Source organism: Microchirus variegatus (assembly GCF_963457635.1).
Source record: "Microchirus variegatus genome assembly, chromosome: 22".
Lineage (NCBI taxonomy): Eukaryota > Metazoa > Chordata > Actinopteri > Pleuronectiformes > Soleidae > Microchirus > Microchirus variegatus.
In genome coordinates this window covers 13,746,147-14,028,001 of record NC_139823.1, presented here as the reverse complement: position 1 = coordinate 14,028,001, position 281,855 = coordinate 13,746,147, and the positions used below count along the sequence as shown (strand labels likewise).

Below are 281,855 nucleotides of genomic sequence, written 5' to 3'. Positions count from 1 at the left end.
CATCGTGACTTCACAATGAGAAGAGCGGAAGTCCGTGAAGTATTCTTGGCTGCACGGTGCAGCACAGAGTTCTACACAAACGTTGAGCCTCAGAGGATTTACGTGTCCAGTGGATATACTTTATATATGAAGGCAATGTGCCGGCTAGAGCCGGCAAATGATGGCTTTTCCAAATGCTTTGCTAACTGCTGTTGGCTGCTGCGGGTTACAGCTTTTGTTTGCGTATACCGCCACCTACTGTACAGGAGTGTGTAAAGGGACTGGATGGATAGACTCACATTCTCATTTTTGCAAGGAAAATAGATAATAAATAAAAAAATAAGTACAATAATAATAATAATACATACATAAACATATTAATAATAAAAAAAAATACATTAATTAATGTATTTATCTATTTAAATAAAAATAAAAAAAGTGAATCAGTCAAAAGTGAGCGTTCTGAACAGGGATGTTTTGGCAGGGTAATTGAACCGCTATGGTGCTTCATTCTTAAGGTATTTTGACCAAAGTATGTCACAGACATGTTCATTAGGACACCAGGGAACGAGGTTAACGAGTCATTTAGTAATCAATTAATAATGGATTATTCAAGTAATTGTTTCAGCCCTACACATAGAGTATATAGCAATTTGCTAGTTTGCAACTTCTGTCCCGTCTGGGCTTTTCAGAAATAAAGTGTATCACATGTACAGTAAAAATGACAATAAATCATATCTTACTTATTTATATGAGATATGCCCAAAATTATGGACAGATCTTGAGTTTTTTGTTCAACCTTAAACATGCAGTGTCTATGTTAATCCAGAAGATGGTGTCCCATACACATTTTTCTTCATCCACAATAGTTTAACTTCATTTCACTACATTTTCACCTTTTATTTGACCGTTTAAATGGCTGTTATATATTCTTGTATGTGAATGTATGTTTCTATATGTACAACTTGCTGGTGCTTGTATTAACTTTATTTGCACTTGGATTGGAACAGTAAAAGACAACCACCAAACAAATTAGTTGACATTTTACATGATAATACATACACACACACACACGATGACAAAAATGTTAAACAAACTCACCAACTTTCATTTTATAACGTCTTTCGGCTTCATACAGAGACAGTTACACGAGTGCATGGCTTGTGATTATTACTGATAGCCTGTAAACCAGGAAAGAACAAAATTTAACTGTAGCCACTTTATGTAGATTTAATAAAAATGAAAAAAAAATAAAAGTTAAAAAAAAAGAAAGTACTACGTTATGATAAGGGTATGCTTTCCAGGAGCAGCATAACATTTTAAGGCACGTGTAATTGTTATGATGTCATTTGAATGTAATCAAATACTCAGGACAAGCCTGGGTGTCGTGGAATATTACAAACATGCAGGGATTGCCCGCTCTGTCCACGACGCTGTCGTACATCTGAACAGAGCCGGCGCCCTTGGCTGGTGGCGTGATCATGTGTTGTTGTCCAACAGTGAAATCCCCTGTGAGCACCCGGCAGAGGTACATGAACTTCTCTCCAGCCGCATTCGGCTTAGAGTACGTGTCAGAGGCCGAGTAGTTCGCATTGACGGCAAAGTATGTGCCGTTGCCGAAATTGGCAGCTGAAAATGTAATGTAGAATGAAAGTTAGATAACCTGGTTTAAAATAGTATTGGACAGGAGAAGAATTAGCGTCTGAGAGCAATGGCAAATATTTTGGGCCATCCAGTGTAGAAAGTAGAAATTTGGGACCAAGGGTTCCAACTTCTATTGGTCATATCCAGAGAATAGAGTTAAAAGATGATGACTGGCGATAGTGCACATTTTCATATCTGGTCTAATTTTTAACAAAATAAAGCTATAAAACTGGTTCACTTGCTTAATCCAAGTCCAGTAAAGTCATGTGCTTCACTTAATACTAGGCCACTTTTGTGATTTTACTGCCCTCTATGGTTAAAAGTACTAACTCAAATTTCTGCTTAGGGCCACAATAAAGTCTTGGGCCTGCTGATAACTTCCACTGATGCAATTTTTTTTCTCCCAGTCCTTACAATTAATTGTCTTACTCTTAATGAAGTCTGAGGTCTGATTAAACTTCTCACCGTTCTTTCCTGCATAGCTCCTGTTGAAGCCGTGTTCGTTGACCATTTTTATGGTGGTGTGGCAGGTGCCGTGAAAGAGACGCCTCTCGTTGTTCTGATGACCGTTCCTCTGCTCCATGTCACGCTTCTTGATCTGAAGGCTTTTCCACAACACGGGGTTCTGGATTCTCTCAATCTAGAGAAGGCAGTTTAGAAATTAGGGGGGGGGGGGGGCAAAGTGGTTGAATGTTCAGTTTTCACAGATACCTGTCGGTACAATATTGTCACTATTGAGGATAAAGATTATACTCTTTATACTCTCTCGCCTGTCACATTTATATCAGCAGCTGTGTCAGCTATGTTTTATCAATAGCACCACAATGGGCAAACCGTGTTAGATATGGGATACCTTAGTGACGGTGCGATTGCAAGAGGCCTGGAACAGAGTCAACACTTCCGCATACTCGGGTGTTCCAGCCGCGATGGTGACGGGGTGACTCGACGTGTTGGCTGGCATAGGATCCCAGTGGGCCGGTACTTCTTCTCCTGGTTAATGAAATTCATTTATGGTAAAAGCAGACACTTGACGGATTATCATCTCTTGAGTTATTATCTTTGATTGACAAACAGAATGTCAAGATGTCTCTATAAATACCTTTCAGTTTGTCAATTCTCTTTATCTGCAGAGTATTGGCCTGGCTGTCCCTGGCTGGTCCTTTCGGCAAAGCGACGGTGTAGCTGCGACCCTGTACCGTGACTTTGACATTTGGTTGCTTCTTCAGCGATGCTTGCTCGAGCAGGAAGTTTGTCATGGAATCAAAACTCTGAAACAGACTCCCCTGCTGTTGGTACTGCCAGTCTGCCAATGTGCACACCAGCTCCACGTCCTTCTGCAGATCCTCCTCATCCTTCACCTTCTTCAGCATTTTCATAATCACACTGGTGGCCTCCAGGACATTCTTGCTGAATCCCTCGATTGTCAGCGTGGCTTGGACCTTGTCGATCGTTATGGTCACTCTCTTCTGGATGTGAGCGATGTGCTGAAGGTCTGCGTCAGAGAAGCTTAGGACGGCGGGGTCTGCAATAACGTTTGAGTTTTGATCACTGGTTATCAGGTCAGTGATCCACTTCTTGGCCGAGTCAACTCTAGCCTTTTTGTCGCCGCAGATGTGGAAGAAAGTTGGTTCGACTTCCACAGGTGCGAGGTCTCCTCCGCTATTCTGTGGTTTGTCAGCACCATCGCCTTTTATATATGCTGAAAGAACATATTCCACAGTCTTCATTAGAAATGTCATAACATGAACTTGTTTCCACAAGGCTCTGTATCTGTATGAGAAAAACATAACTCCTCCACATTTGTATTTTTCTGTCCAAAATCAAAGCTACAAAAATGTGGAAGAGCTCATTTTTATATTAATTTATATCATTCCCTAACCCTAATTGAACCCTAACCATAAACCTATGTATCAGTAAATATATTGATAATATTATACATGATCTGAACAAACCAAACTCTTAATTTAAAACAATGCTACCAGCAATACAGAGGCTGCACTTCAAATTATCTACTTATATATATGTTCTATTCCACTTAAAATCATGCTTTATTCTTACTTTAATTTAGTTTTCAAAAATGTTTTTCACTGTAAATCTTAAAAAACAAGTAGTATTTAATGGCGCCATATGTAAGAATGTGGCCAAAATCGGTTACTACACACTAATTCAAAATACCAAGGTCTTTTAGGTTTCGTTTTCTCAGCCACTGTAGCGCAGACGTAACTGGCAACCCGTGGTTGCTCGGCAGCTGAGACTCTACTGACTGCAATGATTGGTAGACAGCAGTAGTGGAGTCTCTATGATATATTAGGGGGGTTGTTTGGCCAGTTGCTTTAGATTTATTACATAATGCACCTTTAACTTAAGTAAAAATAATGTTGATCACATATTCCACAAAAATGGCTGCTGTGGATTCTCTTTCTATCCATAAAAAGTAAAATGCATGACGATGGGGAACTGTAGGGAAACTAATTGTGATTCTCTTCTCTGTACTTACATTTGAGGGTGCGTAGGCCTCTCTCGAACCAGCCGCTGTCCTTATCTTTAAGTTTGGGGGCTTCTCTTTGCTCTCTTTGGACCATACTACTGTGGAAGTCGTTCAGCATCTGTGGCTGGAAAATAACGATCCGAATTGTCTTCAGGGAGACCGAAGTGTTTTGGCTCAGAACATCAGTCACTGCGTCAAACATGGCGTTGGCCACCTGCCTTGCCTGAACATTGCCTTGACCTAAAATGGCACAGCACATATTATTATAATATGATTTCTGCAGCAAACAAAATAATCTATAATAAACAATTATACTAACTGCCAAAATTACTTTTATTAAGAGCCAAATAAATAACTATCAGTTTTAGATTATATTTATCACATTAATAAATGTATTAAATTCAACATAAATGATGTATAAGCTTGTCTAGTGTTCTATGTTATAATCGATGTAATGTTTTGATTCTATTGTATTTCTGTCTGTTTTTTATTATGAATAGATCCTTTTCTTGGGAACTATATATAAAAACAAACACTTACTTTGAAATATCAATTTAAATATTTTTAATTTGCAAAATCATGATGGATGATGTTTAAGATTTAATTTTAATTTTGTCCCGAACTGTTGGACTTCAACCTCCACTGTCAAAACTAAAAACTAAAGGCCTAACCCAAACACCCTTAACCTAACCCCGAACTAAGACCACTCTTACCCAAACCTCAACCTAACCATACATAAACTTGATAATGAAGTCCAGTCCCCATAATGTGAGTGTATAAACACATTTTAAGTATATACAAAATGAGTAATAACTGGAACACACACACACACACACACACACACACACACACACACACACAACTTATCCTAATCCTATCCTAATATTTGAGGATTCTATAGACCTATAAGTTGACAAATCTCACCTGTGCCAATGGCAGGAAATGAGACCGAGGTGAAGGAGTTTTTCACACACATTAGGAGTGCTTCTTTCACAACAGTATTGATTTTTACTGGGTCAGTCTGTCCGGCCAGGTGGAGGATCTTCTTACACTTCAGGTTACCAGGCTGGGTCAATATCATGCCTTCGTTGGCCTGGGCACCTACACGTACAGGTGACGACAAATCATGAACCCATCATGTGCATACATCACGGAAAATTTCCCTCGCTAAGCATATATATATATATATATATATATATATATATATATATATATATATATATATTTCATTAATACTGGGGCTGGTGTCGTTAAGAAGCTAGTGTGTAAATGTTTGCTTACCGATGGTTTGGCATTCTGCTTCAACAGCCGGACCAGCTGCATCCAGAATAGCCTTGGATACTCCTGGAGAAGAGAAAGACACAGTATATGTCATATACCTCATGAAGTCATCACAAAGTAACTCGAGGGCTCAGTCGGTATTGATGTTAAGCCAGTATGACGATAGTCAGTTCTCACTGTCATTTTACCTGACTTAAGAGAGAAGGCTTCATTTGAGGAGTTGACGACGACTTCACTGGTCTCCTTGGTTATGTCTCCTGTGACCGCCTGGATCAGCACACTTCTCATTTTGGTCTCGTGTGCTCCCGAGGTCGAGACCACTTTGGAGAAGTGACCTTAGGACAAATAATGGATTAACCCGCGGCGTTAATTAAGTTAATTAACAAACAAAACAATATGAACAACTTGTCTGCCATTTCCAAACATAAGAATGCCTAAGCACAGTTTAAATTGTGGAACTGTTCTGCTCAATCAATTGAAAGAAACATATTATGTTCCAGTGAGAATGTGAGGGGTCGACAGTTATGATTCTAGACCCACTTATTTTATAATTATTTGAAATAATTTAATTAGCGGGGTGTTGTCATCCTCCCCTGTCGGTCTGTCGGGGGGAGCCCCGGGGGACCTGGCCGTGGCTTGACATGACTCCTGGGAAGGGTGATGGTGGGGGGGCGAGCTGGTCGCTCGGCGGGGGCTGACATTGGGCTCCTTGCCCTGGGTGGACGGTGGGTCCCTGTGCCGGGTGGGCGCGGGGTCCGCCGTGACGGATCATTCGGCCTCTGATCCATGCCTGTGTGGGGGGGCTTGCCCGGGGCGGATCCGGGATCCTGCTGTCTCCTGTTCCTTGGGGACCCCCGGCTGGGATCCCTAAGTGAGCCTCTGCCTGCTCCCCTCTGGGACAGAAGTCGTGTGGTTGGCTCCGGGGTAGGTGTCGGGGATAGCTGTGGCGGGCTCCGGCCTGCCTCCTGGGGGGCGGTCTGGGGGAGGCTCTGCTGTCCCTGGTGGTGGGCTGGGCTGACCTGGGGGCCTGGGGTCTCAGGGCCTGCCTGCCCGTGGTGCTGTTGCCCCCTGCCCCCCTGGGGCGGGCTCTGGGGGGGGGGGGGGTGCTCCGGCTCTGCGGCTCCCTGCCCTGGTCTTGTACGGGGTGGACTTGCAGCTGGCCCTGGGTCGGGCGGCTGCGGGTCTCTCCTGGCCCGGGGGGCCGGTGGACGCTCCATGTGCCTGGGTTACTGCCGGTCTTCTCCCGGGGGGCTGGGGGGGCGGCGACGCGGTTTTCACCACGGTTTACCGACCACACCAAGTGACAACCTCCGCACATACATAAACATGGATGCACGAATACACAGACATACAGATAGACACTCTGGTTCATGATAGAACCAATATAAACTGATACAGCCGTTATAAACAAGATCACCTTTTCTATGTGGTTGTTAACTAACTCTAATGGTACTGTACTTATATACAAATGCATATCAGTGTTGATTTTGTAATGTTATCATTATTTCCTTAGTGTGTTATGCTACTAATTTCTATCTAGTGTCTCTCTCTCTCCCTCTCTAATTAAAAAAAATGTATTTATACATTATTGTTAATGACCTCTCACAGCCCACCTGAAGTGAATTTCAGACCCACACTGTGAATCACTGATTTAAGCAAATGAATCATCATTAATGAAGCCGTCACCTACCTAGAGTTTGCGGTGAACTCTGCGACACTGAACCACCTGAGGCACTCGGGAACTCATTCATAAACTCGTCACTAAAAGCCTGTGGATAGAATCAAAGGATTATGAATGCACTTTAAAAAGAAAAGGCTAAAATGTCACTTATTTCACATTGAGGTTTCCTTGGAAATGAAACACAAAAGCAGTGAAGGGCTCGTTTTCTTTCCTTACCTGAATAGTCTGTGCGTCTTTTGGATAAAGGGTAATAACAACCGTGTTCAGGTGCTTCGGTTGCTTTTTACTGCTAAAGGCTGAGATTTCTTTCAACAGCAAAGAAGCCACAAGGTTTTTTGGGAAACCCAGGTTTCCTGTGCCAATGGCTGGGAAGGAGATGGAGGTCAGGCCAGTATCCTCAGCCTTGTCCAAGCAACTCTTAAAAATGGAACTCAACGTCTGCAAGGCAAAGGTCAAGTACTATTAATATTGGTTCCTTGAACAGACTTTTTACACGTCTGCTGCAGACCAATCACTGAACACACTTAAACAAAGGGTTTACCTTTTCAGCGGCGCCTTGTCCTTTGTCCCAGTTAGATGCAACTGCATGAAAGACTTGCTTGCTCTTCAGCTTGCAGCCATTCGTCACTATTATCTCACCGATATTTCCACGAGCACTCTGGGCATTAACCAGCAGCTGAAGTTGGGGTCCAGCCACACCGAGGATGGCTTGTGAAACTGCTCCTTTGTTGAGAGCAAGATCTTCAAACACAGTGTTTACAGTCACCTCCGTCTGAGAATGTGTTATAACACAATGTTAGCACTTGCATGTTCTTCATTCTATGTTTCAACCATTCATGTGACAATCTGACTTACCGTGGCTTCCTGGATTTTTCCTTTTGTAAGAATAATGTCCAAGCCCTCTTTGGTCTTCACCTGACCCAAGCGGTTTGGGTCAGATGAGGAAGATGCAACAAGTTTCTTAAATGGAGAACTGGCAGCTTTAGCCGGAAGACTTGGGGACTGACTGGCACTGTTGTTTTTAAACTCGAGTCTAAGAGCTTTCTCCATTGCCTGTACAGCAGTGTCATCATTGTCCACCAAATAAATCTTCCTCAGGTTATCATCATCACACTCCTCACAGTGTTCCTTCACTGCTTTGACGATGGTTGTCGCACACAGATCGAGAGGAAAGCCCTGGATTCTGCTGATGGTGGGCAGAGCAACAGAGCTCAAGTGATGCTTTTCAGCAAGGTCTAAGCTTCCTTTAACGGCTCTTCTCAATTGTGCCACAGACTTCTGGGATGCATCAAATGTTGGTCCCACCGCGTGGATAACTTTTTTGCAACAAAGCTGCCCTCCTGCATCAGTTATGACACAGTCTCCGAGCTTGAGCTGCCCCGACAAGGCAATTATTTGGTCACATTCAACTTGCAGCTGGGGACCAGCGGCTTTCAACAGGGCTGCTGAGAGACCTCCGTCATGTTTCAAGGTTTGGTTAGAAGAATTGACAACTGCATCCACTGGGTAACTGCACATATCTGCCTTACAGACGGCTATTTCCACTCCATCAGATGTCTGAACTTTGTAAAGAGGTTTTGGTCCGTGATCGTGTTTACCATTGGTGTCATCAACCAGTTGGACCAGGCAGCCAGTTTCATTCAACAGAGAGGAAACGTACATCATTTCTTTTTCCTGGAAGAACGTTCGGACTGCAGGCTTGGAGAATTTCAAGCTTTCAAAGAACACAGAGCTGACCAGGCCTTCAACCGACCTCTTGCAATGTGTGACCTCAGCTCTAGAACCACTCAGACAGATGGCTTCATTTCTGAAGGAAACCACCACGTTGCCTTTCACTTCCTCCACACAGGATGACTTGCGTTTTTTAAGATATTCAACTATGGTGTGGGGCTTGACGACAATCATTTCTTCAACATGAGCATTCTGCTTTAAGAACTTATGAAGCTCACTGCTAACTTTCACAACGCTGTCCGTGTGACCGCACACCACAACTTGTTGGCCAGTGTTGTGGATCTGGAGTTTTTTGCAAGGCTTACTGTTGGCATTCTCTACTTTACTGACTAACTGCCTCCACTCTGGCTTCTCCAGAATAGTACAATCTTCTACATCAATGTGCTGAGACGTCAGAAGCTCTTGCAGGTGTTCTGTAGCTTCATTTAGATCTGTATCTGAAACAGCGAGAAGCTGCACCTTCTGTGCGTTGATCTCGAATGCTGCATTTATTCCATTAGATGTTAAGAGAGCATCTGTAAGCTCACCGTCCTCTTCATCCTTCAACAAATCAAGCACAAATTTATCCATTTCCAAATTTGATCGTTTCAGTGAACATGTTGCATCGCATATGAATCTGTGTGCTTCCAAGATCTCATCGCTGAAGCCGGTGAGCGTCAAAGCTGAACTCTCTGTCCTGAATGACATTTCCAGTTCTGGGTACATGCTGAGCAACCTTTCCTTTAGACACAAGAGGTGGAATACTGAAGGGTGCACTTTGATCACTTGGGTTATGCTCGATTTCTCCCTATGCACCCGTTTGACGATTTCTTTTATGACTTCACAAAGGGTGTCCTCGAGACTGTTGACATCGTCTTCAAGGCCAGCCACCGCTAAGACACCACTGGTTCTGTCAGGCACAACAACGACACCCTTATTCTGTAGCGTTTGTCTGAAATTCTCCTCACACTCTTCCCACACATCTGACTCGGGCCTAAACTTCATGGATTTAAATTTCGACACAGCTTGCGCAAAGGCTGACTTCACAGTGTCCCTCCACTCCCTGACGATGGCTTTGGCTTCCATCTGCTTCCGTAGCGAGGGCATGGGGCTCAAGCACACAGGAGATTGGTCGAGGTTTACGTCACAGAAGTGTTTAGCTAAGTCACTGCGAATGGACTTTGCTGCTGATTGACTTTCCTTGAGGTATCTCCAGACAGCACTGTCAATGGGTTCAGAGACAGGAGCTGGGAGTTTTAGGGAAGGCCTGTCTTTGCCATAGAGGGCTGTTGCCAATGATTTATAGAAAGGGAAAACTTTTATATTTTTCTCTCCGATGCAATGCTTCTTCTTCATGATTTTCTGGAAAGCTATAGAAGAAAAAATTGCAATCATTTTCAAACAGTCTGTGATTGTCATGTACACCGACACACTAATATCCAACATAACTACCTTTATCGTCTTTAAACGTGATGAGGGCAGATTGTTCCTCTTCATTGATCGCAACGTTTTCCACATGCCCTCCTTCATTCTCAAAATACAGCAGGAGGTAATCTTCATTTAAATTTTGGATATCTTCCACCGCAACCTGCTTTGTGACTTCAAGAACTCGGACCGACAGGCTCTTACTTATAAATGTCCTGTTCTCAGAGCAGCGTGTCACAAAGTCCATGTTTTCTGTGAAATAGAGATGAAAAGACAAAGACATCAGTTTTGTCAAGACCTTTGGTAAGAGGAGCTGAGGGTTGAGGGTGAATTTTACCTTTTGCCCCCTGGAAAGTAACCACAGTAGACGAGATTTCGGGAATGACTTCCAATGTGTAACATGGGGGGTCACACTGAGACTCGGGATTCCTTAATATGTGTTCCACCAGCAACTCCAACATCTCCCTTTCAAAGGTCTCTGGAATGTTCCCTAAAACAGCTGAGGTGGAGCAGGGCTCTTCCTCTTCTCGTGCATCATCATCATGATCATCATCCGCTGTTGAAAGGACATGAAAAGTACAATAAGTGAATGAACACACATCATTCATCCCTGTGAAAGGCGGAGTACCAAACAAAAAAAAATAATGTTGCAGAAAAAGAAACACGCTGGTTTTATTTTCACCAGTAACTACTTACATTTATTGTCAAGTTTATCAGGGGAACATGGATCCTGTTTAGAAAACACACACACAAACTTATGTCAGGATTTAAGATCATTTGACACATAACTTGAAAATGTTTGATTTTAAAGAAAAAGAAGAAAAGAGGAAGACAAATAGACGGTAACAGTGCAGGGAGAGGCCATAGGTCTTTGTACACTACACAAATTGATTGATCTATATATATATATATATATATATATATATATATATATATATATATATATGTTTTACTTGCATGTTGTACTTCATTCTTACTAATGTACAATTCTGGGTGTATACCTCAAATTTGAGTTGTGTGTCTACTTGTATTTATATATTTGTGAGGTCCAAAAAAACCTTTGTGAGTACATTTTATCTGGGCCCCATAACTTCAAAGTGCTAAAAAACCTGGGGTTAGGGTTAGAATTGGGTTTTAGGTTAGGTTTAGTTGCGATGGTGATGGTTAAGGTTAATGTAAGAGGCTAGAGGGTGCATTATGTCTATGAGGTGTCTTCACTACACTCTTAGAAATAAGGATTCCAAAAGGTTCCTTCTACAAGGGCTGAGGTTCTACCTGGAACCATTTGCTTTTGAAAAGCCCTTTCCAGAAGAAATGGTTTTTCAATGGTTCTTGGTAACACAAATGGTTCCAGTAAGAACCATTTTGATCCAGAGAACCCTTTAAAATCCCTTTCCTGAATAAAGGGTTTTAAAAGGGTTCTTGGTGGAACCCTCCCAAAAAGGGTTCTCCTATGAGGACAAGCCAAAGAACCATATATGGTTCTACCTGGCACTTTTATTTCTAAGAGTGTAAGATATAAAAACAGGTTTGTTAGTGTGTACCAGGAAGTGAGAAAAACTTAAAAACACAGATACAGCACAGTATAATTGCGATGACTCACAAGATTATCAGCGACACATCAGCTGTAAAGAGCCATTTTATATTCTCACACAAACACTTATTGGGAGGATGGTATTGAAGGGGTCAGTCGGAGGTACAGAAGAAAATGTTAAGCATCAAAGCAAAACATTAAAGATAAACAACAGAGGTTCACAAAGGAGTGAACATTGTTTGCTTCCACTGACCTGTGCTGCTATCTCATCTGGAGGCAAGCGAACCATCATTTTTAGAGTGACTCCTTTAGTCAGAGTGATCTCGTGTGTTGCTTTCTCCAAAACATTCATCTGGTCTGTGAATGAAAAGAAGTGAGGTGAGATGATTATGGGGAGATGATAATTCACACCTCTTATTCACAAGTCTTTAAATGCCAGTTTGCTACAAAATACCACAAACAATTAGTGTAGACATAACATAATGTTGGAGGGCTTTCTGTTTTTAATAGTCCTGTATATGTCAAAGACTAAAATGACTTTGACGCATTATAGTTTAACTTTGATGCAACACTCATAGTCATCAAGGACAAGGACTTATCAAAGACTTACACTTTGGAGGGGGATTAAAATCCCCCAGCCTCCAAAAATGTATTATGTGGAAAATAATACTAACCTTTTTTTGTGTTTTCTCTTAAAAAACAAAAACAAAAGTGACATCAAGTAATAAAACTTGATTTATGCAGCAATAATCTGTTTTTAAAACATGTTGGTGACACCACGCAGTGCTGGCTCAAGTCTTTATGGGCCAGTGAAGCACTGAGTGAACTTGAAATAAAAAAACAAATAAATTAAACTCAACAAAACTATGTAGATATCTAAATATATCTAAAGGCATGTATATTTTTGTGGGTTCTTTGTGTTTTCTCTCTCTCCACACCAGGGGTCTCAAACATGCGGCCCCCCAATCGATTACATGCGCCCCCCCCCCCACTTAATATCATGTTATAATGAAAACATGGCCCACGACCTCACTGTCTTTTAAACACAGTGTGTAGCTAAGGCACAGCTGCCAGCGAGATGTTAGAATATATGTTTGCTATGTTAGCAATGTTTATTATAACAGTAATAATTAGACATCCTAGTACGAATTTTTAATTACAGTTGTCCACACTATTATTGATGTAATTTAAAATAAATGTCTGTTTTTGACATTAACACATTCATTTTGCATCATTAATAGTATTATAAAGTATGTGTGATATTGTAAACAGTTGTTTTTTTTCCCCCACACTTCATTGAACATGCTCAGGCAGGAAGGGTGAGGTGTGAGATATTCAGCTGCAATATGCAACTTCACCAGTAGATGTCGCTAAAGGCCAAACAATACCTTTAACATGAGTTTTGTTGTTTTCTGACACCATATATGGAATTGACATTTGCGGATGTAATCAGTTTCGTATTGAGTGAAACTAAACTTTTCTCTTTTTCTTTCTTTTTTTAACTATTTTCTTACATTATATGGACCAACAACGAATTGAGAAAATAACAGATACATCGATTAAAAAAAAATATGTATGAAAAATATGAATGCGTTCTGATTTTTTTGATCCTATACGACATCCCCTACATTACATTTTGATGATAAAGTCATCAGTCTACGTTTTGAGTTAACCTGGCCAACATTTTATGCCATTTTATGAGCCAACAAGCTTTTCCTGGAGTGAATTACACCGGTGCGGACTCACCTCCCTGTGTGCGGAATCGCAGCACTGCTGTTCTGCTGCCGCTTTCATGTTCCACTTCACAGTCTCCGCCGTTGGCTTTCCTGCTTTGAAAGTATTTGGTCAACTTATTTTTTAACTTCACTGCGTTGTTTTTCTCGAACTCGACGTGCAGACGGTGAGAATAACCGTCGGCCATGTCTGCTGTCGTCCTGTAAATGTGTCTCTGAGTACTTACTTTCACTTTTGTTTCTCAGCAAATGACAGCGTGATGTGATGTAGAGCGGAGTTCGCGTGTTGTTCGCAATAAGTTGGGGTTGTACTTTCTCTTTCACGGTACTTTCCAGCTTACAGCAGGTGAGTACACGCTGCGGCATTGTTGTTCTTATTGTGTAAAGTTGAACGTTAACTTAGCTGAACTGAATATCTTCACCTGAACGGCTGCAGTTTAACACTACGCACAGGTGCTGTTTTGTTGTGTCGTGTTGTGTCGTGTTGTGTACAACCGAAAGAATAATGTCAAACATAAGATGGCGGCGGTTATAAAACGTCCACAAAGAAAGCTAACACATTAACGGTAAAGATACTACGGGTAAAACAAAAAGACAAACGAAGGTATATATAGAAACTGACGCACACGACGTTAACTGTAGCCGTGGGGGCACGTAAGCTAACTTTGTTTTTAAACGTGCAGTGCGAGGCACACACGGAACATTCTGGACTCTAGTGAGACGGAAATGAATGTTTGTGAGGAGAACTAGCTTTGAGCTACGAGCACGTCTGTCTGTCTGTCTGTCTGTCGTCTCTACGGTTTCCAATATATACGTTATTAAAAGTCAAATAAAATGAAACGCTGTGTTGTCGTAGTATACAGCGCACAGTAGTTGGTCCTGTCTCCCTCTGCTGGAGGGGAAATTATAACAGCACTTGGAAAAAATACCAGGAAAAAGTGCTATTGGGAATTTTTTATTGTATTCTGTTGAATATTTGTGTTTATATATATATATATATATATATATATATATGTGTGTGTGTGTGTGGGTTTGTGTATATGTATGTGTGTGTGTGCATATATATATATATATATATATATATATATATATATATATATAAACATACATATATGTATATATATACATATACGTATAATATAATACTATAAAACTAAAGCATACTAAATCTTCTAGGATGATGACAAATCAAAATAGACTTATGCATGTACTTTTCTCAACTTCCCTCGCTATTCAAGACAATATATATATATATTATATACATATATTGATTTTAGAGCTGAACTTAACGATTATTTTCGTAATCGATTAATCTGTCGATTATTTTCTCGATTAATCGATGAATCGGTTGGTCCATAAAATGTCAGAAAATGTTAAAAGAAAACATTAATCAGTGTTTGTCAAACCAGGAAATTACGATATTCTTGAATGTCTTGTTTTATCCACAAACCAAAATGATTCAGTTTGAATGATTTCTTTGTTATGTGGAGCAAAGACTATGAAAATATTCACTTTTAAGAAGCTAAAACAGAATCTAAATCAGAAATCTTGTTTTAATCATGAAAAAGGCTTCAAACCGATTAATCGATTTTCAAAATAGTTGGCGATTAATTTAGTAATTGATTCATAATCGATTAATCAATTAATCGTTTCAGCTCTAATTGATTTGTCACCCAGCCCTAATATGTGAGAATGCGTAGTATTAAATATCTCAAACACAGAAGTCACTCTATGTGTTCCTCTTTTGTCATAGCTCTGATTCGGGGGCCATGTCTACGATTACTCCAGTCATTCCTCTCCACGGGCCGACGGTCAACATTGTGAGACAGTGTGGACCCGATCTGACTGATGTCCTTCACAGCAAATTTGGGTGTGTGGCCATCATTGAGGGTGTGGATTTTGAACAAGATCCAACCGATTCATGGCAAAGGAAGCCAAAGGTTGTCCCAGAGAAAAGGTTTACTGGTGCACTGCGTGGAGCTGTAACGGTGACTGTGTGGAAGAATGATCTCGTCAATGTGCAGGCGGATGCTGTCGTTAATGCTGCGAATTCCAAGCTTAAGCATTATGGTGGCCTTGCTTCTGCTCTGTCCACTGCTGGTGGTCCAGAAGTCCAAAAGGACAGTGATGAATATATTAAACAGAATGGAGAATTGCAAACAGGAGATGCAGTTATTGGTAATTCTGGGTCCCTGCCTTGCAAGAAACTAATCCATGCTGTGGGTCCTTGCCTGTCTTCACGTCCCAGCAAGACAGAGGTTACATTGGCTCAAGGGCAACTGGAAATGGCCATCAGAAGCATTCTGGACAAAGTTCGGGAACACCGTATAAAGACTGTCGCCATACCTGCTATAAGCTCAGGACTGTTCAACTTCCCACTGCCGCTATGTGCAGAAACCATTGTGTCCACTGTGAAGGACTACTATGACAAATTGAGCAATGGATATCGTCCTGAGGAGATCCTCCTCGTGAATAATGACGAGCCCTCAGTAAGGGCAATGGAGAAGGCCTGTCGTGAGATTCTAGCCTCCCACACACCCACGGCCCACAGCTATGCAGGAGCGGCCAAAACCTTGCCACTTTCCGTTCCCATCGGAAATGTTCGTCTGACACTGACGTATGGTAAAATTGAGGAACAGCAGGTATGAGTCTCTGATTTCTGATTTCTTCATTACCTGCCTCAATTGGCAAAATAGGTGTAGTGTGAAATATTTTCAGAATTAAAATCTGCTTTTCCCAGCACTCTGAATACATTGGTATTAACAGATCCTTGTTTTGACACATTTTTGTATTTTCAGACTGATGTCATCGTCAATACTGCATCATCAGACTGTGATTTGAGCAGTGGCCAAATTGCTAAGGCATTGTTGCAGAAAGCAGGTCCTGGAATACAAGAGGAGATTAAAAAAGCCCCAAAAAACGGACATATCATCGCCACGAAGGGCCACCACCTGCAATGTAAAGAAGTGTATCATACTTTTTGCACCGAGATTGGAAAGCATTCAGCCGAAACGGTAATTTACATGTTTGAATTCATGTGGCATGGAGGGAAGAGTAATAGATAGTCACATATAATACATACATAATAAACATCTACCAGATTTTTAGTATTAGTAGACGCACTATTTTCTTCTTCCTTGTTACATTTATATTTTGTTGTAATATCATATCTTCTATTTCTTTATAGTAAGAGTTGCTAATTCTACACATACATACTTACATATACTATATGCATTTATACATGTTACGTGTAACAAGGAAAGATGAGAGACAACAAATCAACATATCAATGCACACAAAACAAGCCTATTTGGTAATGATGAATGGCTTGAACTGAAAGACTAGGCTCTCACCACACTGTTAGACAAGGACATAATATTTATAATAATATTACAACTTAAGGTTGTGCTAATATATGTTTGTGTCTCTATTTTTCCATTCTTTACAGATCCTTTTCGCATCAGTGTCGGATTGTTTATGGGTGGCCGTTTCAAATAAACACAGGTCAATTGCCTTTCCCGCCATCGGCACTGGAATGCTCGGGTTCAACAAGAAAGTTGCAGCTCGAATCATGTCAGAGGCAGTGGTTAATTTTGCCCCGAAGTCCTTCAGCCAGTTGGATGTTTTTTTTGTCATATTTCCATCTGACAAAGACACATTTAAGGTTTCTTTAACATCTTTCCCCCCCCCCCCCCACAATGATAAACATGAACACGCATTGTGTGTGTTAGTATGTAGTTAGTGGTCAAAAAGGCACATAACTTATTCACTTGTCTATGAATAAACACACAACTAAAGTGCTAAACTGGTCAGGTTCAGGAAATCCTCATGAATACCTTTTTTTTAATGCTAACTCTTGCTGCTCTGCCCCATTGGAATAACTGTGTGTTAAATGTCTGTCTCTTTCCAGGCTTTTGAGCAGGAGATGGGATCTCTCCGACAAAGAGCACAGAATCTCGACTTTCCACAGGGTGACGACATAATGTTTCTAATATTCTACGCACTTTTAAAGATGTCCCATCATTTACTTTTGAGATTTAAGTATTAAGTCAACCTCAGCAAATACTTGCTTACGGAACAAAACCAAACACCAGAAAATATTCACATTTTAAGAAGCGGAAAGATCTGAAAACTTGTTTCAATTATTTAAAAAAAACAAAAAAAAACATTGTTTATATATGTGTGTCAAATGACCATTTAATGTGTTATTTATAAGAAAATGTGAATAATAATGTAAACATTACCATTACATCTCATATTGCGAATCACAGAGTCAAAAATAATCACAGTTTTACAGCCCTGCATGTACTGAAGTTGTTGATATCACTGAGACAGAAGAGATTTTACATGTACCTTTTTAATGTGAGGACAAATGGAGCACAAACGAAAGGTATAAGATATAAAATATGGAGAATACATACAATAAAATACAAGAGTATGCAGCATGAGAGGATTATCTGGTGTAATAAAGCCTGTGATCCTAAATTGTGGCAGTAACTTGTCGAGTTATGTTTTCTCCTTCACTAGTTGAAATGCCCACGGATCATTTCCATGATGTCAAACGTCCTGCCCCGAACATCAGCCTGAACGGCACGTCCGACGAGCTGACACGCGAGGCCAGGCGATGGCTCTCTGACCTTCTCGAATCCTCTGGCAACGTCACCGTCCGCAACAACTTCATCCAGCACTTTGGCAAGAAGGAATACGTGGAGCTGTGCCTGCTGATCAAAAAGGGAATTATCATTGAGGAGTCCTTTGAGAAAGGTCACTCAAACATGAAGTTGAACGGGAAACGATGGGATGTCGCCGTCGCTGCTGTGAAGGTGGAGGCCATGCTCTGCCACGTCCAGAGGGAGTTTGTCAGAGAAGAAGAGCGTGCCATTCTTAAGATGAACGATGACAATGAGCCTGTTTTTAAAAAGAAGACAGTCGATCGCCAAAACTTTGAATTCACATGCAGATCAAGTGAACTCAAAAAGGACGGGCTGCGACTGGTGAAGGTACAGACTTCTCTTATTTATCTTACGTCTCTTTAGAGTTTTCACCTCTGCTGCACTAATGTTGGTTTTTATTGTGTTTCAGTTGGAAAAGGTGGAGAACCCTGCGCTGGAGATGATATTTGACGTCAAGCAAAAGCAGCTACGGTGCTTTACTTTTGATAAAATGTTTCAGCGCATACCTGCACAGTTCTGTGACATGGTCAGTCGTATTGGATTCCACACAGCGTGTGCACCACCTGCAGGTATGTACAGCTGAAATAGACACTTTTAAGTTTTACCCTCACTTTGTCATTCTCTGTGCTGCTGGGTTGGGGTTTCCATGGGAAAAGCAACAGCATTATTTTTATCCAAAACAATGACAACAATAGCCACCTTGACCTTAGTTTAATCTTAAGTGTTGGTAGGGATGGGTGATACACTACAGTTCAAAAGTTTGGGGTCACTTAGAAATGTCCTTATTTTTGAAGGAAAAGCACTTTTTTTGAACATGAAGTGAATCAGAAATACACTCAATACATTGTTAATGTGGTAAACGACTATTCTAGCTGCAAACGTCTGTTTTTTAATGGAATATGGACATTTCCAGTGTTCTAATGGTACATCGTGTTTGCTAGTCGCGTTAGAAGGCTATTGGATGATTAGAAACCCCTTGAAAACCCTTAAAACATCTTATCTTCAGATAACTATTGATGTATTTATTTACTTTCCTCTACATACTCTACAGAGCCAGCATTTGGAGAGGGCATCTACTTTTCTGGCACGGTGAAAAAGGCCATGGAAGTGTGGAAGCTGCAAAAGGAGGAGGAGGAGGAATACGTGTACTTGGTGGAGGCTAACGTGCTGAAGGGAAAGTCCACCCCGGGTAAACCAGGTCTCATCCTGCCACCTGCCACAGATTCAGATCCCCAAACGCTGTATGACAGTGTGAGCGGAGGACCTGACGTCACTGTGATATTCAGTGGTTATCAAGCTCTGCCCAGGTACATTATCACCTGTGAGGCCATGTGAAGGACCAAATCCTCCACTCTTTGCTTGATTGTGTTCTTAAAAGTGGATTATTCGTTCGTACTGGTAATGTAAATGGATTTACTTTAATGAAACTATCATTGCTGTATAATCACAATGTATATCCAGATATAACTAGAAATCACCAAGAGGCTGCTCTATATGAGGCGTATTACTATTAATTTCAAAAGCAGTATTGATGTTATTTAGAAAATGTTGAAAACTCCCTTTTCTCTTGGGATTAATCAAAAACCTGTCCTTTAAAAAAAACAAAAATGCACCATCTTGTTGCAGAAATACCTTTCACTTTAGAACAAGATAGCTTCTTTGTGGCAATCACATAGCATAAATAGAAAAGTCATTAAATCTGATCTAATGGTAATATCAACTGATTGTAAAGTAAAAAGTGAGTAAAAGTTTGGCTTTACCACAATAATGATTGTCTAACTTTGTTTTTCTTCCAAATAATTCATTTTTTTTAATTAAAGGAATATTACAACAAGTTCAACAGCGACATCCTGATCGGCTCGATGCAAATTTTACGATCACACTGAACAGGAATCACACGAATAAATGTATAAACATAAAATACACAACATACAGTATATAAGACACATATTCTTAATGGTACAAATCTATTAAAGAGCATTAAAGTCACTGTGACGACACAAAAAAACAAACTCATGTTCCACATAGTTTTTACTGTGAGCTGCATCTCGCAGTTATCAGTGGCCATAATCTTTATGATTGTCTGTGAAACATATACAGCAGTACGCTAAAAGCTGCAAAATCACATGACTGAACTAAAAGTAAAATCACAGAGCACCTCAACAGAACAGGACTGAACAAATATGACTCCTCTCCTGAGCAGTGCACACCGGGATGATGCTACATTCAAGGAATAGTCTTGTACCCTGATATTTAATACTACCGTGCAGTATTTAAAAAAAAAAATAATAATAAAAAAACAAAAGTGGGCGTGGAGCGCAGTGAGACTAGATTGATTCTGTGAAAATAGGGTACAGTACATCTGTTAATGAGCAGAGGGCAGCGTGAACCAGGTTGAGGGGGATTATTATAACACACCTGGCCTCCGCTAATGATGACATCACTGTACTGAACTTGTATGAATATTAAGTATCAGTTTACTACTCAAAAAAACTAATGGTAAATCACCATTTGTGATCAAAATATGACTGCAACGTCTCTTCTACAGCTGCCCAAACAGCAAGTCCTTAATATAATTCACTGCTAACTATACAACTTCTATCATACAGCCTTTACCAATATGGCTAATATATCCTCCAAAGCATGGCCATTGTAAAATATGAGGACATATTTTTCAGTCAGCTGGTCCCTGACACCAACATATTTAAAAAGGACTATCCCCAAAGCCATGGCTACGAAGAGTCACACGTGTAAACCGGCCCAGACGTGGACGCGAGACGCGAGTCACTCGGTGCACTCGGCTATTTCTGTGCCGTCCACGAGCAGCGTGTGGATGATGCCGTCTCGTCTCTTGCCGCTGCTCACGGCCTTCACGCAGCAGTTGTGGTCTCCGAGCGTGAAGTGCGTCTCCGTGCCGTCGTCCACGAACTCGCCCTGCAGATGTCCAGTAAGACATGTTCAGTTACATGTTGCTATAATTACATTCAAGGGTTTTCTTTCTACCTATTTGGATAAAAGTATATAGGAAAATTAGCCTACTTCTTATTTGATTTATAACTTTACTGGTCTCATTCACTAATTTCAGCCAATTTCATGTCAATTTTATAAATTATGTTCCCATTTAGAGAAAAACAGATAAAGTGCCTTACTTTATCTGTTTTTCTCACCCATGGTGCCAAAACTATTTCAGTTTAACCAATTGCTTTTGAAAAGTGGCATGCATATCCTTTTTAATAAATAATAACATTGACGTATGGAAGAAGTTTTTATACTTACTGCAGTTTCTATGTTTTGTCCATTACACCAAACGTCCATAGTGTCTTTCTCTAAAGGAAAGGAAACACAGAACCACTATAAATCAGTTTTAACAGCCTCAAAGCTACAACTACAGACCACTCATGCCTCTATTTCTACCAGCTCAATGAAATGATTCCACGTTTTAATGTTCAGCTCTATAGATTCATTGTTGAGTATGTCTTTCTTGTACATACCGTACACGCTTCAGGTGGTTTACTGCCTGATCGACTGTAATTGGCATAATTATAAGAAGGATATTCTGACCTCGTTGACAGAGGTGGGGAAGATGGTGTAGGGCTGAAAGCAGTTTAAGAGCTTAGTCTCGGGTGCTTAAATATTAGTGAGTCATCCTGAGAGCAGAATTCACACTGTGCTTACTAACAATTTCATGTCTATTCTAATTGACGACATGAATGAACCAAATAACATCAGACACGAGTGACTTCTTAAGGTGGATTTACTTTTTAAGGGAACTTAGCTGATGTGTTTTGCAGGAAAGCTTAGAAAATTTGCATATACAGTATAGAGAGACAGAGGAGCTCACCCAGCACCACTCTACAGTCAGTGCCGTCCAAGTTGAGCACCCAGGTGCTGGTCACCTTTGACCTGTTCTCCATGTATTTCTTCAGGCTCTTCCCATTGATTTCCAGAGTGTACTCGTATGCGAATCCGCTGACTGCATCGATGTTGATGGTCGCTTTGGTTTCTGACTGGCCCACGCTGAACGCCTCCTTCCCGACGAGCTTGAACATCCAGTCCCGTCTCAGTATCTCCTGTGGAACAGTGTGAGAGAGCAGAAAGTTGCATGTAAAAACTGAACTTAGGAATCTCTCCATTGTTGTTTGGCTCGGGGCCCCCCAAACAGCATCTTTCATAGGGCTCCCACAATGTTAGAAACGGCCCTGGTACTTGGTATAAAATGTTTGACAACCACTGGTGTAGTATTTTAAAGGTGCCATATGTAAGAATGTGGCCAAAAACAGTAACTACATTCAAATTCAAAATACCAAGCTCTTTTAGGTTTCGTTTTCTGACGTAACTGACAACCCGTGGTTGCCCTGCAGCTGAGACTCTACTGGCTGCAATGATTGGTAGACAGTGGATTTCAAAACATAAACATGATTTGCAGTCTGCAAAATATTTTTTTTAATGAAAATATTTTGGCTGTATTGTTGTTGGTGAGTTCAGTTTGTTATATGAACATTATTGCTGAGTCTCTGTGACATATTAGGAGGATTTTATGGCCCGTTGCTTTAGATTTATTACATAATGCACCTTTAAAATACATGATTCGTACCTTTCCATCGACGAAGATGACCCTCTTCCCGGTGGTCGTGCCGTGTTCAAACTCTATCCTGTGGACTCCATCACTCAGCGCCACCTCCCACACACCAGCCAGATCGGCGGACATCCTGACCTCATAAGAGCCTGCTGGACACGGCGGAGACAGCGGGACAACAGCCACAACACTCAATGTCGAGGCAAAGGCACCTTTCACAGCCACGGTTAGCCGTGTTAGCTAACACTAACACAACGTTAGTCGGCTCGTAATGATGAAATACGACTTCATGTGACTTTAACTGCGTCCCCAAAGACGCTTCTGCTGCTATATAATGGCTGTTAAAAAGCATAATATTAAAAAATCTACAGGTAGGTAACTTGTGATGAAATTAAAAAACGTGGCTTGACGATTAAAAAAACAACAATCGTCAAGTCGTTACGGATTTTTTCGCAATTACTTCCTGTGTCAGGGATTTGCTTTCAAAGTAAAACAAATATGTTTTAATTAAGTTACCTGAATAGCCTCAGAATTGCAGAATGTACTGGTAGAGGTTGTACTAATGTATATTTATGTACAGCTGGTTACAAGATACATCCGCGTATCAATCGATAGCCCCGTTTACACTGTAGTAACAAAAACGGGGGTTTTATTTTGAAAAGCCAACGACGGCAAAATAGAACGCGCGGAGCTCTATGCTGTGCATTTTTCTGTAGCTCTTACCGCTAATGTTTCCCTTTCTATTCAACAAGAACATGGCTTAAACCGGTCCTCGGGACAAAAAAAACGTTTATCGTTGTTCACCGGGAGTATTACCTGAACGCTCCTGTGAAGAAAACAAGGCGAATTTCTCCGCAGTTTGTTCACAGGCACACAACAGTTAGCTGCTACCGCACAGCCGAGCTGTGGCTATTCCGTTACCATGGTAATGTGATATCCGCCTACGTCCACACAGGGCCACGCCCACCCTGGACCACTGGTAAATATAAAAATTTGATTTAGGAGTTTCACAAAGTGCTGCCGAGAGAAACATTCACGGCACCTAAAAAGAGAAAAGTTCTATACAAATACAATCATTACCAACTCTTCTTCTGATTTTATTTGGTAGTGACAATTAAGAAGGATAGTTAGAGGAAGTGTAGTGGAATAAATGTAAAACTTCCCGGGAAATATAAATAACAAAGTAAAGTACACATATGTAAATTTTGTACTTGGCTTAGGATGACATGGTAACTGTTCTTATTTGTTTTGTTCACAATTTGTCCACTAGGGGGCAGCAGCAGTCTTGATCTCATCCAGCCCCATAGCTGGTGTGGGACATCCTGGAGTTGGAGGAAGGAAACAAATACATGAAAATGTTATGATATTGGAGTGTGGTGGACATTTCAGTGAAACTTTTAAAGGTACAGTCCATCGTATTTATTCATTCACCTCCATGTGTATTGTTCTATACTACTAGTATCATAGCCAAGAGGAAAAGGAATTGGGCTTGTAACCGATCAACAGATCAAATCCTGGGAGACTGGTCAAGGGGCTGAGCAACGCACCCAATCCCCATTGGTCCCCAGGCACAGAAATGCACAATGCTCCTGTGTTCACTAAAAAGGACGGGTTAAATGCGGAGGTCAAATTCACCACGACTAATTGGGGTGTGTTTATTTTTAAACGACTAATTCTAATTCTAGGGTCCAGTGTTATAAATAAATTGAGTTAGAATATTCCTTAATCTGCAGACTTAATGGTGCTGCAAAGCTAAATTACTACATTAACCCCCCCCCCCCACCCCCTTGAGAAAATCTGCATTTATTGCTCCTATTTAAATTTAAAAAAATTAACAAATATAAAATGATTTAATAAAAATAAGAATATCAACAAAAACAAAACATAGAAACTAAAATGATTGATTGTTTTGTGTCTCGTTTCACCCCCCCCCCCCCCCCAAATTCTGTTAGAACTGAACTGAGAAAATGAAGAAAACAGGAATGTCAGCACCTCCCACCACAGATGTTAAACTGTTTGGCTGACAAACCACCACAGGGTTTACTGTGAATCTCAGCGACCCTTTACCTCCTCCTCCCCTCTGTACCTGCCCTCAGTGCATATTAAAAAGGAAAACGTTTCCAAATATAACTCCAGTGCCACGTCCATTTAAAGACTGTTGTCTTTTCTCTCTCTCTCCATGTGTTCAGCCTGACGCTGCTGCTGCTGCTGCTGCTGCTGCTCCTCTCATCAGCACAGTGACATTCCTCCTTGTTCCCCCTCGTGCTCTAGTTAACCAACACAAAAGAGCGTTTGAAGAAAAACACACTTCACAACAAATTAATCTTGATTGTTCTCGGAGACGAGCGAGTCGTACTCTCTGAGATGTCGGTGAGGAAATGGTTAAAAAAAATACCTTTAAAAGCCAGTTTAATCTAATTCTTTTTGGGCAAAGTAATCAAAAAGTCATGTGGAAGTGTAAATGTAGGTAGAAGTAACCTGTACCAACTGAAAAATAAACATAGAATAGGTTTAAAAAGTTACAATACTCACTTTTTTTTGCTGAATCAGTTTCAGAGTTGCTGAGTCAGCATTTTGTTTCCCCTGCCCTCAAGTGACCAAAGGGGGGGTGAAATGTTACTGATAATATTTGTAATAATAAGGAAAAATGAATTTAACTATTATCTTAGTCATTTACCTCAATCACCTGTTTCTAAGAGTCTTTTATTTAAATACCAACAGGACAGATGTAGGTTTCTTTACTGTTGAGGGTGAGATCTTTATGTGCTTCATGTTTTGTTTACGTGTTTTCTTTCTGTCTTTTAGACGTCACTGAAAATGGAACGCTTCGTCTCCATCGGTGCCCTTTCAATAAATCCGGTTTACCTTGTAATCCATCAAAATCTGGGACAAATGGACAAACTACAGCATGTCATGGTCAAGAGCAGAGAGGAAAACGCACGGTATGATCGTCTTCTATTCAAAAAAAGGTATTTTTACACACATACTCCTAAATGTTTTAGGAATGAATACCTTTTATTTACCATCCAAAGAAAAGCTTTAGAAAACAATTAGACCAGGCTGTTTTCCTTGAGAATAGTCATTGTGGCACAGGACCACTCTCACACACAAACACACACCCTTTAATCTGCCCATCGCTCCCTGTTTGTTCCAGTATTTGTGGACACTTCACTGACAGGTCCTGCCTATTTAACCAGGGTTTAAGTTGGACAAGAAAACAGTAGCCACTATAGTTTCGTACACGCCTGCGTTTCAGTGGAGACGCTGCTGTGACAGCGACAGCAGCTTCCTGCAGCCCGGTGCTGTTTGTCATCGGTCGTAGTAAAGTGGTCGTCGTCACGTGAACCCAGAGACAAACTTCCTCCAGAGTCGTCATGTGTTCACTCACAGATCACTGAAGCAGTGCTGACACTGCAGATATATACGCTAACAGAGCTTTGTGTAGAGAATAAAGTGGAATCCTTATAACACGTATAACAACACCCTCAGAACTTTTATTTATGATCCTTTTCAGAGTCACCCCCTGGTGGCTAACTGCAACTTCTGTCCTGTACTTCTATACTATTCATTATTGATGTACTCTATTTTAATAAATGTTTTCATACACATGCAAAAGACAAAATGATGTCTATTATATGCAAAACACCCACAATAAGACTATAAGACAATAAGTATAAGGTATTTTAGGCAGAGAGGTAGTTTTTCCTTTAATATGTCCAAATAAGATTAATGAATTAAAAGAAAATGAGCAGTATTATCTATTATTCACTTAAGACTTATCACTTTGACACAGTGGCCACGTAGTCTCATTTTATCCTGCACTTTAATCTTACTGTTATTGTTATGTTATGTTATGTTATGTTATGTTATGTTATGTTATGTTATGTTATGTTATGTTATGTTATGTTATGTTATGTTATGTTATGTTATGTCATGTCATGTTATGCCGTGCCGCACCATGCCGTGTCAGTCGAGGGACTGAAGTTGGAAATTAGCTTTGATTATAATCTTGCACATTTACATTTAAATGTTCACTTATATGCACTGTCCATCATAAATAAATAAGTATATATATATATATATATATATATATATATAAAACTTAGCTTACCATAGATACTCCTCTTCAAGCCCCTTAGACGTCCTCCCAACTTTGTTGTTTTTTAAAATATTCAAATCCAAAGAAGGACCCTTAATTGTAGATATTATAAACCAGTCACTTTTAAGTACACAACTAGTTTTATCTAGTAAACTTTCTTTTCCTTCTAATCTTGTTTTTTGTGTGTACATTTTTTTTTATTAAAAGTGCTATAGAACTAAACTCTATGATTCTCCATTGTCCTGGGCCATATCAGTATCTTTTTCAGTGATAACTTCCTTTTTGTTATGTTGTCAAACTGTTACCAGTCTACACAGGTGCATACACTATATAGACACAGTACATATCTTTACTTGAGTTTGTAGACAGTATGAAACCATATCTATACAAGTTAAGATAACCTTGTTAAAGCTAACTGATGTAAGACAGAAGTATGCCTTGTTTTCTTAACTCTGCCTTATCTGCACTGACGTCTCACTCCTTCCTCTAATGGGCTCTAAAGTCATACTATACTTATGTTTGTTTTGGGAGGACGAAAGGACAAATTGTAAGGAGTGATGTCCTGATTTTTTTTCTTTTTTTTTTGTCAGGAAAAAAAAAAACCCAGCTCTTATTTATTCAGTGAAAGGCGTGTCCTCAGACAGGGAGCCCAGAGGCTTTGAGCTGGATTTACAAAGGTTTATGTGACACATAAGCATTATTCACAAAAACCTGAACCACAGCATGTTCCAGAAACCAATCCTGAACCACGGTGCCATTTAAGACATTTCCAAGCATCCAAAGTCGACTTTAAAATAACATGTCTGCTCTCACCGAGCAGAAAGAAGCCATAGAAACCAATGTTCCCAACTCATACACTGTGTGTTTTTTGTGTGTGTGTGTGTGTGTGTGTGTGTGTGCCTTAAACAGAAGGACGTCTGTGTTTTTAAAGTGGCTGAAAAAGACTGGACGTGTCCGGGCTCCTCGGACTGCTGAGCCCTGAAGGTTTGTACTGACATTCTCACCAAAAACAAACTGCCAACAGGGCAACGTCCAGCGATGAGTCCAAACTCGACAGTGGAGACAGAGATTGGACAGTGAGGAAAGTGCAGATTTACTCATTTTTTAACACACTACAGAAAAATACCACCTTAATAAGTTACCGGGCGATTTTGCACATTTTGAGCTTTGCATACATAACTCAGGTACCAAAGCTCACTATAAATGATCCATAGATTGAAAATAAAGTCATATCAGAGTGCAATCAGACTGCGACCGACCAGTACCTATACATATTTTTTGGCTGTGGAGGCAATCTCCTTCATTTTTTCTCTCAAATTAATATAAATATCTGTTTATCTGACACATCTATAAGCTTTGTTTTGGTCTCCACCACCTTCTGAGGAAAATCAATGGCTTTTTAGCTTCAAAACGTTCAGTAACAGGTGTCTTAAGTTTGTCTGCTATTGGTGCTAAGTATAGTTCACAGGGAATTTGTGGGTCACAAACCTACATTCTTAGAAATAAGGGTTCCAAAAGGGTTCTTCTACTAGGGCTGAGGTTCTACCTGGAACCAATGCTTCTGAAAAACCCTTTCCCGAAGAAAGGGTTTTTCAAGGGTTCTTGGTAACACTAATGGTTCCAGTAAGAACCATTTTGATCCAGAGAACCCTTTAAAACCCCTTTCCTGAATAAATGGTTTAAAAGGATTCTTGGTGGAACCCTCCAAAGGGGTTCCAGGGGGAACCTTAAAAAAAGCTTCTACCTGGAGCCAAAAAGGGTTCTCCTATGAGGACAAGACCGAGACTACACTCTAGTGCTAAAGAAAACAAAGAATAAAACAGCAGTGCAAACAATGTAAAGGGCTCAGATAAGACTCATTTGACTGTCTGTTGCTCAGGATGGCACTTTAGGTCAACACACCGCAAGAATAAAAAGATAACACTCGTTTAAGCATCAGCATCCTACAGCATAACGTCCACTGTCTTTTGACTTAAACCTTTCTCACTGCAGCACTTATATATTAAAGTTACTCCCCAAATGTCAGCGTTCTGAAAAACTGCTTCTCGCCAAATAAGTCTATAAAACAAGTGGGTTGGAAGTTTGTGTGAAGGCAGGCGTGACCGGTGCTAGAGAAATGTTTTAGCCACGGGAAGAGAGGGCTGACACAGCTGCTGTCGTACCGGTTGCAGAGGACGTCCTTGGTTTGTAAAATGTCCACATGGTGTTGGCAAAAATCAGCCAAAATCAGCCAAATGTGTGTGAGGTCGTCATGAGCAATCGCAAGAAATTCTCTATAAGCTGAAAATAAGGTCAAATAAAAATAATGTTCAAAGTCATCTGTTGTTTATCAGTCAACAAAGCTTTCACAGAATAGACCTGAGTCAATCCTGCAAAGGCAAAGCTCCAATGTAGCCAGAGGACATGCTGTAGATTCTTTCAGTGACCTGGATACTAATCTCTTCTGTCTCCAGTGAAACCATTTTCTTCGTCATGAAACCAAATATTGAACTTTATACACCGGCCAGTACAAATATGCTGGATTTACCGTATCATTTTGCCCATTTACACACACACACACACACAGAGCGCCTTAATAAACACAGTGTGTATTCAGGATTCAGGTACTGTGAGCAGTGAATAGAGAGGTCTTTCTTTCTATTGTTCAGCGACGTGTGACTCAGCAGCCACAGCATTTGTCCGTAAACTTCTCGTGGTCGTAGACCTTTGCGTGGAATGTTTTCTTTCCACCTCGTCATTGTTGCCGTATATTAGTTTTACTTGAGCGCAACGTGAACCTCACACACTCCTCTGTGTGTAGTTCTTTGTCGAGTCACCGTGGAGACAAAAACTGTGAAAAAATGTGAAGAAAAATGGAAATTAATGGATAATTATCATCAAACATGATGGAACCCACTCCTCTTTGGAGAGATGAAGACATTGTAGAACATAGTCTCTTAAAATTGTAAGAAATCTTGAATATTTTGGGATTCATTTATCTTTTCTTTTTATTCCTTTTTAGATGTTATAATAAATAAAAGTGCTAAGCAGAACCATATAAGGTTCTTCAGCTTGTCCTCATAAGGTTCTACCTGGAACTCTTTTGGAGGGTTCCACCAAGAACCCTTTTAAAACCCTTTATTCAGGAAAGGGGTTTAAAAATGTTCTCTGTATCAAAATGATTCTTACTGGAACCATTAGTGTTACCAAGAACCTTTGAAAAACTCTTTCTTCGGGTAAGGGTTTTTCAGAAGCAAATGGTTCCAGGTAGAACCTCAGCCCTTGTAGAAGAACCCTTTTGGAACCCTTATTTCTAAGAGCGTATTGAAAAATAGATGCCAATAATTCACTGTCTTTGTTCAACATCTTTAACATTCAGGCGTTTTAAAGGTTTTAAATGTGACCTGCTTGACACTGGAATGTTTAAGTCGTGACAACTCTGTTGCTATGGGTAACCGCGGTAACCACGGTGTCAGCTGTGAAAACAGAATATTTTGAAGCTTCTCTTTAGGTAAATTTAAGGATAAAATTAAAATATTTCACTATTTTACCACAAGAAAAAGTATCCATGGGTGCCACCATCATAACTTTCAGAAAGTTCTCACTTACAATGTTGATAGTATAAAATATATTGGTTGTGAACATGGACTCATCTTGAGGAAACTTAATACAATAGCTTTGAATTGGAAGTTGCTGGTGCCGTTGAATTTTGGGGAATCCTGGTCTTGTTTCGTCTCTTCTTCGAAGTAAAAACTTACCATACACATGCTTGTCCTTCCATTTTACCAGAATCCATGGAGGGGAAAAGGATTAATGCAACTCTATCGATGCCAATTTCCAAACCAACCAACCTTACATCCATTCGACCGTCCATCAGTCTGGACACTCGTGGAAAATGAAGGTAAGAAAAGACCTTAAAGTGTGCCACAGCTGTTTTTCAAACATGTTTTAGTGACTTTAAAAAATGCCTCTTTGTTTGCCGTCTCCGTTGAATGCAACTTTGCTCTGAAGGAAGCTGCTGTTGCTGTTAAAAACAGACTCAGACATCATCATCATCATCATCATCACTTCCTGTCACAAAAGTGACCCAAGTGTAAAAGCAACATCACACAGCCGGTCTCTGTGTTGCCATCCAACAGGGACCTCCATTGTCACCAGAGGGCCCAAAGCCTGTAGTTTTATGGGGCGTGGCCAATGCGTACAAATTTAAAAGTAAATATGCATATCCTGAAAAAGAAAAGGGAGAAAAATAAGACACTTAATAGCATCCTGGGACTTTGTGTGACGCTGCATTCAACGGACTTGTAGACTTCAGTGTTTAGTCACATCCTCTGAGGCTGGTGGGCCACTCCTCTTTCCACATCTTTTCATTTTCAAATGTGGTAAATGCACAGTTTATAATTGCAGCTCTTGGTTTTTCCAGACAGTGATCATTTTTGAGCCTGTGTGTAATACGTCCACGTCAATAGCCCACTCACACACCAGCTCACCAGTCTCCCAGAAGTCTTAACTCTGACCCAGTGTCTAAAAAAACAAGCCGTGAGACCCAAAAAACCCTCTCCTTTCATGACATCACCACTTAGACATGAGAGGGCAGGGCCAGATGGAATAAACACATGTGCAAGAACCATGACCAACCTGCCCACACTGATGCAAGGACAACTCATCATTTCATTGATTCAACCACCACATTTCGAAAAACTTTACTTTACTTTCCCAATCAACTAAACTGCATGCGTTCTACTTTATATTCCAGAAGAAATGCATTTTCGTAAACAAAATTACATCATTATTTACATGTCTACAGACGTACATAGATCATTATAGTGTTTTAACCACGAGGTAATGAAGGGGAATGCTTCCTGGATCTGAATGTAGGTTTAAGTACAGTCAATAATCTGTGGTTAGACCTTGGGAATTCATTATTTTTTCATAAAGCGTCAAAATCCTTTTGAAACTGAATCGACTGTCCATATGTATGCTTAAAAATATGGCTTTTAAGGGCCTTGCTTAAGGTTTTCCTTGCTAAATGTTGGACATTAGCACGTCTTAAGGCTTTTTAAGGCTTTTTAATAGTGCTGGGCACGTTAACATCATGTTTACGTTACTCCCGTACACAGGTACGCTGGTTATTTGTAACGCTGCTCTTTTCGTTAAATAAATAGACCGCTCCAGTTGGCATGCTAACTGCGCTAAAGGAGCTAACGCAGCTAAACGGAGCTAGCTGGTAAGCGGTGCCTGGACTCCGGTGCCGTGGCGTGTAAACATGACGTCATGCGCGTCTTTTTCAGTTCGGTGGTGTTCGTCGCGCTCATGTCTCTGTCAGTGATGACACTCTCTGAACAATCGGTGACCGGCAGTCTGTCGACGTCACATTTCCGTATCAGCTCAGCTAGCTTGGAACGTCGCCAGAGCAGGTACTAAAAAAAATCACCAGGTACCTTGTAACTTTAGAGTCGAGTCAAGCCGAGTCGTGCTAGAACTGTGTCGGGGAAAAGCCAGACTAACGGCCCTGGACTAATTCTGTCCCCTCTTTTAAATCCTCTACATGATATATTTTTTTTAGACGACTAAGGATTTCCAAATGAGCCGAAGTTGGGTTCAAACACGAATGATTTCCACTCCGAGGCCGTTACTGAAGTTCAGACATGACTTTGTATTCTGAAGTCTCCCCCGTCCGTAAATCATCTTTTCCGAAGCGGCCTCTCGCTGCCTCTTTGATGGACGATCTTATTTTCCCATCATCCTGCAGGAGAGGTGCTGTCCATGCTGAATCAATGGTGATCCTAGCACTTTAACTCACCCCATAATTCCTCTCTCCGTCCTCCTTTGGCTCTTGCCAACATGGCTGCCAAGTCTTTTACGCAGTTATGACTCTTCGGAGCAGTCATGCTGACATCACCCGGAGCAGTGTGTTTATGTCAAACAGGCGGAGGAGTTTAACGGTCTGAATTAAGGCAAATGTTTGATTCTCAGTCATTCAAGAAATGCTAACAAGTCTGGTAGCGTCTGCTCTTCTCTTACACATAGGGTTTGCAAAACACAATATTGTGTGTGTGTGTGTTTTTTTTCAAACTGGGCGGTGACTGCAAATCTTACAAAACCTCCAGAACAGATGTGAGCAGCTGGAGAGTTAAGTTACACATGACCACAGAGACAACTATGTGTGTGGGAGCTTAAAAAACGTCAGCGCAGTTTGTTATCGCTGGTGCATTAAAAATAATAACATTTTAAAAATGACAATAACTTTGTGTTGCAGTTTGACTGTAATACGCTTTTAGGAACGCTGCCCACTGCTCTCGCTCGGTGCCAACGGGATTACGGCAGAGAAAGTGTAGCTGCGGGCTATATTATTATTAATAAATGTGTTTTCCGTTCATTTAGTGTGACATACTCATGCGTGCACCTATATACAATTTTACTGCTGCTTACTCGGCAAGGATAAGGAAGAGTTGGCTGCTCGGAGCAGCAGGGACAGGAAGAGCGCAGAGGTCATCCTCTATAAACACATTTCCTGTGCCTTCAAGTGGATCGTTTCCTCTCCGAATGCCCACCGACCCCCCTTTTCCAACATGAAAAGTGATAATGTGAAAGACTCATACTGTACCTCTAGAGCACGGGTCTGCACCCTTTAGAATGAAAAGGGACATTTCCGCCCAAATGAAGCAGCAAAAATCCCATTTGACCCCTTAAAATGAAGATAATATCATGTATAAAGGTTTAAAGCGGACCTAGACCGGAAGTTCCAATAAACACAGTTTTTTAGTGTGTATCTGCGTCATTACCTCGTTTACGAAGCCCTGACGTTCGAAACAAACAGTTCAGCCATTGCTGAAAACGCTGTAATCTCGGGCTCAGCGAGATCTCTGAACAAACCTGGTCCGGTTACGTAAACAGCGGTTCTCCTGAACAGCAAATCCTCATGCTCCGGGCACTAGTCCGGGTACATCCTGTTGCGTACATTGAACTGCAGAAGAAGAATAACGTCCGTTGTGGAGGTGTTTCACGAGCCACAGTGTCTTCTGACTCTGGGTCTGACTCCGGGTCAAAGTCATAAAAGGGACTGCGGCGGGGAGTCGTGACAAAACTATTTTTAGACATTGTTAAAACAATGTTTTGATAATGAGTAGCAGTGCATCCACCGTTCCAGAGGGGGGAGCTGCGCTTCTGAGAGCTGGTGTGCTAATTATGTCACTTCCGGGTATTGGCCAATCACAACACAGTCTGTCTTCTGGGGGTGAGATTTATGTCTGAAAGACCACGGCTGGGGAGAGTGTCAGTAAGGAGAGATTTACAGCAACAAGGAGGTTTTTGACCATAAAAAGTTAATGTTTGCAAGTAGACCTCCATAACTCACATATATGTGCAACAGGACCACTCGATGGAAGCTTTAAAAAGAACTACAGTTTGCCGCATTTATGAAATTGAAGAAATGCAGAAAGAAGACTCTTGACATTTCATTGCTGTTTATATCCAACCTCTTATAAATTGTAGAAAAAACAACTTTGGACTAAAATAAAACAATATTTGGATTTTATGTAGTCCAAAGATGGAGAGGACTCAAAAGATGTACTCCTTCATGTTACTTAATTACTTCATTTAAGTGTTTCGGGTAGGTTTGTCAATATCGCGTTTGGCGTAGATGGTGAAAAACACGGAATTAAAACTTCAAGGAGCCACTGCAGAGGGGCTGTAGAGCCACATGAGGTTGCAAATCTGGTGTTCATGTACAACTACCGTTTTTTTTTTTATAGATAAAACATTGTTAATACACTATTTTAACATGCAGCAAATTGTAAATAACTGCCAGATATTGCAAGTTATTCTGGAAAAAGGGTGGTTGTCATGAGAGGAGAACAGAAGCAGGAAACTACAGTCTACACTACACTACAGTCCTTATCAGTCAGTCCTTTCGATCCTTCCTCAAACGAATGGTGGGTGTTCTAATATTGTGCCAGAAAAGTTGCTGCCTCTGTGTTTTTTTCCCCACTGCCAAACTGAAGTCGTGTAGAGGAGGAAGAATTAGGTGAATTCACTCAGGTGTCACATGTCACTGAATCACAGCTGGAGCTGATAAAAAACAACAACCCGTGTTTGTTGCAGAGTTATTTGACCTCGGAGTGAATGCTGATATATTTTCCTACTGTAGACAAAATCCAGATGTATGGCATGTTTTTTTTTTTTACTAGTGGAATAAATGTAGACTTGGAGTAGACCAGAGAGCTGAGAACTCTCACTTACATAGTATTCACAGTCTTTACTAAGACTGAGACAGATACTGGACAATAGAGTAGAGAGTGACTCTGGGCTGACAAATCCAAAAGAATGCATTGATAAGTGTTGACTCGTTTGGTCGCGTGAATCTTGAAGGAAACTGCAATGGAACAAAAACAAAGCTGTGAGGCAAAAGTCGATTGTGAGTCAAATACAGCGTTAACACAACAAAGTCACCGACCACCATGAATCACTGTGTAAGTGGTGTTAAGTGGCGTACATTTGTACCAACAAATGAGCCATTTTCTTCTTCTTTTTTATCACTGTGTGTAAATCCAGGCAGAGAAAAACAAAAGTGTAATTGAGAAGGACTTAAATTAGAGAAATGCCTGCTTTGCATTTATCTTCCACAGACGTCCAAACCATCAAAGCTTTGGCTTCAGTGTAGCCTGAAACAAAAAGCCATATTTCTACTTCTTCTTAATTTCTTAATGGTCAGGGAGTGGGAAGAGAAACGATTGTAAGCAACCATTATCTAATGTTTCAACTTAGATTGCACTTCTTTTTTCTTTTTTTAATTTTCCATTAATGCTACTAGTTTCATTTTAAGGCCAACCATTTCACTGCATACTGTAATAAAAGCTAAATTAAGTGTCACAGCGTTATAAATTGCATCAGACAAAGTTCCCCTTCTTAACACAGATCCAAGCCACCTGTTTTGTTAAGAAGACGCACAGAAGCCGTTGTTAAACCTGGGACAGATAATCATCTCTGACTCCCCCGACACCGCTGCACCCAGCCCCCGATACCCTCAGCACCACCACCACCGCCACCATCTGCTATAACGGGGGTAGGGCCGCCTGTTTCCATGGCGACTCCGTGCCCCTCCTTCCTGTAAGCAAGCTTCCTTTTGTGTGTCCCACGTGCAATCTGTTCCATCTGTAACCCAAACCATGCTACTGTGGGGTGTGCTGTGTTAACTGCAGGACAGAAAGCAGAGTTTCTTTGTAATCGGAGCTCCACCAAAAGACAATAAAAGTAGCCCTTTTTGTCCACAAAGGTGGTGTTACGGATTTGATGCACTGGGGAAGACTCACAGAGAGTAGTGTGGGAGAAAACGTGAGAGTTTTGTAATGTTTCGGCTTTTGTTGGGAGCCCTAACCTCCAGAAAAATCTCAAAAGACCATCCTTGCATTTTCCTATATACAACCAATTTGCAACTTTGGGAAAGCGATGATGTCACAGCCCCACCTTTCTTTGGTCCTTGGTGAATTCGCTCAATGATGATTTTCTTAGTCGAGTCGCCCCCCTGACTTGGTTCATTCTGTCACCGTTTCTGTGATTGTAGGCCAGGGGTGTCAAACTCATTTTCACTGAGGGCCGCATCAGCATAATGGTTACCCTCAAAGGGCCAGAGGCAACTGTCATACAGAATAAAGGCCACATTATACTTCTCCGACTGCGTAATACGTTATCTGTCTGCGTCACCACGTAGACCACTCGAGCCTTTATACTTCTGCGTCGTGGTGACGGATAGGCGCTGCAATTTCCTGCCCGATCAGTAGGGGTCGCTGCGCAAGGTTGTTGTGCTTTTGGCTACAGTGAGCAATGGCGTCCGAGGGAGAAAGATTGTTGTTGTTGAAACAGTGGCCGTTTGTCACTTTTCTGTGTCCTGGAACGCAGTTTTAAGATAATTTGAGGCGAGAAATTGGCCATTTAGAGTCTAAACATGTGCTGTGTGTGTTAAGATATGACGTATTTATAGTTCGGCAGCGACGAAGTCGGCGGGGATCAGCTCCGCCCTCTGTGGACACTCGGTGCTCACTGTGAGCCGGCACAGAGCAGCTCAGCTCGGCCTGTCCTGAGGACCAATCGCAGCTCTTGCCGTCTCCGTTGTCCCTTGACGGAGTGAAGGACACTTAAAAAATATTCCGTGCAGCCAGAGACGAGGAAGAGACTCTACAACAGGTTCTGCGTCGACGCAGAGGACTACAGGAGTATAAATTGGGCTTAAATGTAACCAAATATAATGTAAAATAAACAAATATGATATATATATACAAATATGATCCATTATAGATGTAACCTGGTCCGCGATGGTGTTTCTTGACAAGCTAACAGTTTTAAAAGCCTGTTTCTGGCACCTTCAGCATGCACTGCTTCAAAAACACACCCTCAGAAAAAGACAATTGAAGCACAGGCCATTTCTTCAGCCACAATAAAGCAAGCTTTCACTGCCTCATCGTTTTTAGGTTGTGGCTTTTGTGAACACATATACAATGATACACTCTCATCTAGTTGCGGGAAATGTAGTTTATGGTCAACGCACGCCTTAAAGCAGCATAGACCTATTTTAACACAGATTTTTAAGACCGATGAATCACTCGCGGGCCACATAAAATGACGTGGCGAGCCACATCTGGCCCCCGGGCCTTGAGTTTGACACATGTTGTCGGCGATACATTTTAACGTATACTCTCCATCTTTGACTGGGCCTGGCATATGTGCTGCAGTGTTTCGGGGGGTTTGCGGACAACTTTTTAAAAGATGAACAAAGCAGGAGATCGTAAATAACAAGGTGACCTTGCAAATGAAGTCCACCCCTCTTGTCACCCTGTTGTTCCCCCCGCTGCAGACTCTCAGAGAGGTGTTGTGTTGGGAAGGAGAAAGCTGTTAACTGTTAACTGGCAAGGAAGTCGCAGGAAAGCCGGAATGTAACACGTCAGAGACTCGGCAGAGAAAAGGCTTTAGTGCGTTTCGTCAAACTGAAAACTTATCAGCGGCGAACGTCAGCCGAGAAATAAAACAACGAGCCGCAATGTTTACTTTCTTTAAGTTAACACTGAGAGATTGCGTCTTGAACATGCCGGACGTCCTGAAGTCATTCACTCTCTGTGTTCGATCCTGCTGTGACACAGGGCTTTTTTTGAATTCCCCTCTCACAGTCAGTATACGACTCCACGCACAGTTAAGATGAGCTATGGCATTGGCTTGACTGCTCTGTTTAACTGGACTACTGTCCTTGTGTCCAATATACAAGCACTGACAGGGAATCAATTTATTGAACCAAGTGTTTCCACTATACTTGGTGCCAGCCTGTCAGTATTAGGAATTTTTCCCGTTGACATATTACGGTGCAGACCGAAACCAACGTTAGCCTGTGGGCACGTCTTTCTATCATGCAATAAATGAAAAAATATATGACATTTTGTCAAACTGACAGAGCATAAATTCCCAGCCCGTTGTCGGTCCAAACATGGTTATATAATATAGTACCTCCTCAACATGGGCGGAGTCATCACCGCACAGCTTTGTGAAACTGACGTTTTATACGCGACACACAAAAACGTGACAAGTGACTTGTCAAGCAAGTTATTTTCCATGTACTAAATCATTAGAATCGGTTCTTTAAAAAGGTTAGTTCAGTACTAAACTCTTAGAAATAAGGGTTCAAAAATGGTCCTTCTGCAAGGGCTGAGGTTCTACCTGGAAGGGTCTTGGTAACACTCAAGTGTTCTTGGTAACACTAATGGTTCCAGTAAGAACCATTTTGATCCAGAGAACCTTTTAAAACCGCTTTCCTGAATAAAGGGTTTTAAAAGGGTTCTTGGTGGAACACTCCGAAAGGGTTTCAGGTAGAACCTTTATAAAAAGCTTCTACCTGGAGCCAAAAAGGGTTCTCCTATGAGGACAAGCCGAAGAACCTTATATGTTTCTAATTAGCACTTTTATTTCTAAGAGTGTACCTGCATGACCGGAGCACAGACTCGTTTGTCGCTAAATACACCAGAGTCTTTTGCTAAATATTGAGATTTTAGTCATTTATGCGCTAAAAGTTGGAGATTAACGCACGTTTTCATGATTTTTAAGTCTTTTAAATTGATTCTTGTGTCGGATGTCGTGCTGGTGCCTCTTCCAGTGACAACACTCTCTGACCGTTCAGTGGCCTCTGGCATTGTTCAAGCGATGGAAAAGCAGGAAAATTGTGTCGTGCCAAGGCAAGTCGAGTCGTGCTGGGACCATGTAGTGGAAAAGTGGCTTTTGTGTATTTTAGGGTTAAGTTAAATCATGCAACCCTGATCTGAGGCAGAACCTTATTAGGCTCTATTTGGGATTCACAGGCTGCTTACCAACACACAGATGGAACGCATTAGTCTTGCTGGCAGGAAACGAAAGTTTTGTTGTACTGTGAATTAGAATGAAACAGTGCGGGCTCGGTTTACTGCTTTATCTTAATCACTTTCTGAGTCTCTGCCAAGAACCTGCAGGTGGAGGTAGATCTGCTACCTTTACGTCACGTTTGCCTCATAAAGAAAGGGTAGTTATTGATGACTGCACAGAGGAAACGGAAAACAGGCTGTGGCTGCAAGAGCAACAAATTCCTTTACGGCCCCGCAGTTAGGACACAGCTGGTCATTTTTCCAAAGTCATGCGGGACGGGTTGCCAGGTTAACCCCGTGCTAATGCCGTTTAATAAAAATGACTCGCACCCTTGTGTGTTTTCCGCAGCGTGTTGGCAGGGAGAATGCCCCAAGAATGCAAGTTGAAAGATTAAACCCAGCGAGAGCGAGAGCGTGCAACAAGAATTTTCACCAACTTAATGTGATTGTAGCTTATCATTTATCTGCACGCGTGGTTCATGTGGTTCATGACAAAGAGGGAGAGAGGGAGCAGGAATCTCGTCATTTCGGTGCGGTGAAGAATACACCCATCGCTTCACTTTTGGAGACTCAGTCACTTTCAAAGTTCTGGAGTGCGCGGGCCATATTTTTTCCATCTTCATAACCCTATCAAGCATTTTTCAGCTGGCTCTGCTGACAAAAGAGCTGCCAGGAGAGGAACTTTATGGCTTAGCACCCCCACCCCCCTCCACCATCCCCACCCCCACCCCGTGTACAACTTGCACAAGTCCACAGCCACAAAACCAGTTCTTCCATCAAAAGTGTGTGAGTGTGAATGAGTTAGCAAATATCACACAGGGTATGATTCACAATGGGTCAGACTCTGAAGCAAACAAGGGGGGCAACTCATGGCCAACACCCGTTTAACCTCTCTGGAATAGTTGCAACATCATAACTGTGTCAGACTCTGGGGAAAATCTGTTAGTAAGAAAGTAAAAAAAACAACTTCTTTCTCTTTTTGAGGTAAAACAGAGAGAGAACACAGCAACTTTTTGAGAAGCATAAAAACAGTAACAAACCAACCGCAAGGCTCCATTTAGACCACGTCGGCGCTGAATGCGGATGAATAATATGTGCTTTGACGCACGCAGGGAAACAACACGACAAAAGCAGAGCGTTTTAAATCTCACTCTGTTGGGTAATCACGGGCAACTTGAGAAGGCAGCTTTTGAGCAGGATTGTGTGTCGTGCGTCAACATTTACACAAAGACGAGAAAAATCACACACAAAAATATATATCTGAAAATGCAAAATAAGTCTTTTCTGATTCGTCCGTCTTGTTTTGTTTTTGTTAGTTTGTCTTTGGAATGGTCTGGGTTTTTTTGCACTTGTTTTTGGTTTCTCCCCCCCGTTGCAAACTTGTTTTCTGACTGAGTTTGTGTCAATACACATGAACTGTATTCAAACCTTTGAAATGTGGCACCTTTGTGTATCCTGTCCTGAAAATGACACCACGCTACTGACTAATAATACACTGTGGTTTTCCTCAAGATAAAAGCACGGGGGAGAAACAGCCTTGACTTGTTATCCAGACACGATCACAGTACAGTCTTTTGCAAAGCAAACATGTGATTTTTGACCTCAGTGCAACCCCATAAGTGAATGTTTTCAAAATAAAACCTAAGTGTATTAAGGCACACTTGAAATCCTGACCAATGTATTTGCAGACATTCTCAGGAGATTGACTGTAGAGGTCCTTTTCCGTTCAGTATGTTACGCAATCGGCTGCAAGGGTACAAAGAGTCATGTCACAATTGCAGTGTTTCCATCACGGTACAGATTGGTTTGGTACGGTATGGTAAAGCCCTCAGTCAGGCGTGTTATTTTGGTACAAATGGAAACTGTACTGTACAGTTCTACTCTGGTGTTAGGGTTCCCTAAAGGGTGGACTTAAATACACTACAGGCTACAATTGTCACTTCTAGGCAACAACAGAACTTAAACATTAAACACATGCACACAATACAACTCTGTTTTCATTTAAAAATGCATAAATTCAGCTCCGGAAAATTGAATGCTAACTACGACCTTCAAAGACACAGTTTCACGCATCTGCATGCTCAGAATCAGATTCCTGTCTACACTGATGTGCACATGTCTAGTTTACCTGAGCAGCTATTTTGGGCGTGCTTCTAACTACAGAGCTAAAGCCTCTTTTATGATTTATTTGAAAATTCCTTGGACGCAGCTTTAGTCGGAGTCGGCAACAGGACGCCGAGAACTTCATTGTCCAGTAGCCATGTGGCCAAGCTGTTTAATCTCAAGATTATTTTTGCCCTGTCATTTGCGCTGCAGTTTACCAAGGCTCCCCGCATTACACCCTGAATAAAAGCACGCTTGTGGTTCACAATAGAGCTTTGCTGCTCCCCGAGTAGGGGGAAGGGCATTGCATTCCTTCACTGACCCCCTGTTAGCAGCAGTAATCAAAGAATAACCGCAGCTTTTTAATGTGCCACTGCCAACCATAAGAAAGAGGAGATAAAGACTCTAATAATGCACGGAGGTGGAGGTGATTTGTCTAGTTTTTTTTTTTGTTGGTTTGTTTATAGAAAGCGGGCGAGCATGTGGAGACTGGTCCTTTCACGAGATCTGGGGAAAACAATGCAATCATTCAATCTGAGTGGTTACCTCAGGAGACTGATTCTGACTGGATGTCTGCGATATTTAATCCAGATAACTCGCTTCTCTTGTGACAGCGCAGCAACGGAAGACTGAGCGCTTAACGCCACCTTTGGCTGAGTGGTAAATACCAACCATGCCACATTATTTCTCCACAATAATCAATTCATTTATTGCTGACTTTGCACACATTTTCCCCGTGCGATTCATGACACAAGCTGCTCCAGAGCCCCTTTAATCTTAATGTGCGTGACATAAATAGAGCGTACATCCCCTTTGTCTTGCAGTAATAAACGTAAGTGTTGGATGTGGCTTCAAAGAGAGGTTGAGTGGGGGTGGAGGGGGGTGAGGAAATGCACGTGCAGCTCTTGGCAAAGAAAGTGTAACACGGAGAAAGGGGGGGGAGGACTTTCTGATAACAACAACTTCCGAACATCTGCAGCAGCAGGAAGAGGGGGCACGCCGCTATCAGTCATGTTGTTCCACATAATCCCAACAGACTACAAGGGTCAAACGGTGACAGTCCACACACTCTGCGATGTGAGCGCATAACACTTACAGGTTTAAACGCCCTGTGAAAAGAAGCACAAAAGATTTATATATCGTGATGTGAATGGTGTTTTTATGTGGGGAGCTGGACTTATTTGAAATTCTTCCAAAAATAAACATATATTGCATGCATTTTATGCCACGTTTTAGTTTGTTATATGACAAAACACACATTTTAGATTTGATATAAATACATTACATTACATTACAACATTGAAGCTGCTCTAGGCTGGTTGATTTTTGAGTTTCAAACACAGGATTTAAATACCAGGCTCATTCTAGACACACTTGCATTGTGGAAATGATAAGGTTTGGTATAATATGGAAGTCAGAAGTGGAAGTGACTAAAGTGCCATTGCTGAGCTGTGCCAAATGATCCTATTTTTGCAGTGCTGGAAAAATGCTTTTAACCCCATTGCTTTTGCAGCCTGTGGTGTGTCTGCTTTTGCTTAGAGTAACGGACCAGGCCACAATCGGTTTTGGGGGCAGTTTCCATTTAATCTGATGTGCAGAAACAAAAAAAACCCAAAACACAATTCAAGTCAGTATTTTTAGCTTACGTAACTTTCACTGTGGACTTCTGTGCAGAAAGACAGCAGGTTACAAACTTAAGTTTTCCACACAGAAAAGTTTGTCTGACAGCAACAAAAAAAATGACTGTGAGACCCTTTTTGTTGACACGGCGTAAACCTGTTTTCTCCTCTGTCTGCCTACTGGCAGCCATGTTATCAGTCAGCTCACTGAAGGCCCATTTATAATCCATGCAAAAGACGGAGACGGATGGAGCCTTTCGTCCGTAGTGTGCATTCATTTTGTCTGCCACTATGTGCCAAGCAGGGCAGCTTATGATGATGGAAATGGAGCAATATAATCGGACAAGTCCAATAGTCCAATTAGTCGAGGAAACGACAAAGAAGCAACCTACAGTTGCAGTGAGACAACTGGGAAAACTGCCAGAACTCGCTGGTTTATCCCTGAGACTGCTACATACTCAGCTTCACTCATTGGCTCGCTGTGATTTTATCCGGTGAAGCAAGTTATCAAAAGTCATGGTGGATATATATCTCTCGTCAGTCACACCAACAATTAAAAGATACGGACGAATATACAAATTCAGTATAAATAGTTCTTGAATGCTAAAATTTGAAGTTACATCTTTGAATCTAAAAGCTTTCGAGTTCTTCACAACTCAGAAACTGAGCAACTTCGCGTTAGCATTCCAAGATGGCTGCCTTCACGCAAACACTGCTTTTTTCCCCTTTTTTTCCCGTTAATAGCTCTTCTGTCACATTTGGTTCACAGTAAATCAGTTGTACATATCATGGTATTTTTTTTTTTATCTGTGGACAAGTTTCTACGCTGTTTGTGTGCTCCAAATACAACATTTGGCGCTGTTATTGACTGGTATTGCTAATAACGGCTAGCCTGGCTAGCCTAGCAAACCTGAACTATTCATTTAAAAATAAATGACACACTCCATATCAACTCAAAAGACACGGACGAACATACACATTCAGTATAAATAGGCCTGGAATGCTAAAATTTGAAGTCACATCTTTGAATTTAAAAGATTTCGAGTTCTTCACAACTCAGAAACTGAGCAACTTCGCGTACCCCGAGTTAGCATTCCAAGATGGCTGCCTTCACGCAACCACTGCTACTTTTTTTCTGTCACATTTGCTTCACAGTAAATCAGTTGTACATATCATAATGTTTATTTTTTTTAAATCTGTTGACAAGTTTCTACGCTGTTTGGCGCTGTTATTGACTGGTATTGGTAATAACGGCTAGCCTGGCTAACCTAGCAAGCCTGAACTATTAATTTAAACATAAATGACGCACAGAAACATATTTCAATGCAGTATATTTGGCATGATTACACTTAAAAGATGCGTATCTCGTGAACTCATCACATAAAGAGTTTTCAGATTAACATTTCCCACCACACACACACAGACATGTGGGTTATTTGCTTTGCGTTTAACTGCCTCAGATTTCACTGAACTCGTTCTCAAGTCTTCAAGACAAAATTGTGAGGGAAAAGGCGAAGCAGGGATTGCGTCAGGAATGCAGCTGGCAGTTGATCGTTTTCCTCCAGTGCTCGCAGACAGGGGGTGGGGAGTCCGGCTGCTGAAAACTGGGAGGAGAAAAGGGGGGGAATTGGGAATATTCTTTGTCCTCACCCCGCAGTGTAGCACGCAACTGGAGACGTGAACGGGCGCCTCGCTGAAAGAGGACAACCCTGGATGGCTTGATAACAGAGCGGGAGAGCTTTTTTATTTTAATGAAGAAGTAACGGCAGGAGGAAACGAGCCCCTGAAATCAAACCAGCAACTTGAAGACGACAGAGGAGAAGAGAACGCAACGGCTGAAGGTAAAATAACATCACTGACACGCAGACGTCGTAGCGCTTTAGCTTTCGCTAACAATGGTACCGAGGCTCAACTTGTAGCCCCTGTTTTAACTTTTACGTCCCCGTGGGTAGTGTGACGTGTTCGGGAGGTGTCGCGTTCTTAAACCCGGACTCTTTAGCGTATTTTAGCCCCTTGGTCACATTAGCAGTGTTTGATGAACGTTGGCTCAGGACGCTCGGGTTGAGATTACGCGCACAGGCTGGCACGAGACGGCGCTGATTGCTGCACGCAAAACTGGCCGCATTGTGCGTGGACTCGTCGGGACAAATTTCGGCTTTTGTCGCCCACCACCACGCCGTGAACACCCCACTGGTGAGAGAAGTGTTTTGTTATAAATTGGGTGTGAAATGATTGACACGGTGATGGATGAACGCGCAGCGGGCTTGTCCCGTGTTTAACCGCCACTCGTCTGCTGAACCCCCACATCATCATCATCACCATCCGCCTCATCCTCCTCCCGCTGCTGCTCTGTGTCTGTGCTGGTAACTGAAAGTCTCATCACAATGTGTTTTTCTGTCCATGATTTAGGACTTTAACTGTTTTTTCCTCCCTTTTTGACTTCATCACGGAGACACAGGAGAACGCGTTTGAGGTGGCAGCATGTGGAGCACCGCGGTGACGTCGACTCGTTAGCCACGAGGACGGTGTTCATTGTTTTTTTTTACCCCCCTTTCAGTTTATACAAGAGGCGGGTTTTTAATGCGCATTGAACACGTTTTATTCTAGCGAGTTACTCCAGTAGATGCAAGATCACTTGCATCACAGTGATTGGATTGACTAGCAATATACTAGCATAGCATGTAACCATCAAAGTCACTAATCTTATCAAATAATAAAATCAAATTCCAAGATAACACATCTCTCCCCCCTTAAGTAAACTTCCTAACCACATAAAAGAAAGGCAAAAAATATCATGCCTCAGGGAGATTTTTTTAAATGTTGGTGTATGTTTCTATATAAGTTGATATGAAATAATTCTATGGATATAGATTCAATAATCAACAGTATTTTGGGGTGGGAATTGCCTTACCATTATCACAATATTGCAATATATTGGGTTTTTTTCCCAACTTGAAATCATGGCCACAAACTGTGTCAACATCTGTTTCATCCATTAAAATGAATTTGGTCTGTGGGCCACATGGTTGTGTATGCTAGCAAGAAGAAGCAAGATTTGTGACCCTATCAGAATAAGAGCCTTTCTGCATGGAGTTGGCATGTTATTTAATTTAGTTAGATGGGGACAATGCAGGTTAACATAGTAACACTTTAACTCGTTACAAACGAGTCAATGTGACTGATGTTCTGCAAATAGAGATTATAGCTTATGCTAGTTTCCAACTCCCGTCCCCAGTTAGCCTTTTTTAAAAAGAAGGTATGAAGAAAGACATCAACTTTACATTACAACACAACGAAATGTACAATACATCTAAAATCATACAGAGTCATGACCCGTTAACAGCCAGACTTTAACATTTGTATTAAAAATCTTAATGCTTCTGCCGATTAGTTATCCTGTGTGTGCGTGTGTGGTGGGTTTTCCAAAAACATGCAAAGTCTGGGATTAGGCAAATTGGGCTCTAAATTGACTGTAGGTGTTGGAGTCTATGTGGCCCTGTGATGGACTGGCAACCTGATCCAGGGTGTACCGTGCATTTCGTCCCTGTGTCAGCTGGGATTGGCACCAGCAACCCTCATGTGGAGGATAAAGCGGTAGAAGATTAAAGAAAACCATTTATCTCATGACATTTATTGTTTAATACATAGACCACAGGTGCATGACAAGTCCTTCTACCTAACTGTTTCGGCTTGGCCTCGTGACAGAAAGTCTCGTCCTTTCGTTGTTTTTGTATGCCATACTTTGACAAACTAAGCAAACAAACCGCCGGGAGTGTGCTTCATGTTTACAACGGCACACTCGTTCCTAGTATATAGAAAAGGTCATGGGATATTTGTTTTAGTGATAGCATAGTCCTGATCATATCTGAACAGGGCCACACCACTGTCTTATTTTGTTTCTCCTGCAGAAGTTGGTTTCCATGGTAATGTGGGTGGTGATGTTAAGGACAGATGCCTTTATTTTTCTTAGTTACACCACTTTTTAGTGAGAGTCACTCCCCTGTTTGACTCATTTTCCCTCTGCAGACAGTGGCACACAGGGGCCTCTGAGTGCCTTCAGGATATATAAGAGGGATAACCTCCCAGATGTGCGCAGGGACCACAAAAGTCTCTCTGTTCTGCTGGCCTCGCTCGCTCGATCACTGCAACTGAAACTCAGCTGCTTTACTTGGAAGCAGGCTTCTTTGAAGTGCAGCAGAGAGAGATATGGGATATCCCAGTGGATAGGGAGACATGGAAGGAACCAGTAGTCTTAAGAGGGTGGATCAGATGGAGACACCCAGAGTTAATCAGAATCCTAATCTTTTTTGTGTGTGTGTTTGATCAGACACAGAGCAACATCTGGTTTGGTGACGCACACTCGTCATGATGATAACGCAAAACAAAATTAAGTTGATTTTGTTTGTAACTATTGGTACTTGTGGTTTTCACAGGTGCATTATTGAGCTTTCCATTGTCAAATGTTGAGATGGGTACCACATTAATCCATCTATAGCCCCAATCCCTTCGTGTAACGCCTCCTAAAGGCAAAGAGCTGAACTGCGCTGTAGCGCTTGGTGGAACTGAGGCCTTGGAGTAACGAGACACATTAAGGTGGATTAACTCGGCATTAAGGCTGTCAGCAAGCTATTCATTCTTGAAGAGTGCGCCGTGTGATGCTATGAATGTACATGTGATTGTTGTAGGATGTTTTTCACTATTGATTTGTCTATACTTTTTTCGATTGATCATCCTGAGAGTGGTGGGAGATTGTTTTCTCAAGTCCTTGTTTTGACCACAAAGCAGAGACAACATAGCGTATTCGCATCTAGGAAATTGAAAATCAAGATGAATTTATTATTTAAAGAGGGGGGGGGGGAACTATTTTGGCTTCTTCCTTAAGGAGTTGCCACACATTTATCTGCTCTATCCTTTGTGGCTTCACAACATCAATAATCCTTGTGTGTTGTATGTTTTCAGCTCCCTTCTACATCACCCTTTTGTCCAGTATAATCACTATCCCTTCATCTCAACCTAGCTTCTTTTACTTTATTTCAAAACCTAAACTGTCCCTCAAATATGCTCACTTATAATCCCGTCCATCCTGATCAATCCCAATGAAAATTTCATCTTAAGCTCTCCACCTCATTCCTAAAAATTTTTTTATTTTTTTTAAATGATTAATTAAGTAGCCGAGGATATGAAATGTGAGTATGGACACCTGTATGCTTTCCTCTTTTATTAATTTCATTGTAAAGTAGATTTTAAAACCTAAAAGAGGCCTCTCTTCTGTTATAAAAGGTGGACTGCAGGAGGGATTAATTGATTTAGAGTATGGTAATACCTGATGTGAGGTTCCTAAAGGAACCAACATCTTTCAGGGCCACATTGACGATTAGACTCCACACAAAAATGCCTGATGACAAGAAGTTTTTTGGCTTCAAAATGCAGTGAGAAAGAGCAGCATGAAACCAGCAGAACTGTCGGTGTGACAGTCAACAATATTTCAACAACCACCAAAAGAACAGTAAATTATAACCAGAGTTTAGAAATTGGCTTTCTCACAGGGTCTAGTTTGCCGTCTCTGTGCAGTGATTGCTGCTTCTCTCTGACACTCACTTGCTGAGCAGTTCTCCTGTGGACATGGGTGTCCCTTGGACAGAAGTTAGGGCGTCTCCAGACCATAAACCCAGAATGAAGGCAGCAGCTCACAGATCTCGATTTCCAGTCCTATAATTGAGTGGTTAAAAAAAAATTATGCCCACATGAATTTTCAGCCCAATATGAAAAGCTTCTACTGAGGCTGGCTCTAAAGATGCGTGTGTGAACTATGGTAAGATGCAACCGTGTGAATGTAGACTCTGCAGAAACCACACGAAGGAAGACGACATAATAATTACTCGTGAATAAAAATAGACGACTTTGATGGAGACATTTGTGGAAAATGATGTGTTGAAATTAGCTTCACTGCAAACTGCTTTAATGGGGCAGTGTGTGCTGTTTTCTTTGAGCGTGAACTAATTGAATTTAGGAGAATAAGAACTTTTTTTTTTAAAGCTGAGGAAGTCTTGTCTGACTGAGTCAAGGGAGCTGTTTTTCCCAAGTCTCTTTGAAAGCAGATCATTCATCAGATTGTTAATATTACCTGAAGTGCTGAAGCACAACAGCGACTTTTGTGCGCCATTCTAAACCTTTATGTATCAAAGGATAGTTTCGACGTCAGCTGTGCGTTTACAGTGCTCCCATTCACTTGTGGAGTTGCCCAATGCAAACAGTCTTTATGAAGCGTCGCTTAGCTGGATCTGACAGTGATGCTTTGTCACAGGATCAGTCTTCATTAGGATTTTTGCCGTCTTTAATCCACTTGAATGTGGAATCAAGTATCGTTTTTAAGTAAGTCATCGTGCACTTGGACTCGGGATAGGTCAAGATGAGGCAGATGATCCAAACCCTGGAGAGCAAAGCCAAAAAAATTAAAGTGCACTCAGTTTTGTGAGCAGTGTAATACTTTTGAATGTCAACACTGAAAATTGTTGGGTTAGGGTTGGTTTTATAATTGGGGGATTTTCACTTCACTGCTCTGTGTTTGCACAGGAATAGAGGGAGCGTGTTCTCTTCTTCTAGCAAGTCACTATGTTCTTCATTTTTCAGTTTACTTTTTGAAATATGTTGTTTTCTGCACATTTTGAATTGAATAAGATTGCAGAGCAGAGGTAGCGGCACGATTACTCGGCAGTTTCTTGGTAAATATGCAAATCTTCTCGTTCCCAATGTTCACAATTATGTACACTTCAGCTTAAATAGGTGTCGATGAACTACCTGTCATGTCACTGACACGATGGACAATACACATATAGTCTTGGTTGATGCTTGGTTGCATGGAGACGATCACAGAGTGTTAGTATTCCTATATTTGGTGTCTTTTTGACAGAATCTCGTGCCTCATGTTGTTCTGCTTTGCTGTCTTGGTAGAAACTGTGACTGTGTTATAGTTGACTGACTCTGTTGAAACCTTTTCTGGCATCTGCCTCTCATCAAAGTGCCCTGTCATAGGCCCCCAACTTCTGAATGGTCTCTTGGTATAAGTGGTGCAGTTGCTCCACCTTGTGGCGCTCTGGTGCAATAACATGGACTTCTTGTTTCCAGCTTAGGACTTACTGATCAACATTTTATTGATGTATCGCTTGACTTTACTGCCAAAGACTATCTGTATAAATGTACCTGTATGTAAGTTTGTTATAAATAGCAGATAAACCAGAAAATGTAAAATCAGAAAACTAAAGTTATTTAAAGAAAAATCACTCAATTTGAAAACATTTGACAGTTACTTTGATTATTTATTATGTGACACATAAACATCTGACACATTTTTTCTCTCCCGTAGGTTTGAGAGGTTCCCTCCTATCCCCCAAGCAAGATGAGCTGGAGCTTCCTCACGCGTCTGCTGGATGAGATCTCCAATCACTCCACCTTTGTGGGAAAAATCTGGCTCACGCTCCTCATCGTCTTTCGCATCGTGCTGACGGCGGTCGGGGGCGAGTCCATCTACTACGATGAACAGAGTAAATTTGTGTGTAACACGCAGCAGCCCGGTTGCGAGAACGTGTGCTACGATGCCTTCGCGCCGCTGTCGCACATTCGTTTCTGGGTCTTCCAGGTGATTATGATCACCACCCCCACCATCATGTACCTTGGTTTTGCTATGCACAAGATCGCCCGCATGGAGGACGACGACTACCGGCCCCGGAACAGGAGGAGGATGCCGATCGTGAGCCGCGGTGCCAACCGGGACTACGAGGAAGCGGAGGACAACGGGGAGGAGGACCCCATGATCCTGGAGGAGATCGAGCCAGAGAAGGATAAGGAAGTTGTCGAGAAGCCCAGCAAAAAGCACGACGGACGCCGCCGCATCAAGAGAGACGGCCTCATGAAGGTCTACGTGTTTCAGCTGTTTTCGCGCGCTGCCTTTGAGGCCTCATTTCTATTTGGACAATATATCCTTTATGGATTGGAAGTGGCGCCGTCCTACGTGTGCACACGCTCGCCCTGCCCGCACACCGTCGATTGCTTCGTGTCACGTCCCACAGAGAAAACGATCTTCCTGCTCATCATGTACGGCGTCAGCGCCTTGTGTCTGCTCTTCACCATGCTGGAGATCCTCCACCTCGGCATTAGCGGCATTCGCGACTGCTTCTGCGGGCCGCGGTCTCGGCCTCCCACCCCTCGTCACCCAGCTCTGGCCAGCCAGAGGTCGTCCATCTCCCGCCAGCCCTCTGCACCTCCAGGCTATCACACGGCTTTAAAGAAGGACCCGACAGGAAAAATGGGCTTCAGGGACAACCTGGGAGACTCGGGCCGCGAGTCTTTCGGGGATGAAGCCTCATCGCGCGAGCTGGAGAGGCTGCGGAGACACTTAAAACTGGCCCAGCAACATCTGGACCTGGCCTACCAGAACGAGGAGAACAGCCCATCACGCAGCAGCAGTCCTGAGTCCAACGGCACCGCAGTCGAGCAGAACAGACTCAATTTCGCCCAGGAGAAGCAGAGCAGCACATGTGATAAAGGTGAGGTTTGAACCCTGTTCTTATTTCATTGGCTTTTATCTTTTTAATATCTAATCCAAAATGTACAACATTATTTCAAACCCTCTCTCTGTTCACAGGTCTCCGTGCGTAGGATGTCTTCAGCTGAACTCTTTACAACAGCAAGTGCTCATACAGGAATCAAAACAGGCGTGTGCGTGTGTGAGAGCGTGTGTGAGAGTGTGTTTAGTCATGATTGTGCTTGAGGTGGATGAAGTCAGCTCAAGCCTTCCAGTGTTGGGACCGGCCGTGGTCAAGCGTGGAGGGGAACTGTCGTCTCGACCAAGCAAAAACTCGAGACACCAGCCTGTCTGTAGATCCAAAGTGCTTATAAATCTACGGTTGAGCAACGAGAACGGTTAAGGTTAACTTCTCCCTCAGGGCAGCTTCTCCTTTTATTCTATTTTTGTTTTGTTGTTATGAGACTATGAGCTATTAGTTTTTTTTTTGTTGTTGTTAAAAGAGTAAAGAGAGTTCTCTGTTGGAAGTTCACAGTGAGTGCATCTCAAGTTTGCCTTAGAGTTAAACTGGAACTCTGCATTTCAGAAGGCCAAGCCAGTTAGTAGTGTAAAACATGTTTAAAATGTAAGAGATGAGTCTTATTTTGCGAGGAAGTGATGAGCGAGGAGTGCCTGTCAATGCAAAAAAAAGAAATGGAAAAAAAGGTCAAAGTTTAAGGCGCCACTCATGAAACAAAGGTACTGGATGTTTGTCATGCTGATGAAGACTTTGAGGTGTTTTCATACAAAGGTTTCTTTAAAGTGTGTCTCTTTTTTTTTTTCCCCCCGTCCTCAACGTTGGTACAGCACCAGTCGACGTTTGAAACTTAGACTGGTTCCTGGTACGGTAACTGGAACACACTGGGGGTGCCTTTGTCCAAAGGAATAAACAAACCTGGGTAATGCTTGAAAAAAAAACATGTAACTCTTGATATTGTCTTGTATTGTTTGAAGCTTGTATTTGATATTCTTTATTTTTGTATTAGTTTAGAACATTGTGGTATTGAAAAAGAGGCTCCTGTTACTGTGGCCACCATTATTTTATTTTTCCTTCAAACTCTTACATTCACGGCTGTCTTAGCTCTCAAAGTATAATTCATTTGAAGGACCAGTGCACTCTCAAAATGGTTCATGTTCCACTGCAGCAGTTTTTCATTGTTCAAACACACACCGTTTAATTTCAATAGCTTCACGTCGTTTTTGACCAGCAGATATTTTTTTTTTTTGTTGTTGTTGTATGGATCCAGATTTCACTGAATCTGGTAAGTAAGGGATAACACTGTGATATGTGACTATGCCTGAGAAGTGCTGATTTATTTTTGGACCAGCGTTACAACTGCTCCAGAGTCTCGCGAAGGGTCGTAAACGATCGCCTCAATGTGAATTCAACTGCTTGAATGCGCTCTCCTAAGATGCCATCTTTTGTATCCTGAGTCATACTCACAGTGCCAACTCAAATGTTGTCATCTCAAGTTATTTTTGAGCAATGCTTTTTGTACTTTTTATACTTTTTGTATTGATAGTACTTTGTGGTAGTTTTTTTAAAATAAATTTTTTTCAACAAAAAATGTCTTGATGTCTTTTCTCTTACAATGTGTGCAACTATTTTAATTTTTACTGACATCTAGTGGATAGTTGTGATTGTTGCAGCAAAACAGTTGACTACATCCATAGTCTATGCGGCCCCCTTCAACCACAGATGGGCTAATAACAGAGAAACAATCTTTCTACCCTAACAAAATTAACATGCGGTTACCAAACTGGTAAAAAATAACGGAATCAACTGCCATCATTGCATAAATTAAGATGTCTCACTCTTCCGCAAGTCGCTTTCCTGCTTTATGGCGCAATTATCTTTGGTTTCTCAGTGAAAGTTCAAATAACGGTCGGTCATGATTTACTTAAAGATCTCTTAAGTTTAAGGCAAATCACAAAAATCCCTAAATTATAAGGCCTAGAGGAAAATGATAGATAATAACTTATGTTGTTGACTGTCTTTTGGTTTCCATGTTATTGTGCTGAGAAAGAAACCCTTCCATACTGCAAAAGCATTTTTTAAACCACCATTTACTGGTGGGGAAAATTAAAAGATGTGTTTAGCTGATGCTGAAACCAGGTTCTCTTAAAATGATTTATTATTTTACAGATATTATGTGCAATACGTGAATAAAGGAAGAAAAGTTTCTATCAACAACTTCTTGGGGTCAGCTTAGTGAAATATTACATCATGAAGATCGTGTGAAAACAGTAAATGTATAATCATGAACAGTAACATAATGGACATGTTGGATAAAAGACATTTGTTTTATGGTTTTCAAAGCACAACTTTGATACATTTGATAACTCGGTAAAAAGCCGCTTCCAAATCTTCTGCACGATTACCCTTAAAACTTATATACCCGTCTTTCATCCGATCAGGTGTTTCTTTGATTGCTTTTTCACCATAAACATACCAATCAAGGAACTGATAGCCACAAACACTGAAACGACCAGTAGAGCAAAGGTCGTGTTAAGTCCAATCTCGGCGTCGCTGGTCGTAAGAGTCATTCCCAGGAATTTCACCGTGTTGTCAGTGATCGGTGCAATCGTCTCCGTAGACACTGATGCACTCGTCTCCGTAGACTCTGATGCACTCGTCTCCGTAGACACTGATGCACTCGTCTCCGTAGACTCTGATGCACTCGTCTCCGTAGACTCTGATGCACTCGTCTCCGTAGACTCAGATGCAATCGTCTCCGTAGACTCTGATGCACTCGTTCCTGTGGGTACCGGTGCACTTGTTCCTGCAGACACCAAGAATATCACAATTACTTAAAAATAAATCTAAACCCCATTTCTTCTCCACATTTTTAATGATAACAGGGACGAGTTCTACGTTTCGGTTTACTACATCTTTGCTGCTCACATTTTTCCAGCACCTCTGATAAATAAATAATTATTTCCTGATGAAGTTATCAATACGACTTCGCGGATAACGGAGAAGAAAGCAGTATATGGTGAACAGTCACATACTGTAGGTAATTTATATCACCTTTACCTTCAGGCACAGGGTTCATACACTCGTGGGGTCCTGAGGTGGGGTCAGGGTATCCGTTGCATTTGATGATGGTGGAGTAGAGTTTCACTGAGGACTTGGCCACTCGGGGAAGTTTAGGGTCCGACCGGTTGACGTAGAAAAGGCCAAATCTGTCTTCGTAGCCAGTCGCCCATTCCAGGTTGTCCATCAGCGACCACGCTGTGTAACCGCGGATATCCACACCATCGAGCAAGTAGGCTGTAAGCAAAGGTGAAAATGAACACCTGTTTATTTGAAAAAATTTAATCAAATTGTTGGTAAATGTTTCCCTCTGCATGGAAGTTGTAGTATGATACCTTTTAGCACCTGGTTGATATATTTTTCATGGTAATGGCTCCTGTGGACGTCGTTCAGGTCAACAGGGCCTCGCTCCGAGACGCCATTCTCGGTGATGATAATAGGTGGATCTCCATACTCCTGCTTTATAAAGTTTAAAATCTTGCGGAATCCAAACGGTGAGACCTTCAGCCAACCTGAGCCCGTGTCCAGCCATGTACGATCAGCAATTGTCCCTGCACCGCTGTGAAGATCAAAATCAGTTCATGCTGTAGTATATATGGCACACAATAAGCAGAACAATCATTTCAACTTGCTTACCGATCTCCGTCATAGTGCTGGAGATTTTTGTAATCCACGGGGAAGGCTAGAACCGTGGTGTAATGGTTGAACGCAAAATAATCATGGGTGCCCTTAATTCTCTTTATCTCTTCAGGAGAAAACTCAGGCAGCCTAGAGAAAACAGAGTGAAATAGTTACGTAACATGCAAAGGATCACTGTCCATATGCAGTATATCACATCACGGTTTCACAATTGTATTTGTTAATACCGAGATTTTGCCAGACCAGCAGCTAAACTTCGCTCCCGGATGATTGTCTTCATCGTGTGGCTGTAGTCTCCATTGAATATGGGATGGGCAAACCAGCCGATATAGAACTGCACAAAGAGAGACGGATAAAATATAAATAAATATATAAATATAAAGTCAAATGTAGTCAAGTAAAACGTCACCTGCACGACACGTCTCGCAGCATCCACGTCCTCCTGCTTGTAGGGGTTTCTGGGCTCTGACCAGTCAGAGTTGATCGTGATCGAGATAATTCCCTTCTGCGTGGCTCGGTACTTGTCGTTGTAGAGGTGCCAGGCCTCGGCGTGGGCTTTGATCAGGTTGTGGCCCACGTTATAGGGAGCGGTTCCTGGTCGGAAACTGATCCCTGTACACACACAGAGTAAAAGCCGCATTTGCAGTTCTCTTTCAGACCTCCCTCGGTATCTCACTATGGGAAACGCCCTCTGGCGTGACCGATCATGGAAGCTCCAATGACACCACGTCTGTCATATGACAGACCAATCATCTCGAGATGCACGGGCCAGCTCGCCCCCCTTATAAGCGCACCTGTGTGCTGTACCCGCCATTCTCGCTTTCTTCCACGTGAAGATCACCGAGCTCCTCAGCTTTCCTGTTTTCGGAATATTCATTTAACTGCTCTTCAGACGCGCCGTAAAGGTAGTCACCGAGCGTGAATATTTTATATTCAGGATTGCTCATCGTTTTTTATTATCGCTGTTTTCGTTGCGAAAGCCGTGTGTATTACTGCAACGTTAGCCGTCAGGGTTTAACTTGTGGTGTTTCTGCAACTGACCGTCGAGGTTAGTCATCATGACTACCGCTTCCTCTAAGGGGACAACAGCTAGCGGCAAGGTGAAGGACGTCGAGTCCCGCCAGTGCCCGGCCTCTTGCGGTTTTACAATTTCAGGGAGAGATCCACATCCTCTCTGTATTGCTTGCATGGGAGTCCAGCATGCGCAAGCATCACTCGCGGACTCCGAATGCTGCCAGCACTGCAGCGACATGCCAGCAAGGATCCTACAGCGGCGCCTCAGAGTTTCAGCCGCTTCTAAAGCCGACCCCTGTCTCTCCGATACTGCGGTTAAGCTGAAGCCGGCTAAAGCTAGCGCAAGCTGGGATAACCTCCCGGTGGAGGACTTCCCACCGCTGTTCGACCAGCTCCTCGACTCGGAAGACGAGTACGGAGGAGAGTGTGTGGAGGAGGATGATAATCTGGACCTTCTTAACGAAGAGAACGAGGATGATGACGAGGACGCCATCCTCCCTCCAGCCCAGACATCCCGCCCCGCCAGCTCCGTCAGCGGGGAAATCCAACACACCCCTGCGCCTTCGGAGATCGACCTGCATGAGGTGTGTAAGCGGGCAGCATCCCGGCTGGGTATCGACTGGCCCGCGTCACCGGATGACAAGGGTGAGGAAAGGGACCTTTATGACGGGAAAATTCTGCCTTCTCGCCGTACACCGACGAATCAGGTCATGCCTGCCGTTCCAGCATGCATGAGGGAGATGAAGCGGTTTTGGGATAAACCTTTCCGCCACAGAGTTCCCGTTAAGGGTTACTCTGGCCTGGAGGTCGTTAACAACGAGGAGTGGGGTCTTGGGGACCCCCCAGCAGTGGAGCAGGCGGTGGCATCCCACCTCCACCCTAACCATCGCTCCGCGCTCTCCGCGGCGGGCCCCGCCCTCCCGGGCAAGACGGAGCGCTACGCCGCCTCCATGTACCAGAAAGTGTACAAGTCAGCAGCCCAGTCAGTGAAAAACTTAAACGTTGTCACTCTGCTGATGGCCTATCAGGCTGAGCTTTTTCAGGAGATGGGTCTCCTCCTGGACAAGGGCTCACCAAGCCCGAAGATTTGGGAGGAGATATGTGTCGTGACAGATCTCACTCTCCGGGTTTCCAGAGGTGCTGTCCAAGGCAGCGGCCGCGTCATGGGGCTTGCGGTGGCAGGAGAGAGAGCACTTTGGCTAAACCTCTCCAGCCTGCCGGATCAGGACAAACAGGTTATTATTGACGCTCCTTTCGACCCGTCCAGGGCTAAGGGCTTGTTTGGTGAGGCTGTTACGGCCATGCAACAAACCAGTGACCTAAGGAAGAAGCAGGGAGAAGCCTTCGATCTCTGCCTTCCACGCAAGGTCACTCCTCGCCCCGCACCGCCACCACGTCAGGGGTTTGCGGCTGCGGCGAGAGGACGCAGCAGCGGTTATAAGGAGCCCCAGCCGCGGTCATCTGAGCAGCCGGCGTCTCACCAACGCGGAGCTCAGCCCCAGAAACGCTGGCCCAGAAAGTCCTTTGCCGCTGTAGCTGCTGCTCCAGGCGCAGGGCCGAACCGCCCGTCCCACCCCCCGGACGTAAAGAAAAAGCGGTCGGCATAGGTGCTGTGGTGCGCGGGGACAGAAGCTCAGCAGTCAGCACTCATGGAGATCTCTGCTCTGAGCCCCCACGGAACAGATCGGTTGTTACCCTCTCCTCCCAAGAAACGGAGGACTGTTATGCTGGACCAATGTTCCGGTCAGCGCTGTGTAACGGCACCGTTTTGCCGTCCCGTTCACAGTCGAGACAGAAAAATCGCACTCGTTCCCCCAGTGCAGAGTTTGTATACCCCCCCTCAACACCCCTCGGGGAGAGTTCAGAGGGAAGTGGGAAAACGTGTAATGTTCACACAAAGCACTTCACATGGTTTTTTAATAAACACGCTGTTGCAACCAGGCTCATTCATAAAGCCGAGGGCAAAGCGAACACAAAACAAAAAAGAAAACCAAGAGGTGCAGGACAGTCTGTCGCCGACAGAGGGCGCAGCTGGTCCACTGTTAAGCTTCAGGCCCCCTGGTCCTCTCGCTGTCAACGCGGAAGTATGGCGCGCATGCGCAGTCAACCCCTGGGTGTTTACAACCGTTGTCAAGGGTTACAGGCTGCAATTTGCAATGAAGCCGCCTCGCTTCAACGGGGTGCTACCGACAGAAGCTACGGGGGAAGCCGCGGAGGCTTTAGAGAGAGAAATATCTTCTCTATTAAGCCGAGGGGCGATTCGAACAGTACCGGAGGGGGAGAGAAATCAGGGTTTTTATTCCCGTTATTTCCTCATCCCAAAGAAAGGAGGTTCATTACGTCCGATCCTAGATCTGCGTTGCCTCAATTTACACCTCCGGAAATACAAATTCAAAATGCTCACACACAATGTTCTGTTCCGATCCATCCGACCAGGCGACTGGTTCACTTCTGTGGATCTGCAGGACGCTTATTTTCATATAAGCATATATCCAGCACACAGGAAATATCTCAGGTTTGCTTTCAAAGGCGCAGCCTACGAGTATCAGACCCTGCCTTTCGGGCTCTCATTAGCCCCGAGGGTCTTCAGCAAATGTGTGGAAGCAGCCCTGAACCCGATGCGAGCGTCGGGCCTCAGAGTGTTTGCATATCTGGACGATTTTCTCCTTTGTGCTCCCAGCAGGGAGGAGGCGAAGAGAGATACGCAGAGACTGATAGCCAGGCTGCACAGCTTAGGCTTCAGTATAAACCACGCAAAGAGTGTTTTGTCTCCCACTCAGAATATCGAGTATTTGGGTCTCGAAATAAACTCTGTTTCGTTTCGGGTCTTTCTGTCTCGGGTTCGGGCGGAGAATTTTCGCCGTCACCTGGCTCTATTTCAACGGGGAAATTCAGTGTCTTTACGGGACTGTCTCCGGCTGTCAGGGCTGATGGCGTCGTCAATTTCTGTGGTTCCGCACGGGCTGCTGAAAATGAGGGATTTCCAGCGCTGGTTATCCTCCCTACATCTGGACGCACGACGTCACCTCAGACGTATGGTGAGGGTTTCCCCGGAATGCCTCCTGGCTCTCCGTTACTGGAGAGACCCAGGGATATTCACTACCGGCGTCCCACTGGGAGCCGTGGTGATGAGGAAGACAGTTACAACGGATGCCTCGTTAACGGGGTGGGGAGCGGTTTTCGAGGGCAGGTCAGTGAACGGGACCTGGCCCCCGACGCTTCACCAGGCGCATATAAACTACCTGGAGCTGTTGGCTGTTTTCCTGGCGCTCAAACATTTTCTGCCTCTCCTAGGAAGGTGTCATGTGTTGATCAGAGCAGACAACACGACAGCCGTGGCTTACATAAACAGGCAGGGAGGCACGCGCTCTGTGAGGTTACACAGGCTGGCTCAGAGTCTGATATTATGGAGCAGCGAGCACCTGCTATCGTTACGCGCGGCGCATGTGCCGGGTGTACTGAACAGCGGGGCGGATTTACTCTCCAGGGGGAATCCCCTGTACGGAGAGTAGAGACTGAACCCCGAGGTGCTTCACCGGGTGTGGGAGAGGTTCGGCCGAGCGTCCGTAGATCTCTTCGCATCGCACGAAAACGCACAGTGCCCTCTGTTCTTCTCGTTAAGAGACCGGAACGCACCGCTGGGTGCGGACGCACTGGCGCATCCGTGGCCAAACGGGCTGCTTTACGCGTTTCCCCCGCTCGGCCTCATCACTCCGATTCTGATCAGAGTGAGGGAACAGCAGCTATCACTAATCCTGATAGCTCCTTACTGGCCCAGCAGAGCGTGGATGGCGGACCTGATGCAGCTTGTCCACGGTCAGCCATGGCCGCTGCCGTTACGCGCGGACCTGGTGTCACAAGCGCGCGGGCAGATTTTTCATCCACATCCCGAAAGGCTGGCTCTCTGGGCTTGGCACGTGAGAGGGTGAATTTACACGAGTCTGGTCTCCCTTGTAGGGTGATTGAGACTATTCAATGCGCGAGGGCGCCATCCACGCGATCATTATATGATAATAAATGGAGCGTGTTTGAGCGGTGGTGTGAGGCTAAGGATATTATTCCGTTTCAGTGCTCTGTCCCGGATGTGTTATGCTTCTTGCAGGACTTAATCGACGGTGATAAAGCTTTTTCCACCATTAAGGTCTATTTGGCCGCTGTTTCAGCTTGTCATGTGGGTTTTGGAGGTGCGCCTATCGGGCAGCATCCTCTAATTAGGAGGTTTATGAAAGGTGCGCGTCGACTGCGGCCCGTGAATAAACCTCTGGTCCCGTCATGGGATTTACCCACGGTTCTGGAGGCGCTCTCAGGGTTCCCATTCGAGCCGTTACAATTTGCTGATTTAAAGGTACTTTCCCTTAAGACTATCCTGCTGCTGGCTTTGACCTCAGCTAGACGGATAAGTGAATTACATGCTTTGTCTGTGCACACCTCATGTCTGCAGTTCTCCGCGGATTATAGGAGGGTGATGCTGCATCCTAACCCGGCGTTTGTGCCTAAGGTTAGGGATTCTGCCTACAGCTGTTCCACACTTGAGCTGCTCGCTTTTCACCCACCGCCGTTTACAGGAGGAGATGAAGAGCGGCTCAATGCACTTTGTCCTGTGAGAGCTTTACGCATCTATGTGGACAGGACCAAGGAATTTAGGAAGAGCGACCAGCTTTTCGTGTCCTGGGCTCCTTCTCACAGGGGTAGGGCCCTGACGCGCCAGCGCCTGTCACACTGGGTTGTGGAGGCTATAATCTTGGCGTACGAGAGTCGTGGGTTGCAGCCCCCTGAGAGGCTTCGAGCCCACTCCACCAGAGGTATGGCCACCTCCTGGGCCCTGTTCAGGGGCGTATCAGTGAGGGATATTTGTGCCGCTGCCAGCTGGGCATCCCCACACACGTTCATTCGGTTTTACAGGCTGGATGTGACCAAGACTTCTCTGGCTCATTCAGTCCTGAGTGTGGGTTCGGGTTAATTGCGTGCTAGCCCCTGGGAGGGTTTAGGGTGTCGACCCACTGTGGGTCGCGGCTTTGTGGGCTTCGGAGCATGCAAATCCGGGAGTGGGCTATATCTCCCATAGTGAGATACCGAGGGAGGTTTGAAAGAGAACGTTGGGTTACTCACGTAACCCCGGTTCTCTGATAACCGAGTGAGGTATCTCACAACACTGCCCTACTTGCATAGGTGGGGTGGAAGAAATACGCTTGAGAATGGCGGGTACAGCACACAGGTGCGCTTATAAGGGGGGCGAGCTGGCCCGTGCATCTCGAGATGATTGGTCTGTCATATGACAGACGTGGTGTCATTGGAGCTTCCATGATCGGTCACGCCAGAGGGCGTTTCCCATAGTGAGATACCTCACTCGGTTATCAGAGAACCGGGGTTACGTGAGTAACCCAACGGTTTGTTTAGCTTAATTGTCTAACACACAATTTTAGTGTAAGAAAAAAAAAAAAAAACGGAGATCATAACATAATATCATACCTGGGGCAGCTGCTCCATAGCCGTGGCCTACATTGGCTATATTGTATGGCTCGTTAATAGTTATCCAAAATTTTACTTTATGACCGAGTCTGCCAAAGATGACGTCAGCATAGTCTCTGAATTTGGCAATAATGGTGTCATTCTCCCAGCCACCAATATCCTGCAGAACTTGTGGAAGGTCCCAGTGGTAGAGAGTGACCTGATAACACAAGAAAAGCAGACGGTTTTGGATTTCTGCTTTCTGATTCTGGCGCAAATGTGTTTTTGACAGAAATCTGCATACGTGAGGTTGGATGTTTTCAGCGAGTAGTGCATCCACCAATCTGTGGTAATAGTTGAGGCCAGGCTCATTGATGTGCTTGGTGGTGCCATCGGGAAGCACCCTGGACCAGGATATGGAGAAACGATAGTGGGTCACTTTAAGTTGCTTCAACATGGCAACGTCCTCGTCTACTTTGTGATAGCTGTCACATGCTATGTCCCCGTCATCGTCGTTGAACACTCTGAGAGGAGTGTGAGCGAACTTGTCCCAGATGCTGAGACCTTTCCCGTCTTCTCTCCATCCCCCTTCAATCTGTAAAGAGAACATTTGTGCAGACACACACAGAGTGAGGCATGCGAGTGCACCTCCATGATCGAGTTTTAACAACGGGACGGTGTCTAATTACCTGGTATGAGGCTGTTGCAGTACTCCAAATGAAATCCTTACGGAAATTACCATAAAGCATTTTTTCATCATCTGGTGTGGGGAAACCATTGTCCCTCATGACTTGGTAGTAGTAATGGGCTGAGAACTTGGGAGTCCTTGGTCGGTTTGGGTTGGTGAAGTCCACGTGGTGCAACCCAAATCCAACTGTGTACCCATGAAGCCACTCAAAGGAATCCATGAGGGATGTAGCCACGTAGCCTTTCACCTTCACACCATCAAGGTCATGGGCTGTTTACAAAATATGCACAAATGAATGACCCTAAATACCACCAACAGTCATCATAACAATCATCAGTTATAAATTTAAGAAGCAATTTCATGTCCATTCACCTTTGAGAGCCTCATCAATGTAGGTCTTGAAATAAAACACTCTAACAGAATCATCCCAAGTGGTTTTTGAATCTGTAGCTACTCCATTCTCAGTAATATAAATGTCTGGCCCTCCATACTCCTCTTTGATCCAGTTGAGGAGTCTTCTCAAGCCCCATGCGACAGCTCTCTGGTTACTGATGGCTGTGGTTGGTGAATCACTTTCCTCTGCTTCTGACACATCCTTGTCATATTCATAAGACTGTGGTGCAAGTCTGAGGGTAGCATGGCTCGAAATCTTTGTCGTGTAGTGGTTTATGCAGAACATGTCAGCAGTTCCTCTGATGAAACTCTTTTCTTCTTCAGTGAAGGAAGGAAGTTTTGTCCCGGGAAGGCCCTGGAGTTCACTTTTGTTCCCAACTTGCCACTTCATTGCATCAGGATAGTCACCGTTCTTGAAAATAGGGTGAGCAAACCAGCCAAGTTGGAACTGCAGAGCACGATCAGCAGCCTCCACCTCTCTGGGAACATTGACATCTTTAGGTTCAATCCAGTCAGCACTGAGAGCAATGGATACTAGACCACCTTGGGATTTGCGATACTTATCATCATATGTATGGTAGGCCTTAGCATGAGCTTTTATCAGGTTGTGTGCAACTCTGTATGGTGCAGTTGCTGGACTTTTAACATTTGGTGGGATCTGTCCAAGTCCATATCCTGACCATGCAATTGTGTAAGGCTGGTTGAAGGTCATCCAGAATTTCACTCTGTTCCCAAAAGTGGCAAAGCAGAAGTCACAGAAGTCATTAAAAATGTCAATCATGTCCGTGTTTTCCCAACCTTTGATGGTCTGCAGAGCTTGAGGGAGGTCCCAGTGATAGAGAGTCACCATGGGGGTGATGTTATATGCTAAGAGACCATCAATGAGTCTGTTGTAGTAGTCGACACCTTTCTGGTTCATGGATGTCCGCCGGCCATCAGGAAAGATCCTGGACCAGGACAAAGAGAATCTGTATGACTTCACCCTCAGAGCTCGCAGCATGTAGAGGTCTTCATCAAGTCTGTGGTAGCTGTCACAGGCTACATCACCAGTGGGTTTACCAGGAATACTGCCAGGTTTTTGAGTGAATGTATCCCAAACACTGGGCCCCTTCCCATCTGCATTCCAGCCACCTTCAATCTGGTAAGCTGATGATGATACTCCCCAACTGAAGCCATGAGGGAAGGTACCATAGTGGTAAAGTTTTCTCTGAAAATGACTTTGGCTGGAGAATTTCCTCCAGACATCTTTGGCTTGTGATGGTACTGTGGAAGGTGGCATAGGGGGAACTTTATGTGGTTGCATGTTGTTCACTTCTCTTACATGAACCAACTGTTTTTTGGAAGCGAAACCGTTCTTCTCAATAACCTCAGAGTAAAAATAGGCAGACTGCTTTGGAGTCCTGGGTCGGTCAGACAGGTCAAAGTTGACATGGTGAAGTCCAAACCGTTCACTGTAGCCTTGTGGGCCTTCAAAACCATCCATGAGTGACTGAACAGTAAAACGCTGCACATTTACTCCATCCAGATGTATAGCTGTTGAGATAATAAAGACAGAAAACTTAATTTTAAAAGAGAAGTCTTGATACAGTAGGTTTCTAAGTATGAATGAAATCATCAACAGACAAATAAATCATAATCACAGAGGACAAAATAAACACAATAACTGCAAATCCAGTCGTAAAACTATCATCAGCATACCTTTCAGGGCCTCATTGATGTAACTCCTCATGTAGTCTATTCTGCTCGTGTCATTGAGTGTGTCCCCTCTGTAATCTGTTGGCATCCCATTCCCAGTTATATGAACAGGCACTTTGGTAACATTCAGATATTCTTTGGAAATGTAGTTCAGGAGCCTTCGGAGTCCCCAGGGTGCAGAATATATCCAGTCAGAAGCTGTAGAGGACCATGATGGATCCACATGTGCCTGGAAGTCACCAACCCCCTGAGGACCAGGGGTGCAGCCACCATCACTGCTGTTGACCAGCCTGGAGGTGTAGTGGTTTAAACCTAAAAAGTCTGCTGTTCCGTGAATCCTCTTTTTCTCTTCAGGGGTGAAAACTGGAAGCCTTGCCGGCTCAGAGAGGGGACACGCTTTTCTTTTCTCTTCAATTTGGGCCTTCAGTGTTGCAGGATAATCTCCATCTACAAATATGGGATGTGCAAACCAGCCCAACATGAACTGCAGGTAACGATCTGCAGCTGCTATGTCTTCAGGTCTGGAGGGGTTTTTGGGCTCTGCCCAGTCAGAATTCAAAGCGATGCCCACTTTTCCTCCTTGTTTCTTCCTGTATTTGTCATTGTAGACATGCCAAGTCTCAGCATGGGACTTCAATATATTATGAGTGGCCTGCAAAGATGAACAAACTGTAAGTTAAATGTATAATAAAGATATATATATCAGCATAGATGCAGCTTCTGATCATGATTTAATGCTCACCTGATAGGATGCAACCACATAGTCCTTTATTCCAGGAGGATGCTCACCAGTGCCGTACCCAGCATGGCTCACCACCCAGGGGCTACTGAATGTGTTCCAGGTCTGGACCCTGTCTCCAAACCTGGAGAAGCAGAAGTCTGCATAGTCCTTGAAAGCTTCAACAACGGAGGTGTTGGTCCATCCACCCTGATCCTGCAGTGACTGAGGCAGATCCCAGTGGAAGAGAGTGACAACAGGCTGTATGCCAGAGTCAATGAGTGCATTGATCAACTTGTCATAGTAGAGAGCCCCTTTCTCTGATTGGCTGCTTCGGTGGCCTGAAGGGAAAATACGGGCCCAGGAGATGGAAAACTGGTAGGTGGTGACATGAAGACCTCGCAGGAGGTAGACATCATAATCCACCTTGTGGAAACTTTCACAGGCTAGATCAGCAGTCTGATTTGCAAAGGCCATGTCTTGGTGACCAAAGAGGTCCCAGATGGTTTCCCCCTTTCCACCTTCTGACCAGCCACCTTCAACCTTGAAGGATTCACTGGAGGTGGCCCACTGGAAGTCGGCAGGGAAGGATTCGTTCAGGAAACTATCTCTCTGTGTCGTAAGCTGGCCCTTGACCGTATCCCACACAGTCTGATAACTGTTCCTGGACTCTGTCATCCCTGTATAATCTGGAATGCTGTCAGTTTTGGAGACAAGATCACAAGGCAGCATAAATAAAAATGAAAACAGTAAATAGTTACATGTTTAACCCTTTAAGCCTGAAGCCTATTTTGTGGGTCTCTGCTCGAAAAGTGCACACTCATAATTAAATTAGTATATCTCTGCAACCACAAGGTCTATTTGAATACTTTGGTAAATGGAACACTTGTGGGATTTGCTAAGATTTGTAAATACCAGTGCATGTGTTACTGGTGAAGAGTAAATGAAGATGGCACAGAAACAAATGAAAAGAATTCAGATCTGAAAAAACAAACAATCATTTCAAAGTACAACATGTGAACATAATTTCTGCAAAGTTTGACATTGATCAAGTGAAGCAGAATAAAATTAGAGAGGTTTAAGTACAGAAAGTACAGGCAATGTCTCACTTGTCACATTTTAGAAACATCTGTGCCATTTGTATCATGTATTAAACTACTTTCCCCCCACTTTTTATCACTATTAGTGTTCAATAAAACACGTTTATTGCTTTGTATCAAAGTTCCTGCAGAAATGTTTAATATTTTCCATTCTAAAAAATAACCACCAGATGGCGCGATTGAGCTGTGCCTCTCTTTGTTGGCCTGTATCTCAGCGAGGGATGGGTCTGTATGAACGATATACATCTCATTTGCTTCCTTACAGTGAATAGAAGGTATAGAGTAGAATAATAGGTTATGGTATTTGATTGACAGCTCTATTAGCCAATGAGAAGCAGCAAGAACGCCTGGATGTGACGCGACTGGCTGGGTCATCGTTAGTAAGAGACGCCCGGCCGAAAAAAAAAAAAGAAAAAAGAGCACCCGGCCGGAATGTTTTCCGTGTAACACAGGTAGTCCGTCAAAACCAGGAAGCGTTTTGTTCACACTGAAAAATCTACTTTTCACAGATAAACGTCAAAGGTAAGAGCAATTTTACAGTTGTAGATCGGCGAACCCATTTCTGTTGTGTTTATTCTTTGGTTTTTATCTCCGTAATGCTCTCTGTTGTTTACAAACAGTGCGGATGCGCGCGCGCAGCTCGGTTGCAGCAGGCCGTTACTCAGCGTTTAACTAGCAGTGTTGTCGTGAAGTTAGCCGGCTCTCATGTACGAATTCAGACGGCTAAAAAAGGAGATGTTTACCTCGTACTACGCCAGCTTGTCGCCTAGGGATAAAGCAAGGTATGCTAGGAAATTAACCTACAGCTTGACGACCCAAGTGGCCCCGTCTGCAGTGGCCCGATATCTGACTCTGGATTCTTACGGATACGTTACTGAAAATCATGTCCAGGACATACTATTACATGAATACAATGTAATCAGGACCGGAGTACATTAGCTGCTAAGCTACGGTAGTTTGATTTAAACTTGAGTTTAATTACGCTGTTGCTCTCAAACATTGTATTTTTTTTGTTTTTTTTAACATTGTTATGCATAGTAATAATTACTTCATTCATGTTAGCTTATATGCTAGCTGATATGAAGTGAGCACTGCACATTATTGCTTCTTTTATCATTTGCTCGTTCCAGTCGCTCCTCCTAATGGCTTGCAACCAAAGGTTAGCCTTGAAAGGGGTGCAACTTGACAGTATCCGGTAAAACTTCAGACTTTTGACTTTTGTTTGTTGAAACGATTTGTGCAACCGACAGCACAACAAGACAGCGGAGTCTCTGCTTTCATGGAGTGTGTTTTGGAAAAAGCGGTTCTGTATGAAGTTTGATATGTAATGTGTCATTTAGTTGTTATTTGAGCTGTGTTTGTTACATTTAAAATGTAACTTGTTTATTAATTCTTTATGAAGAAACTCTCAGCATCCCCCAATTGGGTCTATTCTTACCTGAGTCCAGCATCCTGCATGTCCAGCGTACCCAGCACGTCCCTCATGTCACATCCCAAAACGTTCAGATTATTGTTCTTCAGGACTGAAAGATGTAAACAACAGTTACTTATAGTTACATTCCATACATTTACTTTACGTTAAATATGTTATTACTTGTATTTGTGTAGCATGAACTTCTATATGAATATAAAAGCAAGTCCTAAGGCTGTGCTCCACCGTGCACATGTTTCTCTTTGAACAAAAAACAACAACTTTACTGACTTGTAGCAAGAACAATTTAAACTAATCACTGCCATATGACAACACTCCCAAGAAAATAAACTTTTATGACTATTGCACTGTAAAAGTTTATGATACGGCGGTTTACAGCATGCCAGCCTTGGCAAGTTGAAGTTGTTATCTTGTTTTGTTATTGAAACACACTGGCTAAACAGTTTTGACCATTGTCTTGATGCGACTGTCTTTTATACGCTGTCTTTATGATTACAGATTTTCTACCTTAAGGCCAGCGCATGTGTCCATATTATTGTAAGGCGTGCACACAGCTGTAGAGTGGTATAATATATATATAAAAAAGTATTGTCACTAAGTTTGCTTGGCGAAATTGGCTAATCGGTAGTTAAATACTGTATTATATTCATTTTAAAGATAATAAGATAGTATGTGTATGTTATACACCTAAGATAAAGTAAAGTGAACTGTAATGACCTCACCTTGCAGGATATTGCCGAGGAGCTTGAAGTCATTGTAGGAGCAATCAGGAGCAGTCATCTTGTAGATGAGGATCGGCAGGTTCCCGCTGTACATCTACAACGCGACATCACATGCATGTGGTTGTCGTGCAAACGTGAAACGCAAAATGTGAATTTCAACACAACCGAGTAAATTTTTTGTGTACCTGTATTTTCCTCAGATCTTTTGTCAAGTCCGCAGAGGAGGCGCAGTGATATTCGGTGTGGACTGATAGGAAATTCATCTGTCGCAAAAGGGAGATAGTGAACAATATGTCGTCACACTCTGGATCCCGAATGAGAGGAACTGCTGGTGACACACGGTCTGTGACTTGTATTACCAAACGCATCTAATAACACATTTAATAGTAACTTGGGATACTTTTCTTTGATAAACTCCTCGGCCTAGAAATTAAAACTTTCAATTACATTGCTGAACTCATGTCGGAGAAAAACTTACTGTCGTTGCTGTATCTTTAATCTTAGGAATAATGTCCACATCTTGAGCTTTCAGACCAAGTGACAAACTTTCCCCTGTGAACAATGAGGGGAAAAAAGTGCTTTACGGCAATGTCATTTAAGAACAACATATGTGAACAAATACTGGATATCGCTAATATCAGTATTAGCCGATAAAGTCATTTCCAAGAAACTCTGAAAGGGAAATGGACCATTTTTAAAAAACAGCATACTACAATTGTCTCTATTCAGTGGGTCTGAATAGTGACAATTATTGTCTTATTGTATTTACTTTTACGAAACAGTGACACATTAGTTATACAACTAAAATATTAAGGCCATAATCGCTAATAATACATCGAAAAATTAATGAATAAAAAATGACTGAAAATGAATGGATAAATAAAAAAATAATAATCACAATAAAAAAATCAGCAGAAAATGATGGTCAGATGATAATTAAGTCAAATTAAAAATGAGGTCAATCGACATTAAAGTGTCTATCTATGTTGCACAATATTATTACACACTATCTTTAAATAATTATTACCAATAACATTAACTAAATAAGTAGTAAATCACTATTGTTTTTACTCACCTGCTTTATAAAACTGTTGATAGGCCCGGTAGATTTCCCTGTTGAGCTGGAGGATGTTTTGCAGAAGTTCGGGTGAATCTTTGGACTCTAACTCGTGCCAAACATCACCCAGGTCGCTCAGTGTGACCCACGAGTGTGCCAGAGTGCCGAACTCCCGGAAGGCAAACTCTGCGTACTGTTGAAACTTGTTTACCAGCTCCTGGCTCTCCCAGCCTCCGTACCTCGACCTCAGAGCCTCAGGCACAGTGGAGCCATGAAGAACAAGCAGAGGCCGAAGGCCCATGTGAAACAGCTGTTTCAGCAGGATCCGGTAACAGGTCACTACACTCTGCTGGGGCTGGTCAGGAAGACCTGTAGGTAACAGTTTAGCCCATGACAACAGCACTTTGAAGTGGGTCACCCCTCTGCTCTGGAGGTACCCAAAGTACTGTAGGGAGCCAGGAGGTATGGGATTACTGCAGTCAAAAAGGGCATCATTCGCTCCACCATCTGTGCTGAGCTGCTCAGTCAGAGGCCCAGCAAGAAGCATGAAGTCCTGTCCATTCTCCTTACTGCTCCAACACTCACACAGAAACAAGAGAAACAGACACAGCAGCCACAGCGGGCTCTTCATTGTGGCTCGGAAAAGGATGGACTGATATTATCCACTGATAGCCAAGCTATTTAACGCAATAGTGTTTTCCCCTCTTATTGCATTGCTCGACGATTAAGATCGATATCACGTGCAAGAGGTGCAAGTTGCCATGTTTTATTGCAGCTGCGTGATAATCGGAAAAGACTCTGGACTCACGCGTGTTCTCAATTCACATGCAGCTGCGATAGGATGGGGTGAGAGAAAACTCTTGCCAATGTCAAGTTCTATTCAACGAGAATATTTCTTTTTAAGACCACATCAAGTGCAATATATGACTGTTACTCTATTACTCTATTCATCATGCGTTCTTTATGTTAATTAAATCAGTGATAGTGAAAATTATTAACATATTTTTGAGGTGCTCTTTAAAACCACAATCATGGTGTTGACAATTCCTGGTGAGCCTGAAATGCAAATCTTCTTAACCACAGTTAAAAGTCACAGTGAAGCAGGAATAAATATGTATTTTTATCTTGGAAAACCGTGCACGTTTACACAGTCGTAAAGCCTTGTAGCTCCTGCTGATAACTGAAGGTCAGTAGAGTTTACATACGATGCATGACCTGCAGATGACACTTTCAACATACGATGAATTATAGGATTTATTTTTGCATTTAATTTGAACTTTTACGGTAGTTAATGAGATCAAAGAGTTGTGATAATTTGGCAGGTATGTATATTCAACTCCATGACTGAAATCTTGCGGGTCTTGTGTACAAATGCTTCTATAAATCAATGGTGAATGCACCTGACTCTTGTATAGTTGTGATGAATGCAGTGTTTGAGGTGAATTTCCAATCCCATCCTCTTGGATGAATGTTTTATAACATTTATGTTTTTGCCACATTAGGACACTTTGGCCAGTTTCTCTATTTATCTTTATACATTGTGAACCAGAACCTATCCTTTTTCTCAAATGTTCCCCTTGACCCTTCCCTCCATCATATAGTACCTCCCCTGCTCCCTGTTTGATCCATTGCATTTTATCAGCAGCTTTCAAGGCTGCTTATGAACATTATGTGCCAAACATCATAAAGCATCACGGCAGTCATGACCCCAGCTTACAAAACAAGCAAATGTGATGAAACTTGTCAGACTGAAATTCCAAGCTTGTAAACAGGAACACTATAAATGGATAGCTACACAAAGTCTGGATCACTTCCCCCACTAGATTGACAATATGTCCTTACTGGGGACAGTTGTGTTTCTGTGTTTGATGACGCTGTTTGGGTGTCAGAGACATGGCGATCAGACCATGTTCCTCGCCGGTCCCATGACCAATGAGCAGGTGAAGAGCCTGCATGCAGAGGCTTCTGAGGGGGCATTGCTGAACACATTTGACTGCAGTCGTCCCCTACCTCCAAGCTCTCGACAGTACTTTGAGTACCTGAAGAGCAGAGGGGTGACCCGATTCAAAGTGCTGCTGTCGTGGGCTCAACTCTTACCTTCAGGCCTTCCTAAACAGGCTCAAACGACTGTGGTTACCTGTTACCAGAGCCTGCTGAAACAGCTGCTGGAGGTTGGCCTTCAGCCCCTGGTTGTTCTTCACGGCTCCACCGTGCCAGATGCTCTGAGATCAAGGTATGGAGGCTGGGAGAGCCAGGAGCTGGTAAACATGTTTGAACAGTATGCAGAGTTTGTGTTTGGGGAGTTTGGAGAACTCGTGGACTCGTGGGTGACGCTGAGCAGCTTGGACGAGCTAAAGGGTGCCGAGCTACAAAATGCCCTTGATGCACACGCCACAGTCTACCGTCGATACCACCAGCTGTTTCCTGAGAGAGGTAGGAGATCAGTGTGTCTTATTGTGTCATGTGCTACGCCTAGATAATTACAAAGCTCGACATTTCCTGTTTAAAGGCTGCAGCTGAAATTAGAAGTCAGTAGTAAGAACCAAATGTGGCTGGAGAAATGGAGATGCCTTACAACATGTATTATTTTAAACATTGATTTTTCAAGAGAGGTAAACGATCTGATGATGACAAAGGTTTTTGGATAGTTTTATGTGTATATAGACACCAATAAAGCCCAATTGATCTGTTTTTCATTCTTTATCACAGCATCGATCAATAATCACTGCCTACGCTAAGAGCAAAGTGGAATTAACTTTGACATATGATAATATTTTGTGACAGTTTATCTGTCGTGCATGTTTATCACAAGCACACTGATTATGGCAACACTGGCTGAGATAATGCTTTAATCTGTTTACCTTTAGTGCCATTTGGAGGTGACGATAAGGAGAATGCGAAGAGATTCATAGCAGTGGGAAACAGTAAATTATTAACTCAAATGACATGTCATTTGTTGCAGATGGACAAGTATCAGTTGCAGTGAATGGCAGTAAAATCCCAGTCATCTGTGACACTCAACACCTGGTAAGATCTCACAGTTACATTTAAAAAAAGTGTGTTTTCAGAGCTCAAGCTGTTTGATAAACATGTTGAGCTGATGATTTTTTTTTATTTATGTGAGAGAAAAGTAATGAAGTAACACAAACATCTCCCTTCCAGAAATATGTAGATTTCCTCTCTATCAAAGTTCACTATGACTGCAACTCTGGCAGGAAACTGTGGGAAAAACTGCAAAATCTCATGGTATGTAGCTGTTGACAATATTCTGTTCTATAAATAATAACTACGGCTATCTTTGTAGTTGTGTTAAAAGTATTATGATTGTTTTTTAAAGGGAAAGTGTGGACATAAACCGGTTCTCTTTTATGAGGTGATCATCGATGGTTGTTCTCCTTATGACTTCCTGTCTGATACCAAAACATTAACAGGTACAGTTTTCGATTATGCATGTGATTATGTAACTGTAGTTTATATATATATACATGCTGTAACACACTCTTTATTGTACTTTCACAGACCAAAATGTTATTGGGTTAGACATGATGGATCTGTTATGGCCAGTCGACGCTACACCAAAAAGGTATAATATTAACCAATCAATGTGAAGTTGTTTTGTGACTCTACATGGTCAGTTTATTCCAATTATGTGATGCATTTCACCTTGATTTTCATCTAATTTCATGGTTTCCCTAATCTTCACACCATCCAATCAAAGGGATGATGCCTACAACAGAAACAGTCTTGTCACACCAACATGTTCCGTGAACTACTGCAAAACTTGGAGCAACTTTGCCACCATGACCTCGTCTCAGCGTGACACCTTCCTGAACGAATCCTTCCCTGCCGACTTCCAGTGGGCCACCTCCAGTGAATCCTTCAAGGTTGAAGGTGGTTGGTCAGAAGGTGGAAAGGGGGAAACCATCTGGGACCGCTTTGGTCACCAAGACATGGCCTTTTCAAATCAGACAGCTGATCTAGCCTGTGACAGTTTCCACAAGGTGGATTATGATGTCTACCTCCTGAGAGGTCTTCATGTCACCACCTACCAGTTTTCCATCTCCTGGGCCCGTATTTTCCCTTCAGGCCACCGAAGCAGCCAATCAGAGAAAGGGGCTCTCTTCTATGACAAGTTGATCAATGCACTCATTGACTCTGGCATACAGCCTGTTGTCACTCTCTTCCACTGGGATCTGCCTCAGTCACTGCAGGATCACGGTGGATGGACCAACACCTCCATTGTTGAAGCTTTCAAGGACTATGCAGACTTCTGCTTCTCCAGGTTTGGAGACAGGGTCCAGACCTGGAACACATTCAGTAGCCCCTGGGTGGTGAGCCATGCTGGGTACGGCACTGGTGAGCATCCTCCTGGAATAAAGGACTATGTGGTTGCATCCTATCAGGTGAGCATTAAATCATGATCATAACGTGCATCTATGCTGCTATATATGTCTTTATTATACATTTACCTTACACTATTTTCATCTTTGCAGGCCACTCATAATATACTGAAGTCCCATGCTGAGACTTGGCATGTCTACAATGACAAATACAGGAAGAAACAAGGAGGAAAAGCGGGCATCGCTTTGAATTCTGACTGGGCAGAGCCCAAAAACCCCTCCAGACCTGAAGACATAGCAGCTGCAGATCGTTACCTGCAGTTCATGTTGGGCTGGCTTGCACATCCCATATTTGTAGATGGAGATTATCCTGCAACACTGAAGGCCCAAATTGAAGAGAAAAGAAAAGCGTGTCCCCTCTCTGAGCCGGCGAGGCTTCCAGTTTTCACTCCTGAAGAGAAAAAGAGGATTCATGGAACAGCAGACTTTTTAGGTTTAAACCACTACACCTCCAGGCTGGTCAACAGCAGTGATGGTGGCTGCACCCCTGGTCCTCAGGGGGTTGGTGACTTCCAGGCACATGTGGATCCATCATGGTCCTCTACAGCTTCTGACTGGATATACTCTGCACCCTGGGGTCTCCGAAGGCTCCTGAACTACATTTCCAAAGAATATCTGAATGTTACCAAAGTGCCTGTTCATATAACTGGGAATGGTATGCCAACAGATTACAGAGGGGACACACTCAATGACACGAGCAGAATAGACTACATGAGGAGTTACATCAATGAGGCCCTGAAAGGTATGCTGATGATATTTTTTACGACTGAATTTGGTTTTACGATGAGGAAATTAAATTTCAATTTACTGTGTTTATTTTGTCCTCTGTGATTATGATTTATTTGTCTGTTGATGATTTCATTCATACTTCATACTTTCATTCATACTAAATCTACTGTATCAAGACTTCTCTTTTAAAATTAAGTTTTCTGTCTTTTTTATCTCAACAGCTATACATCTGGATGGAGTAAATGTGCAGCGTTTTACTGTTCAGTCACTCATGGATGGTTTTGAGGGCCCACAAGGCTACAGTGAACGGTTTGGACTTCACCATGTCAACTTTGACCTGTCTGACAGACCCAGGACTCCAAAGCAGTCTGCCTATTTTTACTCTGAGGTTATTGAGAAGAACGGTTTCGCTTCCAGAAAACAGTTGGTTCATGTAAGAGAAGTGAACAACATGCAACCACATAAAGTTCCCCCAATGCCACCTTCCACAGTCCCATCACAAGCCAAGGATGTCTGGAGGAAATTCTCCAGCCAAAGTAATTTCCAGAGAAAACTTTACCACTATGGTACCTTCCCTCATGGCTTCAGTTGGGGAGTATCATCATCATCTTACCAGATTGAAGGTGGCTGGAATGCAGATGGGAAGGGGCCCAGTGTTTGGGATACATTCACTCAAAAACCTGACAGTATTCCTGGTAAACCCACTGGTGATGTAGCCTGTGACAGCTACCACAGACTTGATGAAGACCTCTACATGCTGCGAGCTCTGAGGGTGAAGTCATACAGATTCTCTTTGTCCTGGTCCAGGATCTTTCCTGATGGCCGGCGGACCTCCATGAACCAGAAAGGTGTCGACTACTACAACAGACTCATTGATGGTCTCTTAGCGTATAACATCACCCCCATGGTGACTCTCTATCACTGGGACCTCCCTCAAGCTCTGCAGACCATCAAAGGTTGGGACAACACAGACATGATTGACATTTTTAATGACTTCTGTGACTTCTGCTTTGCCACTTTTGGGAACAGAGTGAAATTCTGGATGACCTTCAACCAGCCTCACACAATTGCATGGTCAGGATATGGACTTGGACAGATCCCACCAAATGTTAAAAGTCCAGCAACTGCACCATACAGAGTTGCACACAACCTGATAAAAGCTCATGCTAAGGCCTACCATACATATGATGACAAGTATCGCAAATCCCAAGGTGGTCTAGTATCCATTGCTCTCAGTGCTGACTGGATTGAACCTAAAGATGTTAATGTTCACAGAGAGGTGGAGGCTGCTGATCGTGCTCTGCAGTTCCAACTTGGCTGGTTTGCTCACCCTATTTTAAAAAATGGTGACTATCCTGATGCAATGAAGTGGCAAGTTGCGAGCAAAAGTGAACTCCAGGGCCTTTCGGGGTCAAGACTTCCTTCCTTCACTGAAGAAGAAAAGAGTTTCGTCAGAGGAACTGCTGACATGTTCTGCATAAACCACTACACGACAAAGATAGTGAGCCATGTTACAGCTCGGCTAAGCCCAGCATCTTATGAATATGACAAGGATGTGTCAGAAGCAGAGGAAAGTGATTCACCAACCACAGCCATCAGTAACCAGAGAGCTGTCGCATGGGGCTTGAGAAGACTCCTCAACTGGATCAAAGAGGAGTATGGAGGGCCAGACATTTATATTACTGAGAATGGAGTAGCTACAGACAGCATGAGTACGTTTGATGACTTAGACAGAATATTCTACTACAAAACATATGTCGATGAGGCTTTAAAGGGTAAGTCTAAATAGATTTGCAAGGTTTTGCTCTTTATGCTGTCTCTTTATTACTAATTATTGTATATCTCTCTGCTTTTCTACTATATGCAGCCCACGATCTTGATGGTGTTAAGGTGAAAGGATACATAGCAACGTCACTCATGGATTCTTTTGAGTGGCTTAATGGGTACAACGTTGGATTTGGGTTGTACCACGTGGACTTCACCAATCCAAGCAGACCACGGACTCCCAAACGCTCGGCTCACTATTACTACCAGGTCATGAAGGACAATGGTTTCCCATTACCAGATGAGGAGAAGGTGCTTTACGGACGCTTTCCTGAAACCTTTAACTGGAGCACTGCCAGCGCTGCTTACCAGGTAGGGCGTTGTGGGAGATGACTTCATCGTGGCACAATGCAGTCTCACAACTCACACATTTTAGATCATTTTAGGGCCACAGTGGTGGTGCAGGCTGGTGTGTCTGGTAATGAAATACTATTTTTCTTGCCTTTTGAGGTTGAAGGGAGCTGGAGAGCCGACGGCAAAGGACCGAGCATCTGGGACCAATTTGCCCATATTCCTTTGAAAGTGGCCAACAGTGATGATGGCGATGTTGCTTGTGACAGCTACAACAAGATCGATGAAGACGTGGAGGTGCTGAAGAAGCTGAAGGTGTCCTACTATCGCATGTCTGTGTCGTGGCCCAGGGTGCTTCCTGATGGCACCAACAACCGCATCAATGAAGCTGGACTCAGCTACTACATCAGGTTAATCGATGCATTGGCAGCTGCAAATATTCAGCCACAGGTAGGTAATTGTTTTTAATAATATTGGTACCAGCCTTGTAAATCAATATTAATCATGTTAGTTGTTATTTTAACTAATTAGCTCTAATAATTGTTTCCTCTTTTAGGTCACGCTGTACCACTGGGATCTTCCCCTGGCACTGCAGACGGTGGGGGGGTGGGAGAATGAAACCATTGTGCACAGATTTAAAGATTATGCCGATGTTTTATTCAGCCGACTTGGGCACAAAGTGAAGTTCTGGATTACCCTAAATGAGCCCTACATTATTGCAAACCTTGGCTACGGATACGGTTTCTTTGCTCCAGGTAATCCAGGTTGAGAAGATAATGCAAAACTACATAATTGTAGCTTAAATACAAGATGCAGAAGGAGTTCTCCTGGAAGAAAAGAAGAAGCTTAATCTTGGAAATTACTATATATAGAACGAACAAAGTTAGTCAGAGCTCGAAATCAGTATTTTCTTATGATGGCTATTTAGTAGATAGTGTACAAGATAACATATGTTATTTTATTACCATACCCAAGTATATCATATGATGATTAATACTACATCTAATCTTTCAGGCGTCGTAGGTAAACAATACATTACAGCTCACAACCTGATCAAGGCCCACGCTGAGGCTTGGCACCTCTATAATGACAAGTATCGCGCCACACAGGGCGGCATCATCTCCATTACCGTTAATTCTGACTGGGTGGAGCCGCGTAACCCGTACAAGCAGGAGGACGTGGATTCAGCCGACCGCTACCTGCAGGTACAGCCGAATAGATGTAGGCTAAATACTTTCTAGTAGTCATGGCTGATATTTAGAGAGCATGATGATGATTCACTCTGCAGTTCTCCATCGGCTGGTTTGCCCATCCCATCTTCAACGGTGATTATCCCGACTTGATGAAAACAATTGTTCGCAAAAGAAGCCTCGCTGCAGGTCTCCCAACGTCACGGTAAATGCATAGGTCGTGTTATATACTGTTATTATTGAGACATTTAATGTACATTTGGTATTGGAGACTTAATTAGTACCTGCATGTTGTGACGCTCAGCTCACACTCACACATAATCTGAAGAAATCTCAGAATGTTTTCCTTCAAAAGATGTCTTTCTTCTCTAGACTTCCTGAGTTCACTCCTGAGGAAATCAAGAGGATCAACGGAACGCATGATTACTTTGGCTTAAACCATTACTGTTCAGTCCTTTCATTCCCTATTGATATGGGAAATCGGCAGGATTATGAAGGCGACAGGTGGGTCTTTATTTTTTATTTCCGTTTCTCACACGACTCTGCCCTGTCGGCTGATGCCAACATGTGTTTGTATGACATTTTGAGTCAAATCTGTTGTTCAGGGGCGTTGGAGTCACACACGACCGCACATGGCTCGAATCTGGCTCCTCCTGGTTGAAGATCACTCCATTTGGATTCAGGAAAATCCTCAAGTTCATCAAGGACGAGTATGGAAACCCGCCTGTCTATGTCACAGAGAATGGGGTTTCAGAAAGAGGACCGGTGGACTTGAACGACATCCACAGGACACACTTTTATGAGAACTACATTAACCAGGCCCTTAAAGGTATTTTGGACTCAGCCTATGAATGAATCATGTTATTATGTATCATGAGCACAAGTGTAGTGGTTATTGTTGTCTTTCAGCTCAAGTTCTGGACGGAGTCGACCTCAGAGGCTACACAGCCTGGTCTTTAATGGACAACTTTGAGTGGGCTGCGGGCTACTCTGAGCGCTTTGGACTCTTCTTTGTGAACCGCTCTGACCGGAGTTTTCCTCGCATCGCTAAAAACTCTGCATCTCGATACGCCTCCATCATCACCTGCAACGGCTTCCCAGACCCAGCCCTTGGGCCTCATGAATGCTTGAACCCTGGACCTGAAGGTAACTAAATATATTGTCCATATATCCAAAAAAAAAATAATTAAGTAGCATCAAGCTATCTATAGTATGAAAACAAAATACTCTACTGTTTGCTTTCTTTTTGCACCAGCTACAAGTGCGCCCCCTGTGACAGAAAACTCACTTCATACAACTGTCTCTGTTGTGCCTCTGAACACGGCGGTAGACTTCCTGGGGCTGGAGCTGTCATCTCAAGACGCTGAAGTCGCACTTTACGTCCTCTTTGCATTTCTTCTTGTAAGTACACTGGGGATCATCTCTGTTGTGTATTGGCTCCAGAAAACAAAGACGAAGGTGAGGAGGGCAACCATTCACTCTGTGAATATGGAGAGAATGTGAGGAAGGTGTTGGATCAAGTTACTTTTATTAAATGTGTTTTGTTAAGAATGAGTTATCTATGTGTTAATATAATCACTGTAGCTTCAGCGTTTCTTATTTTATCAAGTAAAGACTGGACGACTAAATTATTCCCAGACACTTGTGTCAGTGTGAATAAGTGACCTCAGGGTGGCGCCATTTGGCAATAATTTCATGTACTCTGGGATGCTGTTGCTCCAGTATGGAGCAGTTTCACATTCTGTCAAATGTTATTTGGATGAAAGCTGAGGCTAAATGCTTCAACAGTTACAGTTACATACAAATCCACTGTTTTTATTACAGGTTACACTTTAGATTAGGGAACACATATTCACCATTAACTAGGTGCTCACTAACATAAGTAGCATACTAGCCCTTTAATAGTAAATATTAAGCACGTATTAACCCCCTTATATAGGAAAAATCTTAATTCACGTCGTAATAGAGGTAGAATAAGGTGTTAATATGTGCTTAATGATTACTAATAAATTTGCTAAAATGCTACTTATATGTGTTAGTAATGTTTTCTCTAATCTAAAGTGTTACAACTATCAATTTTCAAATGGTAATGTAACCAAATCTAAGCCACACAGGAGCACGCAAATGCCATCTGGAGTCAGATAACATGTAAACATAGTAATATTAGGTCATATTTACAGGTATATAATATATTCTATTCAGGGACATTACACCAACAGTTAAAGGCAAAGCTTTAGTCACACCCGGGCCAGAATGCCGGGCCTGATGTTCTGTCTGTCCCTGGCCATGAATAATACATTATAAAACCAGAGATTTCCCCTAACCTTAACCATGACTAATCATCAACCCAAACCTCAACACGACCACAATTCAAATCTAAAGCCCTAAATTTAACCAGTTTCTCGGAAATGAGGTTCTGCCTCATTTACAAATACAAGGTGGAAATATAAGTACACACAGAGAGAGAAACTACCAAATTCATAACCAGAAAGACATTTATTATCAATATAAAATCTGTAATCGTCACATTTGTGAGCTGTGTTTTTAAAATAAACCCATTTTACCAACTGAGCTCTCTCTCACAGAGACTCAGACGCTGGCAGGAGACTCCAGTCATAACCAGTATTATATTTATTTCTTTTTACTTCCGTCATCATCGTCCTTCTCCTGTACGTACGTGCTGTGAGAATGTGAACAATCTCCCTTCAGCTCACACAGTTCAACACCTCCAGGAGTTCTCTCCTCAGCTTTTTTGGTTGCCGCTGTTTTACACAGTGACCTGTGGCTGAAACCCTCGCAGTCTGTGGGAAGAAGCTGTCAGACACAGGGCCCCGCACGTCTTTTCCGACTCAATAACATCATCCACAAAAAACAGCTCTTCCTTGACGAAAGGTGTGGGGGGGTTATTAGGGCAACGATACACCTCTTTTTTCTGCACTCCTGCTAGGAAACCTGCGTCTGGTCTCCACGGCAACCGGTCTTTTCCACAGGATTTACGCATTAAACTCGCCGTGGGTGTCATGGTCTCCGCGCTGTCCTCGACGGCTCCGATCAACAAGGGGTCTGTTCAATATTTGAAAACCGCAGAGTCTGTCTGGATGGTGTGGGAAAACATATTCGCTCATAGATGTCGTTGGATGTCTTTTTTTTTTTTTATGATCGAGTTAAATAAGTTGTATCACAGTTTCGTGACTTCGTGCACACTCACACAATACACTGTAATAGACATAATAATGTGGAATAACTGGGTTAAAGGTGCCATATGTAAGAATGTGGCCAAAAACGGTTACTACATTCAAATTCAAAATACCGAGGTCTTTTAGGTTTCGTTTTCTGACGTAACTGGCAACTCGTGGTTGCTCGGCAGCTGAGACTTTACTGACTGCAATGATTGGTAGACGCCGATAGGTGGCGCCACATGCCAAAACATGATTTGCAGTCTGCAATATATTTTTTTTAATGGAAATATTTTGGCTGTATTGTTGTTGTTGGTGAGTTCAGTTTGTTATATGAACATTATTCGTGAGTCTCTGTGACATATTTGGAGGATTTTATGGCCAGTTGCTTTAGATTTATTACATAATGCACCTTTAAATTTAAGTAAAAGGAAGAGAAATACTTCTAGAGACGACAGAATGTAAGTGACTATTGTTAGAGGTCAGTTGACACCACGTCTCCTTTGACACTGAAGATAAAAGTGAAATAAGACGTGAAAGGAGCTTTTGTGTGATGACTTTTTAGCCTGATAGTGGACGAAACTTTGCCATTTTACTTTAACCCTTTAAGGTACTACTCAACCATTTGGTCGACCACACTTTAAGTCACTATATATCTCGTTGAAAAATGCATCAAGTTGAACTCGCTAACACTTAATGGGACTTGTGAATGTTGTGAATGTTGTACTTTATGAATTATGCAAACCAGGTTTATTATGAACAGACGTCTCAACCATTTGGTAGAGGTCTGTATCTGAAATACTGTAGGGTCTAATTTGAGAAAAAAAAAACATATATATATACATATATATATATGTATATATATATATAAATTGTCATTATGGTTATCATAAGTAAATAAAATAATAAAAAATGCAAAGAAATCATTTTCCTTTGCTTTTTTTCTTGGTGTGTACCTGTGTATGTTCAGATCAGGAACTTCGAGATTTTCGCTTTTTAACGAAAAGACTCCCCTTATAATATAATATATATTATAGTAGAATAGAATATTTTCACTGCTTTATCTCACAGTTACAGTTATACAGCCTTTTCATACTGGAAATCAAAGTTGTTGATATACGACATATTTGCTCATTAGATAGTTCAAATATTTTATTTTGTGACTCACTGGTGAATATTTGTGTCCTACCTTTTGAAAGAAAAATCTTCATTTATGTGTTTTGAAACTTCTATTGTGATAATTGTTGATGGATCAGCCCAGTTTATTGGTTTAAGAAAGAGATGTGTCTCATTGCTGCTGTATTAATGTTTAAATCTCACGTATATATATATAAAACCTTTAAAGTTTATCGCCGGCTATTAAGTGGAAAAGAATTGCTGTACAGTACAGTTAAACATTTCCAAAGTCAAAACAGTCATTGGCTCAATTAAATCCAATAAAAGGCTTGAAGTTAATGATTACAACAGTAAATTATGTCACTTTAAGTACATGTCACGTGTCAGGTGAGAGCACATTTTTATTGTCGATCCTCTGTGGCAACCCCTAAAGGGAGAAGCCGAGAGAAGAAGAAGAAGAAGAAGAAAGAGAGATTTTTATCACCTGAAGCTATGTGGATAATTTCTAGGTAAGGTAAAGTAAAACTTTCATGTCCCCGAAGGACAGTTTCACCTACAGACCGCTTCACAGATGATCACTGTTGTAATACATCACAAATTCAAAACAGTCGCACTCAGAGGGCGATCTCCCTTTGGGTGAAAGGAAAAACCTCCTTCCTGAAGGAAGCATCTGAAACTCAGCAAGCCGTTTAAAGTATAGTTATGGATACGTTTAGGATCACATCAAATAAAGTGTGCTACACACACACACGCACACACACACACACACTCTTTCCTGAAAAACAATACAATACGTGACGTACAATTCTCAAAGTCATAACAGATGGCACGTTGTGCCGTCGGCCCCTCAGAGTGCTGTCCTTCATCTGGGTCCGTGACACCGTCTTTTTTTTTTTTCTTGCAAAGACGCTGCACATCTGCTCCCCTGCACATGCAGGCCCCTCCAGTGTTGCATTGGCACAGAAATGAGACTTGACTCTCTGCTGTTGCTTTAATCAAATGCTCGCTGGGTGGAAGTCTCCCCAAAGTGTCATGGAGGCAGAGTGATGGTGATTACAAACTGCTGCGTGCCATCTCTGCTCCCCAGTAGGCCCTCTGCTTTTATGGGCACAAGACGGAGCCGCGCGCCGGCTCTGACGAGACTCTTTCAAAGTCGGGAAGAAAAACAGTTTGCACTTTTTTCCCCGCTCGTGTTTTAATTTGTTGTCGCTCCACTCTGGCCGCGTGACAGTTGTGTTTACCGTTTACATTGTTGAGCTTTTTTCCTGTACACTGGGGGTGTTGTTTTGAGAGGATTGGAAGTGTTTTTCCTCCCTTTCCAGGAAAAAAGGGGTCCAGATCTTCCTATAGTTGTAACACTAGATCAGGAAAACACTGTTAAAAATCGCGTGGGGTGGGTCCCTGGAATTGGAGCCTGCCCAAAAATGGTGGGGGGAATATTTTTGTTCCAAAAAAATTGCAATGCGATACCTCAAGAATGTTTCCAGCTGAGCAAAGGCTGTCGGAGCCAGCACTTTCTGCCACATCTATGTAAAGGTTATACCAGGTGTCCGTTCAATTCCACAACAATTCCAGCTACAAAAAAAATCATCAAATAACATCATTATGGACGATTTACACCATAAAACACCTCTGTCATCCATTTTTGTCTCCACATTGTTCAATTTGGCTTTCAAGAATACATGCATGCTTTCATGGCACCACACTCTTAGAAATAAAAGTGCTAAGTAGAACCATATAAGGTCCTTCGGCTTGTCCTCATAGGAGAACCCTTTTTGGTTCCAGGTGGAACCTTATTCATGAAAGGGGTTTTAAAGGGTTCTCTGGATCAAAATGATCATTATCATCATTGGTGTTACCAAGAACCCTTGAAAAACAAATGGTTCCAGGTAGAACCTCAACCCATGTAGAAGAATACTTTTGGAACCGCTTATTTCTAAGAGTGCACAGTTATTGTACTGCGTTGGGAAGTTAAGTAAAACAAACAAACAACAACAACAACAAAAAAAACTCTTCACAAATATAACATCTGTGAGGCATTAGAGTAATAACTGGTTGGGTGTTGTTGTGTCTGCTTCCCTTGGCAACCTCAGATGTGGTCATTCAGGTTAGTAAACATGTTGTTGTGTGTTACTTTTATGAGTTGAGTTAATGGAGCATGTGCTCTCTCTCTCACACACACACACACACTGATATGAACACACTAAGATTATAAAGAAAAGGTCGCTGTGTGTCGCTGATTTGCTTGTTATTTAAAGGTATAATTGAGGCATATTTACCAAACACCTATATATACATATATACATATATATATATATATATATGTATATATGTAAATATAACAATAAATTGCTCGATGTACTGTATATGCCACAGAACATTGTCCATTCTTGCACTGGTTGTATGTCTTGAAGTGAAATACATAAATTTGAACGGAAAAACTGTTGTTATTACGCTTGAGCTGAAGTGGAAAATATTACGAATCAATTAAAGCAAAAGTGGAAAAAAAAAATAAATGGAAACAAACTCCCCGACATACGTACGTGGAACGTGTATAAGTGTCAGACGGAGACTCCACTGGAAAATAAACACAACTGGCCGGTTTATCTTGATTACACCACCGTGTTATATTTGCATAGGCTAATGGAGGTAAACACAACAAATATTGATTTATTATTTATGTATTGCTTGCAGAATATTCTGAAAATGTACACTTTGTGTCACATTTGGAAGGAAATGTGGCTTATACCGACCCGAAGTAACTTTATTATTTAGTTATTTGTTTCATTTTCTATGCATCACATACCCCGGTAGAACAGTATTTGTGATTTACCTCCACGTACCATCAGAGGAAGCTCGCGTACCACTGGTGTTACACTTACGGCTGTTGGAGAACCATGATACGTCGATAGAATAAACGGGCACAAGAAACACTCATGGGGAAAGTCTTCTAAGAAATGTGGAAGCTGTTATAGCTGCGAAAGGAGGACCAACTCTATATTAAGGTCCTGTATTTATGTATTTTAGTACTTCATCTCAGTCACTGTTTGTGTAAGTGCAGGAGTTAGCTTGTTTGATGTGAAGGCTGCAGTGTGTGACTGTTGGTGATTGTTGTTGTTATCGATTGTTCTGCCTGTGTTTGGTCTTCATGAACAGAAACAAATGTCACATTTGAAAACAGGCTCTGTCAAGCAAAACTATCAGTCAACTGTGAGTCAAATGACGCGTTTCGCATCATTTGACTCACAGTAGGGCAAATTTGGAAAAGGCAAAACAGATTTTTTTTACAACTCAGTGAAAAACTGAGGGAGGGAAGCACGTTTTGTTTTTAAAATATACTACTGCTATTCTAGCAATACAAAGCCACATGCATATCGGTGAAGTATCCCTTTAAAAATTTGGTTTGTGGACAAAACAAGACATTCCAGAACATCAACATTTTTTTTTACAATTTCTGACATTTTATGGACCAAGCGATTAATCAATTAATCGAGGAAATAATCGACAGATGAATCGATTACCAAAATAATCGTTAGTTGCAGCTCGAGTAACTATAGGGTTTGGAACCTTCAAGTCTCCAACGGCAGTTGTCTTGCAGTTGCAATAAAATCTAACTGTAATTAGCTTATTTTCAAAGGTTACACACATTAAAGTCTAACGTAGGATATAAAGAAAAATAGTCGTGACCCCTATATTAATACATATCACTTTGACGTTGCTTTCAAAAACAGTATGTATATCTAATTTCGCGGTGTATGTTCACTTAGATAAAGGCCTCTGGTGGATTAATCTCATTAGACACAGCCTATGAAAACACTGGCCCTGGATGTAAAGACATCTGTGACCCAGATGTGACTCTTTGGTCGACTAAATCAAACACGTATACATCAACATCGCTTAACGCCGGGGCTGATGTCAGACTTCTGAAGCCGAGCCCCGGTTTGAATACGGAGAAAAGGATGCACATCAGGTAACAGGCTGGCCTGAAGTATGAAGTGAACAGCACTTATTGTAAAGCTGGTTGGAGACCACTGCTGTGTTAGGAGTAAAATCTCCAGAGGGAATCCCCCGCTGAAGCTGTTTGAAATCACCCTATGCTTTTTATTGAGATCATTATCACAAATATTGCCTTTGACAGAATCAATTTCCTTGTTTTGTGCTCTGTGGTACCATATCTGCTAAATGTTGCATTCTTCCTTAGCGAATCCCACTTTACAGGTCCCCGCACGAAATAAAGTAGGAATGGAAACTGGAGCAGGAAATTGAAAAGAGAGGTCCTGTTGTGTTGTGGAGACTGCTGTGCCCACCGCTATTTCCTCTCAACATACCCGTCTCTTACGCTCACCAGATGTACGTGTGCCTGGGCTAATAATCCTCACGGTCCTTGAGGGGAAAATTCTGGTCAGACATGTGATGCAGCATTACCCATAACACTGTTGCTGTTCCAAACATCCATTACATTTTATTGTTAGGGTACTAATATGGCAGTATATGCCATTTGGCATCCTCCAGTCCCGTCTTGGCTCATTCCTCGTGCTGCCTGGTTGGCTGTAGCACTTCAAAAGACATGTGGCAGGATGGCACACAACAGCTGGCATACAGCTTGGCTTACAGACTGTTCACCAATGTTTACTGAATGCCAAAGGCTGTTAAAAGTCTCTGAAGACTCCCAACACTTGGTTTTCAGGTGAAAAAAAAAAAATGCGAGACTCGACTTACAAAGATCTGTTTTTTCTTGCTACATCACCACGCATTTTACTCTTTCTTGGTGGCAGCTAAAAAAACAGGGAGAGTCACACGCTTAAATTACTGAAGGAGGGGCAAAACTGAGGCGAAAAACATGATGTAAACAGTTCCCCCGTTCAGAAAAATGAAATATTGTAGCTATTAGGTTCGAATGATTTAAAAGGCCTGCCGCGCCTTAAAGCTCTTGCGCAGAGCTTTTTTAAATATAAACAAATGTCCCTCGCGCACAGGAAGTGATTTGTCTTATGTCAGGACAGACATAATAGCAGCAACGTTTGCACGAGTAAAGACTATGACTGAGAAACAGAAACCCACAAAAAGTGAATTCTACTGCTCCAAAAAAAACACATTGATGTTCAGCAGTTTGATTGCACAGGGCCCCGTCCTCTCCCGTGCTGCTGGTGTATACGCACAAACGCTCCCTTGAGGTATGAAAGTATTGGTTGACACAGCACTCATTTTTCAAATTAAAGGTAGTCCTGGGAAAACTTTACACACTATTGTTGTGGATTTTTCCTCTGCTGCTGGTGAAGAACGAAATAGAGAACTTCTGCCGGGCCGACAAGGTTTTATTTTTTCGTTTCAAGGAAAAGGTCAAACCCAGAGCAAAGTGAGCCCTCCACATTTATACCTGAGCAACTACCCTTTTGCATTCCTCCAATAGACAAAGTCTCTACCTTTCCAGACAGTGCTTTCACACCTCCTTGTCCACGGTAGGCATCGGGGAGCCGACTCCTTGCCGGTGCTGCAGGAAGGTGCAAGTTCAGGCTAGACACAATATACAATACACTATACACAAGGTATGGGGTGATGGGCAAATGTAGCTCTGAGACAGAGAAATTGAATTAACCATTACACGATCTTTTTTGGATACTTGACAACGTGACAACAAATACTCTCAAAAGATCACAAAAACATAAAAGTGTCACTTTGCAGCCCTTTCTGGGCTTTCAGTCGTCGCCACCTTTCAAACTCGGCACCGATGTTCACTCTGGTCTTGGATCGATCTGCGTCCGCCTTTTACGTTGCCGCAACTGTTGTTGTCGAATTTCTTAGAGGTACGAGCATCGGTGGAGGGAGGTCAGATGGCCGTTTGATATCTATGCATCGCGATCCAATTATTTCGTTCAGGCCGTTCGGGAGAAAACGATCTACCAGCCTACCTTTAAGGATGCAGATAAAACATTTTGCATATCGTTTGCAAAGTATTTGTTGCAGACGTCCACCCTTACATTCAAATTTCATGTTACCGTAAATGTGTCATCAATGGTATGGAGAACAGTCAGGGTGTTTTCTGACAGCATCGTAGCAAGCTAACATCCTCTGGCAGGTTGAATTGTCTGAAGATCCTAATTAGGTCTAGCTGTCTGATGTCTGATGATGTGCCACTGGTCTCCAGGAAACAATTAGTCAAAGCTCCGCAGTGGCAGGATGCAGTCCAGCGTTGTGCTGCAGGGCTCTGTGCTGCTCGCCCTGCTGAGGAGAACCTGTGCTTTGGTCACTCACAAACAAACAAACAAACACAGAGGATAGAGTTTTCTGCGCCAACTTGTATATGAATGTACACAAACGATCAGTGAGAATTAAGTGCGTGACCTTCGTCGACTCTGTCGTCCCCCCATGTCGCTCTTAACACGCTGAGAGAAAGAAGTGAATATGAACTGGGTTTTTTGTGCAGGGTTTTTTTATTTAAGGGCTGCCAGTCGAATCCAAATGAGTCACTGAATGACTCATATGCCATTCACTGACCCTGCTGCTGCACATGGAAGACGGACAGCGTCAAGAGCACTGATTTAATGCCGGACTCATTCACAACATGACAGGATGTGCTTTCGTTTTCAGCATTTAACCGAAGCCGACACAAAAACCAGATGTATTTCAGTCGCTGAAAAACGATCGCATGTGGAACATTGGTCTCAGATGTCAAGAGCGTGTGCTTTTATGTGGATGGTAGAATTCTTCTTGGATTGAACAAAACAAGAGAGAAAAAAGGCCAGTGATTGTAACCTAGGCAACACTTTGTGTTCCTCCAAACAAAATCTAAATCTGCCAGTCAATGTGCTTTGAAAACATTCATGGTATATGAATGGTATGTGTGCTTTAAGGTCAGCTAAAATACACAAACTCAGTCACCAGAGTGATTTTCTCGAGACGATATTTAAATATGAAAAATAAGTGTACCTGTGCTTATCGGCAAACTTTGATTACAAACGTCTGTCTGTAATGCTTCATTTCATGCTAATGCTATGATTCCATGTCCATATGTTGGTCTAACTCTTCAGTCCATGACTACATGAGTACATTTTATGGACGCTTTGCCGATATTTGCAAATAAATTATCTGAAATTCTATTTACTTGAGACTTCATTAAAGGTGCCTTATGTAAGAATGTGGCCAAAAACGGCTACTACATTCAAATTCAAAATACCGAGGTCTTTTAGGTTTCGTTTTCTGACGTAACTGGCAACCCGTGGTTGCTCGGCAGCTGAGACTCTACTGACTGCAATGATTGGTAGACGGCAGTAGGTGGCGCCACATGCCAAAACATGATTTGAAAACATAAACATGATTTGCAGTCTGCAAAATATTTTGTCTGTACTGTTGTTGTTGGTGAGTTCAGTTTGTTATATGAACATTATTCCTGAGTCTCTGTGACATATTAGGAGGATTTTATGGCCAGTTGCTTTAGATTTATTACATAATGCAACTTTAAATGACCTGTATGTAAATGGAAAATGTATAAATATAATAAAATTGAATTAGTTATTTTTGCACACACACAACATTTAATGATAGTGAATTTGACCTCTGCATTTGACCCTGTTCTTTTTCACACACCAGTAGCGGGCATGAGAGCAGCGGAATTGCCCTTTCCCGGGATTTGAACCGACAACCCTACAGTTACAAGCCCAATTAGACTTCGACTTGACTTTATTGATCCCTTGGAATCACTATCTCAGGGAAATTAGATTTCCAGCAGCATACAAGCGGTAGGGGAAAATAACCAGTAAACAAACAGATGAGGATGCAAAATATAGATAGAATAAAATGGTGTACACCCAATCTTCAGAAGAGTTTTGGCCGGGTTTTGCCACGATTGGGTTGTTAGGGTTGTTGTTAAATATAGTCAGAAATGTTATGAAAAGCCAGTGCATGGTTTGACAAACAAGCCTCAAACAGATTCTTGACTTTTTAATACATTTTCATTTTAATGTGGATGTTCTGCTCTTTTATGGAAAAGCAATATCTGACAAACAGAGCGTTTTAATAATAGTAAATATGCTCATCCGACTGTTGATGCACATCTGACTTTCACTTACCTCCCCCAAAGAAAATCTCACCGGTCGCCACTGATTGGTCCAGACATTCATGTTTCCCTTTCAGGACAAACTGTATTATTTGCCGTACTCTCATTACCTTTTATCAAAAATAACTAGATCCACTGGCCGTGTTTAACAACGGTTACATTTGGTAGATGAAACTGCCTGCTGCGACATGGGGTTCACGCGCCATGTGAACACTGCTTCTCTGCCTAATTGCTTTCCTTAATTTGAAAGCACAATGAAAATGTTTCATGCGGATCTGCATTAAAAGTGTTTTCACTGAAGAAAAAAGGGAATAAATGAGTTAAGCTTGCACTGGGGAACTTTGTAATTAGACATGAGAGGTATACTTGCCCTGGTGGATTTCACTGTTGACTGGAGTGCACAGTCAAAGTCCCAGTGGGTGTTCCCTGTTTGGTTCCCTGTGTAATATGGAGGTGAACACGAGGCGATGGATTTAAAAAAATCCTCCTGCTTTCTTTGTGCTTGGTCAAGATCAGACGTTAAAATCACTTCAAATGTGTTACTGTATTTGCCCTGAATTCTGTTTACCACTATCTGGATCCATCGTGATGGAAGAGTTTGACTTATCACAGTGCAGATCACTGAGCGAGGGCCCTAATTTTGGCTGTTGTACTAATCTGCTCTATGTACAGGTCCCTTCAGTGAAAGGATCAGCGTCTGCGGTGACTTTTTACATGCAAAGGAAAGGAAAATACATAGAGTCTTAAAGAAAGTCCAACAATAAACGCAATAACTGACTAACTGCAGTAAACGTGAGAATTTAAAGGTCCATTATGTGAGAATCTCCCTTTCCTAAGTTCATGTGGCATACAACTACAATTTTTATTTTCACTCCACTACATTTCCTAAATAAATTGTAGACTTTTACTCAATTTCCTCTAAATATCTTTGATACTCATTACAACCAAATAAAACCAGAAGAAGTAGACTTGCTAATGGTCTGTATTTATTTAGCACTTTGCTAGTCTTGATGAGCTGCTCTATACTACAGTTTGCTCAAGATGCTACGCCGTAGTGCTACCATGGAATGAGCAATTAACGTGTTTCGCTGGTTTATTTTCAGTAAAATGTTCCCAAACTTTGGAAGCTTTTAGTTGGAGTTTTCGAGACTCTTCTTCTTTTTGTGTTCTTCTTCTCTGCTTCCTTGCGGGATGTAAACAACGAGCAATACTGCCCCCAGCACTTCCTGTAGCTAGTTCTGGGTAGCGCGAGTGTGTGTGTGTTTGTTCACACTGCAGTTACAGATGAGCGTGAACAGCCGGTGTGTGATTTACAACAACAATAACATGACAGTACACAGGTACGCTGGTTATTTGTAGCGCTGCTCTTTTCGTTTAATATTAAGTTCGACTGTATGCACGCTAACGGCGCTAAAGGAGCTAACGCAGCTAACAGAGCTAACTGGTAAACGGTGCCTGGACTCTGGTGCCGCGGCACGTAAACATGACGCCTCATGACGCCGCTAACGTGCCCAGCACTATTGATATTTAAGTACGGTAAATGTCATATGCTTTACAACTTTTACTGAAGTAATATTATTAAAAAAAAGTGACTTCAATCTCTAGCAAAGTAAATTTTCTGGTCAGATACTTTTACTCAAGTATCCCTTTCTGGTACTTTATTAGGTGTTAGGTATTGAGAAGCTGCAGAAGTATGCAGTCATGTTGACGTGACTCCCGATTGTTAAAATGAGTCTCTACAGTAACGCTAAACTTTAAGAACAGAGGCAAACATACGCAGTACACAGGTACGCTGGTTATTTGTAGCGCTGCTCTTTTTGTTTAATATACAGTTCGACTGTATGTGCGCTAATGGCGCTAAAGGAGCTAACGGAGCTAACTGGTAAACGGTGCGTGGACTCGGGTGCCGCGGTACGTAAACATGACGCCACGTGCGTCTTTTTCCTCGCCGTTAACGTGCCAAGCTCTATTGATACTTTAGTACAGAAAGTGTCATATACTTTAAGACTTTTACTTAAGTAATATTATATAAAAAAAGTGATTTCAACCTCTAGCAAAGTCAATTTTTTGGTCAGATACTTTTACTCAAGTATCCCTTTCTGGTACTTTATTAGGTATTAGGTATTGAGAAGCGCCTTATAAAATTAGCAGTGAAGGTGAAGTATGCAGGGCTAGCGTTGATTGACTTACTGAAGGTCACCTGCTTCGACAATCAGCTGCAGATTTCCGTCCCTGTGTGAGGCACTGAAGGGGTTTTGAGATGATTTTTTGCCTCGTGTGAAGCAAAGTTTACGTGTGGCCACGATGACAGAGCACTCTGACTGTACTGTATAGGCTCCCTGTTTGTCATAATATGACTCTGAATCTGAAACGGCGCACAAAGCCTCAGCTAGTAGCTCGGGCAGTTGTCCAGTGGAGTAATTAGAAAGAGATGGATTCTCAAATGGCTCGGGCAGCTGATTGCCAGGAATCCCACACAAATGCATTATATGAGCCGAAGAATGACTTAAAACAGGATGTCGGAGTGCTGCACCGACACAAGCGTCTCCTTCATCTCCTATCAGTCTGCTCCGCGAATCGATAAAACGGTGTGATCGCAGCTGCACGCTTCCAAGTTTTCGCTGCATTTCATTAAATGCCGCTTTCACAGATGTGTTTGTATACTTATCAATGTAATCGTCGCAATTTGACAAACCAGTTAAGGCACAATGGCCGTGTTTGTTTTTCAAATTACACATCAGTGAACCCCGTGTACTGCAATCTGTCCTGCGTTTACTGTACACGCCAGCAACAAAAGCCTGCACAATGTGACTCCTTATCCAGAAGATTTGAGAGTACAGCCCCTCGTTGTGTAATACAGTAGATGATAATCCACCGTTGCCATAGCGACGCTGCTCACATCTGGCGGGGGGGGGGAGAGATTGCGCCGTGGTAAAAGTAGGTAAAAGTAAGAATTCAAACTCATCACCATCTCACAGTTGTCTTTGTGTGCAGTAATGCGTTGGTGTAATCCAGCCACATTCTGTTCACAAGTCTGTTCCTGAGAGTGTTCTCCACACCTTTTACATTCGGATCAGTGTAGTGTGGGTTTATGGAAGCATATGTGCTGTTAATAATGGATAAAGTATTGTGTATCGATTGTTCCTCAAAAACCTTGTGGGGGGGGAACAACACGTTCTGCTGTCAGTGGATTCAGAAACAAATATGAAAACCTAATCCACTGATTTGACACGTTCAATCTTCCGCTGTTGAACGTCTTAAGCCCAGTGTGATGAAAAAACTGAGCTACGTCTCAGCTTAGTTTCCCCCCTTTTTCTGCAAACCGTCGCAAATGTTGGATTTTCATGTTCTTCTCAGGGAGAGATATGTGATATTTTTTGTCAATTTGGATGCACGGAGGCTAAATTCTCACCTCGAGGGTTTGATCGTGGTGGTGGACAAGCAGCAGTTTGACACTAAGATCTTTTTCCTGAGCTCGTACCAGGTTCTTGTTTGTTTGTGTCTAAACCAAAACCCACCAGTAGTTATCATCATCCACACATGGTTTCAGCAGGTTGATGTAACGTGATTAACTCAAATTGTCACAATTCGCATTGTAGCCTTTGTATGGTGCATGTTTTTAGTCTTGGCAAATTGCACGCGGTGATTAATCGCGTTCACAGACCTGGTTTCGTCCTCCTCCAGTTTTTCACGTGTTTCGAGTGACGCAAAGCTGAAGCGTTCTCTTACAGATGATGCCAAATCATACGTCCCATAATGTGTCGCCTCTGATTGACAGAGCGTTTTGACTGAAGGCAGTTTTGTCTCGATGGCACCCTGCCGTCTCCATTAACAGTAGCTGCTGTTGTTTGAGATGTTCATTCATTCATTCATGTGATGTAAAATTGCTTAGTACAAATATAAGAAACGTTTAAGGAACATCATTGTGGTTCAGAGACGTGAAAGTGTAACATGATCCTGGCGACTGTGTTGCTAAATCCAGAAAAAAAAAAAACGGTCTGTGCATCTGTGCAGCTGGCAAAGCAGCGAGCGCTTGGATTAGTCCAGTCTGTGAGGTCTCGTATCTCTGCGATATCACGGGATTGTCGGGATGGATGTCTTTGCAATATACCCACGAGAAACATTTCATTCTCGTCCATGCTTGTGCCAGAATGCGCTTAATAGCTGACATGGAATAAAAGACAGAGAACGAACCGCGCAGGGGAGCGAACAACAAGGAAATCCACGTGATGTGAGGGGTCCGTGATGTCAGCGGATCCACGAAAGATCACTGAAGCTGCACGTCTTGGATTAACAGGACTGTCTTGGTGTATGTGGCGTGGATAACATTAATCCTTCTTATCCACTTATTGCACCTTAAACTGCGGGGGAAGGATCTGTGGTAGAGCTCACAGTTCATTATTGGCCGTCGCCTGCTTCAAGGTGAACATTAAGAAGTGGCAACCGGACATGACTTTAATCATAAGAATGTGAAATCGGATTATTTTTAATACGTGGTCTGTGGTGTTGAGACAGGTCTGTCAGGTGTTAGCTGATAGTCTATTCCGTTATATCGCAGAAAACTCTTTTAAAGGTAGGGTTGGAGATCCTGGAAAAACTGTTTTGAACACACTACTTTTTGAATTCAAAAAAGTCCAATCCCTTTTCTTCAGACCTCCCGAGGCTAGGAGGTAACTTTCGGTACTTTTCGGCGACGCGTTTTTTGGCTACTTGATGATGAAAAACAACAAATACTGAGTAATAAGTTCACAAAGACGGAAAGTTAATCCACCTGTTGAGTAGAAACAGGGCCACCATGGCATCTATTTGCCGCCCTTTCTGGGCTTTCTGTTCCAATGCAGCACCTAAGTTCACTCAGTCTTTTTCTTAGCAGTAGCTTTTCCCAAGAGATTTTCCCCATAGATTCTTCAAGGTGAATATTAAAGGTGCATTATGTAATAAATCTAAAGCAACCGGCCATAAAATCCTCTTAATATGTCACAGAGACTCAGGAATAATGTTCATATAACAAACTGAACTCACCAACAACAACAGTACAGACAAAATATTTGCATTAAAATAAATATTTTGCAGACTGCAAATCATGTTTTGGCATGTGGCGCCACCTACCGCCTTCTACCAATCACTGCAGTCAGTAGACTCTCAGCTGCCGAGCAACCACGGGTTGCCAGTTACCTCAGAAAACGAAACCTAAAAGAACTCAGTATTTTGAATTTGAATGTTGTAACCGTTTTTGACCACATTCTTACATATGGCACCTTTAAGCAGTGGCAACTGGACATGACTTTAATCGTAAGAATGTGAAATCGGATTATTTTTAATACGCGGTCTGTGGTGTTGAGACAGGTCTGTCAGGTGTTGGCTGATAGTCAATTCCGTTATATCGCAGAAAACCCTAAATCTCTTTAAAGGTAGGTTTGGAGATCCTGTAAAAACTGTTTCGAACGCCCCTTTCTTCAGAGCTCCCTCCGAGGCTACGAGGTAACTTTCGGTACTTTTGGGTGGCGCGTTTTTGGATACTTGATGATGAAAAACAACAAATACTAATAAGTTCACAAAGATTTAAAGTTTACCCTCCTGTTCAGTAGAAACAACTCTTTCATGGGCTTGTCAGTTGTCGCCGCCGTTCAAACACAGCTCTGTTCGCTCTGGTCTTAGATCGCTCTGCTTCAGCCTTTTTTTTCTTAGCAGGAGCTTTTCCCAAGAGATTTCCCCCACAGATTCTTCTTCAAATACTGTGGAAAACTGCACCATCACGGGTGCAGACACAACTTTTTTTTTTTTTTTTTTTTTACGTCCGCCTCGGGGGATTGTGTTCTTGAATCACACGTTTGATCACGCTGCATTAACTCCTCAGTGCTCCTTTACTACGCTCTGTAATGCTGTTATCTGACATCTTAGATGACAGACGAACACAAACTGCCTGCAGGCCTCACTATCAGCTGACCTGTCAGTCAGCTGTCATGCAGCTGATCCGACATTATCATTATCATCATAGTGAGAAACGTAACTTTTTTTTTTTTAATATTTGCATGTGAAAGAAAGTTATCTCTTCATCGCTTGGACCAAATCAATGCTCTGAGCATTCAGGACAGCGAGGACTAAAAACCCCGGGCCTTGATTGAGTTAGCTGGATGCATAAACACACGCCATGTTAGCCTTTTCCCCTTTTATGTGGGCGGCTGAAATCTGGAAATTAAATAAGATAATGGAAAAGAGGAAAATTATTAGATTACTTCAGAAGGGTTACAAGTAAAACCCAGTCCGCTCACAGCAGTTTATAGCAGAACCAGCATCTTTTTTTTTCTCCTCCTTCCTTTTTATCACTTGTACCACATTTGCATGCACTGGCATCTCCTCCGTATTCCTCTTTCCCACTCAGAATTGCATTAACCTACAGCGTTGTGCAAATGTGCCAATGGCAGCTTATCTCCGAAAAAGATAATGCTGCGCTCTCTGGAGAGCGCTCGGCTATCGTGGGTTTGGAAAAATTGATCTTCCCATACAGGAAATCCAACCGCTGCTGTCAAAGCAATATTACAATGAACATGCACAGCGTGTGTTTCCTGCAGATCTTGGGTGACTTGGAACCTCAGATGGATTTAAAACAGCTCGGTTTGACAGAGCAGGTGTTTTTGAAAGGAGTGCACCGGCCGTCCCGTTGACAGGGTTTGGGTGGACAAGCTGCTTCTGGGTGCAGGGAGGAATGACTTGTGTTTAAGCTGTGTTTGGTTGTGACAAATACAAAATGCATTTTATTTGTTTGTGTGGATCAGTGCATCTCTGAAATACTCAAAAGGCGTTTAAACCTTAGAACACAGAGCCTTAACGGTGCTTTTTTTCCCCCCTCTTACAGAATAATTTTCCTGAATTTTTGAAATTCAGGAAATGATCCATTAGCCTTCATGCACTTTGACAGTGAGCTGACTTTCTTCTCGAAAACAAAAAGTATCTCGGAATGACTTGAAATTTACGATCATAATAGTCGGCATTGCCCTGAACAAGGATGCATTGAAAATATTTGCAAACCTCTTACGGAATAATTTTCCTGAATTCTTGAAATTCAGGAAATGATCCATTTCCCCTGATGCACTTTGACAGGGAGCTGACTTTAGTCTCAAAAACAAAAAGTATCTCGGAATGACTTGAAATTTACCATTATAATAGTCGGTATTGCCCTGAACAAGGATCCGTTGAAAATATTTGCAAACCTCTTAAGGAATAATTTTCCTGAATTTTTGAAATTCAGGAAATGATCCATTAGCCCTGATGCACTTTGACAGTGAGCTGACTTTCTTCTTGAAAACAAAAAGTATCTCGGAATGACTTGAAATTTACCATCATAATAGTCGGCATCGCCCTGAACAAGGATGCATTGAAAATATTTGCAAACCTCTTACGGAATAATTTTCATGAATTCTTGAAATTCAGGAAATGATCCATTTCCCCTGATGCCCTTTGACAGTGAGCTGACTTTAGTCTCAAAAACAAAAAGTATCTTGGAATGACTTGAAATTTACCATCATATTAGTCTGAACAAGGATCCGTTGAAAAATAAGCACATTTCAAAGTGAACACAAACTTTTGAACGGTAGTGTACAGTATGTAAGAAGTAGTGCCATCTAATGGTGAGACTGCAGAGTGCAACAAAAACTGAGGACTCGTCCGCTGATCAAATTTAAATTTTAATTGCATCACAATATACATATCTCAAGGTGCTTTACATAGTCAGGCAGAGACTTTACATTATTGTACGTAAGGGAACGTCAGTGGCCTTCACACAGGACGTAAACACTCTTGTGCAAGTGTCTTCCACTCTTTCTGCCGCTTCTTCCTTCTCCTTCATTGATTTATGCATCGGATTTTTGTGTGTGTGTGAGAGCCTTATCTGCCTCCATTAAAGAAGATAAACTCTGGGTTAGCTTTTTACATAACCATGGGCAAGATTCAGAGAATACTTATTATTATGCTGTCAGTGCATGTGCAGAGTGAGTGTGGCCCTTGGTTTGAGTTGTTGCTTCCACGTTCAAACCAGCTTTCCTTACTCTGCCTATGTGTGTACAGGACTCTGTTGACTGGATACTCATTACGCTGTCAGTGTTTTCTTTAGAGAGCAGCTTCGCTGGGTTGAGCCTCTCCTTTTCTTTTCACACGAATCTCCTCTGCTCTTGACGCTAGAACGTTCGTATTTTTTACACAACCGAGTACAAAATTCACGTACCTGTACATTGTTGACCTCCGCCAGGGAGGGTATATGTTTTTTTCGCAGGAGTTTGTTTGTCTGTCTGTCTGTTAGCAACATGACTCGAAAAGTCACGGACGGATTTTGGGTGTGATCTGTAGACGCTAGCACTATTTTTATTGCTATTTTGTAGGCATTGAGCTGCCTTGGCGGAGGTCTGCGCTCTCCGAGTGCTTTTCTAGTTATTTATATTTCTCGCAACTTTTACTTTTACTGCACTACATTTCCTCTAACTATCTTTGATACTCGTTACTACCAAATAATAGCAGAAGAAAAGGAGTTGGTAATGGTCTCTGTATATATACATACATTATATAAAGTCTATATATACATATATAAAGTGTCTTGCTCAAGGACACACAGACTAGCAGAGCCAGGATTTGACTCCACAACCTTCAAATTGAACAACAACTCGCCCTACCACTTATCTACCATGGTTCGATCCTTACTCCTCACTTTCTTTTTTTTAAGTAAAATACTATTACTTTTAAAATTTAAAGGTGCCTTATGTAATAAATCTAAAGCAATTGGCCATAAAATCCTCCTAATATGTCAAATATGTCACAGAGACTCAGGAATAATGTTCATATAACAAACTGAACTCACCAACAACAACAGTACAGACAAAATATTATTATATTGCATCAAAAACATGTTTTTGCAGACTGCAAATCATGTTTATGTTTTGAAATAATGTTTTGGCTTCATGTGGCGCCACCTACCGTCATCTCCCAATCATTGCAGTCAGTAGAGTCTCCGAGCCGAGCAACCACGGGTTTGCCAGTTACGTCTGAGCTACAATGGCGGAGAAAACGAAACCTAAGAGACCTCGATATTTTGAATGTATGAGTGTAGTTACCGTTTTTTGGCCACATGTAATATTATATATAGAAAAAAGTTCTTCCAAAGTCTTTTTTCTGGTAAGATACTTTCTCCGCCTCTCCATCTCTGTGTGTGTCTTAGCAAACATTGTTGTTTTCTATTCTATTTGATATTCAATATATTACTTTTTCTATCGTGTACACATCTATATTAATTATTAAGACAAAGCTTGTATTAAATGCACAGTTTATAATATATTTATTTATATTTATAGTCAGAATAGTGTTATGTTTGGCTTAATTGTCACGGCGGCACAGTGGTTAGCACTGTTGCCTCACAATAAGAAGGTGTTGGGTTTGATTCCTGTTGGTCAACTATAAAACATGTATGAATATTGGCTAATTTCAGTTGTTTAATGACAATAAAGATATTTTCCTTTTAATAGCTGCTCAGAAAGATTAAAATAATGAATAAAGGAGATTCAAAATGAGCTGTTGAGTTTTAATTCTTTATCCTGTGTGTGTGTGCTGACAAACTGACACCAAAGACCTGAGGAAGTTTCTTCTCACCAGAGAAAATGTGTGGCAGACGCAGCAAAAAAAAAAAAAAAGTAAGGATAATGGAAAGCACCAGGTTTAAGTGTCTTGTTTGTGCAAAAACACCCGTTGCAAGTATTAACTGCTATGGTTTTCTCGCTGTGTGAAGTATTCATTGAAAGCAATCTGCCTTTACTGAACACTTAGAGCCCCTTTAAGCTGTTGAGTATCTGCTGTTTTCTTGTTTTTTTAAATCAACAAAAAGTGATTTTTATCATCCTTCAGCTATTTCAGCGTCTGATGTTATCAGCTTAGAGAGGAGCGCTCTCTCTTCCACTTCTTCGCTCGCGGTGACGCAAAAAGCGTTATGCGGATAATGTTTGTGCTGCGAATAAAGAAGAAGAGTGTCACATTTCTAAATCTATTGTTGGTATACTGTACATCTCCGCCTAGGTATTAAAGCAACTGCTGAATGAGGCAAGCCGACACACGTCGCTCTGCAGTTGTGGAAAGTTTTCCCGGAAAAAGGCTGCGTGGAAATGGGCAGTGTAAACAGAACAAGGTGAGGCAGACTGAGCTTTACACAACAACAACGCAAATCACAACATCCACTCAGACGCTGAACGTTAGATCGGTGATGGGAAACTTCACTGACACAAACTCATTCGTTGCACTGTGTGTGAGGAGTGTTAGCGTCTTCTTTTGTTGGATGAATATTAGTTATTATAAAACATATGATGTCACCGCTCCGTTATGGGGCTGCAAAGCAACCTTTTTCAACCCCCTGCTGTGAGTAACAGGGCCTTGCGTACACTCATTGGATGAGTTATGTCGTCTTTGTTTTCGCTGTGCTCTTTTTATTGGTTTGAAGTAGGGGGGGGAAAAAATAGAAAAATAGTGACGTCACCTACTTTTTCCACACCAATCACTAAAGTAGTAGCATTTAGTTCCCAGCTAGTTAATCATGTGCCAGTTAGGGATGCTTGCGTTGCCAGGGAGACACCATAATATCAGTCATAAACAAAACACAGCCTCGCAGCATTAAATGGGCTATTTAGTTTGCAGACAATAGCTTGAAGATACTTAAAGTTCTTAAGATGAATTATCCCATTGATTCATTTAATTTAAAGCTTTAATGTGATTGATTCTTAGTGGGGGGTTTTTTTTGTATGTGTTGGGTCCTTTATAGGAAGTCGAACCAAACAAGTTAAAGAGCACATATCGTTGATTTTATTGTCATCAAAACAAAACACTCATTTATCATCATCCGCCGCGTCATCCTTCACGTGGTGATTCTCTGGTGCCAATCCCAGCTGACACAGCACATCAAAACAAAAATAAGTGCATTTATTTCTGTAAGAAAATATCGGAAAGCTGTTCTTTTTTGTCTCTAAAGCACATGTGTCAAACTCAAGGGCCGGGGGCCAGATGTGGCCCGCCATGCATTTTATGTGGCCAGCGAGTGATTAATTGGTCTGTGTTAAAATAGGTCACTGCTGCCTTAAGGCGTGCGTTGACCATAAACTACATTTCCCACAATGCATGGCGATTGCGTTACCCACAAAGTGACGGCACCGCCACTAGATCATTGTATATGCATCATTCGACGAGTGAAATTGTAATAAATAGAGAAAGTTATTTAGCAATATGTTACATAGTAGCTTCCTTTATTTTATATTATATTTGGTAACATTTAGTTATATTTATTCTGTATGACAGTTACATCTGGCCCTTTGAGGGTAACAATTATGCTGATGTGGCCCTCAGTGAAAATGAGTTTGACAACCCTGCTCTAAAGGGAACTTGTTTCCATTTATCCATCCATCCATCTTATTGTATGACCTGCTTATTTGTGCTGTTTTTATATTTTCTACAGTATTTTATTGCAGTCTGTTAGGTCCCATTTTTGTATGTTTTATTAATTTTATTTATTTATCTCTGATGTTGTATCTCTGTGCATGTTACAATGCTTTATAAATAAAGTTGGATTGGATTGGATCTTCTACTGATTCATCCTCTGTATGGGGGGTCGCGGGAGGTGCTGGAGCCAATCCCAGCTGACATAGGGCAAAAGGTGGGGTACATCCTGGACAGGTCGCCAGTCCAAATGTGACCGTAGGTATCTGCATGTTTTTGGACTGTGGAAGGAAGCCAGAGAATCCGGAGAAAACCCATGCACACACACGGGGGAGAACATGCAAACTCCATGCAGAAAGGCCCTTACAAAATAATTCAAATGCAAAAACAATGAAAACCAATACAGGGGCACATTTCCAAAGATAATTCACCACAATGTCCCAAATGCAAAACAAGAGGCAGCAGTCATGCAAATGATTTTGGTTCTGTGACTGTTTACCGAAGAACGAACGGCATTCTTTTAAGAAAAACTGACTCATGGGGAATATGATGTCCTGGAACTGTTTAAGGATGATTGATGGGACAATCATGATGTGGGACAATGTCATTTTTTTTTTTGCACACACAACAATTAGTGATAGTGGATTTAGCACTCTGCATTTAAGCCGTCATTATAACACACCAGTGCTGAACACACGTGGGCGCAGGAGCGAGTGGTGAGCGGCGCTTACAGGGTGCAGCGGGGGGATTGGGTACCTTTGTGTTCATCTTTATGTTGTTTGTTTGTTTGCTAATACTCAGTTTCTGTTGTATTATTTTTTTTTTGATAGATATATTATGCCTTGAGTGTATATGTATATGTATATTAATCAAACTAATCAAAGAATCTGTTGTTTATTTTCACGATTAATCGCGCAATCGTGAAAACATTAATAAATGTTGATCAGTTTTTGTCAAACCTGGAAATTATGACGTTCTTGAACGTCTTGTTTTGTCCATGATTCACTTTTAATGACTTCTTTGTTATGTGGCGCAAAGAAATGAAGAATATATTCAGATTTAAGAAGCTAAAACAATCAGAAATCTTATTTAAATCATGGAAAAACACTAATTGGATGATTAATTAATTTAGTCATCCATTAATAATCGATTAATCGAGTAATTGTTTCAGCTCTAGTGTATAACACACACACACACACACACACACACACACACACACACACACACACACACACACACACACACACACACACACACACACACACACACACACACACACACACACCTGTGGATCACAACTGACACTCTGCACTCTTGTGTGTCCTCGCGCTGACATCATTACACTTCCCTGTCAATCATCCCCGTCCCGCAGACTCCGCCCACTTACGGAAATACAGGAGGTTGTTGGACACGTGACGGAGTCAGTATGGCGAAGCTGTTTGGCTGAATGACTTTTTTTTTACAGTTCCGTCGGGTCCTAAAACCCCGCACCGTGTGGATGCTGTTGCAGACTGTTCTGGAGGAGAGAGGGCAAAACCGACCTCCTGCGCTTTAATGGTGCTCATTCCAGGTACTGTTTTGTCGTCTTTATTTGGCGTGAACACATTTTGCAGCACTTTCTGTTCGGCTCGAACCTGTGGAGAGAGAAGAGGCACGGCTCAGAAAACGCGTTTGTTTTCTGCGCTTTTCCTCTTCCCACTTCAACTCAGCGGCTGTTGCCTGACTTTCTCTGCGTGTGTCCGTGCTTCGCTGTCAGCACACGGAAAAGTAAAAGTGTTGCGCAACTGACACACACTGTTGTGTAGCAGAGCGGTTGTAAAACGTTAAATCAGTGTTTCGTAAATGGTGTGCAGCGGTTTTTACTCCGCGTCACTCGCTGCTTGAGTCACAGTTTCAAACTTATCTGGAACACGCGGAGTCGCCACTAACTCTCCGTCATTGAGTTTCCGTTTGCAAAGTCGTTACTTACTCTTCTATTATTTATTATTACTCTCGTGATACATTCGTGGTGTAAACACGAGCGTGTTGTAGTACGTCGTTTTGGCACGACGTCAACTACGTCACCCGCTCAGAGAGACTTTTGACGTGACGTTAGCTTTACGTTCATTTTATCAACATATATTGAGATAAACGTCACAGAAACTGCTTGAACTGTGATAAATATTGTCCTTAGTGCTGTTTTTGTTTGTCCACGAACTTTCAGTACATTATCAAGATCATAGAAATCATATATTGCTCGTAAACGGCTCAGTTAGCACTTGCTAGTGGACTGATTTATTATGCTAATCGATATGCTAATCTATTAAAGGTGTTTGTCCACAAACTAACATTACATCATTAAGATGTAGTAGAATCATACATTGCTCGTAAACAGCTCGAGTTAGCACTAACTCGTGGACTGATTTATAATGCTAATCCATTAAATGTGATAAAGATAGTTCTTAGTGCTAGTTTTGTTTGTCCACGAACTTACAGTTAGCACTTGCTAATGGACTGATTTCTTATGCTAATCCATTAAAGGTGTTTGTCCACAAACTTGCATTACATCATTGAGATGTAGTGAAATTATATATTGGTCGTAAAATGGCTCGAGTTAGCACTTGCTAGTGGACTGATTTTTTTAATGCTAATCCATATGGTAATCCATTAAAAGTGAGAAAGATTGTTCTTAGTGCTAGTTTTGTTTGTCCACTAACTTACAGTACATCATCAAGATGTAGTGAAATCATATATTCCAGTAAACGACTCGAGTTGGCACGTGCTAGTGGAGTGATTTATTATGCTAATCTATTAAAAGTTTCATGTTTATTTGGAACATCAGTTAAAATTTTACTTTATGCTAAAACATCTTGCAAGTGATGTAACCACACAAAATATTGTGAATTATGGCTGTAGTGTTGTCAAAACATGTTGAATGAGTGAGTGCTTCTGCCTCCTTTTTCCACGATAAGTTTCACTTTTGATATCTTTCAGAATTACAGTATTAAGACGCTGACGTCACAAACGTTTAATCTTGCGCTCGTGAATCTTGTCTGTGATTGGACGATCGTTCCACGAAGTCCCGAGGGCTACTGTAATGACAAGTATATGGACGCAAAGATCGAATTCCCTGCTTTCCAGTATCTATCCATCCATTCTTTGCGTCAGTGGTGAGTTTTTATGACATTGAGGATCAAATGATCAGACTTGAAAAGTTCCCCTTGTGGCCTAGCCACTTTCCTTAAGAAATATATGTTATCGCTTTAAAACAAAATTGTAGCTAGGCTTGCTTCACTTTTTTCTACAGAAGTTCGAGCATACAAACCAGCCAGAAGCTATGTAATTGAACAACATTTTTTAAAGCGGGCATTACGTTGTTTTTTTATTATTATTATTATTGATAAACCCATGTTAGATGGAAATTAATGTTAGTAAACTCAAAGCAGAAAGCGTATAACACCATATTTGAAGCATTTGTTTATTTATCACAAGTCATATCGTCATTGCAATAGTCCCCAGCATTATCGCACATGTTTTCCCGATATCAAGCTATTCTCTCTCATCCTTAACAAGCCGACATTGCATCCGTGTACATACTGCATTTCTGGAGAGTTGGTGTGATGGAGGTTTGTGCTGAGGTCCAACCGCCGCTGCCGCGGCTTTGGGTGTAAACTTGTGTCTTCATGAAGTGTAAACACAGCAGCACCAGCAGGGCTGTGCCTCTGCTCTGGTAACACTCCTCTAAGCCTTTGCTTGCGGAAACTATTCCCTCAACATTACAAGCTCCGGAGGACGATGGGTGCAAGCTTGTAAACTCCAGGCCCCACAGAAGCAAGGTCACAGCAGCCTTAAAAAAATGACTGGCACAGAGAGCTTCTCTTAAATGAAGACATGTGTTGAGAGCAGAGCTCTGATTGAAGCACACATGGTTTCTGACATGTTTTCTTCTCAGTTGAGCATCATTTTGTTTATTTTAAGGAATAATTCAGGTTTTTTGAAGTGTGGTTGTATGAAATATTGACCAGGCCCCTGTACCATATTATAATACAGTGAGTTCAGATTGAGCCTGAGGGATGTTTTTGGATGTTTTGCAGTACTTGTGTATTGTGGTGTTTTAACTTTTAATGATTTAGGAGAGAAGTTAAGAGTAGAGAAATGATTGTGGTTTTACAATGTTGGTTGTACGTACTTCCTTACCAGGTAATTTTGAGGACTTCATTACACATCAATACATTAATCTTAATGTTCAGCATAGTGTTTGCACTGTTAAACTTCTGTAGACACATTTTATCTTTAAAAATCATGATTATTCCTTCATGTTAATATGTTTTCCTAATGTCATCCAGGTCATAGTCATCTTCAGTAGTTAGCTGTAGGCGACAGGACTTCAAAGTTTGAAGACATTTCACCTCTCATTCAGGCTAAAGGTTTTCCTAATCCTTATTTTTCACTCTAGTTTGCATTACCCTTTTCGCTTGTTTTGTGAATTTTAAATTTCAATAAGGGTCTAATGACGAGGGAGCTTTTTCCTTCCTTTACCTACCTTTCTGAATCCAGCCCATTAGACTGCCAAAACTCCTCGGCCGACTATCTTACCAAAATTTGGAAGCCCTGAGTTTTTGTTCTGTAATTGTCCCTCTTGTAATCTCATTAATAAACTCATTTAGCTCAGTTCAATGGTGCTTTGTTGGGGCCCCGGCCTGACTTTCCAACTTCTTCCCATCATTTAGCGCACTCTGGCACTGGGAAAGCTTGCTTGTTTGTGAACATTTTGTGGATGTTACTATGCTAATGGATACTAATGGGGTTTATTAATGCCACTGTTGTACGCAGGGACAAATAAGGTGACAGGGCCCTGTAACTTGTTCACCCAGTGGGAATTTGTAAACTGCTTGGCAGCATCCTCCCCTCAGAGCCCAGAGTCATCCACCGTATTATTGTGTCCTTGTTCTCATCCTCTGCTCATTTGTTTGTCTGTGTCCCCATTACATGTGATGCTTGAGAGGCTGCTAATACAGTTTGAATGAAATTAGAAGTGGAGTATCTGTTGTATCACCACAGCCTTTTTTTGTATACGTTATCTGTTGGTCATCAAAATCGACCAAATCTATCGACCTAATTTGAAATGTGATTTATTAATTTGTTCGTTATTGTGATTTATGTTTGTTAAATAAGCATAAATTGCAAAGGTCATTGGAATCAGTAATTACATTACTTTGCTTTTTCTCATTAGGGCTACTACTGTGTAATTTGGATACTGGCCACAGGGCCACAAAGGCAGTAAAAGTAGATAAGAGGAAGATTCAGAGTAGTAATAGGGACACAGAGATTTTAATGGGCAACTATACTGAAGCTCTCAACCTCGACTGATGTGATTTTAGGCTTTATGAATCTTTGTGTTGAACGTTGTGGTCGCCCAATGAGTTCATGGCTTGGAATCATTCTCCCAGATTCAGCCCCTTATATTGTGAAATGCCTCACAACTTCATTAATAAACCCAGTGTAGCTCTTTTGTGCTTGGTTGGCAGCCTGTCCAGACTTTGAGCCCATTCTGCTTTCCCAAAATCACAAACTAGTTGGTGGTTAGTGAAGGCATTGTTGTTTGTTGTTGTGGATGTTATGCTAATGGTTACTAATTAAATCTATTAATGGAACTGAAGTACTGGCTAGCATCGTGGTGACATGACCCTACTATGTATAGGCATGCTCACTCGGTAGTGATCATTGGTTATACATGAAAAAATACAACGTGGTAAGTTGTATGTAGCTGCCTGGGGAAAATGTCATCTCTGCTTTCATATGAAATGAATGACTGCAAAGTCAATTCATTATTTTTGCACATTAATAATATATCAATTTACGTTGTTTCCTCTTGCATGTGAAATGAGATATCGTGTTCTCTTACTATCCAACTTCTCGTCCAAATATCCAAGGAACGCTCAGGCATCACGCGGCAGCTGGAAAGATTCAGTATTTATATATATCTCAGGCTTTGGTTTGTCGTTGTTGCTGATCATATGAGGATTAATGAAGCAGATTCAAATTTCTCCCAATGTTTGTTTGCAACACTGGAGGTCAGGCCAGGTGGCTAAAATTGCTGAAGTAATTGTAGAGGAGCTTAACATGACAGATGTTGAGCACTGTGTTTATCACGCAGGCGAGAGGAACCAAGTCCTTCAAGGTCAACAATCTGAAAGAATATGAACTCCTGCTCTGTGTTTCCTTTGAGCAGTGTAATGGGAAGTCAGTTCTCCTGCCGTATCAAATGTGTTTACTTGTTGGTTTGGTCATGTGAAAGCAAATTCAAACATCAGCCTGCACAGTAGTAGTCATGCGTGGTGTCATTATGTCCACATCACTGTGTCACTACTGGAAAATGGTCTGCGGGGAAACAAATCCGCTAAATTGTGTTTGTTAAACCAATTGTGATCGTCTTGGGTGGAGCAACAGTGCAGCTGCAGAGAAGTGTTGAGGGCATGTTTTATCAGAACATTAATGTGGGGTGAACTGGGCACTTTTATTGAAATGGTTAATTCTCCATGGAAAAAAAATGCCCAAGGTAGTCATTAAAGGCATATGTTGACGGTGTGATTGCACAATTGTTGTGACAACTTGCCATTTCAGTGTGTCGGTTGCAACTTCGATGTTACTCTTGTTTCGTGACACCTACACCCTCAGTGCACACCAGGTGAATCACACTAGAACTGTCTGGAATCTAGAACAGTCATCCTAAAGTCCTTTGTGGCCAAAAATAGTCCTGGGTTAGGTAGAAATATTAGGTATTAACTTTTAGAGAATATGTTTTCTCTGTGCCTTGGAAGATGAATGATTAATAATGTAGATGACTGATGCTGAGAGAAAGCTTGAACAATACAGGAGTCAGAGAGGAAGTACATTGAAAGAATATTATTATTATTAACAGAACTTTGCACTGCACAAAGAGTGAACTGCCTACTTTTTTATTTGACTCAGAATAATTGGCCTTTTGTTGTCGGTGTAATAAAACACACAAGTGTTGAATGACTGCCCATGTACTGTACTCTGTACTCTTTGCCCTTTTTGTTATCACTTGAAAGGTGACTCGTCAAACTGAGAGGGGCCAAACACCCAAAGAAGTTATAAATCAAATGTAAGCAGCCACACAAGCGTCCACACCTTGTACAGTACATATGTAACACCAGTCAAAGCCAGCCCTTGTGCTTCATTATTGTGTGCCATGATATTCGATGCCACTTATTTAAATCCCCAGCCCCACATCGCCCTGAAGGTTTTACTGGAATGCACACACTCACCCATGCAAAGGAAACACGGCACTCTTCGGCATTTCTCACCTCGGCCTAAAACTTGAAACGTACTTTTGAGTTTCGGCTGTATGGATGTTTAGGAGGCCATGATTGTCAGTCTGAGTAAAGTTTAGCCATCACGTTCAGGCTGGAGATTAATAACGCCTGTATTGCGATTTGGGTAAAATTTAAATGAATTGTTCAGCACTGATTTACTCACGGAATTTATTGAAGTGGAATAATTGCAGACATGTTCATTTGTTCTTCCAGCTCCTCCGATGCTGTTGTTGTTTTTGTGTTCCACTGTTGAAAAGACTGAACATTAAGTAGAGTTTTAACAGTTCATTGTAAGCCTGGGTATAATATACGTAGTGGTAGCTGTGGGTATACTTGAATAACAATTGTTGCACCTTCAGCAGAGCGCAGGGAGAGTAAATATTTTGATAGATCACTGTAAGTGGGGAACATATCGCATGAGTTTGTAGCAGCAGGAAAACTTTATTGACTGCCTTAACTAATTGCAGGCGCCACAATACTGAACATATACCTGCCACATCTGCTCAGCTGTAAGGATGCACACAATTTTATTTGCCACCTACCCATATGAGTGGTCAGCAGATGCAGCTTGTGAGCATGTGTCACACAGATCACAAGGACACATCTGTCTATTCATTGACCCAGTCTCTGTATAATACGGAAGAAGACCATGTTCTTGACCTTGTTTAAGTCCTGTGAATATGTCAGATTTTTCTGCCGTATACTGCTCATGTTCAGTATTTTCGTCCACCACAGCAACATTGAAGTAACGTGAAAACCTTTTAAAATTTATTGTAAATGATCTGCACCCAACATTAAGTAGGTTCTTCCCTTCCCTGCCAAGATTTGTGCAATCGGTTGAGGTCACATTTGTGTAATTGTGCAGACAAAAAAGCATCCTGCGTGAAAACACAACCTTCCTGGCGGAGGTAATGATGACGGATACCTCGTTATCCGATCCTGTTATCATACAAAAGTGGAACATTGAATATCTCGTCCTGAGGTGTGTACGGAGAGGCTCTTCCCGGCCACACTCGGTATACAAATGTCCCCTTAGCTGTCGGAGCTTTGTAGCTGAAGGAAAAATGATCCTTTCTCTTCCACTTGATGCCTCGTCTTGTCATCTTGTCCAGGTTCAGCCAACAGCTGATTGATGTTGTGGCCTCGTTCAACTTGCAAACAAGCCACAGAGAATATCACGTTACTGCGGGTCATTTCATGCCAGTAAATGCATCTGTCACAATCTTATCTCGGAGCTTTGTTTTATTTTTTGGTGTTTTGATTTATTTGGACTTTTTTTTTCAATTTGTTAGTTTTATTATTGTCTTGAAGGTACTGGTACTGTTGTTGTTTTTTTTGTGTGGATTTCCTGTTTTGACGCTCATTTGATGTCTTGTCTCGGGAGTCCCCAGGTTTTTAAACCCTTGGTGGCAACTTGCATGACGTTTATGTTAATTTCCCCAAGGTGCCACCAAGCCTGGGGACTCGGAACTGAAGAAGCCTTTTGAATGAGAGGTGAAACTAGTTGCCTTTTAAAGATGAGAGTTTTGATTTCTTTTGAAAATGGCTCTCTTTAGGTGATTGAAGTAATGTGTTTGATCACCTCTAAAGTTGACAACTGAAGTCTGGTCCAGACGTTTTCTGTAGTTGTAGCAGGAGAGTGTGTGGGTCAGACTCCATGATGACATAACATATGGGACATTCAGATAAGGAGAAGTCCTGGGAAATGGGTGTCGCGACATTTGTGGACATTTGCATGCTCGCATACGGACCTGATGGACTATTTCCTGAAGTGATCGAGAGTTTGGTGCGTGTCTGATGTTTACTCGGGCACAGCCTTCTCATGTTAAGTCAATCTTTTGGTCCATGTTAGGGTTAGTGTTGGCCAAGTGAACAGATCATACAATTTCACAATGGAAGATTAGATTAATAATGGCATAAAGTCACCGGGAAACCACCAACCTTTCTCATTTTAAGGCTTCAGTATGACTTAAGCCCAATTTATACTCCTGCTTAAAGTGCTCTACGTCGGTTACGGAGAGCCCTCTACGTCGCCAGAGAGCCCCCTAAGTCGCCGGAGCCATTGATTCAATGTTATTCAGCTGCAACAACAACAACAACAACAAGAGTTTTTCTCTCGGACACCATTGCTCACTTTAGCCAGAAGCACAACAACCTTGCGTAGCGACCCCTACTGATCGGGTGGGAAATTGCAGTGCTTATCTGGCACCACAACGGAGAACTATGAAGGCTCGAGGGGTCTCCGTGGTTGTGCAGTTGGATAACGCATTACGCAGTTGTAGAAGTATAATGTGGCCCTAATGTACTTAGACAACAGTCTAGACCACAGTGTCCTTGTCTTATTAGCAGTGAGATGCAAAGCATATTCTTTGGGATTCCCTGGTTCTAGATTTTTAATACCTCAACTGTTATAACAAAGAAAGATCAGGAACATGTCACTCAGTAGCATATGAGCGGTGCCACTAATCCCACTCGCTGGCTGAATAATTCATAGTCAATTAGGGCCGAGAGGCTGAAGCCGTCTTCGTGGTGTAAGTGCATTTTCAATGATTCATTTCATGAGCTATGCAAGGGGTCTCTTAATTGTTGTTTACAGCTCACTATCCGACCACATGTTATTTTTATGCCGTTGTGATTACTCCCGGCAGCGCTCGGAGTGCTTGGGAAATGAAGTCCATTACGGGGTCCAGAGGGCTGTTTTCCTGTCAAGTGCCATGCAACGTTTCCAGACTCAAACTTTATTGCATGTGAGCAATAAATCTCGTCCAATCCTTAGTGTCAGTGTGTGTGGAGAGGAGACCCGTGAAGAGATGCAGGTGGTGTGTTTTATAGTCTTACAGCGCAGGGAAAATACCTGCAGTGGTGCACAAAGATTCCTTTTTAATAGGATCCCTGAAGGACAGTTTAGGTTTAAAAAAAAAAAAAGTAAAATCTTACGGAAGGAACATTACCGCACAGCTGAGAGCAGACCACTGCCACAGACTGCAGGATGATGGCATCGGTAAAGGAGTCATTTTGGCTTTTCCTTTGAGCTGCACTTGTTTTTTTATGTGGATGTGGCAGAGAAAGTGAGAGGACTCTGTGCCTGAGGTCATTGCTGACATAGTATGACAAGCTATAAAAGCACACTCGGAATTCTTCCGTGACAGACAACTCCTTTCTCAAAAATACGCGGCTTGATCTGAGAATAGTGTCACCGCTATTCAGTTGACACACTTTGGCATTTTTTTTCTGGCACATCTTACCGCAAATCTATCCTCTGTCTAAGAATTCCCTCTGGCTGTCACTGTATTCTCTGCTTGATGCAACTATTTAACACACTGTCCCCTCTGGTTATTTTACCCTTGGCCTTGAGGATACCGTAAAAAATTTAGTGCTCAAATTCAAATGGAGTAATAATGAAGCTGGCCCGCGTTCTAAGTTTGTCACTCACTTAAGGGACTGTTTTTCTTAGACGATAATTCCTGATAAGTGAAGTAAGACCCTGGAGAGTCCTGGCAGGCGTGTGTTTCCATGAGATTTTATTTGGCCATGCAAAGCGTGCACCCTCTTTCCACTGAACTCATGCAGTTGACAGTAATTCACTTCAACAGCTTTCAAGTAACTGCGACAGCAAAGAGACTCTGTGTGTGTCTGTGTGCGTTTTTTTGACAGGGAGGGCGGCGCATACACACTTTATTATGGATTCTGTGGTGTTTTTTTTGGTGCTGAATTGCAGCTCTCATTACCACTTTGTGTGCGCTCATCAGTGTTGACACCTGTTGGACTGGACAGAGGTGAGATTTTAGTTACTGCTGCTTAGAGTTGCGTTGTCTGAGGCTTTCCATTTTTTGTGTTTGTTTATGTTCACATACTCCTTGTAGTTTTGATTTGCATATGAAAACACACACAGTGATGCACTTACCTGTATGTGCTTCTTCTTATCAGTAAAGTGTTAATACTCACTTTCGCGTTGCCCTCACTTATAGCCGTTGTTGTTTGTTGTGTTCTCTGAAACTAAGCAAACAAGTTCCGCACAGGAAATCTGCTTCCTTTTTACACACTGGCACACACAGCTCATTAAACATGAATGGCCACGTGATATTCATTTTCAGGTGTGTTGGCATGGACGCAGATTCCTTCTGATACAGGGCTGAAACACCTGGCTGCAGATCGTTTTTTCTGTTGTAGTAGGTGTATATGTAGAGCAATACTTTCAGAGGCATTTCCTTCTTTGAATATTGGGTTCTGCTACAATTCATTCAAGCACTGCGATCCCCACCTCACTGTGCAAGCAACAAGTGAAGCTATAAATACAGTAGTGGTTACAAGACGCTGTCAGATATCGAAACTCTTGCAAAGTCACTTTTTGTTAAAATGTCTTTCATATAATTTAAATAGCCACTTGGCTAAATTCAAAGGTTTTTCAAACTGGGTATGGCACTGACGGTAACTTACAGGCTTAGTTGTGTTTATTGCTGTGATTTTACAAAACCAGATGTGCTACAACTTGTAGAAAACCAGGTCTGTTTTTCATCATTATTTCTCATCTCTCGTCCAATATAAACAATGATTTTTTTTTTTCTAAATAAATAATTAGGTAAATACTTTGTATGACTTTCAGCAGATTGTATTAATTAAATTTCTGCTTTACAATAACACCAACAAGATGATGGTGGAGATGAAGCAGATTTTCTTCACTATTTTCGTTGGCCGTGCCTTCGTTCCTTTGTGGTTAATAACCACACCTTGCAGTAAATACGTATTCATCTCACCGCCGACCACACATACACAACACTGACACTGAAACTTCCTCAAAATCATTAAAAGCCTGTTTGAGATAATGACGAGAAGTGTTCGTTTAAATTAGGGCCTCAAATGGAAACAAAATGGTCATTTAGCCAATTTTCCTGGGATCAATAAAGTGCTGACTGATTCTGGTGAAACTCCGGAGCCTGTAATTGCCTCTTATTTACATAGTTAGTTGTTTAAAAACAGCTTGGATGTTGCAGCATTAGTACGAACTAGGGGTGGGGAGTGATATGGAAAAAATGTCATATCACAATTTTTTTGCAACCAAAATATTCACCTATGTTAAAACATAGCCCTAAAAGAAAAGAAAAAAATAGACATTTAACAAGTATGTAAGTACACTCAGTCTCGGACTGTTTTGCTCAACTCAAAAATTGTATTATGAATTATATTATATATATATATAATATATTATATTATATGTATTATATTATGTGATATGACGATCTAACATCGTCATATCACTCAGCCCTAGTACGTACACAAGCTTCCGTCCAGAATATCCTGTTTTATATAAATAGTGTTTATATATATATGTAAACACTTTGTTTGCATCTACTTCTCACAGCCTGACCATTGGGTCGAAGGACACCACGACCACAACACACCACTCAAGGTCTCCACCTGTGGTCGTGTGACATGAAGCCCTGAGAAAGCAACTTCTCTCTGTTCCTCCTCAGTCTGGCAACTCCAAACCGGAAGCACACACTTTGGTGGGAAGCACAGAATGATCACCCCAGTTACCATGGTGGTGGCGCACTGACACCGTCACCGCTCACCTTTCCTCCCCCGTTTAGTTCGCCTGCATCGCCAGCCTCTGTAACAATGAGCTCTCACACTCGCCAAGGTAAGATGTAAACAATGCAGTATTTCTCAACAGGAACTCTTTGTCCTTGTCTGTGCATGTGTGCTTGCTTTGACTTGGAAAACCTGTCTGCTACTGCAATGAACATAGCATTAGGGGGTATAATTATGATGCTATCAATTGAATTAGCTTTACAAATCATTTTTGTGACGAAGTTAAGTCTCACTTTATGACTACTTTCATTTTATTTATGTAATAAAGTGGCCAGTAATTGCACACTTTATGGACAAAAGTATCGCGACACCTGACCATTACACCAACAGGGCCTGTTATGATGTAATCAAATACATATTCCACACTTTTTGGAAGACTTTCCTCAAGATTTTGAAGTTTTTCTATGGGAATGTTCGCCCATTCATTCAGTAGAGCGTTTATGAGGCCAGGTGCAGGTCTCGCAATCTCTGTTCCAGTTCATCGCCAAGGTTGAGCTCAGGTCTCTGTGCTGGCCAGCCGAGTTCGTCCACACCAAACTCATCAAACCATGTCTTTATAGTCCTTGCTTTGTCATGTCGGAATAGAAAAGGGTCTTCGACGGTCAATTGAGAGGGTCCAATGTGCTTAATCCCCAAATCTGCATGTTTTTGCACTATGGGAGGAGGGCCAATCCCAAAGCCAAATACTTTTGTCCATATGTGTGATTATTCTTAGTCATTTTATTAATACAGTGGTGTGTTGTTTTTTTAGTGACATCAATAATGTTGAGTTGAATCGTAACCTCTAACAATTTTAATTGCACAAATAGTTGTGTTGTGTAATTTGATTAGACCAAACTTGTGCTTTTGATTGAGCATTTTTTCTCTACAAGGGCTCTTCAATCTTGCAGCGAGTGATTGGTTCAGTTGCTTGGCCCATCATGTGTCACAGTTTAAGCAGCACTTGTGCTGTAGTATTTCACAGTGGGCATGTTTGTCGAAGTATATGTTTTTGTTTGATTGATGTTCACCAAAGAAAAACGATGTGGCCAAGAAAACCATTTCATGCAAAACAACAACAACAACATGGCTCTGACATGACTGTTTATTTGTCAACGGAATTACAAAAAAAATTCAGCTCGCCAGTTCCATTGCTCTCTGTCGTCAGTGCAGGCATTATACATTGATTTTGTAATCAGTGACTTGAGTCAGGTAATGTGAGTCTAATCAGACAACACCCACAACAAAACCCCTCACAAAAAGGTGATTTGTTCTCGCTGATACAAAAGCAATTTGCTTCTGATAAATTTTAGCATTGAGAAACTTTTTACAGCACCTGAGAGGAGAGGTGTGATGTGAAAAACAGCAATTCAAAGCAAAAAACAAAACAAAAAAGAGTCTTTTGTTGTTGCAAAATTCTGTTTTATTAATTATTATTATTATTATTATTATTTAACAAATGATTTAATGGTTTATGGCCTTTTGTTCCGTGTCCTTTCATTTTTATGAACACTCTTAATACTGTCATTCATACAGGCAAGACAGCTTTATTTCTCTAGTACGTTTCTTACACGTGGCAGCAGACCCTAGTTGGTTTGCACTCTGGACACAACTATCTGACCTTAGTCAGTAGATCTCAGAGGCCTACTAGGTTTGTATTTTAATATATCACTAATGTATTGTGGACCTAAACCATTTAGTGGTTTGTAGCCTATAGCAGCTGAACGTAAGTCTATTCTAAACCTGACTAGGAACCAGTGTAGAGACTTTCATACAGGACTAAGTGCTCAGATCTTTTTGTTCTGGTCAAAAGTGACTGCAGCACTTTGAAGGAGCCTTGGCCTAATGCTCTTGATTTATGATGTCTTCTTCAAACTGTAGCTCCTCGTTATTAATTCCCAAGGAGAAAACCCGGGCAAGCCGCTCAAAAGAGGTGATTAACACCAGTCCCATTGCCAGTGGTTGTTATGCCCTGTAGTATTATCTTCATCACTCGTGTGTGGATTGTGACGTCATACAGTAGATCGCAGCGGGAACAAAACAAGTCGGAGGGAAAAAAAAGAAAAACTCCACCAGCTTTCAGTCGATTTGAATTGATCTTTTAGATGTTTAAATGTAAAGATCCTTATAAACATGAATGAATGAATGCTACAAATAGAGCAAAATGCAGATTGAACACATTCCAACTGGCAAAAAGGAACAGATTTTTCTGTTTTAACTGATAAATCAAGTGGTTTGATTAGTCTTACAGCAATCTTTTCAATCATTAAGGTAATCTGTATACTTTATTTTGGGTTTAATCTGGGCTATGATTCTAATTTTGATATTAAGACATTTTTAAAATTGAGACAGGCAAGGGTAATTTGGTAAACTGTGTTTTTACTATTTATACATTTTATATATAATATGTCTATTTTTGAATGCTGAAAAACCCCCCACTGCTGGACGTGCTTGACCTCAACCAGGCAGAGAGACCCAAGTGTCCACCCCCAAAACCCGCTTCCTTAATTGAATCACCCCCCTGATGCATGCTGCTTTTCAAATGCTTACCAAAATGGACAAAAGGCTAATTGTGTCCTCCTTTACCCATCATGCTTTGGCTGTCTCGGTCATATTATTCAGGCAGTGATGTCATAGCCATTGATTACTTGTTGTCGTGACGTTGGTCCTGTGTGGCGCTCTGTGGTTTTCTGGCAAAGCCTCTCCTTTCTCTTTAACCGTGAGTAAAGACACGGTTGAGTCTTTTCCAGAAGAGTTTGCGTCAGCGCGGACGTTTCAGTCTGTCCACATAGCTGTGAATACTGGCACGGGACAAAGGTATCTGTCATTTTCTTCCTTTTTAGTCAAATACACTGTTATGTAAGCTTGAGTGGGTCTTGTATTTTCATACATTTCCATACTAAGTGTATTCTCCTTTCTCACAAAATGTTTTTTTTATCCCTTAAAAACTTTTCTGAAAAGACGTTAAGGCAACTTTTAAGGCAATGGAAAAAAAAATTCTGTCTGTGTAATCACCAACAAGTGAGGGAGCGTTTCAAACCCACCAGCCATATGGCAGGAGTTGGGTAAACATAATCACACTTGGGTAAATTTGTCTGAATTATAACCAACTTAGCCGAATTCTCCCCACACGCCATACCCAAGCAACATCATAGGTGATGTAAGTGCATGGTGGTTTGTTGGTGAAACATTTCCACTGGCTGCAGACCTTTCTCCACCTCGAGGAACTCTGAAAGTAAAAAAGATGCTCGTACTTCTCAGTTTCACTTCCTTTCAGCTGCTCATTTTCCTCTTGTCACCGACCAGTCTGTGCATTATTGCTAAGTCCTTTTCCATATCTTGACTGATCATTATTTCCTATTCTTCAACCAACATTTTAGAGCACTGAAGGGCCTTTTGTCTGACTTAAACTTGGGTGGTAAAGGCTGGCAAGTTTATGTGCAGCTTGGCATTTTTTTTTAAAACTGGGTTTGTGGCCTTGGAGGCAGAGCTGGAACTCATACACACTCACATACAAACTCTCTCTCATCCCAATAAAACCTTTCTCCCCCCCCTCCTCTGTCCGGTGGCAGTAATCGGTGACAGGTCCTGGATGTGGGGGATCTTGCGTCACTAAATCATCACACAGAGTGGCTCCCCTGCCTGGAACCCAAACAGAGTGAGGGGCTGTCAGCTGCTGCTTGGAGGCCTCGAGGAGCAAATGCTGGGTTTAGCAGGTTCTTGTAATTGTATATTTGGCACATTTGTCATTGTTTGAAGAGGTCCCAGTCAGTTCTTCTGTTCTTATCCATGGCAGTTGTGCTTTAAAGGAGACATCTGAAGATAATCTACAGAGTAAAACACAAGAGAACTTCATGTTTCCTCTTTACAGATAGCTGATTTCGTTTCATCCACATCTCAATCCTCAAATGAAATTACACCAAATTCACCATTAGACATTCAAAGAAAACGGAACAAAAACTAACGGAGTGCAGCCCAGTTAGGGTGTGGGGCAAAGGAAACACATTTTCAAACTTGTAGTTTCTGGTCAGTGTGTGTGCAGTTCCAGTTTCTTTTTGTCAGTAGTTGTAGCAGAATAGTGTTGAAGTACAGGGTGGGGGTATTTTTAAGATAAACACTCACAAAAAACTTAGTCAGATCACTGCTCTGTGACAGATGGTGGTGAATTATTCATATTTAGATTTTTATCATAGAGATTACTCCGTATTAGAGGGGATAAAACAATGAAATGGACATACAGCACAGTAAGTGCCTGACAACAGATAGTGTAAACAGTTAATGCCCGATAAGACTGTTATTCTTTTCTCCAGTGTGATTGATGAAGCCGTGCAACGTCATCAGATGGAACTGCAGTGTCTCCCTTTGCAGCGTTCATACTCGATTGTATTCGTCTACCATTTTGTTATTATTAACGCTTTTATGATCTTTATGTTGCTGTGCTGAATTGAAATTTTCTGGAGTATCACTTTATCAATTCTACATTACAAAAAAAAACATTTTTTTTTTCTCTGTGAGAAGGAGGAGCAACAAAATCAAGGAAATACACTTGTGTGGGTGACAATGGTTAGATTGTTTGCTGGTGTGTTCTGGGGTGACCAGCAGCAGTGAGTAGGAGCAGGATTAAAAAAAAAAAAAAAAAAACACATTTAAAAGTTATACTGTAGTTTTTGAGTATTAGTTTTATAAGTATTCAAAGTCAGCTACTCTGTAATTTGGGCTCCATGGGATTCAGCTTTAATTCTCTCACTCGCCCTTCTCGTCTGTCAGTCTAATTTCCATATCTGCCCGTTTTTTTTCCCCCTTTTCTCTGTCTTAGTTTTAATCAGTGTCTGTAATAACGACTCGCTGTGGGAGCTTTCAAAAGCCTGCAGTTGTGGATTAGAAGATAGTGGCTGGTCCTGGGGCAGGCTGCTGGAAAGGGGAAGTATAATCTTCAAAAAGGGAGCTTAACCACTGTAGACCCACTCTGATTATTCCTCGTTTACAGAGGCCACTGTCGCAAGGAAAAAAGTCGTGGGTGTTAATTGATATGTTTTAGTCCGAGCACTTTACGGCAGTTGTATACAGAGTGAAGTCAACCAAGGTAAGAGAGGCAAATATCAAGTTGAGTCAAGGAGCTTATTCAGAGAAAGTTAAGAAAGAAGTTTTATGGAGACGCGAAGCTGTTAATTTGATCTGTGCTTTATGTTTACTCGCAACTAGCCACAGTCGCCACAGCTATCTAGTGTGTCTGTTGTCTGAAAAGCCAGACGGACACAAAAGCGCCGTCTTCTATCTGTGTGCGATGCGTTCGAGTGCTGCAGAAATGTTATTGTTCTCATTTATCCTTGGCTCAGTACATTTTTCCTCAATGGAAAGATGGATGAGAATGAGAGTTGAACCAGGCTAAACAGAAGCTTTTTTTTTTTTTAAAGAGAACAATAGAAGCTGCTGTGAAGAAATAAAATTACTGCCCCATTATTGTCTTTTTCTCGCCGCAGATATTCCATTCAAGCAATCTCATTGCCAGATGAGACGAGTGTACAATTTAGCCCTCGGAGGAATTTATTAAGCGATCAAAGCTTCGCGTTCGCACCAAAGAGAAGCTTAGAATTGAATTATGCTGTACACGGTCCTTTCAAATAAACAAAGATCCACCAGTCATCCTTTTTGTTCAGGTGATGGTTTTATGGTTTGGCAGCTAAATTAGGCAATTTGATACGTCAGTTTTTACCTCCTCCGATAACTAGTTTCAGCCTTTTGTGTCAAACTTTTTTCTGGTTTACCGAGTCTGGCGATCAGCAGTCCTGTCACTAAAGAGGGCTTTCTCGTACCTACCACAGGTTGTGTTGCTTTGTGGGGGAGCATGTAATTATGACTCGAATCATTTTATAGAAGTGGAAAATTTTGATTATAGCTTCATTCTAAGGCAACCATTTCGCTGCAGAATTCATGTTTGGATGATGGCATGTAGTTAGTGACTATGAAACCTTTGTCACACAAATAAGTAGGTAAACACACTATTTGAACCAGGGTGGTCCCGCTAAAAAGGCAATCAATGCCATTACAATTGCTAGTTGTTGATCCGCCCCATGGTGTTCTGTTACCCATATGTGAAATGTGACATTACAAACACCCCGGGAATAAAGAGGCCAAGGAAGAAGAAAACAACAATGCTATTTTCTACTCTTTTGGATCATTTACTTTGTTTGTAAAAAGTATGGTTTACTACAAACATTCATGGCTAATGGAATGATCGATAGATTCACGCTGTATGTAGCATTGTGCCACAAATTGAAGCAGATGAAAAAGACACTGGTGTGTCCGCCCGGGTCGAGTTCCCACTAATGCAGATCAGAGCTAAAGCCGATATAAACCAGTGTGCATTGTGTGTCATTTGACCCAACAGTGAATGTCAATAAAACACGTTCCCACTGGTCCAAAAAAAAGTTTTTGGGTGGAATGGAAATCGGTGAGAGTGGGAATGGGGTATTAGTGGTACGAGACAGCAGTCGGAGTAGCCCAGATGTCCAGTCTGTGGATATGGATATGGAGATTAAGAACATGCAAGACCTTGAAGATTAACCCTCAAGGATTCACATCTGCTGCCGAGCTTAAAGTAAGAGAGAAATGCAAGATGTCACAGTGTCGATGAGACCTCTGTGCTGCAAATAACCCTGGCATTGTGAGACAAGAGAATCCCCTGCACTGCTGTATTTCCCATATGGCTGGGAGGTGAAATCCACTGCAAGGGTTCAGCAGAGGACAGACGAGAAGCAGGAGGCTGGTCAGGTGGGTCCCTGAGGATATAATCCTCCTGCTTCTATGAACAAAGCAAAATCAAAAGTCCCTAGTAGTTACACAATCCCTGTTAGGAAGGGCTCAGTGCGCCCTGGGTCTCCCAGGGCAGAATGAACTTTTCCAGGCACTAATCCAAGGATAAGCCCTAAAACGGAGGCCTTCCAACTCCGTTGTGTTCTGTGGTGTACCAAAAATGCCTGAAATGCCCCTTGGAACTGCCGTGCTCGCTGTGAGTGGCATCTCCTGTAGATATGGAAAATTCCTCATGGCAACAGGTAAATACAGAGCACAGCCTAATCCAGTAGAGCTGGAAATATTAATATGTGGCAACACATATTTATCTTAAAAACCAGCAATCGACATTTTCTTGCGCATAATCCACTCATATAATATTTAGCAGACTTGAATTTGCTCAGTTAAATATAGTAGATTTAAATAAAGTAACTTCAGAAATACAAGTGCAAGACTTTAGCTGTGTTTCCAGAGTGGAAATGTTTAGTTTGGCACAGTATGGTCAGTATTTTATTTTGGCTTTTCCATTAGGAATAGTACTAAAATAACCGTCCTCAACCGTTCCATTCTTTGGGGCCTTTCCCTTGGTGTATCAGAGTAAAATGGCACTGTACGGTTAGACCGGCTCCACCCATGACGGTCAGCTGATGTTAAGACATACAGCCACAAACCAAGCAGGAAACAAAGAGCTGTTAGATATCCTCCATTGTTGTCTGTTGTGTTGTGTTTTTCGACATCGTTGTTTGCTATCGTCACACGTATGGCGGCGCACTACGCGGCCAATCGGGCACAGCCCGACACCCCGTCTAAAATGTACTGTTATCAGTTGACATGCAAGCTTGACCCAAGACTTAACCATTTCATACCATACTGTACCAAACGGTGCGTTTCGGGAGTCTGAAACACTTGGGTAGTTTGGACAGCAGAGTCTGGAAGTATCCTCGGATGCCAGCAGTAGATGAGCTTCCTTATGCCCTGAGTGCTTTGTGAGTAGTTAGCCCATGGTTGTGGAAGATGATGATGATTTCAAGATAAGTTTTTCTGGCTTTGTAACTCAGTAATTCACTTTGGAAACAATGGTTGTTAAAGTGAGCATCCACAGATACATCCCAGCATTAAAACAGGTTTTAATGATCAGTGTTTTATGTTTCTCTCCTCTCTCGCTCTCTCAGAGCCCTTTACTCAGCAAGGTTCTTAAACTGCACCTCTGGAGCTACTCAGCTGCCAATAGTAGACTCCTGTTCTTATACTCTGCAACGTGAATGTGTGAAAAATGGAGTACCTTGTTTTAAAAGAAAGGGGAAGAAAAAAGAAGCAGGGCTGCATATTGAACATCCCCTAAATATATAATGAATCCAAGGGAAGATCGTTTGTCTTAGCTGTGATCTTTGATCACATATTTTGTCTCAAATGTACTTAAGGAAGTTATAGTCTTTCTACCACATGACAATAAAATGCTCAGAAAAAGCAATATACACGTTTCCCCACAGAATTAGGGGAAGAGTTCTTCTTTTTTTTTTTACTGTGGGCTTTCCTGAGTTTTAGTTTCATCTTTGTGTTTCACCGAAAAACCTATTCGGTGTAGAATTGAAATGACCTACACTAAAAAGAGCCACTGGGACATGATGATTAGTGTTTTGGCTAAACATATTTGCAGTTTTGGCTGTGGAGAGACAAATGAGTGCAAGGCTGAATTGCAAAATGTCAAGTTTATGTTTTGGGTAAATTTAGCTTCTTCATCTGCAAGGGACCTTTCAAGCAGGTCATTTCCCTATTGGCATTTTATAACTTCGTTTAGAGATAGTGAGGGGAATAGAGGAATATTACCAGCTTAATATTTTGTTAATATTAAGCTGGTAGGGTACACAGCTGGAGACAAAGCTATTCTGCCTTTATGACAGCGGATCCCTGAAAGTGATCACAGTGATGATCCTAAGCCACCAAGTTTCTCATTTTCGTCATCCTTCTTTGGTTTTACATGTGAAAAGATATATTTTTTATCTGCTTTTGGTTATTGAGTTTTTTTTTCTTCTACCATCTACACACTCTTGAGGCATTGGCCAAGGTAATAGTTCACCGCAAGTGACCAATAACTGGATAATAGTTTTGGATTGGATTGGAAAATCGTTATTGTCCCTGAAGGGCAATTTTGTTTTGTAACAAGAGACTCGCCACACAAATGCACAAATTCACAAGAACACATGCAGAGTACGCAATGCATAGGATATAAATACAGTGGATGTCATCATGATATTGTGCAATGGGCCATGTGATCTAATGGCAACTACAGCTTTAAAAAAAAACAAAAAAAAAACACAGCTGATGAGACTAATGCCTTTTAAATATCTGTCTGATTTGGCCCTAAAGATAGCTGATGTTCCTACAAAGCTTAACATTAAGAGTCCCAGCCTGTTGCCTAACCAACATATTGTGAAGTTATCCTGTTGAACACAACATATTAATAGTTAATTTTTGTCAAAATTTGCCCTGCCTCAACACCTCCTAGGATTTGGGATTGTAAAGTGATTGACAGCACAAATAATGCCATATAATTGGCCATATAATGTTAACCCAATAGTATCAATGTTATTTAAAAATGAATAACACCATAAAATGATGCTAAATCACTTTTCCCAACAGCATACATACAAAAAGTGCAGTGGTTCAGTGCACTGGGTTTACCAATGCTAGTTCACCGAGTTCAGCAGCACTTGCCATCAGTCAAATTGCATGAAACAGAGGTTTGTTGTCCTCCCCATTTGTAATTTAGCAGGCTTTTCTGTCAGCCATTAGCATAACATAGCAAGCTCATTTCTTCAGCTTTCAGAAGCAGTGGGAAATTTGATGAATGAAACATCAAGGATATGCTGTTGCCGAGATTAATGAGCTGGTTTGATGAAGACAAAATATTGCACATTGTTCATTTGTAAGCTTATTACCAAAGTTGGGTAAGAAGGTAAGCGTTAGACTGCTTTGTTTCCCCTCTGTGTTGCATACGTCTTTAGGTTTGCAAGTGATGCATGTTGGCGTGCAGGAAAAAGGGTTGTGTGGACTTGTCAGATTTCTTAGTATTGATGCAGGCCACTGTGAATCTCAGGGGTGTTAGCTTATGCTAATGCTAAACTATCTCTACCCTGACAATGATTGTGTCATTGTGTCGATGTATGTCAGGCTCAAACCCTTTCACATGCTCTTCTTAGGTATTAAATACATAGAGAGGCATGAAAAATAGCTTTGTAAAACTGTCCTGAACAGCTTTGAATGGGTTTATCAAGGATGCAGTGCATAAGATGTAAGATTGTGCTCTAATAGTGAAACTGTAATGGTCTGAAAGTGGTTGAAAGAAAGTGAGTCACCACAAGCAACGGAAATGATGGAACGGGTCTGGATGGATTTGCGACTTTATATTTTCTTCCGTCTCCAACTGATTCACAAAACATTTTTGACATCGGGTTCTCGAAAGAAGTTGGATAGATGACTAATGAGCAAATAAATTACATCCCGGGTTTTGCTACTTTCTGTAAATTTACCATTTGATGTTTAAGTGCAGTTGTCTGTATTTTCTTCAGAAATAGAGACTGATTATTGACAGACAATCTGTATTTTAGAGATTATACAACAAGAGCGATGAAGTAACATCGAGGAAACAAGAAGGTGTAAGAGGATACCGGCTTTAACAAGATAACTAGACTTAGGCTGTTGAGACCTGATATGAACACCTGTAAACCGTGATCCATTCACTAGTGAATGCACACAAAGGAAGTGGAGGTGTAGCATCTCTTAAAATGAGTGTTGTTGTTCATTCAACACCATCTGCTAAAACCCATATTTCAAAGTTAAAAGTCGACGGCAAAGATTTTTCTCCATCTCCAGTTTCTGCATTTCCAGCCCTCAAAATCCACACTTCTTTTACAATTAATGACGACATCCAATAAAGTTTGGTTGGTGAAGTGTATGACGGGGTGAATGACGGGGCGAATCGGGGGTCATTGAGTGTTATCAGTGAGAGATTAGAAGCCAGGGAATGGTTGTTTTTGACCTATTTAAAGACACAATTAGTAGGCACAATTTGTGCACCCCCTTCAGTATTTTCCTCGCTCACAAATGTATTCACACATTCATTCCGAGAACAGAGGGCATTTTGTTGCTTGCAAGCACGGATCTAACGGGGGAACCCTTCTGCTTTTGTTCGCACCACACGTAGAGCGGCCTCATGCCAAAACAAAGTAAACTAAACCAGATCAGACTACTTTATATGTGATGCAAATTTTTGTCACAGAAGGTGTTTCATTGCATTAGATATGATTCATAGATGTTTCTAATTTCTAGTTTGGCCCAAAATTGAAATCTTTGACGATTGCCATCAAGGATAGCAATAAAGGACTCCCGTTTCGTACTTAAGAGTAATGTTTTAAGCTCTCGGCATCATCCCCAGTCTGTCCACTTACGTGATGATGATCCACATATTACATTGACAGAGGATCAAGGCAAGCTGCTGTATTATCCAATGAGGCAAAGACCCTATAGTAATGGTGATAGTGATCTAAAAGCGGTCCGAGATTAAAGCACCTGACTCATGTAATCACCCTGCTGTCAGCGGCCTGTGCGATGTCACGCAACGTGCCATTAATGCACCAGATTGTTGCTGTGTTTATATTTTCTCAGCATCATTCTGTCTACAGGATTATCACAGCCCGACCGCAGTCATTTTGTGACTTTTCACTGAGAACCATGAAGACTTCAGCGCATCAGTTTGTGCAGAGCGTGTTCTACAGTTCACCACGTTGGTACTGTGAAAAGAATTACGACATGCACAAAACGATAAATATTGCTAGTTTGCTAGATGATGTGCTACTTGGGCTCATTTGATTTGTAATGTGATTCTGATTTATTGCGACTTAATAGTACAGATCATTTTGATTTTCAGTTCCTCCTTAAACATAAACTGAATGATGACTAAAATGATGAATTCCCTGAGACAATAACACACAAGTTATATTTGCCAAATTGATGCACATCACATTAGTCAGTCGGTCTGACAATTGTTGGAAGTACATAGAACAGAACAGTGAACAGTGGTGCGTAACATGTGCACCTGAATGTGTTTGTCATTCACTGCTACATTTACCTGCTTCTGCTAATAATAAACAAGTGCAATCAGGCCAAGTGGAAAATGAAGTGTGGTGTTTACTCGGTGTTCTCCGAGCGCTGTAGTGCTGTATGAAAATAAAATGACGGGCCAACGGGAAAGAGCCCAAATGAGAGCCTTCAAATGAAACCGAAAAATGTCTTTTCAAACCTCTGGAGTGCAGATCACACAAATGAAGAGGACTTCTAGTCATTTTTTTTGTTGGGTAAATTGACAACTGCTGCTGTAAAATGTTCTTAAAAAAAACCCAAGATGAAAATCCTTGAAATAGATTGACACACTTGGGCATCTGGTATCATTGTTGGTTTTACAGTACAACACACTTATCTTTACTGGAACCATCAATGGTTTTGCTCTTAAATGGCTTATGACCCCTGTTATTGACAGCCTTTTTTGTCATAACACCATTGATTTTCGCTGAGTTACATCTACATGGAAACAAGCGTGACTATTTTAATTCTAATTAGAGGGAGAAAAGGGTCTGAGTGAATGACTCTGTGGGTTTGTGGAAGTGTATGAGGATATACTCTTTGTATTGTTGTCCAGGCCTTGCTCAGTCACAGGCCCTTTGATTTCTCCCTTTTATATGAATGGTAGCCGTCATGAGCGACACGTCATGCAGAGGGTCTTTAAAGTCTCGCAGTAAAAAGGCTGTAATTGTAGCGCGTTTAGTCACTGTTCATACTCTAGTTGGCCTCTGTGAGGGGTTTATTCAGTCAATGCTTCATTAGCATGACTCACATCCTGACATTTCATTGCCAGTGTGTCATCTTACTGTCATCTCAGCCACTTAAAATCTGCACCAAACTCAGCTGTACGGGAAAGGCGTTGGGCAGTGTTCTAACCAATGTTTTATTAGACCTTTTTATGTGACTGATTTATGGAACACCGCACACGGATTAGAATCAGATTTTATAGACTTAGACGCTGGAGGTGGGCAAGATATATCGTCTAATATTATATCGTGATTGTTGTTTTTAAGATATGAAAATTGACATTATTACAAAAAACAATGAAACACACACTGATTTGGTGTTACCTGACGTGACCTCTCGCTAGTTCAGTAAGTCATTGAATCTGTTGAAACATTGTGTCCATTTATGCAACAATTATGCTAACAAGTATGCTGCTTTTTTGTAATGTCTTATTCTAGATTTGACTTTTCTTACTTCATCACATTGAAGTGCACAAGCAGCGATTAAACTCACTTCATGTATATTTGATCCAGTAATCGTTTATTATGGCTGTGTAAATAACAAGAATAAGAGCTCTATTTTAACATTCCCTATGAATGAAGTTAGTTTAAGTTAATTTAAAGTCGTGCCTCAACCTGCTTTTCGCTTCTTTATTCGTGGAGAAACATTTCAAAAGAGAATCACCTAAAGGTTGTATCCTAATTAATCATGGGTGTGTTCTCCAAACTGCTAAAATATGTGCTGCTGATGGGAAACAAAGCTTTGAGCCCGACCACAACTCATACTAAGATCAACATGTACAGTACATCATAGCTCGTAGTACACTGACTATTTACACAACTCTGGCACTGAGTTTATAGAATGCTCCTGCATCATTTTGAAGCAGAAGTATCTTCTTAAATCAGCACGCAGACGCATTCATAATGCAAAAGAGAGCGAGTCTTTAGTTTTCCAGGTACGTGGTCATCAAACAAAAGTGTTTGACAACTTAAAAGTTTGACCTGGAGATGACTTTATATAGATGTTAAGACAATCAATTCTTTCTTTGTTCGAACATTTCAGTCAAAACAAATAATAATAGTATATCAACTTCTTAAATGTGAAACTTTTCTAGTTCTTTGCTCCTTAAGACAAAGGAATCATTAAAAACGGAATCATTTTGGTTTGCGGACAAAACGAGACATGTAAGAACATCATTATTGTCAGGTTTGAGAAAGACTGATCAACCTTTCTGACATTTTATGGACCAAATAATAGACTAAATGATTTGGGGGCTTTGTTAATCATTGAAACAATAAGGTTTCAGCTTCTTAAATGAGTAAATGTTCTGTTTTTCGAGGTTTGGGAAACAGATCAACGATTTCTGACATTTTCTGGACCAAACATGTAATCGATTACTTGAGAAAATAATCGTTAGATTCATCCCTTGAAATATAAAACCATATTTTAAGTTTAAGTCTAAATTATTCATTGTCACAAAGCCATGCAGAGTGGGGTTATGTTAATGAGACACTCTAAAATGACCGTTGGTGTGAATTGATTGTTTAGAATTGAATTGATTGAAGTGAAAGTACACATGTAAATAGATGGATCATGGATTTAATACCACGTTGCACTCTTTAATTGTTACAATTAGTATTTGCAACATACAGCACTAAATATATATTTCAAAACAAATTTAGCTTCCAAAGGATGACACGTTGTGCCCTTTACCACAGAGAAAACCTGATCTTTATTCTGCCCTACCCCTCCTCCACATCCCTGCATTTGCTTCAGCCAAACGATTTATGTCTAATTACCGGTTATAAGCACTGCACTTCCTCTGAAAGGCTCCATATTAGAAACCAAATCTTATAATTAACCCATCTTCTCACATGAAAGTAATGGTTGTGCTCTGCCTTGTCAGAGGCTTCTGTTGACAGTCTGTCATCGCAGGCCGACCCTCCCCAACAACCACCTCCCCAAATATCAGCAGTGAAAGGAGAAATGAGCTGTCGGACTTGCTCGGTGCAGGCGAGTGAAGAGATTGACCTTGAGAGTCGTCTAAGCGAAGAATGCCTCCTCCTCCTCCACGTTGGACAGGCAGGAATTAAATGTTTAGCATGTAGCATTTTGGCGATAACGTATCAAAAAGTGAGTTAAAAGACGGAGAGTCGGTCGGTTGCTCGGAAGATGATGATCCCACGCTTTTCTCCAACGTTATCAAACTTGGTATTCTGTTATTGTTTTGAGAAAGAGAGGGTCATCTAGGGCACAAATTACATACTGTGCTTTTAAGTCTGCTCTAAATCTCCTTCTATATCATATCATGGACTCCATTCAGCATCTAGTCCATTGATCATTAAGTGGTTGAAGTTTAATGGCTACAAATGCATAATAAAGATACAAATGTAATGGACTGTCAAAGTAAAGCCAGGTTAAAAAGACTATTGGAAACAAATACTTTTTTTTTCATACATGGTTAAAACCACTCAACCATGTAGATCAGACGGCCCAAACTCGTGGCCTGCGGGCCACATGCGGCCCTCTGAGTAATTTTCGGTGGCCCGCCGCTTAATATCAAGTTATACAATTCAGAGTTGAGTTATTTCTTTATGTTTTTTGAGTAATTTAGTGCCAAAAATAAATTTTTATCGTGATCATACCAGCCATACCAACAGAGATACTTGTTGAAATTCTGAGAAATATAAATCGTCATATTTTTAAGATCATAGTTGCCTTTTCCCAAGAAATGTTGACTTTTTTTCCCCTCTTGACTGACCCTCTACCAGCCAGATTAGATGCAAGTTTGAGACCCCTGTGGTGTAGACAAACATATTTTTATGTGCCAAATATTATCGTCTCCTCAATCTCTCATTTAGGTTTGAATTTTTGCTTCTTGTAGTTTTCTGTTGGTGATGACGGAGAGCACAGTTTGTCAGACGATGGCGATGATAATTGTGTTTTCTTTTGTTTAAACGCCACTTGTGTGTGTGAAACTTGGCTCTTTTTTTTTAAGTTTTCTGCCTCAGTGACTGATTTCAGGAGTGGATTAGTGTTGCTGAAGGAGCTTGTTGACATCAGATGGCATGGGAACTATGAATCCACACACAGGGCTCAACGAAGGAGCGCAGGCAAACCTGCACTGGGCACGTACAGCGGGGGAAAAACAAATAAACTAAGCCCAAAGCAAGTATCCCCACAGTTGGCATGTTTCCATAGACATTTGGTAGAGAGAGGATGGATTCAAGAAGGTTTTGGTTATCAGCTAAGGATTTATTTGGGTTTTCTTTCAGTCTCTTGTAATGCTGTAAGTATATCCATGCTCGTGTAACAATTTGATTGGATTTGGCAACTAATATTAAGCCATTTAAGTCAAGTTAATTGACAGTATAAGTTTTTCTTATCAAATAAAACGGCTAGTTTTCTGACTTTATGTGGCTCCTTCCAGACGCTGCGTTCTACAGTCCCATTTTATTCCAGTGCAAAATGTGTCCCATCTGTTGCAGACTAACAGCGGTTGCATGTGCAAACGGGACACACGACAAAAGAAATTCATAATAATCATAATGGCGGCACAATCCACTCAGCATCAGATTGCTCGGTAATCCCACAGTAAACTCGCGCTAAAAGCTCACCGAGTCGGTAATATTACAGCTAATCCCCTGGTCTGCTTCATGTGTCGTGCTGGTGAACGCAGGTCTAAAACACACACAGAAACACACACACACACACATGCCTGTTGGTGTTCTAATTGATTGCTTTTCAGCTATTGTCTCAGTTTCAGCAGCCACACAGATCACAGTATAAAGCAGATGGCTGCGCCATGTAACGTCACTAAGAGACAATTTTAGCTTGTTGATGCAGTGCTGAATGCTGAATGCTAATGACTGTCATCAACTAAATGTGTCAGCCAGTGTTTACTTGCAACAGCATCAGGTCATTACACACTTTTTCCACACAAAAAAAAGACACCAGTTGAGAGGTTTTTTTTATATAATAAAAAGTGGAGGAGAGTCCAAATCCTAACCCTCACCACGCTCCCAGCTGTTGCTACTAACTAATGATTTCATTATTTTTGTCATTTTCTAGTTGTCACGGCACATTGGACCAAACTTGAAGTCCACACAAGTGGCAAAAATCACAAGTTGTAGTGCATAACTTTTAAAGGGCTGGATTAATTTTTACTGATGTATTTTAATATTTGGTATAGAATTACACAATACCTTTAATGCTGTAAAGACTTGCTTGTGTTTGCATCTCTTTAGAGGAGTCGCAAGTGAACAGACACATCTACAGACTTGTAAAAACATGACAATGTTGAAAAGGTAGTGGTGAAAGCTGCACACCTGCTGAAAAGGGTCTGTAAAACCAAAAGAACACAGATTATTCTTATTTATTTTTGTGTTTTTGAAATGTATGTGTTGACTTACCTGCACTGCACACAGGAAGACAGAGGGAGGCAACTGCACCACTATAGGAATGGGAATCACCATACGATATTATTCCAATATTGCTATATATTGGGTATTTGCAAAATAATATATTGCTATATACTCACACAACAGCTCTTGTGGACTGAGCGTCAGTTTATTTCTTTTTACGCTCATCCACAAAAAGTTTATTAGTAACGTCAAAATTATATATTTTTTTGATATTTTGTGGTCTCATATGCAATTTAATATCACTGTGCAAAATATCGTGATATTTCACTTTATCATAGTGTAAGGAAAACTATAGCCCCTAAGCAACACCTTGCTGGATTTGCAAGGGTTTTTGCAACAGGTTGGAGTACGGCTGACTGAAAACACACAAAAGTGCCCTCAGAAGTGAATTGTGGTGCTCATAAAATCTGGTTGTTCAGAGTTCGATGGATATTTGTCCCTTTCTGCCCCATGCACTCCTGGATTTTACATACCAACGCTCTTAGTCAGGTCTGATAGTATTGTTTCTCAGAACCAGTTTTTCCGATAAAGGACTCATCGTTTCTGTTCACAAAGACCAAACAAAGGCTGAATAATCACATCAGGAACAAGTAAAAATCGCTAAAACGTATGCACTGCAGCTTTAATTGGTCTAATGTGTTAGACTACACCAGTCCTGAACAGATTTTTTATTTTTTTTGTCAAGATGTCGTCCACGTGCACCGACCGTAAAGAATTGTGCTGTGAATGTATGAATCACTTTGACCCTCTCGGGCTGCACTGATTAGGCGAACGTCAACATGCGCACAGAGCGCGGCGCTGGAGCGCAGGAGAGTTCAAATACTTGAGCTGAGGTTACCGTGCTCATCCTTGCTTGCTTTTTAAACAAGCATTGAAACCCCACCCTTCCCCTCTAAACCCCTCCTAGCACCCAAGTCCAGGAGCTTTGCCAAAAGCAGACTAACACTAAACATTCACAGCGCTGGGGAAGAGAAAGCAAACTCTCTGGGAAGGTACAGCATTGACGTCAGAGGGAGCCACATGTAAGAAATTCCTTCCTAATTACCGAGAATGTACTGGCTTATTGTATAAAAATGTTCTGGATCATATTCATCTTTTAAAAGGTGGCTCTTAGTTTATAGTCTTTTCTACCTTTTCAGTTTTATAATGAGTCACTCTCTTCTTCACTTTAAGCAAGCCCCTATTATTTCACATCCTCTTTATTATTTTCCACCTTCCCCTCCAGTTCCACTTTATTCCTTCTTGTCCCCTTCAACACACCTTGTTTCTACTTCTTTTCTGCTCTCTTTTTTTTTCCTCCTGAACGCCGACTTACAAAACCACTTTGTGGTAGATAATTTGAAATAGCCGGCAGACACCTACGCCCATTTGTGTGGGATTTATTTCTTGTGTGCCTGAGAGGCTGATGTGTTTTGATTATTTCTGCTGACCCGCTGGTCTTGGTGCTGCACCTGTTATTCCCCTATAGGAATGTGTGAGCGCTTTGTGGCTGCTTCACATGGCCTTGTGTGGTTTTTTTCTTCTTTTTTTTTAAGTTAAAAACTGTTGGCAAAAACTATTTGTACAACTGATGTAATTGAATAACTTTAAAGTCCTGTGTTTTAAACATCTGCTTGCAATGCATCCGTCACAGTGAAAGCATTTAGTTTGAGGTCTGCAACACACGATTGTTTTCATAATCGATTAATCCATGGAATAATTTAATAATATTTTTTCTCTCAATTGATCAAGAACGTTTATTTTTGTCCTCTAACCAAAATTATTCACTTTTAATTATTTTTTGCTTCCATGACGTCCAGGCACCGTTTACCAGTTAGCTGCGTTAGCTCCTTTAGCGACATTAGCACGCCTGCAGTCGAACTGGAGCGGTCTGTTTATTAAAAGAAAAGAGCAGCGCTACAAATAACCAGCGTGCCTGTATACTGCGTATGTGTGCCTCTTTTTTTTTAACGTTTAGCGTTACTTTAGAGACTCATTTTAACAATTACGTGCATCTTTTTCCAGTCAGTCGTTATGGAAATGCGTCATACGTTAATGCGCGTTAACGTTGCTGCCGTTAATCGCCGTTAACTGACATGGATCAAACAAACCAGGCAAATAATCACATTTAAAAAAACTGAGAAATCAAAGACCTTGTTGTAATCATTAAAAAATAAAAACTTAAAACCATGAATTCAATAATTGTTGTTGCCGTTCTATTTCCTTTATGTGATGCTAAGCTCGAGACATAGTGATAAGTCATCCTAGCTACACGATGAGCTGTCATGCTACAAGATGTGATGAGAAGGAAGAGAATAAGTATCCTGTATTTTAACTTTAAATTTTTTTTTTAACCATTCATTCGCATACATTTGTTAACTTTACAATCGATAGAATTCAACAATTCTTCCTCTTTCTGTTACATGCTGCGCAGAAATTCTGTCGCCCCATGAGAAAGTCTGGGCAATTACCAAAATAGCTTTGTGGTGCAAGTTGTCTGCTGTGTAAAGTTGTGTTATATATTATACCGTAAGTCCGTAGAGAATACAGAACTGAGGGCTTCTTCCAAGGCCTATGCCAGTTTTTAAAACTGTCAACTAATTATGTGTGAGGCCAACTCCTCACAATATTTATGGCTAATCTAATTGTCACTTATTAAAGCAATTACTGTATGAACTGATTAAATAATAAAATCTAATCCAAGTCTATGTATATATGCCATAACAAAATCTTCCATAAAATCTCTTTTTTTGACGACCAGCCAACCTTAAAGTACAACAATGTTTCTCCAAAATCATTTTTTTTTTTGTTTTTAAAGTCCTCCTGAGAGATGCACTGTGCTGTGTTAGAGGAAAGGTTGATTGGCTGAGATGAGCGTACAGAGAGTTGTTTTAGGAGGGAGAGGAGTGTGATGATGAGGTGTGAGAGGGCTTCACACAGACGCACATTTGCGATTCGTACTGAAAATGGAGATACAAGGGAGCCGGGGGATTTGTGGAGGCTCCCATATCGACCGAAGGAATGCCTTTGAAGGCTTTTCTTCCTCCCTGTAGATGCGTTTTATTAGTGCGGGACAACCGCTGATTGGACACATTCTGGCGGATGGAGATACTTATGTAGGAAAACGGAGGATAGGCAGATGAGGTGAAAGAGTCCATTGGCCACTTAACAATAGTGATGTTTGCAGCTCCTTTTTATTCCATCATACATGCACACTGCTCCAGCTCCAATTAACATCATCGGTAAACTTGAGGTGGGGAAAAAATATGCTTGTGTATGAGCGGATAAAAATCTTTTTCAATATTTAGTAGCGGTGGATGAGCTTGTCAGGTTTTTATTAAAAGTTGATTGTCAATAAATTCTATTATGCATGTTGTTGCTCCTATAGAGAGATGCAAATAACAAGGGGTGCTCCTTCGGGGTTGATGCTGCAACACACGCTTAGCATGATTCAACATGACTGCACATGTTGAGACACACACACACACACACAGACGCAAACTTGTTTCTATGTCTTAGTGAGGACACATTCCCTAGACCAGCGGTGTCAAACTCAATTACAGAGGGAGCCAAAATTAAACTGAGTCCAAATCCAGGGCCAGATCAGGTCATATAATTAGTGCTGGGCACGTTAACGGCGTCAACATTAACGTGCAATAACGCATGGTGCGTTTCCATGATGACTGACCGGAAAAAGACCCTCGAGACGTCATGTTTACGTGACTCCCGATTGTTAAAATGAGTCTCTAAAGTAACGCTAAACTTTAAAAACAGTGGCACACATACGCAGTACACAGGTACGCTGGTTATTTGTAGCGCTGCTCTTTTCGTTTAATAAACAGACCGCTCCAGTTCCACCGTTTGGCTCGCTAACGGAGCTAACGGAGCTAAATGGTAAATGGTGCCTGGACTCCGGTGCCGCGTCACGTAAAGCATAATGTCACACGTATTTTCAGGAAACGTGTCTTGCGTTAATGTGCGTTAACGTTGACACCGCTAACCGCCATTACATATAATATAAAATTTGTAACGAACCCTATAGATTAAATAAAGAAACAATTCAGCGATCAAATTTGAAATTAGCACGTTACGATACATAAGTGAATGCAATTTCATAGAATAAGTTTGAAGCTGGATAGCCCCAACTTCAAATTCATGTACACATCAGTTGGAAGACCATAAATGTAGAAAAGTGGTATTGGTATTGGAATGATTTTCCACTGAAATTTAGCAGTAAGTCTGTCTTAACTGATTTGCTCTGCTTTTATTTCACACACACAGGCCTATAGTCACATACATCTTATGTCTTGTGTGGTATTTATGTGTGTCAACAGAGGAGCAGGAAAGACCTATTATCTTGAGGGCCGAATACAGTTGTATGGCGGCCTGGAAGTGGCCCCCGGGCCTTGAGTTTGACACGTGTGCCCTAGACCCTTACCTTAACCTTAATCTGACCTACTCCTAACCATATAACGTAAAATGTGGTAGTTTATGTTATGGGGATGTTTCTTTTTGTCCCCATAAGGAAGTCAAGTTCCTATAATTTAACTGAGTAATGGGAGGCTTAGGTCCCCACAACATGAGTAATTCCTGGAAAACACACACACACATAATAGGTGCTAATACTCTAGCACTCAGTCTCTATGTTTCTCACTTTTCATTCATATGCCTTTACATTTTAATTATTTACGACATGAATGAAATCAGATTAGATGAGAAGAAGACATTTTATCGTCTGAGAGAATGTTAAAGAGCATGATGATCAGCGCTTGTACAATAGAACACTCTTTTATATAACCTGAATTTAGATCATACTGCGTTGCTTTACAACCGTATACATTAGAGCCATTAAAGAGTCTGAAACCGCAGCCACTTGACCACAAAGCAGTGTGTATTATAAATGTGTGGTATATTACAGGTTGGGTAGAATTTGCTGATATATCTATCTGGTTTGTTAACTTTGTGTCTGTCCTTTGTTTGTCACAGTGTAGAATCTGTTGGAAACGGCTCAGACATGTTCTTTGACCCTTTCAAAAATAGTTTTCCTTTCATTGCGGAGGCCCGGAGCACACTCTGCAGAGACGGTTCGTCGCCTCATTGATATTAACGTGTCTTGCATACGTATGTATTACAGTGTTATTTGTGACCTATTGCATAACTAGTAAGTGTAATCTAGCGTGTGATGTTCACGTGTCATAATACACTTCCACAGAAACAGAAGGCCCTTCTCTCTACTCAGTGACCCGTCTGCTCTGATACAGATGTCTTCATTCCTGTTAGTACATTTCCACTTCTTTCAACAGAGAAAACACACACACACACACACATACGTTTGTGCAGCTATTCTTCTGAGGACACTGCATTGACTTCCATTCATTTTGGACAGCCTCACCAAAGCATTATCCCTAATCTTCACCATAACCAGTTAACCCTCATTTTAATGGAACCACAATTCAAATCATAGCCCTAAACTTAAACCCAGGTCCTCAGAAATATGGTTCTGCCCCATTAGGACCACATTTTGGTCTGCTTTACGGTTACTGGCTCTGACAAGGTTGGTGTTTCTGCCAGAAAAGGTTCCAAAGAGGTAATAAACAAAGGTATACACACGCACACATGCACACACACAACACAAACCTTCTGTCTTCACAGGGATCCTCTGTCTCCCCACGGACTCATGCTGAAACATCACGTGGCCTCTTGTTCTATCCATATCTGTACCAAAATAATAATCACACATTCATCTCTCCATAACGAAACAATGTGACAGTACTGTTTTCTAATGGGAATTCAAAACAGAGAACACTACATATAAATAATATTTATTTACTGAAGTAAGTTCACACATTGTGAATTTCTTGTCATTTATTGTGACTCGTATACTCGTCTGTACAGTATCTCCATATAAACGCAGACACATTCAAACATGCATGCACGACAGTATACACATAAACACAGGCTGTTAAAGGCTGTGGTTTCTCTTGTAGGTTCAACATGTCTCGAGGAAGTACTGAGTAGTTGGTAAACACGGCCGCAACAACACCAGCAAGTGGTTTAAGGCTGTGTCGAGAATGACTTTTACTGCCATCCTTTGCTAACACAATCAACCATTCATTTAAATGTATTGTTTATTTTTTTGGAATTGTAATAGGGCTGTATTTTAAAAACCTACACTGACATATTTGCATAACTGTTGTTAGGAATGCAACTACATCCAAAACCAAAATTATGTTAACATCATGGTAACAAATCCACTCTAGGATATTTATTGTAAAATTAGGATAACGCTGCAAAGCTTGTGAAATCCGTCCCATCTGTGATGATGAGTGCGACGCTCTTGGATCGCTCGAGGCTCTGTGTAACTTTTATCTCCTTGTACATGTAAAAGTCGGGGAAGTTAAAAAAATAATGTCAAAAGCTGCGTTTCCTCACGTAGGTTCGACATAGCTACACGTCTAGAGTGCAATTTTTGTTCTGTCCCTTGACGGATATCTTTATTTGGAATGAATCTCTTTTGATTTTTGGCTGAAACCAGACTATCTTGTGGTTTAGGGTGGTGGTGACAGGTTGGTGTGGCTGGCACCGTCTTGCACTGGCTCAGAGTTTGGTTTCAGCAGAAGGGCAGTTTTGGTGGAGCCGCGGCAGACAGGATGGCATAGTTGGCAGAGATCTCGGCGGCTGATATCGAGGGCTCAGAATACACTAGACTGACTTGTAGTGGACTAGACCGGTTGTTCTGGCTGGCACGCTATTGTGATGACTGCTGGTCAAATGGAGGTGAATGTGGCCGCAGACCAAGGTGACTTGGCATCCTCACAGTCTAGGATAAGGTGTGCTGTTGTACTCAAATATTTAATGTGCACTTTTGTGCACCAGTGTGTTTCTACAAATGTTGACACGTGCTCTTTTTGCATCGTCAAAAGGGTGCTCCCCATCGCTGTATGCCAGGTGTGCATTTACTCAACCATACACTTGTGCTTCCTGCAAAATTCTGAGCCAACTTGTCTATTTGCCAAGTATCAGTAACACTGCACCCGCCCGGTCCCTTCCTTTTACCATGTGGTGACCACGTATGCTTATCCACGAGGAAGTCTGTCGACAGCTTTTATGCTTTTTCACAAATGAGATTTGACACATGTAAGAAGACTAAATCACTTTCCTGCTGAGGCCTTGGAGACATGCATGTACTTTTTATTATTAGCTTGTACTGTATGTGTTTTGACTGGCCAAATGTGTAATCCTTCATGTCACGGGGGAACATGTCTATTTATTGCTGATGGGCATACATATGGCACAGGTCACGTAGGTCAGTGCATTATCCATCAAGGACTCCAAATGACTCATGGCTTACATTACAGTGTCCACCGCTGTAACTGTGCTACACGGGTCTCAGCACGGCAATAACAATCTGCAGGATATTAATCACACATAACATAAGATATTGAAAATTACTCAGTATATGCTAATGCACTTTAACTCTTTGCTCCGAGTAGTGTAAAAAAAAACCCCACACAACTGGATATTATCACATGCCTCACTACCACAATAAAACCTGATTTAATTTCTAACTTAAACCTTTTCTATGAATTGATATAATTCTGATTTTGCTACTGCTTATCAGCACCAATACTTCATATTTGTATTGGTATATTTTTCTGTAATTCGGTGCCAAGAGAGCCTGAACCCAATTGTTTTCATAATCCATAAATCTGTTGATTGGACATAACCCAGAAAAACAAACCAAAATGATTCAGTTTTATTGATTTCTTTGTTATATTTGTTGAAGAAGTAAAAAAAAAATCAGAAAACTTGTTTGAAACCCAACAAAAATTAACTCTACTGTCGTGAAGAGCTGTATTATTTCTTCCACTATATTGCGATTGCCCTGTGACACGAGCGTTATTTTTCCTCCCCCTCGAGTCACGTTCACTCGTCTGGACTGTGGCCTGTGCTTGACTGATGTCTGTGGGATGATTTATCACATCAATTAATTTGATACCAACAGTGCTCCAAGTTAATAGCAAGTAGAAATATCCAACACGTTGTCTGCCTCATGTCTGTTGTGTGACATTTGTGTTCCTAGGGGCTTGCTGGTGTTACCATGTTGACTTACACCATACAAAGTCGCTGAGGTTTTAGCTAAATTTAGCAAAGTGAGCCCAATCTTTTAAAGTGCTTGTCTGCCACAATGGGTACAAATTACACTCAGAAACTTAATTAACTTAACGCTTTGGTAATGACCAAGTTGAAACTGGTTCTTGATGCCCATTTTCCAATCATCTGTTCTACATCAGTAGAGCCAAAGCTTGGACCACGGAATTGTCTGTAAGAGCCATTGAGCCTCTTCGTCTCATTTCTGTGTTGTTACAGCCATAACTGTGGATAATTGTTGTGCTGTAGAGACGACAACTCTTTGGTCGAGCTCGGAGACGACCTTGATGTGGTTTTGACGGAACAGATAAGTGCCTTGTTGAAAGTGGCCTGCAAACAAACGCGTCTACTGCAGAGTCAACTCTCCGTAATGGCTGGCTGGGTCTGGAAGGCAATTGTTCAGAACTGAACTGAGGAGGTGGGACATTCATACGGTCTTGATGCCCAGATTTAATACAGTGATAAACAAAATCTGAACAAAGTGGAACATGTGTTAATGGGGTAATTATCAACGCTTCTCAACGCGAGTCACTAATCTGTGGTAAAATATATAAATATTATTATATAGTCATTTCACAAAGTAGTCGCCCCCTGGTGGCTATTCATTATTACTGATAATTCCTGATAGACTCCAGTATGATAAGCAGAAGGCCTTTAAAACGGTCTGTTACATGTATACACTTTAGGTAAACATTAATCGAGCCAATATTTGTATTTAATATTGAGTTATTTTTTTTTTAAATTGAAAATATTGTATAAAGACAGACATTTAGTGCTGTTCAATAACTGGTTACGGAATGTAAGCAAATTTTGTATAATTTGTTATTATTAAACCATTATATATATATATAATCGGATGGAGGAAAATTTAACTATCGGCCATATGTTGCCCTGATTTTTAAATATGTGTGTATATATAAATATATGTTATATTAATACATTAATAAACACACAGAATAATTTAATTAATCATGTCTTTTTTTCCCTTTTCCCTCAATGCACGAGCCCTCTCACAATCATGCACATCCATAATATTCTATTGTTTATCATGTCACCAGGGAGGCAAAGAGCAAAACTAAAAAGGGAGGTAATGAGGGAAGATACATAACACTCACTTTCAGTGTCAAATCTTCCCTCGTTTGTGTGTGTGTGTGTGTGTGTGTGTGTATGTATGTGAGTGAGTGTGTAATTGCTTGGGCTGTCTTTCACCCATCAAGCTCTGGTGTCATCTTTCTGCCATCTGCCACTACCACCCTACTGACACACACACACACATACACACACATGCACAGTATCCACATAATGTATCCAGCCTTCTCATCATACTTTGTCAATACAAAATCCCTTGTCTTTTCTTGTTTTCCCTCCTCTCCTCTCCTCTCTGCTATACCATTGGTTTGCGCCTACTTTTGTCACAGACACAAAGGAAGCAGGCTTTGCCTGGAACATGAAACTCAAGTAATGCATTTGTGTGTGTGTGTGTGTGTGTGTGTGTGTGTGTGTGTGTGTGTGTGTGTGTGTGTGTGTTTGTGTGAACAATATGAATATTTAATTCAGCCCCTCCCTCCACCATCATGTATTAATCATGGCGCAGTCTGCCCGGGCTGAAAATAGCACCTAGCAACCCAGAAAAACAAAATTCATAGTAGTTATGGTTATGTCATGTGCTGCTGCTCATTCATGTGCGGCGTAGCACATGATCTTGAGGCCGTGTGTCTCACATTTTCCTTAATTCCGCTGTAGTTTTGCAATAACCATATACTTTGAGAGTTGTCAGTTTGTTTGAGAGGGAAAAAACAACTTTTGGATTTAGAGAGTACAAGTGTCACAACACAGCGCTAACTCCCACTGAGTTTAAAATATTTCACTGTATTTGAGAGTTTGCCTCCTGAAAGCGGTGATAATTGCAGGATTACTGACCCCCACCATTCACGCCAGCTGCCAATCATACGAGTACACTCGTGTAGGCTAAGATTGACTGCCTAATTTCAGCCCAGCTGTTAGCAGGTGGGAGCACAAAAGTAGCAGCGAGTTTGTTAAGTCACAGATAGCAGAGACTCCTCCACTAACAGAGCTTCAATTTAAGACCACAAGGCATTAGAATTCATGAAACCCAAGCCAAATGAAATGTGTGTTCACAGGCTGTTAACAATCAAGCAGAATGCTAATTATAGTCTACACTGTGTGTACAGTGCAGTCGGAAAGTATCGGGACATAGCAGATGTTTTTCACTTTATAATGTCTCCTCACCACATTACATTTGAAAAAGAAATGAAGCGTCGACTTCCTTCGTTGCAAAACTGCTCTAATGTGCCGTTGCCCACACTTGTGTAGACTTATAACGGACAGTTTGAAAATGTAAAACAACAACAAAACAAATACACTCTTCCTTGTCAAACCCTGGCACCCGCATTGCCCACAAAGCAGCTCAGCCCCACAGTTCCAACAGTTCATGTTGGAAAGTGTTAGTGCTAGTGGTGTCTAATGTGGCCCAGAACCTCGAGCCTCGAGAAGGGATTAGGAGTGGGCCACAGAAGTCTGGCAGGCTCTCTTCTTTCTAACGGCAAACTCTTTTTTTTTTTCTTTTTCTTTTTCAAACTTGTCTTGTGCAGCACTAACCGAACCTGACCATGTGACGGCACTTGAGGCGGTTTTAGTCAGACACTGTGCCACATGGGTGCCACAAATGGTGATTTGCAACTTTCATATGCAGTGGTACTCCCCAAGACTTTCAAACAGACTTTGGATCTTGGTTTTTTTTTTGTCACTATGTGAACAGAGCTGAAGTTACTACTTTAGCTTTAGCTTTCTGTAGCTAAAGCTGAGTAGTTTCTATGTTGCGCTCTCGTCATCATCAGCAACCTCTTAATGAATCATGAAGACCAGTCATCATTAGTGTATTATTTAATGTGTTTTTTTTTCAGAGATCGGCATGTATGGGCCTGTCTCCTATTTGCGTCTGCATGCATTCATTCGCTATGCATCTCTGCTTACGGGTACATGGCCTCGGTTCCTTTCACACTCGCACAATTATGTTGTGTGTCTGTCTATTGTTCCACAAATGTGCGCTCTATCTTGCATTCCATTACAGTGTAGCAGCAATGTCACGGCAGGATTTGTATAAGGGATGGGGATGAGCCCATCCCTGATATCAGATACCAATGCCGATACTGGTCAAAATCAGTGGTTCAGATATCGGAGAGATATTAAAATGTAAAATCTGATATGATCCAAAAATCCTCTATATCGCTAAAAATGTAAATAAAAATCTGTCCTGTTTCTTCTTGATGAGAGAAGAACATCTGTTACACAGTTGGAGACTGATGTCGTTGAAATAGTATTATTCTTATTCAAGAAATTCAATCCTATGACATACATTTTTTTTTTAAATATTAAACTGATGAAAAATATAAAATAACTATTTTCCGCCTCTGACTATCTAATCTGTGGTGCATCTATTATCACAAAGTGGCAGCAACAGCAAGCATTTAGTGGGTGTGTTTGCAGAGGTGATGACATTTAAGAGGCTCCTTGAATGCATTCCGTTACCTCAACATGTTTTGAAGCCTCAAATACTTTCACCGGCTTTCATGCACGACAATATTCTTACATCCAACTAATAATCTTGTTTTGCTTGAAATGTAAGTGTTTTGTAGCAGCAAATGTCCATGGTTTCGTCCTCTTTGACTTATAACATGTTATTTTTCCTGCTCTCTTAACAGGTGGCTTGAGCAGCAAGGATCATTCTTTGGAACTTCTCAAACCATCTGCACTCAACCATTTCGGTAGGACTTCTGTATGTGTGTCTGTCTACGTTGGCGTGTGACCTGCTGGACTGATAACGCCATGGTTTTCAGTCTCGCTGGTGTCATTGTTGTTCAAAGTTTTCTTGTTCTTCTTCATAGTATGGACAAATCACTGGATACAATGCAAGCCTTAGTGGTGCTGAATGTTGAGCAGGATGATAACACACAGACACTGGCTGAGGTTTATAATGTTGCTTGTATGCCAAGGGTCATAGGTAATGGATTTAAAAGGAATATATATACCTGATGGATTACAAATCTGTGATTGAAGTGGAGCTGCAACATGTGATTAATCTGTCCATACAATGTCAGAAAATGGAAAAATGTTGATCAGTGTTTCCCAAAACTCAAAATGATGTTCTCAGATTTTTCAGTTTAAATGATTCCTTTGTCAAATAGAGCAATGAAACCAGAACATATTCACATTTAAGAAGCAGAAAAAATAAATAAATCTTGTTTTGATTATTAAAAAAGCCCTCTAAATCAGATATAAGCAATTGTCAAAATAGTTGACAACAAATTTAATTATCGATTCATAACCAAATAATCGTTGCAGCCCTGGATACAATTTACTGTATTTATACCAATATGAATCAGTTGCTTATCTACACTCCCTCTCCTTGGAGGTGAGAGATTGATGCAGTCATGTCTTTGGGGTTTCTGATGTGTAAAGTACCACAGGTGATTACAGTACATCAGTGCTCATTGGGGGGGATCAGGATTGCCTTAACTGGCTAATGTACGGCACAGTAATATATTCCTTCAGTATCTGTTTAGAAGGAAACTTATCATTAACTTCTGACAGCGTTACCATTTTCACCACCTGACGTCGCTTGTTGTTTTTAGTCCTCGACGGTGTATTATTAAGTGACCAAATCCACCCTTTTTTTTTGGGGAATTTTGCACCGCACATGCCAGCGCTCATGCGCTCGTACGTGAAAGTGCATGTGAATTGAGACATTTTGTTGGAACTTCACACTCCCGATGACAGGAACGCGTGGTGATCTCACCCCATCAGCATGTCATCAACCCACAGGCAGTATGTTTGTCCCGTGTGGCAGGAGGACATGCTGATGCTGCACTGTCATAGATGCGGTTGTCAAGACCTGGCGACATAACCTGTTAATCGCATGTTTCGTTGCCGGTAGAAGTGACCCACGTCATGGCATAAACACATCGGCAGATGTCAACATGAAGCAGCATGTATGTATGCTGTATGTTTAATGATAGGCTTCAAACCCTGTGGGCTTTGTCTTATTCTTTTCACACTAGATTAAAGCTAATTAGAGCACATTCATGGTGTTTGAATGCAAAGTGCACTGAGCCTTTGGAGCAGAATTCTTTGATCAGGTTTTCAGAAATTTTGAAAAGAAGCACAATAACTTTTTATGTAATAGTTATTTTTTTTTAACCTTTATTTCACCAAGAAGTCCCCTTGAGATCGAAATCTCTTTTATAAGGGAGACGTGGCCAAGACAGCTTGCCAGTTACAGTTCAAGGAAATAATACACAATAAAACCCATTCAAAATATAAAAAGGCAACCACACAACCATGACTTTAAAATCATTATGACTATTTCTTTTCGTAGAAAATCTTCTAAGGTACGTAACACAGTCTTCCCCGAAAATCCTCTTAAAAGCTGTTTTGCAATGATCATAGGATATTCTACAGGGTTCCACTGGTCCTTTTAAACATTTTTGAAAAACAGAAATGCGTCTCACAAAAGTACTTTTGTGCAAGAAGTTACATTAATATTTAGGTAGATGTCTCTCTTGTTCATTACAGCACCACCTCCTGTTTCATGCTCCCTGCATTGCTTAATGTACGTGAACTATTCCTATGATGTGGACGCTGTCCACTGTCTCTCTCTGTAGGTGACATGAGGTTCCATTGCTGAACAATGAGCGAATAACGTTAAGTAAGTGATTACGTGATGCCTGGGACATTTCAAGGTCTCTGGCTCAACACAGAGCATGACAAAGACTGACTTTGACCAGGATCTTGAGGACAATCACTTGTCCAGATTCAGAGTGTGCAGCAAATCAATAAAAGTGGACGCCACAGACAAGGTGGCTCTTACAAGTTGCCCTCCCATCTTCAGCAGTGCCATTTGAGGGAATTGGTCCTGGAATATCATTGGAATATCATTGAAAGATCAAGTCAATCTAGGCGTGGGAACCCTCATTCCACTGCCTACATTTAATAGACTGTGGCTTTCAAATAATAATGCAACATCTGTGTTTTGCGTGAGCGGCACCTTTCTTTATCGAGCTCCTATAAAAGGAATGGAAATGGCAGTGGAATTCACAGTTGAAAGAGAAAGAGAATCCACTCAGGTGATGTATCCTCACTTGGTAATGATATTACAGTCACTCTGTGTCTTTGTAAATGAAGTGTTACTGTGCAACCACAGATGAACCTGGGACAGCTGTCACATTTGCATTGGACTAGCAAAGGTTAAATATGATTCACACAGTGCTTTTTCATACACGTGTCATATACGATCTGAAAACAACAATACATCTGCGTTAACAAAGGAGCAGATGCCAGGGAAAGAACATAATCTCGAATGGACTTACTTGGCCTCATTAATCTCACAACTTGCATTTCATTAACAGAGTTGCTAATGACATTAATGCTATTACTGCTGCCAAGGAGGAGGTAAATGTTTTTGCCAGTGTTGCCAGTCACTCTTGTGTCATCGGGGGAGTTTATTGACATTGTGGGAAACTGAGCGGCCTTGGCAGAGGTTAGCACTCTTTCTAGTAGTTATTAAATATAATAAGTGGTTTGAAATCCGTTGCCTATGGCTGTGAGAAAGGATGGTGAAATTCAGAACTAGGACATTTTCAGAGAAGTTTTCAGCATGCATGTTTGTTCTTTGTATTTATCGGTAACTCCATGGAAATTGCAGTAAACAGAGATCTTGGAAGGGAGGTAATTTCAAACACCTTGGAGATTTTGTCACCGTGTCCTCTGCGGATTAAGTCTGTCTCCGTCTCCTCATGTGATCTTAGACTGACTTCATGGTGGGAAGGTCAGGGTTCTGTGGAGGCCATCTGCTGCAGGATTCCATACTCTTTTCTTTTCTTTTTGCCAAAGTCTAGGACTAAGGCTGTATTTTTTATTGTCACTCTGCAGAATCACTTGAGGACTGGTGAGATTTGATCGTGTTGTGTGATGGATTAGAATCCGAACCAAACTTTGCCTTATATGTCACGTTTTTTCCCATAAATAGCTTTGTTGTATAAATATCTAAGACATTAAAACACATGTTTATATTTCACTCTATGTGCAAAGTGATCTAAAGTATCTAAACCAGGGGCCAATCACCTTCTAGTCTGGTCATGAGGGGGCCAGTCACGGTTTGTAAAATCTTAAAAAATCAGGTCACAATCATCCATCCTGATGTGCAATAACGATATTCGTGATGGTATTCTCAGAATTTCAAAATAAAGGTTTTTCTTACGATATAGAATGAAAACAAAACGCTAATTTAACCAAATTTATGATGCAAAATGAAATGGAATCAAACATCAAACAAACTCATGTATATAATTACACATGAAATGTAATGGAAAAAAAAAAAAGGTGACAAAAATAGCTGTGCCTCGGCCACTCGTGTGGAGAGGGGTCATGGGTCAGTTCTCATTATAGCACGGCTGCATGTGGCCGGCGGGCCGCGACTTTGAGACTTCGCTGATCTAATCTAAGAATTTTTGTCGGTCAGATGCTCTTCACCGAGTTCATGTTTTGTCAGATCATGAGACTGAACTGATACATCCAATTTGAACTGGAAAATTCGGTTTGGTACAGTCCTAGTACTAATAACTTTTTAAAAAGTTTATTTTAAAGGCCCTCCAATTAATGACAACAGCACCTAAAGTGGGATAAATGGAACAGTACAAAACACTCGTGTGCTATAATTAAGCAAGTGCCAACTCGGAACAATAATTCTAACCTTGTACATGAGCCACGCTGTTGAATCCATTTCATCACAGTGTATATTGAAACAGCAGTAGGCGGCAAGGTCAATATCATTATTATGCATTCATGTTTTTCATATGTACGTCCATCCTATTTTAATAAATGGCATAGATGTTAAAAATATGGCACAAATGAGAACCAGCCTTGGATGTGGACACTCGCTCTCACTCAAAAAACTGATGTTAACCACTTAGTAAAGGCTCACTTAATAAAATCAATGCATGCCTGTGTCTGCAATATCTTAACGATTATGTTTACCACGTTTTGTCGCTGTTGGAGAGCCTTTTTTTAATCCATTTTTAAAAAGGAAGTTTATATTGATATTTTATTTATCATCACAGCACACAGGGGCGTTGTTGATGTACATTTGCCTTCATCACTCAAGTCAAAATATGTCCTCTTGTGATTTCTTTATTAATGAGCTAAAAACGTATTTACCTATAAGTGATATTTACAAACTTCAGTTTCCATTGGTAAGTTTCTTGTTTCTTAAGTTTAATCTCATAAATAGAAGTCAAAGCAAATGACTAATGTAGCCACAATTTTTTTCTTGAGGGAAGGAGGTATGATCAGGAAGATTCGGCGACGGAGACAGATTTGGGTGCATATTAATCAGGATGACTAAACGGTGCACAGGATGTGGAGGTATACTGTGAAAGAGGACTGGAGTCATGTGAATCTGCTTGTTGCTCTTGAGTGATCATGTGACATTTGACTGAAAAGTAAACATTTATTAATGGGTGTGCGTGGTTGTGGTTGTGGGCGTGTGGATGATTTAGAGTCCTGGCCTTGCAGCTGGTCCTCCCAAACTTATAGGACTTGTTAAAGACTTTGTTTTAGGTTCTCAGGTTGACGTTAGCTTTAGGTCAGGGCTTGAATCATTTAAGACAGAGGTACACGTGTATGTGTGTGTGTGTGTTTTGTTATGTCTGTGTCTATCTAATTCACTGTATAGGCTAAACTTGGCTCTTTCTCCCCAAGCCAAAACAGCTTTCTCCCACTCTGCACAAATTAGCAGCAGCCCACGCTCCACTCACACATAACTGTCAGAGCACAGACACTGCAGGGAGTGAAGAGGAGGGAGGGGAAGGTGAGAGAAGTGACAAAGGAGGAGAAGGAGCGAGGATGGGAAAAATAGAAGAGACGAGCAGAAGTGATAGATAATATAAACCAGAAGTGGTTTGGTACAGATGGGCTTTGTTGTGGCTTGTTACATCAGAGCCTGGTGTTCACTGTGGTAACTGGCACAAAATATGACTGTCCTCCTCTTCTTCCTTTACATGTTTTGTCTTAATTTTCTGCCTGAACAGCACTGATGTTAGTGAGGCGTAGCTGAATGAGAGGGCAACCAAGTTGAAAGAGGATGATGAACATTTCGCACAGGAAGTGGCAGACCTGTTGGCCAGCCCTCTGCCCCTGCGACTGAATGGCGTACGGTATCTTTATTTAGACTCGTCAATTATCTTTGAGCACTCAAGAACCTGAGAGTGGGAGGAGTAGGTAAAATGAATGGAGGTGGGATGGGAAGAGAACAGCTATTTGAGTGGAAGAGGGCCTGGGTAAGTGGGGAAAGCGGGGACCAGTAAAGGCACATTATGCAAATATCAGCGGGCTCATTACCATCTGAAAACTCTGGAAAGGAAATGACAACAAATGGAGAGAGTCATATTTTTGGTCAGATTCTTTGTTAACTCCCTGCATCTGCATTTCTCTCTCAATCTCATGCATGCACCCACGCACAAACTGCAGTCTCATTACCCAGTATGTGATTTCTTAGCCTGAATCCTTAGCTTCTGTTCTTGTGATATGATACTGCATGCAGCAATGAATGTATGAATTTTGTTCGCGGTCATCTTTAGTCACTCAGCAACTTGCCTCGATACCGATATCAGTCCGATACGGTCATTTTAGACATTATAAACTATTAAGTTGTTAACAACACATTTGCGCCAGACATTTCAAGCTATTCCAAGTCTCCAAATGTGCAACCGATATCTCTCAAAGAAGAAACAACCCACAACGTGACTTGGCTGAAATGCTCTTTCAGATTTGTATTGACATTTTTACAGTCATAGTGCATAAGCTTAGACATTTGAATGCGTCTGATATCTGATCCACTGATTTTGACCAACATTTCATTCAATATCAGCATAACAAAAACTATCAATGTGTGGACACAATGTAAATGCATGTGTTAGTGCACACTGTCTCTTTAAGCTGTTTGCAAACACACTTTTCAGGTAGCAGTCGACCTTTATGTGTTTTTCTATGGCTGATGCCGATCTCTAGAAGTCACGGCAGATGTCGGCTGATTCATTTTTTGTTACTTTTTCCCCTCCATCTGATATAATATAGTTGGTTCTAGTTTAAATGACTTACTGTAGATAAACATTATTTGATCAGTAGGTATGGTCTGTCTTTCCCAATCTGCATTTGTTGTCTGCTCTGTAGCAAACTTATAAATATTTTAAATAAAAATAAATGTTTAATACCAAAAATTAACTTTGGAAAAAACAAAACACTTATGGATGAAAAAAATATACTTTGTGAAGCATTTAGAAACCATTTTTTAATCATCCGAGAACTAAAACTGACACAACACATAGTTTGTAATTTAATGTTTCTATATTTATGTGTGTAATGAGGTTTAAAACCACAATTGACTGGTTTTATCAACAATTTTTAATTAGCTGGCATTTAGTGATGAATTTTTAATCATTTTTAGCTGGACTGATGATTTCTGAGATTGTCACATCCTCCCAAATACCATGGTGACCACTCATGAGCCCAGTCATGACAGATAAAATGAATTAGTATTTTTAAACCACTTGACTAATCTAAACTTAAACCACATCTAAATATATGTCCTATATTCTCAAGCATTTCCAGTCTCCATCTCCAAAGAAAGAAGTACATAGTAGTGACAACCAGTTGACACATTTTGAGGTGTTGCATTTTAATCATCTACCTGTCACCTCCATGCTTTGAATCTCCCAATTCTGAGCATTTGTAGATCAGATGAACAATATGAAAATAAGGGAGTAAAAAGCTGTTCAACAGGGATAGGCGTTGAGAAGCCAGCGATGGAGAGCGAGGTGTGCTCCAGACGACGCTCCCGTCTGCAGGTCACCGTGACTGCTACCTCCCTCCCCTCCCTACTCGACATGGAGCTTTGTGTCTGTGGATGCTTGACCTGAAACCTAATATAGTAAAAAATGTCACTCTGAGTCTTCATATAAACCTTATATTCACTTCTTTCATCACTTTAAGTGTTGAGTGTTGAGTAATCTGAAAATCAAGTTTTACTCCTCACCGGTTGAGCTTCAAGGTTGAACTTCCAACCCGGGTAATGTGTAAGTATTAAGAAGTGAAGCGTCAAGTATTAATTACCACCACAGCAGAGGCACTTATGTTCCGCACCTGCCTGAATCCCCACTTCTTCAAATGGAAGATGACCTCCACATGCTCACAAGGGAGCTCACACAGCCCTCGGTACCTGATGCCAGCTCCCCAGATGGGCCCCCAAAGCCCCACAACCCGTCCCCCCCACACACCCTCCTGACCTGGCATGGTTCGGCCTGCCTGCTGCCAGTATGGTGTCGGCTCGAGTCAGTGGGCAGCTGCCTCTTTTCTGCTCAGCCACCATCCGTCTCTCTCTTTTACGCTCACACACACACACACACACACACACACACACACACACACACACACACACACACACACACACACACACACACACACACACACACACACACACACACACACACACACACACACACACACACACAACCATGTCAAAGTCACTGCCCAAGGGATTTTTCCCAAATGGTTCTCCTGAACTTCTGATGAACTGAAATATGAGCTACCATATTTTTCCTCATGTCCTCGAAATCATTTTTATTCCTTCTGCACTTAACCGTTTCATTGAAATTTACATACATTTTTTTTGCGCTTTGAACCGCAGCAAAAGAAGGCGGAATCTGCAACAGACCTGAAGTTATCAGTGAGCAAAGGTGAAAGAAAATTTAATCCAGACGGGAAAGATAGTAGCTATAAAAGGGAATACAAGACTGTGTATTAGTGCACGGTACCTGATTATATCTGCAGACATAGCCTGAGGTCATGGCCTTCCTGTTGAAGAGAGACAAACACACACACACTTTTCATTCAGGTTTAAAAAAGTATGGCCCAGTGCTCAGAGCCAGATTTGTTTTTGTCTTCCAGCAGAACAGGCAGTGCCTTAACCCACTTTGTCTCCATCAGTGCCATTATCCTGACAGCTATATAGGTGCACTGTGTGTGTGTGTGTTTGTGTGTGTCTGGTGTGGAGTTTGTAAATTGTTACCATGTACCATGTCATGAATATTGCATACAGCTTGGTGTGTTTTTGCCGGGTTGGCTGGCTGAGCGTCTTTGGAAGGTGTCTGGAGGCTGAGATTGTGGTTTTGTGTGAACAAACATCAACTGAGTTGATTATTGGAGCCTTTTTTTTTTTGGCAGATGGGTCAATGCAAGTCAGAACAGGTCAGCGTTGTTGTATTATTCTCGTAATCAGAAGATGGTTAAAAAATCTTTGAAGCTATTAAACTGAGGGCCAAGCTTAACCCGTTTTTAGAATCACAACAAAAACAGTTGACATAACGAGACGCAACACAACTAATATGAAATATTTTTTATTTCTGGACTTGTCATGTATCTTTTACCTTTATTACCTTTTTTTTAAGCATTATTGCTTTGTGCAAAGCTAAGCACCTCCACAACAAACTGGACCGACCAGTTAGTCGTAGTAATATGATAACTTTTTTTGTCAAGTGTGTTTCTGTACTGAGGCACTTACCATAAATGCAAAGCTCATCAGATTCCAGTGTACCAGTGCACCATTTCCTCCTAAGTAGTAAGTAACAATATTCTCATTAATGGTAGAATTTGGTAGAACATAGCTGTCAAAATAACAAACACTACAATCCAGTGTCATGTGGCTTTTGTCCACAGTGGGAATGAACACGATTGACATCAATATCATCAGGTTTTTATCAAGTCCGACTCTGATCTTAAGCACGACGCACGGGTGACTGTGCTCATTTATTCTTCTGCTTTATTTTGACAGTCTTCCCGAGTCTTTCTTTTCTCTTTCCTCTGTTGTAATGCACACCATTCAAGCAATGATCTAAAAGCACTCAGTCACTGCTGAGAGACGGAATTGGAAGTTATAAACGTCTAACCACTGTAACAATATCGCTGGACGCTATGATACTTTCTGCACAGGAGGAATAAACTCTCCTTCTGGCAATGGGAAAATGAGCTGAACAGCCTTTTAGTGGCTTTAGCTGCGCTGATTTTAGTGTGAAATATATTGTTGTTTTTTGCAGAAGTAAAAATGATCAGACCGACATCTCATTTAACGCCAGCCGTTCTTTAACCTTTCCCTCTTTGCTACCCTCACCCTGAAAGTGTGTTGTGGAAAGGCTTTTTAAAGCTTTAGCCCAATCATACCATTCTAGAAGGGTCCTCTGGAACCTACAGTATCTATTATAGATGACCACTTCAGGGCTCAGACCTTTTTCTCTTTGTCTTGCTCAGGTTTTGCTTGCTTCTGGCTGAGTAAGAGCAGGTCATTACAGCCAATCCTGCAGCCCTAATGGCTGCAGTGTGGCTTCAGTGATGGACTGAATTTTAGCACAAACTTGAATGACATGACATAAAAGCTGTCTGTCTGCCATTATGTGCAGCACGTTGCTAAATGTTTTTTTTCGAGAGAGCATTGAATTAGCAAAACTGGAAAGTTGTGGATAGAGTTTAAGAATGAATCCCCTCAATTATTGATTTAAAAAAAAATGGAATAACAAGCCTCACCAAGTAGCAATGAAGACAGACACATACCATTGTTTGGATTTAAGAAATTAGAGTAATACTTAAATCCTTGAAATAACAGATTTCCAACAGTTCTACACTGAAGAGTGAAACCACGTTTTTCTCTTTGCAATCACTTACATCTGGACTCAATTTACTTATTTGATGCAGTCCTCCATTTGTTTCTATTTTTTTAACCACTTCTTTAACTGTTTACATTATTAAGCAGATTGCTATATCTGCCCTCTGTCCATACAGGTCCAGCTGTAGTGCACAGGGACATTCCTGTGACCTATTTTTGATTTAAAGTGCACAAGGAGCAACGTGGCGAGCTGACATCTCTCGTAAGTTCAGTTTAGCGTTTGCCGACAGCTAATGGCTCTCTGTCTGCCGTGAGCTTGGCGCAGACTGGGAAGACATTACCATTGAGACGGAAGGAGAGGCCGTAAAATATGAATGAAAAGAGCTCCCTGTAGCAGCTGAGACCTCAAAGCATTCTCTTTTCTTACCTTGACTGGTTTTCATTATTTGTCTTAGTCATAATTGACCAAAATCTGTCATTTGTTAAACCACCAGCCCAGGATAGGTAGTGGCTCTGGACTTTGTGCCAAGCAGTTTCTAATACTCAAACCAGGGTAAATCTTGGTGGATAAAAGCCAAGGTCACAAACTGCTGCAGAATGTCCAAAACATCGAGCCCTCAGGCGCAATGATATGAGTAACTTGAGATTTCTTTGAGAAATCATTGTCAATTAAGAAGCTGCTGCATCAAGAAATGCAATCTGAGACTGTGTTGTATATCAATTGTCTGCAGAATATTAATTTGGTGCAGAAATGCTGTTGGATCTGGGACTGAAAGACGGTGGAAACGTGTTGTTTGGTCAGACACGCGTCCACATTTCTGATATTGTATGCCAAAATGTATCATTTTTGTGTTAAAATAACTGGGCGTGAAATTAGCTTCTCCTGTTTGAAAGACTTGGAACTTTGGGATATATGCTCCCATCCTCCTTTACAAGGAACCCCATGTTTGTTTGCAGCAGGACAATGCCAGGCCTCACAAGATGCAACAGCATGGCTTTATAGACATAGAGTGCATGTGCGTGACTGTCCCTGCCTGCTGTGGAATGAATGGCTCATTGTGAAGCATTGTGTATGTAAAACTGCAAAACTTATTATCTACAAATGATTCAATCATGTGCTGATGTGACGAGTGTCAAGAGTTTGACTCTTTGGTGAGTAAAACTGCAGAGATCCTGAAATGAGAGATGATCACAGAGTGATGCATCATCAGAGAAATGGAAACATCATGATAAAAGCAGGATAATAAGAGGTGACTGCAGCGGTCACATTACATCCAGCTATAGGCTAAGCTGATTTAAATGTGGGATTGAATACACCGATGCACACTTTAATCTACCACTAACTTTAATGCAAATTATGTTGAAGTATTCTAACTCAAACCTAAAAAAGAAAAAAACACGTTTGAGTTCACGTTTACAGCTCAGAAATGCATCGCATTGTTTGAAGTAATTATGTTGTGGTCCAGCAGAGAGCGCTGTGTGCTCAGCTTGGCCTTAGATCCACTTTGAATGTCCAACAGACAAAAATGATACAGGAATCTGAACCTTCAAATGAGTAGCATTTAGGGATATATAGGGAATTAAAGCGGCAACTAATTATTATTTTCGTAATGGATTAATCTTTTGATTAATCATCAGAAAATGTAAAAAAAAAAAGTGTTTGTCAAACCTGGAAATGACGATGTTCTCGAATGTCTTGTTTTGTCCACAAACCAAAATGATTCAGTTTTAATGATTACTTTATGTGGAGCAAATATTTAAGAAGCTAAAACAATCAGAAATCGATGAGAAAAGCTTCAAACCGATTAATCGATTATCAAAATAGTTGACGATTAATTTAGTAATCTATAAATCGTAGCAGCTCTAATGGGAATATTTGTCAGATGCAGTGTTGTGAGATGCATTGGATTCACCAGGATAAACATCGGTAAAGAAACGTCTCAAAAACAATCACACGTCGTCTAAAACAGTCGTCTTTTCAGTTCAGAGGGAACGAGGGTATGGTGAGACCACCCCTCCTCTCCTCCTCTGGGAACTCCAGATGTAACCTCAGACCAAGAACTCTCTAAGTGCCATTTGCCTTCTTCTAGTCACGTAGCTTTGTACCCAGGCTAACAGTGGAGGGCACCGCTCCATGTTTAGCAGATGTTGCTGCAGCTGGGCATGGTTCTACCCTTCAAAGGCCTTGAACATGTCAGCCAGCGCTGTTGTTTTTTTAAGTCTGTAGAATTTGTGTGGGAGAATGAACAACCGTACTGTATCGGTGGTAAATTAAGGCAAGAGATTCTCCGTCAATTGAGCATGTTCTAATTTGTCATTAGACATTATATTTTTATAACCATATTTTTTAGAAACCTGAGTCAGTGGAACTAGAAGCAAAAGAGGGTGTGTGTGTGTGTGTGTGCACCGAATAAACAGTGGGGGTTTGGGCCAGAGAGGGGGGTTGAGAAAGTGTATTATAAATAACCCAAATCAATAATAAACGACACTGTATCTTACGGATTTAGAGTTGGGTTTGACACTCTCTGGGGAGATGGATGAAAAAAAATCAACCGTCCCCCCTGTCACTGTGACTGTGAAGAGGGAGTAATACAAGCTCATATAAAGGTACAAAAATAAGAGCGGCTGCCTTCTTCTCACTCTCTCTCGTGAGCATGAACCAGCTTGTGGTTGTATATATGTGTGTGTGTGTGTGTCTGTGTGTGCACACTCACACACTTGTACCTTTATGAGGCGGACGCTGTCCATTACTTATTAATCAGTTCTGTCTGCCTGGCTGCCATACTGTGTACTTCAGCATGCCTTGCAATCATTATGCCACATGCATTATTTAAGGAACACGCGCGCGCTGACTCTGATGCAGATACATACACAAGCTATTTATCTCGGGATATGCTCATTTATCGCCTTGTCTGATTCTCTCACAGGCCGTTACAAAGAATGGCAGAATATCTCTCTCTGCTTTCTTTCCTTTCTGTCTCTCTCTCTCCTGTAGATAGTTATTGTCTCATCTACATTACGTACGTAAATGAAGGCTCCATTAGTAAGTGCTGTTCTCAATTTCTGCAAAGAAGGTTAGACCAGGTTAGACCGTACTGAAAGCCGATACCCACAGCTCGTCACCTGGGGCCGGTTTTGGATTGCGAGGCTTTTTGTGTGGAGTTTGCATGTTTTCTTCCCGTGTGTGCATGGAGTCTTTCTGGGTACGCCGAGCACACACAAGCAACTTTCAATTGGTCTCAATGTGACTTCCTAGTTAAATAAAGGTTAAATAAATAAACTTACTTAAATCCCATGCAAGTTCAAAGACCCTGCCTTTCATAATCTACTCATTATTGTCTCATGCTGTTCATGTAAACATGCTCACATGGACATATTCAACCTTATTTTGTGCATGTGATAGTATTTAAGAGCACTTTCCCACAACTCTGCTCGCTCCACTGATCTTTGCCGAAGCCCGTCACCAGCAACCCGATGTCCTGATTTCTTTTTTATACCCAGTTAATGAGCTGCTCCTTTTGTTTACATTCACAGTTTTTTGCCAGTGCCCTCCCTCGATTGTGATCCTCCTTCGTTCTAAAAATGAAAAGTTGTTTGTGTTGCGTGTGTGTGTGTGTATGCTTTCGTGGTTTTGGGTTCATTGACTGTTATCAGTGTCAGGGCTGCATGAAATCTAGCTGAGGCTTTGACGTCAGTGCTGTACAACGAGCTGATAAGTCGGGCTTTTTTATCTCAGCCAGGTGTGTGGGTGTATTGTCTGATCAAACAAAACTTGGTTTCCTGGATTCTACTCTCCGAACTTCAAAAATAGCTCCCTGCAAACAGACACAGGCGCAGGCTACCCCCGAATGCACCACCTGTATGCACACACGAAACACACACAAACATGTTTGATCAGCTATTCTTCTGAGGACACTGCGTTGACTCAAAAAAAGTCATTCCTAGCCATAAACGGTTAATGTGTAAACCACAATTCAAATATTAGCCCTGAACTCAGAAATGAGGTTCTGCCTCATTAGGTCAAGGATTAGGTCTCCGTGAAGAGTACTGGTTCTAAGGAGGCCAATGTTTATGCCAGAAATTGTCCTGAAGAGTTAAGAAATAGATGCACACACGTGCACTTCTTCTATCTTCAGTATCACAGGGATGAAAGTGACAGGAAACGCTGTCAACAACTTCCTGTGATTGAATGTTGAAGGAAAATCTGATTTGTGAACACCACAGTTTGGTATCTTAATTATAACTCTTGTAACGTCTCATGAAAATCACAGTAACAGTCGGTCACACATCTCATAATGGGTTTGACCGTTTCAAATTGTTTGACCACACCAGATAATTCCTGCTGCAGCTCGAGCCGTCTTCTCTGTGCTGTCCCTTTATTTCCCATGGGAACCAGAATGTGTGATTTGTTACATGCATCGGAGGATATTTCCATGAAATTGTCTGACGCTTCTGCAGCCATTTAACATTGTGCAGCACAGCACAGCACAGCACAGCACTCTTATGATCATTCGCAGCCAGTTCACTGTGTGAGGCTGTTTGATTATAAGTGGGCGCTTTCACAGATGAGGTTTGACCCCACTGGTGGTGATTTTTATATCATTAGAGTCTCTGAGTAAACGACTGGTTTGTACAGTAGCCAGTGTTATAATTTCTGTTTCCATTCAACCAGTGTGGGTGGGAATCACAGGGTTCCACACGATAGAATACACACTACGTGGTCCACAATGCCAGTAACATCACGATTCTGTGATAATCAATATACTGCAAGACAATAATATAATGGCTTTCTTTGCCATTATCTCGCTGTAAACTTCCTCTTCTTCGGCATGTTTACTTAAGCCCAAGTTTTCCTCATTCATTTGAGCAGCGCCACCGCGAGGACATTTCAAGTAGCGCGACGCCTGGCAAGTGAAACTGGCAGGGACTGTTTACTTAAACTGCGAGGGAGATGTAGCATCGTTCTCTTCTTCTTTGGGTGTTCCCTGTGTCCAGACTTGTACCGCCACCTGTTGGTGAAGTCAGATATATACCAGAGCCTTCAGGAGTTGCCACAGCAGATCTTCTGCCTCCATCTTGTCCTCTCCCATCTGTCCTCCTCTGTTACACCAACTGTCCTCATGTCCTCCTTCAGCAACAACATCCATGAATCTTTTCTATGGTCTTGCTATTTTTCCTTCTGCCTGGCAGCTCTAAAAAGTATCTGTCAGTATCTGCCCATTAACATGACGGATAAACGCACCCCTCAGAGGAGCAGCTGTCAATAGTGGACCTTGATCCCACTCAATACCCCTGGACCTCCCGTTGCACTAACTGCTCCACATTATCTTTCAATCCAAACCGATTATTCAACGATGTTTTCAGGCGTCAGAATAAACACGTCCCCTAACTCTTATTAAGTTTACGTCTTTGTCTGTTGTCTGTGTGTATTGTTTATGCCTCTTTGCCAACAACAGCTGTTGCTACAGTTTGTCACTCGCATTCAAAAATGCATCTTTTAGAATTTGGTGGGCTGGTTCAAGGACACTGTGACTTTATTCACTGTTTCTTTGTATTATTATTATTTTACATTTCATTAAAATCTATCCTGCATGTATTTTCCATATCCTGGCTGCAACTTGTAAATGTATTAATTCATTTTTCCTCAAGCATTTACTTTTACTCCACGAGTTCCAGTACATATACACTGCTCAGTGCAGTAGTTCAGTGCTCTAGACATTTCTATATCATTCTTTTTTCTTCCTTGCTCCTGTGAGAGCATGCAGTTTGCCCTCATGTGCAAGAGTAACAGGTACACAAAGAGTGAAAGCAAGATCTGCATTCCTTCCTCTTCGCAGGAATGCTCACAGCTACGGCTTAAACTATGAAGAGGTCTGTCTGTCTGTGAGGACAGTTTTAAACTTTTATAGATGTTTTGACGGCCCACTGGCGAGTCAGGACTGCTGCTGATGGAGTGTGAAGTCAGAGGAGGAAGTTACACCAAGTCAGAGACAATATTGTATATGTTGTTACGAGCAGTGTAAATTCACATGACGGATATTTGACACTGTTCACATAATTTTCTTGTGATTTGAAAAAAAAGGAGAGGCCTCCTTTAAATAATAACATTATAATATAATACAACAATAATAAATTAAAGAAAATACAGTAGAGGAAGAGTTTTCAGCTGGATGACTGTAGGACTATTCCAATTTTTGATGCCCCTAAATCTTAATCTTTATGAGAATATGAGATATTGAGGAAGACAAACACCTGCTAATCGATAAGTTAAAATATATATAATATTTAATCAATAAAAACACATACTTTTAAAAAGATTGCTTCAGAATCTTACATAATGTATAAACTAAAGGAGCAGATAATACATATAGAATAATAATAATATATAAAATGTTTCTGAAAGATAAAAATGATCGGAGTCCAGTTCGTGGCTTGCACATGTCGGTGTAAACAGGAAGCTGAATGAATTTTAATACTGATACTGGAATGAAAAATTAAAATATCTGTTTTGAGGCTGTTGACAACATGGCTTTTCACATTCAGACCTGATAGTCCAGTTTTGGCTGATTCAGAAGCGATAAGGAAGTGGACGAGCGCATTATTGTACTGAAGCCACGGCAGGTAAATCTGCGGTAGTGTTTTTGTGTGTGGTTGTTTTTTTTTAGTGCATTTGCAAGTTCATCGTTGCCTGTTTTCGTTGGGCTGCTGGTGTGTAGGCGAGTTTAACATAGACAAGAGCCAGATATATCAGTTTTTTTCACCACGACACACACACACACACACACACACACACACATACACACACACGCACACACACACACACACATCAATTGTGAGATCTGCTCAGGCCAAAAAAGCACTAGAACCACAGAGCTTGTTTAGTCACATGAGAGAGCATAGTCCTCCTCCTCCCTGCTGATCAGTGAGTTAGGAGACGGAGAGAGTGACTCCAGTAAAATGCTCAACATGCCTAAAACTGCCTTCTGATGTCACTCTGTGTATGTGTGTGTGTGTTTCATAGAGCGAGAGAGAGAGAGAGAAAGAAGGAGAGAGTGGGAGGGGACCAGAGGAACAGAGGGAGGGAGGGAGGGACAGTGGCAGCCGGAGGACAGAGCAAAGCAAATCACGTCAGTAAGAGAAACCAAGAGACGGGGAGAGTGTGTGAAAGACAGGCGGGGAGAGGGGAGAGAGATCTGCTCTCACGCTGAAAACACAGTCAGTCCGCTGTGTTTCTGTGGACTTTATAGCTCTGTGCAGAGAATCACTTTCTCTCTCTCTCTCTGTCTGTATCTCGCTGAGATTCTGCACACACACACACACACACATACGCACACACATTACAGTACACAAACACACTGCAACCAGGACGGCGCGGCACAACTGATGGGTAAGAGCTCTTGTTATTATGCACAGATGGTTGTTTGTGAGGCGTTCGCTGCTGCTTTTGATTTCCGTTTCTTTGAGCTGCTTTGTAATTAGTCCGCTTTTTTCCGTCTGTGTTGGAGGATGAGTGTTTTTTTTTGGTGCGTTTTCCTTCATAATTTGTTACAAGTTGATGTGATACTTCAGTGTACACTATTGTGTTTGCATAAACTCGCTCAGTGTATAGATTTTTTTGATTTTTTTTACAGTCTGTGAGATAGTGTGTGTGTGTGTGTGTGTTGAGTGGCTGTGTGGGTGTGCAGTGACAGTGTTTATTGAATGGTACTGATGTATTGAGCAGCTCGCTCAGCACCACTCACAGCTCAGCCTTTACACTAAATTGAACAGATGGCAGTGGCTGGAGTGTGTCTGTACCTCCCCACAGTTTCTTGTGCACGTGTGTGTGTGAAAGTTTCAAGTGTGACAAAAATCCCTGTCATTATTTGCACACTAAAAAGTTTCGGAAAAAAATGTTGCTGTACTCTTGTGAATCGTCATAAATATCGGTTTAATTTGCATTACAGTAAGTGGCCAGTTTGTCTTCCATAACTCTGTTTTGGTTAGTGTGTTGTGTGTACAGTGAGGCTTGTATCCCAGCTCTAATCCACACTTAAAGTAAAGCGTCATATTCAGTAGCAACAGAGGCATTGTCTGTCTCCACGCAGCCACCCTGAAAACATCAGCATTTTTAGTAATTCTGTAATCTGCAAGATTAGACTATAGTGCATGGCTTGAATTTCTGGGTGAGCCCCATCTGTCAATCACACAATGTCCTTAGAGAAAGTGAAACGACAGCCGAGTGGCAGTGACACAAAGAACTCCAGGTACATGAGATATTACAAACTCTCGGCTCTCGTACTTAAATATAAATGCACATGCAGGCCGTTTGTTGAATCCTGTTTGGCGACCACCATTGGCTCTCCCTCTGTCTCTAGCTCCGCCCCTGCTTTCCTGTCCAACCAACTGCTGGTCACAATTCGTCCGTCGCCATGGCGCTCGCCTCCCTTCTTTCTTGTGTTTGTGTGTTTGTCTCACAGCTGAGAAACTTTGTCAGCAATTACTATTCATTCTTAATCAGCAAGCCCTGCACTGCCGTCCCTCGTTGCCACTTAATTTTTTTTTAATCGCACACGTTCGGTTTGACGTCGGCGTGCTGTGTTTTGGTTTTTATTTTTCTAAGTGAATGTGTGCCAGTCAGTTCCTTCCTAAATTGCGTGATGAAACATGCATGGGGTTTTTGTCTGAGTGCATGGATGCCTGGTGGGATGAGGAGCTCCTTTGGGAATCCTGGTCTAAAAATAACTCCCTCTGTGGGATCCATAATCTTTGCCTGATCACGGGAGAGGGAGATGAGAGGTGGGGGAGGGAGAGGGAGGACCAGAGTCATGGAAAGAGCCACACGGAACGTGATGGATGAATAAATAAGAGAGAATAAATAAGAGAGAGGAGGAGGAGTCATTTTTGAGTCGACTGTTTTGTAAGATCGTCCACATTTTCACATCATCATACGCAACATAAAGTAAACACGGTTTTCCCGTCTGGAAATGAACAGAGTTTATCTCACTTCCGTCCTTCATACCTTTTATGGTCCTTGAGATGTTATCACAGAAAGAAAAAAGTTGTATTTACTGACATTTTAAGATAAAGTAATGATGATGATGATGATAATGATGTAAGAAATGAACTTTTCTTAGTCTCTTTAACTGTTTGCATGTGACCAGAGTGGCTCTTACTCTCTCTTACGGCCCTGCCTGCAGCAGGAATGTTTGCATTATCATCCTCCATGCTGTCGGCGTGAGTCAGCTCCTGTTGGCTCAGCACCATAATGTCATGCCATATTCACTTAGCGCCATCTTTATATGCCGTGTTGATAACTTAAACTGTCTTCACCCGGCTGCTCTTTGTCGGCCCGTCGCTGTTCACAGAGGCTTTGTGTGTTGTAAACACGTCTGTATGGGGAATTGTTATTCACCGAGCTACTGTTGTTCTTATTGTCGGGTTTTTCTTTTCACGCGTCTGACATGAAAGGGATGCGTTTTCGTGTCAGGTGTCAAACTTTCTGACAGGATTTCGTAACACAAGCGCAGAACTGTCTCAAGCCTCCTTTCACACTGGAATTAGTGGGTGGACCTGTAATTTTTAATCCCGTGTGAAGTCAGTAAAAATGATTAATTCCATTCCATCTGCCACGGGTTGTTCATCCCTGTGTCATTTGATTGAATAATTAACAATTAAACAATTAATTGTCAACTGTTTTTATAATCAATTAATCGGACAAATCAAGTTCTCTGATTTGTCGGCTTCTTAAATGTGAACGTTTTCTGCTTTCTTTGCTCATATCAGACAAAACAAAATGATCAAAACTGAATGATTTTGGTTTGTGGACAAAACTGGACATTCGACAACATTGTTTACAGATTTGCAAAACACTGATGGTGAAAATTATTGTTAGTCGCTGCCCCAGATGTCACAGATGCATCAGAAACAAGAAAATAATCAAAGGTAGAAAATAAAACTCCATATCTATCAGTTAAAGTTCCAGTGGTCCCTTTTTTAATTGATTATTTATATGATCAGATTGATGAAATAGATTATATTGAGTATATCAAACACGTTTGTACCTGGGATTAAACAGTGTTTTTTTGACCAGTGCGATTGTGATATAACTAACTGGGATCTGTGATCTGTGACAGCCTCAAGTGAAGTTGAGAAACAAGACTTAATGAAACAGCAGCAGCAACACCTCAACTCAAATCTCTTTTATCACACTAATGTCACAGCCTTTGCCCTGAAATAACACAGAAGACGGAAATAGACCTGAAAACAAGTCTGTGTGGTTCAGGTGCAGGTTATAGTGTTGACACGCACACACAGACACGCACACACACACACGCACACACACACACACACACACACACACACACACACACACACACACACACACACACACACACACACACACACGCACACACACACAGTAAGGTTATCAAAAGGTTTGTCTGCCACTGTGTACTGTATAGCTCTGTGTAGCTACAGTGATCTGTCATCATCCATTGCTCTCAGTGCGCTTTAATGGGCCGAGCCGAGTGTGGTTAAAGCCTGAGGAGCTCGGGCTGAGCGGTGATTGCACCATGTCTCTCTCTGCGCTGCCTGCTCTTGTAGCCTCTCAGATGGAGGTTAAGTGGCTGAAGTCAGCGAGTGACTGCTGTTGTGTAAGTGACCAGACGCTTTGATAGAATAAAACATATACACGTAGACCATTAGGGTGTGAATTTAATCAATAATTTGCTTCATTATTCCCCAAGAGCAACTGTTCCTTGTCTACAATTAAAAGTTTGTTATCATACTTTATGTTTTGCCATTGTTTGTTCATTTTTATCTGTTGCTTAAGCTACACAAGGCACTTTTTGGAGCTTTTATTTTGGCAGACGTTGATATCTCAATTTCCCGATTAATCAATTACTTGTTTAGTCCATAAAATGTCAAAGAAAATGATGAAAAATGACGATTAGTGTTTCCCGAAACTTGAAATGATCATGTCTCCACGTCTTGTTAGTTTTTCCCACAAAATAAAATGAATAAGTTTGAATGAAGTCTTTGTTACATGGATCAAAGAAACAAGAAAATATCCAAATTTAAGAAGCTGAAATGTCTGAGAACTTGTTTAACTGTCACACTTCCAGGCTTTAGCCACTGCTGAATTTATTGTTTTTGCAAGAGAGCAATGATATTTCACATCATTTGACAGTTACTGGTGAGAAGTAACTCATTATTTACTTTGCTCACCCTATAGCACCAATTTACTTTTATACCATCTATATATATATGCGTGTTCGGCTTTTGTCGTTGCATGTTTAGAAGCAGAAGGGCCCCTTGTGGAGCCTCTGTTGCATGCTTACTGAGAAAGGCACTTGGGGAAGCGTACATAAGTGGTGAAGGGGTTGAAAGCGAGTGGTCGTCTAACTTCAGCGGCCCCACCAGAGCCCCGTTTAGCAGGGCTTTGTGTCCAAATGTCACTGTCATGAATCTATATGGGAAAATGCTGAGTAGAAAAGGCGTTAATTTAGGGCGATGCTCTTTATCCATTTGTCACCGTGAGGCTTGAATAGTTAGCGCCAGAATCGGTCTAAAAAGGGCCCCCCGTACACAAAGTGGCACTGTGTTTGAAGTGGCCTGACCCGCCTCATGGCCCCTATAAAAGGTTTTGTTTGTTTGACCCCGATGTTTACTTCTTATTAAATATGTGTGTAAACTGTTGACAGTCATACGTATGTATGTATGCATGTGTACAGCAAATAGAGGAGGTGGTGAGGTTACCACGGTTCACTGGGCAAAGCTTTGTTTATGCAACACAAGAGACTGGCACAATCTGTGTGCTGTTAGAGTGACGATCAGCGGCATCTTCTAATGTAGTGTCAGAGGTCCAGCTATCATAGACATGTGCCTGTGCACACGTTTGGTTCGGCTCCTGCTTCCTTTTCACCTATCTTAACACGAGAAGCTGTGACTTCCTGTTAAGATAACTGTAAATAAACTTTGCTGAGGTCATACTCGATATGTTTACATAGAATGCAGGGCAGTTGTCATCATTTCAGCGGATCTTCTGCCTCCATCTTAGCCTATCCCTCGTGTCCTTGCACGCACAAAATCTGTTGCTGTGTCAGATATACGCACAAACGACACGGTCGTGACGAGCATCCGTTGCAATGTTGCATCTCTATAAAAATGCTGTACATCTTAACTTTTTGGAATGCAGCAGCTGATTTCAGTGGTGCTTTGAGGTCAAACTGGTCTTTCTTCATGCTGAAATACAAGCTGAAACCTCTATCATCCAGATGAAGCGCCTCAGTCAGTTAATGTAGCAGGAAATGCATGCAGACAGAGCTGCTGTGATGGAAATGTGGTGCTGATAATCCATTGTCTAAAACTGGACTTACAAAAACACGTGTTAACAAATTAGTCCGACTGAAATTGTTCTAAATCGTGTTAGATTAACACACTCGCCCATAATGCGGTTGGGTGTTGAATTACTGCTGCATGTGACCCAAACTGGCCTCGAAGCTTTACACGTCCTCCACAGTTTCTGCCTCTGGGCTTTGACTGTAAATAATAGAAGAAGTGGGTACAGCGAGAACAGCAAGAAAAAAAACATGGTGAAATACACAGTGGCACATTTTTTTGGACTGACAAAATGATCTGGCAACTTAAACGACTTAAATATCTTGAAGGTAAGGGATGGCAGAAAGTAACACAATGGCTTTATTGAAGAAACCAGTTCCCAACTTATCTTTGAGCACGGGGACATGGGCAGTTGTCCAACAACAATCATAGCTTAAATGTGCATGTCTTTTCCTTTAAAAGATAATAAAAAATCCTGATGTCCAGCACTCAAACAAGTCTTTACAAGTGTACAGTGATGCAATTAAAGACACACATGTGCACCAGAGAAGCACCAGCATGTCTGGCTCGGGAGTGGCCACACCCTTTCTTCTATCCCTCTTGTCCCGTTGGGTGGTGTCAAGTTTCCTCCCCGCGCTGAAAAAACCTGCCCAGTACCAAAGATGTCATTGGCTATCTCAGCAAGTTACTGCAACTCCATCGCAACCTCATTGGTCATGGGGGGGATGCCAGGACATCCACGAGCGGAGGGGATGCTCTCCACTCGTCTGAGGGTATTGATGACTGGCCGAGCACTTGGCAAGGTGCAAGGTGGTTTGCCACAGAGCAGATATCGATCAGAGGAGGTTGAATGATGCCATTAGTGTTTGAGCTTGAGTTGGCATTAAGTGCAAGTCAAGAATTTATTGTGTTGCGTCGTCTTTGTCCTCGAGAACTGTCCTTTTTTGAATAAATTTATAAATCAATCAATGTAATTGCTGCTGTTGCTGCTGCTGCACACTGGCTCTGTATCTCACGACCTGTTTCTGATTAAAACATTAAGCCTGCAGTGCTTTAGTGTGTTGACAGTGTTAGATCACACACAACACTCCATACTCCAGTTCCATATCAAGGGCTTAAAGTTGGCAAAGATTTATTTGCATGTTTGTTTGTTTTTTCCCCTCTCTATCTCTCTTACACTGTTGTGTAATGGTAACGCTGTTTGTGTGTAAGCGGTTGTGTAGTTTGCTTGTTTTGGAGATATAATCTGATTGCACTAATACCCTAGTTTTTTTTTTTGCCTGCCACCCATGTGGATGGCGGGCATATTGCGTTTCCAGTGTTTGCTCTTGTTTGTGTTCATGTTTCGACAGCGCCGGGATTACTCCGATAAATCAGAATCAGTGTTGTAGATTAGATGAAACGCGATGTGACACAAACGGCTGTTTAATCTCCATCGTCATAGCTGTGACATCGAGCTTCAGTGTTCACAATTTGAATTGTGTTTCGGTAAAATTGAACAGACATTAAGGGTAAAATGAATGGAAGTCAGTGCAGTGTTCTAAGAAGAATAGCTATGCAAACCTGTTTATGTGTTTGTGTCTGTGTAGGTGTTCACTTTGTTCACTTGTATCCTGGGAGATGGCACTTGAAAGCCATCTCCTTCGACACTAGGCACAACTTTTGCTGGCTTTTGCAGAAGACACACACACACACACAAAATTTGTTATTATCATGTTACAGCTCACAACAAGCAAAATGCACCGTTAGTGCTCGCGTAGACGCAGTCCCACTGGAAACACATGTACTCGCAAACATGCACAAGCGAGTCTGTCTGCGTGTCAGCAAAACTCATGTTACAGGAGGATTGTTTTTGCCCTCTACTGCCATCATTTTATCTGCGTGTATGTCTGTGTAAAATACAGGATTTGTTTGAGACTACTATGAGTAGTTTAAGCTCTCAACACAACCCTGTAGTGCCTGCTCTGTAAATCACAGACATAATTTATGTTTCTGGTGTTTCGCTAATCCTCTTATCCAGTCTATACCACTGTAAACTAGACTTATGTCTGCGTTGCAAGCAAACACAAATGTAATGTCAAAGCCGCAGTGTCCTGACAGCTGAGGAAACAAGTGTTACTTGGATCAGAGCTGTCTGATTAAAAAAATAATAACTATAAAGTTATTACTCATAAACAGACGTATAGAGGGGGTTGCTGAAATGTTGTGCTGACTCAAAATCTGTGTTTTCTATCTAAAGCATCTTCCCCGGCTGTTGGTCATTTTAGGATTTCCAACTCACTGCAGGAAGAATTTTTGTTGTTATGTTTATAGAGGAATTAAAGATGAAAGGGAACAGGACACTTTGCGGTCATTTTACCTGATGATAAGAAGAAGCTTGTTATTATATATATTCTACAGTATGTTCTAACCAAGTGCTCCCCTTTATCTTTCTTCCAGTGGACGTGAGCACTGCAGCACTGCCCACGCAGGTGCCCCCCACCACCACAGCCATCCTTCCCATGGACCTGCGCGTCGTGGACCACCCTCACCACCACCACCACCAGCAGCCCCCCTACGGCCTGGTTCCCCAAACCCACCCCATACCGAGCGCCTCCACAGGTTGCGCCACATCAACAGAGCCAGGCCGCGGGCCAGTCATCAGTAAGTCCCACATGATGTGGGTTTTTCACGTCCCCCCGAGGCTATAAGTCTTCCGCTGGCTGTTTCTTACGAACGCGTTCCACGCTCCAGATGTTTAGAATGACAAAGTCTTTATTACCTCACACAGGCCACCCTGAGCAGCAGCTGCAGCAGGAGCTTGTGACGCTCAAACACAAGCAGCAACTGCAGAGGCAGCTTCTGATCGCTGAGTTTCAGAGGCAACATGAACAGCTGTCGCGGCAACATGAAGTGCAGCTGCAGGAACACATCCAGGTGACCTCTCCTCTCCTCTTCGACTGCATCCTCTCAAGGACAGAGGCACGTGTATGTGAAGACTTAAGTGAATATAGTGTCGTAATTTAATCTGGTGGCAGTTCTTTTCTCCACAGTCATCTCCAATTATTCCAGGCAAACCTTATTTGTGCGGCGACCACCAGATTTGCCAATAATCACAATGATTTAGTGCTGAAAATAACCCAGATTAATGTGACCCTAATTATGGATTTAAGGCTGGTAATATCATGCATTTTAGAAACTTCCAATAAGCAATGATCCACATGTTGCACATTGTCAGAACAGTTTCTCTCTCTAGCTCTAGAGATTCCCACACAAGTTTGTGAAAACGTCTTGCCCTAAAGTTGTATTATATGCCTTGTTTCCTCTCCTTTTACCAGCATCAACAGGATCTCCTGGCCCTCAAACACCAACAGGAGCTGTTGGAGCATCAGAGGAAGATGGAGCAGCAGCGTCACGAGCAGCAACTGGAGAAGCAGCAGCGGGAACACAAACTCCAGCAGCTCAAAAACAAGGAGCGGGGACAAGAGAGTAAGTAGCAGCTGTTATGATGAGTGGCCAACAGAGCATAAGTCCAGTATGCTCGAGGGGAATTGTACTGAATAAGGGGATATAATCAGTTATGTGTGTTTGAATTCCCATGGTTCAACGGTGTCATGTGTAAAGCTCTAAACATTGCCGTCATGTTTGACCGAGCATATATTCGCTCTCTGCTTCCGCAACACTGCCAACATCTGCTGTAACTGAGCTGAAGCTGCTGTGCCATTTTGCCACAGCAGGTGCCAGCGAGGCTTGACCTTCTGTCCTCGACACCTGTCCTTGTGGCACAGCAGTCAGAACAGTTTGACCTCACACGTTTACCACAGGGAGCAGGCCAAGACGAGGTGAGCAGAGCAAGACCTTCAAGTGGCACGCTCACCTTCATTATTTGTATAATAATGCAATTTAAACAGAAAATTCCCTGTTACACAGCTTTCATTTACTTTTTTTAAAACTTATTTTAAATATTAATTTCATTTGAACTTATTTGAAAGTATTTTTGTTGCTTTAACCCTATGGTATTAGATTTGTGTCAATATGGAAGCGCAAAGAACAAGTGAGGAAGCGCAAAGAACAAGTGAAGAAACGCAACAAACAAGTGAGGGAGCGAAAAAAACAAGTGAGGGAGTGCAAAGACGATTGAAGAAACACAACGAACGAGTGAGGAGGCGCAAGTGAGGGAGCGCAAAAACAAGTGAGGGAGCACAAAGAACAATTGTGGGAGTGCTAAGAACAAGTGAGGGAGTGCAAAGAACAATTGTGGGAGTGCAAAGAACAAGTGAAGAAATGCAACGAACAAGTGAGGAAGCGCAAAGCTTCTCGTATTTATTGATGAAAAAGGAGCCGAGTGCAATCATATATAATAATATATGTGATTATTATAATGATGCTTTGTTGTGCTAGTATCTTTACGTAAGCACTCGGACTGATCCAACCGGTAAATATTTGTGTGGCAGGAGGCACGGTCTCTTGAACTCCTCTTATAGAACTGCCAACTTAATTGTTCTGCAATTGTTTGAATATAAGGACGCAGGAAAGACTTGACTCGCTTTCAATTGCCTTGTTATTTAAAGGCACCAGGAAAGTAAGTGGCATTGCCTTACTGAATAGTGCACGGCACTAGATTTTTCCCTCCACTTCATATGGTACTTGAATGGCTCTTCTAATGTCCTTTAATAGACATTTGCATGAAATAGAAAGTTATATTTTGAATGAAGCTGCCAAGGAGTTTTATTTTATTCTATTTTATTAACAATTGTCAGCGTTCCTTTACAGGGGATTTTCCAACACTTTGATAATGTTTCTGCTACAAAATCTCAGTATTGCTTTGGAAGATCTGTCAAAATCACCATCTATATCTGTATTGAGGCTTGGTATTGTGAGCAGTCTTGGCACAGGTTCGATTGTGCTCCCTCGTTACAGTATTTGCACTTTTAAGTTGGTAAATAAGAATAAAACACAGATGGTGTTTATTTATAATGATTAGGATGTTAGGGGTAGCTGTTAAATAGACGTATGTGGGCATTCTTTGGCAGGCTGCAATGGGATTTTTTCTGACAAGCGCGTCAATAGAAATTGGTCTTTGAATATAGCTAATGGCGGATCCATATTTGGAACCGTGCTTTTCCTCCCTGACCTTTTTCCTCCGCTGGACAAAGTCTACAGTTTGACGTCTGCGGAAAGAGCTTTGGGTTGTAAACAGAGGAAGCTTTGTTAAGTGCTGCACTAAATTGCATAGAAGGCAGTCTCATAAAAGCCAATTTGCTTCAGCGGCAAAGCAGACATATTGGGATGTCAGCACTTCCAGCTGCACCGTGATTTAGCGATCACATATTAGCTGTTGTCATTTTCACGTGCTCATTTTGGCATCAAACTCGCCACATCGCTGGATTTCTCTGCCTCTGTCACTTTTGTAGAGAAATGCCCTCCCGCTGTCAAAAACATCTCCCCTTGTTTCCCACCTTTATTGCTCTCCTCTCTGCGTTTAATATATTTTTTAATGGTCTCTCTCGCTCTCTCGCTCTCACTCATCTGCCTCCCTGGACAATTTGTTTGTAGCTGTGAAATGAGGGTGGTAATTGAGGAGAGACCAGGAGCTGAGTGAAACTCATGATGTGTGTCTTTGATGGGAGTTACCGAGCGCTGCTGCTGCTGCTGCTGTTGTTGTTCTCTTTGTAATTTCAGTGACGCTATGATGCAAGATAGTGCCCTCCGTATATACCGAGGAACAACATAATGTGTCAGTGCATGGATTGATGTAGTCATAATCTTCATGGTTTGTGTCACTGCAGAGGCTTTTTTTCGTATCACAGAATCGTGCTAGAAATGTGAGCCTGAAAGATCAGCACGGGGCTTTCTTTCTGTACCTTTCGCCATTATTCTCCCCTTATCTCTGTCTCGGTGTAGGCGCAGTGGCCAGTACGGAGGTAAAGATGCGACTTCAGGAGTTTGTCCTGAATAAGAAGAAAGCGCTGGCTCAGCGAAATCTAAACCACTGTCTGCCCAGTGACCCTCGCTACTGGTATGGGTGAGTGTCACAGCGACTGATTTCTTTTTGGAGTGTAACTCATCAAACACCGGAATACAATCTTCATTTTATGATTCAGTTGTGAACTACATACAATATGCAAGTTTCCCCTCCCCTGTGGTACACATGGGACTCGGTGTTGCTCATCATGTCACCGCCTGAAACCATAAATGTGCTAAGAATCATTGTCACTTTCACAGAAGACGTCTCTCTTTACCTTCAGTAAGTGCGTTGTGAAATCACTTCTGTAAAGAGCAACTCTATTGGAAATGAACTCAAGGACACGATTGTGTCCTTTTTCCTCCTTTTTTCAAATTGATTTAATCATAGTAATCTATTCAGCAACGCATTCAAACGCCAGGTAGCTGTTGCTTTTTCTTGTATAAACTCAAAAAGTCGAGCACTAAATAAGACATCAGATATTAAAGGCCTTCACTGCTGTGTCGTAATGCAAACACGTGGCAAACCCAGTGGTGTTTTTTGAATCCCCATAGTGTGGGTGTATGTCTTTGATGAGCTTTTGTGTGCAGTGTAAGACGCTTCAAACATCAAAATTAGCCTCTCGTAGAGTCCTCACTGGAGGTAAACTGCAGAGAAAATGCTTTGAAAAAAAAAAAAAAAAAAGACATGAGACATTTTCCTTTAAGCCATCTTTGCTGTCTGTAATTGACAGCTGGCTCTCTTTGAGGCGTGTTTGGTGAGCGCGTGTTTGAAGTGGGCAGAGAGGAAAGACAATGGCACCTCTCCTGTGCTTTAAATATTTGAAGAGGCTTTAAACAGTCAAACATTTCTGCCGTGGCAGGAGACGCAGTAGAATCTTAAGTGCCGTACCATCAATGAGGGAAATGCTTCATGCTGCCATCTCGGTTTCCCCGTTTTCTTTGTCCTCCTACCTGTTCGCATTCCCTACCTGTTTGCATTCTCCTCATGTCTTTCCCCTCATGAATACCCTTTTCTTTAGTCACCTCTCCTCTCATCCTGCGGTTGTTATGCTCTTCATCTCCACTGTATATTTTTTCAGACAGGAAAATAAAACCTAAGATTCTGTGCTGTCATAAGGTGATAAAGAAAAGCCCTTCCCTCTATTCCTTGTCTTTTTTGTCTTTCTCAGTGTTGACTTTAAGGTGATGGAAGTTGTGTGTGGATGCTTCATTATAATATAATATTTATCTTTTTTTCATAGGAAAACTCAGCACAGCTCTTTGGACCAGAGCTCTCCTCCACAAACAGCCTTGTCAGCGTACAACCATCCAATGCTGGGCACATATGACTCAAAAGATGACTTTCCTCTCCGCAAAACAGGTACACAATGATGCTGAGAGAGAGGGAGAGAGAGCTCCGGACACTCATTGTCTGTCCACAAGGGCACCTTAAGCTTCCCTTTTATTTCCCTGCATAAGCAATTTGAAATATTGTGTATTTCAAAAATGAACGTGAAAGGATATTCTCTCAGGTCTTTTGTGTCTTTCTTATGTAGATGAAGGTGGATGAGACGGCAAGTAAAACCACTTCATTAGAAACTCTAAAATCAGTAAAGAGTACAATGCCAAGACGGAGCATCACTCATGCATACAAACAAAAGTATGCAGTATATAAATATATATAACTAATAGTGCTGGGATTGACCTCCTTGCCGCTGACATCCCGTGGTACCTGTTTCGCAGGGCGGAACGAGCCATACGTGTTGGGGGAAGCGTAGATTTATCCCCAGCGTAATGTTCCTGACAGACCCGGAATCAGTCAATGTCAGTTAGGGTTAGGGTAAGGGTTAGCATTCTGTATTCTCGGGCTTTCGGAACATAGGTATGTATCCGCTAACGGAGCTAACTGGTAAGCGGTGCCTGGACTCCGGTGCCGTGGCACGTAAACATGACGTCACGCAAGTCTTTTTCCGCTCAGTCATCATGGAAACGCGTCATGCGTTAACGTTGACACCGTTAACGTTGACACCGTTAACGTGCCCAGCACTAACAAGTAATTATCTTTATAGTTAATACAGCTGTGGGAAACAAATAAAAAAACACTAATATTGCTCTTTGACAGAGGTTGTGGCTCTCAGTCTTCTACGAAACAACCCTTGACTATTCGGAGAAGCATCCTCGGAAACAGCGGTTTTTTTTTTGGGATGTGCCAGACAGTTATTCCTCTGTCCGTCTGTCCATGTCAAATACGGCCAAGCTGTGATTATTCACTTAGTGTCAGCAGCTGCTTTGGCCGCACTCGCTGCCTGCTCTCACAGCTGGACGCCAACTCTGCATGCTGCACTCCTGCCCACCTGCTGTTAACTGGAGTCAGACGCTGGCACACACAACCCTAAGAGCCCCAAGTTTCCTTTTCCAGGGACACTTGCATGTAATTCAGTTATTTGGTGTCCCAGTGGTGCAAAGAAACATCCACAACCTCCATGTTCTCGAGGTCACACTGACACAGAGCAAAATAAGCTGGATAATCACTCAATATCACTGTGGGTGGGAGAAGATACATCAGCTTTTTTGGCCCCATGATGTGATATTTTTTTTTTTATACTTGTGTTTAGTATTACAACACACTCATGATCTGGTACTTGAAAACAGAGCTGCGTAATACTTAAAAAAGTATACACTTTGAGTAAAGTAAATCATATTTCTGATTAATGTGTAGAGAAGCAGAAGAACAGAAAGATGACAGCTGCAGATCAGAATTTTTGACTCATTTGTTGAGTTCTGAAGACCCCGAAGTGGAGAGGCAGCAGAGAGGGAATGCTAGCTGCACATGTGCACACATTATGGCAGAGCTGTTGACGATCTGTTGTGTCAGAAGTGAGCGGACATGGATCAGATTAGACCGACACACACACAGAGAGATGAACTGTGCTCCACAGGAAGCGAGTGACAGTGGTCGCCACAGTTGTTGCGCCGCTCTGACGCCTACAACTGTCACACATGACGTTTTTTGCCATGTCGGTAACGCATGCATGTCGATTATTAATGTACGTAAAGAATTCTTTTTTTTCCCCCCTGTCTTGCGAGTGCAGGCGCGCACTATGTTACAACAGGGGTTCATTGTCCAACGCTGGAGAGCATTGTAATTATGGCTCTGAGAACACAGAGGGCCACTTTGAATGCTGTGTAGCAGGAAGTCTGTTAGGCCTTCATGACAGACACAGACTTGTCATGATGACCCCTTTTCTTTCTCCCTCACTCTTTCAGACAGTCACACACACACACACATTACCACAGCACACTGTGCTCTGGATAATAAAGCCATGCAGGATATCCATATAAGCTTTATTACAGTTTTACCCATTTTATATTCTGCAATGTGACATTCCTATGCAGCACAAAGAAGAGTAGGGGAGGCACTAAATCTCTGTTTAACTAGGGAACTCTGAAACATGGTGGTCTCTCTATTTCGTCTTCCCATCTACTGAATTACTCACCTGTCATTTCTGACTTACTTGAATAATACTTTATGTCCATGGCACCCATTGTCAGACCTCTAAGATGAAAGATAATGTGTGGATTGCATAAATTGGTTAATTTAATACCGTTTTTCCAACAAAAAATTGTTATTTGTGGAATGAACTGTAAAGCTTTCTGGGAAACGGGGCTTTTTGTAGTATCTCTTATACGTCTTCAAAGACATTTACTATCCAATTATATTGAGTTCATTTGCAGTTGAGTTGATTTGTTGTTCTAAAAAATATGTAAATGAGAAAACTGTGTCCCTCTATTTACGTCCATCCGTCCAGTCTCTTTACCTAATGTATCAACCATGTGTAATATTTCCGGGAAACGCTATTGACAAGCTTCTGAAAACTACTCTATTGATTCCTATAAATCTCTCCTCTGCCTGTCCTGAGACGAGCAGTATGGCTTCCCCCCCAGCACGACTCCTCGCTATGCGGGACTCCCCATCTGTCAAAACAGATGAGCAGCCGATCAATATGTTTTGAATCAGGGAACCACTCCTCCTCCACTCCTTGTTGAAATCTTAAGCACCACTTGTAGAGATGTTTAATCTGGTATTGATATGCCATCATACGCTCGGGTTTAATACAGTCTTAACGGATGCGATGGAGAGAGTTATTCTTTGTCTCGAACAAATGCATGCCGTAGAAAATGACACACAGAATCCTCAAGGAGAGATTAAATTCCAGTGCGGCAGTGTCTTTTATGAGGCCACACATAAGTGCATTATATTTCAGGTGTAATACAAAATAGATATACAGTGCTACCTCGCATACAGGACTTTTTGTGTGTTATTCCCTCTTCCCCTCCTCTTAAAAATCAGTCTGGCCAGCCATGTCCAGCATGGAAATGTATTTTTTTAATAATGTTTGAAATGCCAGAGCTGTGGTTTGACAGCTGCAGGGGACACCAGGGACAATGGACTGTGACCTGACAATGGCATATTATTATACCCAATAGTCAGAATGTGCCAGAAAGTAAACACAAACTTTTTGTTTTGCACCATAATGCAGGACGGTGACATTATGCTGTAACAAGGTGGCAAATGCATGGGTATGCAGGAGCAAAGGCTCAAAACGGTGAAGGAGAGAAAAGTGGGGAATAGAAGGAAATGAGAGAAGGATAGAAGGGAGGAAGAAAAAAAAAAAGGACTCGTGTGAAATGTCAGCATCAGCAGTAAAAACCAGTCTGGGCCCTCTCTGCAGAGAGTGTGTTCGCACGTGTGCACACACTGGTGCACTTTTGCCCAGTCGGCATTAACACCCTTGGAAGTTGTAGTGTCCTGAGGTGAATACCCCATTGTGTCCACAGCCCTACTTCACCTCTCCTTCTTTTCCTCTGCTACTGTCCTTCAAATTCCCCTCTAACCTTCGATCTACCACGTCTTTTCCTCAGTCCTTTTTCTTGTTTGCCTTCACAGTTCTCACCAAATAATACATTCTGTATCATTCTTCCAGCCTTTTGACCATGTAATAATGTCAAAATATGGTTCCTTCAGTTGAGAATGTTCAACACACACCATGTGTTCTGCAATCTTTGCAGTAGAATATCATGTTTTGATTATGATTATTATTGAGTTCATGTTTAAACCACCTGTTACAGTTGCCTTTGTAATAGACTAAAAATTAAGCTTGAGTGCACCGTGCTCTATCTCTCAGAGTCTTCTCCCCTAGGTCAGCTAATGTACAGTATTAGCATTAACACAACAGACCCAGCCCTGCTCTCACAACAAAGACTTTGGAAGCCTCATAAAAACATTCTTTAAGAGTTAACTTTTGTTAACGCAACTGCATTAAAACTGAGTGAAGCTTCATCATACCTGGATTGACATTCATGGTTGCCAGAAGCTAGGGCCAAATGGCTGCTTGTGACTCTGAATAACTCTGAATAAGGAATTAAGTAGACAAAGAAAAACCATTTGCTTCCATTTGACTGTGCCAGCAAGTCACTGCTCCTTCTTTGAACCTAATGAACGTGGCGTTGTCTCTTTGATACGAGGAGGAGTGTAGAGTCAGTCATTGGTTAGCTGTACAGTTCAGGGCCAACAGAAGTAAGTCAGTGGTGGAAAAGATCGAATAAAACCCATCTGTGTTTGGAGTCATCTGGCAGAGAGAGGCACAAAAGCAAGCCTGTCTACAAAGTGTCTGCACATCAGTTGTTTGTTCTCAGAAAAAAAAAAATCCCTCCATTACTGATCAGGTGACATTGTCGACCCAAGGCCTTCTTCAGGCAATGCAGCAAGTCGCTACCAGTTTGTACACACGTTTTTTGCATTTCGTCAAATAATCGATCCTTCCCAACACACAGTCTTTATTAAAACTGGATGTGTGTGTGTTTGTGTCTTCAAACACTTTTTGCAACAAAAGCCTGACTGGCCAAAAAGATCAGACTACAGATCGATGCGGCTGTGAAGCATCCTTTTTCAAGCAAAGTCCCAATAAACCGCCCTATTACAGTTGTCTTTGTAATAGACTCAAAATGAAGCCTGAGTGCACTGTGCTCTGTCTCTAAGAGTCTTCTCCTCTAGGTCAGCTAATGTATGTAGCATTAACAGAACACACCCGACTTTGGCACACACACATATACGCACAGTGGGCATAATTTATTTCCCTTTTATTTATTTTTTATTTCACTGAAAGTGTCCAGCAACACACAGTGTTCATTAGCAAAGCATGGAGGCAGCATCATTAAGCGCGGGGTCAAGAAAGCGTGCCATTTGGCTGCTTCCCGTCTCGTTGCAGTGCTTCCCACTGTCACATGATGATGGCGAACCTCAGTTCCTGAAGCTGTCAGCCAACACATACGGTGTGGCCTATTGGGATGAGCTCATTAGCCCCACTACATGCCTGCGAACAAGCTCCCACTTGTGTGTGGCCCAGCAAACTATCACACAGCTGAGTGCCAGAGTGACTGTTTCGAGGGATGCAGTCATTTTCAACACATTTGCAGGGCTAAGTTGGGGGTGTAACACATTAGCATCCAGTTGGAAATCAAATACTCTGTCCTGGTGCTGCAAATATTTGGTCTTTTCAGTCATCTGCTGCAAGCTTGTCACACGAATAAGGGCTAATAACGTGTCTATATAAACATTATTTCGTTTTGTTAAATATTAGGGTGGAACAATGAAACATTTTCAAATAGAAAATGTGTTACGCATCATATCTGACACAGGTTTTTACCTTACCTACTATCTCTCACAAAAATTGTCCCTCTCTGTATCTCTTCAGCTTCTGAGCCCAACCTGAAGCTTCGTTCCAGGCTAAAGCAGAAGGTGACCGAGCGTCGCAGCAGCCCTCTGCTCCGCAGAAAAGACGGACCCATCTCCACTGCAAAGAAACGCTCTCTAGATGTGGCCGGTGAGTCCTTCTGCCCCAGGACTTTTTTTAATTTAGAATCACGTACAAAGATGTGCACAGTCCAACACATCACCATATTTCTGCTTTGTGTGTATTTTAGAGTCTGCATGCAACAGTGCACCGGGTTCCGGTCCCAGTTCCCCCAACAACAGCTCCAGTAACATCCCCAATGAGAATGGGGTCACTATCTCCGGCAGCTCAGGAGAGGTAAACAACTTCTTTACTTTGTGTGTGGATTTGTGTCTGAATATGCAAATGCATGTGTTTGTCTGTTGTTGTTGTTGTTGTGTGTAATAATATATGCAGCCTCTTTAGTAATGTTTCGAGCATATACGCTGACGACAGTTTGCTAATTGCATTGTTTCAGCGTTGCAATTTCAACGATTTCCAATGAAGTTCAAAAAACTATGGGATCGTTTTATTGGAGTGTTGCGTGGTTGTTTGTGTCCAGGCCTCCCTGCTTCATAGACTGGCTGCAAGGGAAGGTTCACTTAGCCAACTCTCTCTGTACACCTCCCCTTCTTTGCCCAACATCACCCTGGGACTGCCAGCCACAGGACTTGCCAACACTGTGAGTACACCTCTCACACTGTTACACACTATTAGTACAATGCAGCGTTGCTTACAGTGATTCTTATTCACAAAAAAATTATATTTGCACACTTTTTTGGAAAGTAGAAACTACAGGAACGAACTATCTGCAAGAGCAGTGTGTGGGATAATTTGTTTCTGAAGTTAATAATGGAATCCAAACTTGTATTTGAACACATGTCAATATATGGGAAATATTCACTGACGGGTTTAGTTTGAGTTCTTGTCTTTCTACTTTGAGATTCCTCCCCAGTCCCTCTTGCCATCTGCCTTTCCCCTAACTGTCTTTTTCCCTTCTTGAATCTAAAACCCTCTCCTCTTATTGTTAGGTGGTAACGGGACACCAAGACGACGGTCATCTGCCTGCGTTACAGCAGGGCATTCCTCTGACCCCGCCTTTCTTGTCCGCCGCTCACCTGCCATCCTACTTGGCATCGTCAACGCTGGACAGGGAGGGAGCTGGAGGAGGCTCAGCTGGTCACAACCCGCTCCTCCAGCACATGGCGCTGCTGGAGCACAGCCATAATTCAGTGGGTCAGTGTTCACTTCATTTAGTTTCCTTACTTCTCAGCAGTGAGTAGCTTGTGTCTTAATATCTGATCTAAAGCATCATGTCATCATATTATATCATCATATTATAATAATTAGACGTAAATTGTTATGTTTTTTTTTTTTGTGCTGGGCACATACGCATGACATGTTTCCATGACGACTGACCGGAAAAAGACCTCATCTTTATGTGACTCCCAATTGTTTAAAATTAGTCTCTAAAGTAACGTTAACTTTAGAGGCAGTACACAGGTAGGCTGGTTATTTGTAGTGCTGCTCTTTTCGTTTAATGAACAGACCGCTCCAGTAAAACTGTGGGCGCGCTAACGACGCTAAAGGAGCTAACGCAGCTAACAGAGCTAACGAGAGTGGCATGTAAACATAGCGTCACGCACATTTTTTTCCGTTCAGTCGCCATGGAAACGCGCCGTGCGATAATGTGCGTTAACGTTGATGCCCATCACTAGTTTTTTTTTTATATAACCAGGGGTGTTATTTTTAAAATAAGTCAATCAATAGCTTAATTGTAGCCATGTTGACCAAAACACATGAACCACAAGGTACTGGACACTAATAAGTTGCTTTAACCACTCTGTGTTTAATCTAGTTGGTCTGGGTGGACTTTCACTGCAGTCGCCCGCTGTCTCAAAGCTCGCGCGGGGCCACCGTCCACTCGGCAGAACCCAGTCGGCCCCTCTGCCCCAGCAACAGTGTGTCCAGGCCCAGGCACTGCAACACCTGGTGGTCCAGCAGCAGCACCAGCAGTTCCTGGAGAAACACAAACAACTGTTCCAACAGCAGCAGCAGCAGCACATCATCAACAAGGTAGCTTGGTGTTATTTTTGTGTCACTTGTATTTGTCCGTCTCTACATGGCACAGATATAACGTTAATGTCTGTGAGTCCTGTCTTGTTCCAAGTGTAGGGTGAATCAGACTGTAATTATCAAGTCTTCCAGCACAGTCTTCCTCGTCTGTGTTCGTGTATCCCCACTTCTCCATGTCACCCTGGCAACTGTACTCTAAGGAAGCTGCCTCCATAAATGGTCACACAGGAAATGATATCTACTGCATCCTCATAGTGTGTGTGTGTGTGTGTCTGTGTGTGCCGTGAGTCCATTTAATGAAGACTGTCGAACTAATTACTAACTAATGACTATGTTCACCACAGTTGCTTGATTATTGTGTAATTAAGGTAATCTCAGGTGTAGACCCAGGTTATTTTCATCTAGTATGTTGTATGAATGCCATTTTGCAGGCAACTTGTAATAAGAAAGTGACTGAGTTTGAGCAGCATAATCGCATTCGATTTTCTGACATTTCATTTATTTATTTCCACCTTTATTCCAGTTAGTAGTCTTCAAAAGCCAAAGCGTCTCCATATCGAAGAGGTCATGTTAACTTATGAAGTAGGTTGTGATGTTTTGATTGTTTTCTCTCTGTCGCTGAGTGCAACCATGTTTTTCTTATAAGTTGAACTTCTATGACAAAAAAAAGAGAAGCATCACATGTGCAAAATATGTGCTCACAGACGACATGGAGGAATACTTATGGTCTTTTTCAAGCCGTTATTGCTCTAATATAATTCAGTCAAATCAAAGGTTTGTAATGTGTATGAACGCAAACCACATGTATAATCCCTCTTGTCATCGGCTGAATTACTACCACTGTAAGCTTCTTAAATCTGTTTTAAAGCAACACATGTTCCAAGTTTCTGCTTGGGTTGTTGACAATCTGCACTTTACCAAAAAAAAAAAAAACCTTCACCACAAATTATTACCTCATGACCTTTGTGAGGGTATAATAACATAAAGAGTATAAAAGCTGTGTCCCCTCACTGCAGTTGATGTCATTGCCATTACTTCTGTTGACATTATCGACTCTTTAGTCCTGAGTAATAACATAACAACATAATTCTTTAACTATCTGACAGTTTCTCATCAAATATGTGCGCCATCTATATTCATCACTATTATATTAATTCAGCTGTGAATATTAGCGCCTCTGTGTGTTGCCCAATTGTCCTAATTGGGAATCACAGTGATTTCTGAGGTCTCTCTTTTTTGGAGTTAGCATGATGACCCTGCATTTATTTAGTCTACCACAGATACTCTGTATTCCTCCCACACTCCTTATAGGCTCCGCACCAGAAGAAAAAAAAAAAAATCACTGGCTGGACAATTGATTTTTATGGCCAGGCTCAGACTGCTGACAATTAAAGCCATCATTTTTTTCTTGGTATTGCAGTGCAAAATTGGATTCATATTGAATATGTTAAAACTGGACCTTGAGATGATGTGTGGGGTAATTTAGTCAGGGATTGACCCCAGAAAGGAGCCTGTTGGGAATCAGATTCTACTCATTCATCTTCACGTTCATCCTCATACAACCATGACCTATTGTTTTAAACTAGTCGATCCAAAGAATCGAATGTGGCTTCAGTATTAAAACCAGCATGGAGGCAGACGGTCAGTATTGTCAACTAGTTAAGCTAAGTAACACTTTTTTTGTGGAGGGAATTATGGTATAGAGGAGGAAATCCACCTGACTTAAGCAGTCACTCATACTGCGTCGCTGTAATTCTACTGTAAAACCTTGCTCGCGAGGTAAAAGTACTTTTTTCACCCGTCGACAGCCGTGATTTGGTTTCTAAGCACGTAACCGGCGATTAGTGAGGCTTTCCTCCTCTCAGCGCACTCCCGTTATTGCCGTGTTTGGCCCACTTGCCCAATTGCCATCCCTGTCTTTCCGCAGGATCCGAGTTTCTCGATTATGTTATGTTATTACGACACACACTCACTGCTGGATCATTTGATAATCGATTGAAATCAGATTATTAGAAGTCCCTAAATAATTTTTGTTGAGGGGAACATTATGGTCAAGAACCCTCTCGTGTGGCGTCAACATTAGGAGCTCACTTAAATACGTATATACGTTGACTGGATGTTATTCTGCTTATTTATGTACTCGCTTGTATTCACGGTAGTCCTATTCGGCCTGTTACAGATTTTAATTTGAATAGATTGCATGTCCCCAGCTAGTCATTGCCTTTGTTTTGCCTTTTAACTGCCTCTAAAAGAACATGGCACGGGGGAAAATGCAGAAGTAGCCCAAGGAAAGAGTTTATTGCTGCACAATAAAATCAGGCTCTTAAAAACGGCAATAGACTTTCTGTTTAACATGAGCGAGTACAATATTCCAGACAACAGCAGAGTACCCGCAGAATGATTGAAATATTGCTCCCTTTTAATCGTAGCGATAAGGACCATTATTGCTTCCATTAAATTAGATTAATTCCATACGTACTAGTGTAAGTGCAATGTTAAAAATGACTACAAATACCCCGGTGGAGTGTTAAGTTCCATTTATTTACCCTATTAACCACCACTTTGCAAAGTATGAATCATCTGCGGCCTTCCTTCCTTTCCTTGTCCATATTTTTTTAGTCAAGTCAGCAAGGAAAATCTGGGGCTCTTCCTGAAGACTTAAAAATTGGCTTTAACAGTTCAACGTGTTGGCAGCGACGAGAGGAATGAAAGAATCTTGACATGGTTCCAGCACGAGTCTGCTGCCTCTACCACTAACTATCTCAGACAGCTACAGCAACACTGTGGTACACTCACTTCACTAATATTGTTGTTCAAGTGTGCGTGTGTGTGTGTGTCCGTGTGTGTGTGTGTGTGAGAGGGAGAGACAGATGTCGAGTCATGTAGTGTCATGTGTTTGTGTACACAAGCACCTTCCCTTCACCACCTTCCATTGTTGTCTATCTCCGAACTGATTCGACCGCCTTATTCAGTGTCTGTCTCTCATAAGGTTCATATCCCAGCAACTATTTCCTCTTGTTTAAGAGAACGGAGAGAGAGAAAGAGAGGGAGGAAGAGAGAGAGAGAGCGCAACAAGAGGGAAAGGAAGAGCGAGAGTCAGCACAGCGGCAGTGGAAGAGTGTTTTGAGTTTGTTTGGAGAAGAGGGACTGGGATGAGGCAAGAGCTTGCTCTCTGACGTCAATGGACTGTTCCCTGGGCAATATGCCAGTCAAGTGTGAGTGTATGTGTGTGTGTGTGTGTGGGGGTGTGTGGGTGGGTGAGTCTGTCGGGTTTTTTTTTTTCCTGTGTGTGTGTGTGTGTGTATGAATGGTCCTCTCCAATCATGACCTGCACATCAAGGTTGAGGTCACTGACGACAGGGACATCTGCCACAACAAGTCTCCTAACTAAAATGTGGCCCTCTACATTGCTTCCTCCCTCTCTCTCTCTCTCTCTCGCTCCCTTGTGTCTTATGCTCGGTTCGTCTTCGCTCCGACACAGGGAACATACCTGCATGAATTATAAGTAGTCATAGAGATCTTGCTCTGTGCAGCCTTGTAAAACAAACAAATAAACAAACAGAGTCCAGAGTGCAGAGCGGGTTTATCTTTGTGTACAAAAAGTAAAAGTCGACTTTTGTTTGATTAAACTCGGGGGCTCCTTACATTGTTTATTTTATATGAACTCCTACAAATGGAGAGCTGTTTTTGGAATGGGGAAACCCCCCCCGTCATTGTACCATCGGTAATACTCAATAAAACTTTATTTGCGTGTCACTTTTCATGCAACATAAATGCAACACAATATGCTGTACACCTCACTCAAACACATGAATTACATTGCACATACAAAGACAAGAATGTATCTTCATAATGGGAAACACAAAAGGGAGCTTAGAAAATTGTTATTTCACTGATTTGCACACGGTGGCAGAGTTATGAATAATAAATTGAATTAGAGCTGAAACAATTAATCGATAACTAAATGAATCGCCAACTATTTTGATAATCCATAATCGGTTTGAAGCTTTTTTCATGATTAAAACAAGATTTCTGATTGTTTTATCTTCTTAAATGTGAATATTTTCTCTGTTTCTTTGCTCCAGCGTCAAGTATTTCTTATTGTTTTGTTGTTGTTTTGTCTTATTTCTCTGCATACAGTTGGTTTTTTTTGCCGTTAGCCCTCACTGGTTCTTTGTTATACTTCTCGTCTCATGGCAGTTCATTCCCGCATCTTTGGACAACGTATTTTTTCTAAAATTGCTGACTTTTTATTTTCATAACTCAGCACCCCTGTGGAAATCAGAGCTAACCTTTAACTAAAACCCTCCTCATTTATTCGTCCTTCAGATCATTTCCAAGCCCGGTGATCAGGTCTCAGGCTCCAGCGCCTCGGGTCCGGCCAGGCAGCATCAGAGTCACCCAGAGGAGACGGAAGAAGAGCTCAGGGAGCACCAGGGGCTGTCCTCCTGCTCCTCCTTGTCCTCGTTGGCCTCCTCTGCGTCTGTTTCTGCACAGGACGCAGGGCTGCTACGTGGGCTGGTCATCAAGCAGGAGCCACCAGACCTCCAGGAGCTGGAGGAGAGGGAGCAGAGAGAGAGACAGGTCGAACAGGATTTCTTGTTCAGACAGGTGAGGACACGAGGGGTGGGAGGTGGTGTTTGGACAGTTGAGGGTGGGAAGACAATGCAAGTGAAAGATGAGTGGCTGGGGGGGGGGGGGGAGCAGGAAAAGGGAAAGAAATAAAACGTAGGAAGCAAATTATAACAACTGCAGACTTGGTTTTTAGACATAAATAACAGGATAAAACAAAACTATCTGCATGTTTCATACATCTCAAATAACATCTCTATACTCTTTGCTTGTGCAGGCATGTTCAAATTGACCACAGCGAGACACTATGCAGGATTGTGTTTTAATGGCCACACACAAAGTGTTGGGATTTCCAGGCAAATGGATGCAAACAGCAGCGACAGATGGCAGAAGTAGTGACTGAAACATTACACTCCTCATTCAATCTGCCTTTCCTCTCAACTCAAAGACCAGGCTATACCCGCCAGTATAATTGAAACTACTGTATATTTACATCTTTTTTTTTCTACACACACAAATATATACTGCTCAGTGGTGTGTTTTAGCTCATTAACAATACTTTATATTACACATGCTAATGTCCTGCAGTCCTGCTTCACTTGTCCACAGATGCAAATGCTCTCATCTGAAGAGTATCTGTGGCCACATACATGCACAGCTAGGACACCATGTCCTCATTTGTCTTGCCCATCCTTTCTGTCCACTCAGCCAAATCCAATCAGCCACTCGCCACTCACTGTCGCCATGGCGCCCTTAGTGTAAAACAGACCCGCCCTTCAGAATAGAACAAGACTGAATGTTCAGACGTGAAAAGATCAAATACTACTTTCCAGTATTTCACACTGAGACGCTTCCTGTCAAAATCATTATTATTATTATTTATTTTTGGTTACTTTGATGCAATATATCTAATGCTTCATACTCCTTTAAATGTGCATAAAGTCTTTTGTTTTGATAATAAAGTAGATAAAGATGCCACTATGCATTATTCTTGTTAGGAATAGTTATTTAATTGAAGGCTCAGGTGTAATCTGTGTAGGTGTATCGTGTAATCTTCTAATTCAAGAACGTTTATTGTAGGAAATGTTATGTTGCCATGTGAACTCCATACATTTGCTTTGCTTCAGCTCTCTTGTACAGAACAGCGTAAACAGACTTGTGACTGCCGTTTATGTATATTTTAAGTATCTAGTGCCATCTTCTGGCAAGAGAAAGACATTGCAGCCCCAAAACCGTCCTAAACGTGTGTTGTTTTCTCTGTGGGAGCAGCAGGCTCTGCTGCTAGAACAGCAGCGGATTCACCAGCTGAGGAATTACCAAGCCTCCATGGAAGCAGCCGGTCTGTCAGTGGGCTACGCCGGACACCGGCCACTCTCCAGGGCTCAGTCGTCTCCAGCCTCTGCCTCCTTCCCCATGGTCGTACAGGAACCGTCGGCTAAGCCACGATTCACCACAGGTCTGAGAGTCGCAGTAATAAGTGTCCAACACACCCCAGCGTTTGTGTGTTTAACCTCACTACAATATGTGTATGTGTGTTTGTGTATTCCAGGTCTGGTCTATGACTCTTTGATGCAGAAGCACCAGTGCATGTGTGGAAACACCACCAGTCATCCAGAGCACGCCGGCCGCATCCAGAGTATCTGGTCCCGACTACAGGAGACGGGCCTGAGGTCACACTGTGAGGTAAGATGCAAACAAATACACAGGTGCACAAATACATGTTTTATTAATCACTCATAAAAACAGAGTTATTGAAATAGTAAATGATAAATAACACAGTGTTAAAATCCTCAATACTCCCTGGATTCGTAATTTATGATATTTTATCGTATAACTTTTCTTTGTAATTAGTTAAACAGACTGTATGTATAAAAAACAGAAAAAATTCTTTAAAAGCTGTACTTTCATTAATCCCCATAAGGGAAATTCAAATTGACACAACAGTTAAAAGGGTGGCAGCAGAATGTAAGAGAAATACACAAAATGCATGGTTATGGTTAATAAATACTACATATCTGACAATATACAAGGTATAATATAGACAATGTGATAGTATGTGTTGTTTTTATTTAAAATGCAGTTTGTGCAACCTATTAACCTATTAAATAACATATTTAACTCCAGCCACACAGGAACAGTGTGCTGTAACAAAGCCCTTCTTGTACCTACAACTTCATTCATACAAATGAAACATTTTGGCATTATAAGCCAACTAATAAAATAAATTGTGTATTAGCAGGTTTTGTACCATATTCTCCTTGTATTACTTGAAAATACCTGAGTTGTTATCATGGCCAGAAGGGGGCAGTGTTCAGTCATTTTCGCCTGAAACTTGACTTTTGAAGTTTGAGGATATAGCTGTGAAATGATCCCAGAATAGTGAATAAAGGAGTCTCACTTATGTGTTTGTGTCTTCCCTGTCATGTGCTTGATTCCTGTCTGTGCACAGTGTATCCGTGGTAGAAAGGCCTCGCTGGAGGAGTTGCAAACGGTCCACTCTGAAGCCCACGTCTTGCTCTACGGAACCAACCCACTGCGGCAGAAACTTGACTGTAAGACATGCATTCACTGTATATTGACAAATAAACATAATCTAGCAGTATAGGTTTGTCTGTCAAACTGAAAGTTCAGTTTGACATCATTTGACAATTAGGCAAAGAGACGCACGCATAAACTAACATGTATTACGTGTTAACGTGAGGTATTCAGTCATTTTCTCCAGTTTATGCACACCGAGTCTGTCTTCCCTTTCATGTGAATTTGCAAGAGTGTCTGTTAAAGTGATCTTCTTTAAAGTTTAACCCATTACACAACAAAAGGTCTCCTCTAATAAAGTCTCAGAGGTGTTACGATAAAGCTGAGAACCAACTGAAGCTTTTAAACTGAAGGTTGCACCAGTTTGGCCTGTGTGGCTTTAAGAGCAGGTGAAGCTGGAGCAGCCACAGTGTGTCCGTCAGTGTGTGTGTCTGTGTGCATGCCATAAAGAGAGAGAGAAGAAGAGGAAAAAGTGTGAAAACCAACCCCACGATCATCTAAGCTTTCATTCCACATGCATTTCTCTTAATATTGCAGCTTACGCAGGAGTATTACCTGATACTCTCATGTAAGCTTTGGCACGCACGTGGGTTTGTAAACACATTGGAGTTAGAGGAAAAAGAAAGTTAAAATTGGAATTGTAATAAAACCCCAGCGATAGGAGTCATACTTGTGGAAGGCATGTATTTTTTCATAAGTACGTCAGTAAGCCAGGTTCTGCCCCTTGAGCATCTTAAGTCTGCTCTTGAACTCCGTAAACTTTGTACTCTGCTGGCTGCCAGCACTGGACTGATATTGGTTAAATTACATTTTTTGCCCATTAAGCTGACTTTTCTCGACACAGGGAAATTGTAATATTAGTTCACATTGGACATTTGTCTTCTGTTGTTTGTTTCTATTTTTGGATCTGTCCAAAAAAACAAAAAGGAAGATCACTCATTTTCTAATCCTTCCAGGCTTATACTCTTGATGTTCTCCCTCTGAAGACACAGAGGGAGAAATCCCCCTTCACCTCACCCACTTAAAGAATGCCTCTGTGTATACTCTACTCGCTGTTAGACTAGGTCAGAAAGTTAAATGTTCAGTTTTAAGGGTCACGCACAAAATCAGCTCTCCTCCTGCTGAACTTTTACACTTTCTTTATCAATGTCTGTCTTTCTTTCCTCAGGTTCAGTGAATCCCATGTTTGTGAGGTTACCGTGTGGAGGCATCGGGGTAAGTCATGTACCGAGTCTAATTAAGTATTTTGTCATTTGTGCGTCTGATATTTTGTTTAAATTGTCCTAATTATATTAATTAAACAAAATTGTGTTAGGTCACGCTTGTTGATTGATTCGTGGCGTCGTGTTAATCTAATCAATGCACAGCTGGCTCTGCTCCACCTGCCTTTATAATGAAAGAAATAGGCAAAGTTTCAGCATCATCACATAGCAGTGTAATAACTGTGTTTCCTTCGCCCACTCTCTCCCTCTGCCCCCTGCATAAATAATAGTCCTATTTGTTCCTGTTCCACTAAGAAAAACACACACACACACACACACACAATCTTAACACACTTGCACGCATGCACACAAACACCACCCTTCAAGGACCAGAGGCAACAAAAGCTGTTGCTTGCCTTTCCTCCATGTTTATAATTGTTACCAGATGTTTTTAGCATATGAGCCTTGTGTGTGTGTGTGTGCGCGAGTGTGCATATCTGTGTGTGTGTGTGTGTGTGTGTGTGTGATTGGTAGGGTGGGTGGTGGGGGTGTTTTTTGTGTGCATACCAGTGTGTTTTGGAATCTTTGTGTGCTAAGGCAACAATGTCAATTGTTGTTCAAAATGATTTGAAGTCAGCCTTACATACGTACAACTTATACACCTTCATACACCTTTATTTTGCGTATGTCTTTCTTTTGTGGGCACAAGAAGCAAGTCCCTGAATCATAAATGAGTCAATATTAACGTGAAGACTTGTTTGAAGTTTAGCTTATAAGGGTGAGATTTACGTGAGGTGAGGTTAACGGTTACGTGCGTCGTAGTTATGGATAAGCTTAAGGTAATACGTGCTGTATGTCATTATATATCCTCTAAAGACATGGACGCAACTGTGTCTCCCTGACTTCAGAGCATATACAGTATATCACTCACCTACACACATATATATATGCTTACAGTGGCCTTTCCTTGCTCTTTTATATGTCCCTTCATACCTCTGGAGTATCTCTAGACCTCCTTCTCTCCCTCCCTCCCCTCTTTCCCTCGGGGTTTATTGTTGCTGCTGTGGTGGGAACATGAAGAGGCTAAGCTCTGTACTGCTCTGTTCTGTTCTTTATAAAGGCAAATGGGACTAAATTGTTGTCTTCCTGTCATACACACACACACACACACACACACACACACACACACACACACACACACACACACACACACACACACACACACACACACACAGACACACACACTCGTACAAGTAACACAAACACACACACTCAGAGTTGGGGGGGGGGGGGGCTGAAATTAGCCTGTCAGCCTGTGGAGAACCGTCGTTCCGTCATACCAGCACGTTCCCGCTCTTTTCTACCTCCAATTTTGCGCACATACACGCGCACGCACGTGCACGTCTTCCCTTTCACTTTTTCCTGTCGAGCTGTGTCCCGCTCGTTGCTTGAGGCCAAACTTACATCAACATAGGAAATAATAAAGCAGTCAGTCTGCACATACTGCTTTTAGAACAGCATCTGTTTGTGCTCATTAACCTGACTTGTATATATGATTCAGTTTCCCATTCACTCACTCATTTGGCTCTTCATTTCGCTCAATCACTGACTGGACGACTACCACACATACTGTCTTTCCTTCACTCTCTGTTTTTCTCTCCACACTTGGTTCCACCAGTAATGCTCTTTTTTAATCTATGGTAAATTCTCCATAGTTTTATTTCATGACAAAGTCTTTCTTGGCACAACTTACCATATCTCAAAGAGGAAAAAAAACATATATAAGTCTGTCTATAAGTCGCATTCTAGCAGCAGACTGTTCAAGAACCCATTTGTGGACTCGTTGCTCCAGCTATGGCCATCGCGCGTTCAGCCTGCGATTAGCCTTCTTTGATTTCTTTCATAGAAATAAGAGTTACCTCTGCTTTTCGCCAGTCCCTGACGAGTTTTTCACTCACTCCAAACTCTCTTTCTGCTGCTCGATCATTGTTTTTTAGCTGCGTACTTTATCATTTGCAGTTTAAATTCTGCTTTTTCTTTTTGGTGGCATTATTCGTGTTCTACAAGTGTGGACGGTGCCCTCTTGTGGTCATAGCGTGACTTAAAGTCCGGAAAATACGGTAAATTGTTTGTTTGTTTGGAATCCTTGATCACTGAAAGTTAAAAAGCTTTCCAGTCACTTAACAAACTGACTTATTCACCGAATGACGAGTAAAGGCCCTGAGTGATTGACAGGTTAGAGTTGTGATGTATTCAGTGCAGAAGCCTCTCTGGAGCTCTGGCACTTGCCGTGCTCGGCACATGTGTGCACAGTTCAAACACACTGACACACAGGGCTTCCTTTTCTTCTTTTCCACTGCCAGCTTCTTTCTCTCTGTGTTTATCGTGTTTCTCCATCTGCCTGCAGTGTCTGCCATGTCAGAAGAAGGCTGTGTATATTATCCTAAGCGTGTCCCTGGGTACAGTCAATCACATACACTCGCATGCATGCATGTGTGTGTGTGTGTGTGTGTGTACATGTGCAGAGGGTCGTCCGTGCTTCAGCATTAATAAGGCCTGATCACTGAATAAGTTGCCCTGTGTCTAAACATGCTCAAACACACACACACACGCATATTTACAATCAATTTGCAAATCTTGTTTTCACTGCATGAATACATAAATAAAAGCAGTAATTTTGATCCACTGTGGGATATGGTAATCTTACTCTATATTTATACACAATTAGAAAGGAAAAATAAATAGTAAATTTGCCCAATGCCACATTTCAGCGGTTTCCTTTAAGCTCCACTGTGTAAGAATGATTGACATCTGTATGGCAAAGAGTGCTGATTGTGACAAACGCAGGAATCATCCACATCACAGAACTACAGTGGTCTTCAGAGACCAGAAACTATGTCTTTCTTCTTCATTTGAGCTCCAGCGTCATAACACGAAATACATGTTCTGGCTGGTGTGTAGAAACACGGGAGTGCAAGATGGGTGGCCTCCATAAAGCTCAGGCCCTTGCCGAAAGGAATATTCTAAGGCTGCAAAAGCCAAACGGTTTTTATTTTGCAGCTATTGTTCACTTACACAAACATAGTAATGGCTCACAATGATCAGTTTCTTTAACTAAACCCTCCTTAATGTTACTCAGTGGACCTGAACCATCAACCATGTTGATTTTACTCTATGAGCAATCTATTTAACTTATTATATAGGATATTATTGAAGTGACTAATTACTGCATATGTGTGTTGGCAGGTGGACAGCGACACCATTTGGAACGAGGTCCATTCATCCAGTGCAGCTCGCTTGGCTGTCGGCTCCGTGGTGGAGCTGGTCTTCAAAGTGGCATCGGGAGAACTTAAGGTTAGTCTGGAAGTTTGGAGTTAACACGGACCATTTCTTACACTTGCATTTATATAGAAAATAATGATGCACAGCAAATACTAGTCGTAATTACACAAATGTTTACTTTAAATTATTGCGAGTGGATTAAAAGAAACGACGCGCGCTATGCGTTCTCCGAAAACCCTCAAGAAAACAGAAACCATGTTTGCCAAAAGTCTCGTTAGCACCTCCCAGACAGACGTCCCCCGCCCCCCTCATGCCTCGCACACCGGCCAGCCTTCCTGTGTCTGTGGAGTTGGCTGCTTACTGTTTGAACTCAGCAGGGAGGCCCAGCGCATGGGCACTGCAAACGCTAACAATCCCCACTAACAGGCCTGCTTTATTAGCGTTAGACCACAGCCACCTGCAGAGTGGCCGACGCACTCGGTGTTAGCTTAGCACCAACACAATGCAGACTAATGACGTTCCGTGGCGAGACAATGCTTTATAACTACAGTGCCTACTTTTATACATATGGGTGTAATTATTGTAAAGAAACAGTGGCCTGTTCTTTTTATGTAGCACATTGTGTAATTGAAGTCATTTTTGAAGGAAAGTCAAGTTTAATGTTTTATGTATTGTGCATACAGGCATGACAAATTCATTCATTCATTCATTCATTCATTCATTCATTCATTCATTCATTCATTCCTTTATTCATCTTTTGCCGCTTTATCCTCCCAATGAGAGTCACAGGGGGTTTGCCAATCCCAGCTGATACCCCGGACAGGACGCCAGTCCATCACAGGGCCAGGAGGGAAAATACTTAAATGTAAATTGATATGAACTCAGGTGGAATATCACAGATACTGATTTGCCCTCAGCTTAACCTGATTTTAACACATACATGTAAAAGAAAAAGTATGTATATATGCTCACGCAGGCACACATACTCACCTGCACATGCCAGATGCACACATGGTCCTGGGAGGATCCTCCGCAAGCCAAATTACCAAATTCCACCTGCACCGGCAACTCTCTGAACTCCACTGAAAGCCGTAAATCTATGCATGGTGCAGACACACTGTCACACATTTCTGTTTCTCCATCTGCTCTTTCTATTTCTCCTCCCATGTCCTTTTTTTTTTTAATCCATTGATCTTTCCCTCTCTGCACAGACAAACTCTGAACCTATCCGCATCTCTCATTTACTTATGTGCACACTGTGTTAGGCAGCAACCAGGTGTCCTCAAACCGAGCGAGAAAGACGGTTGTCTTCACCACAGCTGGCTGCTAATCCACAGCAGCTGACTCAACACCATTAGCTCAGCTCGCCCTCTCTCTCTGCATCAGTCTGAACATCTATCTATCTAATGTCCCCACATACACACTTGTTTGGAGTCCCACTGGTCCCTGTTTTGACAAAGTTCCCCTTAACTGACCTGATATAAGCATCTGTTTCTCTCTGTGTGTGTGTGTGTGTACATGCTTTTGAATTACGCTGCCTGGAAGAAACAGTTCCAACTGTTGAACTGAGACATGGTGACATTTCTGTGGAATGATTGTCGTGCGAGTTTTTGACCGTGACAGTCGGGGCTACAGTTGAATTTCCATCTGTCCATCCATCCCATAATAATTAACCTGATTATTCAGTAACACTTTTCGAGAACTGCTTCTTATGTGTTGTTCTTTTGTCGTCTTAAATTGGCGTTACACATTCATCAGGCGCTTCTCTATCACTGCTCCACTGGTGCATTTTGAATATCTCGCTCAAGGACAATTAAATATGTAGATTAGCAAAGCAATTGACTAAATTACCATCCTTCCAACTGTGGACAGTAAACAGCATTTACCTGAGCTCTAACTGTAACTCTGTATCCCTAATGTTCCATTTGAATGAGCTGATTAGGTTTTGCTGTTCATAATTGTGATTGGTTTAATCTCACCATAAAAGACACATTTGATTAGTTTTCTATTAAGTCTTCATTAATGAATGCAATACTTTAAGTAACTGTGTTGTTTTTGTGTGTGTTTTTATTGTTATTAAACCCAAACTTCACTGTGTTTTTCAAACCGGGGGTAAATATAGGTAGATTTTCCCATCTATTCTCTCACAGGGGAAGAAACTGTGTCATTAGATGGTGAAGGTTTAAGTAACTGTGTGTAATTGTTTCCCCCTTTTTTGTGGCAGAATGGTTTTGCTGTAGTTCGACCACCTGGACACCACGCTGAGGAGAGCACACCTATGTAAGACATTTGAGCAAGTAAAAAGATCAGCTATCACCTGTTTTGTAGCTTCCTTTAGTTATTTTCTTTTAAAATCGTCTCTTTTTATTGCACCATTCCTTCTTCCCTCACTTTTATAAAGATAAATATACTATAATATCACGACAGAAAGCTAATTGTAATGTATTTTAATGTCTTCACTCTCTCTGCTGTCCATTCTCAGGGGGTTCTGTTACTTCAACTCGGTTGCGATTGCAGCCAAGCTCCTGCAGCAGAGGCTCAACGTCAGTAAAATCCTAATTGTGGACTGGGTGAGTTCCTCAGGCAAATTACACAATCATCTATGTGGAGAATGTACATGCAACCACCTCCTCCTTTGTGCTCATAGATTTTTCCCTGTGGTTTGGTTGAATTATCTCTGTGATGCTTTTTAGAGGCTGTACTTCACTGTGTTACTGCACGTCTCAAGTCATGGATTTTGAATGTTATAAATTGCAAAAAACCTTTCTTAACATTGAGATGTTATCAGTTATGTTATGGTCATTGAAAACTGTACTTTGTGCTGCTGAATGTGCTATCTGGGAAAGGTTTTCATACAATATACACTTATATTCTACAGTAATATGTCACTGGGCTCATAACAAACTTGGAAGTCCATTGTTTGATCAACACAAGAGGCTTGAAATATCACTATTTAGGTCAGACACTGCACTGTCCTTTGAAAAAAGACAAAATAAATAATAACAGAGAATGACAAAGCCTTGTTCATGTCCTGCAGTCGTGCTCCTCAGTGGCGTCCCTGCCCGACCGTGTCCATCCGTAAGAAAAAAAAGCCTTTGAAGGGCCTTTTCATTTCCTGTCTGTCTGTCACAGAGGAACTTATTAGAGTAAACTCATTGTCATGCCACTCAGCCTCCAGCAGCTAACGGGGACATTTCTTTCTTTTTCAACATTTGGTGTATTAAAGCATTCCTGGGATAAAGACAATGAGGTCATTTAATTGATGTCATGTTGGCAAAATGGAACAACTATTGAAGTGGAGTGTTTTATTGAATCCTGCTGACCGTTCGTTTTTTTTGACATCACAACAGGCAGCAGCTGAGCCACAGACTTAACTGTCTCGTTGCATTACAGTCTCCGAGTGTCGTTCCCTTGGTCTCAGCGCAGATGAACGAGTCGATGACCCCATGTCTTTGAAATTCAGTTTATTTTCCAAAGTCATCTGATATCCATTTTAACACATGTAGTGTTGAATTGTTTGATTTGCCAGGACATAAATGTGAACGTCTCAGCCAACGTAGCTTGGAGACTTGCTATTCCGTACTATTTATTGTTACTCATGTTTTGCCTTAACCTGTCTCCTTTTTTGTTGTTCCTAGGATGTTCACCATGGAAACGGCACCCAGCAGGCCTTCTACACTGACCCCAGTGTTCTTTACCTCTCACTGCATCGCTATGATGACGGAAACTTCTTCCCAGGCAGTGGAGCACCTGACGAGGTGGACAAGGACTTGACTTGACTGTCTGTAAACTTGCCTTCCACAGCCACTTCAGCATTTTATACACGTGTGCTTTTTGTGTATGTTTTAGGTGGGAACTGGAGCCGGTGTGGGCTTCAATGTGAACATGGCCTTCACTGGAGGACTGGAACCTCCTATGAGTGATGCAGATTATCTGGCAGCATTCAGGTAAGACAGTAATATCACAATGTGACACTGGATGATGTTAAAGTGACATTAAATACACCACCGTTCGAAAGTTTGGGGTCACCTATGCAATTTTGTTTGGTGTTTTCCATGAAAAGTCACACTTTTATTCATCAAAAGAGTTGCAAAAAGAATAGAAAATATAGTCAAGACATTGACAAGATTAGAAATAATTAGTTTACTGTGCTAACATAATTGCACAAGGGTTTTCAAAGGTTGTCTAATCATCCAATAGCCTTCAAACGTGATTAGCAAACACAATGTAGCATTAGAACACTGGAAATGGGCCTTAAAAACCTTTTTGCAGCAAGTTTGTAGCTAGAATAGTCGTTTACCACATTAACAATGTGTAGAGTGTATTTCTGATTCATTTAATGTTATATTCATTGAAAACATGGTTTTCCTTAATTTCTTAATGACCCCAAACTTTTAAACGGTAGTGTATGTGCTCTGAGAGCCTTTTAATTCATACAGCCACACTCTGACGACGCAGAACATGATTTTTCAAACGTCTGGAGCTGTTGAGTTAAGGAGTTCTCCCTCATGCCACACCTGATTTCTATTAGATCCACTGTCGAAGGCTATTTATAACCTCACACACACATACACATGCATGCATGTGCGTAAACCTTGAAAGGCATACAACTCACCACCGTCTTGTACACGTCTCTTATACGACGCTGGTTCGTCCACTTGACACGGAGCAGACCTGGATTGGTTCCAGAGCTCTTTGAAGATAAACTCATCTTTGTGACATTGTGTCCATCTGGCCTGAGCCAAAAAAAAAACCCCCAAAAAACGTCCACTGTCTTCTCTCAGCGTTCTGCACGCAACCCTCCGGAAGCACACCTTTAGTCTGTTAATGTGCCCCAGACCGTCCTATGTGCTCTCTTTTCATCCCCTCATCATCCTCCTCTTTCTACTCTGCCTGCTGCATGTGCACCGATGACAACCGATATATATCATACTTTAGACGTCGTATATAATCCACCTAATGTAGTGTTCCTGGCATTCTTGAACATCAACTGTGAGGCTGAGAAAAAAATAGTATTATCTATAATATAAATTAATCCCATTGACCTGTAATACATCCCCCGCGACTCTCGTGGAGGATAAAGCTGTAGAAGCTGTATAAATATTAACAATTTAGTATGTTAACACCTTTTATAAAGTTGTATACAATTGATGGATTTACTCCCAAAGCTCATTTGGAGACTTGTTGGACGCACCCCTATCAATCAGTGCTTATTTAACTTAATTAGTCATGCACTGTTGACATTACAAAAATCTGGAACTACTTTTTATACATGTCTGGCGTGTGTATGTTCGCTCATGCATGGATCTGAGCGACGATGCATGTGAAGAGGCTTTCGCCGTGTGTTGTTTATGTTCGTCGTAGCTTATTAAATCAGTCTCCTCCGTTGCGTTGTGGACGAGGTCCCGGTGAAGTAAAGTGAAGACGAGCAGGAGAACAACAGTGTGTGCATCGCTTAAGAACAGTGCAGCATTACTTCACTGAAGCTGCAGCGGGATTTGACGAGATCTCACACACACACATGCATATGCTTGTTCACCTGGTTGCAGAATTATAATGTATTTTGCTTGTAAACTAAAAAAAAGCAGCGCTGAAATATATGTTACTCTGCATGAGTGAGCTAATAAATGTTGAGCTGCTGACTGAAACATGGCGATGGACACCTGATACACACAGCCCCCCCCCTCTCTCTTACTCTTTCAATGTCATTGTTTATCTGCAAGCTGTGGTCCTCTTGTTACTCCCTCTCTCTCTCTCTCTCTTTGGAAGAGATGCGTGCCTTCCAGCCAGTACCTAACCATTCCTCTGCTGGCCTGTGCCACGTTGCATTTGCAGGGGATCAAATCTGAGCCTCCAGAAAGCACAGAGAAAAAAGATAAGAAAAATTGTCCCTAATGAAAACCAGAGGCACTGTCTCTCTCTCTCTTTCTCTCCTCTCCTTTCATTGCGTCTTTTGCCATGAACTTGGAAAGACGAGAGAGTAGGAGAATTAAACTTAATTCAAACCAGCTCTCCGCAGTGCCAGATGACAGGGCTTTGAAGTGTAAGTGTGCGTGTGTGAGTTTTTCGCTCTCTTATTCTCTCTCTTTTTCTCTCTGTGTCTCTTTATGAACGGAGGGGGAAATCCTTCAAGCTCTGCATTTTAACCTTTAGTAGACTGAGGTCTGAGGAGCAGTGCTCCCTCTAAAGGACTGTTCTTCTTTCTAAAAATGAGCCTCTCCCTGTCCTTTAGTGAAGGGGTGAGGAGCATTAATAGCTGTTGGCTTGGTCAATTACTACCTTGTGAAATAAGCTTCATATTCATTAGTCAGAGTTGCTGTGTTATAGATATAAAACATGACATTACTGTAGAACAATCAAAGTATGATCTCCTTTACTTTAACATGCAAAGTTTTTCTAAAACATGCAGACTTTGCAATTTGCGTTATTAAAACAAACAATTGTTTGTCCGACTGCCATGGCAATGCACAACAATGGTGCATACACCTGTTGCTAGGTGAATCAAACAGCACCAAACAAAGGTTTCCCACTGCATGCTTATCCCAGTAATTCACAGTCAGACGCGGCCAAAAGAGAACCATCGCTGGTGATCACAACCCATTTGTTCAGGATGTCCCGTAGCCCGCGGCTCAGTCGTAAACTCTCCCCTCCCTTAATTAACGAAAAGCTCTTTTCATCTTGGCATACAGAGCCTCTGATTCACACTCTATTATTCTTCCTCAAAGCCACTACCTTCCCTCTGTGAGCCAGTTTGCTAATTGATAACTGTGGCTTTTTTTATGTCTTTAAATGTCAGGGAAATATTCCAGGGGATGAGGCCTGGAACTGATGACACCAGCAGTTTTCATGGTTGTGACCAGAACTGTCTCTGTGTGCATTCATGGTTGGAGGAGGGAGGGAGGGAGGGGGTGGAGCCTCCAGTGGTTTTAAGTATCCTTGGCACTCAAGGCTTCCCTTCGCGTTGTGTGTCGGCCCACATAAGCGCTTGTGGCCAACTCCCTTTAGTGTGGGGTCTTTTATAGCCCAAATGTTATTAGGCCAATACTGCGTGTGTGTGTCCGTGTGTGTTTTGTGAGTAGTTAAAGGAAGATGAAGAAAAAACATGCAACAACTGCATTAAAATATAATATATTTGGATGTAATTGTAGCTGTGATAGTGCACATAAAGAAACAATCACACTTATGCACTTGCTGTTACACATTTCCTGTCCATTAGGTGTTTCCTCCCTCAGTTTTAGTCCGTGTTCTTTCCTTTCTTGCCCTATTTCATGTTTTCACTCTCCATAGCGCTGAATTTCTTACTCCTTCATCCTCATCGCATGACGTTTTTCTTCTGAAACGTCGCCAACTTTGCACGCAAACACACGGTGACGCACGCACTCTGTGTATCCTTTGCTGTCTGCAACTACCAGTAAGCTCCTGATGCTGCCTCCCGCCTCTCCCTCAGACAGCTGTGTGTACGTACGAGTGTTGTGTTGTGGCGGGGGGTGTGGTGTGCGCAGTCCAGGGTTATAATTTGGTGGTGAACGAGAGATGGAAAAAAAACGGTGGCCTCCGGAGTTCAGGGCACGCCGCTCGCCCGCAGCTGGCAAACCAGCGCCGTGTTCCTGAGGTCTGTAAAGTACAAGGGACCTACGAAGGAACCCTGTGGTACTCTGTCACTCTGAGACCTCACCGAAATATAGCTTTCCCAAATTTCCCAGCTCCAAAATAAAGAGAAAGAACCTTGTGTCGAACCTGAAATCACTCAGTGGAATCAGAAAGAGGCCATCGGGGGAAGTCCGACTATTTATGAACCAAGTGAGACATCCTATATGACGCATTCGTCTTTCATGCCAAGCCAACTCATACCAGAGTATTGTAAGTTCAGTGAATCATTATTTGTCGATCTCTAATTCATAGATATTCTCGTATTTAGTTACTCATTTCATTATTTTGATGTCCAGCTCCCTTAAAAAAACACATCTCATCTAATCTATCCAATTAAATATTAACATGACATGCATACTAAAGGGTCACCATTTATAAACCAGGCTGGATTTTCCAGCCACAGCTTGTAGTGAATCATAACTACACACAGGATCCCACTGATGATTTGCTTTCTATGCATGACACACACTGCAGCTGTGTGTTAGACGAAAGGATGTGCACAAACATCCTACGTTCACCACACCCATCTCGTGTTAAAATTATCTCACATGTTTGTCCTTCCCTTTTTGTTCTCATTAAGCGTATTTTGTGCGTTACCTGCCGCAAAGGTTTTTAATTGGATGTAAATACATATGTAAAAGCCAGTTTGTGCATGTGCTACACTACAATCATCACAAGGACGTGATTGTAGTGTACGACAGGCACATCTCAACATGCCAACTTACTCTCCAGTTATGTGTATTTTGTTTTAGGTCATCAAGTTCATTATACCGTTCTTGAACAAGCTGTTAAAATATCATAAAAATCATTGGTGTAGCTTTTTTTATGAGCATTTTTTTTTATTGCTGGAAGATCACAGATAAATAAACACAACATTTCAGCTTTTAAAACAGTTTATATCCACTTTGGATACTGTAAAAAACCCACTAAGCTTAATGAGTTTTCAAAAATTCCATACTACCAGTTTTGAAAAACTTGACTTGTGTTTTTTTTATTATACTTGTTTTTTTTTTTTCTGTGCAGCATTTTCTTATCATGGAATGTGACCATATATTTGATGTCTCTTGGATTGGGTCAGCTCAGTAATGCTGTCCTTCAGCCAGCCTATTAATAGCTGTGTCCGTTGTTGCAATGGTTCCAGAAAGTGTTGTGCCTCTGTTTCTGTTAAAGATACAGCTTCAACTAATAACACACCGTTTTGTTGACAGCTCTTCTTCTTCTTCTTGCTTCTTCCAGGACGGTGGTCATGCCTATTGCCAATGAGTTTTCCCCAGACGTGGTTCTGGTATCTTCAGGCTTTGATGCGGTGGATGGACATGCTCCGCCCCTGGGAGGATACAAACTGACAGCCAAATGTAAGCGCTGACCACAGCTATCCGTTTAATCACTCCCCTGTCTGCAGTGTCTTGGAAGTGAAGATTCTTAAATCGGGGTTTTTATACTCCAAAGATTTTCTGCATGCACATTTAAAAAAAATGCATAACCTCACTCTGCATCTCCCCGTGCAACACAACACCGACTCCTGATCGCAGCCATAGACACGCATACATGTTGTGTTTATTTTGTGTGGCTGACTTGTGTATTCAGATCGAGACCTTGGCGTGCCAGCAAAGAGCTTTTGTAAAACCATCCTGCATGATCTCAAATAAAAGCAGGAGTCTTGGGTTGCGAAGGAAGTTATATGGGTGGTTTAGAGAAGATTGCAGAAAGAGGGGGACACGGCGGGGGGAGAGAGGAAAGTTTGCCTAAATGCATATATTCAAACTCTCCTCCTCCTCCTCAAAAACAAAGATCAAAGGCTGTGACCGAAGCCTAAATGCAAAGCCGCATTTATTAAAATTAAACCTGGCTTGTTTTCTGGCCTCCAGTAAATCCACGGTGCACTTTTTCCCCCCTCTCTTCCTCTCTCTAATGCACTCACCCCTTCCTTCATGCATTCTCAAACCCACATTTTCTTCCTTTTTTTTCCTTTGATCGATATCCCAACAGGAAGTCAGAGCTTGAAGAGCACAGTGTTACCCCCATCTTATTTTTTTTCCTCTCTCTTGCCCCGTCTGCTTCCCTCCCTCCTTTCGTATTATTCACTACCTTTTCTTTTCCTGCCATTTCCTGTGTTTACAGGCTTTGGCTACCTGACCAGGCAGCTGATGGCTCTGGCAGGCGGTCGGCTGGTGCTTGCCCTGGAGGGGGGTCATGACCTCACAGCCATATGTGATGCCTCTGAAGCCTGTGTCTCTGCTCTGCTTGGCAATGAGGTAAGAGGAGATCCGAGAGGGGAAGGACTCATTTGCAAAGTCAAAATGTATTACTGTCAAAATCACCTTGAGCAAGGCACTAAAATTCCACAAATACATGTGGTGTTGTGATGTTTGGAGGGACTAAGGTTTATCATGGTAACTCCTTTGCACACCCTTTGAAATTCCTACAAAAAATATATTCTAGCTGCCGTTCAAAAGTTTGGGGTCACCTATACAATTTTTTTGTGTTTTCCATTAAAAGTCACACTTTTATTCATCAAAAGAGTTCCAAAATGAATAGAAAATATAGTCAAAACATTGACACGATTAGAAATAATGATTTTTATTCAACTTCGCTCTTGTCAATGAACCAGCATAACTGTTTTTAGCTGTGCTAACATCATTGCACAAGGTTTTTCAAGGGTTTTCTAATCATCCAATAGCCTTCTAACACGATTAGCAAACACAATGTACCATTAGAACACTGGAAATGGGCCTCTATACACCTATGTACATATTCTATTAAAAACCAGACATTTACCACATTCTATATAGAGTGTGTTTCTGATTCATTTAATGTTATATTCATTGAAAAAGTGCTTTTCCTTCAAAAATAAGGACATTTCTAAGTGACCCCAAACTTTTGAATGGTAGTGTACATGAATTCAATAATAAATCACTTTTATTCAAAATGATCCTGGCCAAAATTTGATGCATGTGTCTCTGCAGATTTTTGCATATTAATAATGATGCTTTATTTATAGCTCCATTGTTCAAAGTTTCAAGAGTGCAGTTGTGTTTGTGGCTGTACTTTCCAGATGTAATTTTGCCTGACTTAAAAAAATGGTTTTTTTTACATAATGAACATAAAAATATTGATTTTCTAATTTCTTCTTCTTACAAAGTTCTTCTCAGGCAGCTTTGACACTCAGGCTCCCTGTTTTTAGGAATAAACACAACTAATGACAGAAAGAATGAATGGAACTGCCAAACCTTAAAAGTACAGACTGTTACATAGCTGTATACAGAACAGGCTTGTTTCATTCCTTCAACAACAGTGTTGTGTCAACTGAGCCAAAACCATCTCGTCTTCATGTTCTCTCACACTGCCTCTGTCAGGGAAGTCACCACACACACGCACACACACACACACACACACACACACACACACACACACACACACACACACACACACACACACGTCAGAGGGAGAGGATTTCCAGGCAGAAGGTTAAATGTGGGATTGTGTCGGGTGGGCTGTGGAATTGAGCAAACTTTTTCTGGCGTTCTGTGAGTGATTCATGGTGCACGACAGAATAGCAGCTCCTCACAGCCGCCCACTCCTTTCTCCCAGCTAACGGAGACGCTGGAGTGCTTTGTTGGACGCGCGACAGTGTCTCACTTTGTCCTCACGGCTTTTTGCATCCAACACTGAATTATGGCACCGATTATAGAACTGCAGGTGAAGAGGAGAGGGTGACGGTTTGTACTTTTATACTGTAAAGTTGCATATAGCATGAATGGATTGGAAACACACATTTGCATTTTAGGAAAATGGTCATAGGGGAGAGAGGCAGCGACATTAGCTTAGCTTTGGACACTTGGAATGTTGAGTTTGGTGTTTTTTAGTGTACACTACCGTTCAAAAGTTTGGGGTCACTTAGAAATGTCCTTATTTTTTAAGGAAAAGCACTTTTCAATGAATATAACATTAAATAAATCAGAATACACTCTATACATTGTTAATGTGGTAAATAACTATTCAAGCTGCAATCTGGTTTTTAATTGAATTTCCAGTGTTCTAATGGTACGTTGTGTTTGCTAATCGCTTTAGAAGGCTATTGGATGATTAGAAAACCCTTGAAAACCCTTGTGCAATGATGTTAGCACAGCTGAAAACAGTTTTGCTGGTTATTTGACGAAAGGACAAAATGATAATTTGGAATGAATATCATGATTTCTGATCTTATCAATGTCTTTTAGCAACCCTTTTGATGAATAAAAGTGTGACTTTTAATGGAAAACACAAACAAATTGTATAGGTGACCCCAAACTTTTGAACGGTAGTGTATATCTCATCTCATCATCGCACAAGATGAGTTTTTGTGTTGGAGTGAAAGTGTTTCTCCAAGTCTTCTGAGGGAGGACGAGGTGAAGAGATGATGCCGTTTAAAATAATTTACCCTCATTTGACTCAACACCCAACACAATAGACGTCAGAGTAAGCGCATATCAAGAGCAAATGTAATGTACTTGGAATAATTTTGAGGAAGTGTTCACTCCTGCTTGTTGCTGCAGGCTCAGTGTGGTGGTGGTCATAGCTATAGACAGTTATAGTTGTGTGCACCTGGATTCATCTGGTAAACATCTCAAACATTATTTCCTTGATATTTTCAAAAATATATATAAATAAAAGTGACTGTTTTTAATATCTTAGTCTGTATCTGTTGGAGATCTTGGTTCCAGCACCTCCAGACAGTTTGGGCCATAAATGAGTTCTTGGAATCGTAAAAAAACAAACTAAACAGGATGACTGTTTTCCATGTGGATTTTGGAGCCGGGGCAAAACAAACAGAACAATAACATAGGATCACATCAATACAAACGAGATCACTGCAACCAAACCGGTCCACAAAGACACTGACCATGTAACAGCACACAGCCTGGAGCTGAGATAGAACAACATGCCAGCCAAGTCATTAACCCCCAAAATGTGTTTTTTCTTCAGAGGAAAGAACTGACGCGTGCCAAATTGGACAAAGAAAACTAACATCTTTCGAGGCGTAATCTAATAACTTAACTGTTTACCTGCACTTTGCCCACCAGTGACTCAAAGCCACATAAAAGTGTCATCACAGCTGCTAAGGTTTCAGGAATTCAAGGGCAGCATCTCAGCAGGGCGGATACTTTTCCCTGTCACAGAGGTTTCGCTCGCAGGACTTTTTAAGCTTGAAGGACACTCTCCATACTCGTAGCAACGCCCTGCTGCAAAAATAATGGATTGTATCTGGGTTTGGGGGGGGGGGGGGCTGGGTTTGTGTATCAGGTTTCAGCATTCTGCAGAGCCTCGGCCTCAGCAGGGGTTTGGAGGAGGAGGTCACTGGATGGGTGCCACAGGGAGCTGAAAATTGGAAAGGCGGCAGGAGGCAGTGAGCGTCGATTGCCTGAGCTCTGCAGGACTCCTCACTCTCTCACCCTCTCACCTGGGGCCCCATCACTGGCGCACATCTGAAAATAGTTACCCTCACAACTCCGACTGCAGGGTTAGGATCTGGGTGTAGAGATCAGATAATAAAGGGGAACATAGATTGTAAGCTGAGAGGGAGGGAAACTATTGTTATAGAGCAGCTGTACCTGTGTGGGTCGTCGTTTGTCATACTTTACGCAGTTTTATGTTCTAAAGCAGTCATTGTATTTCACTTTGTGATAGGATTTTTAGTATTTAGTTTGTTTTAGCTCTTCAATTAAATTATAAAAGACCTATAATGACAGCAACTTGATAGAAAATACCTGCACAGGACGCCTCATTAGCCAGCAGACGGCTTTGATAGCGTGATGCATAACACAGATGTAGATGTTGAGTCGGCTCTTTGGCAGCAAGTGATGTCAGCTGCTTGAATAAGGGCAAATCAGTCGAGTGGAACCTTGATAACTGATAGCAACGACGTGGAAATGTCCCTAAGCGGATCAAAATGGCAGGAAGCAAGTGTTTTTATCATAATCCCAGTGAAGGTCTCTGTAATGGACGTGGAATTTAGCTGGAAAACGTCAGTGGGGGATTGAGCTTGTGGGGGAGAGAAAAAAAAAAGGGGGCCTCGTAGGTTTTTTTTTTTTTTTTTTTTTTTTTTAAATAATCGTTGCTGACAAAGTCTGACGATAGTGTCAGATGGCAAAATCTTAAAGCAACACGTGGAAGCTCACTTTCACACATAAAGGGATGCCACAGCGTCACCTTACTCATTTTGTACTTGGACTGAATGTGTGTGTGTCTGTGTTGGCTGCAGTGTGAATGGAGAGTATGAGTGGGTGCAGGCCTGGGACCACAGCTGGATGAGCCAGTCAGCTGTGCTTTTATTTATGAAGCTTCAAACTCTTGAGGTCTGTGTCCAAAAAAAAAAATAGACATAGAAATCTGTAAACTATATATTTATAGCACGCGAAAACCCCTGAAATATCCGCTCACGGGACACCTAATTAAGGTGGCGAGGCACCTGGTGTGGTCTTCTGCTGCTGTAACTCGGTTATAATGCAGGTGTTACTGTATCTCATCAAAAAGGCATTTTCACATACAAGAACTGACACTCAATTGTGGGACTTTTCAACCTGGGCTGTTTATAAATGTGAGTCTGTTAGTGAACAGTACTTACAAACACTTTTGGAATTTGTCCAGTAGATAATTTGCACACGGTGACGACGGATAGGGCAATGTTGTTTTGAGCTTCTTACTGTAACGGGTGTGTAAACACATCAGTGTAACCTAATGTTTTTGCCAATAAGTTGCTCAAATTGTTATTGTAAGAACTACTGACGCACTAGTATCAACTCAACTCTTGCTCTGCAATATTCTCATGAGAATTGAGAGTTGTTGCAGGAAGATGAGATCATTTATTTCCTCTTTTTATTTTATCGTATACATTTATAAACGTAGATATATGTGCTCATATTGAGTTGTTACTATGATATTGGCTGAATAGATATGTGCGTCAAGACGCAGTTGCACAGGTGTACCTAATAAAGTGGCACTCTGCGTTTCCCAGTTTACCCCAATGTACACGTTTTATTTACCTGCATGATCTTCTGCAGCAACGCAACAAACGGCAAGATAAATGTTTGTAAGTCACACATTATGTCGTGATTTGTTTTATAGCGTCTATAATTAGATTTTGGCACACCCTAAAGGTGTTTCCGTGCAGTATGTCCTCCTCACTTCCTGTGTAGCTTGTACTTCCAGTGTTTCACTGCTTGCGTCTTGGGCTTTACAGGCTCTTTTATTCACCCCCCCCCCCTCCCCACACCACCACCACTGTAGTTCGTAATGGTGAAGTCTTTCCCGTTAAATAGCTCATGAATGATGCATTGGCGACTGCGCTCGTCAACTCTGAACCCCGGACTAATTGATGATTGCTCGCAAACAGATGTTGGCCCAGCTTGAACCGTGGTCGTGAGCAATTATTTGATAAACAACAGGCTAATATGCTAATTGTTGCCACATGTCAGTGAGGTTATTCCGCCGTGTTTACACTCCCGTTACAGTGCGATGCTTGGCTTCACCTGTCTGACTGTAAACGCACACCCCGCTCTGCAAAGGTCACCTGCTTTGCACAATGCACGTCATTACCTTGTTCAGTTAGCATAACATAATCAACCGTTTCTGAATGCACGCGGGCACAACAGTAAACAATGGATGGTTTTGTGCACTTTTCCTTTGCTGAACAAGTGGAATTCCTCCTCTTTCCAATGTTTTGGTTTCAGCCTCCCTCAGGAATGTTTTTTACCGGGGCACATTCCTCGCTCTCAGCTCATGGCTTTCCAGGGTGTCTCGGCTTTTTTCTGGCCCGGGGACCTTTGTGTGCGTTTGGACGACTGTGTCGCACGGAGAAATAGTCTTCGTCCGCAGTGATCGTCTGTCAACGCCGTGACGGCAAACGATCCGTAAAAGGACAATTTTCTGTCTCACTCTCTCAACTCCCGTGGCTCTCGTGCGATGATTTAAAGATTGAAGAAGTCCAGGCAGAAAAAAACTCGCTGAGAGAGAAATGTTGTGCTGGATGAAACGCACAAATGTATGCATGTAAATAGAGCGTGTGCGTGTTTGCCGTACCTGCCAGGTGGGAATCCCTGGAGCTCCCTGACAAGAGCCATTAAAGTTTATAAGCGTGAGGCCCAGCTGTCAATCAACCTTGACAGACTGAACCCCCCCCGCCCGAAACCCTGCTTTGAGGAGAACCTCATGAAAACCACAGTGAAACCCCAGAGAACTCCTGACCCTGCTTTAAAAGCTGGGGGCTGGGTTAGTGCAGGCCAGGTAGAGCTGAGCCGGGACTTGTGGGGATAGAGTGAGAATTTAGCAGCTGTTTTTGAATATCGGATCACGCTAAAACAGATCTGATATGTCATACTGTGGTAAATCCCTCTGAAATTATCACAAGAATGTTCCAATTTTGGGCCAAACCATTTTTTTTTGGGTGAGTACAATCACAGTTGAGGGATTTTTTTTTTTTACACTTCACAAACTGCAGCAATGTGAAGGAAATCAAACTGCCTTTGAGTCATTGCACGGATAAACTGTCCAACATTAGAAGGTGTTGATGTACAGTTGCACAGTAAAATCATAAACTTATATATATTATATACAAGAATGGACGTGGGCTTTAGGGATTTGAAAAGTGGAGAAAGGAGGATGGAAGTAGGAATTGGACACCAGGGGGCGACTCGAAAATTGATTTATAACGCCACTAGACAAGAGGAGTTATTTGCTAATTTCGGGTCTTCCAATGCCAATTTTTGTAAATTGAGGCTTCAAAATGGGACTTTGTTTCATAACCAGAAGACTGTGTCAATGATGTATACAGTCTATGAGTAAAATCTGCAGTTTTTGTATATAATATATACAAAAACTGATATAAACCCACTGATATATTATATCAGTGTAAATATATACAGTATTTAACAAATCTATCAGACCAACTGTCATAAAAACATGAAAACATAAATATTTTAGAAATCTTTCAAAAACTCAATGTTATTGTTATTTATTTGGCAAATAACAAACTGAATTCGCCTTCTTATACCCACATTGTAAAACAGTACATTTGAACATTCACGGATAACAATAATAAACACATTTCAGCATTAAAAATATCATTTTTGGTTGAAGAGCTTCTACATACTGGTGTATTAACCATTAGAGAAACATAAAACGTGATTTTGATAATTACCAATGTTGTTAATGTGGCATAAACTGTGTGTGTGTGTGTGTGATGTAGCCTGTCATGCCACTGCAGGATTAAAGTATCCCTCAGCCCACACAAACCCCTCCTCTGCACTATTTGTTTTAATTAAAAGAAAACTTCTCGCTGCAGCCTTCTCTTTTCTCTCTGGCATTCTTTCCCCGAAATCTCAGGCCAGACAATTTTTTTTTTTTACTTTTTTACTCCCATGTCTTCTCTCTCTCTCATTTTTTTTTTTTTTTTCTACACGTTTCACACTCTGTCCTTTATTCCATTCAGGTCGTGATCGAGCAGCACAGGGATGGCATGTCGTCTGTGTGGGAATGCAGAGCTGACTGAATGGGCCTGTTTGACAAAAAACGGGATGAGAGAGTGTCGTATGTGCAGTCAGCCAAAGGGGAAATTGAATCATTCCAGGTTGGGAAGGCACATGTGGGAATAGCCCCCGTTTCCTCTGAGTTGTGGCTTGGAGAGTTTCGTGTGCTTAGAAGTGCTCCCTCCCTCCCTCCCTCCCTCTCTGAGGTGTGTTTGTGTGTGTATGCACACACACACTCACACTTGTGTGAGCGTGCAGTTTTCCATTTGTTTGCATCTGCCTAAACGAGTATGCGTCCCAAGAGTGGGACATTTGTACAAAGCGCACATTGTATTTTGTGTCATAGAGTAGCAAAGCTCTGGTTTGAGTGGGAGGAAGAGGAGGAGGAGGAGGAGGAGGAGGTGCGTGCACCTGCACGTCTATTTTCTATCGTGTCAGCAGCTCCAGCTTGTTCAGCGTCTCGTGCAGTGACCTGGAGAACAGTGGGCTGTAGTCCACGCAACAAAAAATAAAAAAGATCCTTAAACCCAGGAGAGGGAAAGCGTTTTTGTCTGTCACATTCATAGAAACACGTGTTCGGCCGTTATAGCTGCAGATGATTTAGCCCACGTTTCCCCACAGGCGCTGATTCAGTGCCACCAGGGCCAGACTCTGTGGCCTCTGTGCAAACAAAAGCGCTGTCACTGTTAAATGTGTGCGGCACCGTCGTATGAAGCAGGAAATGTGTCTTGATGTTTCTTTTTTTCCTCCTCCTTCTTTTTCAACGCAGTTGGACCCCATTCCTGATGAGGTGCTGCAGCAGAGACCGAATGCCAACGCGGTCCACTCCATGGAGAAAGTCATTGAAGTTCAGAGTAAGTGGATTCCCAGTTGTGTCTTTAATTATCGTCCCCACAAATCACACTTTTCATTTTTTACATTTGTTACATGTAAAGCTTAAACTTAAGCTTTTTGGCTTAACCCTTAGCATCCCCGTAGTTGCACGATGGTTTGTGCAGTGTTATAATACATTTTTTCATTTTTCTTCATTTTCAATTGTTAAAACACCATTGTCACATGCAGTAAATTGTAAATAACGTCCAGATATTGTGCAAAAGCACTTAGTTACAGGACATTTTCTGGTCCTTTTATGGTTAAAATTGACATTTGGTTAGGTTTAAAAGGGTTAAACTTGTAATTTGTAATTTGCAGACTGCGTTGTTTTCTTCCCTACCAGGAAAGGGTTTTCTAATAAAATTGCTCATGGATTTACACTACAAAAGGAAATAGATTATTCCCTATTCAAAACACTGCAGAGAATAGCGGTCATCTCTTATTTATCCACAATACACAAAAGTTGTTAGTTGTCCGTCTTTTCTCTACCTCCTGTTATTTCCCCATGCAAATCCCATAAAATCAAAAACATTAGATCTTTTACACGCATTAAAGAACAGACATAGTAACTCGTACGTGTCCTTTAATCTGCGTAGGTAAATACTGGCGCTCGCTGCAGCGCTCCGTCCCCACGCTCGGTTGTTCGCTGAGTGAAGTCCTCCAACGCGACGCAGAGGATGCCGAGACTGTCTCCGCTATGGCCTCGTTGTCTGTTGCCAACAAACACATTGGAAAGAGGTAAGTCCGCAAAGGTGCAGCGTGCAAGAATTACTGACCTCTAGTGGCCAGACTACATATCACATTTTTGCACCAGCTGGAAAATTTACAACTGGAAATAAATTGGTTTTGAACCTGAAAAGTTGCTTCACTGGATACAAAAGTCTTTATTTCGAAGTGATTATACACTTATTCAAACATAGGATATTACATTTTTGTCGATAAACCCTCCTAAATATTCTACAATGGACATTTAAGGACCAATAAATCTGAGCTGCCTACAAGAACAAGAAATGTATTGTTTATTTTTGACCTTTCTTTGCTGCTAAGCTTTCTCTCTGCTTTATTGTCTCACATTGTTCATGATCTTATCTTTTCTCCCTCCAGAGCTGAAGAGGAACCAATGGAAGAGGAAGTTCCGATGTAAAGACACATCTCTAGGCCTTTGACCACTCAGACTTTATCTTCGATGTTGTCCTCGTCCAGTCAACTTTAATGTCAATGCCACTCCTGTTTCTCACTGCTGCCATATCGAGGTGGGTTCTTTTGAGAACAAATGCAGAGCTGGAAAAAAAGTGGCGATTGTTAACGAAGAGGAGCAAACGCATTTTACTGATCCCAATCTCCCAGTCAGTCGTCGGGCACAAAAATGTGTTGTCTCTTTAGGACGTCGGCTCGGAGGGGATTTTTTTCTTTAACGTGCCAGTGCTTTTGAAAACACTACATAGACGTACTTCTTCGATGCCAGTCCAGAAGCGTGCACAGACAATCTGCAGTCGTCTACCTGAACTGTAGATCATTCGTCTCTTTCCTTGTGCTTTATCGCTCTTTTTCTTACTCTAATCAAACGCCACCAGAGCTGATGTGATTGTGACTCTGCACTAAAGGTTGGATCCTTCCTGCTCCTTTTTTTTCAGATGATATCCAAATGAACGGAAAACAAAGTGGTGGAATTTCTCTGGCTTTTTTGGGGGGGGGTTGGAGATCACAGATGAGTGTTCAGCAGTGAAAAGACCATGTGCGCTTTGTGCCTTTTTAAAAAAAGAAAAGAAAAACGGCGGATTTTTTCTGTTGAGCCTTAAACAAACAGGTTAGGAAATGAACCTGCTTCTCCCCGACCCCTGAAACATTTGTGTCTGGGAAAGACGTCCTCTGCCTGCATGTTGTCGGCACATAGACTCGGCATGTTTACCTGTAACTCCCTGCAACGACCCACCGTCTCTCCCCTGCACCTCTGTCTTTGTTTCCTCCTCAACTTCAGCCTCGCCTTTGGAAGGTTATACTAAAGTCAATTTAAAGTTGGGATTAGCGTCACACAGTGAAACCCGCGTCAAATCACCATCAGTTCATGCACCGTTCTAAAGATTTCTGACAAAGAAGCCAGAGCATGAAGGACCTTAAATCTCCTTTTTTAAAATCAGTCTTAATTGTTGCAGATTAAAACAAAAATATTCTTCACATGAGCTAACCTGTCAAACCAAGCCTCCTACGTATATAAACAACTGTGTCTCTGTGGCAACGCGGATCGTACCACCTGGTGTTTTTCCAGAGAGGGGTAGACGACACGCGCACAGCTGGTTTAACATATCACGGCCCGTTGTTCGGCACATCTGCTCTCCAAATGTCAGGTGCTATGAGGCAGGTGTGCGCACATCTGCGAGTATACGCTGAATGAACGAAGCACCGAAATATTCACGTGTATACACACACTATTTATATTTATATTGTAATCATCTCTTTTGGCAAACACAGGGCCGGAACGTTGACGTTAGCACATGTAGCGCAGATTTTCCTCCACAAATTTTGTTTTACCTTTTTACAAATCGGCATGAGGTAAAAGACGGCTTTTCTTTACGTTATCTTTTTTTTTCTCCCCCCTGATTGAATTTGGCTCCTTGAAAAAACCCGTAAAAGTGCCCTGACTCTACCATACTCGCCAGATTACACGAAAGCACCAGCCACGTAACTTAGTTGTAGTAAAAAAAAAAAATCTGATTGTCAATTTTTGCAGGTAACAACACTTTTATATGACTTTATAAAAGAAATTACGTCTCATTGTGACTCTCTCTCTTATATCAGCTGCCCGTGTGCTGCTTTGTGAACAGTTTGCAAAAATTTAAAATCCTGCTTGATAGCCCGACGTCTCTCTAATGTGTGTGTGTGTGTGTGTGTGTGGCTCAACTCTTAACGACGAGTCACATGTTTAATGTATTTTTGTTCGTTGAACAGAAACAGTGCCGTGTTGTTTACTGTTGTCGACTGTAAATACGACATCGATTCCCCCCCCCCCCCCACGAGTATTCCTGCCACAAAACATTTGTAAATGACTACTTTTCGTGACTTCTTTTCTGTTTTCCTATAGTTTTCTACACATCTCCCTCTCTCTTCTCTGTTTATTCTCTGTTGCTTTGTAAATCCGACCTTCTTCGCGACAGACGACAGGTCCGGGGGATTTTTGGTTTGTTTTCCGGGGGGAGGTTTTTTGTGGGAGGGATGCAAATGTTTCTACTTTGTATAATGATGGCCAACTGTGTATTTACTGTCTGTTCATAGTAGATTTATATATATATATATAAAAAAGAAATGAGTATATTATATATCTATACATAATGAAATATTATAATCTTGTTTTTTTGAAAGTTGGTATTGGACAGAAAAAATCACACTTTTCACGGGTCCTTGTTATATTCGGCCCTTTTTTAAAGGTGTTTACCGAAGGCACCGTTTGCTGACGCTGGTTACAGTTTGTTCCGTGTTGAGTAGCATTTTACTGGTCGTCTTCTGTCGTTCTTTCAACGCTAACGTCTAATTCTTGGCTTCATTCATCCCAGTTGGTACAGCCTCACGTACTCATGCTGTTCCATACTGCCTTCATTCACTCGTGACTGACTGTCAGTTGCCAATATTTGTCTCTAAAAATCTAATATCGATCCATTTCTTCACTCTCGATCCTCTTCGTCACGGCGTCACATTTTCCTGTAACGAGAGCATCGTCCTCGTCCTCTATTACACCGATGGCCAAATCTCTGTGTTTTATTTTAAATCGGGCATTCCTTTAAATTAAATGAAATCCAGTCCAACGTGGGAAGTGATGACTCGGGGGTTTCAGGGTGGCCTACAGGGTGTTTGGTAACACTGTCCCGTATCCAAAAGATCGCTGATCCTTGATCCCTGGAGTCCTGTGGGACACCAGAATTACATTCCTGGCTTCTTCTCTTCTAAAGAAAACCTTAATTTTTTTCTCTTTAAGTGGCTTTTACTGGACATTGTGAGAAAATATGAGATTACGTTGTCATATTTTACATTTAAAGAACTCATATCTCAATCTAACCGAGAAAGAAAGTGACTGAAAAAATAAGAAAAATGTGCTCTTTGACCTCGGCTGTGCACGGTGACACTGTCTCTTCCTGCAGATGCACCTTTGATGTCACTTGTCTCTAAATCACCGCCGTGGCCTCTCCTGTTCCCACAGATGGTCAGAGAGGTCAAGAGGTCATTAGAAGCATCGTCCACTTTAATGTGTTGACGAGAACAAAGCAAAAGGAGTGTGGAGCACGCAATACATTGTACTCCTTTAAATATATGTGTTTATATGTGTGTATATATATGTATATGTACATGAATGTGTGTATGTACATATGTGTGTATGTACATATGTGTATGTATATACGTGTATATGTGTTTGTACATATGTGTATGTATATACGTGTATATGTGTATGTACATATGTGTATGTATATACGTGTATATGTACATATGTGTATGTATATACGTGTATATTTACATATGTGTATGTATATGTACATATGTGTATGTACATATGTGTATGTACATATGTGTATGTATATATGTGTATATGTGTATGTATATATGTGTATGTACATATGTGTATGTATATGTATATATGTGTATGTACATATGTGTATGTATATGTATATATGTGTATGTACATATGCGTATGTATATGTATATATGTGTATGTACATATGCGTATGTATATGTATATATGTGTATGTACATATGCGTATGTATATATGTGTATGTACATATGCGTATGTATATATGTGTATGTACATATGCGTATGTATATGTATATATGTGTATGTACATATGAGTATGTATATGTGTATATGTGTAGGTACATATGTGTATGTATGTGTATATGTGTATGTACATATGTGTATGTATATGTATATATGTGTATGTACATATGTGTATGTATATGTATATACACATATGTACATACATATGTGTATATATGCGTGTGTGTATATATATATATATATATATATATATATATATATATATATATATATATATATATATATAAACTGAGGTTTTAGAAATGCATCAGTTTTTCGAGGACCATATTTACACGATCACACAGCAGCAAAGGTACATGGATATTAATGGTTAGTAGGGTTGTAAAAATAATAACAATAATAATAATAACAATAATAATAATAATTGGTACTTTCATATGAATTCCATACTTAAAACGTTGCATTTGATAAAATCCTCATTTGCAACAGTGTCAACTCCCACAGTCTAGATAGAAAAATAATGCCTCATATACAGTACCGTCATTTTAGCCTCAACCCTGGTGGTCAAGCCCTGAAACTGCAGATAATCCCACTGTCCTAACTTAAACTGGGACACGCTGACATCCCCCTCTGCATTATGAGCCCAGCTGATCAGATGGTAACCCGGCCCAGAACATTCCCAGAACCTTTGCACAACACTGCCAGTCATTGGGTGTTTCTTTTCTTTCTTTTCTCTCTCTACTGTTGAATGCTTTGGTTTCTCAGACGGAGCCAACACTAGCACAACTGTGGCTGCTCTGGCTGTCTGTCTTCACTGTTAGTCTTAACACAATGTCTCGTAACAAAGAAAGCAGTGACATTCCATTTTAGTTATAATTTCCATTCATTAGGACGGGGCAAAAATCTCTTTGTTCTGACCCTTGTTTTTTGGGTCCAGTCAGGTCCAGGAACTGTGTGTTTATTTATGCTGCCTGGTCTGACTCTCACTTTATTCCTCTTCTCTCTCTTTCTCTCTGCATGATCCATACGTCTGCATGCACTGCCTACCTGTCTGTCTGTCTTACCTGTCTGTCTGTCTCATACCACATATCAGCACACGGGATGGAGCACTGAAGGACTGAAGTACTTTTATCTCTTTACTGCTTTTGTGTTGCCGCTGTGGAGGCGTCCGGGTGCTCGTCATGTTGTGCTTTTTACTCGTAGCATAATGGAATCTGCGATCCTGAAAGACTTCTGTTGACTATTTCACAAAATCGAAAGGACAAAAAAAAAAAAAAAAAAAAATATCTAGCACTTGTTACACGGACAATAGATTTTATTGTATTTATGTAGAAAAAAAAACTTGTTTAAGTGGACACTTTGTAAAACTGCAACAAACAGAGTTGATTGTTTCTCTTTGTATCCAGGCGACGTGTGACACTTGTGACTTTGGTGGACTTTTGAGAAGACGCTGTTCTTCGTCACGTCTGGACTGAAAAAAGGGCTCCATCCAGTTGCCTGGTCAATGTTTAAGGGGTTTTTTCCATTCCAGTTAAAAAACAAAGCCAGTTATTATCACTATGACCACTGTGTTTCAAAAACAAACAGTTCTAGGTTTACATAATGTATAAAATGCATACTTTTTTTTTTTTTTTAATCACTTTATGTTTGTGACTTGTTCCAACCATTGTTACGGAAACAGTAAACTTTTCTCGGGAACATTTGCTCTTAAAAATTTTGTCTTTGACATCTACAATATAAAGTATTGTTTTGGAAAAAAAACAACAAAAAAACAGCAGTGTGTGGTGTTTAAATGTTGATTTCAATGTTCATTTTTTCTCTTCCAGTCGATGTTTGTCACATGAAGACAGAGGCTGAGGACGTTGACCTGTCCTCATGTGCAACAACAAAAACAGCATAATTCTGTCCAGTGCACGAGGTTCAGCGTACGATAACATTTCCAATTATTCTTACTGTACTATATCTTTACCATGTCATATTGAAAAGATATAGAGTAAGATATATTTTATTAACCCCTTTTCCACTGCAGGGAACCCCAAACTTTTCCCCCAAAGAAGGACAGACCCATGTGACCCATGCAACCCGCCTTTAAAAGAAGACGAAGAAAGAAGAACTTACTCATTTAGGTATCATAGGTCATTTCACGGGATGTATGACAAGTGGATGGATGACGAGGTGCAGGCTCTTTTGAGTGTAAATCCCAGGGGTCTGCAACCTGCGGCTCTAGATCCACATGTGGCTCTTCAACACCTCTGCAGTGGCTCCCTGGAGCTTTGTAAAAGTTTGTTTTTGTCCTTATTTCTTACAAATCGAGGCGATAAATGAAAGTTGGCGTCCGCTAACAAGCGTCCGGCCTACAGTATGTCTATGTCAAACCCGATATTGAAAACGTCCCCAAATATTCTTGTCCATCTTTGGTCAAAGCAGGTTTTCAAAGCGGGTTACACTTTATTTTATTCATTTATTTCATTTCTGGTAAAAACAGTAATGAAATGTCAATAGTTTTCTGTTTGTAGACCTTAAATTGTCATAAATGCAACCAACTATAGTTATTTTATATAGTATATTAATATACAAAACTTAAAACATGATACCATCTTCATTTTCAGGGTCAAATAGGTTTTGCGGCTCTTGTTTAAACTGATTTTGGCTCTTTTAAATATTAAAGGTTGCAGACTCCGAGTGTATCCGATTAGCCGGGTGTGGTCGTGATGCAAACCACAAAGATTACTGGGAATTCTTTCCCCCACTTAAATAATGCTGGTGGAATTACCCATCATGCACCTTGTGTCCTCAAGAAAGCTTGAGGAGTGTGCAACGTTATTATTTTGTTGCTCCAAACTTTGCCGATCCAAGTGCTACTGGCTTAAATGATATCACTTAAGAAAAATGCAGCAACTTTTGAGCCACAAACTAATTTTAATGTGTTAAAAATGCGAGTATATGTTTTTTGTCCAGAAGGGGGCGGTGTTAGAGGAACAGCAGCAGGGGGCCTCCCACAGTAGCTTTTGACTGGGATTAGCCACCCATTTGGACAGGGCAAAGGTCTTCGCTGGTGTCCAAATAAACAGCAGTGAATCCCCTGTCGGTGGTGGAACTAACGCTAAGACAACAGAGCGAAGGCAAACAAGAGCCGTCCTGCTTTACCTCCCCTCAAATAAACACACATTCCACTGCGTTCCTGTCAAAAGTGGTGAGGAACAGTGTCAATAACGCAGCTTTGTGAGCTTGTCACTTGGTTTCTGTAAATCAAGACGCCAGCGATCTCTGCTCCTTTCGAGGGGAATAAGTTTGAACAAAGACGAGCGAGGGACAACGTTTACCGTCGCACAGACGCAGTGGAGGAGTGAAAGGAGGGAACGGTGTTAAAAGGTGGAAAGTTTACGACTCTTTAACGACCGCGCCGGTGACGCGCAGACTGGCCGTCTCACCTCTAGCTCGCCGCGGACGTCGGCGCGTTCGTCATCCCGACTAAGTAGCGACACACACGTCGACCTCTGCGACCTCTCGGCGAGGTCAGGTCAGCGTAAAAAAAAAAAAAAGGTGGAGCCACCCCACAAGATGGCCGCCGCTTCTCCACAACAAAGAGCTGAAATGTCAGCGTGGGTTGAATTCTGGGGCACACACACACACACACACACACCCCAGTGTTCCCCGTAGCTCTCTGGTTTTTGCGGCAGCTCGTCTTCGTGCAGCGTCACTCGGTGTCTCTTCGCTCTGTCATTACCCGTCCGTCCGCCCCTGTAGAGAAAGAGAGGCCTCGTCCTCCCAGCTGTGCTCGTCACCACACTTTTTTTTAATTGCAGCGTTCCGCTGACTCCAAAATGGCCTGATGAGGTTTTTGGGGGCAGCTGCTGCGATGACAAATAAGACTAATTACAGATGAGTCATTAGAATCATCAACGCACAACAACGTGCGTATGTGTGGCATCGGTCATTAAGATCGGTAAAGTCCAGGAAACTCTTCACTGTTTATCATAGAGAAACATTCAATCATCACTCAACTTACATTACCGTTTAAATGTTTGGTGTCACTTAGAAATTTCATTATTTTTGAAGGAAAAACACTTTTTTTCAATGATTATAACATTAAATGAATCAGAAATACACTCTATACATTGTTAAAGGCGCCATATGTAAGAATGTGGCCAAAAACGGTTACTACACTCAAATTCAAAATACCGAGGGTTTTTTGGTTTAGTTTGGTTTGGTTTCCATTGTAGCTCAGACGTAACTGGCAACCCGTGGTTGCTCGGCAGCTGAGACTCTACTGACTGCAATGATTGGTAGACGGCGGTAGGTGGCGCCACATGCCAAAACATGATTTCAAAACATAAACATGATTTGCAGTCTGCAAAATGTTTTTTTTTTTTATGCAAATATTTTGTCTGTACTGTTGTTGTTGGTGAGTTCAGTTTGTTATATGAACATTATTCCTGAGTCTCTGTGACATATTAGGAGGATTTTATGGCCAGTTGCTTTAGATTTATTACATAATGCACCTTTAATGTGGTAAACGACTATTCTAGCTGCAAACGTCTGGTTTTTAATGGAATATGTATATAGGTGTATAGAGGCCCATTTCCAGTGTTCTAATGGTACATTGTGTTTGCTAATCGCATTAGAAGGCTATTGGATGATTAGAAAACCCTTGTGCAATGATGTTAGCACAGCTGAAAAAAGTTTTGCTGTTTCTTTGACGATTATTTCTAATCTTGTCAATGTCGTGACTGTATTTTCTATCCATTTTGCAACTCTTTTCATGAATAAAAGTGGGACTTTTAACGGAAAACACAAAAAAATTGTATAGGTGACCCCAACATTTTTGAACGGTAGTGTATTTTATTCCAAGCGTGGGTTTGGAAACAATGGAAACAGACTGTGACTGTTGTTGCTGTTCTTTCCGTCGGATGAGTCCACTTGGGACCTCTGACCCGTAGTGTATTTGAAAAGCTGTGCGGCGTTTGCTTGTCTTACTACTGTAGGTGTTTAGTCTGGTGTTTGAGAATGTACCACATCAGAAGATGAGGCCGGGGGGGAGCAAGAGAACAAGAGCAGGTGCAAAGTTCGGTCAGGAGCTCACATCAGTGAATATGCTTTGCTTTTTGTTGTAGATACCGGACAAAGGTGCCAAATGCAGAACTTGAACCTCGACGCCAGGCTTTTGCAGAAACGGATCGTCAACATCAAGGTACTTAGAAATCCAGGAGAAAGATGACTTCAGAGTCATGCTGGTGTTCTTTAAGTCATGCAACTGAGTTTGATATCTCGCCTTGAGTCCATCACTTAGTTTCCTGAATGTTGCATAGTGCATCTTTAACTCCACTCACAACTTCTCTTTAGGTGGAGCTATTCTTCTGAGAAGATACACTGAAAGTCCTAAGATCCTCATTTGTCACAGAGATAACTTCATTCTGCTGTGATTGTGTTCAACTGACCTCTTGATTTGCGAACGTTTAGGCAAAAAAACACAAAAAAGTACATTATTTTTGACAGAAGAGAGCAAAGTTTGATGAGCAGCTTTTCTCCTCCCTGTATTTTCCAAACCCCTTTTTTGCATAAATGTTTTTTAGATTAAATCTGAGGTTGCACGGTCGAGTTTGACACACGGCCATGTTCAGTATGGTGTGTTTGTGGTTTGGACTTCACTCAGTGAAAAACCCTATCTCATCAAACCGCTCACAGAACTGTGTGTGTGTGTGTGTGTGTGTAGTGGAGTACAAAGACGAGAGTTTCTATGAACCGCAGCAGAGGTGTCCTGTTAAACCAGGGTTTTTAAAATGTACTAACACTTCATTTGAATTTTATTCTTGGTCATTTTTTTTAAACTAGGTCAGAATAAGCTTCATGAGTAAATGTAAGAAGACATCTTTCCACGTTCCCGTCTTATGAATGAGATGAAGAATGAACTCTTTGACCTGCTGTGACCCCCTCACCTCTGATCACCCCTGTGGTCGTCACTGCTGCTAGTTAACAGCAAAGCAGGAGGAGAGTGATGTCACTCACGCCACAAACGTACCGTCTATCACGCCCCGTCTTGAGTCACAAGACGTTCGCCACAGAGTTCTAAAAACATGAGGAAGTTCCCTACAGGCTGCAACAGAGTGCAACTTTTTTCCTATCACTCTTAGAAATAAGGGTTCCTAAAGGGTCCTTCTACAAGGGCTGGGGTTCTACCTGGAACCATTTGCTTCTGAAAAACCCTTTCCAGAAGAAAGGGTTTTTCAAGGGTTCTTGGTAACACTAATGGTTCCAGTAAGAACCATTTCGATCCACAGAACTCTTTAAAACCCCTTTCCTGAATAAAGGGTTTTAAAAGGGTTCTTGGTGGAACCCTCCAAAAGGGTTCTCCTATGAAGACAAGCCGAAGAACCTTATATGGTTCTACTTAGCACTTTTATTTCTAAAAGAGTATGGGTGTCCTAGACACATTTTTGGTTTATTCTACTGTTTTCTATATGTATTATTTGTATTACCATTATATTTACATACCATTTCCATTATTCATTAATATGCAGAGTATTTTCTATTTTCTGTTTTATTACCTGTTTATTAATTTTCACATCTAATAGTCCACTGGACTCCATACGATCGGGGACTCTGAACCCTCAAATGACCTGGGGGCCAATGAGCATCTCGTCTGGTCAAGAGTTGGCCGAGATAGAGCAAAAAAAAAGTGGGAAAACAACAATATAAGATATGTATCATGATATTAGACAGAATTTAAAAATAAAAGTGCTTGTTTTGATGTAAACTTGCGTAAACATCATATTTATGATGCACAAAAACAGAGAAATAAATAGAAAATTTAGCAAATAATGAGGAGGAGGATAAGTAATTGAAACAGCTTATATTTAATATTAATTTAATGTTGAGTGGATGCAAAAAGAAACGTTTCATGTTTTCTTATAGCTGCAGTGAAGACAAATGATGAAGCCAGTGACTTGCGTCATAAAACTCTCTCTCTTACTCCAATACAGAGCCAGGAAAAAGACCCAAAGCAATGATTGTTAAACGCCTGACCTAACTCTCTGAATATCTGGCAGAGAGGAATCGATTCAGCCTCCATCTGGAAGATTAATGAGCGCAGATTATTGCTGATAGCCCTTGTTTGTTTGCGGATGCAATGAGCCGTAAATACCGTGGAGCTATTTCCCCGTCTTTGTCGATGAGAAGCTCGTCTGAGCCGCCTGATTATTGTTTGGCAGACGTCGGTGACACCGCAGTGGTGAATGTGTACACTTTATTATTGTGAGAGCAGAGCAGATTCACCAGAGGAGGAAAGATGAGGGAAACTGAGCCATTTATAAACTGTTGTTATCATCCATTGTGCATCTCTTTCTCTCTCAGTGTGTGTGTGTGTGTGTGTGTTTGATGAGACCAGATGGACTGTGGACAACGCCAAAAGACATGTGCTCAGCGGCTCGACGCCAAGAGCCGACTTACACTCGCAAACACACTTTCACAGCGACGCTCACCTCACCAGAGGAAGTGTGCGCTCACACACTCTCCCCACGTTCACTTACAGTCGTAGTAAACGTGTAAATATGTTGTTTATTCCCTGTGAAATGAGCAAAGCAAGCTTTCTCTTTCTGTCTTTTCTCGGTCGTGGACGACTCCCAAGTCACACATCCGAAAGCATCTGCACAAACATGGATTTATGTCACAGCTTTTGCTCAACTCTTGTCTGCCAGGACTCTGACTGATTGTCCTTGTGTGTGTGTGTGTGTGTGTGTGTGATGACAGGGATTCCATGCAGTGGAATGTGAAGACAGTGTGACAGATCACACTTTGTTCTCATCATGGTAAACGCAAACCAAATATTCAAGATCTTTGTTTTGCAGCATGAAAGTCCGCACCGCTCAGATGAATGAATACGTGTTTTCTAATTCGTCTGCTTTACAAACTCTTCCACAGAGTCCAGAGAGAAACCACTGATGACAGAGACGGAGGTGAGAGGATGCCGTCTACAGCGGCTTTCACTCATTAAAGACAAGAAAAGTCTTTAATAAAGGTAAGAAGATTTTTGAAGACGGGTTTAGCTCACACTCGTGTGACAAAAAAAGAGTTTGAGGAAGAAGAAAACCTAAAATTAAGCAGATGAAGAAGAAGTTAGCATCAAAACTCTAAAGTCTATGGACCCAGGAGTGAATACTGACATTCCCATTGGTCATAATACTTGTTTAAACTGATTTTTGACCAGTGCTAATTGGGGTATAATTGATCTTTCTTTATTGGATCATCAGATCCTGAACCAACAGGAGTTCTAGCACTTTTCTAGTCTTGATTCTACCACTGAAAGCTGCTTTAAGCCAGGAACACACGATCGGGGATAATCTGGCCCTTTTCCAAAAATCCTGAGTGCCTTCCAGTTTAAGACCGATCTGAACAGATTATCTGGCCAAATGATGGTGTAAGTGTGAGGGTTTAACAGACGCGATAGAGTCCTGCAATAACCAATGAGAGCGAGTTTACCTGGAAACGGATGTTGCGTACTTTGGTTTAGAACCGTTGATTCCGTCTGCTCGGCCATGACTTCATCCACAGTTCGTTTTTTTTTTTTTAACGTTTCTCGGCTCAAAACATCGCACAATGTCTGTTTATATTCTGAAGTCTCGCTAAATCACGCGAGATTCGGCGAGAGCCCTCATAATCGTCGTTTAGTTGTGTGGTCCTGGATCGTCTAGTCTGTGCTTTCTCTGGATTAAAACGTTGGAAATCGGTCACAGAGTTTGTGGTCTGCCACGTTTTTTTGTTTTTTTTTTAAATCAAGGAAACAGCCATCAGCATGTAAACTAGCGTTGCCAGGGAATCGAACCCACAACCTTCAAGGTAAAGGACAACTCGCTCTACCACTGAGCTAATATCGTAGACTAGTATTATTTTCTTGTCTGCAGCAAAATGCTGAGATGAGTTTGTTTGGATTCTGTTATTCTGGGAAATATCTCCTAACACGTCATTCTTCCTGAAAAATCTTTTGAATTTGAAGAAACCGGGTAGTTCTCCACTCTCCCACCACCAGTTTGGAAAAAATCTTTGAATTTGTGAATGACCTGAACTCGTGATGCTCTTTTCACTGCAGCTGCAATAAGCAGCGCTCACAGTGAGAATGTACAAGTGTGCCAACCCAGCTTCAAGAAAAAAAAGGAAAGAAAAAGTGCAGCCTGAGGCGTGATGAAAATGTGACGGTGTCCGTGTGTGCGCGCATCAAAAGACTCAGGGTTGGGCTTTGATTAAACAATGAAATGAAGGGAAGGTGGATACGAGTTGCAGAAACAGGCCAGAAAAACTCTGCTAATTCCCCCCTTTTTTTTTTTTTCTTCCATCCAGGCAAACCTTGACGGCCAAGGTTCTGCCAGGTTCCTCTGGGAGAGATCTCACTCTCTCTGTGTGCGAGATATTACTGTAGTTAGTCTTGTTCTGTGAGTTTGGATACTGGAGTTTAAAAACACCAAAGTTGTACTAAACTCAGCAAGTTTTATATTTGTGTGCATTGAGAAAAATATGTGTTTTAATCACCTATAAAACTCTATTTACATTTGATAACATGGGAATTCTTGGCAGAATATCATTATTTTCGGTTCAGTTTGGATTCTTATGGGCATAAAACAATCCCGTAATCTACTAATTTAAACACGGATATCATTAAATCATAGTTATTCTCTTTAATTTGCCTCATTTCTTCAGGAAATGTTTACATCACACTGTGAGACCTAAACCAGGGAAGATCAATATGTTTTTTTGAAGTTTGACTAATGCCATGAACACACACACACACACACACACGGAGGAAGTTCAGTCACACCGAGTGGTATGAGACTAACCTTGGATTTTTTTTCTTTTTCTTTTATTGAACCAGACGAACACAGAATACCGTTTGAGGCACACACACACAGAGCGTAAAAAACCCCTCACTTTATTCCCGTTTTACTGCAAATTAAAGTTTTGTAGCTTTTTCCGTCTGATTTTACGGGAAACATCTGGATCCTTCGCACCGCTGGAGCAGTGGCCCCCGGGTGGTTCTGTATGTGCTGCTCAGCTGGTGAGGGCCCGGGATAATGAGCAGGTATCAAACGGGCCGAGGCAGGGGCCGTCCTACAGGGGCTGTCCTACAGGGGCTGGGACCACCACAGAGAGTGTGTGCCCAGAAAAGTGACATTTGTGCATCCAGGACTAGGGACTGTGGCACAATATTGTCATATTTATCCAGCATGTGTAAATGGAAGGCGGTGACACTTTTACACCAGAAAAATGAATCGGTACAAGATAAAGGAGTCAACTTTCATATCATGAGCCGCCAAAGAATAAAGAAGTACAAGAATAGAGGGTGTTTTTATCCACAAATAGGTGTCCTGCCTCCTGCCTGACAATCCATCTGTTGATTTTCTCGATTATTTACCTAAAATAGTGGAATATGTCGATCAGCTGCGTTGTCAAATGTCTCGTTTGTCAGTTTTTGAGGAGCAAAGAAACAATAGAACATAAAAAATAGCCTTATTTTAACACATTTTCAAAGCTAAAATCACAGAAATTGCTCAACTGTTGTGTAGACTCCTATGACGTGTGTGTGAACACTGACAAATCACTGCGTCACCTTTCACAGCACACACACACAGAGGCTGTCTCCATGGACTATATTTATACTCCTACACGTGTTCTGTGTAATAATTCTATTTTTACATTTACATGTTATAAAGCACGTTACGACTCCTCTGTAAGAGCTCAACTCTTCTGTCCAAAGAAAACAGATTTTTGACTGATTTATTGACGATGATCTGCTCCGTAAAAAAGAGGGAAAAGTGTGTCACGGCTCTTGTGTCCATGTGAAAGTCACTTGTCGTGCTTTGTTCGCTCAGAATCCACAGAGACTCTCAGAGTCACAATGAGCTCCTTTCACTGTTTAGATTGCATCTAAGCAAAGTCTGGGGAAGAGGAGGAGGGGGGGAACAAAAACGAGATGTAAACACTTTGAATGTTTGAGCAGTGACTTTGAGATTCAAAGGTTTTTTTTTTTTCTGCCTCGCTGGTCTATGGTCTGTTTGTTTAATGTCGCTTTATTTCTGCTGCTGCTGCTGCTGCAGGTCTTATCTGCTCGGCTCGACTCTGCAGCTCCTGCTCGTTAAAAAGCCCAGAGGCCATTTGAAATGATGACTCGTTATTTAGGCGGACAAGCGTTTTATAAGCCCCCAGTTTTGAAACTGGCTCGAGTTTCCTTCACTGTTAATGAAGCTGTGCTTTTACGGCCTTTTTATTTAAGTCGGCGTTTTCTTTCCATGACAAAGAGGAAAGAGAAGAGAAGAGAAGGGGCGACTTGTTACACCCTGTACTGGGATTAATATGCTGTTTTATATACACATACATATACATATATATGTATGTATGTAGCAGCATATTGAAGATTTGGAAGTTTACAGAAACTTTTATGAGGGGACTTCCATTGTTTTTTGTTAGTTTAATTTGCATGTTGCATTGTTTTTGAAACATGTTTTTAATATGCATTTTGCATTTTTGTTTGTTTTATTATATATATATATATATATGTGTGTGTGCATGTGTGTGTTCAATTTGCATGTTGCATATTTGTTGCTTTTTTCTGTTTTTATACATAGGTTTAATTGTGTTGCATTTTGCATTGTTTATGTTTGTTTTGCTATTGGTTTAAATAAGTAAATAAATACATATATACACACATATATATACGTATATATACATATATATATAGTATACACACACATATATATATATATACATTATACACACAAAACAAGAAAGTAAAACCCACATAATTCCCTTTGGAACAAAAAATGATAATAATAGGCCGAGTATATTTAGTTCAAAAATATGTGTTTTAATAAATAAGCAAGAACAAAAAAAAAAAATGGTAAGAAATTGTACATTGGACGGAGTTTGGCAGACTTGCTGAAGAAAGAAAGTCGGTGTAAAGTAAATCCATGCAGGAATGACTCTGAAATTGCATTGGTCCCTTTGACAAGCTACACTTACACAGACACAGGTATGTACAATGTGGATTCAGTCATTATATATAATATATATATAATATATATATTTATATTTATACTTTGGTTTAAAGTCTTTTTTTTGAAAACAACAACAAAATAAATCTCCTTCTTTAAAAAAACAAAACAAAAAAAAACACTATGTAAGGATGGCTTTGCCTGAAATACACACCGTGGATATTATGCCCTCTCTCTCTCTCTCTCTCTCTCTCTCTCTCTCTCTCTCTCTCTCTCTCTTGCCTCAGTCACCCTAGAAATTCATCCACACACACGCGCACACATGCACACTCACACACTCACACAACCACACACGCTCCTTCACGCAGGACTTGGTAGTCGTGGGTTTCTCCGCCAAGCCTTTGAGGTCTATGGGTTCTTCATTTATTACCTTTGGTCTTCATACTTAGAAGTAAACAGTCTGTGAGGGAGAGAAAAAACACACTGTGAGTGGAGGGAGACACAAATACTACATATATATATTTATATATATACACACATATGTATATGTGTATATATATATATGTTCTGGCCTCAGCGTGGGAAGTCATTAATAAATCAGTGATTATCCACTGAGTGAAACCACATGGCAACACTAACGTGTTTGAGAGTGAGAGAATCCACGTGCAGAGGAGTCACTGTTACATTTTAACAAAGCTATTTTTGTTTGTTTTCTTCCACAGAACAACAACAACAAACCGCGAGAGTTCACCGAGGTCACGACCTGTCACGTTTCCAGTGTGAGTGAAATTTAATTTGTATTTTTATATTATTTTACCACTTTCGTACATAAGAATTAAACACTTTTAGTGTTTGTTTGTTTTGTTTTAATCATTGTATTCAAGTAAAAAAAAAAAAAAAACACCTTCAAAAATCACTCACACAAACAAACTAACTCCAGAGTCTGTTTATAAATAAACAACAAAGCCTCGTTCTTCTGTAAACAACATGTCAGGCCCGTGAGAAATAAACAAACTCAGCCTCTGCTATTTTATTTATTTATTTATCTATGTTATTTATCTTATTTTTAATCTGAAAATGCCCCCTGACATTTTTTTGTTTTTATCTGTGTTTTATTCTAACAAAATTTTTTCCTCATAACTGAGCATAACAAATGAAAATAAATATATATATATTTTTTTAAACCCAGTTGTGTCAGTCAGTGCCACACAGACTCTTCTCCTCTCGTCTGTGAATCCACATGAAAAAAAACCCTCTGAGCCGCGCGTTAATACGAGCCTGTGTTTTTATTGCCTTGCACTGGCTTGAACTTTCATATCCAGCCGAGCTGCCCATTCCTGCGGTGTCCACACAGGAAAGCGCTCTATTGTGGATGTAAATTATCCGTGGTGGCACGACACAGCTGCGCGTTGATGCGGCCTGGTGGGCTCTCTTTTCTTTTTTAAACCCACCTCGTTATAAAACACTATTGGAAGTTTGTGAGTTTTTTTAAAAAAAAGGAGAGTTTTCTTTTAATTCCCAACATAAATAAGCCCTTACATCTCCTGCGTCATTGGATCCATTTGGATAATTGATCAGGTGAAAAAACAGCATCTGGATAAAGACGCTGAAAAGATGCTGAGGCCTTTTTTTTAGTCAAATGTTCTAAATGTGACAACAGAGCAGTATAAACATGTATGTGCAGTAACACGTGGCTGAAACATCACTTCACAACAAGGCACCTTTTTTTTGCAGATACTTTACGCGCAAAAGTGCACGAAACGGTGCGTAAAATCCACAGAATTCAGCTTTTAACCTGCAACTGTGTCCGTGCAACATCAGACTGTTTATTTATTTATCTGTTTAATATTTGTCTAAAGATTAGTGCCTTGTTTTTTGTTTAGTTATGTTGTTTGTTTTGGTCCAAACCAACAAAATACCATCTCCTGTCAGTACTGTGGTACCCACCGCTTTGGCATAAGTCAGTGAAGGTCTCTTGGTGCTAGTGGGTCGCGGACATTGACCAAGCGCCCTCCATCCTCCACACAGAGAAGGCGTAACTGAGTCTCTCGTGCGCCACATAGCTGCAGCTGGACATCTTGCTGTCCATCTCGTCGCTCTGCAGCACCTGACAGAGGAAGTCGATGTATCTGGAGGCGAGTTTCAGCGTCTGTATCTTGCTCAGTTTGTCCGAGGGCAGCGTGGGGATGATTTTGCGCAAAGACGCGAAGGCCTCGTTCAGAGACTGAGTCCGTTGCCTCTCGCGGACGTTCGCGAGCACCCGCTGGTTCTGCAGCTCCTCGTACGACTGCGTGCTGCTCGGGCTCGGCTTCTTGCCGCGCTTGAGCGGACCCGGGCTGCTGCTGCCGCCGCTGCTGTCCTCGCTGGACTTTTTACTGTGCCTCCTCTTGCTCGCGAAGCGCTTCTGCTGCCTGTCCAGCTCCTCCTCGCTGGTCACCAGACTATCCGCAGGGGACGCCGGGGAGCTGGAGCCCTCTTCCATTTCTTTCTTGAAGAAATGCAGGGATAGAGAGGAAAAAACGCTGTCCACCGTCGAAGCCGTGGTTACAGGAATGTAAAGATATCCGTAAAGATGAGGAGGGAATTCTCTCTTGAAGGTGGCCCACAACACTCTCTCTCGCTCTCTCGTGCGCGCTTCTCGTTGCTGCTTTTCTTTCTGGAGCGTTTGGCACACGCGTCTCCCTCTCCTGCAGGAAGTTTTTTCCCCCTTCAAACTTTTTTGGGAAACTTTATCCCAGTTTGAGATGCTAAATAGTTTTGAGGGTGGAAGGGGAGGGGTTTTGAGGGCGGAGGTGGGAGCCAGTGAGTGTGCGTCCTGCTCCGCTAATAAGCAGGAGGGGAGCAGTCATGGTTTCATGTGTCTGGATTATGAGCGAGAAGAGGATTTACAGGGAAAAATCAACGAGAAAGAAAGTGTTTCCTCTTCTGTTTGGTTTTGTTTTCCTCCTCTTGTTAGCGCCATTAGACCATGATGGACAATGTTTATTTTCACTTGGATCAGACAATGTCGAAGTAAACATTATATGTATGTGCATATATATATATAATGTTTATTGTACTTGTAATATTTGACATACAATATTTGACATACATTGGGTACAAGTAAAAGGGTTATGGTTAAAATATGTTAAAAATATGTTTAAAATACACATTTTCTTTTCTATTTTTCTCGTCAATCATCACTGATTAATCTTAATAGAATATATAGTTGTTTCTAAAACTGAATTAATATTTTTTTTACAATTATTTTATAATTACAATTAATATTCTTACAATTTTAACAACCCTATAAGAGAGATTAAACCCAATCCTTTAATCCCTGTAACGAATCCCATTTTTTGTGCGTAACGACAGTTCAGTCTGAGCCAATAAAACCATCAAGTTGACTTCTGAGTTAAATCCATTTTAGTCTTGGGAGAATCGAGTGTTGCTCTCTAAAGGCCTTTTATAATCCAGGTACAGTAAACACACGCACGCTCTCTCTGTCTGTTCCCCTCTCTGTGGAGCGCCTTTTACGCACACGTTGAACGGGGCCGCCCGGGCCCGAAATCCATCCACTTGATGTGTAATCGAATCAAGGCCCCGTTCTCTCTCACAGCTCCTCTAATGTGGAAGTCAAACAGGAAGGAGGCTTAAACTAACCGAGGAGAGCGCTCTGGTTTCTGTGGATACCTCCAGCGGACGCGCGCGCGCGCCCTCCATGCGTTTTGTCAGCGGTCCACTCTCTTCATCTGTCATGTCACGGTTTCCTCGCGCACAGCGGCGCACAGGTGGCTCAGATTATCGCGCGCCGAATTTTTTTTTTTTCGTCCAAATCAGCTGAGTGACCTCTGGAGATCTCTGCGGCTCTATACTGTACTGTTTATAGGCGTTTCTGTGGCCAAACGCGTGGTGTTATTTAAACCAGTAGTCACTTTAGTTTTATTTAAATGAGAAGAAAGAGAATAAGTGATTCTCTCTGTGGGAACTCTAAAATCACAGCAGTGGAAGAATAATCTGACAACAAAACATGTCACCCAGATTCACTCTCTAAAACACGATATTGCACGATGTTCCTGGACTTATCAAGGAAACAAGGCCTCACTTGTTCATGTGACTCTGTCATTAATCAAATTGCGCTGAATAATTGCCGCTTATTAGGGAGGCAATTTTGCTCATTTACACTATAGTGGAGCAGGCTTTAGTTCACCGTGGAGTGTGTTTGAAAAGAATCAAAGCTCAGCATCTCAAACACGGTGAGGCCATGTTATGTGCGGGGGTTAACACATCCGGGGAGACTGGTCACTGTAAATGAGCTGGAAACTGCACAACATGGTTTTAAACCCATGAGTGCTCTCCTGGTATTGGGACACATCCTGGTTTTTCCCCTTTGGCCGACGGCGAGGCCGTGGTCTGCTTTGTGTTGTCGGCCTCCTCTGGTAATGGTGACTGTCATTCTGCTTTTAAGTCAGACCCTGGTGCGACTCAGCAGCCTGTACTGTAGGTCGAGTTCATACAAGCTCTGTATGAAGATGGTAATGTTTCACACATGGACGTATGAAAGCAGGGCAGTGCAGAGCACACACACACACACACATGCTGCACACTTTGCCTGATTATGCCCTCTGACCTTCCCTCTTCTCCTTGGCTCAGCTGCAGAAAGCCAACACACACACACACACACACACACACACACGCCCAGGGGAGGCTCACAGAGAAACAGAGCCTGATCCTGCACAGCGTCTCTGAGGTAAGATTCACTTGTACACACTTCACAAGAAGAAGGAGGGGAGGAAAAAGAGCGAGAGCAAACCCCCCCCCCCCCAATCCACGACTTTTCCACCCACTGTAAGTGCTGTGGGCGATGATAATCAGCCTTTCAAAATAAAAGGCAAGCAATGAATGATGAGTACGACTTATAATTTAGAAAAACATCAATAGCCGAACATATACTTTAGCTTAATATTCACTTTTCTCATTCAATTATGTAGGATATAAGATTGAGATTTTCTCATTTTAAACAAAATGATCAATTTTTTATAAAGACAGACGAGCTAACCGCCGCACTGCGACGTTAAACCGAGACAGCATGCAAACAGGTCGAAGTATGATTGAAAACACAAAGAGGCACCCATGAAAAGTGAATTCTCCTGCTCAGAAAAACCCCCTCAGCATTGAAAGATTAAATGTTTCTTGACCCCCTGAACTGCAGCTGCATACACACACATGCTCCCTATACATCATGGTCTGATAGTATTGCCTGACAGAGCAGTATTCCTGAATGTTACAACCCCAAATTGGACCGAATTATCACGTTGACGTCGCGGGTTAGCTTTCCATATTAACGATGGGTCGGTGGGTGTCACGTGACCTCTGACTGGACTCCACCCACAGCTTCCACTGCTCCGTTTAGTGCACATGTGTCAAACTCAAGGCCCGGGGGCCAGATGTGGCCCACAAGTGATTAATTGGTCTTAAAAATATGTGTTAAAATAGGTCTATGCTGCTTTAAGGCGTGCGTTGACCATAAACTACATTTCCCACAATGCATGGCAATTGTGTTACCCGCAAAGTGACAGCAATGCCACTAGATCGCAGTGTATCATTGTATATGCGTCATGCGGCGAGTGAAATTGAATAAGTAATAAATACAGAAAGTTATTTAGCAATATTTTACGGCGTTGTTACGTTTATTTTACTTTATATTTAGTTACATTTATTCTGTATGACAGCTGGCCCTTTGAGGGTAACCTGATGTGGCCCCCAGTGAAAATGAGTTTGACACACCTGGTTTAGTGGATCGGCGATAAAAATGGGTGATAGCAGTCTACTGGGCCTAATAGTAGGCAAGTAGTCCCAAGCCCGGATAAACTGGAGGGTTATTTCAGAAGAAACATCCGGCGTAAAAAACCTCTGCCAAAATCAAAGAGAAGGAGCAGATGGAATCCCCCCCCCCCCCCCCACAAAAAAACCCCTTAATATTGATATTGAGGAAGATGATATCACTATGTCTGGTTGTCCATGTTAATCTCACCCAACACTCATTACAGTCAAGAGGAAAATTAGTCACTGCGGCTCCTGCTTGAACTCAAGAGAGGTGACATGGAAGCAAAAGAGAAGACGTGAGTGTGTGTGTGTGTGTGTGTGTGTGGTGTATGATCGGCCTCTCACATCAAAGATGAGCTCAGGCCATAACTCAGCAGAGCGAGATGACGTACCTCTGTCTTGTCGGACACCTCGAAAACCAGCTGCACATGCGTGGGTCGAGGGCACGGCCTTAATAATAGTTATAATAATAAGTCCAGATCCTCTTGTCACACCACTGAAAACACACACACACACACACACGCATGCACGGCCTTCACCGCCGGCGTCGTAAATAGAAAACGACCTGACGTGAGACGAGCAGCGAGACTGAGAGGTGTTGAGAGAGAAAAAACAGTTTGGGAGGGGTGGACGGGAAAAGAGAGAGAGAAGAATGGGAGGAAAAAAAACGGAGGAGAATCGTCAGCCAAACGTATATATGTGGACTCGCGATGATTCACAGGACGCTTTGATCTGACGCAGAGGGTTTACGGACGTGTGAGGGGAGTTATGGAAGAGATGATTTGTTGGAGGCAGTGATGAGTGGAATTTTACTGTCCATGTGTCTGCCGGGATCAGTTACCTTTGACTTCAATTTCCCCCCCAAAACAACAAAAAAACACTTGTGAGGCTCACCCCAAATGATCTTGGCAAAGGGATCTAAAGCGAGTGGCCCGCATGTGCACGTCTGCTTTTAGCACACATGCACAGTGTTTACATTATCACCTGATTATTGTGTGTGAATCCACAAGTGCATTGTGTGTGTGTGTGTCAGAAAGAAGTGATTCAAGATGAAGAAGCAGAGATGTTCAGCTGAGGAAAGGCCCAGCTGGTTCTCATTGTGCAGAATACAGTTTCTATTACCAGCGGTGCAATCACTTTTAAAGCTACTTGTAGCCGCACCGTTTCCATTAGAGCGACCGTTTACATCTCTGTACTGTTCTAACCCAACACTGCAAATGAAGTGGGGAAAAGCAAACATGATGACAAGTAACAGGGTTGGTGTTAACCCTTTAACACCGACCCCTTAAAAAGTCAGACTGGACTATTTTTTGCCCATTTTTCCAGAACAACTTCCAATATCTGGCAGTTATTTGCAACATACTGCATGTTTAAATACACGTTTGAACAATTCAAAATGAAGAAAAACACAGCAGTTGTACACAAACAACAGATTTTGCAAGTTAAAGGCGCCATAAGTAAGAATGTGGCCAAAAACGGTTACTACATTCAAATTCAAAATACAGAGGTCTTTTAGTTTTCGTTTTCTGACGTAACTGGCAACCCGTGGTTGCTCGGCTGCTGAGACTCTACTGACCAAAACATGATTTGCAATGGCGCCACCTAAAGCTGAGAAGTTGACCCCACCAAAGCCAATGTGTGGTTATTACGGTAATTTCACTCGTGCTGTTTACAGGAAGAAGTGAACATAGAACTGTATATAGTTTCCAATTTTTGGCCTGTTTTTGCTATTGTTTGTCCGTTTTATACTATTTTGAAGGTGCATTATGTAATAAATCTAAAGCAACTTGGCCATAAAATCCTCCCAATAACCACACATTGGCTTTGGTGGGGTCAACTTCTCAGCTTTTAGAAACAGTTGGGATTTTTCCGATAGCACAAACCGTTGTGTAACTACAGTGTCGCCAGTGATTCGCTCTGTATCTTGATTTTCTAATGTTTTATTTATAAGCTTTTTACAATGCCTGGGGTTATGGTTGTACCTACTGGAAAAGAATGGTCCTTTTCTTTTTTTACTCAGAAGTGGGATCAAAAAGATGTTTTTCTTTAATTCTCTGTCTCTTTTCCAGTAAGTTGTGAAAACGTGACTCACAGGTCAGTTCTTATTAGGAAGTTGCATGTCAGGCTGCACAACACAAGATATACAGTATGTATGCAACACTTTGAAAAAAGAAAAAGACCTGCATGATTCAGAATTTATTGACGATTGTCTTCTTTCTGGATAAAAATAGATGTTTTTCAAGTTCTTCCTGGGCGATTGCAGCATGCGTCCACACTGGACGAACCATTCACAGTCAGCGCTTCTAATATAGCACAGGATGAAACAACAACAGGCCGTATCAGTGAGACATATTAGCCTGTAAAACTATACGCGCGGCCACATTCATGGTAGTCGTTCACCTTCAGCCTGTTCAATCATTCATTCATTCATAGATCCAAACCTCTGCAGTGAGCCGCCCCAGGGCTGATGACAAGGTGTTTCTGAAATCGCATTAGGGGCCCTTTCATAAAGCATTCATTGGGGAGTGTGTAACAGCTTGAAGCATTTAGGCTTTGTTTAATACGATGCAGACGCAATGCTGCATGCGCGATGCTTTGTCTCCTGTGTGGAGAGGATGGAGGGAGGGGGGGGCCCGAGATGCCAGAGACCCCCACTGACAGAGTTACCTTTGATATTTGGAGACATAGGGCAGAATAAGCGCTCTCCACCACCACCACCTGTATGCTCTGCTGTACCTGCCCTGTAGAGTTATGGCTGCCCCAATAAACAATAAGGCAAATCTTTGAAGTGCATCTCTCCAGGGCTTTACGTGCCCCTGGGATGATGTGTGTGGAGAAGAGAAATCATGATGTACAGCAGCTCTGTGTCCATTGTTCATGCTGGATGTGTTAGGTAAGGTGCCCAAGTTCTAACATGGTTTCCCCCCCCCCCAGCATAAAAAAACGAGGCGTAAAAAATATAAATGTGAATTAAAACTGTAGTACGTAACTTTGAAATACAAATAAATGCCCATGTATCAGTGGTGTCAAACTCATTTTAGTTCAGGGGTCACATACAGTACAATCCAATCATATCCAACTTTATTTATAAAGACATTTTAAAACAGCTGAAACAAAGTGCTGTACATCAGAGATAAACAAATAAAACATACAAACGTGTGACCTAATAGACTTAAGAGCAAACGATAACAATAAAAGTACTGTAGAAAATATAAAAACAACACAAATAAGCAATAAAATAAAGGTCATACGGTGCAATTTGATAATAGCATAAACAACTAGGACTGCACATGTTTCCCTTTTTACAACAACAACCTGAAATTAGGTGCAATTTCAACAATATTATGCCTACATTTACAATTTTTACACATGCATTAATGTGAAATTTTCACAAATTCATCCTGCGGGCTGGTTCTGGCCCCCGGGCCGTGTGTTTGAAACCCCTGCCATATATCAAGATAAGAGTGAATTCTACTGCTCGCTGGTTATAAATGCTTATTTCTATGCTGCTGCGGTGCATACAGTACACAATCATGAGTTTCAGTTTCTTGAAGGTTGTGGGTTCGATTCCCGATGCCGATGTGTCCTTAGGCAAGACACTTGTTGCTCCTGACGGCTGTGAATAAGTATGTGAAAGAATGTATGCGTGAATGGCAAAAGTTTAGTGTAAAATACAAAAACTAAAAAATGACGTTTACAAAGAAAAACAACATCAACAAAAGTTACATACCGTAGCTTTAAGTTTGCATTGTAAAAGGACACCTTTTCCTGTTTGAGGACTTGAACGATGTACAAATGTAGGTAAATCACAGTGTGATCAGTGGCTGAGCCGCTCCACCACCTGTGCTGCACACATACTTCTATACACACACACACAGAGGTGGGATTAGCCGTGGAGGCTGCAGGTCAGAGTGCTGTTTATCACGGCTCTCGGCGGCGACGTAACGAAACCTGGAGTTCAACCCCGCGCTCAACTCAGATGCACTTCACCGACTTGACAGTTACACAAAACAGCGCTGCCGCGGCAATTATGGCCTGGCTATAACGCAATTATATTCATTATGCGTGTACGACTTCCAGAATCTGAACTTTAACCAGGCCAAAGGGAAGGTGGAAGACGAAGAGGAGGAGGAGGTGGAGGAGGAGGAGGAGGAGGAGGAGGAAGGGTTGTTTTTGATAGGGTCAAAGTAAATTTGCCCAACAAATGACAGAGGGGCCGGTGCCGCCTACTGCACAAATAATGTCGTGTAATTAGCGGTGCACTTGTGACCCTGGTGCCAAGGTTAACATGATGGTCGGCTCGGCTTCACGGTGCGATGTGTAAAGCCAGGTGGCCCTGGATGTGGGGGGGGGGGGGGAGGAGGAGACGAGGGGGGAGGAGGGGGGGGTGGCAGCACAGCAAGACTGGGCAAACAGTGGTGGTGTTTGTTCTGCTGATTGGGCCCCCGACACGCAGAGTGAAGCTCAGTGGATGTCAACACAGAGGCGGCGTTTTTACAGTCCACTGTCACTGTGTCGCTGTCACCTGTGTCACCAATGACGCCCTCACTCTCAGCTCTGCTTCAGGCTGCAACAACCAGTGTTTTACAGTGAAGCTACAGGACAGTAAATGTACACTGTGTGGCTTCAAATCATCGTTAAAAATAACGGATTCCACCTCACAGTCTCTCATCTGGACGGTCAACAGATTTATATGACATTACAAACACTGAATTATTATGTTAGTCTGACTAAAACTGGAACTTTAAGGTCAGGTTAACTGTCTGTCTTAGTAAATGTTAATTTTTTTTTTGGTTATTTTTTGACAAATAAATATATTAATATTTCCATTATCATCCATTAACTTATTATTATTGTTTGTATCATCCATCACTGAGGCGTTTGACATGAAACTGCTTAATACTAACAAGCAGGAAATACAGTATATCGCCCCCTTGTGGAGTGGAGGTGGAGGTGGAGTCACGTGACTCAATAAATCAATAAAAGTGCTTGTATACTGGGACATGGACAGTGATCCAGTTGAAAGTATAAAGTCGAGCTACAACCATACGTACTGAATTAAATCATTGTGTTAATCCAACTAAAACCGGACTTTTGGATTAAAATAACACCCACATAATGGGATTGGGAATAGGATTACGACTGCTAGTAATTTAAATCTGATGCAACTGGCCTGAGTGTGCTCTGTCAGCTCAGTGAACTGAATATTTTAAAGTTCTTGAATGGTAGGAGTTGTCTTACGTCAAGAGGAAAATGACTAATGTTGCGTTCACACTGGGGAAATTTATATGCAAAGTCAATTTACAGATAATAATGTGTCAGTCGCTCCAAATCTCGAGTTGAAAATGTTAAACTTTGGCGAAGATTTGTGTAAATATGCAAATTGGAGGCAAACACAAGAGCATTCATCTTATTAAGTGTCTTAGTTCACCTATAACTGACTGTTCATTTCTCTCGTTGCAGCTTTTTCTGACTCATGGTTTTAATCATTGAACGTGCTCATCCGAGAAGGCCTCAAACGCGTGGCCCTCACACACACACACACGCACACACACACACACACACACACACGCACACACACGCACACACACACACACACACACACACACACACACACACACACACACACACACACACACACACACACACACACACACACACACACGCACACACACACACACACGCACACGCACGCACACACACTCCCCCCGGGACGCATTTCTGAAGACGACACCACATTTTTCTTTCACACTCTCGGCCCTGAGTTATTAGCTCAGCGGCTGAAAAGCGTGCTGATGTGAAAAGGAGCCGCGATGAGAAAAACAGGTGATCTCTTTAACTGCACTTTCACAGCCATTAAAGTGCCAACACGCTGGGTCGCCATGGCGATGAGTGCTGAGTGCAAAGGCTTCTGGGAGGAGTCAGCATGTTTGTTGTCAAATTTGAAACCTTTTTCAAAAATGTGTCTTTATTTCTTTTCTAAATCAATCACATATTAGGTTTATGGGTAAGAAAGTAGATTTAAAAATATAAGTGAAATATGTCAAACCAGGTGCATAAATACATGTTATTACTACGTACAGCAGTCATTGTACTATTTTACCTGGAAAACCTATATTCTTTATACTTAAGTATTTGCTTAAACTTCTCCTCAAGAACATGTTTTATTACAAAAAAGAAGAATACAATATATAATTTTTCAGCATCTTGGTAGAAAACATATTATTATTAGAAATAAAACTGTTTACAACAAAGTATAGCCATGAATAGTTTTAGGTAAATTAGGTTTATTTGACTTGTAAGTTGTGTTTTAATATATTATCAAGTGTAGTTTTAGCAGGTTTTATGGTCTAATTATGTTTTATATTTATCATTTGACAACTGTTACTGTGTGTAATGTAGTGTGGCTTGTAGTTGTTATGTATATGCATTTACATTTTAATGTTAGTGTGTTTTAGTACACGTTGTCTCTATTTAAATACATTATATTCTATTCTGTACACACACGAGTTGTTTTGTGTACAGATGTGTTTTTTTTCCTGTTGTGTTGTTCTGTACCAAACTCTTCTAAGTCCTTTAATCCAAGAGTGAGTTGTGTAACTGTTGTGTTATATTTACTGCAAAACATGTCACCATCTTATTTAATGTGGCTTAACCCCCCCGACTCCATATGAATGTAAAAGAAATGTCATTTTTGTTCTACCACGTTGTGGTTTTTTAACGTTGAACCACAAGAGTTATGTGGAATTGACTTTATATCGAACAAAATGGCGTCTTCAAAAACCCGTTTAAATCAAACGCGACCCCCCCTTTTTTTTTTTTTTTTTTTTTTTCTGAGACGGCTGTTTCACATTTCTTTTTGCCCAGACTCGTCCATTGTTTGAACAGGATGTGATACACTAATTATATTTACAAGTGCAGGGCCCAGACGACAGAGTTACACTAACACCATAAACACACCTGCTGACTGATGAACAGAACAGCCTCGCAGTGTTTGTCCGTGCACTTCTGCCGGATGTTAAATCAATAAACTAGAAAGAAGAAGAAGAAGAAGAAAAAAAGAAAGGAAAAGCCTGATGTTGTGCACAGACTGGTGGACTCTTACTCATTCTGGACCCCGACATTTTCCCCCTCGGTGGAGTTGAGTCTCATCAGAATGGTATTTAAGTGTTTTGATGGGCTGGGATCATAAATGTGCATAAACACAATTATGTAATATAAATGTATGATTCAGAGTCTGCTGAGCTGGCATTGAGAACGGAACAACAGTTTTTTTTAAAAACATATACTTTTATATCTAACAAAAGAGGCACTGTTGTCTCATTTACATGGATTATTGGCCCAAAATAAAGACACAAACAGTTACTCACACTTTTTATGCCATTTGTCGAACAGTGTTAATACCTACGGTGGCCCTGAGGTGCAAAACACAAATCACAAAACACAAACGCAAAACAAAAATGCAAATCACAAAACACAACGCAAAACAAAAACGCGAACGCAAATCACAAAACACAAACACAAAACAAAAACGCAAATCACAAAAAGCAAAACACAACGCAAAACAAAAACGCAAATCACAAACGCAAAACACAACACAAAACACACATGCAAATCACAAAACACAAAAGAAAACACAACACAAATCACAAACGCAAATCAAAAACACAAAAAACAAATCCTGAGTGAGCGAGAGTAAGTTAATGTTTTTTGTGCCTTGTGCTTTTGTGTTTGCGTTGTGTGATTTGCGTTTCCGTTTTGAGTTAATGCTTTTGTGGTTTTTGATTTGCGTTTGTGTTTTTGATTTGTGTTGTGATTTGCGTTTGTGTTTTGCACTTCAGGGCCACCGTAAATTCCACACCAAAGCATTGATCTCCATTTATTGACAAGTCAGTGTTAGATTTAGTTTTCTAGCTAAAGAAGTGGAATATAGGCAAGTTTTATTGATTAAGATAGTTAAGACGTTCTGAAACTTCAAAACATGGTTTTTAGTCAAGATTCCTTGTGTTCTAAAAGCAGAAGTTGAACTTTTATGTCTAAGTTTAACCAGCTTGAAATCGTGTTCTGGTGTTCCATTCTAATGATAATATGTCCTAGGAGAAAAAACAACCATACTGTATATTGCCTTGTACCTTAAATATTACTTTTACTATGTAATCTTCAGAGGAGTTAGTTATCAGAAAAGAAAAGTGTGGCAAGAACAAACTGATAATGCTCTGAAACAACTCTCTCACAGGCTGATGTCCATCATGAAGGTGAAGGAGAACGAGCCTCTTCATCATCCTGATACAGATGAAGCATCTGCTTACTTCATTTCTGCATTTACAGTAAGTGTCTATTGTCCATCTCCCTGCAAATGTGTCCACAGAGGTGTAATGAACTGCAGTTATTGCAGTGAAAACGATGATTCATCTCTTTTTGAAGCACAACCTGTGAAACAGTTGATTAAAAGCACAAACACGATCAGACTGTTGCACGAAGAAACAGAAATCAACCAACCAATACCACTAGGGGGACACAGAGGTCAGAGAGCATCAAAGGTCACTTGTTATAAACATTAAGAAGATAACTTTTAAATGCTTTTAATTCATTTCATTTATTCATTCATTCACTGTCTATACCGCTTTATCCTCCACATGAGGGTCGCGGGGGTCGCTGGTGCCAATCCCTGCACCCTGACATAGGGTGAAAGACGAGGGTCAGACCCTGGACAGGTCAGCGGTCCATCACAGGACCACACAGAGACAAACAAACATTCACTCTCACAGTCCATCTAGAGCCTCAAATTAACCTCTGCATGTTTTTGGACTGTGGGAGGAAACGCTCATTTAATTTGATAATTGAATTTCATTTAAAAACAAGTGTTTAAATTAAATCTTGCTCCTCGGCACAGCCACACAAACCTTTTTCTCTGTGTTGTAGCTTTACACCACACAGCTGTTCTGTACAGAGTAACATCAGCACCAGAAACACTGCTGAATTTCCCCTATGGGAATAATTCAAAAAGTGATTTTAATGTTTCTGATGTTTCTAATGCAAAGTAAATGGGATCCCATGTGTTTTTAATCTTCTCTAAAAGTTATTGATAATGGATGGTTTGACATGTCCCAGAGAGCAGGGCTGTAACTAATGATTATTTTCATAATCAAATCATCTGTTGGTGATTCTCTTAAGTTGTTTTGTCCATACCTTGTTTTTAGAATATTGATGGACGTTACCCAAACCTCGACACATTCACAAATGTCCAAAATAATTGAGTTCTAATGATTTTCTCCTTGTTTTCACACTCAAAAATAGGGGAACAAGACAATCAAGATCATTTCTGTACCTGATGGTACACATTTGGAAACGTTTCCCTCTACACTCTTAGAAATAAGGGTTCCAAAATGGTTCTTCTACCAGGGCTGAGGTTCTACCTCGGGAAAGGGTTTTTTCAAGGGTTCTTGGTAACACTAATGGTTCCAGTAAGAACCATTTTGATCCAGAGAACCCTTTAAAACACCTTTCCTGAATAAAGGGTTTTAAAAGGGTTCTTGGTGGAACCTTTATAAAAAAGTTCCACCTGGAGCCAAAAAGGGTTCTCCTATGAGGACAAGCTGAATAACCTTATATGGTTCTACTTATAACTTTTATTTCTAAGTGTAGTACAATAATAGTGTGCTTGAAAATGGTAGAAATGTACCTTTTGACTATCATGGAGGGCACAAAGTGGCTTAAATCAACCCTTTAGTGCATGATTAAGGTTTTTATTCAGGCAAATAAATGGTCAGAATGTTCATTTTCATCTCTAAAGTACATTCCTGTGCCATATTATTGTTTGAGTGCATGTCTTTTAGACAGTTTTCACATTTAAGAAGCTGAAGAATCATCAGAGAGCTTGTTTTATTTTAAAAAGTGATGACTCAATTATGAAAATAGCTAATCATTGCAGTCCTTCATCAGTTCATCCATCATATGTGGATGTAACATATAGTTTGAATTGTGATCCATTTGAGGAAAAAGACATTATCTCATGGCGTATGGAGTATAGAAGCTTTTAAATGTACACCATAAACAGTCAAGTCATCGCACAGTTGATAATCACAGCAGCGCTTGTACACATTTTTAATAATAAATAATCAATAATTAGAAATAAATAAATAAATAAATAAATAACAGAGGTTCCACATGAAAAAAAAACCAAAGACACACAATTCACCGTATTGCCATGATTGGAAGCAGCACCTGACATGCTAAAACACATTACACCAATCTGCTCCTCGTCTCATTTACATGAGTAAAGCTCTTTTTAACACATCGACTCGCAGCCTTAATGAGCCGCGGTCCACGGAACACTTCAGGGCCACATGCAGAAGTATGAGGCCCGAGTACACGTCCATTCAGCCCCCCCCCCCCCCCCCCTGTCACAGACCGTCCTTTACCTCCTCAGCCGTAGAGACAATGGCTCTCAATTACAGTCAACAATGAATTAGAATATTAAAAGCCACACGGGGGAATGAAGGAGTGGTTGAGGTTTGAGAAAAGCCTGAGGTGTGCGACCCGGTGAGAAGTCCGCAGATGTCGGTCGGCGGCGCTGGGACACCCCCCCCCCCCCCCTTGTCCTGCTGCTGGCTGCCTATCTTTGAGAGAAGAGAGGCAGGAACAAATGTAGAAAAAACCACCTCCACGCAGCAACGCCATCCTCTCCACAGTGCGCCCCCCCATGTTCTTCACTTAATCCCATTTAATCCAAGAGAGGCGGGCTGTCAGATCTGAGAGACGGAAACAAAAGGCAGGAGAAACACATGAGGTTTTTAATAGATTTTAAAGACTTTCTAACAAGTCCAACGTCTGGCCCTGAAGAACACTTTACCCCTGAAAAGAGCCAGAAAGATGATGCAGAGAAGATTCCCACAGAATGACTCAAATCAGCCCTAACTCTGTGTGTTTGTGAGAAGACAAATGAAGTAAAAAAAAAAGACACCTGGGGATAAAAGTCTGCTTCATAATTAACAATTAGAAAACTTGATTATGTTTTGGGCTGCATTTGATGGAAGTATATCTAGAAAAAACAGATTAAACAGATTCATTTGGAACTGTATAGGTCCTAATTTATTAAAAAGTTAATTTTGCAAGATACATATTGTATAGACACTGCCTCAGTGGAAGTGTGCACTTTCTAAATGCTTTCTCTGTAGTTTTATGATGTAAAAATGTAGATTTGTCATAAGAATGCTGATAATTCACATTATCTGTAGCTTTAAAAACTTAGATATTTTGTGTTTTTGGTGAGTTTATGGCCAGAGTTTCATTCTGGGCTGTGTTGAAGTGTTTTTAATGAGGAGTAAAGTATAACTCAGCAGCAGAGTTTAGTTTACTATAGAGGGGCCCAACATAAGGCTGCTTAGGGGCCCCATGGCTACACATGGGCCCCTAAGAGCACTTGACATGCCTTAGAATCAATTATTCAAAGATGCAATTTATTTTTTATTATGGAGACAGTTGCTTTGTCAATCAATTCCTTCTGACCAGTGACTTTACACATTTATGTGTGAATAATCAGACACTGACAAGAGTCAGGTGCTGTGCTTACAGGGCCTCAAAAAGGCTTAGACCGGCTCTGTAATTCACAATATACTACAATAGCAGCTTCTACAAAATACAACATCATCTATTTATATATTCGTTTTTTCTATATCATACATCATTTGATTTAAATTATTTTACAAAAAAAACACTATAATTCATGGATTATTAGGGGCTAAGTGTTGATATTTGCTCATTTTAATTGACTTGTTGCAATAATGTCGTGATATGAGAGCGATCATCATCTCACCACTGGTGTTCCAGATGGCGTTGGTCTGGTTCTTGTAGCCGTTCTTCATGCACTCGTCCACGTAAGACTTGGGGTCGCAGCCTGACACGAGGATCTCCCTCAGCAGCGCGATGTACGCGATGGCCAGCCTCAGCGTGTCGATCTTCGACAGCCGCTTCTCGTAGGGAAACGTCGGCACGTGGCAGCGCAGCTCCTCGAAGGCCGAGTTGATGCTCAGCATCCTCTTCCTCTCCCGGATGTTGGCGGCGTGCCGCTGCACCTTGTAGGGCTGGTGGGAGACGATCCTGCGCGCCCTGCGCTTGCTCGCGTCCAGGGACTCGTCCGCGCCGGGGCTCTCGTCCTCCGCGTAGATGATGCTCGCGCCCGGAGACTGCACGTCCAGGTCGGTGAGGGTCAGCTGCGCGTCCGGGAACACGGACTGGCAGCCGAAGGAGGACCAGGGCGACAGCTGACCCGTGGCTGCCGTGCAGTCGGAGAGGAAGGTGTCCAGCTGGCTCTGAAACTGGAAGTTCTGGTCCATCTGTCCCCAAAATGCGAAATCCGTGGTGCCATCGTGGTCCAAGTCAAACAGTATGTCCTCCATGTTCACTCAACAAATAAATAAATAAATAAATAAAGTGCACAGGTGTCTGTGGAGCCAGAGACAGAACCAGTGGGCTATCTGCACGCGCCCGGACTTCTTCTCGTGTGACAGCCTCGTGGACACATCTCGTGGATTAAATACTTCCAGGGCCTCCGTGTTTCTCAGCGGGTCGCACTGGCCAATTCTAAAGGCTGAATGGCGGCCCTTGAGAAACACTTTACCCCTCCTTGTGGATCGCTCTTTGCTTTAAAAACAAATTACAAAGGAATCAGTTGATCTCCTATAACGACAAAAAGCAGGGGATGGGGGGGTTTGGTGGGTGGGGGGCACACACACACACACACACGTGTCCAATTATAAACTCCCCTTGCCCAAGTAGTCCCGCTAATATTGACAAAAACACTCACTATTTAGCAGCCATTGGAGGCGCTTGTGCCTATAAGCATTGTGGCGCAGCAGGCCGTGCCAACCCGGGAAGAATGGGACTATTTTATCTATTAAAGCTCAGCTGACAACAAACACTGCTGCCAGAAACACATGAGCACTTTGTGTGTGTTTGTGTGACCTAACGAGGTTTTAATGGAAAACAACCTCCACACACACCCGTGCGCTTTGTGCTTCCTGTTTATTCTGGTGTAGACACAATTTTACGCACTCCACTCCAAACGGACCTACACGATGCGAAATATTCCTGCGGCATCGCCGCAGCTCGTCCCACATAATTTGAGTCTAGTGGCCACATTAATACGCTCCCAATTTGCAAATGATATGACTGGATGAATGGCAAAGCGTGTGGCGAGGACGCGCTGTAATTACGCGCGGGTTAATCAAACAGCCCAGAGGAGTCCTTTCTTCGAGGTTGGATGGAGGGCAGCCGCGGGACGGACTTTAATTCAAGAAGGCTGTATATGTTTGCGAACACGTGGTTTTGATTTGTCAAAGTCCTCCACGATGCAAATTTAAGGAGGATCTGTTTGTTGCAGTAAACACTGCAGGCGCGAATGGGGGCAGCAGCTGATTTAACCCCCAAAAAACATCCAGACGCTCAACAATGAGACAGGTGAAGCTTGTGTCGCCAGAGTGGAGTTTTAATTACATTTAAAGAAGATATATGCTGCTGTTATTAATACAAGTGGTTAACTTCAATTTACAATAATGAAAATCATCATTTTAGACCCTGTAAATCAGAATTATATTCCCATGACGCACCTGCACTACAGCCCCACGTCCTGCTGGTTTAACTGAGGTGTCCCGAGTTTAATTCGAAAATAATTAAATCCTCTTAAATCGGTGCAGATGTGATGAGATTTGCGAACATGACGCACGCGACGGAGCTGTTTGTTTTCTCTGCAGGAACAAACGAAAGAGAGAAAGAAAAAAGAAAGAAAGAAAGGCCGCAGTCCTGTCGGCATTCTTCTTCTTCTTCTTCTCTGAGCCTGATTTCCCTTCAGGGACTTGAGTTCGCGTGAGGGAACACAGTGCACTTGTCTTTATTTTCCACCGGATCTTATACAGTTCTTAGTGTCAAAGCGCTGACACACGTCGAATAAAGGACAGCGACCTCATCCTCTTTGTTATTCACCATCTCATCTTTAATCCGGTGCGTAAAAGTGCGCACGCGGACCAAACTTAAAACGACTTATTTCGATTAACGCCACATGAAGTTCACTTCCTATAGGCGTCAGAAGCTTAATGTGGAAATACAGGGAGCCGTTTTTTCTCTATTTAAAATTGTAGTTCTTGATATTGATATATCTAAAGGCCCAGTGTGTAAGATTGAGGTCACATTATTTCCATTTGGCAGAGATAGAATATAAATAACAATACTTTTTTTTTTAGTGTGTTATCACATGCATATTCATTATAACACAATTAACCCGCTTTATTCTCTATGGAGGCCGAGTTTTAATGACAATTGATGTGCAACAGCAGCTTTACCAACAGCTAAATCCTACAAACTGCACCTTTAAGCCTCTAATCTATAGAACACGTTAAAACGTTAATTCTGCAAATTTTTATTTAATTAAAAAACTTAACCAAAGATATCGAGATGTTAAGCTTCCTTGACGTTTGGATGCGTTTCTTTAAAACCAAATCATCAGGGCTCAACATCACAGTGAATGAGAGAATATTGAGTGTTGCAGTCCCTGTCAGGACCTTCTGTCGCTGCCTGTCAGCAGCATCTCTCTCGCAGCTGACGGTCCCGCTCTGGTTTGGTCCAGACTCAAGAGTCGCGCCTGTCAGACTCAGATCCGCCTCATTGTCTCTGCAACAATAATTCAAGAGAGGCTGAAAAAAAAAGCTTTGACGAAGATAGAAAAGTAAATAAAGGAAACATAAACACAACGTATACAACACTGTATGTGTGTGTGATTCACTGTCACGTCTTTGCAGGATGGATGGCGCGCGCGCGCACGCAGGAACAGCCTGGAAAAAAGTCAAGTGCAGCCTTGGACGCAGCGCGAGGACACATGCTCGCAATTAGGAGTGTGGTTTTAAAGCTGTTCCCCACCTGGGACTCACTGTGTGAGGAAAACAAGGAAGTTAATGAAACTGTAAATCAAACGCACATCACAGTTGATCCACTCCAACTCTTTCATGCATCACTTTTTTTTTTTTTTGCATATTATGATTTTTTTTTCTCTCTCTTTTTGTTGAATCGCTGACACACTTTGGAGGTCTGTGTGGACTCTGTTAACTCAGACATTACTTGTGTCATTTCCTACAAATTAGTGAGCTGTGCTGCTGAGCCCTGAGTCAGTGCCATGGATACAGTCATCTGCTGTGTTGTGTCCAAACCTCTTCATCAACCTCCTCATGTCTCTGTTCCTTTGTCTCTGTCTTCTTGACACGTCCATGGTGTCTGTCCTCCGTCTCTGCTCTTTCTCCATGTGCTCATGTGCATTATAGTTTTGCACAGTTTTTTATTATTATTATAGGACTCTCTGTTGACTTAAAGCGGACCTAGACCGGAAGTTCCATTTAACTTTGTGTTTTTTAGTGCGTATCTGCGTCCTTATCTTGTTTTTTAGAAGCCCTGAAGGTTCGAAACAAACAGTTCAGCCACTGCTGAGAACGCTCTGTTGTATTGTAATCTCGGGCTCAGCGAGATCTCAGAAAAAACCCGGTCCGGTTACGTAAACACCGGTTCTCCGGAACAACAGATCATCCTGCTCCGGGTACTAGTCCGGGCACATCCGGTTGCGTACATTGAACCGCAGAAGAAGAATAGTGAACAGTGTCTTCTGACTCCGGGTCAAAGTCATAAAAGGGACTGCGGTGGGGAGTTGTGACAAAGCTATTGTTAAACATTGTTAAAACAATGTTTTGATAATGAGTTGCAGTGCTGTGCAACTTCCGGGTACTGGCCAATCACAAGACTCTGTCTTCTGGGTGAGAGAGTTGAGTCTCAAATCTCGCGGCTGGGAAATACCGTCAGAAAAGAGGATTTCTATCGGCTCGTTTACAGCAACTAGGAGGTTTTTGACCATAAAAACAAGTTAATGTATGTAAGTAGACCTCCATAACTAACATATATGTGCAACAGGACCACTCTATGTGAGCTTTAACGTTTCATTTGAACAGCCTAACCCCTTGGTTCTCAAGCTGTGGTGCATGTTCCACCTTTGGTACTAATGGAGTACCAAAGTATGCGGTAAACTTAACTAAAATCCTCAATATTTAACAGAGGAGTCTGGTGTATTTAGCGACAGCACTGCTGACGTGAAAAGTAACCAGTATAAGTCTAACCCAGGTATAAGGGCAACGTCTTAGTTCTGTACTTTCGGAAAATCTGGCAACCGTACTCATGCACTGTTTTCATTAGTGAAAGCAGTCACAATTTTAAAGGTCACTGTGGTATATTTATACATAAACCACCTGTTCCGCCCTTTCTCCTTCCTCGTCGGCGTATTAATGTTCCATGTTTGTTTGTGTATTCGTGGAGTTTTATGGCATTTGGAATCAGTAATGTTGCATTACTGCTTTCTTCTGGATCTAATTATCCATTACTCTTATTCTACTTTTCATGCCTTCTTGCTGGATCAGTGCCCCCTTTAATTCCCCATCCCTTTATTCCTTTTTCAGTTTGCACGTACCTCTTCCAAATCTCCTCTCGGTAATGTCTTGTGTCGTGTTAAATCAAACGGGGTCGAGACAGACGCACTCGATCTGAGACTCCCTGGACTCCAAGGCACACAGTCGTCATAGAACAACCACCAGACTCTCCATGTGTTGAGACATGGAGCTCTGTTGCTAATGAAATAGGATTTGAATGACATTACTGATTGTAGAGAATTATAAAACTGTGTAATTGTTGTGGCTGATCACTTTGTGTTTTTACCTCAAAAGTTTTTCGTCCCCATGGAACACAAGTCCAATGATGTCAATGTGCAAACAGCATTCCCCGGCCCCTTAACCATCACAACTAAGTGCCTATATAACCCTAACCTTTAAACCATTGGTTCTCAAAACGCGGCCCGCAGAAACATTTCTGGCGGCCCGCAATGAATTACAGTTGATAGTTTTAATCCAGGAGCTACTAAGCTTGTTAAATGTTTATTGGACATTCCTGGATACAGACCAATAAGTGTAAACTGTAGAACTGCAATCTGGTCATTAAAATTATTACAAATGGGATTTATTTATTTCTGGTTTTTTTCCTTTGGCGGCCCTTAGTCCAATGTTGGGTTCCTAAATTATTCCTCAGGTATCACAACTTTGAGAACCCCTGCTTTAACCTAACCCTAAACTAAACCAAATTCTTACCCTATCCCTAAAACCAGGTTTTAATCCCCCAAATGCCTGTTAAAGTTGTGTGGACCAGCCAAAAATGTCCTCACAAACATAGGACTAACCCTAACCTTAAATCAGCTCCACAAAATGACACCAGGACCAGGTTTTGGTCTCCATAAGGACTAAAGGTCAGTGTTGATACCGGAAAATGTCGTCAAGAGGTAACAAATAAGTAGAATGGAAGTTGTAGTAACCAGTCCATCAATGGAACCAAAAAAAAAGAAAGAAAAAATGTCAGGATTCTATTCAATGACGCACATCTTGTTTGTTTGTTTGGGTGAAGCACAGCAGATAAACATCTCGGCTCTCAAAGCCTCTGTGATCTGTCTCGACAGCGCTGAGAGAATGGCACAGCAGCCATAGCAGCCAAGTGTAATCTTCAGCGTGGTTCACAAACGGCTCTTTGATCCAGAGCCATTAGAGAGTCACGGCACATTGAAGTGATATCTCAGAGCAGAAGTTACCCCTGACCACAGATTCAGATGCAGATCGTTGTGGGTCTTTACCTTTAAAGGTACCCAGCGTCGGCTTTAATGCAATCAACAGTATGTGCTTTGCATCAAAGGGGCACTTATTGCAGGAAATGCCATGAGTGATGTGATGTGAGCATTTTTTTATACCCTAAATAAATTCTTACTGCATCCGAAACACACTCTCAACGTGTGTTCGCCTTGATTTAGGTCATTTGTGTCACGACAGACGTATAGGTGCTTGTGAATCTGCCGAAAAAAGGGATTGTGATTTTAAGTCATGTCGTTGAGAAGCGGCTCTCTGGCTCCGTGCCCATACATGTCTGCTGTTTCTGGTCCAGGACCAGGTCTGGTCTGGAAAAAGCATCATGTCATAAAGCGGGTCTCAAGCAAACACCCCTTCCTCCAGGAGTACCACCCCTCTCCCTGGACCTGCTCGACCCTGAGGCTGCATGGACCTCAGCCCTCAGCTTGATAAAAACACACTGATTTCGCTCTGTGTGTGTGTGTGTGTGTGTGTGTGTGTGTGTGTGTGTGTGTGTGTGTGTGTGTGTGTGTGTGTGCTCCATCAGATGGTATTCAGATCATGTGACTATGTGTGTGCAGCAGCAGCAGCACATCATGGGCTTCCCCTTCGCTCCAGTATTATGTTCACTCTGTGTTTCTATTACGAGACGTTTGCCGTGCGTCTCTGGGGAATATGACGTGTAAAGCCGCGCCGTCCAAATGTGTTGACAGCGATCATCAGCGGTGACACCTGACCACATGTCGACTTTAGCCTCGCTCCCAAAGCCTCGCTGCTCGCACTCCCCTCCTCCTCCTCCTCCTCCTCCTCCTCCTCTACCTGACTTTAAAAGATGCAGCTTTACCCAGGAGCATACTCTCTGCTCTTCATTTGAACATGTACACTGATTTTTTAGCAAAACTCCAGCTCTCAGAGACTATTAAACCCAGTGAACCCATAAAAAGGACATTTAGACATTTTGGTTCCAAGAAAAATGAAAAAACAAGGGCCAAGGACACACAGTCACATTCTACTACAGGATTCATATTTGCCTTTTCCAACTCTTTTTGGGTGCACAGTAATAAACGAGATGTGATTTTTTAGTATCAACTCATCATGGGACTTTTAGACGTTTATAATGAGTGAAATCAGCTTTTCATGCCTAAATATCGAGGAAGTCACTAAACTAAAACTGGAGTAAATGATTGTGTGGACTTTTAGCAGAGTGCACCACATCCACTCTGGTTGCAGTTAGTGTGATTTAAGTATGACAGCCATAAACCTTTCTTTTTTTTCCCCCTCTGCTGGACTACGGTGGAAAGAAGACAAACTCTGTGATCTGACTTTAAGAGGAGCACCAGAGCAATTTAGTTCTTTCGACTTGTGGGACTTGTAAAGGAACAGTATTTTGAGGAAAGAGCAAAGGTTCAGATGCCCTGACGTTGCTCCCTGGTCGTGCGCCCTGAATCCCGAGATCCTGCATAATATGACATGATATCGTTTTCATTAGAGGCTCCAGGGTTCACGTCTTCAGACTTCACAGAGATTCTCCAAAAGCCATAAATTTACAACTGCTTTCAAGGACAGATTAGTACCACGTCTGACCTTCATGTGAGACGTTTTTTGGATTCTGTGGAGGACAAAAACCTAAAATCAGAGATGTAACTCCAGTAAGAAACTTCAACGGTTCATGACGTCACCCATAAGAGTCTGATCGCCTGTTTTGAAGCCTCATTAGACCTGTGCTATGTTGACAGTCAGAGGTATCACCTGCACTCAGGAACCTACATGAGGACGACTGGTCCTGACAAGGTCCTAAAGACACACACACTGTGCAGGATACTCAGGAGATGGTCTTAACAGGCACGAGGGCATCTTAGGTCACTGCAGAGACATGCTGCTGCTGGACACACAGACCCCTAAAGACCAGCTGCTGTGCTTTGTTCTTCACACCAGTTGTCTTCTTCGCTCTTTGTCCTCGCCCTGTTGTTCAGGTGCCACATTTCCCCATCCTCATCTTCAGTCTTTTCTCCTCAGTGTTTGAGAGTCGAACTGAGCTCTGATTTGTTTCGGGGGCACGGAAAAAAGGAAACACACTTTGAGTGTTGGGCGGACTATAGCGGACATGAAAGCTTAATTGAGGTTAGAGAACACTGAACACAGAAGGTGAATAAGTCCTCGAAACACACTGGGACCAGAGACACAAAACGAAGAATGCAAACAGGGAGCATCTCTAATTTCAGTCTATGGTTAAATGGGTAGTTATCTGATAATCCAATTATCTCTTTTTCTCTCTCTGCAGATTAATGCATCCTCTCCACGCACAGATGCAGTGTCTACATCTGTGACGGGACCGATCCAGGCAAGTGTTCCATGTTGTTTCCATTTTATGTCCTGCCTTGATTGCCTTGATCATGCTTTAGCAAATATAACTTCCACACAAGGCTGTTCTTTGCACGATCGCTGTGCTGGGAAGCAGACAGACAGACAGACAGACGGGTTACAAGCTCTGCAAAAACATAGCTCACATGCAGCCTCAAGTTTATTTACTGCATGCTTCATCTTGCTATTCAAGTCAGACTTCACAATCTTTTGGTCTCTCACGATGGTCACTTTGTCAAATTAGGTAATCGCAGAGGCGTTTGGGTTACGCGACCAATCATCATACGCGATGATGTTAAGACGTTTAGATGATACTTGTTGTATGAGCGCAGGTTGGATTGTCGATCGTTCAAAGACGTAACTTCATTACTCCTCTTTTTTGTTTTGCCATTTTGTTTCTTTACACTTTTGCACGTGCAGAGAGATCTGTGCCCTCATTGGTCAATGTCGCTCAGTGCGTTTACGTGCATGTTAAAAGTCCAATTTTAGTCAGACTAAGGCAATAATTAGGTTTTCTTAATGTCATGTAAACAGTCCAATTTATACTCCTGCGTAAAGTGCTCTACGTAGGTTACGCAGAGCCCTCTGCATCGTCTCCGGCTGCACAAAATATTTTCCGTATAAGTATCCGTCACGCCGTCAAGGGACAACGGAGACGGCAATTGCTGCGATTGGTCCTCAGGACAGGCCGAGCGAAGCTGCTCTGTGCCGGCTCACACAGTGCGCACCGAGTGTCCACAGAGGCGGAGCTGATCACCGCCGACAACGTCGCTGCCAAACTATAAATACGTCATATCTTAACACACACAGCACATGTTGAAACTCTAAATGGCTAATTTCTCACCTCAAATTATCTGAGGAACTGTGTTCCGTGACACAGAAAAGTGAGAAACAGCCACTGTTTTAATGTTATTCAGCTGCAACAACAACAGTCTTTCTCTCTCGGTAGCCAGAAGCACAAGAACCTTGCGTGGCGACCCCTACTGATCGGGCGGGAAATTGCAGTGCGTATCCGTCACCATGATGGAGAAGTATGAAGGCTCAAGTGGTCTCCGTGGTTACGCAGCCGGAGAAGTATAATGTGGCCTTTAGTCCGACTAAAATCGGGCTAGCCTTAGTCGGACTAAGATACCTGGAGGATACAATTCATAGTCTGCAGTGCTAATAGTAAATAGCAAATAGTTTTAAGTAACTGGTTCTGCAGAGGCGGAGTCATTCACGTATACTCAAGATGTCCGATTTCCTGTCTTAGTCGGACTATGGCCGTAGCTTGATTAAAATGTGCATGCAAATATACTGAATTATCAAATATTCCAGACTTTCTCAATGGAGGTCACAAGATCCTATCAGTCCAGGATTGTAATAATCTTTATAGCATGTAGTCTGACCTCAGAATGATGCTGACATAGAATTCATTAGATGAGCCATTTGTTAAAGGTGCTTTTTGACACATTTTAAGAATGTTTATTTAATCTTAATTTGTATCTTGTGATCAATCAGCCGTATTTACTCACTGGAAGTAAGTATAGCATGATGCTTTGGCATAGAAAATATGTAATTTCTTTACTATTCTTTGCCTTTTGACAATAAATACAGCGATACAGCTGTAAAAGTATTCATGGAGGCCATTTTGTGTCACAGAGGAAGAGAGCTGCAGTTAATGTATAGTTTAACAGGCATATGACAAAATCATCTCTCGCAGGAGGAAGTTCTTCTTCTCGCTAAACATATAGACACGAGGAAAGAAAGTGGGTGTGCAACAGGTCAGGCTGTTAAACATTCTGGGCCCATCTGAAAAAATATAGAGAGCTCTATTATTTTCCCTCAAAGTTGATGGCACGATTGAGCCAAACCTGGATAACAGAGACACAGAGTCACAACTGCACTGGAGAGCACAGCTGGTCACTCAGTGGTCAGAGAGTCTGTAACGTTAGAAGTCCACAGCAGCTCCGTCGCAGTGGTCAAGCTCGGAGGTAAAACTGGAGGCTGACGAGGGAACGATCGCGAAACGGTGGAGCGAGATTCTGAATCATCCACCAAATGCTCGAGCGGACGCAGAGGTGGTGATGGAGTTTCCTGTCGCGGCAAAAAAAAAAAAAACCGAGACACGATTCGCATGATTGATTTTCATCCGACTTGACGCACGTCTAAATCTCACCGAGTCTCATATTCGCTGTAGTCTCCTGCGGCGAGAGACGGTGAGCATTTATTGTTTTCAATAGAACCAGATCAAAGGCCGATGAACGGAAAGTGTTCTTTTCTCTTACGGCACCGAGCGCCAGTTTTCTGTGGAAATCATTACCTAATCGTCTCTTAATCATCTAAGTATTCTGCGTTCATTGTGAAACTAAAATCTAACTTACTTGGAAATTTGGAGAGATGTTTTTTTTTCACTTGACCCTGGGTGGATGTATTCCAAGCAATCAGATAAATGAATGTTTTTTCTTATCCTAAACATACAGTATGAGTTTGCTGCACTTGACATACACTACCATTCAAAAGTTTGGGGTCACTTAGAAATGTCCTTATTTTTGAAGGAAAAGCACTTTTTTCAATGAAAATAACATTAAATGAATCAGAAATACACTCAATACATTGTTAATGTGGTAAACGACTATTCTAGCTGCAAACGTCTGGTTTTTAATGGAATATGTACATAGGTGTATAGAGGCCCATTTCCAGTGTTCTAATGGTACATTGTGTTTGTTAATCGTGTTAAAAGGCTATTGGATGATTAGAAAACCCTTGTGCAATTATTTTAGCAACAGTTTTGCTGGTTCTTTGATGAAAGCAAAGTTATTATTTTGAATAAAAATCATTATTTCTAATCTTGTCAATGTCTTGACTATATTTTCTATTCGTTATGCAACTCTTTTGACGAATAAAAGTGTGACTTTTAATGGAAAACTCAAAAAAATTGTATAGGTGACCCCAAACTTTTGAACGGTAGTGTATTATGAAACAAGCCTTCTCTAATCTAATCAACTGCCGTGTATTAATCCAACCTTTGAACGGCACAAAGTCACACATAGCGGCTCACACACACACACACACTCAAAGCTCCGGGCATCTGAAAACAATTAAATGTCTGGTTTCCACAAGACGCTGATTTGCCAGTTGACAGTTGCACTGAGGGGAGAGAGAGAGAGAGAGAGAGAGAGAGAGAGAGAGAGCGCTCACCCACCGAGCACCAAATCCGACCATCAGGCAAACACACATTAGCAGTGAGGCCTGTGTGATTTCAAAACAGCGCTCACAGTAAAAGCAGCATCGCTGGCAATTTCTGCTCCTTTTGAAGTCTGCACTTCACACTGATGATAAGACATGAGCCATGAGCCCAGAAAGAGTCTGAAACTTTTCTACTTCCCTTACGGCGTTAATCCCCCCCAACCTGCGATTGTTGTTACGGATTTTGACAAAGAAAATACAGCACGTTAATTAAAGAGCTTCAGAGGTGCTGGTGGGTGATTTTGTTTCTTTTGCTCTGAGACTGTTTTTTTTTCCCCCTAAGCTAAACATCTGCTAGCATCGTTTGCTTGTTTACTGTATAGAAATTAGTGTGGTATTTCCCTGCAAGGAAGTAAACACGTGTGTGTCAAACTATTGCTTTTTAAAGCCTGAAAGGATGTCGGGAAACAAAATATTACCAATGTAAACATCATAGTAGATGGACTTTGTAGAAGCAGCAACATGGGGCTTGTTTAGCATGTTCCATGATTCCTAACCTTTTAATTCAAAGTTTCCCCAAGGCTGCAAGTTCATGGTGTCCTGGTTACAACTTCCTGTGTTCACCTTCTGTAGATGTAGTGAGTAACGAGCCTGAGCAGTCGTAGATCTGCAGATACATCTGTAGAAGACCCTCATGGATTCACTTCCTCCTCCTTCTCCTGGACATGGAGCTCACTTCTCTGCTTTCATGCTCTGTTTTTGGGTATTTGTGGAGGTGTCTTGTAGTTGTTGAGACGAAGTGACATGCTACCATGAATGCAGTGGTGGGTAAATAGAGTTTTTATTCAATTCGGCAGTGGATTGGGAGCCAATGAAGTGTCCAGAGGATTGGTGTGATGCTCGTATTTCGAGCACTCTTTTCAATGCGTTGGAGCTTTCGGAGGCTCCTGTCCGGGATCCCGATGAGGAGTGCTTTACAATAGTCCAGCCTGGAGTGTAGTGCAAGGTGCAATTCTGCAGAACTAACAGTAGCTCATGGTGTGAACGTCTGCACCTGTACAGACGTAAAGCAGCATAAAGGAGAGTCTACAAAAGAGGCCGTAGCCAAGGATGCAGACAGATCTGTTTTATGTCTCTGTTAAAGGTCATTTGTGTTCTTTTCATTTTTGGCCCAATATAATCTTCAGTTTTTTCATTTCTGCTATCAGTCTTAAATCAGACTGATAAATGGCAGTTGCTTACCTTATTTCTAACAGCTCTAATGCTTCAATTGCTCTGAAGAATTCCTAGGCAACTATTCTCTATCTGGTTTGACTTTTGCCAAGCACTAAAAACACTTATATCCTCGAGTCTTGGACCATTTTACCGCGACAATACAGAGCAAAATGAGAAAGTCAATGGTGTGGAAAACAAAAAGATCACGAGGAACAGACGTTTTAACAGTAAAACCAATCAGTTGACAGGAGCAGAAACAGGAAATTAGATTCCCAGGAGTTGGGAAAAATGCTTCCACGAGCATCAATGATGCATTGTGTTTTACCTGCCACGGTTGGATGAAGATTAGAAAGAATGAGGGAAAAAAGACAAACTAGAGAAGGGAACAAAGGAGAAAGGAATACACAGAAGTTTAAGGACTTGTAGCAGCTCTAGAACACAACAATATCAACGTTTATAATTGCTACTGTATGGATTGGCTGAAGCTCAGTATTACTTCACTGCAGTATATCCTCTGACTGACTGACTGACCGACTGCCAACCTCTGAATGATGACAAGACAAGGAAGTCCCTTCTCCCAGCCAAGCAATAGTCTGCTCCATCTCTTTTGCCCTTGGAACAAGCTTGTTTTTGTAGGATACAGATGACATGAGGCGACAATTAGTGAGATTTATGTGTCGGTTGGTTACGACGGAGTATTCGGGCATCATAAAAGTATGAGAATAAAGTCATAATATTATGAGATAAAAGTCATATTTCTACGAGAATGAAGTCGTAATATAACCAGAATTCGACCACTACCAGCCATTTCCTCCTCCAGTCCACAAAAGAGAGGATTTCCTCCAAGTCTGTGTTTGTCATTTTTTTGTTCCAAACAAACTCACGATACTTTTTCAATAATAGTGATACTCTGTTGTAGTTGGTTGTTATTGTGACTTTTGGAACAGAAAAAAGACAGAAATACTGTGGTAACGATCATGTTACATTGAGGTGATATTATGGCAATTCCATTTTATTTCTAATGCAATATCCAGCTTGTTAATAATGTGGTGATTAGGAGATAGTATAACACTAATATGTTGAAGTAATGTCCATAATAATTGGTGATTACTGTAGTGTTGCAGTAATGTTGCTATACCATTACCTTACTGTTTCTCTATAAAGTTCCTCAATAGAGTTTTACTGAACACTTATGAAAATGTGTTGACACAACGTGAACAGGATCTGTGTTCAGCTCCACTTCCCTCTGCTCACTTCATTTATCAGCTCTGTTTCCTCGGGGACGAATTCAATTCTCCCCTTTTCTCGTGAAAATGAGCAAAACACATTTTTTCGAAAACACACACACACACGCACATAAGCGCTGTAATCAATAGTGGCAGTGGATTTCCTGCTGAGTCACCTGAAACACTGGAGCACATCTAGCCAATTTGATGAGTCACTGCATTCTCCGGGCCAAAGTCACACAGTCAGTTTGAGTGGGAACCCAAAGCCTCTCATTTATTGGATTAACATCAAACGGAATATAAGTCAGCGACAGCAACAGAACGTTCAAAAACAAACGTTTTTTAAATGTGGCTCATAAGAGGAGCCGCAACAACGACAGAAATGTATTTTCCGTCGCTTCAGATTGTTTGAGGAGAAACATTTGTTGGTCAGAGCATCTCCAGTCCCCAACGCTAACCACAAAACAACACAAAGTACAATAATGAAACACAAAACTTTTGTTTGACAGCGAAGAACCTCCAGTGTTTCCTCGTTGAAGTGAAACAAATCTTACACGGAGCTTGACAAGAGGTTCCTGCAGGGACACGGTGATGACAGAGTGGATGCAGCTACTGTATTAGAAAGATTAAAGCCCTCGGGGTATGAGGGGGAATCCAGAGGCGATTCTAGAGTCTGTAGGGGCCCTTGGCAAAAATTAGCAGGGGGCCCTTCCAACCAGTGTTCATCACCATTATGTTACAAATAATCTGACACCAACAAATTTTTTAATTTTTTTTTCGAAATGAATGAAATAACATGGAAAACCTTGTGATTAAAAAGTATGTGACAATACAAATATATAGAACAATAAAATACTGTAAAGAACATATAAAAAACATATAAACTGAGTAAAAAAGACCATTTTTCCATCATTTTCCAACTTGCAGAACGATAACTTCACACAGGTTAAAGTGAGGTGGGGCCCCTTTAGGGAGGTTTTCTACTGAGATGTCATTGCAAATTGCCAATTTTTGTTTAAGGGGGACGGGGAGGCGGCTGCTCACTGCACATTTCAGTAAAAACAGCCCTGAGGCTCCGAGTGTCGGGGGAGCCCCCTATCGGCTCGGGGGCCCCAAGCAGTTGCCTGCCTTGCCTGTTCACAAGCTGCGCCTCTGTCGGTGAATCAGGGCGATGCTCGTGTCGTGAACCTTCGTTCCTTCAAGGCCTGACCTCTTTAGCTGCCCCCTCACGGGCAGTAGGAAGCGTCGGGCCTCATAACCTGAAGACTTTGCACGAGGTGCGCTGGGCCAAACTGGCAGGATTCACAGCGTTTTGGGAGCAATGAAAAATAATTTCCTCCTGAAGACGGGCCCCCGGGGGATCCGGCTTGGCCCGAAAGCAGAGGAGTGTGAGCTATGCAGGAGGAATTCCGAAGCGAGGTGACTTCAGAACGTCCGAGGGAAAATGTCAAAGACAGACGGTCTATGCTGCAGCCGCGGACCTGTTTACTCAATACCTGATTAAACTGCACTGAAGTCAGCATCCAGAGCAGAGCATGAGTCAAACAGCAGGCACAGAGTCACTAATGTGCACAGCAGAAAGGTCAAATGGAACCGAGCTATTGAATATGAAAACCATCTTTTGGGACATAGTGTGTAATTAATAACACAGCTTTTAATTTCACGGTGTCATTGTTGAAATTCCCTTTTCTTTCTTTCTTTGACAAACATTTTTCAGTTACAGTGAAATATGTGTGCTAGTACGGGTCAACGATTCACAAAAAAATACATTTGCATTTCATTTTTGACAGCCAGCAATCCAGAAACCTTATAAAATGATATCTTAAGACAAGATATAACCCTTTAAACACTTTCATCAATGATGTACGAATAGGAGCTGTCAAAAATGTGATTGCCGTTCGAACACACCACGTTTTAAAGGTGCATTATGTAATAAATCTAAAGCAACTGGCCATAAAATCCTCCTAATATGTCACAGAGACTCAGGAATAATGTTCATATAACAAACTGAACTCACCAACAACAACAGTACAGACAAAATATTTGCATTAAATAGTTTTTTTTGCAGACTGCAAATCATGTTTTGGCATGTGGCGCCACCTACCGCCGTCTACCAATCATTGCAGTCAGTAGAGTCTCAGCTGCTGAGCAACCACGTGTTGCCAGTTACATCAAAAAATGAAACTTAAAAGACCTCTGTATTTTGATGTAGTAACCGTTTTTGGCCACATTCTTACATATGGCACCTTTAAGCAGTGTTGGCCTGTACTTGTCAGGATTTACACAGAATAATAATAATAAAAATTTCGCTTGCCAAGCAGCTGATGATGATTATGAAGCGAGGATAAAATGTTGCTCCTTAAAATTTAATTCACAAAACCCTCTCTAGCGCTCACCGCCAAGGAGTAGACTCGTGTCCAACTGTGTGCCCCGGCCTGTCTCAGGCTAGCATTGTGTGGTTCTACATCAGGGGTCTCAAACTGGCGGCCCGGGGGCCACGTGCGGCCCCCCCAATCGATAACATGGTGCCCCCCACTTAATATCATGTTATAATAAAAACATGGCACACGACCTCACCGTCTTTTAGAATATAATATATGTTTGGTAGCAATGTTTTTATCACAGTAATAATAAGACATTTGGTCATAATTATCCCATTATTAAATTTCATGTACAACATTAAATTACATATAAAAACACTTGTTACGGCCCGAAACAGCTCCTGGTACAAATTTTAATTACAGTTGTCCGCACTATTATTTGTGTGATTTAACATAAATGTCAGTTTTTGATATCAATACATTAATTTTGCATCATAAATAGCATTATTAAGTATACGTTCTCTAGGCCGGCCCCCTCTTGACCACAATAGATGCGCATTGGCCCCCTGGTCATTTGAGTTTGAGACCCCTGTTCTACATCATCACCAGCAGCCCACTGATTATTAGTGATAGGTTTGGCAAAAGCATATTTATACAGCAACACAAAAGAATAATAGTCAAATTACCATTGTGTGCAGCATTACTGTGACACAAAAATAGACAAAGTGACTTTGGTGTTTTTCCCTTATTTCTTCTGACGTTTTTCCCTTCTTCATTTGAAGTCAAGGAGAAAGAACACGTCAGACTCCGTCGTCGTGTTTAATGACCATGATTGGTGTTTTTACAGGTCATCTGGATTATAATCTCACAACCAATGACGTCCCGAAACAAAACAACGACAAAGACAGAAGGGGAAACTGGAGCTGCCACATGTCTTCACAGCTGTTTTTACACAAGAACACATACGTGACCTGCACATTCTGTGAATGCACCATACTGGGGTTTTTTTTTGGGGGGGGGGGGGGTTTTCAGACAGGAAAAGTGTAAGAAACACTCGAGGTCACGACCTTTACAGAAGCCAGTGCTTTAATGCACTTATGCATAAAAGTTTTCCACAGTTTTCCCAGGCGTTTGTGTTTTTCGAGGCCCAGACTTCAAAGAGCTCATGAGAAGGTAGAGATATCGACCCCCCCGGCCCCGCGACTCGCTCCGCCATTTACACGTGGTTCGAAAAGCGGAGCAATGTGGTTCATATTATTTGATAAGCATCCCATATTCTCGAAGGTATTTTAATGACCTGCGGCAAGTGCTTTCATGGTCTTGGCGCTAACTCTCCGGTGTCTGAGAAGAGTGAAGCGGCATCTTTATGACGCAGTGACACCGACGCCGCGATGTACGACGAACCCGGATTTCTCACCAGACCACCGGTGTTCATTATGCATCCTCTTTTTCCGTCTGTCTGTTTATTATTTTTCGCTGTCTGGAGATGTCAGGGCGAGCGTGTGTTCTTCTCCTGCCGTGACTGTACTGAGTGTGTACTGATGGCTGTCAGGAGGGACAGATTGTGTATTGTTTTAGGCCGTGTGGCATGCCAGCTGTCATGGACGGCCTTGGCCAAGGTTTTTTTTTTTTTTTTTACTCCGGCCTCCGTGTTTCTTAAAAAGTTCAGTCTGTGAGGTCTGTGAGGCAGCCACGTCAAACTGTACACTGATAAGTTTAGTCCAAAAAAACAGGGGGTCTCTCACCCTCACTGCGGAGGGTTTTTAACACAACACCGGTGTGGAGATTCATCGGCCACCCAAGCGTGTGTGTGTGTGAGGAAACAGGCTTTGTTTTTGTAATATATTGACACACACTTAATTTATTACAACTCTGCTAAAATTTCATATCGATTACCTCATTTATTTGCGTACAAAATGATTTCCTCCATCATTTAACAATTAAAGAATGAGACAGCGTGCAATATAATTGTGCACAGATTGTCTCTGAGGACATTGATTGAAAATAAATCCTCCCGAAAGTTGTCATCACTTTCACGATTGCACCAAAAACTCGAATTTTTCACCATAAAAGCTCATTTCCCATCGATGGTGCATTGATCGGAAGCTTCGGATGAAGTGTTCTGCCACTTTTTCCTCTTTTTTTTTTTTTTTTTGGTACAGTCCTCTCGTCAGTTCACAGCTGCATTGTTTACCTTCATCAAACTGCACCGCGAAAGCCAAGTCTCACCCTTCAGGGGTTGGAGTTCGGCCTCATTTACCAACATCAGAGTTTGTTTGTGTGGATGAGTTATGGACTCAGTCTGCTGCGAAGTTCTTTTGTGGTGATTACAAAGGGCCTATACAGTGACTCTGGAAACTCAACTGTCACACACCAACATCCTTTGTTTTAGGGAGACTTTTCAGGAGGTGGCTCTTTACACAGCTGCCTCATTTAACCCCCCCGAAAAACTGTAAAGCTGCTCCATCGTGTCAAACAATATGTATTTCTCACTTGTGCTCAGAGTGTATGTATTTATGTGGAATAATACTTCTGAGAATCCACATTTTCCTTCCCTCTTGGGAAGTGCATGATTGGTGAAGCAGGGGGGGTTGGGTTGGGGTGCAAATACGAGTCATGTTGTGGTTTTTCCATGTTAAAAATCCTGACTTTTTGTTGTTGCACATTTCAGTCGGGAGCACCCAGTCTAAGCCGCTGTGCCGTTTTCTTCCCTCTTTCATGTCGGATTCCTGCACTATTGTAAATTGAGTGTAACATGTCAGCACCACCATGTGAACTGTGTGGATCGATGCCTCATGATAGAAATATGCAGTTCGTGCAGCAGGGCAGATTGTGCTGACTGTTTTTTTTTTTTTTTCGCCTCCTTCATCTTTTTTTTTAGCTTTTCGCAGAAACCTCTGTTTCAACCTGAGGGAGATGAAACAGTGATGGAGCATTCACGACCACATTTGAGATTTTGGTTCAACCAAGAACTCTTTCAAAACCCTTTATTCAGGAAAGGGGTTTTAAAGGGTTCTCTGGATCAAAGTGGTTCTTACTGGAACCATTAGTGTTACCAAGAACCCTTGAAAAAACCTTTTTTCAGGAAAGGGATTTTCAGAAGCAAATGGTTACAGGTAGAACCTCAGCCCTTGTAGAAGAATCCTTTTGGAACCCTTATTTCTAAGAGTGCATGATCACATGTCTTTTCACTCATATTCAGTATCATCATACAGCAGTTACAAAACAACAAGTGTAAAATGAACACTAACACTTTTGAGTTGTGCGTCAAAGCCAACATGTGGTTATTATGGTAATATCACTTGTGCTCTGCAGGAAGTCGGCGAATCAGCGTCTTTGACGCCAGAGAGGAGAGAGTTGGAAAAAACACCTGTGCATAGTTTCCATTTTTTGGGACCTGTTTTTTCGACATTGAGACAAAAACTCAAGCAGATATTACTTCAAATATGTTTTATACTGTTCAAATTTCAAATTCAAGACACAAAATCGTAATTTTTTTGTTTTTGTTTTCATTTTAAATTGTTAATACACTATTTTTTTACTGTAAATACACTATTTTGCTGTAAATAACTGCCGGATATTGAAAGCTATTCTGGAAAAATGGCCAAAATCACTTATTCACAGGACATTTTCTGTTTTAACTTTTATGGTTGTGGTTAAAATAAGCAACAAAGGTGACATGCTGTGATTGGATGAGTAAGAAAAAAACAGACTAGAAAAGCACAGTACAGATATTTCCATTACTGACCTGAGCTACATTATGAATGATTATCTCTAAAGATCTGTGTAGATTTATGTGTTTTATCTGTTTTCTTTACATTTCTTGCTAATTCAGCTCCAATTTTTGACTTAGGGAAAAATAATGATATCATGCAATGAAAAAACCCTGAACAAAGACCATGCATCTCTTCGACAGTATGTGAACATGTACAGTCACATAAGAATGTGACGATAAATCAAAATAATCTATATTTAATGTAAGTGCTAATTAGCAAAAAGAAGAAGAAGAAAAAAAAAAAACGGGCAAAAACACCAATATGTATAATTGTAAGTCGGTGACAGCTCATCAGTCATCGGCAGAACCAAACTCATGAATCCACGAGGATACAAACATGAAAATAAACTGCCCTGCATGCGCTAACATTAAACGCTCAAGATTTGGCGTAAGGCGAATATTTGGGATGTTTGAGGCCCAGCTGGTTTTCTTTGTTTTCTCTTGATTCCCAGCGCTCCGTCACACCAGAAAAACCCCAGTAAACTGACATGTGAAGTATTGAGTTAAGAATATAAAAGGCAGCGTGACGGCTCAGAGTTATGGATAAGTCTCCACGCAGCTGTTTGATCGAAAGCACAGGCGCAGGAGGCAGGAGGGGGTGATCGTGATCGGCGTCTGAGACGCATAAAGGAGCTGTGATATCAGAGCGAGGGCATCAATCAAACAGCAGCACGCGCTGACGATGACCCTCTCCACGAGATGCAGAGTTCAGGACTCCGGCCTTTTCTTCCCCTCCTCTCCTCTCCTCTCCTTTTTTTCTTTGATCCCTTCCTTCCTTTACTGTCTGTCTTGTCTTTGACTTCCTTTGTTTCATGCAAAAAAGCCGCCATTGTCCAGACGGAATAGATTTCCAGGACCGCTTTGATCCTGTTGTTATGATTCTTTTATTTGCCTCAGCCACATCCTTCTCTCCATTGCAGCCCCCCCCCCCCCCCAACACATACAAGATGCTTTGAATTAGGCCAGAGGATGGGATGTGAGGAGAGAGGAGGCAAGGAGAAGTGAAGGGGTGAGGGATGCTCAGGTTCAGAGGGTCGATAAGATATCAAGAGCCTCTTTTTAAGAGGCCACTTTTACACTTTTATACAATAACACATACAGGAAACCTACAAACACCTGCAAACGAGTTTCCCACAAGTTAGTTTACAGCACAAGGCCGTGATTCAATTCAGAATCATAACGTATCATTTTTGTCATCTAAGTTTCCCACTAGTGCAGAAAACATTCAAATACATTTAGAGTCATTTTAAAGACACCTTTAAAACACGGTTTACAGCCAAGTGGTTGCACCACAAGGTGTTTTCGCACTTATAAATAATGGAAAAAGTTGTTTTTTGAAAAGTTAAAACTGCTATTGCGTTGTAACTAAATTGCATCATAATATTTATCGATATTTTTCTGATTTAATTTCTCTTCCCAGATTTCAAAAAAAAAAAAACATCCCCAACTTAACCATCTGTCATCTGCATCATTAAAGGAGACAAATCAAGAACTTAATGATCGTCATACTGTTTGAATCAAAGACCTCAGAACTGAAGGGTGTGTGTGTGTGTGTGTGTGTGTGTGTGTGTGTGTGTGTGTGTGTGTGTGTGTGTGTGTGTGTGTGTGTGTGTGTGTGTGTGTGTGTGTGTGTGTGTGTGTGTGTGTGTGTGTGTGTGTGTGTGTGTGTGTGTGTGTGTGTGTGTGTGTGTGTTCCTGTAATGCTTTGTAAACAGAAAACAGTCCCGACTTATTTTCAACATAGTCCCTCGAGTGCGTGCGAAAGTGTGTGTTCATGCAGTATTTGCATGTGAGCATGTGTGTTCACCACAGGGTCATGGGTCACTTCATGTATATGTTCACACTATGTATGATTTTATTCTCTCCGTGTGTTTCTGTGGGGACATTGTGTGTCTTCAAGGTCCAACTTTACAGATGTTGAACTGAATTTAATTTACGAACAAAATCAGATATTGATCTCTTTTTTAAAAGCAATTGATCTGCTCTGCTCTGAGTATTTCATGAAGCATGTTTGATTCTTTAGTGATTGACTTTGTCTCTGCACTGGTCTGCAGCTAAATAGAGGATATTATGAGTAAGTAAAGGGTAGTTCTTGTACTGATACTGATAATAGGTTACTCCTAACACTGTATTACAGTGTGGATTACAGGACTTAAAGCTTAAAAAGTATCCAATAGAGCTGTTAAACAAGTGTTAAAATGGGTGGAGCTTTTAGAGATGAGACATTGCCTTGTATTTTAACAAAATGTGGATAATAATCATATTGCAGGACTGAATTATTAATTTTTTACAGTTTACGGACTGTTTGCATAAACTTGACATTATTTTTCTTATTGGAATTATTTATTATTAACCCTCAGATGAAGGCCTTTCACCCCATGACTATGCACTACTACTATGTGCAATAAAGAGTGTCTCATACTGTATCCTATAGGCAGTCTGATGAAATTATTACTATGATTTTTACTAGCTATATAAACACACCTGGGCAAAAAGTACTAAAAATGTTTTAAATCAGCTTGAACTTATAAGTTCACTTTGTTAATTTTTATGATCAATAATAAAATAAAAACTCTCTATTTTGTGACTTCTGCACAATTATCACTACTAAAAAAATGAGACTCAACAACACATAAGAAGACACATTCTGTAAAACCTGGAGATGTGCACTATACTGTAAACACACACCCCAGGATGTCCATATAAGGAGTTGTGTATTATTCCCAAGGCGAGGGTGCACCTGCACCACTGATCCATGCCTTGTGAGCGCTAAAGGGATTTAAAGGAATACTTTAAAAATGTGTTTTACATTCATGTGAAAAGCTAATATGTTTAAGGTCTCATCCTTGTATCAGATGATGGACTGGCTAATACTTTTGTTTTCTTCTTTTAAATCTAATTACACTGTCAAAATCTAACTGAATCTTGTCGTAAAAATAAAGAAAGAATTCTGCATTTTATCATCCAAATCACCAACAACAACTCAGTGCCACAGTGAGTTAAATCAGTGAGAATCTGTGATTTCGACCCTGTGAGAAAATCTCTCTGTGTCCTGGGAAAGTTTAATTCTCCATATTTCTGCGACAGAGACCCCAAAATGTGTTTGTTAAAATGAGCTTGTTGCTCGTTTCCTTCTCCTGGAATGCACAGAGACACGACGGTAAATATAAAAGGAGAAGCCACAGCTAAGATTAAGGTTTTTACGGCCATGGTGAGTGATGATGTTTTGCCATGTTGTGTGGTGTGGATCTTGTTTTTTAATTGGCCGTCACATTTTGCCTCGAGTGTTGTGAGGGATTACATTTTTTAGGTTGTCGTTCTTTTTTTAATTTGGAGGGGGATTTAAGAGAGAGAGAGAGAGAGAGAGAGAGAGAGAGAGAGAGAGGACTTGTGTGTTTTGTGCTCTGTGGCGTGTTTGCAGCTGTGTGTGTTTGTTCCAAATCGGACTGGGAGAGAGATCCCACAGAACAAAATCCTTAATTTATCAATTTCACTTTCGTCAGCTTTTATCTCAGAGTCTGGAAAACAAAGTGTCGAAAGCGCCACGTGTGTGTGTGTGTGTGTCTTCAGCGTTTTAGCGCATGGTTTGAAAAGCTTAGGAGAGAAAATAATTGAGAACATGATAGAGGGAAATATTTATTAGCAATTATTAGAGTTCACTTTTGTGGTCACTTTCAATCTGTTTTATGGATTAACATAGTGTGCAGACACTTGTCGCCCAATGCAAGCAGATATTATTATAACACCTTATGTGTCTTGTGAACGATCACGTCTTGTAATTTTGGACATAATATTTAACTTTTATCTCCGAGTTGAACTCCAGTAATTTGAAAATGCATCGCACACAAGCGATCGGACAAACAGTATATCGCTCAAATGTGGTGGGGAGAAAAAGGAAGTGTGTTTGCGTCCACATGTGGAATACATCTGACAAGAGTCAACACACATGCACTCACATCATGTACACACACACACACGACACAACTACTGTCCATCAAACGCACACACTGACACACACAAAGCTCAAACCTTTCATATTTCCGTGGACACACTATCAGCAACTTCCTGCCTTGATGTAAACACATCAGAGTTTTTCCAGTGGAGACATTTTTGACGGTTGTTGCCATAGTTATTACCATGTGGATATGAGCCGTGACCAATCTGAGATGTTTCTGTGGTATTTTAGGGGGGGGAAAATAAAGCAGTTTCTTACATCGCTCTCTTCCACCAAAGACTAAATGTCCTGCAAGAAACTAATTTGTAAAATCACAGGGAACTAAAAAGTATAACATACAAACATGATATACTGTACTGTATGTACATTTAAAGGTGCCATATGTAAGAATGTGGCCATAAACGGTTACTACCTTCAAATAACTCAAAAAATACAGAGGTTCTTTTAGGTTTCGTTTTCTGACGTATCTGGCAACCCGTGGTTGCTCGGCAGCTGAGACTCTACCGACTGCAATGATTGGTAGACGGCGGTAGGTGGCGCCACATGCCAAAACATGATTTCAAAACATAAACGTGATTTGCAGTCTGCAAAATATTTTTTTTTATGCAAATATTTTGTCTGTACTGTTGTTGTTGGTGAGTTCAGTTTGTTATATGAACATTATTCCTGAGTCTCTGTGACATATGAGGAGGATTTTATGGCCAGTTGCTTTAGATTTATTACATAATGCACCTTTAAATATTGATTGGCATTCACTTGTTTGCTGGTAATACTTTTTTATATATTTTTCTTGTGAGCCAACTGGAGGAACAACAACATAAAAGAGTAGGAAAGTAAGAGTATAAGGACTTATATCCTCCTTATTTTGATTCCTCTGTGTGTCTTGTACATGCAGCTGAATTTGAATCTCATATACAATAGAATAGGAAGCTTTTTGTACTAAAATATTGCAAGATAATGTTATGTAACCCTGACAAGTGCACATAAAAAGAAACATACTATAAAATCATTAAAAACACATTTGGAAAAACAAACATATTAAAAGTGAAAATCATGTCATTCAACAAAGGTGGCTGCCACATGTGGAATAGATAATAAAACCCAAAAAAATGAATAATTGGGATAATTGTGCAATGTTTTTCATCATGTCAACAGAGTCAGGTTGTGTGTGTGTGTGTGTGTGGGAGAGTGTGTGTGTGTTGTCGGTTTTTCTATTTTGTCAGAGTTGTTGTTGTGCAATAAGTCTCAAAGGCACTTTGAAGTTCTCACAATTGAATATTTAATATGACATTTTCATCCACAACCAGGGTTTTCCCAGAAGAGCTGATACCAGATGTTCTAAAGAAAAAAAAGAAAGAAAAATGAGAGGCTATACTTTAACATAACATGAAAACACTGCGATGTAAGGATTAGAAACGCAAGTGTTGTTTACTCACACGACCAAAAGCACATATTCATATTTTTAGCTGCAGCGCAGCAGCCACAAGGTCTCCAGGCTCCGGCTTGTGCTCTTGAAGAACCACCTGTCCACCTGTCACTGGCTCACAAACCTCAGGACTCCTCCACAGAGCGGGGCGTGCCAGTGGGTGAGAAAATAAGAGAGGAGGCATGCTGTGGTCAGCAGAGCGTCCTTCAGCACCTCCTCCAGTGGGCTGATTAAAGACACGGCGTTGTGCCGATGGCTGCGTGGCTCTCAGACCACAGGAGAGGACACATCACAGATAACTCTCAGCCTCACAGAGAGAGGAGCACAACTTCTGTGTGTGTGTGTGCGTGTGTGTGTGTGTCCAAACCCTGTCTTTATGCTCCGGTAATCACACACCCTGCTATCAGCAGTGGATCTGCTTTCATGCGAGTCACTCGTGGAGGTTTTGTGATCACTTTTAACGCTTTAATATTATTTTAGCTCCCGTCAAACATCATATTCATCATGCATCATGCATTTCAAAGTAATGATTTCAAAAAACAGTGGATGAACCTGTTTGTTTAAATAAGTGAATAATATAATATTATTATTAAGCCCAAATTTTTTTTTTAAGTCATGAAACACACATAGTTTTTAGATTACAAATGTTCTTGATTTTGAAAAGTGACAAATGTAAATTTTAAAAGATAAACTTGTACCTATTATGCATTATTGTATGACCTAGAAAACAAGTGTAAGATTTTGCACAAATTGTGCATGTTTTTTTGTCACAGGATAATTGGATGTTGTGTTAAAAATTACGTGCACACTTTTTATATTATCACTCAATCAAATATAAATCGCTGAGAGTAAGCGCTGAAATTAATTTGCAATTGAATGCATCATTTCCTAAATTTTAATGTTAAAATGCAAATATGTTGACATGGTCGCCCTCCATACTGATGTCTACCTGCGCAGTCTCAAAAAGGTTGATGATCCCTGGACTATGTACATATACATACATGTATATAAGTGTATTTAGAGACAATATATTTATGTATAACTTCTTTTGACAATTTTTCCTGAAGGTTTGGTTAAAATCTGTGTTAAATTTGAGTGCCTGGTATCTGGAATTCATTCATCTTGAATTATTTATTTATTTATTTATTTATATGCATGCATGTTATATATGTTCTTGTTTTTTTTAAAGGCGCCATATGTAAGAATGTGGTCAAAAACGGTTACTACAATCAAATTCAAAATACAGAGGTCTTTTAGGTTTCGTTTTCTCCGTCCTTCTAGCTCTGACGTAACTGGCAACCCGTGGTTGCTCGGCAGCTGAGACTCAACTGTGAAATATCGGTCTGCAAAATATTTTTTTTTAATGCAAGTATTTTGTCTGCACTGTTGTTGTTGGTGAGTTCAATTTGTTATATGAACATTATTCCTGAGTCTCTGTGACATATTAGGAGGATTTTACGGCCAGTTGCTTTAGATTAATTACATAATGCACCTTTAAATCAGTCATCAGTCAAATGGTTCATTTTATCCGACAGTGTTGCTAAAGTTTTTTTCTCGTTGACTTAAATGTGCTTCTTTTCTTTTGAAACAAACTGCAATGCCTCTACCTATATATATATATATATATACATATATACATATATACGTATATAAACATCAAATTCAAGTAACAGACAAACTGTAGTTTAATCAGAGCATAGACATTTACGTCACTTCCTCCAAAAAAAATCCCAACTCTGCCTTTTTTTTTTTTATGCCAAACTCTTAAATAGCCTCTATGGTCTCAGTGGAATGTTACAGTACAAAAGATAACTTCAAGAAACATAAATCATTGTTTTTTCTGCACACACACACACACACACACACACACACACCAATCGCTTGGACTCTAGAAAAAGCATCGGAAACCAAAAGAGCCGCACGCTCCTCTATGGAATTCACTGAGGACAGGATGTTGGCTTCACGGTCACGCAATGCTGCACTCATCCCTACACTCTTTATTCCCTGTGCACATCATATCATCTTGTATCTATATCAAGAGCTAAATGCTGCCAGAATGACTCAGAACCCTTCTTAATACAATCTGCACAGCGAGTGAGGCTGACAATAGGCTCTTTGTTGCAGAAATACGAGCTGATAAAACACCAATTGTCGTTTTCCTCTGTTCTTAAGTCTGAAATGTCATTGTCATTTAGTAAATGTTATTGTTGTTTTTTTGCATCCCATTAACAATGTTACAAAGCATTTGGGAGGAAATGCATCAAAAAAGGAAAAGCAGGAGAATTCACAGATTGATGAATGACTCACTGGATGTGTATGAGCCTGTGTGTTACTCAGAGGTATACTGAGAAAAAGACTGTTTGATTGTTTTGACATGACAGTGTACACACACACACACACAAGCACAGACACAATAATTCTTGTGGCCGTAATACTTCAAAAACAGTTGCGTTCAAGTATTTATTTAAGACGGAAACGTTGTTTTTCCCTCTATTTTTATTGACTCTCCCCTGCAGCAGAGCTGGGACGCGGCTGATCGCAGGAGGAAATGGTTGATTTGATGTGGTGTTGCACCATGTGGCCTCACAGCTGAACCTGTCGTGGGACTAACACGCACGCACTGAAGGTCAGTCTCTATTTAAACATCAGTATTACAGTCCTCTTTCATATTTTAACGACGGTTTTCAGCGCTTAATGTCACATGTGTTGTGTGTCTGTTTGTGTTTTGTTGTTTCTAGATCACTGCAAAAGAGAGACAGAAGGTTAGAGACACAGAGAAGACCGGTCCACACGGCATGAAGGCAGAGTGAAGGGGTCAGTGGTGTAACGGTGATTTTTTTCTATTTCTGATTATGCTGAATTCAATCGCTGGCCAAGAGTAAAAGCAAAGGTCAATATAAACTGTGTAGCTTTTCAAATGTCAGGGTTCAACCTGGATCAACCTGGTGGACAAAGTTGGAATTCAAATCCCCTATTTATCCTTTTAAGTATGAATCCTGTTTCTTTTGAGTATGTGCAAGTACTGTAATGCTGCACAGTGCCGGTACATTAGTTTATATTAGTCTATACATTAGCCCATGACCCCCATGTGGTGGATGGTAGAAGTGGTAGAAGATGGGTGAATATATACTCTATAGTCCTCTTTTTTGTCAATTTATTAATAACAAAACAATGAATAATTATGCGCCTTATGAGCATTATACTGATAAATGTAACACTGACAATAAAGCCTAAAACATGGACAGTCAAACTCACAAAAACACAGATGTGTGGAAGGTGATTTATGTAATAAATCTAAAGCAACTGCCCATAAAATCCTCCTAATATGTCACAGAGACTCAGGAATAATATTCATATAACAAACTGAACTCATCAACAACAACAGTACAGACAAAGTATTAGCATTAAAAATTTGTTTATGTTTTGAAATCTTGATTTGGCATGTGGCGCCACCTACCAATCATTGCAGTCAGTAGAGTCTCAGCTGCCGAGCAACCACTGGTTGCCAGTTACGTCAGAAAACGAAAACCTAAAAGACCTCAGTATTTTGAATTTGAACGTAGTAACCGTTTTTGGCCACATTCTTACATATGGCACCTTTAATGAAAGACTCACTTTACAATATCTTGGGCACAATTATGCTGCAGTGAAATAAGATGTAATCTGACACTTTTCCTTGCAGTTAAACAGCCTTTTAAGTGTGTAAAGTGCTCACTCTCCCGCACTAAAGTCAGTTAGATCAACCAGAACAAAGGACTTCAAACACCAAAATCACAAAATAACATGTAATAACATTATTTGACATTTTATTTGATAATATGAACTTTGAACGATGAACAGGTGTAGATTTTATTAGGTTGGTTAAGTGGCAAAAATGAGTTTTTCCCCATGTTAGCCATGTTTTAAATAAAAACAAACATGCCTGTGAGCTCAGGCAGTGCTGCTGACTATGTGTCGGTGCTTCATATAACCGCACTTCAAAATACCTGAACTATCCCTTTAAACCTAGATTGTTTTAACACAGGGCCCACAACCCACACATTTCACAAGACTGGGCATCATGCATCACTTCCTGTATATTGCGTGTGTGATGTCTGCTGCCAAATTAAATGAACCTGGTGGTCTTCAGGGCACTTTTCTGTGCTGAAACCTCAAATCTATGTTAGTTTAAATGTCCTGTTTTGTCATAAAGAAAGAGCATACGTCACTGCCAGCCGCCCCACGCCAAGTGATGTTGTTCTTCATCTGACATCCCCGCTCTCGTGGGAGTCAGGCCCCCGTTTTTCCATGCCCGCAGGTTCCAGCTCTGGTGTGGGATTCCCAAGGCCTCAGGAAAGTGCAGTTTCCAACATTCCCACAGTGGTGACCACCGAATGACTCTCTTCCTTTTCTCCTCTCCTCTGTTTAACTGGGCTTTCTTCTCACCCATGTTGTTGTCAGACAGCGGTTTGGGACGCTGTCCAAGAGTTGTTGGTTCGTTTTGTGAGGCGGGGGCAAGACGCAGAGGGAAGATGAGGGGGGGGGGGGGGGGATGAGGGGGAGGTGACCCCACAACCCACTTACCCACCCCAACAACCCCCAACCCACAGTCCCTCAAATCTTACTGTCCACGACAGCTCCGTGGCTTTGTTCCCCGTCCAAGACACCCCCACTCACTCCTCAGTGGCGGAAAATCCTTCCCATGAGCGCTGCAGCACTAAGGAAGCAATTAAACACGGGTAGTTTGGTGTAATGGACATTGTCATGCTGCCATTAGCTGATCCCCAGGCTCTCAGACTCAGATACCTAGAATAATATAATACAACACAACTCTTCTGTTAAACTCTACAGCAGACTAATGGTTGATTTTTCACTTTTCTTAGCATGAGACGACAGCACGTTACTGACAGGTTTATCATCACTTCTGTGTGTCAGTGGTGCAGTGGACACGTCCTGATACACGGTCCCATAGATGCTCACTTGGACACAAGGATATACTGATACTTTAGCCACTAAACTAAAGGCATACTAAATAAAATCACATCTGCCTATGAAGTACTCATAGGTTCTACGATCCGATACGATGTGTTACAGCACGATACGATGCGACGCGATACGATACCATGCGATGCGATACAATACGATACAATGCGGCGCGATACGTTTCAGTACGATTCGGTTTGGTACGATACGATAAGGTTCGATACGATAAGGTTCGATACGATATACGATAGGATACGATACGGGGCAATACGATGAAAAACGATGAAAAACGATACAGCGCGATACGATACGATAAAAAAGAACCAACAGGATCAACAAAAGAAAAAGCAGAACAAGAAAACTTGAAATCATAGCCGTAGCCTACCACTGTCAGACAGCAGGGGGCGTAGTTATCATGCTGTAAACTTATATAAAACACGTCAAGGTAATCGAAAACCTTGTTTTTCTGTCTGAACAAAAGTTGAGCCCAATGATATTAGGAAGACGAAAGAATGAGTGCGATGCAATATGATAGGACACTTGTTCCTCAGTCTATGTGGAAAATCATCGATTTTACATCATGCCACACAGGAGTTGTGGATCAACTCGATCAGTAAATGCAAACAGAATTAAAATACGCAGTTTAAAATTAGCCAGCAAGGCAGTACTAGATCAGCAGATGTCTAAATAACGTAAGTGCGGGAGAGTGATCAGTTTCACCAAAAAAAGTTGTGTAACTGGGAGATAAAGAGGCAAACATATTATTAAGCAGATTTTATCCCACTAAAATCCACTTTCTCTTTGTGTACCAGTTGCCAACCATGTTTTCAGTGAGAAAGAAGACCACGCCTGCATTTATGCTAGTTCTTGGCACAGGGGGGGGCCAGTGAGGGGCAAGCAGAGTTCAGGCAGCACTGACTATGTCTCGTCTCAACACCTCGTTCAACCACACCGCAACAAAAACCCCTGAATAATAAACAATGTACAGCGAAATGCTGACGCAAACCAAGTGATCAAACTTACATGATGATGATGGAGCTTCAGGACCAGTGAACCACTATCATACATGAAAGTGCATTCAGCAGCATTCCACCCTGGTCCAGAATCCACTCGTCATTTCTGATCACCACCACTAAAAGCGTGCATGTGGATATTATTAGTTTAACGCAATATGCCATGTCGTGTCCCCTCAAACTTCACAGCAGCTGCCTTCAGAGACGTTTTCCTCCATGAAAGATGAACAGATCGAGCTGCAGAGGCTACACACGGAATACCCCGACGTCGCTCAGATGAGAGGGAACTAATTAAGTGTAAGAGCTTAAGTTACAGACTGTGACAGTAATTACAGAAGCAATCGCTTCACATCCTTCCTGCTCCTGCCACATTTCACGACTGCCGGCTCCTTTGGAAAACAGTCAAATTGAAGACTCATTAAGTTGCTCTGGGGGTTTTTAATTGAAACGCACTTTTTATAAGTTAAGATTCTTCCAATATTTCCAACCATGTACTCCTTAATTATATCATTATAAAGCTGAAAGGAACTCCCTGTGTGTGTCGAGTAGAGAGTTGTTTATAGATCAAAACGACCTTATTAAAGGAATAAGCTCATCCGGATGTGCGGTTGTAATCCACATGTGCTTGGTTATGACAGGAAAGTGAAAAATGATCAATGTTTACAGGCTCATTCACCAACACCCAAGGTTTCCCGTTCGATCGATCTGTCATGAGCGGAAAAAAAGGCGGTTGCTTTTCTTGGCCCCGCGACACGACAAACTCAGCTCCATGTGATCTCTGTGAGTCACTTCGTGTTTTGACTAATTACTCTCTCGCTGTGTGGCAACAACCATGAGAGCTTGAAAGCCTGATCTCTCATTTCACTGAATCAGAGGCCCCAAAAAAATACCTGCATGTGTGTGTGTGTGTGTGTTTGTGTATCAGCGGTAAACACACGTCAGTGTAGTCACTGGAGGAAACTAACAGTTTCCGGAAAGCTTTGGGAATGAGATCATTCGAAATTAACGTGCGTGGCAATTACCGAACTCGGCTCCTCGCCAGTGCAAGTGCAGGAGAGCAGGGGCGGCTCTCGATAAAGAGGTAAAAACGCAAAAGTGTCTGTGGTGGAACGTCTTAACAACTTACAGGTGAGGTTTAATCCAAACAAACGCATAGATCACTGCGTCTTTTTTTCTTAACTAAAACAGGGATTTCGCTCTACCGCCACGCGTGACACTAAAAAGAGTTTATGAGAAAACACCACATCCATGGAAACAACCTTAATCCCCCCCCCGTCTAAAAGCTTTGGTCGTGTCATGAAACAAGCTGTGCAGCATTTAACATCCCTTAGTTGAGGCGGAACACTGCGGTGGTATTAGCGTGGGGTTTGCTGAGACTTTTGATTGCAGTTTGTGGTGCAAATAAAAAACTCAGGAATGAACAACACCATTCGTTTCTTTTTCCAGGCTCGCGATGATCGTTTAAGGAAATGAGGCATTTCTGATGCTCCAAAGAACCACTGCTCGAGGGTGTAAATACTGTTAGCTCATCGGGATTTAGGAGATTTAAGCTCCAAAGGTAGTTTGTTAAAAAAATGTTGCCTTCATGTGAGAATTTAATGACTTGACTTTGCACAAACTGGCTTCACGTGTGCAATATTCTTGCAGAAGGACCATAGTAGGTTATTCTTCTAAACAAACTGTAACACAAAATAAGTTTGACTTGAAAGAGAGGCCTGTGGCAGTGGAAACTCCCCACAGGAAGGTAGTGGTTGACCCCGACCGTCCGACTCTCCGCTTCAACTCTGCGCTGCTGCAGAGGAGCTCGTCCTGCGTTTTTCTCTCCCCCCGCGCGTTCCGCTAATGAAAGAGTTGCTTTAATGAGATCTGAAGGGATGAGGCTCGTCGATGACACACGCTTTTGAGGTCCACGGCCGAATCCTCTAACTCAGCAGAGGTTAAGGAGAGGGATCCAAAGAAGTAAAAGAATGACAACAACAACAACAACAAAGAGAGGCCCCGATAAAACAAGTTGAGATGAAAATGAGGTGAGGAACAAAAACAGAGGAACACAGGGAGAGACACTGAGATGTCTGCTATGCTTGAAAGGAAGACAGTGCCATCTAGAGCCTTCATGTGACAGTTGTCTTTTTGTATGGTTTCATGATAGACTGCTCCACCTCTGAGAAGGTTTAACAGCTTTAATGTCACCTATGAGAAAGCGTCGCAGCTCGTCCTCTAAGGGTCTAAACGCAGATCCCTCGTCTCCTCATCAAATGTTCTCTCCCCGCTGCTGCTTTCCCAGGCTCTGTGTTCTCCACTGGGCCAGTTTGGGTTTTTTACCACAGTTGTGGTTTTCTCAACCATCGTTGCATCCTGGGGTCATTTATCAGCTTCATAACAATAACAAATGCCCCCATCCAGAAATACTAAATAATTGGGTTTAATTTTACGACTTCCTTTGGAGCGCGTCCCGAGATCGGGGAGAATCGGACGACAGGACAGCAACAGAGCAGGCGTGAGAGGAGAGGAAAGGGATATTTCTCCTTATTAATCAGTTAAAGGTCCAGAGTTGTAGCATTAACGTAAACATCACTTGGTTTGCGGAGCCTTGGATGAATCCTTTTACGTGTATTTTAGGCGAGGGCCAGCTTTGCACCGCCATATTTCTATTTATAGAGTTGTGAATGATTTAGGATCTCAACTACCGCTGATGTTGTGAACCATCCAGACTTATATTATGTGGTATACGTTTATATTCTGTCCGAAGAGACAGAGATAATAATAATTGTGCTATCAGGTTTTCATTTCTTTGCTCCACGGATCTGAAAACAACCAATCTGTGCATGTCATTGCCTGACATGTTCTCAGAGTTTGACTTCACTTGCAAAAAGTATGCATGAATGTATTTATTTACATATAAATACCCTCTATACCCTACATGTAATATTTGAAATTGCACGAAATTAACTCCAACATCGTCAGACATCGGGAAAATGTAGGTTTTCTATCCATTTAATTTCAAACTAAAACTGATTTGTGATTTATGTAATTATAATATTACTGCATATACCCTGTTGCACCACAGCAGATTCAGGCCACATACTGTAATGCAGTTTGTGCATGCAATAATAATAATAATAATAATAAAACAAACACAAGCCAGTTACTTACATTTAATAAACATGTGGATAAGGATGGAATATCCAACGCTAAATACACAGACATCTCATCACACGTACATTAATAATTAAACTTTTAATCAGAATTCAGGACCTTTGATCGCTAAATTTAGCTTCTGTGTTTCTTTCTTTTCTTCCTTAAATGTAGAATTTCACATATTCTGTTTCATTGTTACTTGGGTTAGGGTTTTGATTGAGGCCATTTGTCCCCAAAACTCATTGTTAAGGCATAACGGCTAAAGAATAATCCATCAACACCCAACACTCCACGTAAACGACACAGGACAGTAGAGTTTGCGTAGTCCAGCCTTTGCATCGTCACTGTCTAATCTATGGAGTTAATGCATAAACAGAAACAAAATGGCAACACAAATGCACCGTTCCTCTGCCTCTGAACTGGATTTTTATTACTCGTCATACAATGTGAATCACAAACTAAATGATATTCTCACTCACTGTGGATGTTAGGATGAAAATACATGACCAGGATATACTCTGATGATTTGGAAAGTCACAAGGCAAAACATTTAGGATACAGAACATGTGACGTTGTCTCTCATAAGCTAACGAGCATTTCAATAAATTATTACAGTAACAAAAAAAAGATAAATAACAGCATCACATAAGTGTTGACTTTAAAAAAAGAATAATATTGATAACTGCTTAAGTCATTTTAGTTTGACAAAGTGCTTTACCATGTGGCTTGTCTTTTCAGTCTTTAAGGGTTTCTCTCGTTTCTGGATTGGTTTGGATGACGTCCGTCCGAGACGAGAAGGTGCACAGTTGGTCAGTTTCGGTGGAGCAGGAAGTTCTTGATGGGTTCTGGAAGAGGTAACGAGGGTATGCGGCTCAGGCGACCTTTGCCCAGCGTCCTGCGGATCCTGATCCGACACACGTTTGTCAGTCTCCGAGGACACTCTGACGAAGAGAGGACGCAAAAGAAAAGGAGCGACTTAGCGGCCGCGACAGAGGAAGAGAGCGCATTATCACGTCATTATTATTAAGTGTGAAGCTTATTCCAACATGCATCTCCCCCTTTTCTGTCCCTCTGTGCCCCATTTTTCCTTTCACCCCAACCGGTCGAGGCAGATGGCTGCACATCTTTGTGTCTGGTTCTCTCAGAGATTTCTTGCTCATTGTGTGAATTGTTGGGTTTCTCTGCTCTGCATGATGTCGTCGATGGATGTTCAGTGCCTTGAGATAATGTATGCTATGATTTGCCGCTACTATACAAATAAAATTGATTTGAATTGAATTGAATTAAGAGCTCCTCTAAGTTTTAGTCAACACCGTGAAAATGTATGCGCTGAAATCCTTAAACTAAGACTCTGAAAGTTGCCGTCGTTTTAACAGCTACTGACATCTTTGTGAATGATCTTGGTTTTTTCTACAAACCATCACATTTTAGCAGTTCCATTATCCACTATCATGACTTTTTTTTTGCTTTTCCATAGGATATAATTACAAAGTACCTGCTGCTTTTTTTAGTACCTGCCCTAGTGAAGTTCCAAACGACTTGAGCTGATACTAAAATGTGATGTCGACAGACTTAAAAATCCTGAAAACATTACGTTAATCTCCAAACTTTAGCAAGGAGAATTCGAAAAACTCAACATTTAACATTCTACCCACCTGACGTGCAAGAAGTGCTGAACTAATCTGTATATTTGAGTTTCTTAAAAATGTAAAATGTACGGAATGGAACACCCATCGTCTTTGGTCACAGATACTGTATCCTTTCCCCGACATGTTATTTGTACTCACTCCTGGCCTCCAGGAAAACCTTGAGGGCCTCAGGATCCACCTTCCTACGGTTGGTCGCCTCAAGATTGGACTCATCCCAGGGCACAAGAGCCGGGTTGGCCCCGTGGTCCAGCAGCAGGTGGACGAAGGCCACCTCACACCCGTGACGCAGCACGGCATCCAGCAGGCAGGAGGCCAGGCCACGGGTGAGAGCCTCGCGGCAGACGGGCCCGGTGTAGTTGAAGTCGGGCTGTGCGCCGGCCTGGAGCAGCAGCTGGAAACAGTGGAGGTGGTGGTAGGCGGCGCTGATGTAGAGAGGACACACCACCAAAGTGTTGAGGGTGCGGGCACTTAAGAGGAGCCGGGGACCGAGCTGGTGGTCCATATCTACATCTGCATGGAACCTGGACAGATAAGAGAAACCGCACATTCAGCCATACACAAATATCTAATCAGCCAATCACATGGCAGCAGCTTAATACTGTTGGACATGAAGACTGAGGTTCGAATCGAGCATCAGAATGAGAAGTAAAGGTGATTTAATTTCATTGGTATTGCATTTTAACAGTCCAGTGCCGGTGCAGCCTCACCTGATGAGCTCCTGCAGAATGTCCAGCCTCCCCACCCGCGCAGCGTGGTACAGCGGGGTGCTGCGGTGGTGCCGGCTCCCGTTGGGATCCGCTCCGGCCTCGAGGAGGATGCGGACGCATTCCAGGTGTCCGTTGACCACGGCCACATAGAGGGCCGTTTGGCCTTTGACGTCGACCAGGTCCACGTCGGCGCCCTGGCCGATCAGATAGGCCACGCAGGCCGCGTGCCCCGCTGTGGACGCGATGCGCAGAGGGGTGCAGGGCAGGCAGCCGCAACACCACACTGACTTCTCATTGATCCGCCTGGCACCAAGGGAGAGAACGGACTCAGAATTAGATGTAGCACTTGATCCAACTAGAGGTAGAAAAATTGAACATTGACATTTTATAATGATTGGTATAAAATGATAATATTTGTTCTCAGAAACCTGATAAAAGCTGGGTTTTTTTACAGTTTGAAAGCTGCTATGTGTAAGAAATGTATGTAGAAAAATTACCAAATGTCAACAGTTAAAAATTGTATTTACAGCCTCCAAATACTGTTTTGTTCATGCAGGATT

General features: G+C 41.7%; 10 protein-coding genes across 10 annotated transcripts in view; 4 read left to right on the top strand and 6 right to left on the bottom strand.

The window, feature by feature from the left end:
• Positions 1–1,050: 1,050 nt before the first annotated feature.
• parp14rs1 (poly(ADP-ribose) polymerase family member 14-related sequence 1) lies at positions 1,051–13,663 on the bottom strand (the record flags this gene model as incomplete). The annotated part of the gene is made up of 17 exons (XM_083908434.1): positions 1,051–1,608; positions 2,089–2,263; positions 2,477–2,613; positions 2,723–3,322; positions 4,121–4,351; positions 5,036–5,212; positions 5,393–5,455; positions 5,581–5,727; positions 7,083–7,161; positions 7,290–7,511; positions 7,615–7,845; positions 7,929–10,153; positions 10,236–10,460; positions 10,546–10,764; positions 10,905–10,938; positions 11,996–12,099; positions 13,489–13,663. 17 exons carry the CDS (start codon positions 13,661–13,663, stop codon positions 1,325–1,327), a joined length of 5,328 nt encoding a protein of 1,775 aa, XP_083764560.1. The 3' UTR covers positions 1,051–1,324.
• parp9 (poly(ADP-ribose) polymerase family member 9) lies at positions 13,506–19,934 on the top strand. Its single transcript, XM_083908432.1, has 9 exons — positions 13,506–13,642; positions 13,722–13,821; positions 15,229–16,117; positions 16,274–16,489; positions 16,924–17,139; positions 17,386–17,446; positions 18,003–18,475; positions 18,558–18,717; positions 19,200–19,934. Exons 3-9 carry the CDS (start codon positions 15,245–15,247, stop codon positions 19,481–19,483), a joined length of 2,283 nt encoding a protein of 760 aa, XP_083764558.1. The 5' UTR covers positions 13,506–13,642; positions 13,722–13,821; positions 15,229–15,244; the 3' UTR covers positions 19,484–19,934.
• A 128-nt stretch (positions 19,935–20,062) lies between these two features.
• faima (Fas apoptotic inhibitory molecule a) lies at positions 20,063–22,856 on the bottom strand (the record flags this gene model as incomplete). The annotated part of the gene is made up of 4 exons (XM_083908433.1): positions 20,063–21,082; positions 21,425–21,474; positions 21,990–22,218; positions 22,743–22,856. 4 exons carry the CDS (start codon positions 22,854–22,856, stop codon positions 20,933–20,935), a joined length of 543 nt encoding a protein of 180 aa, XP_083764559.1. The 3' UTR covers positions 20,063–20,932.
• Positions 22,857–44,623: 21,767 nt separating this feature from the next.
• Positions 44,624–52,902, top strand: gjc4b (gap junction protein gamma 4b). Its single transcript, XM_083908272.1, has 3 exons — positions 44,624–44,739; positions 50,262–51,441; positions 51,540–52,902. Exons 2-3 carry the CDS (start codon positions 50,295–50,297, stop codon positions 51,551–51,553), a joined length of 1,161 nt encoding a protein of 386 aa, XP_083764398.1. The 5' UTR covers positions 44,624–44,739; positions 50,262–50,294; the 3' UTR covers positions 51,554–52,902.
• A 962-nt stretch (positions 52,903–53,864) lies between these two features.
• Positions 53,865–70,032, bottom strand: LOC310943169 (lactase/phlorizin hydrolase-like; the record flags this gene model as incomplete). The annotated part of the gene is made up of 17 exons (XM_083908695.1): positions 53,865–54,058; positions 54,490–54,732; positions 54,831–55,054; positions 55,132–55,263; positions 55,362–55,468; positions 55,544–55,746; positions 61,618–61,816; positions 61,901–62,191; positions 62,286–62,554; positions 62,657–64,210; positions 64,376–65,024; positions 65,115–65,787; positions 67,629–67,713; positions 68,345–68,438; positions 68,530–68,607; positions 68,823–68,896; positions 69,420–70,032. 17 exons carry the CDS (start codon positions 70,030–70,032, stop codon positions 53,865–53,867), a joined length of 5,682 nt encoding a protein of 1,893 aa, XP_083764821.1.
• Positions 70,033–71,233: 1,201 nt separating this feature from the next.
• Positions 71,234–140,123, top strand: LOC310943168 (lactase/phlorizin hydrolase-like; the record flags this gene model as incomplete). The annotated part of the gene is made up of 17 exons (XM_083908694.1): positions 71,234–71,834; positions 72,364–72,428; positions 72,564–72,622; positions 73,120–73,804; positions 73,895–74,543; positions 74,752–76,305; positions 76,398–76,666; positions 76,805–77,095; positions 77,202–77,400; positions 77,660–77,850; positions 77,934–78,040; positions 78,208–78,339; positions 78,441–78,664; positions 78,745–78,981; positions 79,091–79,293; positions 114,545–114,594; positions 139,964–140,123. 17 exons carry the CDS (start codon positions 71,234–71,236, stop codon positions 140,121–140,123), a joined length of 5,676 nt encoding a protein of 1,891 aa, XP_083764820.1.
• Positions 140,124–142,646: 2,523 nt separating this feature from the next.
• hdac4 (histone deacetylase 4) lies at positions 142,647–211,296 on the top strand (the record flags this gene model as incomplete). Its single annotated transcript, XM_083908692.1, has 27 exons — positions 142,647–142,710; positions 143,437–143,499; positions 168,201–168,404; positions 168,532–168,677; positions 169,079–169,229; positions 171,645–171,765; positions 172,949–173,067; positions 178,442–178,570; positions 178,671–178,777; positions 179,022–179,141; positions 179,491–179,695; positions 180,318–180,535; positions 184,865–185,146; positions 186,377–186,563; positions 186,657–186,790; positions 187,557–187,659; positions 188,811–188,857; positions 192,091–192,198; positions 194,351–194,406; positions 194,609–194,696; positions 195,765–195,884; positions 195,976–196,073; positions 201,013–201,131; positions 201,898–202,031; positions 210,049–210,133; positions 210,749–210,890; positions 211,257–211,296. 27 exons carry the CDS (start codon positions 142,647–142,649, stop codon positions 211,294–211,296), a joined length of 3,390 nt encoding a protein of 1,129 aa, XP_083764818.1.
• Positions 211,297–227,234: 15,938 nt separating this feature from the next.
• twist2 lies at positions 227,235–229,381 on the bottom strand. Its single transcript, XM_083908292.1, has 2 exons — positions 228,835–229,381; positions 227,235–227,347 (listed from the first exon to the last, which is right to left on the bottom strand). Exon 1 carries the CDS (start codon positions 229,367–229,369, stop codon positions 228,869–228,871), a length of 501 nt encoding a protein of 166 aa, XP_083764418.1. The 5' UTR covers positions 229,370–229,381; the 3' UTR covers positions 227,235–227,347; positions 228,835–228,868.
• Positions 229,382–243,405: 14,024 nt separating this feature from the next.
• Positions 243,406–245,090, bottom strand: LOC310942865 (pancreas transcription factor 1 subunit alpha; the record flags this gene model as incomplete). Its single annotated transcript, XM_083908309.1, has 2 exons — positions 243,406–243,443; positions 244,508–245,090. The coding sequence occupies 2 exons, from the start codon at positions 245,088–245,090 to the stop codon at positions 243,406–243,408; spliced, it is 621 nt and encodes a 206-aa protein (XP_083764435.1).
• A 33,928-nt stretch (positions 245,091–279,018) lies between these two features.
• The window catches only part of asb1 (ankyrin repeat and SOCS box containing 1), a 5,898-nt gene continuing 3,061 nt past the window's right edge, over positions 279,019–281,855 (bottom strand). Inside the window, exons 3-5 of the mRNA XM_083908270.1 lie at positions 281,296–281,598; positions 280,727–281,109; positions 279,019–279,880 (exon numbers count right to left, since the gene is read on the bottom strand). Of these exons, the coding sequence (XP_083764396.1) occupies positions 279,750–279,880; positions 280,727–281,109; positions 281,296–281,598 (817 nt within the window). The 3' untranslated portion in view covers positions 279,019–279,749. The remainder of the gene's footprint in view (positions 279,881–280,726; positions 281,110–281,295; positions 281,599–281,855) is intronic.

What these genes read in the sequence shown, in the direction of transcription:
- parp9 (XM_083908432.1), top strand. Translation starts at nt 15,245, where the DNA reads ATGTCTACGATTACTCCAGTCATTCCTCTCCACGGGCCGACGGTCAAC. An exon ending in GAAAGCATTCAGCCGAAACG is followed by an intron (nt 16,490 to 16,923) that starts GTAATTTACATG and finishes CATTCTTTACAG; the next exon opens with ATCCTTTTCGCATCAGTGTC. An exon ending in AGCGTGTGCACCACCTGCAG is followed by an intron (nt 18,718 to 19,199) that starts GTATGTACAGCT and finishes CATACTCTACAG; the next exon opens with AGCCAGCATTTGGAGAGGGC.
- gjc4b (XM_083908272.1), top strand. Translation starts at nt 50,295, where the DNA reads ATGAGCTGGAGCTTCCTCACGCGTCTGCTGGATGAGATCTCCAATCAC.
- twist2 (XM_083908292.1), bottom strand. Translation starts at nt 229,369, where the DNA reads ATGGAAGAGGGCTCCAGCTCCCCGGCGTCCCCTGCGGATAGTCTGGTG.